The sequence below is a fragment of the Macaca nemestrina genome, unplaced genomic scaffold (assembly GCF_043159975.1).
Source record: "Macaca nemestrina isolate mMacNem1 unplaced genomic scaffold, mMacNem.hap1 Scaffold_113, whole genome shotgun sequence".
NCBI classification, from domain to species: Eukaryota; Metazoa; Chordata; class Mammalia; order Primates; family Cercopithecidae; genus Macaca; species Macaca nemestrina.
Window position 1 is genome coordinate 1 of NW_027257596.1, and position 209165 is coordinate 209165.

The following is a 209165-nucleotide window of genomic DNA, read 5'->3' on the forward strand; positions in this document are numbered from 1 at the left end:
TCCATTGGGAGCCATCCCGCAGGGGGTGAGCCACCCCCCGCGAGGTGGGACCAAGAGCCCACCCCCTCTCCCCCCTTGGCCTTGGGAGCCACCCGCAGGGGGGGTGAGCCACCCCCCGCGAGGTGGGGATCCAAGAGCCACCCCTCTCTCACCCATTGGCCCTTGGGAGCCACCCCGCAGGGGGGTGAGCCACCCCCCCGCGAGGTGGGGACCAAGAGCCACCCCCTCTCCCCCCCTTGGCCTTGGGAGCCACCCCGCAGGGGGGTGAGCCACCCCCCGCGAGGTGGGGACCAAGAGCCACCCCCCTCTCCCCCCCTTGGCCCTTGGGAGCCACCCCGCAGGGGGGTGAGCCACCCCCCGCGAGGTGGGGACCAAGAGCCACCCCCTCTCCCCCCCTTGGCCCTTGGGAGCCACCCCGCAGGGGGGTGAGCCACCCCCCGCGAGGTGGGGACCAAGAGCCACCCCCTCTCCCCCCCTTGGCCCTTGGGAGCCACCCCGCAGGGGGTGAGCCACCCCCCGCGAGGTGGGGACCAAGAGCCACCCCCCTCTCCCCCCCTTGGCCCTTGGGAGCCACCCCGCAGGGGGGTGAGCCACCCCCCGCGAGGTGGGGACCAAGAGCCACCCCCTCTCCCCCCCTTGGCCCTTGGGAGCCACCCCGCAGGGGGGTGAGCCACCCCCCGCGAGGTGGGGACCAAGAGCCACCCCCTCTCCCCCCTTGGCCCTTGGGAGCCACCCCGCAGGGGGGTGAGCCACCCCCCGCGAGGTGGGGACCAAGAGCCACCCCCTCTCCCCCCCTTGGCCCTTGGGAGCCACCCCGCAGGGGGGTGAGCCACCCCCCGCGAGGTGGGGACCAAGAGCCACCCCCTCTCCCCCCCTTGGCCCTTGGGAGCCACCCCGCAGGGGGGTGAGCCACCCCCCGCGAGGTGGGGACCAAGAGCCACCCCCTCTCCCCCCCTTGGCCCTTGGGAGCCACCCCGCAGGGGGGTGAGCCACCCCCCGCGAGGTGGGGACCAAGAGCCACCCCCTCTCCCCCCCTTGGCCCTTGGGAGCCACCCCGCAGGGGGGTGAGCCACCCCCCGCGAGGTGGGGACCAAGAGCCAGCCCCTCTCCCCCCCTTGGCCCTTGGGAGCCACCCCGCAGGGGGGTGAGCCACCCCCCGCGAGGTGGGGACCAAGAGCCAGCCCCTCTCCCCCCCTTGGCCCTTGGGAGCCACCCCGCAGGGGGGTGAGCCACCCCCCGCGAGGTGGGGACCAAGAGCCAGCCCCTCTCCCCCCCTTGGCCCTTGGGAGCCACCCCGCAGGGGGGTGAGCCACCCCCCGCGAGGTGGGGACCAAGAGCCAGCCCCTCTCCCCCCCTTGGCCCTTGGGAGCCACCCCGCAGGGGGGTGAGCCACCCCCCGCGAGGTGGGGACCAAGAGCCACCCCCTCTCCCCCCCTTGGCCCTTGGGAGCCACCCCGCAGGGGGGTGAGCCACCCCCCGCGAGGTGGGGACCAAGAGCCACCCCCTCTCCCCCCCCTTGGCCCTTGGGAGCCACCCCGCAGGGGGGTGAGCCACCCCCCGCGAGGTGGGGACCAAGAGCCACCCCCTCTCCCCCCCTTGGCCCTTGGGAGCCACCCCGCAGGGGGGTGAGCCACCCCCCGCGAGGTGGGGACCAAGAGCCACCCCCTCTCCCCCCCTTGGCCCTTGGGAGCCACCCCGCAGGGGGGTGAGCCACCCCCCGCGAGGTGGGGACCAAGAGCCACCCCCTCTCCCCCCCTTGGCCCTTGGGAGCCACCCCGCAGGGGGGTGAGCCACCCCCCGCGAGGTGGGGACCAAGAGCCACCCCCTCTCCCCCCCTTGGCCCTTGGGAGCCACCCCGCAGGGGGGTGAGCCACCCCCCGCGAGGTGGGGACCAAGAGCCACCCCCTCTCCCCCCCTTGGCCCTTGGGAGCCACCCCGCAGGGGGGTGAGCCACCCCCCGCGAGGTGGGGACCAAGAGCCACCCCCTCTCCCCCCCTTGGCCCTTGGGAGCCACCCCGCAGGGGGGTGAGCCACCCCCCGCGAGGTGGGGACCAAGAGCCACCCCCTCTCCCCCCCTTGGCCCTTGGGAGCCACCCCGCAGGGGGGTGAGCCACCCCCCGCGAGGTGGGGACCAAGAGCCACCCCCTCTCCCCCCCTTGGCCCTTGGGAGCCACCCCGCAGGGGGGTGAGCCACCCCCCGCGAGGTGGGGACCAAGAGCCACCCCCTCTCCCCCCCTTGGCCCTTGGGAGCCACCCCGCAGGGGGGTGAGCCACCCCCCGCGAGGTGGGGACCAAGAGCCACCCCCTCTCCCCCCCTTGGCCCTTGGGAGCCACCCCGCAGGGGGGTGAGCCACCCCCCGCGAGGTGGGGACCAAGAGCCACCCCCTCTCCCCCCCTTGGCCCTTGGGAGCCACCCCGCAGGGGGGTGAGCCACCCCCCGCGAGGTGGGGACCAAGAGCCACCCCCTCTCCCCCCCTTGGCTCTTGGGAGCCACCCCGCAGGGGGGTGAGCCACCCCCCGCGAGGTGGGGACCAATAGCCACCCCCTCTCCCCCCCTTGGCTATTGGGAGTCATTGTGGTCTCAGAGCCTGTTTTGCATAATGTGAGTAGTATTGTCTCCTCCTGTGGAAATAGTAAACTCTTTCGCTGATGGGTTTGCACCTTCATTGTATTGCTCAGGTAACAATGATATAATTAATTATTAAACACCGAGAGTCGATTGTAATAATTATCAATAATACTGTCAATTAATATTTTCCCATAATATTGATAATTAGTTTAAGTAGATTATGATGTATGGCAAAAATTAATTTTTAATAATTATGTCATTTATTAATATTAATTTTTAATATTAATGATTGCTTTTCTGCCAGCATCAGTTAGTATTGTTTTAAGTAACATTAATTATTGATATCATTATTTTATTATTAATAGTGTGAGTATTATTAATACTAATCATTAACTTTTTTAAGCAGTGTTAATGTTTAGTATCTTTATTGTCATTGTTAATGTCTATTATTAATATTAATTATTATTATATATATTAATATTAATATTTAATAGACTCATTCCTGATATCCCGTGTGGAGAAAATGATATTCCTCCCAATATAGCAGAAAGTATACGTTCCTCTGTGATGTGATTCCTAATAACCAGGCGGTAGAGGACGACATAATGGAAACTACCGCAGTGTGTGTACATCCTTTCGGTCATCTTGTTCCTTCCATCCAAAGTGCGAGAGGGTGATATTACTCCTAATATCGCAAGGGGCGTGGACCTCCACTGTGATATTTTCCCTCACATCCAGCCGGGAAGAGGAAGATATTATCCCCAAGATCACAGGGTTGTACATCCCCTTGTGATACTGTTCCTTATATCCTGGGATGGGGAAGATAATACTAGTGGCAACATCGCTGGGGTTTTACACACCCACTGTGCTATTGTTCCAAATAACACGATATGACGCCCAGTATCACAGGGGTGGTACATCCTCCTGTGATATTGTTTCTTATATTCAAGGAGAGAGAATGCTATTACTCCCATTATTTCAGGGGTTGTACACACGTCCTGTGATATTGTTCCTAATATCCCGAAGAGGAGAGCATATTACTCTCAATATCTCAGCGGGTGTACACCTCGTTTCTAATATTTTTCATAATATCCAAGATGGGAGAGGATGATAAGACTCCCAATATGCCAAGATGTGTACAGCCGCCTGTGATATAGTTCCTAACATCCAGGTGGGGATAGGATGATATTACTGCCCATATCGATATTTAGCCTACGATCCTGAGGGGAGTGAATGATATTACTCCCAATATCGAAGAAGGTGTACACCCCCCTGAGACACTACACCCAATATCCACGTTAGTACTCCCAATATCCCAGAAGGTGCACACACACCTGTGATGTAGTTCCTAATATCCAGCGGGAAAGAGGCTGATTTTACTTTCGATATCGCAGTGGGTGTACACCGCCCCCAACCCTGGGGTATCGTTTCTAATATCCAGGCGGGAAGAAGATGACATGGATGACAATATCGAAGGGGGTGGACAACTCTTCTGTGATATGGTTCCTGATATCCAGGGGGTGAATGGATGTTATTACTCCCAATAACGTAGGAACGGTACAGCCACCCTGGGATTTTGTCCTTAATAACCACAGGGGAGAGGTGAGATTACTACCAACATTGCAAGGGGTGTACACCCTCCTGTGATGTTGTTTCTTATATCCAGGAAAGGAGAAGATGGTATTCCTACCAATATTGAAGAGATATACAACCCCCATGGGATATTGTTCTAAAGATACAGGTTGAAAGAAGATGAGACTCCATCCAATATAACAAGGTGTGTACATCCCACCTGTGATGTGAATCGTAAAACCTAGAAGAGAGAATGACATTGCTTCCAAAAACTCACGGGGTGTACACCCACCCTGTGACATCGTTTCTGTCATCTAAAGGTAGAGATGGTGATACTACTCCCACCACCAGAGAAGGTACACACCCCCCTGTGATATTGTTTCTCATAACTTGGGGGATAGCATGATATTACTTCCAGTATGACAGTGGCTTGACACCCAGTCTGTGATATTGGTTCTGCACATCAACTCTGTGCCCCTCGTTTCCCATGCGTCCTCCCCACACTTTTGGAACCTCGGGGAAGGCTTTGTCTTTGGGTACAGATGAAGAGACGAAGGGTCTGAGAGGTGAAGCAAGTTTGTTACTGGAAAGTGGTTCCGATCCAGACCCCAAGAGAGGTTTCTTGGATCTCACAGAAGAAAGAATTCGGGGCGAGTCCATAAAGTGAAAGCAAGTTTATTAGGAAAGAAAAGGAATAAAAGCATGGCTACTCTGGCCGGGCGCAGCGGCTCACTCCTGCAATCCTATAACTTTGGGATGCCGAGGCAGGTGGATCACCTGACGTGGTAAGTTCGAGACCAGCCTGGTCCAACATGGCAAAACCGTGTCACCACTAAAATACAAAAGATTAACTGGGCGTGGTGGCAGGTGTCTGTAATCCCAGCTACTAGGAAGGCTGAGGCAGGAGAATCGCTTGAACCCAGGAGGTGGAGGTTGTAGTGAGCCAAGATCACGCCACTGCATTCCATTTCGGCCAACAGAGCGAGACTCCATCTCAAAAAAAAAAAAAAAAAGAAAAGAAAAGAAAGAATGGCTGCTCCATAGGCAGAAAGGCACCAAAGGTCGCTGGTTGCCCATTTTCATGGTTATTTCTTGATCATACGCTAAACAAGGGTTGGACTATTCATGAGTGTTCTAGGAAAGGGATGGGCAATTCCCAGAAATGAGAGTTTCTGCCCTCCCTTCTTCTGAGACCATGTAGGGAAACCTCCAGATGTTGCCATGGCATCTGTAAACTGTCGCGGTGCTGGTGGGAGTGTCTTGTAGTAGCTAATTCGTTATAATTAGCACATAATGAGCCGTGAGGACAATCAGAGGTCACTCTCGTGGCCATCTTGGGTTTGGTAGGCTTTGGCTGACTTTACTGCAACCCGCTTTATCAGTAAGGTCTTTAGGACCTGTATCTTGTACCGACCTCCTATCTCATCCTGTGACTAAGAATGCCCAGCCTCCTGGGAATGCGGCCCAGCAGGTCTCAGCCTCCCTTTACCCAGCCCCCATTCAAGATGGAGTCGCTCTGGTTCTCGTGCCTCTGACAAGTTGGCCTGGGTTGAGTGTTCCCTAGTGTGTGGTGGTTGGAGCTGTTCCTAGGAGTAAGAGGTATTGTCAGTAGGAAACAGGCCTCTGTTAGCCCGGGGGCTGGCACTCTGCCCCATTATATCGGCCTCATTTTAGTGGTGACAAAACTGGGGCTCAGAGACATCAACTCCCTCATCCCAAACCCCCAGACTGTCAGTGGTGGGCTCGGGTTTGAATGTGGGGCTTGAAGACCCATCATCTCCTCTGGTCCCCCAGACTCTTTTGCCCAAGAGGAACAGGATCCCAGGATCCAGGCCCCTCATGGCACCAGCCAGGGTGGGCGTAGATGGGGAGGCAGAGGTCCAAAGCCCCCCGGACTCTGAAGCAGGTCAGGGACCAAGAGCAACCCGGACCTACGGGCCCCACCCCGAGAAGAATGGCTGCAGGCCCGGCCCAGCGGACAGGAGGTCTGTGTCCTCAGTCAACGTGACGGCGCTTCCGGCTGCTCCAGCCAGGCCGTGCTGTCTTCACGTTTCCAATCATGCGGCCTCCTCTCCAATTCCCAAGCCCAACCCACAGAGACAGCGATCTGGGGTCCACGTGAGGTTTGTCAGCAGCTCTGACCGCTGCTTCCCGCCAGCCCCGCGGCCAGTTCTGGAAAGCTGTCTGCTGCCCCCTGGTGGGGAGGCTTAGGGTAGGGCTCTGGCTGCAAGCATGGGGTCCCAGAACCTCCTGGCTCTGTCACCTCTGCTGGGTGGAAAACCAACCCAGGGCTGAACCAGTGACACCTGTGGCGCTCCCTGAACCTCCTGGCTCTGTCACCTCTGCTGGGTGGAAAACCAACCCAGGATTGAACCAGCAGATGGGTGCCTGATTCCTTATCAGAGCTCCATCCACTGGCAAGTCTCTCTCCGGGCCTCAGCTTCCCCTTCCATTAAGCGAGGGGCTTGGGGGATACCAAGGAGGGGTAACTGCTTAGTGAGGATGGGAGGTTTCTTCTGGGGAGATAAATACATTTTGAAACTAGATGGCGTGGGTGGTTGCACAGGACTGTGAATGTACAAATGCCACCACATTATTTGCGTTGAAATAGTTAATTGCATGCGATGTGAAAATCACCTCATTTAAAGTGTTTAAAAGAGGGGTCTGGGAGAGTGCAGTGTATGTGAGAATCACGTGGGACACCCACAGTCTCTGAACGTCAGTTTCCTTGCGTAAACTGGCAAAGAGACTGTGTGAACTGTATTCCCTGGGGCCAAGAGATTCCAAGAAGGAAAACCTGGGATTCCTGGGACTGGAATGACGGCCGGAGGCCGGAAGAGGAGGGGGTTGGTGGGGACAGCTGGGGGGCAGCCCAGATAAGGCTTTCAATACTGGCTAGCAGCGTCTACACAGGCGGAGATCCCTGCATATCCCTTCCCGCAGGGCTGACCAGTGGCCAGAGGTGGGACTGGCCAGGCTCGGCCCAACCAAGTCTGGGAGCAAAGGACACTGAGTGAGGGATCCCCGGGGCCACCCTCACTGGCCTTCGACTCTCCTGACACCACGAGAGAGCTCCAGGAGCTGACCTTGGGTCCTAATGGGGGACACCTTCCTGGCTGCAGGCTGGCAGGGTGGTGTGGTGGTCAGTGTACTGGGCTCTGCGTGTCCGCCTCTACCTGCTGTGTGACGGTGGGCCAGACTCCTAACCTCTCTGTGCCTCTATTTCTTCAATGGCGAACAGGGACACTAGCAGCCCCCACATCCGGGCACAGTGGCCTGAAGGTTAAAGGCAAGGGCGGCACGAGATCTACAGCAAGAACTCTGAGCAGGGAGAGCAGGGAGCTGCCCAGAGTTCAATCACCATCTCCCCTTTGGCCGCCAAGAAAACCGAGGCTCATGGTGACCTGGCCCAGGTCTGTTGGACTCACGGTCCTTCTCATCCCCAAGATCAGAGGGCTGCCACCAGGGAAGGAGCTGTCCCCTAGACACAGCCCAGGAAGCACACAGGGAAGGATGCCATGGGGACTTCGGTATGTTTTTGCAAAAAAAAAAAAACATTTATTGCTATTTGAACCCTGCTTTTATGCTTCCATTACCCAGAAAACGAGCTACGGGAGACACCAGGAGAGGCAGGAGATCATCCTCCTTGCACAAAACCCACTCCCTCGGATACTGTCCTCAGCGAGGGTGGCTGGAGGCCAACCAGGGGGCCCACCCGCAGAGTGGCAGAGGAGGTAGGTTGACCCTGTGGACGCTGAGCTCTGTGGCGAAGGTCCTGGCCTTCTGGTAGAAGAAGAGCCACTTCTCGCAGTCCAGGAGGAAGTTGTGGGAGATGGTGATCGGCCGCGTGTAGATCTTCAGCTGTACCTTCTTGTTGCCCAGGTCCACGGCGGCTGCCAGTGCCAGCTGGTAGTACCCGGCTACATCAAACGGATCCTGAAGGGGACAGGTCATGGTCAGCAAAAGGGGGACTCGGAGCCCGTCTTCCCAGAGGCCGTTCCTGTGTCCAGGTCATTCCACATGTCCATCCGATGCTGGCTCACCCCATGAGCCCCGAAGCCTGTGACACTGCTGTGGTCTCAGCTGCAGGAGGTGGGGACGACCCTGACACCCCTGGAAACCTTCCTGACTGTCCCTACGCCCCACTCACCCCAAGCCTCCTGCCCCAGTGCCACCCTCTCTGCAGGCAGTGGCTGCTTTCCCCATGGTCTGAGGTCAGGGCAGATCCTGCCTGCTCTGAGAGTTCCATGCAGGACCCGTGGCTCCAAGCCACAGCAGGGCCACTGCGTTGAGTGACCCAGGCTCCCCTCTGGCCCCTGTCCATGCTGACCATTTCCAGGCCCTCCACGGGCCAGGCCAGGTACAAAACCATGTCACAGGTGTCCTCTCTGGCAATGTTCCCTGAAATATTGACGGAGTGTGACTCCCCAGACATCCACTCCCATTTTCAATGCGTCTTTGGCTCAAACTCACCATCCCTGGGTTGGGATGCCGCCTCCCAGACCTCCTCCTTCACCCTCCCATCCCCCACCCGGCTTCTCCCCAGGCACCTCCTCCACATGGCGGTCACCCAAGGGACCTCTCTAAGACCCATGCCTGGCCTGTCCCTCTTTACCATCTCAAGATGGCTCCCAGGGCCAATGACAGAGTCCAAGATGCAGCAGTCCATTCCCTCACTGCCCCGCCCCACACACGGAGCAGGGGCGTGAGAAGGCCCCTAGTCACCGCCACCGCTCATCCAACGCCCCCCGGCCCAGCCGAACACTGGACTCTGTGCTGGGTGCATGGTTGAGCCTAACGTCCTTGCTTCCAGTCTGAGGGACCTGGGAGTGAACACTGACCACACAGGGTGGCCCGGGCTGTGGCAGAGGGAAGCCCAGGAGGCCCCAGACTCAGCCGGGTGTGGAAGGCAAAGGCTTCCTGAAGGGGTGGGGACTTCCCAACTAAACAGGAAGGAGCCAGCCAATGTATATGTCTCTGCGTGTGCCTGTGCATGTGAATGTGCGTGTTTGTGTTCCTGTGCGTGCATGTCCCTGTGTGTGCGCCTGTGTGCATGCCTCTGTGTGCACGTGTGTGTGTGCACGTCTGTGTGTGAGCGCCTGTGTGTGCGTGTGCCTGTGCGCATTTGCGTGTGCATTTCCATGTGCCTGTAGTGAGTGACAGCCTGAGCCAGTAAACACCTAATCCACCCTATTCCAGGGCTCACTCTCATGTGTAGACTAAAGGGGACCCCATTTTAGAGGCAATTGGCAAAGATGCCCATTTACCCCTGCTTCTCTGCCAGCCTTCCAGGTCCCATCCAGCCCGGCTTCTTCTCCCACTCCTCTGGGCCCTGGGTCCAGAGCCTCCTATACATAGAGGAGGGTGTAGCCTTGGAAAGACACCGCCCTTGGGGAATTCCAAGGGGGCCTCCCTGTGGGAAGCTGGCCTGTGCTGACAGCATAGTCACGATGAGGCCCAGAGGGCTGTGCATGGGAAGGAGGACTGTGCATGGGAAGCAGGGCTGTGCATGGGAAGGAGGACTTCGCACGGGAAGGAGGGCTGTGCATGGGAAGGAGGACTGTGCACGGGAAGGAGGGCTGTGCATGGGAAAGAGGACTGTGCATGGGAAGGAGGACTGTGCACGGGAAGGAGGGCTGTGCATGGGAAGGAGGACTGTGCATGGAAAGGAGGACTGTGCATGGGAAGGAGGGCTGTGCATGGGAAGAAGGACTGTGCACGGGAAGGAGGGCTGTGCATGGGAAGGAGGACTGTGCATGGGAAGGAGGACTGTGCATGGGAAGGAGGGCTGTGCATGGGAAGGAGGACTGTGCATGGGAAGCAGGGCTGTGCACGGGAAGGTCTGTGCACGGGAAGGAGGGCTGTGCATGGGAAGGAGGGCTGTGCATGGGAAGGAGGGCTGTGCATGGGAAGGAGGACTGTGCATGGGAAGCAGGGCTGTGCATGGGAAGGAGGGCTGTACATGGGAAGCAGGGCTGTGCATGGGAAGGAGGACTGTGCATGGGAAGGAGGACTGTGCATGGGAAGGAGGGCTGTACATGGGAAGCAGGGCTGTGCATGGGAAGGAGGACTGTGCATGGGAAGGAGGGCTGTGCATGGGAAGGAGGGCTGTGCATGGGAAGGAGGACTGTGCATGGGAAGGAGGGCTGTGCATGGGAAGGAGGGCTGTGCATGGGAAGGAGGGCTGTGCATGGGAAGGAGGACTGTGCATGGGAAGGAGGGCTGTGCATGGGAAGGAGGACTGTGCATGGGAAGCAGGGCTGTGCACGGGAAGGTCTGTGCACGGGAAGGAGGGCTGTGCATGGGAAGGAGGGCTGTGCATGGGAAGGAGGGCTGTGCATGGGAAGGAGGACTGTGCATGGGAAGGAGGACTGTGCTACTTGGCGCTTTCCTTTCTCCTGGACAGGCGGAGTGGGCGGCAGGCTTGACCAAGAGAGATAAAGGCCTCTTCTGGGAGGCCCGTCCCCCTGGGTCCCAGGCGTGCCCCTGAGCGGTGAACAGCGTCCCCCTGGGCCTGACACTTGGCACCTCCCTATCTGGCTGGGACTTGGGAGGCCACAGAAATCACGTCTGACCACCAGGTGTCGCCAGTACTGGGCGGGGGCCTCCCGGGCAGCCCCAGGCCTGCGGTGGGGTATACGGGGCAGGGTCTTAGGGCTGCCCCAGCTCCTCATGTTGTTCTAAGGCCCCCAAGATCTCGGCCCCTGGACTGGAGTGCCCTGGCGCCTCAGCCCGTAAGGAGCACTGACACGAGGCTGGTGTGATGCTAAGGAGGGGCGGTGCCCGCTGGGCAGATGGGTGGAGACACCACAGGTCTCAGTCTGCCAATCCCAGCTCTCCACCCCTGCAGGGCTGGGGGCAGAGGGAGCACAGCACCTCCCCTCGAGACACACCCGACCTAACAAGGCCTCAGCCTGGCTGGCTGGGGCCCCGCCCCACTGCACCTGCCCTGAGCTGGGGTTTCCCTGTCTGTGAACTCAATGGTAAGATACTGGTCCCACCCCACCCTTCCTGGGTGATGTGAAGATTCAAGGTGTCTCGGGACTCCAGGAAGGAATTGCTCAGTGCAGGCTGGCACCCTGGGCAGGCTTCCTAGAGGGGGCGCCAAGATTTGGGTTGGATCTTGCAACGTGGATTCAATGTGAGGATGATGGCGTCCTCTGAAATGTCACTCTCCCGACCCTGTTTTCTTTGTTAAATGCACCTTGACACTTGACTGTCAAGACTCAGCTTTGGTGTCACCTCCTCCAGGAGGGCCCCCTGACTACAATCCCCCTTCTTTACCCAGAGGCCACCATTGCCCACTCATGTGTCAGCCTCCCTGGCTGAGACTGAGTTCTTGAGGGTGGGGCCTGGCCATCTGGGGAGCTGGGTTTTACCTGCTAACCTTGCCGGCTCCTCCAGCTGGGTGTAGAGCTCCAGGGAGGCCACTGGGCCATTCCTAAGAAAGGCTGGAACCCAGGCCTCTGGGGTCCGGATGGAGATCCCACTGCAAGGGGGCCAGGAACACCCCGAGCCCTGACCCTCCCCACCCACCTTCAGGTCGTAGAAGATGATGTCACTGAGCACCAGGTACACCTTCACGTAGTAGAGGGTCTCCTGGTCGAACTCCAGCGGCGAGTTGCAGAGCTAAACGGCCTTGAGGTAGAAGTGCTCCGCCAGCTTGCCATGGCCCAGCCGGTGGTGCAGGGCGGCCAGCCGGTGGTAGGCCACACGCTCGTTCAGCCGGTCCCCTGGGGTGCAGGCCAAAGGGGCAGGTGTGAGGATGTGGCTCTCTGGGGCAGAGAGGGAACATGCCCCTCAGGAGCAGGTATACAGACCCCCAGGCAGCACACGTGGCTTGTCTCCAGGCACCTGTGGTCACCTGGGCAGCTCTGGCCATTCCCTTCCAGGTTCCCAGACTCACTTTTCCATCTGCAAAGCAGAACTAATAAGGCCTGCCCCTGTCTACTGAGAGGCTTTGGCAAAGTCGGACTTGGATGGCCCAGTTCTGTGCCTACACATAGCCACCTGCCTTTGCTCACTGGTTTTAACCAGGGGAGCCCAAAAGCCATGCAGTGCAGGTGCTCCCGGGCTCCCCGGCTCCAGGCAACCCACAGACGTGACATCCGACTCCTCCTGGGTGTGTCATGATCAGAGCCCCCTACCTCGGGGAGTCAGCTGCACACCTACTGTGTACTGGGCCATGGGGCACAAGACGCTGGGGCATGTGGCCTGCCTAGGGTTCCCTGTCTCTGCAGGGGGACAGACGACCCTGGCACAGCACCAGGGGATGCACGGCCTTAAGGGGCAGACTGCTGGAAGGGGAACTGGGATTTTATCAGCCAGAGAGCCGTGTGGTTGATGACGGTGGGAAGGGCACAAGAGAAAGGGAATGTGCCACTCAGCCTGACACATACAGGGACCAACGAGATGCCTGGGATGTCTGGAAGGCAGAGGGCACACTGGGCGGCCCTTGTGGTCAGCAGCGGGAACAGGCAGAGGAAGCAGAGCTCAGTCAGGCAGGGAGCTCTGCACTGCATGAGAGACCTCGGGCTGTGCCCCACAGCCGGACGGGGAAGCCAGTTGGGCAGAGCTGCCTGCCTGGACAGGAGACCAGGAAAATCCAGTAGCTGTTTCAGCTCCTGGCCTGCAGACCTGGAGGCTGGGCTCTGGCAAAATGTGGGTCCTGGCAGGGCGGGGGCTCAGGGGACGCACCCACAGTGATGCTGAGTGCTAGGGCCATGTAGGCAAACTCCAAGTCCTCCTGGGGCTCCTCCAGTGTGGCCAGCAGTGACACCAGCTTGTTGCACAGCTGTAGCTGCAGCTCCACCCTGCGGTTGCCCGTAGTCACTGCCAGGGGCAGGGCCAGGTCCTCAACACAGGCAGGTGGGGTCAGGTTTCCCGCAGCACCCACCTTGCCCAGTGCCCTCCTCAGAGCTCAAACATGTGCTTGGAGCTTCCCACACCCCAGCTACCCCTGCACCTCGACACAGCTCTGTGCTCTGGGATAACACACAGTTCAGACACCCAAGTTGGGGGCTGAAGAGTCACCTGAGGCCCATCCAGCTACACCCGATAGCCTCAGACCAGCCTCTCCCACCTGGGCACCGGAGGTCTGACTGGGGGGAGCCAGCACTCCTCTCTGCTCTAAAAACACCACATTGATCTGTGCCCAGGGCTGATCCACACCGTGAGCTCAGAGGAAAGGAGAAGCCGTCCCACTTCGGGGTGCATGCAGACCTGGGTCTCCCACTGATATGCTGTGTGTCCTTTGGCATGTCCCTGTGCCTCTCTGAGTCTCAGTTTCCTCATCTGGAAGATGGGGACAGGACTTCCCACTCATGGTTGCTTGAGGTCATCAGGTACAAGGGTAGAGCCATTGTCACGTCCAGGCCCCGAGCGTTTGTCCCAGGCAGGGGCATGGTCAATATCATTCCCGGTGAGACCACTTGGAAATTAATCAGTGCATGGGTGGCCCTGCCTCCATTTGGGAGGCCTCTACCCTGCCACACCTGTGCCTCAGCCCTCCAGGTGCCCCACTGAGGCCCACCCACATCAGCCCACAGGCCAGCTCACCCGGTAGAAGGACATGCCTTCCTCCCGCTCCCAGGCCCCATTGAAGATGTCTCCAGCGGCCTCAAACAGCTCCAACCCCAGGTTGGGGTCGCCTGTGTACAGGGCCACATTCTGTGCCACCTGAAAGGAGACAGAAGTTCCCTCAAGGCCCACACCTAGCGAGGTGGCTACGCGCACCTTTGCCAGGCTCCTTCCTCTCACACAGTACAGGTACACTTGAGCATTTTTCAGACCCTGTGCATTAGGGCTGCCCCCACCACTGGCATGAGGACAATGAACTGATGCTCCTGAGTGCCAGGAGGTGACTGAGCAGCTGCAGCCCAGGAGCCCGACACCTGTGAATCCTACCATCAGGGCTAGCCCTAGCCCACTCCCCCTGCACTCAAACCAGTCTCCGTGGCCCCCAGATTGCTGGGAGCCCAGCCCCTGGCTCCTTTCTGCGTTGCCACATCCCTGCCACATCAGCAGTGTTTGTGGGTGGGCCTGGTCCCCTCTTGGCCATGAGCTCTTCATCCCTCTCCTCAGCTCAAGGAGGTATATAGCAGGTGCTCAATAATGAAAGCTTCATCAGGCTCGTGGGCTTCACAATTTGTTCCAGATCACACTGTGTTTGGGAAAGCCTCTGAAAACAGCCACTATGATAGATTCATTGTAAAGGAGATGTGCCACATGTCGCTTGGAGCAAGTTCTTCTGTGTGTTAATTGAGTGGTCACATTATTTGAGCATGTGCTGTATACCAGCAGGTGCTGTGCACTGTGAGGGGCCGCGCCTCTGCCCTCAGGGAGAAGATGCTGGCCACCGGGGGAGGATGTGAGGGAACCAGTTGGAGTGAGGGAAAAGGCACACAACAGGTGCTCAGCAGTGGCTTAGGAATGAGTGGATGGATGGATGAATGGATGAGGAGATGTACACACATGGATGGATGGAAGGGTGTGTGGATAGATGAATGCTTGGATGGATGGATGGATGGATGGATGGATGGATGGATGGATGGATGGATGGGTGTGTGGATAGATGAATACTTGGATGGATGGATGGATGGATGGATGGATGGATGGATGGATGGATGGATGGATGGGTGGGTGGAATGATGTGTGTATGTCTGTATGTATCTATGCGTGGGTAGATAATGTATGGATGGGTGGAGGGTAGATGATGTATGCACATGTGGATGGATAGATGGTGGATAGACGAATGTATGGATAAACAAATGGACAGATAGATGTATGGAGGGATGGATTAATAGGTAGATTGGTGGGTAGATGGATGAATGATGGATGGATGAATGGACGAACAGGTGAATGGATGGATGGGTGAAAGGATGGATGATGGATGGATGGATGGATGAATGGATGGGTGAATGGATGGGTGGATGGATGATGGATGGGTGGATGAATGGATGGGTGGATGAATGGATGGATGGATGGATGGATGGAAGGATGAACAGGTGAATGGATGGATGATGGAAGTATGGATGGATGATGGATGGATGGATAAATGGATGGATGATGGATGATAGATGATGGATGGATGGATGATTGATGGATGGAAGGATGAACAGGTGAATGGACGGATGATGGAAGGATCAATGGACGGAGGGATGGATGAACAGATGAATGGATGGATAGACCGGTGAATGGGTGGATGATAAAAGGATGGATGAATGATGGATGGATGAATGGATAGATGGATGAATGATGGATGGATGGAAGGATGAACAGGAGGTGAGCGGATGGATGATGGAAGGAGGGATGGATGATGGATGAATGGATATATGGATGAATGGACAGATGGATGGATGGAAGGATGAACAGGAGGCAAGTGGATGGATGATGAAGTATGGATGATAGATGCATTCATAATGGATGAATGGATGGATGGATGGATGGATGGATGGAAGGATGGATGGATGATGGAAGGATGCATAGATGATGGAAGGATGAATGGATGGATGGATGTACAGATGAAAAAGTGAATGGATGGATACACGGGTGAATGGATGGATGATAAAAGGATGGATGAACGATGGATGGAAGAATGGACACGAATGGATGATGGATGCATGGATGGATAAATGGATGGATGGATAAATGGATGGATGGATAAATGGAAAGATGGATTGATGGAAGGATGAACAGATGAATGCATGGATGATGGAAGAATAGATGGATGGATGGATGGATGAAAAGTGAATGGATGGATACATGGGTGAATGGATGGATGATAAAAAGATGAATGATGAATGAATAGATGGACAGGTGAATGGATGGATCATGGATGGATGGAAGATGGTTGGATGGATAGAAGGATGAACAGCTGAATGGATGGATAATGGAAAGATGGATGGAAAGATGGATGAAAGGATGGATGGATGGAAGGATGGAAGGATGGATGGATGGATGAATGGATGGATGAACAGGTGAATGGATGGATGAAGAAGTGAATAGATTAATGAATGATGGATGGATGGATGGATGGATGGATGGATGGATGGATGGATAGAAGGATGAACAGTTGGATCGATGATGGAAAGATAGATGGAAGGATGGATGGATGGATGAACAGGTGAAAGGATGGATACAAAAATGGATGGATGATGGATGATGGATGGATGATGGATGGGTGGAAAGACGAACAGATGAATTGATGGATGATGGAAGGATGGATGGATGGATGGATGGATGGATGGATGGATGGATGGACCCACAGGTGTATGGGAAGATGATGGAAGAATGGATGGATGGATGGATGATGGATGGATGGAAGGATGAACACGTGGATGGATGATGGATGGATGGATGGACAGATAGATGGATGATGGAGGGATGGATGGACGAAGGGATGGATGGATAGATGATGGATGGATGGACGGAAGGATGGATGATGGATGGATGGATGATGGATGGGTGAATGGAAGGACCCACAGGTGTATGGGAAGATGATGGAAGAATGGATGGATGGATGGTGGATGGATGGATGGAAGGATGAACAGGTAAATAGATAGATGACGGAAGGATGAATGGATGGGTGGATGGACAGGTGAATGGATGGATAGACGGGTGAATAGATGGATGATAAAAGGATGGATGAATGATGGATGGATGAAAGGACAGATGGATGGATGATGGATGGATGGATGGAAGGATGAACAGGTAAATAGATGATGGAAGGATGAATGGATGGGTGGATGGACAGAGAGTGAACAGCAGAGGGGTCCTCCTGCATCCCTTGCCACTCACCTGGATGTACAGGTCCACCAGCTCACTCTGTCGCAGGATGTAATAGATCTTCCCTGCTTGCAGCCAGGCATGTGCCTCCTTCTCTTTCTTCTGGAGGTCAATGAAAATTCCCAGACTTCGTTTGGTGTAGTCCAGAGAGGATTTGTAGGCCCTGGAATCACTGGAATCAGACACAGGTGTCAGAACAAGGGCTCTCATCCTCCTGGAACCAGTCTGCCTCCTCTCGTGGGTCTGGTGACAGATGAATCTGGAATGTGGGGACTGGGAACGGCCCTCTTGTATGTGCAGTGTTCTGCCCTTCCCAGGCTGCTGGGAGGGCCAGGGTGAACACACACGGCATGGAAAAGATGAAGGACATCCTTCCGAGGGAATCGAGCATCATGCTGCCCTGTGGCAGGAGGAATGTGCTAGTCCATCTCCCCTGCCTCCCAGACAAGGCCTGTGTCTTCTCCAGACGCTCCAAGAGCCATTAGTGTTCAGAGGCTATCTAGGCCGATGGTTCTCAAGGTGTGCAGGCATCACAGTCACCCGGAGGCCTGTCCTTATAGCTTGCTGGCCCTGCCCCCAGAGCTTCTGGCTCCACAGGCCTGGGGCAGGCCCTAGAACTCCCACTTGCCACAGGCTCCTAGGTGACATGGATGCTGCTCTACTGGTCCAGGGACTACACTTTGAGAAGCATGGCTCTAGCACACTGGCCCATTTTCCTTCTGTGAACCTGAGGCCAAGACTGGAGTCAGTCTCCCAGGTCCCTATGGAATCTGGCGGCTCCTCTGCTCTCTCAGTAAGTCCAACACTCAAGGGGCTGTGACTGCAGCAATGTCACTGGGCCCTATGGGTGGGGTGGCCAGGGCCATGGTTACCCACCAGGTCACCCCACCAGGTCACGATGCTTGGAGGAAGCTGACTAGGCCAAATATGGGATGTGAGACCTTGAAACCCTGCCCCAGGGACAAGTAGGTGACACAACTGGCTCTGTCTTCTGTGGGAGAGAAGCCACAGGTGGCTACTGTGGTCACATTTAAGGGGACAGATGGAGGCCAGGAGTGAAGATTCGGGGCAGGCACAGGTAAGATGACAAAAGCCACCATAGTAGGAAGAACAGCCCAGAGTGCACGTACTGCCTCTGCTGGGGTTGAGATGACCTTTGACCCAACAAGGGAGGCTCAAGCTGGGACTCACGGGCCAGCAGCAGCCCTGGGATGACCCCAGGCCGGCCAGCTCAAAGCATCTGATGCCAAAGCACCAAATGATCAAAAGGAGAGGGGCTGCTGGACCCTGGGCCAGCTTCCCTGTGCCCCTCTCCCTGCCCGCCCCCACCTCCACCACTGCAAAGCCAGCCCTTACCGCTCCGTCCCCAGGGACAGGTAGACCTGACTGATGGTCTCCAGGAGCTGCCCCTCCAGCACCTTGTTGGCCACCTTGCAGGCCAGGGAGAGCTGGAGATCGTGGTAGATGACATACTGGGCCTCCCTGGGCATGACGGCGCTGTAGAAGTAGCACAGCCACTGGACGGCCCGCAGTTGGCCTGGGCAGAAGACAAAATGGAAGACGTTAGTCTCCCAGCATCGAAGTGAGGCTGGCTGCGCTCGGAGGCCCCTGCTTGCCTCCTTCACACCTCTGTGAGCCTGGGCTCCATAGGCGGGGCACCTGAACGCAGACAGGCCATGCACCTGTGCCAGGGCAGACGCCGAGCACACTGTGACATGGGCACATCTTGGTGCAGATGCTCATGGTACAGGCCGGCCTTCTTTACAACTCCCAGGGCTGAGGTTGTGGATGGACACAGAGTGAACAGCCAGGGGCTCGGCCCCTGCACCAGGCCATCTATTTCTGCTTCACAAAGCCCCTCTGGCCAGGACCAGGGCTGCCTTCAGCCTGAGCTGATGAGGCCAGGGGCACAAGTGGCCCCTGTCACAGATGGAACCCTGAGAGAGCAAAGCCAAGCATCACGTCTGCCACACACGGCATCATGTTGGGGGAATGGGATTCAAAGCCGGCCTCTGGCGTTCCCACACATGCTTCTCTCATGCAACCAGGCTCCCAAGCCACAGGCTCACTGGCCTCTCCCAAAGCCTGATTTTCTAGTGTCAGAAACATTCCAGAGATTAACATAGGAAACCAGGTACGCCGAATGGACATCTGTCACACACGCCACCCAACAACAGCCGAATACGCAGTCCTCTTGAGCACCCATGGGACATTGCCCATGACAGACCATGTGCCAGGCCACAAAATGAGCCTCAGTGAAGGGAGGACTGAGACCAAAGCAGAGGTGTTCTTCAGCTGTACTGGCACGAAACTGGAAATCGACAGTGAAGGAAACGTGGGAAATTCAAAAATATGCGAAAACTACACACTCCTAAACAACCAGTGAGTCAAAGAGACCATCAGGGAAACCGAAAACTAATTTGAGAAGAATGCAAACAAATGCACAGCCCGGGCCAGCACGGTGGCTCACACCTCTCATCCCAGCACTGTGGGAGGCCGAGGCGGGCCAGCACGGTGGCTCACACCTCTCATCCCAGCACTGTGGGAGGCCGAGGCGGGAGGATCGCTTGAGTCCAGGAGTTTGAGATCAGCCTGGGAAACATGGTGAAACCCTGTCTCTATAAAAAAAAATACAAAAATTAGCCGGGTGTGGCGGTGCACATTTGTAATTCCAGCTACTCAGGAGGCTGAGGCATGAGAATGGCTCGAACCTGAGTAGAAGTTGCAGTGAGCCAAGATTGCACCACTGCACCCCAGCCTGGGCAATAGAGCAAAACTCTGTCTTTAAAAATAAAAAATAGCACAACGTATCAAAAATTCCAAGATGCAGCTAAGGCAGTGCTGAAAGGGAAATTTATAACTGTAAATGTCTACATTCAAAGAAAGAAGAAAAATCTCAAATCAAAAACCTAACCTTCCACCTTGAGAAACTAGAAAAAGAACTAAACCCAAAGTGAATTAAAAAAAGGAAGAAAATAATAAACGTGAGAGTGGAAATGGGAATTAAAAATACAGAGAATGGAAAAACAAAAGAGATAATCAAGAGAACCGAAGTTGGGTTTTTTGAAAATAACACAATTGACAAATCTTTCACTAGACTGACCAAGAAAAGAAAGACGGGACACAAATGACTAAAATCAGAGACTGAGCACCGTGGCTCACGCCTGTCATCCCAGCACTTTGTGAGGCCGAGGGGGAAGGATCGCTGAGGCCAGCATTCAAGACCAGCCTGGGGGAACATGATGAGACCCCATCTCTAATAAAAATGAAGAAATAAAAAATTACAAACCCAAGTTTCTCAAATCAGAAATGAAAGAGGAAACATTATTGCCGACCTGACAGAAATAAAAGGATTCCATGAAAACACTACGAACAATTGTACACCAAGAAGCCAGACCATCTAGACACAACAGCCAAACTCGTAGAAGGACACAAACTACCGAAAGTGACTCAAAAATGACCCCAAAGAAGCATGTGGGGTATCAGCCCCGCCCTCGGTCTCCCCGACCGTTCAGCTCAGGGTGGGGAGACAGGGAAGCATGATCCCCGTTCCCTGGCCTGCATTTCCAAGTCTGAATCCCCCAGCACCCAGGGGAGGGCCTCGTAGGAGGAGGTACCACAGGCTATTGTGCCAGGAGCCACCGGAGGCTGCAGTGGGGGCTGGGGCGCTGGGTTCCTGGAGGGTCTCCTTCCAGTCACAGAATGTCCCTGGGGAAGAAGCCTGGGTCTGAACCCCCCAACCCTCCCTGGGCAGATGTGTGGGACCGGGGCCCCTTCACACGGTCCTTTCCAAAATCTTATCCCTCCTAGGGCCAGGAGTGGGTGCCAGGCCTGTGCTGGAAATGGGCAGTTTGGTCACAGCCCCTGCAGCTCTGGTCCAGGTCACAGGAGGCACCTCTGAGTGGTGTCACTATGCCATGACAAAGCGCTGCAAGACAGAGGGGACCCACAACAGTATCCCTTGTCTCAGCCATTTCCCTGCACTCAACTTCCTCATCTATCCTCTGTGGCCTAGATTTCGGACAGCCCTGCCCACCTACTGTCCGTTCACTGCTCAGTCTGCAGTGACTGTTCCATATACTCCATGGTTCCCCAGTGCTCTTGGGGAAAAGGCCAAGCCACAGCCTGAGGCCCCAGGCTCTGCTTAGCTCTCCAGAAGAGCTTCTCACCATCCAGCACCCAACCCACCCCCTCCCAACTCTGCACCTCCCTGCATAAGCCCTGTTCACTCACCCCTGCTCACACCCCACCCATCCCCGCTCCCACTCCCGTTCACTCACCCCCACTCACACCACACTCATCCCCACTCACACTCCCGCTCACTCACCACCACTCACACCCCACTCATCCTCACTCACACTCCCGCTCACTCACCCCCATCACACCCCACTCATCCCCACTCACACCCCCCCACTCACTCACCTCCACTCATCCCCGCTCACTCCCGCTCACCCCATCACACTTCCACTCACTCACCACCACTCATCCCCGCTCACTCCCGCTCACCCCATCACACTTCCACTCACTCACCACCACTCATCCCCGCTCACTCACCACTACTCACACCCCACTCAACCCCGCTCACTCACCCCCACTCTCTCACCCCCACTCTCTCACCCCTAGGCCTTCACACAGTCTACACCACCAGCCTCTCCTACACCACCAACCCCTCATCCACCAACTATTACTTGACTAAATCCTCTCAACCCTCTGGTTCTAGACTAAAGAGGCTTCCCTAACCCAGGGCCAAGTGCTGCCCCACCATCACGCCACTCACCCTTTTGTGGCTTCTGTGGCCTGAAGCTCACATTCCCACGCTCAGTCCCTGCTACCCGAGGACCCCACAAGCCCCATTTGTGGGTGGGGCCTGGCACACTCTGCACAATGAGCTGCTTTTGCATGCACTGCTCTGCGGCTTTGGGCAATCACCCGCCCCCGTGTCCTCTGTGAAGTGGGATGACAGGTGCGCAGGCTGCCAACATACCAAGCAGATAACACGGGCACAAGAACTGGCGTTCAGGGCTTGGCTCATGGAGGGGCCCGAAGTCCCAGCTCAGCGGAGCCTGCCTTGATCCCAGGGTTATGTCTAGGAATTGCCAGCATGCAGGACTTTCAGTGCTCAAGGCAGGATGGTCCCTGGGCAAACCGGGAAGAGCTGGCTGCCTCAATAGGCCACAGAGGGCCTGGTCCTGCATGGGAACTGCCTGTCTCCAGGGCGCTTGCCAACATCTGCTGCTTGCCATGGCTCAGCACTTTCGATGGTGGAAAACCCACCACTTGTTTCCGAATCACAAACCCCAGGTGTGCCCTGACCCGAGTGGCCCCAGAAGGCGCACAGGAGGAACTGGGGCACTCACTTTCCACGTGGCCCATCTCCACGGCCACCAGAAGGGCCCACTCATAGTAGCCCTTGCCCTGCTGGGCCGGGCCCTGGCGGGTGCAGAGGTGGCCCAGCTACAGGAGCACGTGGGTGAAGTCCCGGCCACACTCCCCGCAGGGCAGCCTTGAGAACAGCCGCACGGCCTCCAGGAGGTAGTGCTGGGCCAGCCTGCTGGCACTCGCGTGCAGGCACAGGGTCCCAAAGTTGGCCAGCACCACTGCCTGGTTCCTCCGCAGGCCCAGGTCCCAAGGCGCCCATAAGGCGCAGCAGTGGCCCTCGGCTGCCTGCCTCATCTGGCCTGTCCTCTTCAGAGCCACGGCCAGCATTTTGGCAATCACACCCTGCTGGTCCTCGCTGGCCACCACTGCATCCTGGACAGACTGCAGGATGTTCGGGGTCACCAGGCTCTGTCCATGAAGCACGTGAAGCCAAGTCAGGGCCACCAGGTGGTCCACGACGGCACGGACTCCGGCCATGAGGAGGCCAGCTTTCTTGGCCGCCCCTCGGGCCTGTGCCCGGCGCCCAGTCAGCTCCTCCTCGTCGCTAAAGCTGCAGAACATGCCACTCAGCCATGGTAGCGCCACGTCGTACAGGCCACGGAAGCTGGCCTTGGACCCGGGAGCGTTCAGGAACAGCAGCAGTGAGCTCAGGGCCTCTGGGTCCTCCCAGTCGTCCTCAGCTTCCAAGAAGAAGGAGGGCTCCTCGGGGTCCTGCAAGCTCACGTTGCTGGATGCTGCACAGAGACCCCAGGACGCTGGCTCCAGGGGGCAGCCTGGGCAGGTCTTGCATTGTTCCAGAACATTCTTCACCTTCGGCAGGGTCTCCTGTGGCTCCAGGCCCAGGCAAGGTGGAGGTATTTCTGCAAGTCACAAAAACACCTAGACAGATGTGAGTCCTTGGTCCACTGGGGGCAGAGTCCCCACACATCCCCGACCCTGGCGCAGCTTGCCACGAGCCCTTGAGAATTATGTGCAATGCAAACTTGGGGCCTGGAGCACGTAGGAACTCCGGCACTATGGGGACAGAGAGAACACGCAGGCCCGTGGCCCGACTCTCCTACAAAATCACCCTCCTGTCCTGCTTTGTCACCCACCTGACAGCAAGGTTTTAGGAGACTATGTCAGCTCAGTGATCCCTCAGAGATGCCTTTCCCTTTAGAAATAATCAAAGCCTTCTAACTGGACCCATGTATATGCAGCACTACAACTACAAATTTAACTTTTGTCAGCATATTGGGCCCCCCGGTGGGGTACAGGAATCCATGAAATCCTCAACAGCCAATCAGAGCTATTGATCAGCTCAAAAGCTGCTATGCAAAATTGGTAAAGCCACCGACGGCACAGGACAGGGGTGTTGTACCCATGTACCCAGCTCCGTGCAGGGAAACGGACCATCCCTGCAGGAAGGATGGGAAAGCTTCCAGGCCCCTGTGGCCACCTTCACCTTGGATGGTCTGAAAACCTGAAGCCCTCAGTTCCTAAAGGGTTAACAAAGGCCAGACTGCTCCAGCAGCCCACTGGTGCCTGCTGGCTTTGGTGGATTCCTAGCCAAAGCCCCCTCCCAGAGGTGAGCAAACAAGCGCATTTCCTGTTGGAAAACCTGGGATGAAAGGAGGCATTACTGGGAAGGGAAAAACCTAGATTGAAACAGACTCTCTGTTTCAAGCTCACATGTAAAAAGTATTTTCTATACAAACTGCCTCCTAATTCACCTGTAAAGGCTTGGAATTAAAAAAATAAATAAATATGATTTAGAGGCTAATGTGACTTGACTACACTAGATGAGCTAAGAAATCTCCCCCACCCGGCAGAGGCCCACAGACCCTCCCAGCCACTACCCTGGCCTCCGGGGCAGCTGGAGAGCCACGTGCCTTTGCTCCAGAGACTTTGGCAGAGGGTGGAACCACCCCCTCCCCGAGGCAAACCTGCAACAGCCTTCCCTTCCCCACTGCCTCCCCTCAGGAAGGAGCAGACCCTTCAGGGACCTCAGTTGAGGCCCCTGCAACCTAAGGCTCTGAATTCTGCTACCCGCTGAGGGCTGTGTGGCCTCCCATCTCTGAGGCAGAGCACAGGGTGAACTGCAGCTTCTCCAGGTCATGAAGAAGGAACTCACAGCTACATGTGGGCCCCAGCAGTGGAAAGGATGCCCCACCTCGGTTGGGGACCAGGCGGGGGCCACCATGTTCATTGGAAGAAGTGTGGGACCACACAGCCTCCAGTGCCAGAGTAGATGGGAGGTTCAGGCCCACCTCAGGCGATGTCCCTCAAGTCCCCGACCCACACCACAGAGGTGTGACAGCCGCATCCAATGCCCACTGTACTCAGCTCTGTCCACTCCCCCGGTGTTACTCCAAGGCCCAGCTCATAACCAGAGGAAGCCTGAGGCACGGGCAAAACCCACCTTGTTCCTGCGGCTGCTCGGTCACAGCTTCCTCTACTGAGTCTGGCAAGGGAGAAAAGAGAAGCAATGAACACCCCCAGCCAGCACCTCTGGTCCCATGTCAGGTTGAGCTGGTGTCGGTGTTGCAGGGTGAGAGCATTGCAGGGTGCAGGGGTTGAAAGTCATATCATCCTCTTCCCTCCTGGATCAAGGGAACAACATCACTGGGGGGTGGACACTTTCTGCGATATTGGGAGTAACATCGTCTTCTGTGCCTTGGAATATTAAGGACAATATCATGGGGGGCCGTGTACATCTTCTGCAATATTGGGAATAATATTATCCTCTCTCCCCCTGCATACTAGGAAAGATATCACAGAGTACGTGTTCACCTCCTGCGATATGGGGATTAATACCATCTTCTCCCCTTCCAGATATCAGGAAGAGTATCACACGGCGGTGTACGGTGTCTGCAATATTGGGAGTAATATCAACCTCTCAGCCTTGGAATATTAAGAAGAATATCACAGGGTGGATGTACACCCCCTGCCATATTGGAAGTAACATCAGCCTCTCCTCTCCATGGATATTATGAACAATATCCCAGGCTGGGTGTACGCCTCCTGCTCTATGGGGAATCATATCATCCTCTCCCTTCCAGAATATTAATAACAATATCACAGGGTGGGTGAACACAGCCTGCGATACTGGAATTATTATCATCCTCTCCCCCTCCAGATACTAGGAACCATATCACAGAAGAGCTGTACCCTCCCTGTGATATTGGGAGTAATATCATATGCTTCTTCTGTGAATATTAGGAGCAATATCACCGGGTGGATGTCCATTCATTGCTATGTTGGGAGTCATGTCATATTCTACCCCCGTGGATATTAGGATCAGTTTAACAGGGTGCGTGTACACCTACTGTGATATTTAAACTAAAATCATGCTCTCTGTCCCTGGATATTAGGAACAACATCACAGGTAGGTATACACCCCCTGCAGTATTAGAAGCAATAATATGATTAATTAGTAAACATCAATCATCGATTTTAATAATTATCAGGCTGGTCTCGAACTCTTGACTTCAGGTGATCTGCCTGCCTCAGTCTCCCAAAGTGCTGGAATTACAGGCGTGAGACACCGCCCCCAGCCAACACTTCTTGACATCCCTTTTTGGACCTCAAATTTAGCATACCGAAAACACACTTTTGATTCCCCCTGTTATAACCCACTCCTCCCGGAGTCTTCCCGATCCCAATAACAGCATCTCTAGTCTTCCAGTTACTCAGGCCAAAATCCTTGACATCATCCTTAAAACTTCTTTTTCTCTCTCTTGTCATCCAACCCATTTAAACTCTCCTTTCAAAATATATGCCAGACCTAACCACTTCTCACCTTTCTCATCATTTCCAACCAGGTCCACCCTCATCACAGTGCTCTGGGTTACTGCAAAAGCCTCCCAACCGCCAGGCACAGTGGCTCATGCCTATAATCCCAGCACTTTGGTAGGCCAAGGCAGGTGGATCATCAGAGATCAGGAGCTCAAGACCAGCCTGACCAACATGGTGAAACCCCTCTACTAAAAATACAAAAAATTAGCCAAGCATGGTGGTGGGCGCCTGTAATCCCAGCTATTCGGGAGGCTGAAGCAGGAGAATCACTTGAATTCAGAAGACAGAGGTTACAGTGAGCCGAGATCGTGCCATTGCACTCCAGCCTGGGTGACAAGAGCGAAACTCCATCTCAGAAGGTCAAAAAAAAAAAAAAAAAAAAAAGCCTCCCAACCCGCCTGTCTCCTTCCACCTTTCACCCTGCTCTGCATTCTACCTTCCTCTCTCAAACATTTCAGAAAAAAAAAAAAAATATATCCACAGAGAAAGTACAAATGAGGTGAAATGTTTGGGAAATCTGAGGGAAGAGTATATGGGAATTCTCTGTACTATTTTTGCAACTTTTCCATAAGTCTGGATTATTTCGAATTCAAGAGTTAAACAAAGAAAAAAATAAAAAACACACTATCTCCCTTTGTGAATCCATCCTGTCTTTCCCCTGGCAACTTAAGGACGCTCTCAACCAACACATCTATTTTTTCATGAACACTAAAAGAACCCTTGTCTAGTTTTCACTTTCTGTGCTTGGCAGTAGAAGAGTGTGTGTGAGTGTGTGTGTGTGTGTGTGTGTGTATTTCATATATATGTGTGTGTGTATATATATGTGTGTGGTGTTTATGTATATATAGAGAGGGAGAAATATATATATGAGTATATATATCAATATATAGTACATTTACAATGGTAATGTGTATATATATAAATATATGTGTGTGTGTGTAGATATATATAATACACACCCCATAGCCTGTCCTTAATCAGTTCTAAACTTAGTCAGAAAAACACATACCTAAGCAGAGAATTTCAAAATAATATGATGAATATTTTGATAGAGGGATGTGTGGCTATGGAACACGCTGCTAAGACACAAAACCTCCTAGATGGGACAATGAATGAATGAAGTTTTGCACCTATAGTCGCCCCCTCTGATATCCCCTCAAACCTTTATAGTTTTATGCATTTGCTTCCCCCAGGACCCCCGTTTCATAAGGGTTAGTCCTAGAGTCTAGCAAGTTCCTACTACAGCTGGCACACATATGCCATTCAAGAAACAGGGGCGGAGTGAATGACGAGTTAAGAACCATTTGTCAGCCAGTGCTCAGTAATACAACATGCACTGGTATGCAAATTATACTTTTGTTGAAAGCAACAGCAGGATCACAAATTATCTTTCCAGAGAAAGCAAACCTCAAAAGCTTCTTTACCCTACTAAAGCACGTTATAAGAAGCTCCCCTTATATAAAAGAAAACCTCCTCATTCGTTATCAATGGCATGTAAACCTAATAGGCCTTCACCTCTGATGACATCTCTTCCATCCCCAGGGCTAGATAAAGGAGGTTCCGGAAACCCTGGTAGTTGTGAAGGTGGCTCCCAGCTCTGACAGTCTTGAACCCTGCGGGCACGGAGGTCACACAGCAGAAAAACAACCGAGGCAAGCATCATCAGGCTTCCAATATGTTTGAATCAGAGACGGCAAATAGGCTGCAGCCAACTGAAAACACCAGAGATTCATGGTGGCCACCTGAGAGGTTATGCTCTTAAAAAACAAAAATTAAAAATAAAAATTAAAAAATTAAGAAAGGAAGGGGTCAAGAATCCATCAGGTCTGACTGAGACGTGTATCAGTGACTAACACCCCGTATGGCAAAAGTACTCCGGTGCGCTTTGGGTACTCACAGCTTCAGCAGTATTCAAAGGCGTGTGCTTCCCTAAGACTAAGCCACGGGAATACCCCCAGCAACACTGCCAGGAGAAACGTCTCACGTGGATTTGGCTAGAAATACAGTTGTCTTTAACAAATTAACACTGAATAAATCCTGACTTATTAGAGCCTGTGAGAATGACATTCTCAATGATAACAGTTATCACTACAATCTCCAAACATCTGCGATCCTGCAGGGAGGAGCTGTGACAGTGCAGGCCAAGTGTCCAGAATGCTTCCCAGACTGCCTGTTAAAGAATAAAAGAAATGAAACCTCCCCTAAGAATGTCTTCACTCACATTTAGCCAGTTGTTCCTTTGTGTGCATCTCTGTGCTAAAATGGCCATTCTTCCCCACAGCCTGAAGTCATATGCTAAAATAAATGACACTCACATGAAGCCAGAAACGTGCAGATGTGAGGAAACCACCACAAAGGAAATGGGCTGGAGAGTGTGGCCAGGAGGATGGTAGTTCCCAGGAAGCAATTACTTCATCTCTGTCCATGAAGCAGGCAGCTGTCACTGTCCCCCAGGCCCACGCCAGCCACTCGAAGTAGGTTCTAACCAAACTACCTCCAACAAGCAATGTAAATACACCACACAATTGGCTTCTGAAAGGACACCTTGCAACCAACAAGAAACTGTTAGCACAACTTTGACAAACTGTGCAACTAAAAACCTTGGAAAGGGACAAACACTGCCACATTTTGACTCAAATAGTGTTACGTGGTAGCACTGCAATAATTCACTGAAACAAAAGAATGAATGAGGAATATGTTTATATAGGAATCAGAGGAAGCATGACTAATCATTTAAAGAAATAGGTCAAGAAACTGCTACGTTCAAATGCTACCGTGAGACACTGTCAGGGCCTTAGGCAAATTCACTTCTCTTGGTCCTGTTTCTGGGTTCATCAAGACCCAGCTTTGGACTAGGGAATCTGTTGCTTCCCAAAGCCTTCCTTCTGTGATTCCAGCCCAGATTTTAGGACTGCTCTCCCACTTGGTATATGAAAGCACTTTCGATGTAGAACAGCAAGAGTACATTTCTGTATTGAATGCGGCTTGGGACCTACTCTATGAGGAAGAATATCATCATGTAACTTTAAGCATGACGACAAGGCGCACTCTAGATAAGGATAACACATAAGATGTGGCCATACACTTGTGCATGCCTGGCAGGGAGATGGGGAAGTCTCATTTAATGAAGCCGGGGTGCCTGTTGCACCTGAACATCCTCAGTCCATATCAAGTTGACAACGTCCTTCTGACATCAAACCACAGGTATCACATACTTTTCCATACTTTCCACCCAAGATTAAAATATGCAGAGCACCGTGATAAAGACACCTCCATTCCCAGCATGTGGGCTCTCATTCCGTAGAATTACATACTTTCGGTGCAAAATGGTGACCAGGTTGCAGCGGCAAGCAAGACTGGGCTCAGTGGGGACAGCAGGCCCTGCAGGAGCCACCACTGTCGCCACAGTCTGATGCAGCTGCAGAGAAGATGTGGCTGAGGCCATTCACTTTGTGAGAGAACCGCACAGGAGGGAAAAGGTAGGGAAGGTCGGGAAGAGGACAATGTCATGCTTCTGAGCCCAAGCCGAGCCATCGCATCCCCTGTGACTTGCACTTATACGCCTAGATGGCCTGAAGTAACTGAAGAATCACAAAAGAAGTGCAAATGCCCTGTCCCACCTTAACTGATGACATTCCACCACAAAACAAGTGAAAATGACCGGTCCTTTCCTTAAGCGATTATATTATCTTGTGAAATTCCTTTTCCTGGCTCATCCTGGCTCAAAAAGTTCCCACACTGAGCACCTTGTGACCCCCACTCCTGCCCACCAGAGAACAACCCCCCTTTGACTGTAATTTTCCTTTACCTACCCAAAGCCTATAAAACGGCCCCACCCTTATCTCCCTTCCCTGACTCTCTTTTTCGGACTCAGCCCGCCTGCACCCAGGTGATTAAAAAGCTTTATTGTTCACACAAAGCCTGTTTGGTGGTCTCTTCACACGGACGCGCATGACAGGCAGGTGCAGAGCCAGGGAAGGACCTGTGATGAGAACAGAAAGGAATGCGTCTGCCTGTACACACACTCGGATTTTATGACAATGTGCGCAGGGGGCTGAACTGGATGCCTGAGAACATTCCTCCAAGTTCTTTTGCTGATTTTCTAAATATTGGTGTAAAATCTGAACTCAGACAAAATTTTTTTAAATCGCTTCAATCAACATCTTTGTCTAGTGCTCAGCATCATATCTACGTGATCATCTAGAAAAGCAACTTCTCTTCTAAGGCTCAAATCCTCCTATTAATTCTCAGGGATTTTACAAGGGAATGCACCTCTCATTCGCATCAAGAACTGTGGGGAAAAGAAAGAGAGATCAGCCTGTTACTGTGTCTATATAGAAAGAAGTAGACATAAGAGACTCCATTTTGTTCTGTATTTGAGACACTGTTAATCTGTGACCCTATCCCCAACCTTGTCCTTGCAAGAGACATGTGCTGCGGTGACTCAAGGTTTAATGGATTTTGGGCTGTGCAGGATGTGTCTTTGTTAAAGAAGTGCCTGAAGGCAGCTTGCTGGTTAAAAGTCATCACCATTCTCTGAATTTCAACTACCCAGGGACACCTACACGGCCAAACGTCGCAGGGACCTCTGCCTAGGAAAGCTAAGTATTGTCCAAGGTTTCTCCCCATGTGATAGACTGAAACAATAATGCTAAAAGGTTTATGGAGATGTTTGCATATGCATCTCAAGGCACTGCATTTTCCTTTAAACTTATTCATGTCACAGAGATTTTTGTTCGTATGTCTTACTGCCGATTTCCTCCCTACAATGATCCTATTGTCCTGCCACCCCTTATCTTTAAGATGGTAAAGATAATTATCAATAAATACTAAGGGAACTCAGAGACCGGTGCCGGCGTGGGTCCTCAGTAAGCTGAGCGCCGGTCCCCTGGGCCCCCGCTTTTCTTTCTCTATACTTTGCCTCTGTGTCTTATTTCTTTTCTCAAGTCTCTCGTTCCACCTAACGAGAAACACCCACAGGTGTGGAGGGGCAGGCCACCCCTTCAAAGAACACACACAACTACCGTTAAAGAAATGCTTAATTTGCTTACAAAATTTTTTAAACACCCAGATTTGAAATACAACAGAGAAGACAACTTTTTGATAGCTCTGCTTTCCAACTGCGAACTGCGGGTGGAGAAAATAACCTGTCATGATTTCTAACCAGTCAACAACCTGTCTTCCCTGGCTGCAGTAGGAGCAATCTTTCTGAGCTCAGGATGAAAAAGAACCCAGCTGGCTAGGGGACAGACAATCATCAATTCTCCGCGGGCTTCCCGGGTCCCAAATCCCCATGTGATACGTGGAAGTAAAAAGCTATCAATGACCAAGCATCAGAACGCTTATCCCACCTCGCCATCTGCTTCTCCTGCCATGCAAATTTAAAATTAATAAGCCTGCTATTAGAGAACAGAGTTGGTGCTGCATCTGTCTTCCTAAAATTACGGATAATTACCAGCCCACAATGGCTTCTAATCAGATTTGAGTAGTCCCTTAGACAGGAAGCTAAAGTGCCTCAGCCCTAAACTGAGAAGAAAACAGAAACTGGACCGCTCTAGGTTCGATTTTTTCCCCCTTGTTCTAAAGTTGCTGTTCCCGAATCTCCTTCTACTGTCTTGTTTATAAAATATATGAGAAACAAGGAAATTCAAAGACATGATAGAAATGGCCACGTTTTCTAAGTACAAACTTTGTGAACATTATTTTCAGCTGCTGGGCTTTTTCTCCACAAATTGTGAGCCTGGAGTACATTTTCTCCCTCGTGGTTACACATTCAGAGTCAGGGAAGGTGACTTTAGCAGTAAAGAGGGGAGTGCAGTGAGAAGTGATTGGGCACTGAGAAGGGCAGACAGGGACTCTACCTCGGTGGCCTACAGCATTCCTGGGCCTCCGACTTTACTTTTCCATCTGTACAAGGGATCTAAAGGCTAGTGATTCTAGGCCACGACAGCTCTTCATACACACATACACAAATATCACACGCCTGTGTGAAAAGCTGTGACACTTGGCTGATTTTCTGAAGAAGTTATCTTGTATCATTTCTACTCAAGTACTCCACCTCCTTCCAGACAAGTCTCTGAGGATGATGGGCTATCCCACAGCCATGTGTGTAACCTCTGCTGCTTACGATCCCTGTTCACATAGCATTTTCCAAAAGCATTTGGTGGGAAGTGACAGAAGAAAGAAGAATAAGGTTCTTTCAGCCCATTCATTCATTCATTCAACAAATATTGACTAACTATCTACGTGCCAAGCACTGGTGATATAACAGGGAACATACATTTTTGTAGGTAGAGACAGACAACCAAAAAGTATGTTAAAGAGTGATCAATACTGTAGAGGAAAATACACCAGGAAACAGGAAAGAAGAATACCCCTAGCCACCCTACACTGGGGTGACGCTAGTGTTACAAAATGGAAACAGCGGCCGGGCGCGGTGGCTCACACCTGTACTCTCAGCTCTTTGGGAGACTGAGGCAGGCAGATCACCTGAGTTCAGGAGTTCAAGATCAGCTTGACCAAAACGGCGAAACCCTGTCTCTACTAAAAACATAAAAATTAGCTGGACGTGGTGGCACACGCCTGTAATCTCAGTTACTCAGGAAGCTGAGGCGCAAGAATCACTTGAACCTGGGAGGCAGAGGTTGGAGTGAGCCGAGATCATGCCACTGCCCTCCAGCCTGGGTGACAGAGCAAGGATCTGTCTCAAAAAATGTAAAAATAAAAAAAAATGTAAACAGAGAATAAGATACCAAAAGAAAGAACATGAAGGATTAATTGTAACAAAAGCCTTTGTAAGCTGTTACTTTCCTTCCTGGATCCTTGTCCCTTACAAACAGAAAAAAAAGGCGGATGGGGGTAGCATCAAAATGATGTTTTAAGATGGCTTCGGGTTTCAGATGTCTGACAGCCATACTCATGTACTTCAAGGAAAAAGCTCTAGCTCTAGAAGCCATCTGGGCAATGGTTTAATGTCTTTTTTTTTTTTTTTCCAGAGAGTTTTAAAATACAGGAAAACGTGTGTGTTTATTTGGCTGCTCTGTGCCCGCACACGTGCAAACTGTGCTAACAGGTTTCTCCAAGTTTTGCTGAATTTGCCAGCTTGCCATAAACAGGCTTCCATGTCTTAATTGTCTATAAATAACACAAACACACAAAAATGCAAATCAAGACAAACTGTCCCTTCAACTGCTGCTGCCATGATGACAGCAAGCGACAATTGGCCAAATCAATACGTGGAGACTGAAGCTGTCCGGCAGAGAGCACAGGGTCGACTGCTTTTCCCATAGCATTTAAAGAAACAAGCGGAAACGGCTCTCCACACAGGACAGACACGTCCTTGGTTCTTTGAATCAATACTGCCAATGCCCAAAATACTTTCTCCATCACACTATCTATATGGAATTCACGTTCCTTCCAATACCATGAGTAACACCAGTGATAGACTATGTTTAACCATAATGACCCATTAGCATTCATTTTCCTCTAAAATGTTGAAATAATAACACTGAGTGTGGGCTCACGAGGTGCCAGGCTCTGAGTTTGATCTCGTTTAGTTCTCATTGAAATCCTGCAAGATCAGTAACATATTCTCTCATTTTTCATAGATGAGGAAACTGAGGCATAGAAAGGCTAAGTAAGTTGTCCATGGTCACAGGTGATTTAGGAAGTTTTCTTCAAACTTTCAAAAGTTAACTACTGCCACTATTACACATGGGTTTTTGTTTGCTTTTGTTTGTTTTGAGACAAGGTCTTGCTCTGACCAGGCTGGAGTGCAGTGGCGTGATGATGGTTCACTGCAGCCTCGACTTCCCAGGCTCAAGTGATTCTCGCACCTCAGCCTCTCCAGTAGCTGGGATTACAGGCATGAGCCACCACACCTGGCTAATTTTTTAATTTTTATTTTTTGTAGGGATGGGCTTTCACCATGTGGCCCAGACTGGTTCCAAACTCTGGGCTCAAGAGATCCTCCCAGGTCGGCCTCCCAAAGTGCTGGGATTACAGGTGTAAGCCACTGTGCACAGCGCTACAAATGTGACTTATACAAAGTCAGAGCAGTGAGCAGGAAGAGAACAGAGACTTCAGTGAGTCTCCTGGCTGTTGTAACACCATATCCCTCCTCCATACCGTAATGTGTCTACACACACCAAGCTCCTAGACGTTGAAGGCAGGCCAGCTCAGAGACGAAACAGCAGTCAAGAAAGGGAAGATGCAGACATGCGTCTTGATTTCGGCTCGAGCGTGCCTCTCTGCCCTGCAGCTGCACAGGCAGAAACCAGGAGCCGTGAGTCTCAGGCAGTGTGTTTGGTTCCTGGCTGGTTATCTTTTGGGAGACCATCCCATACAATTAGTGTTACACTTCTCAAAAAGGAAGTGTGAGTTTTATAGAAAAATCGATTCCATTTGGGAGAAAGGCCTAATAAAACCACAAAAGGATAATATATACATACAACAACAAATTCAATTCATCTGTCACAAACTGAAATCCCAAAGCCCTCTGGGCACACAGCTGCTTTTCTGAGCTGAAATTCAACTCCAGTTGAGAAACAGGTCAACTTTTCTAAAAAGATTTCTTTTTCACATGCCTTAAATAAAAATTCCTTTCCCTCACTTGTCATTTTCCAGATTTAATGGCTCTGTTGGCCTTCCTCTCATTTAGGCCATGAACACTGACTGCATGTCTGCTATGGCCGGGACTCCAAGGGAAGCACCCTAGGGAACACAGATGACCGCCACACAGCGACACCCTCAAGGAGCACACACGGGGAAGGCAAGATGATACAATCGCAGACTTCACACAGAAAAGAACTTGGCATCCGTACCCCGTCCCATTTCTAGAAAACAACGATGCACAGTCAGTAACATTTACCGAACACCCTGCAGTGTGGAGGCAGCACGAGGGGGTTCCATGCGGGGAAAAGCACCTTCAGAAGGAGGCATGCAAGCAATGTGGAGGCAGGAGACGCCCCCACGCACAAGGGCCAGCCTGGGGGCCTGCAGAAATGGCCATGCATCTGGGAAGAGGGAGAGAGGACAAGATACTTAAATGCTCCAAAATGAAGAGAAGCCTCCCAAGAACCTCCCCCGAAATGGGGCAGGGATTTACAAAAGACCAAACCGATCATGCGCAGTTACCTGAACATAGCGCCACCAGAGCGAGCTATCAAGGAAGAAACAGGGTCACTAGAAGCCTGACCTCTACTCCCAGCTCTGCGACTCATTCGCCCGAGGACCTTGGTGAAGGCTCTTAGCTTCTGTGAGCCACAAGAGAATCACGGGAAAACAGAAGATATGAAAACTGCTCTGCCTTTTTCACAGAACTGCTAAGGGAATAAAATCAGATAATGGATTTTTAAATTCTCTGTGAATTACAAAGCAAAATGCAAACATATGAAATCATTCTTACCATTAATAACAGCACCATCAAATTAAGAGCAGAGTTAAGACCACTGCATTTTCCACCCCTCCGACTCCCAAGAGAAATAGTGAGTCCAGCCGATGTATTTGGGCAACCCCAGTATCGAGGCTTTGAGAGCCACAACTGCTCATGAACTCTGACAGTATCACTCCAGCCCAGTGCTCATTAAGTTCTCCAAGACAGCCAACTGACATAAAATACTACAGCTTTTTCAGCTGGGCTGGAAGCCCTCCAAGCTCACAGCACAGCTCAACAATGAAGAAGAGGTTTTCTGCCACAAGACTCAAAAGCTGGCTTTTGTAGTTTCCCATAGAAAGAACATTCAAGGCCAGGCTTGGCGGCGCATGCCTGTAATCCCAGCAATTTGGGAAGCCGAGGTAGGAGGATCACCTGAGGTCAGAAGTTCAAGAACACCCTGGCCAATATGGCAAAGCCTCATCTGTACTAAAACTACAAAAATTAGCCGGGCATGCTGGCAGGCACCTGTAATCCCAGCTACTCGGGAGGCTGAGGCAGGAAAATCGCTTGAACTCAGGAGGCCGAGGTAGCAGTGAGCTGAGGTCACGCCACTGCACTCCAGACTGGATGACAAGAGCGAAAGTCCATCTCAAAGAAAAAAAAAAAGAAAGAGCATTCTTTTTTGCTGATGTTAAATTTCCTGTGCTTAACACAGAGAAATCATACAACACTGAAATCCCGAAAAACATATCATAAAAAGCATTTAGTGACTGAAAACACATTCAATATAACCTGTAACAGTGAGTTCCCCTCCTCTTTCCAGCCAGCTCCACTGACGCTGTGACCCTTAACAATGCTTCCACTACCACAGAGGAAAATTAATAGGACCACTTACCCCTCTCAGCTGACAGCTAAACCACTGTTTCTCCCTGGGCTCACTGAAGATGACCTTTACCCAAAACCAGGCTGCAACGACCCTGTAGATGTTGACTAACAATTTCAAAATTCCCATATTCTTTGTCCACTCCTAAGGAAGATGAACTGAAGCCAGGTGTCTCCAAGTCAGAACTAACAGAGGCCTTAAACATGAGATGGCCCATTCTCTTCTTTGACAACCGGGGGATCTAAAGCTGAGCGTATGGAAGAAAATAACCTGTTTAGTAACAAAGTGAAAACCAAACCCTAGTCACCCAACCTCTGGTCCAGAACTCCTGCGACAATCCAGCACCCATACAGGATGAGTCTTCCTAACCAGAAACTCCAAAATCCACAACTTTTGAGTGCCGACGTGACGCTCAACGAAATGTTCATTGGAACAGCTCAGACTCTGGATTTTTGAATTCAGGAGGCTCAACCAGCAAGTATAATACAAATATTCAAAAATCCAAAAATGTAAAAAAATCTGAGACACTTCTGGTTCCTAGCAGTTTGAATGAGGGATATTCAACCTGCATTTTTTTTTTCTCTAATGAAGGAAATTAAAAACAAGGCCCGAGCAAAGTCATTCAATCCATACTAAAGTCATTCAATAGTTTAATTAGTACCCATTTAAAGTTAAGTGCTACCCGCAGATATTTAAAAGGATGAATACTTACATGCCTATAATCCCAGAACTTTGGAAGGCCGAGGCAGGAGGATCACCTGATGTCAGGAGTCCAAGACCAACCCGGCCAGCATGGTGAAACTCCATCTCTACTATAAATGCAAAAATTAGCGGGGCGTGGTGGCACACACCTGTTATCCCAGCTACTCGGGAGGCTGAGGCACGAGAATCGCTTGAACCTCGGGGGAGCACGCTGCAGTGAGCCGAGATCACACCACTGTACTCCAGCCTGGACCACAGAGCAAGACTCTATCTCAAAAAAAAAAAAAAAAGAAAGAAAATTTAAATTGTGTTTTCACATGGAGCCCATGTTCCCAGAACACAAGCCCTGCTCTATGCTCCAAGGGCACAAAGGGTGCCCCTTTATCTTAATGCTCACCATATTCCATGGCAGCCATTGGCACGTGTCTGTCCATCGCACTAGACTTCCTGCACATGAGGCAGGGATCATATATTATTACCTTTCTGTCCCCAATGTCTGGCCTAGAAGACACTCAGTAAATGATTCCTGAACTAAGTCAGTTACTAAGATATGTTAAACTTGCATTAACAAAATTGATTGAATAAGTTTGCTAATGCAGCGCTCATACCACTCAGCTTAAATCTCAACCTGCGGATTTATCTTGTATTCTGCTAGATTATCACCTATTAACATTCAGGAGGCACCTAGTATATGCTAGGCATTACTAATTGCTGGGGACCTAGCAGTGACAAAACAACATTCCTTGTTCAAAGACAAGTTCTAGTATAAAGAGGAATAGAAGGAACAGGCTAGATTGATGAGAGAGCTAAGAAAAGGACAGGCTGCCATGGGAAGCACCTGGTCTTGTCTGGATGGTACACAGTTAACAAAGTCTGAGTGCTTCATATCGCATAAGATCATCTCCTCCAAAGAAGCGAATGCAGCTTTGATTCCCCAGTACCAGAAGTCACCATAAAGGTGCCTACAGCCACATGCTTAGTGTAGGAGGTGAAACCAAACAAACAAACAAAGCTCCAAGTTCCAGAGGCAACGGTCCAATTATGAAATCCTCTGGCTACGTTCAATTGAAATTCAAGGTATTCAAGAGGCCAATATTTAAGTGATAAATTCACCCAACCGCTTAAAACTAAAGTAGTCTTTGGTTCAAGGGGTAAAGGTATAGTACCTTTTACAAATTTATTAGCTCTTAATATTTACATTTAAATATGATGATGATGGTGTAATAATAACTTTACTGAGTAGTTACTATGTGTTAGGCACCAAACTAGGCACTTTACACACACATTTGCACGATCCTGTGAGATGATAATGACCCCTTGTCATCCCATTTCATAGATGAAAGTCAGGTTTATATATGCTTAAAAACTTGTCCTAAATGACACAGCTAGTGAGCAAAACCCAGGCAGCCTGACTCCATAGGCCTTGTTTAAAGAAGTAATATTTATAAACTGTCCAGCACAGCGGTGGTACAAACAGGAGTTCAATAAATGCCTAAAGAGTACTTCATACCCAAAATCGTTTCCTGCCAATCAAACTGGACTTACAATGGTTCTGCATAACCAACTGTCAAATCATTGTTCCATGAAGAAAAGGTGGAATGGGTAGAGATCAGAATTGAGTGAATAACTGGTAAATGTACTTCATGACAGGTAGTAACAGGATGTGGCATTTAGGCTATTTCCACACTTGTTTGCATAACACTTTTTCACAGTTCTAAAGCACAAGAGCCACTCTAAGCTGGTGAAAGCGTAAGGCATGTCTATGATCCAGGACTCCAATTCACTGTGGATCAGTGGATCTCAACCTTTACTCAACCTTTAGGGTATATCAGAACCACCTGGGGGTTTTTAACAGCACTAGAGCTGCCCAGGCTCCATTCCTGCAGATTCTATTTCAACTGGTCGGGAGTAAGCACGCATGTGTTTTTCACAGCGCCCCAGATGCAGCTAGGTTTGCAAACTACTGTCCAAGATGCTCTCACACTTCCGCTCCGTTCAACACACACTCACTGAGATTCTAAGCACTATGAATCGGACTAAGTTAACAAGTCAGGCTCCACTCCCTAATAATATTGGCAAAGAAACCAACATCAGAGATTTATTCCAGTCCAAACCAAATAAATTGCCGGGTGAAAAAAAAGCCCTGGCATAGTTTGTCATACAAAACAACTTCCTGTATCTTCCCGGTCAGTAGCCTAGAGACTGACTCTGAGCCATGAGAATTCAGAATCAGGGGAAAATGCCAGTTTGAGGCATCTGCCACACTCCTAGCACACCCCCATAAGCGCCCAGCTACATTTCACATCCACTGTCCTAACAGGGGTCGAAATAGGGAAGAGCAGTGCAATACAGAAAACAGAGCCTGCTGGGCATCAAAAGGCTGGGGAATTCCAGTCCTAGCCCTGCTATCAATGGTCTGGTCACTTCTCTCTGGTCCTGGTGTGGCCAACAGTTATGCACGAGGGTGAGGCATAAAAACACAGATGTCAGGCAAGCTCCAGCATCCAAAATACATAGAAATTAAAAAGCATTAAGGTGATATCAAGGAATGTATGCCATCAACCAGAAAAGTAACTGAAGTATTCCTTTTCCCATTCTTAAGAAATCAAAAGTGGAAGCAGAAAATTGAGCAATCAGCCTACCAAGTTGACTGGGGCAACAGAATACACTCACGGATTCTGTTCACAACAGCGGGGGTGACAGACCAAAAGGAGAACGGCAGAGCGTCCCTCTCTCCTCTGTCCACCCATACCACCAGCACGTGAGTGCGTCCACATGCAGCTCCCAGTCTCCTGTCCCACTGACACCAGCGTCCACTGACCACAAGCCTACTAAGTGCCACATGTGCTATGATGCTCCCTCATCTCATCACCATAGACGTCCCTGCTGGAGGTGAGTATGTGACAGACGAAAATCACGGAGGCCTAGAGAGGTTGAGACCCGCATTCCCACTGCGGTGAGGGTGTGCTTGAGAGGGACCCCACGGCTGGGCCCTCCATGCCGCTCTCCTCAGTAATCACTCCCAGACCAGAGCAGTGAGGGGGAATTTTCTTCCTCTTACTATTTTCAGCCCCTTGGCTGGCCCACCGTTCCCCAGAAAGCTATCGAGTTCTGGCAGCTCTGAGACCACAAAGCCATAAAGGCACGGGACACACAGCCCATCTGTCTCTAACGGGGCTTTTACTTGTCATGCTGATCATTTCAAAGAGCAGATGGGTTAAGAAAGACTTGGCAAGTTACCACGAAATGACCCCTCCACTCCTTCCTGGGGGAAGGCTGACTAGTTAGCAGTCAGGCCGGCTTCCTTCCCCCACTCCCTGCATTCCTGTCCCTAAGGAGCCACAGACAATCCCACCAAATAGAGGCAGGAGACAGCCTCCTCCTTCCTACAGCTGGAGGGGGGAAGGGACCTCTCGGGCCTTTCTAACTGCATGAAAACCAAACTGTGAGCTGTACTGACCCGGGCCTCACCCATGTTGCAGTCACGTACAACACAGGTGCCCAGTGCTATCATCAGGCAGAACTACGAATGTGCTTTCCATCGTTTTCATACAATGATTCCAGAACCGTTATCCACACAGTTCCACTTCTCACACATACGACGTACTTCACGGATTACACAGCATGTTCACCATGCCCCTCATCTGCTCCTCCCAGTATCCTTGTGTGATCCCTTGAGTATGTTTTCCCATCTCCATTTCTTAAGAAATGGAGTTTCTGAGGTTATGAAATCAAAACTTTCCCAAGAACATCCAGCTAGTGTTAGAACCAGGATATGAGGGCTTCTGATTATAGAACCGGTATTTGTGCCACTATTCCACATGGGCCCCTCCAGGGATTTCTGCCTGATCTGAAAATGCAGACAGCAAATCCGTCTCTCTACAGTCCTGGGGTTCCCTATAGACAAGAAGTCAAACTTCTTACAGAAAGCTTATACTTATTTGGAAGGCTACCTGGGATATTTCTTTTAAGTTAGTTTGTTCATGTTTTGGAAAGATTGTTCCAATGACAATGCGGGGCATGAAGTGTAGAAAGGATTCCATGATGAGGCAGAGAAACAATTCGGTGGCTCTTACAATGGTTCAAATGAGGCATGAGGTGCAACCAGAAAGGACAGAGGGAAAATGCATTGGAAAGAAATGCAAAATGAAGTCCACTCAGACCCAGGACGGAAAAAAGGGGAGTAAACATGATGGTGGTTTCTAGTTTGAAAGACTGATGAACAAGGATGTCATTAACTACTGCAGAGTGGTATCTGGGGCCTGGGTGCACCAGTTTGTTTAACCATTCACCTGCTGAGCAGTCTCCAGGTTGTTTTCAGTTTCTAGCCTTTATAAATAATGCTGCTATGAACAGATACATATAGGCTTTTGTGTGAACATAAGTCTTCATTTCTCTGGGATAACTGCCCATGAATGTGAGTGCTGCATCCTATGGCAATTGCACATTGAGTTTTTTACGAAACTGTCAAGTTGTTTTCCAGAATGTCTGTACCGTCTTCCATTCCCACCAGCCAAGTGTGAGTGATCCCGTTTCCCTGCGTCCTCACCAGCATTGGTCTTGTTACTACTTTTTATTTTAGGCATTCTGATAGGTGTATAGTGACGTGGCTTTAGTGTGCATTTTTCTGATTGCTCATGATGTTGAACAGCTTTTCATGTGCTTATATGTTATCTGAAATGTCTCTTCAGGTCTTTTATTCATTTTCAAAATAGATGATTCGGTTTCACTGCTGAATTTTGATAGTTCTTTATATATTATAGATATGAGTCCTTTATCAGACATGTGGTTTGCGAATAGTTTCTCCCAGTCTCTAGCTCCTCTTTTCATCTTTATTTTGCATTTTACATTTTAGTCCATGATCCATTTTGAGTTAATTTTTGTACTAGGTATGAGGTTTAGAGCAGAGTTCAGGTTTTTTTCCTATGAATAATCAGGTAGCCAGTAACTTTTTTTAAGAGACAAGATCTCACTCTGTCACCCAGGCTGGAATGCAATGACAAGATCAGAGCTCACTGCAGCCTTGACTCCTGGGCTCAAGTTATCCTCCCGCCTCAGCCTCCTGGAGTAGCTGGCACCACAGGCAGGTGCCACCATGACCAGTTAATTTTTTTAGTTTTTGTAGAGACAGGGTCTTGTGCCATGTTACCCAGGCTGGTGTGGAACTCCTAGGCTCAAGTCATCATCCCACTTATATGGGGCCAGGCACTGGCACATGCCTGTAATCACAGCACTTTGGGAGGATGAAGCAGGAGAATCACTTGAATCCAGGAATCCCAGACCAGCCTGAGAAACAGAGGGAGGCCCTGTCTCTGCAAAAAATTTTAAACATTAGCTGGGCATGGTGTTGTACACCTGTGGTCCCAGCTACTTGGGAGGCTGAGGTGGGAGGATCTCTCGAGCCTATGAGGCTGAGGCTGCAGTGAGCCATGATCGCACCACTACACTCCAGCCTGGAAGAAAGTGAGACCCTGTCTCAAAAGAAAAAAAAAAGAAAAAGAAAAGCTAGAGCATCACCCATATTAAAGACAGGTATTGCCTTTTTGATAATTTAATTACAGTTATATAATGGACATGTAAAATATCCAGTTTGAAAGTTTGCAAAATACATAACTTTAAGTATTCTTAACTTAAAATTCTGATTCCTACCTAAGATATCGCATACAGTTTACATAAGTATCACAATGCCAGGACAACAACTAAAAATGTGTACGAGGGAGAAAACTGAGCATGTATGCCTATTAATTAAGGTATATTTCCCCCTTATTACATAAAAAGGTCATCACGGCAAATCCCTGTGACTGTATCTAAAGCAAGCCTACAGTTTTACTTCTCTGTATTATAAAATGCAAGGCTAAAATTCAAATACTAAACATTTCCTGAAGCCAAGCGTAGTTTACTTAAAATAAATGCCTAGGGTCTATATAAAAAATATGAAAAAGCTAGCTACTTCATAGCCATTCCAATCTAAGTTCAGTTTTTTCTTTTTTAATTGACACATAATTGTGTACTGTACATATGTATGTAGTACACATGGTGATGTTATAATACATGTATTGTAGGTGATCAGCATAATTAGCATATCCACCATCTCAAACATTTATCATTTCTCTGTGTTGGTAACGTTCAATACCCTTCCTCCAGTTATCTGGAACTATATATATAAATATATATATTTTTTTGAGACAAAGTCTTCCTCTGTTGCCCAGGCTACAGGGCAGTGGTGTGATCTCAGCTCACTGCAACATCTGCTTCCCAGGTTCAAGCTATTCTCCTGCCTCGGCCTCCCTGGTAGCTGGGATTACACAGGCACTCACCACTATGCCCGGCTAATTTTTGTATTTTTAGTAGAGACGGGGTTTCACCACGTTGGCCAGGCTAGTCTCAAAATCCTGACCTCAGGTGATCCACCCACCTCAGCCTCCCAAAGTGCTAGGATTACAGGAATGAGACACCACTCCCAGTCTGAAACTATATATTCTTGTTAACTATAGTCATCCTATGTTATAGAACACTAGCACTTATTCCTATCCAGCTATAATTTTGTATCCTTTAACAAATTTCTCCCTATCTCCCTCTACCCACACCCTTCTCACCCTCTAGGATCCTCTGTCTACTTTCAACTTCCATGAGATCCACTCTTTTTTGCCTTCCACATAAGAGAACATGTGCTGTGTAACTATCTGTCTCTGGCTTATTTCATAATATCTTCCAGTTCCATCCACATTGCTGAGAATAACAGGACTTCATCCTGTGTTATGGCTGAATAGTACTCCACTGTGTATAAAGACCACATTTTCTGTATCCATCATCTGCTGTTGGACACCGAGGCTGATTCCATATCTTGGCTATGGTGAACAGTGCTGGAGGAAACGGAGGTGTGGATGCCCCTCCGACACTGATTTCCTTTTCTTTGGGTATCTACACTGTAGTGGGACTGCTGGATCACACTGTAATTTCATTTGCAGTTTTCTGAGGAACCTCCATACTGTTTGCCATAGTGGGTGCCTTAGCTTACTCTTACTCTTTCTCTTTTTTCTCTTCGAGACAGAGTCTCACTGTTGCCCAGGCTGGAGTATAGTGGTGTAATCTCGGTTTGCTCACTGTAGCATCTGCCTCCCGGGTTCCAGTGGTTCTCATGCCTCAGCCTCCTGAGTAGCTTGGATTACGGGCACCCGCCCCTGCACCTGGAAAATTTTTGTATTTTTTAGTAGAGATGGGGTTTCACCACGTTGGCCAGGCTGGTCTTGAACTCCTGGCCTCAAGTGACCCACCCACCTCATCCGCCCAACAGTGCTGGGATTACAGGTGTGATCCACCGCTCCCAGCTAATTTTTATGTTTTTAGTAGATACGGGGTTTCACCATGTTGGCCAGGCTGGTTTCAAACTCCTGACCTCAGGTGATCTGCCCACCTCGGCCTCCCAAAGTGCTGGGATGTCAGCGTGTGCCCCACGCCCAGCCAGCTCCTCTAGTTTACACCCCCCTACAGTGTGTAAGAGCTTCCTTGTCTCCATATCCTCGCCAGCACTTGTTATTTTTTGTCTTTTTGGTAATACTCATCCTGACAGGTGAGATGATACCTCACTGTGGTTTTGATTTGCATTTCTCTGATTAAAAGTGATACTAAGCATTTTTCTCACATATTTTTTGGCCATTTGTATGTCTTCTTTAAAGAAATGTCTGTTCTGTTGGGTGTGGTGACACAAACCTGTAAGCCCAGCACTCAGAACGCTAAGGCAGGAGGACAGCTTGAGCCTAGACCAGCCTAGGCAGCATAGCGAAATCCTAGCTCAAAAAAAAAAAAAAAAAAAAAAAAAAAAGAAGAAGAAGAAGAAAAAAGAAATAGCTTTGTCTGTTCAGCTTTTTGACCTCCAAAACTTAAGAGCGCATTTTGGAATCTGACGACCTGCGTGATTCAGAGACAATCTGTGTTTGGTTCTACTCTGCTACTTCCTATGTGACTTTGGGAAGTTCCCTTAGCCACTTTGAGCTCAACTTCCTCAACATTAACCAGGAATAAGTGCCACCTGCCTCTGCTGGTTAACGCTGAGGACTGAAAGGAGAACCTCCACAACGCCATTTGACAATGCCGCCTGGCGGAAGCCCCTCAATGCGGGGCTGGTAGGATCATCTGAACCTAAGTACAACTTTCTTTTCCACTTTCCCAGGCTCATTCTGCATACGATTAGCAAGGAATAGCGAATAAAGGAAACCAAAATACTTGCTTAATTTTTTATAAGAAATTTTTAAAAAGTGGGGGTGGTAGAAAAATAGGAGGGAGACGAGGGGAAGAAAAAGCAGCCGGTCACAAGTTCTAGTCCAGGGCTCATCCCCGGCCTCCTCACTCAGGCAATCATCAGTCCCCACCTCCTGGGGAGGGGTACTTTCTCGGCGGGCTTCACCCACGTGGAAGGCACTGCCACAGGTGTTCAGAAACCAGGAGCACCTTGAAATGGGCAATGTGCTTTGGGTAGGAGACCTACAATTTCCCCAAAGAAACCACGACACAAAAGTGACCCACATAGGAGGTAACCAACGGCTGTAAATACTTGGTGGCAAAAACTGATGCGATACTTTCTGTACAGGAGACACACACCCAAATAAAACTTGCAAAAATAGCAGAGAAAAAAATACAGCAGACATCCAGTGCCATTCTGTTACAGAAATATTTATATCCCAAAGCCAAGGACCTCTCTGGAACACTGCCTTTATTTCCATGTTTCATGGAAGATGTTTGAGTGCACTCACGCGTGTCTCAACAAACTTCCACTCCCTGCTCTAAACTCTGTGGCTCCTTAGCAAAACCCAAAAACAAGTATCCGTTTTCCTTCCAAATGGGAAATTTCCTGACCTAGCAAAACCAGCATCAAATCCACTTATTATGAGATAGCTGATTACAGGCGAAGCCCCCCTAGTCCCAGGATGACTCCTCTACTGCAGGAGCGGGAAGGATGGCCATAGCACTGGCCTTCCAGACCACATCTCCAGGCAGTTCGAAACCATTGCTGCTCAGCTGAGCCATGATAAAAATCGAAACCAAGTATCTCTGAAAAGTGTACATGTCAAGAACCAGACCTCGGACCGGACTCAGCAGAAATGGATGTTGCAAGGTTTGTTCAGAGACCTCCTTTCCATGCCCCCTTTCCCTGGGACTCCCAAAGTGCTGGGATTACAGGTGTGAGCCACCACACCCGGCCTGGTTTCTCTTCTTCTAAGGGCACTAATCCTGTCAGACCAGGGCCCAAGCTCATGACCTCATCTAACCCTAATCACCTCCCAAAGGTCCTACCCCCTAATACCATCACACAGGCAGTTAGAGCTCCAGTACAAGAATCTGGGGGAGACATAAACATTCAGTTTATAACAATGTCTTTTCAATCCTGTTGAAAAAAACAACCAAATGAGTAGGCGACAAAGTACCTTATATGTAAACAAGTCAAGACTTTTCATATTTCTGCTAACACATTTAGGTCAATTTAAAATGTCTGATAACAAGAGTCAGAAGCAGAGATAAATGAAAGTTAGTTACTCTGCATTTTAGGCCCACATTGAGCTGTCTTCCAATGACATTGTGGCACAAAGAACACTGCTTTCTATTCCTGGTTTTGCCACCAAAAAAGCTGGAACATATCCCTGTATTTCCGTTTATCTCTAAAATCACTTGGTTGACTTAGCAGACCTCCAAGGTCCCTTCCATTCACAAATTCCACAAATAACTTCCTACCAACAGAGGCTACACAAATAAACTACACTGACGAAGGGGAAAGGTAACACTAGCAAACAATGAGATACACACAAGGTAAGACGTATAGAGAACTGGATCAACCACAAACTGGTGGACGATGAGCTGGCGGTGCATAAAAACACATTCCCTAACGATGGACAGAGAGGCAATGGCGCCGAGGGAGTATTGTTGAAGATTTCCTCTTTTAAATCTTCAAGATAAATGGTCCCATTGTTTATATTCATTCTGATTCAATGTGAATGTGAAAACTTCCTCCAGGGGACACAGACATCTAAAATCTTCCCAATGTATCCAATTTGTCACTCGATATTTTTACTGACAAGAAAAATGAGGGACTGAATATACAAACAGACCATGCCTGATCATATGTAGAAAGACAGAACTCAGATCACAACCTGTAGCTGCCCACCCAGGAAACCAATCCCCTATCTACAGTCAACAGCCAGGAGGCCAGCCAGGCTAGCACATCAGACAGAAAGCCAGACTGCTCTCTCTCCACAACCCAGAAACTAAACCACAACTCTGTCCCAGGTGACCAGGACTTGACTCAAAACTGACAGCCACCTCAATTTTGGCCCAGTGTTTCCAGTTAGGATCATTCAGAGAAAGCCAAATATGCCCCTACCCAATCACATAGGACACCCCACCTCTGCACAGCCGCCTCCGGCCCCCACAACAGCCTCCACTGGGAGCTATTCTTTCCATCCTGAAGCTTCCCCACTCCTCATCCGCCACTCACTTGCATGTCAGTCTCTGCCACACGCAAGTGACGGTGCCGACTCTCTTGCCACAGCAGCTCTGAGAAAGTCGCCTCTGCCTGTCTCATGTGGGCAGCTTTCCTTCATTTTCCCCAAAGAATAAGTCTTAAATGAGGGGCTTCTCTATATGGTCAAGCTATACAATTCAGAAGCCCAGCATGGCAGATTCCAAGCCTGGAAAGACCATACACCCCTCAGGTCCTCTTTCCACAAAACACAGCTTCCTGGAGTTCTTCAGTCACTCCCACCAACCAGGGAAGGAACCACGAGTTATGGAAAGATCAAGGGCCTTGAAGTCAAACTTCTGAGTTCATCCAGTACTTCATCTTTCAACTTAAGAAATTCCATGGCCTTGGCCAGGCGTGGTGGCTCGCATCTGTAATCCCAGCACTTGAGGAGGCTGAGTTGGGTGGATCACCCAAAGTTGCGAGTTCAAGGCCAGCGTAACCAACATGGAAAAACCTCATCCTTACTAAAAATACAAAATCAGCCTGGTATGGTGGTGCATGCCTGTCATCCCAGCTACTCGGGAGACTGAGGCAGGAGAATCACCTGAACCTGGGAAGCAGAGGTTGTGGTGAGCCGAGATCGCACCATTGCACTCCAGCCTGGGCAAGAAGAGCAAAACTATCTCAAAAACAAAACGAAACAAAACAAATGATGTGACCTTGAACAATTTTCTTAACTTCTCTAAGCCTCTATCTTCATCTTCAATAAAATAACTTTACCTCCAAGATTGCATTAAATGGAATCCCACATGTAAACCAGCTGACAAATATCAGGGGCCCAACAGCTGTGCGCTGCTACTGCCGCCCCACTTTACCCCAAGGGAGAAGCGCAAGATGTCCAGAAAAAGCCTGTTGATCCCTACACCTCAGCATCCTGTGTCCACACAAGGCGCAGTGACATCCAGACTTACCGGGGTCACCCAAATACAAGACATGGTTTGATTTTTCAACTTAGGTACACATGGCTTCTAACGTTCACCATATATGATCCATAATTTAGAAGAGATTTTCCTACACTACCCCGTGGTTCTATTTTAGTAGACTTAGATGTGCCATAATAGCTCACTCTCTTAAGCCCTCTTCAGTGTCAAAAACAAAACTTTAATCTGTAACACAGTTACCAGCAGTGAAAGTGGAAAAGGTACCTACGAGTCAAAATGACCCTCTGCCCCGCCCGGCCGCACCCTACAAAAAGCTGTTCAGGAGGATTTGGGCTGCTTATGAGAATGCTGTCTGTATTCCCAGGGACAGACAAACGCCTACCCTGGTTAGAAGCTGCGCTGCTCAGCCTCCGGGCTAGAAAGCTCCCCACGCCCTCTACCCAAGAAGAGAAGCAAATGGGGTGGCCAGGCTCCAGGATGTGGACTGTTTAGTGTGGTTTCTGCAGTCCAGGTCACCGCCATGGGTGAAGCTCTTCCTTCTTTCTTTTCCACCCAAGTGGCCAAGGTCCTACGGCTGCTGTAGGGCCTCTTCCCTATGAGTCAGCCTAGGCATTCCCCTTCCCCTTCCTTCTGTTTTTTTGAGACGAAGTCTCGCTCTGTCACCCAAGCTGGAGTGCAGTGGCATATTCTTAGCTCACTGCCACCTCTGCATCCCGGGTTCAGGCAGTTCTCTTGCCTCAGCCTCCCAAGTACCTGGGATTACAGGCACCCGCCAAAACGCCCAGCTAATTTTCATATTTTCAGTAGAGACATAGTTTCAACTTGTTGGTCAGGCTGCTCTCGAACTCACGACCTCAGGTGATCCACCTGTCTCGGCCTCCCAAAGTGCTGGGATTACAGGCATGAGCCACTGCATCTGGCCGAGTCAGCCCAGCCATCCTGACTTTTTGTTCTGGTAAAATTACTCTCTTCTACATCTACCTTCCAAGTAGCTAAATCAGAGATCTAGCCCTTGGGGCAGGCTTGAAGAATCCCTGTTTTTGGTCCTCAAGAGGTCCTACCAGGGTCTGGGACAATTCCAAGACTTGTGTTCTTAAAGAGGAAAGAAACCTCACATACACGGCTCTCGCAGAGCTCAGGCAGAGCTCAGGCAAGGCTTGGGAGGCGGCCCTACGGTTTGGGTGTGCCATCTATGATAACAGATAAGAGATCTGAAGCCAGCTGTCTGGGTTCAAACCTCAATTCCAACAGCACCGGCTGTGTGATGTTAGACAACGTCCCCAGCCTCTCTGTGGTTCAGTTTCCTCACTGTAAAACGGCCAAAATAATAGAGCTGCTCTAAAAATTAAGTCAATTGGTGCATATAAGGTATTCAGAATAATGTTTGGTACATGGGGGACTTCAATAGACACGTACTGAACAGAGTAACTTAGCAATTACTAAATATACTCATGCAGGCCAGGCACGGTGGCTCATGCCTGTTATTCCAAAACTTTGGGAGGCTGACGCGAGAGGGTCACTTGAGCCCAGGAGTTTGAGACTAGCATGGGCAACAGAGAAATATTCCATCTCTAAAACTGTGTGTAACATACATGTCTATATACACTCAAATGTTCACAGTGTATTTATAGTATACAAAATAGCTGGAAAACAGACTTAACTATTCACAATGGTTACTTCTAGAGAAGGGGGAATGCAAATTTCAGCTTTTTACCCCACACGTATATTCTTGTATCATCTGAAATATTTAAGCAAATGGTATGTATAAATTTGCTCCGAAACACATAGCAGAACAATGTAGTTTTCACTCAAAAATCTTCAAATCATGATGGAATTGTCCTGTGAAAGTAAAGTTAGAGAGGTGAAAATTCTCCCTCCAGCCTAAATGCTCTTTCATATGACCTATATTACACAAACCAATGCAGACACCCCAATCCTTTCCCCACTGTCATAAGAATTTTTCAGTGAACTGCATTCCCCTTTACAAACTAGATGATAGTTAGAGTTACCAGGCAAGAACGTGGATCCAGTTCTGCTTTTTCAAAGGCCAGTGTTCCTCACATAATAGCAATGCATTCTTCAACCGGTCAACTGCCCCCATCACCTGAGCTCTCTGTTGTACACAACTTAACGAAGTCTGGGAGAAAACAGGTGCAAATTTCACTTAGTAACAACACATCCCGCCTGATTCCTCTGCTGGGCTAGTTCTCAAGTCATCTTTTTCTAAGCTTTCATTCGGCTCTACCACACGTACCTAGGCTGGGTAAAACACTTGACCAGGTTTTTTTTTTTTCCGAGACGGAGTTTCACTCGGTCGCCCACGCTGGAGTGCAGTGACGTCATCTCGGCTCAGAAGCCAGCACCCGGGTCCATGCAGCCCCCTCCGCGGCAGACGCGGGGATCCGGGGAGCAGTGGGGACCGGCCCCTACCGGCAGGGCGACCGGGACCCCCGCGCGGGCCCACGTGGTATAGTAGCAGGGGCGAAGCCCCCGATGCCACCCGAGGCCGAGACAAAGCCCAGGCGCAAGGACCCCGGATCCCGACCTCGGACCCTGCGGAGCCCAGCTCGGAGCCGCCACGCCCGGGGCAGAGACCGCCGCCCGGTCCAGAGACCTCGTTACCCGTTTTCACCTCAGACCGCCGCCTCCGAGTGCTCGCTCCTCGCCGCGGCGCCTGCGCCGACTGGAGCGCAGCTGAGCAGCCGACAGAGCCGCGGCAGCCTCAACAATGGAGTGCCGGGGCGGGGCCGCTGCCGCGGGTTCAGCCCGTGTTCCACGCTCAGGATCCGGCTCGGATCAAGGAGCTGCAGCTGGCGCGAGGCTGCGGCCGGAACACACACTACGCTGGGGCACAGGGCCCCGCCTGCCGCCCGCCGCACCTCATCCAGCGGAGCCTGGCGCCCAGGGCCCGCCCCCCGGCCAATGTGGAGCGAGCCGCGCGGAGAGGGCGGGGCCTAGGGGAACAAATCGAGGCTGGGCGGGGCGGCGCTGGGATTGGGCGTACAGGGTTCCGCGGGAGGACCGGACCCAAGAGCTGGCCGGATCCTGGCCTTCTAGAAGACCCAGCTCAACGTCCACCTGCAGTCTGCTCTACAGGACGCGCTCATCTCAAGCCCAGAACTCAGGCTTTTAGGGCAGAGAGCGAGAGACAGGCTTGCTTTACAAAAAGTGAAACTGAGGTCCAAGGAATAGGATTGCCTGCTGCCCAAAGTCACGTAGTCCCATTCACTCGTTCACTTTGTGATTCAGCAAACATTTGGAAGCACGTATGGTGGGCTTTAGGAGTGAAGTAGGGCCGGGCGGGGTGGCTCGCGCCTGTAATCCCAGTACTTTGTGGGGCCGAGGCAGGTGGATCACTTGAGGCCAGGAGTTCGAAACCAGCCTGGCCAACAAGATGAAACCCCTTCTCTGCTAAAAATACAAAAACTTAGTCGATCGTGGTGGCGCATACTTGTGGTCCCAGCTACTGGGACCTGTGTAAAACAGGACCTGCACCCTGAAGGCACTCACTCAGGGAGGCTGCTGGGATGGGTGGATGCACAGTTAGGGTCTTCATGGTGGCTGGGGCTGACCCCATCCCCATCGCTTTTCCCACACACACCTGAACACTCATCACTCCCACGCTCGCACCCACCACTGAAAGCCTGGCCCCTAATCTGATTTGCCTAACAAGCTCCCCAGATGAACAACACATGCTTCCCTACCTCTCCCCTGCTAGGGCCCCACCGTGTTCTGGGATGTACTCAGGGATCAGGAGAACAAAACCTCAGGGAGTGAAAGGACATTCCAGGGTGCAGGCCTCTGCATCCGCCTCCAGGCCCTCACTCCTGCCTGACACACCCTCACCCCTGTACCTGGCCAGCTCCTACCAACCCTTAAATTCTCACCAAGTTCTGTGGTGGCAGCCACACCCTAAAGTGGCTGACCCCCCAATAACCTATGCCCTTGTATAGTCTTCCTGACCTTGGGTAAGAGCAAAACCGGTGACTGGCTTCTAACCCATAGAGCCTGGCAAAAGCAATCGGATGTCACTGTCACAGTGCGTCATCTTCTCACACTTGAGAGAAATGTTCCGCCTGCAGGCGCTGCCGGAGGGAGATAATGTGCTGAGAAAAGACCTTTAGAGGGGCCCGGTAGGCAAGGAAGCAAAAAGCTGGGCCCTTGCCAACTGGGTCCCAGGAAATGGATTCTGCCCTGGTGGAGCCTCAGATGAGGATGCAGCCCAGCTGCTTAGCGTGAGATCCCAAGCACAGGACCCACTAAAATGTTCTCAACTCCTAGTTTGCCAAAATTGGCTTAAAAGTGTGTGTTGTTTTAAGCTTCTCAGTTTTTAGTTATTGCCTGTGAAAGTGTTAAAATATGAGACAATAACTTAGGTCCCTTCCCCATCACACACATTCTTCTTTCTGGCATTCATCACAATTATAGTTATTGATTGAAAATCTCCCTCTTGACTGGGTGCAGTGGCTCAGGAGTTCCAGACCAGCCTGGCCAACATGGTGAAACCCCATCTCTACTAAAAATACAAAAATTAGCTAGACGTGGTGGTGCAATCCTGTAATCCCAGCTACTCTGAAGGCTGAAGCAGGAGAATTGCTTGAATCCAGGAGGCAGAGGTTGCAGCGAGCCGAGATGACACCATTGCACTCCAGCCTGAGTGACAAGAACAAAACTCTCTCTCAAAAAAAAAAAAAATTGTCTCTTGCCACTAGCATAAAGGTCCCATGAGAAGAAAAATGGAAACTCTTGCTCATAACAGTGCCCCAAATGCCCAGCACGGTGTAGTTCTAGGGCAGTGGGTCGATGGTGGACGCTGCTGGTTGGAGGACTCAGCTGGCCCTCCCAGCTGCCTTCTCCCTGGTCAGGTTCCATTATAGAGAACAGAATAGTTTCTTGCCTTTCGGGAGTCCCTCTTAGTGGGGATTGGCCAAGTGACATTGTCCTGCCCCAGGACACATAAGTGGAAGTTGGCTGAAAGGTTTCTAGCCATGGTGTGCTGGGGCGATTTGAACCAGGACATGAGAGCTGACCATCCATTGTTGGAGAATTCTGCAAGTTGGTTGTTCAACACATTCAATACTTCAAAATATCAAATAATATAAACTCACAAATTAAAAAATGCATTAGACCAGATGCAGTGGCCCACATCTAACACATTGGAAGCCTGAGGCAGGAAGATCACTTGAGCTCAGGAGTTCAAGACCAGCTTAGGCAAAAAAGGAAGACCCTGTCTCCACAAAAAATTTTAAAATTAGCTACGCATGGTGGTGTGTGCATGCAATCCTAGCCACTCTGGAGGCTGAGGTGGGAGGATCGCTTGAGCCATCTGTTCAAGGCTCCAATGAGCTATGATAGTGCCACTGCACTCCAGCCTGGGTGACAGAGCCAGACACTATCTCAGAAATAAACATATTTCATATATCAATAAATTTATAATAAATGTATATTTATATATACATTTATGTATTACAATTATATATTTAGACGTAAATATATATTTCTTGTTTTACTTATTCATTTATTTTGAGACGGAGTTTAACCCTTGTCACCCAGGCTGGAGTGCAATGATGCAATCTGGGCTCACCACAACCTCCACCTTCCGGGTTCAAGTGATTTTCCTGCCTCAGTCTCCTGAGTAGCTGGGATTACAGGCACACACCACCATGCCTGGGTAATTTTTGTATCTTTAGTAGAGATGGGGTTTCTCCATGTTGGTCAGGCTAGTCTCGAACTCCTGACCTCAAGTGATCTGCCCACCTCGGCCTCCCAAATTGCTGGGATTACAGGTGTAAGCCACTGTGCCCAGCCTATATGATATATTTATATATTATAATTATGTATATTAATTTTATATAATTATATATAAATATAAATATAAAAACTTTCCTTGCCTTCTCTTGTTTCTACAGTCAGTCCCATAACTTCAAATACTATCTACATGTAATACTTTTAAATGTATATTTATATATATATATATATATTTTTTTTTTTTTTTGAGACGGAGTCTCGCCCTGTAGCCAGGCTGGAGTGCAATGACGCAGTCTCAGATCACTGCAACCTCTAACTCCCGGGTTCAAGCGATTCTCCTGCCTCAGCTTCCCAAGTAGCTGGGCTTATAGGCTTCCACCACCACATCCAACTAATTTTTGTATTTTTAGTAGAGACAGGGTTTTGCCATGTTGGCTAGGTGGGTTTCGAACTCCTGACTTTAATTTATCTCCCACCTCGGTCTCACAAAGTGCTGGGAATACAGGCACGAACCACCTTGGCCAAAATATTTTTCTGTTTCCAAGCACTTTACAGGAGAGGAAAGCGGAGAATAAATCATCTGACACTCTACTGTAAAAAAAAAATCTTTGTGCCTCTCTTCTTTTCATCTTTCCTAAGTGTACATATTACCAAAATGCCTTTAGGTTGAGGTCCCCCTGTGAAAACTTTAGGGGGTGCTGTGTTCTCAGCCACCCTCCTGTCTTTTCCTAGTCCTGGAATTTTAGAACTGTCTGGAGATGACCCAGGATACCCACAGTGGCCATGTCTATTGGAGGGTCTAGTGACTATCAGCCCCGGGGTCATCTCATCGCCAAGGACAGCCTGAGGTAGGGGGTAGAGTCTCTCAGGGGAGTAGCTGGATGCTCTTGGCCTTAGAGGAATCTCCTGGTATAATTTCATCTAAAATGGTGACCCCTTAGGGTTATTAAAATTTTAGGACATTAAAATTAATGGACAATACAACGTAATGTCATTAAAGCTAGGTCATTAAAACTGTTCCTCCAGCCAGAGTTTTTATTCCTCGGAGACGCATTGATGGTCTGCCAGTGGGATGCTGATATTGGGAGGAAAAGGCAGAAATGATTTCTGCTCTCTAGATTGTCTCAGACTTGTGAAGAGAGAAAAACTGTCCCAAAGGACAAGGAAAACCCACAACAGAGAGGATGTGCAACAACCTGAACATGAAAATGCACTGAAGGCACACAGGAGGACAAAGAGCAGTGCCAGTGCCTCCTAGGTGGTCACTGAGTACTTTACTGAACAGGATGGGTGTCCCGAGGGATAGAATGGCCTGCCGTGACACTTACAAAGGTCTGTGTTGGAGTCAGCACTGCCTCTCCCTGAATTTGTTACCTTGAAAAGGCTTGTCCGCTGATTTGAGTTTCAGTTTTTCATTGACTGTAAGATACATTTTACCTGTACAGCTTGAAAGATAAACATACTATTTCCAAAGAGGCAAAGTAAAATGATGTATTTTATTTGCTAAAAATTCGTATTTATTTCTTCCCCGGAGTGAGTGTAGTAAGTTTTAAAGGTCTGTTCTTTTCAAGGGTGATTTCAAATGGAATTGTAGGACTTAGCTTTGTCAATGCTACCGGTGAAATAAAAGTGTGATAGATAAATTGATGATTTACAAAGATTCACCAATGTGTCAGTTTCCCTCTTGTAGCATGGTGAAGAATTAATGACAGTGGACACATCTGTATCCTCTTCTCTGGATATCTGAGGGTTTTGTTTTGTTTTGTTTTGTTTTGTTTTGGAGACACTGTCTTGCTCTGTAGCCCAACTGGAGTGCAACGGCGCCATCTCTGCTTACTGAAACCTCCGCCTCGCAGGTTCAAGTGATTCTCCTGTGTCAGCCTCCCGATTAACTGGGATTATAGGCACCCACCACCACACCCAGCTAATTTTTGTATTTTTAGTAAACACGGGGTATTAGGCCTGGCACAGTGGCTCAGGTCTGTAATCCCAGCACTTTGGGAGGCCAAGGTGGGCCGATCATGAGGTCAGGAGTTCCACAGCAGCCTGACCAACATGATGAAACCCTGTCTCTATTAAAAATACAAAAAAATTAGCTGAACCTGGTGGCAGGCACCTGTAATCCCAGCTACTCGGGAGGCTGAGGCAAGAGAATTGCTTGAACCCGGGAGGTGGAGGTTGCAGTGAGCCAAGATGTTGCCACTGCACCCCAGCCCAAGCGACAATGTGACACTCCGTCTCAAAAAACAAACAAACGAACAAACAACAAAATGACAGGGTTTTGATATGTTGGTCAGGCTGGTCTCAAACTCCTGACCGCAGGTGATCGCCCTCCTCAGCCTCCCAAGCTGCTGGGATTACAGGTGTGAACCACCATGCCCTGCCCACTCCATTTTCTTTTTATTCCCTAAATTTTAATATGTTTGAGTTTGTCTGTTCCTTTATTACTGTTTTCTTACAGAAAAGAAATTCTGCCTAATCCTTCGTAAAAAAAAAAAAAAAAAAAAAATCTTCCTGTGACTTCTGAAAGTGTTCTGGTTTTATCTTTCATATTTGAATATATAATAAGTTGATTATGGTTCATGGAATAGAGAAGAATGCAATGCATTTTCCCAAGTAGATGCCAGCCTGGTTTGTCTCATATTTTAAAATGCATGTGATTTCTTTTTCTCTTCTATAGTGCCTACTCTATCATTCATCAACTTTCCATATGAATGCTGGGTCATTAACACTTTTTTTTCCCTTTGATCTGCTTGCTCATCTCTCTGCTAATACTGTGCTGTCCTGAATATTTTCGTTTGAAAATCTTACAAGTATGTTAGACAAGCCATCACTCTTTTTTTAGATGACTAAAAATCATTAGACATTTGTCATTTTTACTACGTAAGAAAAAGTAGTTTTTCTTGCCTAAAAACAACCTGAGTTGGGAATTTATGTGATTTCATAGGAATAACATCTGGAAGTGGCGATATAAATGTCATTTTAAAAAACATTTGTCACATTTCCTCTTATTCTTTTCTACCTTGATATTGTGCAATGGAAATTTTTAAAATTGTGGCATTAGCATTACCAAATATCAATTATTGGTTTAATTTACTACTCAGTTAAATTTAGTGAGCCTACTCTGTCTTGGTGTAATCACATGGAATGGGCTCAATTCCTCAGTTAACAAGTGACAGCACGTGTAAAATATTGTCTACCAGGGAAACTCATTGAACACTTAGTGTTCAGACTGTGTTTTGGTGTCTGGTTCCCTAAGCACCACTGCAGTGACACAATATAATGGACCTTCAGCAGAAAAAGTTTTGGCAAATATATGGCATAAGCCATTTAGATGCAGTGAGTCATTCTTATTACTTGGGTTGGTGGAATCCCTTTCAAAATGTAAGTTACTAATACAATCAAAGATGAAACTTTGTGAGCAGGCGTTTTTAAGAATAAGTAGTCTCAGGACTGATAATATTAACTCCGTTATGCACATCAGGTAGGACTTTATTATGACAGATACTAGAAATGTACAAAGTGAAGTTAAAAGGTAACTCCCAGCAGCACATCTTACTCCCTGGATTCTCTAATAAGATGGGTGTTTCTACTTTGCTGTTGCCTTTTTGAATAGTTCAATTCTAGCATTAGTACTGCTGTGTGGGAGGGAGTATGTGTGAACAGAGTAAGAGTTGTGACAATCAAGTCACAGAATAAATGCTTGGAAATTTTAGAATCATGTAAACAGCTTATGGATTGACTATAGATTCCCAGTGCTGTCAGTCCCACCCATCCTTCTATCCACATGTGTGGGATGTTCTAGGACTCCGTGGCTTTTGAGGATGTGGCTGTGAACTGTACCCAGGAGGAATGGGCTTTGCTAGATTCTTCTCAGAAGATTCTCTGCAGAGAAGTGATGCAGGAAACTTGCAGGAACCTGGTTTCTGTAGGTGAGAATGACAACACATTTCACTTAATTACAGAATTATTTCCCTATCATCAGTGCTATTTGTGATTTGGAATGTGGCAAGGGAATGATTTGGTGAAGAAATCAGGCATGGGCACTGTGTACAATGAACATTAAATCTAGTAATGTTTCTATAGTTTGTAATAATTTGTGATAATTTTGTGGGTCTGTATTTTAGGAAGCAAATGGAAAGGCCAGAATATTGAAGATCACTTTGAAAAATCTGGGAAAGAGATAAGATAACTTGCACTGAGAAGAGGAAATAAAGTCCTCTGAAGGAATCTTAGCTTGTCATGAACTTAAAAACAAGCGATCAAAGCAAATAAGAGTCACTTGAAATTTATTTCTTTTTAGAAAAATTTCACCCAAAATGTAATGTACTTCAGCGTAGCAGTCAGTGTTTGGAAAACAGTTTACTTGAAAATAGTACTACAAAATTGTGTACATGAATGTTACTAATTTGGTCATAGCCATGCAGGTGGTAGCTGTGTTTTCAGTAGTAACCCATTTACTTTCAAATAATTCAGTCATGGCAACAACAAAAAAAAGCATTTTCCTTGGTATTGGTAGCAGTGTAAGTCAAAGACCTATTAATAAGTAGAAAGTTATTAAACCAAGCAATAATAATGTGCTTGTCATTTTTTTTTACAGAAATCATATGATACAGAGACTGTGTGAAAGCAAAGAAGGTAGTCAGTATGGACAGTTGTCAGCCAAATTCCAAAGCTTGATCTGAATGAGAGCATTTCTCCTGGATTAAAACAATGTGAATGAAGTATTTGTGGAAAAGTCTTTGTGCGCCATTCCCTCCTTAATAGGCACATCCCAGCTCACTCAGGATACAAACCATATGGAGAGAAGCAATATAAATGTGAACAGTGTGGGAAACTCTTCGTTTCTGTTCCAGGTGTTAGAAGACACATGATAATGCACAGTGGAAATCCAGTTATACATTTGCTATATGTGCGAAAGCTTTTTATGTTCTCAATTCAATTGAAAGACATCAGAGAACTCACACAGGAGAAAAACCCTATAAATGTAAACAATGTGGTAAAGCGTTCACTGTTTCCGGTTGTTGTCTAATACATGAACGAACTCACACTAGAGAGAAACCCCACGAATGTAAGGAATGTAGAAAAACATTCGGATTTTCTTGTTCCTTTAAGACGCATGAAAGGACTCACACTGGAGAAAGACCCTATACATGTACCAAATGTGATAAAGCCTTCAGCTGTTCCACTTCCCTTCGTGACCATGGAAGCATTCATACTGGAGAGATACCCTATGAATGTAAACAACGTGGCAAAGCCTTTAGTCCTTTGAGTTCCCTTTGTAACCATGGAAGTACTCATACTGGAGAGAAAGCCTATGAATGTAAACCATGTGTAAACCAGTCGCCTCAGTTCCCTTCACCTCCATGAAATAATTCATACTGAAGAAAAACTCTATGAATGTCAGAGATGCGGTAAAGCCTACATTCGTTCCAGTCACCTTACTCGCCATGAAAGAAGTCATGATATAGAGGTTGGGTGTAGTGACTCAGCCTATAATCCCAGCACTTTGGGAGGCCAAGGAGTGTGTATTGCTTGAGCCCAGGAGTTTATAACCAGCTTGGATTAAAACAATGTGAAACAACCTGAGCATCATGGTGAAACCCTGTCTCTACAAAAAATAAAATAATGCCAGGCGCGGTGGCTCACGCCAGCTACTCGAGAGGCTGAGGCAGGAGAATGGCGTAAACCCAGGAGGCGGAGCTTGCAGTGAGCCGAGATCGCACCAGTGCACTCCAGCCTGGGCGACACAGCGAGACTCTGTCTCAAAACAAACAAATAAATAAATAAATAAAAATAATTAGCTGGGTATGGTGGCACATTTCAGTGGTCTTAGTTCTTTTTCAAGGACCTAAAAAGCAACGTTGGGTTGGGGAAAGCCCTGTGCATGCGGATCACCAGGTCAGGAGATCGAGACCATCCTGGCCAACATGGTGAAACCTCGTCTCTACTAAAAATACAAAAAGTAGCTGGGTGTGGTAGCATATGGTTGTAATCCCAGCTACTCAGGAGGCTGAGGCAGGAGAATCACTTGAACCCAGGAGGCGGAGGTTTCAGTGAGCCGAGACTGTGCCACTGCACTCCAGCCTGGTGACAGAGTGAGACTCCATCTCTAAATAAATAAATCAATAAACAAACAAATAAATAAATAAAGCCCCTTGAATGTAAGAAATGTGGTAAAACATTTACTCTTTCCCATTCTCTCATAAACATGAAAAGGCTCACACTGCAGAGAAACCTTAAGAATGTAGGAAATGTGGTCAAGCCTTCAGATTTTCCTGTTTTTGAAGATTTGGGAGGACTCAGAGTGGAGAAAAGCCTTTTGAATTTAAATTTGTGGTAAGGCCTTCAGTTGTGTTAGTTCCATTTGAAGACATCAGCTCATTCCTGAGAAAAACCTTATGAATATCCAGAATGTGGGAATGTTTCATTTCTCTCATCCCCACTCAAGGACATATGAAAATGCACACTGTAGCTGGGTGGACCTTGTAAATACAAGAACGTACACAGGATTAAAACTCTAATAGTTTAGAAACTGCAAGAATATTTTCAGTTCTCACATTTACTTGAAAAGTCATGTGAAAACTCCCATGGGAAGGAAGCTCTATAAGTGAAGCTTTTCTAATTTGGAAAGCCTGATGCAAATTAATTATCGTGCAGTGTTTGAAAAAAGTGTATGAAATGTTACACAAGGTACAAGTATATTGTTTTTATCAGTGACTCATTCTTAAAGATTCTTGAGTATGCATTTCACGTTGTTTTGCAGGGAAACCTTGAGGTGAGAGTTCTGTAGATGCTCTTTAAGCAGTAGTACTTGAGTTTCATAGATAATGATATTAAGTTTGTTGGTAGAATTTTTGTCTATTCATTTGATAATTTGCTGGATTCATGGTTGAAGTTTGATGTTTTTCTAATATGTAGGTAAGTTCAATTTTTTTATTTCATTATTATCTTTTTTTGAGATGGAGTCTCACTCTGTTGCCCAGGCTGGAGTGCAGTGGTGCAATCTCGGCTCACTGCAACCTCTACCTCCTAGGTTTAAGCGATTCTCCTGCCTCAGCCTCCTGAGTACTTGAGACTACAAGCGCCCGTCACTACATCCAGCTAATTCTCTGTCTTTTTAGTAGAGACAGGGTGTCGCCATGTTAGCTAGGCTGGTCTTGAACTCCTGACCTCATGATTTGCCTGCCTCGGCCTCCTAATGTGCTGGGATTACAGACATGAGCCACCGTGCCCGGCCAGGTAAGTTTCATTTGTATGTATTGCCCTGTGATTAATGCACCAGTGAATAATGATTATGAATTGTTGAAATAGTCTTACTAGCCTCATTTGGTAAACTTTGATTATACCTTGTTCATTATACACATTCCACCTTTCTTTATTAAAGGAAAAATTACTCTTGATGTAAAGATGTTTATTTTTTGCTAATACTGAGTTGGTATTAATTCCTAAGTACATAAAGTTTATCATGGAGTATCATCTCGTGAGTTCTTTGCATCTGTTGCCCTTTATTCTTTATTATTTCTGTCTGTTATTTGGATCGTTCACTTTGAATGAAGGAGAGAGGACTGTCATAGGACGATACGTTGTAACCAATCTGAGGGAGGAAGCATTCAGTCTCTCAGTCACATATGATAGCGTTGGGCTTTTCATCGATGTCTTTGGTATTGTAGTAGATCGTATTACACCATTATGGTATGATGGTTTATATATTGTATTTTAGAGTATTACAGTCTTACCAGTCAGTGTCACATGACTCAGTTCCCTACCAACCAACAGACAAACCAATCACGTACTCCTGTAGGAACAAAGGAACATCCTCGGCCGGACACAGTGACTCACGCCTGTAATCCCAGCACTTAGGGAGGTCGTGGCGGGCGCATCACGAGGTCAGGAGATTGAGACCATCCTGGCTAACACGGTGAAACCCCGTCTCTACTAAAACTACAAAAAATCAGCCACGCATGGTGGTGGGCACCTGTAGTCCCAGCTTCTAGGGAGGCTGAGGCAGGAGAATGGCATGAACATGGGAGACGGAGTTTGCAGTGAGCCAAGATCACACCACTGCACCCCAGCAAGGGTAATAGAGCGAGATTCTGTCTCAAAAAAAAGGAAAAAAAAAAAAAGGAACATCCTCACTTTTTTAATGTGATACCACTCCCTGCTCCCAAGTTAATCCCTGTTTGGGCCTGTGGGAGCTTATGCCATCTTTCTGTATGTAATTAATAACTGATGTCTGGCTTGTCTGTTTAGTAATAGATATTATGTGTTTAATGGTGCCAGTAAACTTAGGGTGTCATTCCTTCCTCACCAGTGGGGTGCATGAGACGCTATTGAAACAATTGGCAATGCAACACGAGTGGAATGGACCAGCCCTCATGCAGGACACCTGCTCAACTTGACCTACCTGCTGTCGGCTGATGGTTCCGTAACACATCAGCAGTCACCTGAGTCAGAACCATGAGCTGACGATGGGCCTTCCCTTTGTTCTGCACAGTGTTTTGTGGTCTTTAGGTGTTGTCATCTTCTCCCACACTAAAATGCTCTCATCTCCTAGACATGAATGTTTAATTGCACCCCAGCATGACATTTGGCCTGTGCTTAACAGGCAGTTTTGAGGCCCTGGATTATTAATGCACAGAAGCACAACACATAAACCGACACTTAAGTCCTAATTAGCAAGAATCAGGCTGTATCTCTGTAGTCCCTGCATCTACTCTGGTCACCATCTCTGTATGCTTAGGGCAGCCATGTGAACATTATTAACTACTGTACACTCCAAGACAATAGTAATTATGTAGGCAGAAGTAGTGGCCTTGTTTGTTTCTTGTGCTGCTGCTCCCCTTGCCGCTGTCCCCTACACCCTCCTGATGAGGTGTACATCCATGGTTCAAGAGAGCTAGTAGATGGCTCACAAGAACACTCTGTCGCTACTGTCTGTGCCTCTGTCACAACAAATATCCTGATCCTTCAGTTTGAAGGGTGCAGGGCCATTTTCCTCCCTTTCTTACTGGTAGTTCTCAAGATAACTGTATGATATGCTGGGAATGCTATATCCTGATAATCTGGTGACATTGGTCAGAACAGCCCAGGCTCTGTTAGAGTCCCTGCTCAAAACAGAGTGGCCTTTAACGTTTGTGTCCAGCAAACCACATCGTGGGAGAAAACCCAAGGTGGGCTGCTTTCTGGGGTCCCTCAGTTGTAGTGCAAGTGAAGCATTTACAGTCAAAACTCCATCCATCTGCTCTGGATAGCCTTCCTGATCTTGTGGTAGCGCTTCATATTGAATCCTAGGCTTCTGTTGTCTTTTGTTTGCTATTTGTAAGTAATAAATTCACTTCATGGAATTTATGTATGAATGTGTTTGTTCTCATTGTACTCAGAAAAGTTGGTAGCCATTACACAGTGAACTCGCTTCATAATTGGTGAAAACACCTATGGCCCCCTTGTGCCACAGCAAGGAGGTTAATTCAGCCAAACATAAACTTCATGTTCGTAAAACCCTGTAGCACAATTATTACCATGTGGGAGGCCTTTAACAATGGTGATGCTGATTTGAAGAACTCTGAAGGAAGAAATTTACACAAATGGGTTGGGTACACGGGAGTCCCTCCTAACTTAAAGCAAACCTTACTCCCCTCTGCCTAAAAAGAGTGGAGAGGGCAGGCACGGTGGCTCAGGCCTGTAATCCGAGCACTTTGGGAGGCCGAGGTGGGCAGATCACAAGATCAGGGGTTCAAGACCAGCCTGACCAACATGGGGAAGCCACATCTCTACTAAAAATACAAAAATTAGCCGGGCGTGGTGGTGGGCACCTGTAATCCCAGCTACTTGGGAGGCTGAGGCAGGAGAATTGCTTGAACCTGGGAGGTGGAGGTTGAAGTGAGTCAAGACCATGACACTGCACTCCAGTCTGGGTGAGAGGGCAAGACTCCGTCTCAGGGAAAAAAAAAAAAAGTGGATAAGAACTGAAACAGGTTTAAAATTTCACCTAATTGGAAATGCAAAGTTTACAAAAATAATATTTCAAATAAAATGCTAAATGAGTGCTCATTGAATTTTATGCCTCCACAAAGTAGGTTGTGAATTAACTTCCACATCTGTTGAAAGCCACAAAAGTTGGGAAGCCTGCATGTCTGAAATTCACATGTGGCTCAAATAAGAATTATACCTGGGGATACCCCAAAGTTTAAATATGATATCCCCTGTGATATTATGAGGAATTATTGTACATAAAACAAGTTGCCTTCCTTTAACTCTGAAAATCATATTATCTTGCCTAAATTCTCCAAAACGCATCGCTCTGCAGTATCCTATAGTGGACATAGGTTTCCTGACCAATGAGCACTAAAAGTAAGTGTGTGCGACTCACCTATGTTCTTATCAAAATGGAAATCCCCGAATCCCACCAGTTAGAACAACTTGACAGAATGTCAGGATTTTGGAATATATAGGTTTTCTGTAAGGTTATTAGGTATTGATTCCATTTTTAAAGTAGATATCAATATTTTTAGATTACCTATTTCTCCTATGTTTTAGTATTAATAGATTGTGCCTTTTAATTCATCCAGTTGGTCTAATTTACCAAGTTTGTGGCTTATGGAGATTGTAATATTCTTTATTATTTTATCATCCATGGGCTCTCTAATATAAAGGCCTCTTTTAATTCTTCTATTATTAGGTTGGTGCCAAAGTAATTGTGGTTTTGGACCGTGAATTTTAAATTTTTATAACTACGCTGCAACACATGTTTATTAATCAAAATAGAACCCATTACAATGGACTGGGCACAGTGGCTTACATCTGTAATCCCAGCACTTTGGGAGACTGCGTCGGGTGAATCAGGAGGTCAGGAGTTTGAGACCAGCCTGACCAACGTGGTGAAATCCCATCTCTACTAAAAATACAAAAAGTAGCCAGTGTGGTGGCAAGTGCCTGTAATCCCAGCTACTCAAGAGGCTGAGGCAGGAGAATCTCTTGAACCCAGGAGGCAGAGGTTGCAGTGAGCCAAGATTGCACCTTTGCACTCTGGCCTGGGCGACAGAGTGAGACTAGGTCTTAAAAAAAAAAAAGAAACCATTACATTGAACACATTTTTGCCAATGAGAAATAAACTTGTTTATTCCGTGCTTTCAGGGTTCGATGAACTCTTGGAAAGCATTTTCTGCACCCTGTTGGTTGTGTAAGCGTTTTCCCTGCAAAAAGTTGTCAAGATGCTTAAAGAAGTGGTAGTTGGTTGGCGAGGGTTCAGGTGAATATGGCAGATGAGACAAAACTTCATAGCCCAGTTTATTCAACTTTTGAAGTCCTGGTTGTATGACAGGTGGTCACGCATTGTGGAGAACTGGGCCCTTCATGTTGACCAGTGCCAGCTCCAGGTGCTGCAGTTTTCCATGCATCTCATCGATTAACTTGGCATACTTCTCAGATGTAATGATTTCACCAGGATTCAAAAAGTGTAGTGGATCAGAAGACCGGCAGCTGACCACCAAACCGTGACCATGACCTTTTTTTGGTACAAGTTTGACTTTGGGAAGTGGTTTGGAGCTTCTTCTCAGTCCAACCAGTGAGCTGGCTGTTGGATGAAATCCACTTTTCGTGGCATGTCACAATCTGATCAAGAAATGGTTCATTGTTGTTTCATAGAATAAGAGAAGATGACAGTTCAAAAGGATGATTTTTAAAATATTTGGTCAGCTCATGAGGCACCCACTTATCAAGATTTTTCAGCTTTCCAATTGGTTTCAAATGCTGGAAGACCATAGAATGGTCGACATTCAGTTTTTCGCCAACTTCTCGTGTATCTGTAAGAGAACTGAATTCAGTGGTTGCTCTCAATTGGTCGTTATCAACTTCTGGCCCAGAGCCTGGAGCTGAGGCTGCCATGACCACCCTGTTCTCTTCCTTCTGGGGTCCCCAGGAAGCTCCCAGGCCTGAATGATCCCCACAAATACAGTGGCCAGGATGGGAGGGCTGGAAGTCAACTACCCCTCACCCCTGCCACCACAACCAAGAGGCCCCCATGGAGGTTGGCCCCGAGATGTGGGTCCCTGTGGGATGCAGGCTCCCACGGATACTTCAGGGGATGAGCACGGGTCCTCCTGGCTGACAGGACCTGGTGGGCACTGGGTGTGCGGGGCCTGTACAGGTGGGTTGGACAGAATTGGGCCTAACCAGGGAGCCGGAGACTGGTGTGTCTTCCAGATTTCCTATGAGATCCCCTATCTGGTCATAGATGATGGTGATTGCTCTGAATCCCTGTAAGGTGTTAGGTGCTCCATTCTTACCAAGTTTATTTTGTTACCTGGTAGAACTTGGCTCATAAAGAAGAAAATGGTGAAGAGGAGGACAGGAATCCTCATGGCTGAAGAAAGAAGAAAGTTTGGCTTCATTTCCAGGAGGCAGAGAAAACTTCCGTCCATGGCTCTCTAGCACCAGTGGAATGTCTCTGTTTGGACAAGAAGAGCCTTTCTGTACCTCATTGGGGATATTCATAGATAGAGGTGTTCTATGCATGCAAAATTGCTTTGATGGGAGGACTGATGTGGATGCACAATTTTGGCCAGAAAACCTTGTTAAATGGGAACATAAGCTACAAACATTTTGGCAAAAGATGAAAGTTTATGAACAAACAACCATTTATATTGTTACAATAAATTAGACTGTGTTGAGAAACCAGTTGCTTTCGTTAATGACCAGACATTTTGTTAGTGAACACTTCCCAGACTTTTCTAGCCCTGCTAAGAATTAATCACCCCACTTGCTCCTGATCTGAAACCCCAAAGTGCTTTGTTGATGTTACAGTGCTTACTGCCTTGTATGTTAGATTAGTGAATGTATATTTGCCTCTTCCACTACTGTATGAGCTTCTTGCTTGCTAGGACAAGGCTATATTCCTCAGAGCAGAGGAGGGAGTTGAATCATGTGGCCATTTATTCTCAAATCCTCTTCACCAAGTGGAACAAAACAGAACAGCGAAAGACCACTGCACATGGAAGCAGGAGGTCTGGATTTGGGTTCTAGATCTCTAGATCTATTACCAACTGGAGGTATGGATATAGTCAGGAAAATTGTCTTCCTTAGGTGCTTCCTTGATAGCACCTATAAAGGTTGAGATATGTTGGATCTAGATCATGGGATTCTCAATCATTATTATGCATAAAATCAACTGGGACAGTTGCTTTGTAATACAGATGCTTAGTTCCATCTCATGATATTTTTACTGTTTTTTAAAATTGATCTAGTATTTTTCATTAAATAATGTAAACTTTCTTAGTCTACATCAAATAAAACTCCCACCGGCATACAAATACATTGAATGATATTAGCAGCAGAATATTTAATTAAGTAACCATATACAACTATTAAGCCACTTTTTTTCATTACTTATTATTTCATGCTGTTTGTCATCATTGTCATCATAATCAGCATCATCCTATATTGCGGAATACCCATTACGAACCATATGGCATAAACATTTTTCCTACTCATAAGGCGCATATATTCTCTATATGCATATGAAATTAATGTCTGAACAAAGTGGCTTAAACAAGGCAGAAGTTTATTTCTTTCTCACTTAAATCTATAGTTACACCTATCACGGCTGGTACAGATGCTTGCCAAATTCATTAGGGACGCAGGCCCCTTCCAGCTGTCTGCTCTGCTGTACTTTAGAAGAGGCTCCAGTTTGGCTGCTAAATGCCCACCTATCATTTTTTAATTCCAGGCACCAGGAAAGAAAATAGCCAAGAGAGAAAAACAAGGGAACATCTACCCCTCCTTTTAAATTTTTTAACCAACCCCCTCTTTTTATTTTTTTAACCCAATTTGTTGAGCTATGATTACATTTAAAAAGCTGTACATGTTTAAGATATGCATCTCAGTGAGTCTGGGGTAAGTATACATCATGAACACAACTACCCTTAAGATTATAGACATATCCTTCACCTCCTAAAGTCCCCCCCCCATTATTATTATTATTACTGGTAAGAAATTTTGGTAAGAACACAAAATCCATCCTTTTAGCAAATTTTAAGTGTGCAATACAGTATTCTTAGCTCTAAGCACTATGCTGTAAATGAGACCTCCAGAACTTACTTCTATGGTATATCTGAAACTTTGTGCTCTAACCACATCTACCCATTTCCCCTGCACCAGGGCCCCTGGCAACCACCATTCTCCTCTCTGCTTTTGTGAGTTTGTCTATTTTAGATTTCTTTTTTTTTTTTTTTTTTTTGAGACGGAGTCTTGCTCTGTCAAGTGAAATCATATAGTAATTGTCATTCTGTGGCTGACCTATTTCATATAACATAATGCCCTTGAAGTCCACCCATGTTGTCACAAATGACATGATTTCATTATTATGTAACACTGAATAATATTCCAATGCATATATGTATTACCCATTTATCCTGATACTCTCCCTCCACCTGCCTCCCAACAGGCCCCAATGTGTGTTGTTCCCCTCTCAGTATTCATATGTTCTCATTGTTCTGCTTCCACTTGTAAGTGAGAACATGCAGTGTTTGATTTTCTGTTCCCGGGTTAGTTTGCTGAGGATAATGGCTTCCAGCTCCCTCTATGTCCCTGCAAAGGACATGATCTCATTCCCTTTTATGGCTGCATAGTATTTCATGGTGTATATGTACCACATTTTCTTTATCCAGTCTATCATTGATGGACCTTTGGGTTGATTTCATGTCTTTGCTATTGTGACTAGTGCTGCAGTGAATATGTGTGTACACGTATCTTTATAACAGAATGATTTATATTCCTTTGGGTTGATACACAGTAATGAGATTGCTGGGTCAAGTGATATTTCTGGTTCTAGGTCTTTCAGGAATCACCATACTGTCTTCCACAATGGTTGAACTAATTTACATTCCACCAACAGTGTAAAAGTGTTCCTATATCTCAACAGCCTCATCAGCAGGAAGTTTTATTTAAAAATTTTTTGAGAAACCTTCATACTATTATCCAAAATGGCCATAGTAGTTTGTATTTCCACCACAAGTATACAAGGGTTATCTTTTGTCCACATCCTCACTAATACTTGCTATTCATCTTTTCGATAACAGCTATTCTAAGAGGTGTCAGGTGACATTTCATGGTGGTTTTTGTATGCATCCCCCTGACAATTAGAGATGGTAAGAATTTTGTCATATATTTGTTGGCCATTTGTATCTCTTCTTCTGGGAAACGTCTATTCAGATCTTCACCTATTTAAAAAAAATTTCAACTTTTATTTTAGATTCAGTGAATGCATGTGCAGGGTTTTACATTGGCACATTGTGTGATGCTGAGGCTTGGAGTATGAATGATCTTGTAACCCAGGTAGAAAACATAGTATTTCATGGTGTATATGTTTTTCAGGTCTTGGTCCCCACCTTCCCTTCCCCTTCTTGTAGTCCCCAGTATCCGTTGTTGCCATCTTTACATCCATGTGTAATCAGCGCTTTGTTCTTACTTATAACTAAGAACGTATGGTATTTGGTTTTTTCTTCCTGCATTATTTTAGAATAATGGTCTCTAGCTGCATCCATGTTGGTGCAAAGGACATAATTTTTTAATGGTTGCATAGTATTCCATGGTGTACATATACTACATTTTCTCTATCCAATGATAGAGAAAATATTCATGTCTTTGCTATTGCAAATAATGCTATAATAAATATATGAGTGCACATGTCTTTATGGTAGAACAATTATTTTCTTTTGGATACAAGGGTCAGTCCCCATGGCTGCTGTCAAGGGCTAGCGTTGAGTGCCTGCAGCTTTTCCAGGCTCAGGGTGCAAGCTGTCAGTGGATCTATCATTCTGGGGTCTGGAGGATGGTGGCCGTCTTCTCAGAGCTCCACTAGGCAGTGCCCCAGTGGGGACTCTGTGGGGGCTCCTACCCCATATTCTCCCTCTGCACTGCTATAGTAGATATTTGCCATGAGGTCTCCACCCCAGCAGGCTTCTACTGGACATACAGGCTTTTCCATACATCTTTTGAAATCCAGGTGAAGGCTTCTGATACGGTTTGGCTCTGTGTCCCCCCACAAATCTCACCTCAAATTGTACTCCCACAATTCCCACATGTTGTGAGGGTTCCCAGTGGGAAATAATTGAATCATGGGGGCAGTTTCTCCCATATCGTTCTCGTGGTAGTGAATAAGTCTTACGAGTTCTGATGGTTTGATGAGGTGAAACCAGTTTTGCTTGGCTCTCATTCTCTCACTCGCCTGCTGTGATATAAGAAATTCCTTTCGCCTTCTGCCTCCCCCCAGCCATGTGGAACTGTAAGTCCAATGAAACTTCTTTCTTTTGTAAATTGCCCAGTCTCGGATGTGTCTCTATCAGCAGCGCACTCCTGTACTTCGTGCAACTGCAGGTCTAATATCCCATGGAAATTGCCAAGGCTTATGGCTTGCACCCTCAAAGCAGTGATCCAAACTGTGTCTGGGGCCTTTTTAGCCTTGGCTGGAGCTGGAGTGGTTGGGAGGTAGAATGCTGTGAGCACTGTCCTGCGCTTGCCCTGGGTGGTGCAGCCCTAGGCCCAGCCCACAAAACCAGTCTTCCCTTATAGGCCTCCAGACCTTTGAAGGGAGGGGCTGCCACCAGCCAAGGTCTCTGAAATGTCTTTCAGGCTCTTTCTTCATTGTCTTCTATTAGCATCTGCTTTCCTTTTAGTTATGAAAATGTATTCAGCCTGCTTGAATTTCAGAGGATACCAATGGCCTTAAAAGTACCATATGCCCCCTAACACTTCCTGACTTCATTTCTGCAATATATTTTATTTTTTTAAATCATCATGAATATTGAAACTTTTTAGATCTATTCACTTTCCATTTGTTTTCAGGTCCAGTTTACTTCCAAATAATTTTAGAATATAGAGTCTCCATAAGACTCGAGTTTGTCTGGTTTCTTGCTGTACCCCATGACTGCGAATGCTTTCTAGTACATATAATACACTCAAAAGTACTTATAAGGCCGGAAGCGGTGGCCCACGCCTGTAATCTCAGCACTTTGGGAGGCCGAGGTGGGCGGATCACGAGGTCAGGAGATCGAGACCACCCCGGCTAACACGGGTGAAACTCCGTCTCTACTAAAAAAAATACAAAAATAGCCGGACGTGGTGTCGGGCGCCTGTAGTCCCAGCTACTCGGGAGGCTGAGGCAGGAGAATGGCATGAACCCCGGAGGCGGAGCTTGCAGAGAGCCGAGATCGCACCACTGCTCTCTAGCCTGGGCGACAGAGCAAGACTGCATCTCAAAAAAAATAAAATAAAATAAAAAAGTACTTATGAATGAAAAAAGGAATGAATCTTCCTATTTTTCCTTCAAAATAGCCTTAACTCTTTGGTTTCCAAGTTGATGTGGGGTTTTTAGTAGTTGTCTCAAAAATCCAATCAAATTGAACCGGATGTGTCTCCAGAATGAAGTTTTGATGAGGTTCAGTATCTGTGCAATCAGGGCATGTCTCTTGGAATGTAGTGCTGATTAGGTTTATTAATTGTTTTTTCCTATATAAGGGGAAGCCAATCAGAGGATGCGTTTTCCCAGAGAAGGAGCATCAGAAGAGTTTAAGACCTTGGGGGAAGAGAGTCTTGCTTCTTGCTTGTGGGACTTGCCTTGGAAGGTAGATAAGTTCACAGCATCCTCCAATTTTTTATTTTTGGTGAGTTCTCCGAGCACTGAGATGTGAACTGGTCTCATTCCCTTACAATGATACTGTTACCAGTAGAAGAGATTCGAGTTACTGGCAGCATATCTGCATGGGTCCGTAAGCAACTTCAGTCCTTGCCTCCTCAGAAGAAAGTATTTGACTGAGGGGCATACAGCGGAAAAAGAGGCTAAGTTTCAGAGCAGGAGTGGAAGTTTATTTAAAAAGGCTTTAGAACAGAAAGGAAAGGAAAATTCTCTTGGAAGAGACCCAAGTGGATGCCTGAAGGTCCAAGAGAGAAAAGAGAAGGGCCTTTAACCTTGATCCTGGGATGGGCTTGCCTCTTTCCCATGATTCTTCCTTTAGGGAGAGTTTCCGGCATGCACAGTGCTTTCCTTACCCTTTGGAATTGAGCATGCACGGTGCGTTTAGGGAGTTATGTGCATGTCCATCTGAAGTTTTCTTTCCTTTTCCAGTGGAGTGTGTCCCCAGAAGATTATGCTTTGCCATTTTTGTCTCTTAACATAAATGCCCAAGAAGTTGCTTCTTCCTGGGGTCTGCATTTAGTTAACATTTTTGATGTTAACAGGTGTAGACCACCATGAAATGGCCTCTCTCTGGTGCTGCCTAATTGTCATTTTTAGAGAGGCAAAGTGATCATTAATAGGCCATCACCTGACATTTCTAGTGGGTAGGGGAAGAGCCCTCTCCTGCCCTGCTCCTGCTCTTCTACCTGTAACAAGACAAGCCTTGAATATCATTAGACACGTGTCCCATCAAGGCAGCATCTCATTATTAAATTTTACTGTGTGAATTGTTACTTCACATTCTCATATTCTGTGTTCACTATTTGTGCACCTTTTCCATTTTTGTTTTGACCATATCTCATTATTTTAACTGCCTTCTCCAAGATTCTAGATCTGCATTGACCAATAGAGTAACTACAAGTCACATGTGGCTATAAACTGTAAATTAATTATAATTAAATAACTAAATGGCATATCCTTAGTAGTAATAGCCAAATTTGTGGCCAAAGTAGAAATTTTGTGACTACATATGTGTGGTAGTTACTGCATTGGACAATGTAGATACAGAGAATTTCTTTCATCACCGAAAATCATGTTGGGCATGTTGGCTGCCACTTATTTTTATTTTATTTTTATTTTTTATTTCTTTGAGACAGAGTTTTGCTCTTGTTGCCCAGGCTGGAGTGCAATGGCATGATCTCAGCTCAATGCAACCTCTGCCTCCCAGGTTCAAGCGATTCTCCTGCCTAAGCTTCCCTAGTAGCTGGGATTACAGGCATGTGCCACCACGTCCGCCAGTTTTTTTTTTTTTTTCTATTTTTAGTAGAGACGGGGTTTCTCCATGTTGGTCAGGCTGGTCTCAAACTCCTGACCTCAGGTGATCCGCCTGCCTCCACCTTCCAAAGTGCTGGGATTACAGGTATGAGCCACTGCACGCGGCCTTATTTTTAAATTCTATTTGTGTGCTTTATAGTTAAATTATATTCTGCTTCTCTATATTCATTTCCTTTCACAGATTTTTCTCAGGCAATTTTTAAATTTCATTCATTTACCTTCTTCAGGAAAGGACTTAGATCATTTTTTAAAAGTAATCTACAGCAAATAATTTTTCCACGGATATTGTTTTAGCTTTATTGTGTTGGTACTTTTACATACTATATTCAGGTATTATTATTTTTCATAACTTACTTTAAAAATTGTGCCAAGTTTATTTAAAAGAGATTTCTCCCTTGATTTTCAGAGGTCAGATTGTGTCTTTCATTGTTGTTATTTTAGTTTAATTTTATTTTATTATATGTAAATATGTTGCATATTCCTTTTTAAAAAATGTGAGATTTTTTTCTCTCTCTTGTAACACAAACTTTGTATGCAGTGTTCATTATGCACTTTAAAAATAAATGTTTTGTTTCAAGGCATGGTGCTTTCACACATGCAACCTTAGAATAATTTTAAATTCCATTCCACTTTCACCATTCCTGAACTGCTTTGAATATATTGGATGTTGGAAGTCATGAGAGGTTTTGACTTGCAATCCAGTCAAGATAATAGGATTTTCCATTTATAGTGTAATCTGGTATATATTCGTTTTGGTTTCATAGTTTTAAAAAATCTATTCTTTTTACTCTGTGGTGATCTTTGCTTTTCTATTTGTGCATTGCTAGAATGTCGGCTGCTGTTTCCCTAGCACCTGAGATGTTACTCAACACTGTATAGTGCTGGTGTTGAGAATTGAGAGAACCTACTAAATAATAGCACTTTTCAAGACCGCAGTTCTGAATTAAAAGGAAGGGAAAGGACAGGCAAAAGAATATAGACATCAGCTATTTTTACTGAAGATCTGTTGGAGAACATGGTTTTGGTGTCCAGGAACTTGAGACCTAATACTGCATTCCTAATACTTCACTAAGGTGTGCCTAAATAGCCCTGAAAGGGCTAGGTAGTCACAAGTCTGCCTCTTAGTTGTTATGAGTGTCCTTAAAATATTAAGGGAATATTGAGGATGCAGAATGGCTCCTTCCTCATGACTTTTTAAGAGATCTGGGCTGGGCGCTGTGGCTCACGCCTGTAATCCCAGCACTTTGAGAGGCTGAGGCGGGTGGATTACCTGAGGTCAGGAATTCCAGACCAGCCTGACCAAAATGGAGAAACCCCATCTCGACTGAAAATACAAAATTATCCAAGCGAGGTGACGCATGCCTGTCATCCCAGCTACTTGGAAGGTTGAGGCAGGAAAATAGCTTGAACCTGGGAGGTGGAGGTTGCAGTGAGCTGAGATTTCACCATTGCACTCCAGCCTGGGCAACAAAAGCGAAACTCTGTCAAAAAACAAAAAAGGAGAGAGAGAGAGAGAGAGATCTGGAGGGAGATACTAAGCTGTGCAGGCTCTTATCTTGAAGTCACCAAATACGTAAGTTGTTATTCCTGCTCTGGTGAGAAGTTTGTCAATACATTTTTTCCATGAATTAATGAAAATTTTAGACTCATAACATAAGTTTTAAAAAATTTCTCCTAAAGATTGCTTGTGTATGTATGTGTTTTGAAATATATTTAATCTCTATATCTTGAAATAGTTTTTATAGATTCCACACAAGAGTCCTTTAGGAAATAAGTGTGCTTTAATTTTCTTATAATATTTGTCCTTTTTTGTCCCTGGCACAGTCTGTATATGACCATTTAAATTACTTTTAGTTCATGTTTGGGTTATAACCACACACAGATATTCTCTAAAGTCCAAATCTTATTTTGATATTCGAGGAAGAGTTTACATGGTAATAGTATTAAGGGTTACAGCTGGTTTCACTGAAGCTTTGTAGGCATTCTCTAATACCTTACTGTTTTGAAGGAATATCTGTTCTGCTTGAATTATAGACTACATAATACATGTACTGTCAGGTACATTCATGGAAGGGACAGGCAGATGGAGTCATATGTTACTGGAGTCTTGATGAACAGATGTAGGAAATAGTCCAAGAAATAAGAAAAAAGTTGATATTGAAAAGTGCTTGTTGAAGTCTGTAAATGTGCATTAAAATGTGGCAGTAAAAATAAACACAGTGAAGTTTGGGAACTGGGGTCTAAATCCTGGAGTCCCCAGAATCATAGAGAACCTTGGTTAGGGGAGTAATTTTGTAAAAAAGCAAGAAGAGGCAGTGACAAGGCAGAATATAATTAAAAGTATTGCTGTGTCATTTTCTAGTTTTGTAATTTTGTCATATTTGTCAAACTCTGTTGATCATTTATTAAACTGGTAAATAAACTATAATCAGCAGGGTTATTATAAGGGTTAAATAAGGAAATTTGTGTATATCTGTAAGCACAATGTCACAATTAATACAAAGCTACCCTTTTTATTTTTCCTGGATTTCATGTACAAATAGGTCAGTTAATTTTTTGTTTATGACACATAATTATCATTTGTACATAAAATATATTTAATTATTTTTATATTTTTAGCAGGGAAATAATACATGCATGTTTTCCCCCATCTCAAACACATGCGTTCATATAAACATATCCATCTATATACCTACATATCTATGTATGAATATACACATGAACATCAGTATTTCTCAGCAAATACATATCATGATAATCAGAGATATTGCAACTAACAAAGACTAATATAAACCATGATTGCAAGAATTTTAGATACCACCTTAGTAAAATATCAGATTGAGCCGCTAAATTTCTCTCAGCCCTAAGTCATTTTGTATTTTCTGAGCATCCTAGAGGATTGTGACTGTATACACAGGACAAAAACACCATGACGCAGGGTACTGCTGCGAATTTCTGATGCGGGGGATTTTAAGGGCTAGATCAGCAGGATGGGAGTGTTGACCCTCCAAGTGAAATAAATTCCTGAGTTGATTATCCCCATCCTAAAACAGATTGTGTGTGTGTGTATGTGTGTGTGTGTGTGTGTGTATGTGTGTGTGTGTGTGTGATACAGAGTCTTGCTCTGTTGCCCTGGCTGGAGTGCAGTGTTAGGATCTCGGCTCACTGTAATTGCCTCCTGGGTTCAAGCAATTCTCCTGCTTCAGCCTCCTGAGTAGCTGGGATTACAGGCAAACACCACCATGCCCAGCTAATTTGTGTATTTTTAGTAGAAATGGAGTTTCACCATTTTGGCCAGGCTGGTCTCGAACTCCTGACCTCAGGTGATCCACCTGCCTTGGCCTCCCAAAGTGCTGGGATTACAGGCGAGAGCAACCGCACTTGTCCCTAAAACAGATTCTTACTTGATTGATTTCTGAGTTCCAAAGGGAAATACAAAAGTCAAAATTGAGAGAAAGTAAAAGTGGAGTAAGGTTTCAGAAGGCTGTGATTGGTGTTGGAGAAACATTGCTAGGGCATAAAGCTGGGATAATAAAATCTGAGAAATCCCGCAGTGTTTATCTACAGGTGGAAATCATATTCCACATGTAGGCGGAGTCAGGGATCCCTGTGTTTTAAAATCAGTGAGGGAATTGAATATCTGGACTTGTGTCAATTCACATACAAAACCCAGTGCTTTTGATGCTCTCATTCATAAGATATCTGTGTTCCTTCTTTGTCAGAAACCACAGTCATAGGCTTCCTAATTTTGACCATGGGAAAAGAGGAGAGGCCTCTGTGTGTTTGTGTCTGTTGGTCAGGCTGTGGTGCAGGTGGTGTCACCCTTCAGTGAAGGTCTGGCTTTTCATCACAGGTTGGTCTGAAAATTATGTACAAGGCTGGTGTCTCCCGTGTTCTTTCTCCAACCTCAGCTTTTCTTAGTGCCTGAAGCGTCTGCAAGTGGAAATCCAGAAGAAGACAGAGAGAAACTGAGTTCTTGACAATGCATTCACTAGTGAGTGGGGGATGGCTCTTTCTACTGAAATTATACCCATATTGCTGGCAAATGGGCAGTTTTCTCCAGTTTGCATGGGTGTTTCATTTTTATTCTTTTTTTTTGTTTGTTTTTATGATGCAAAATCCACCCAGCCTGGGTGTTCCAAATGCAATCAGGAGACTTTCAGGTATCTGGCCTCCAATTAAGTTTTCTCAGGACTCTAGGTTGGGTATCATGTGTCAATGATTCCTAAATTATCAATATAGTTTCTAATATTACACTACTTTATTCCAGCCCCTATGCAGGCTATTTACAAGAAAAGACATGGAGGTCTCATTTATGTATTTCTTTTTCTTCTATCCATCCTATAACCTCATAGGGAAATAATTGACCCATTAACTGTCCCGTTGGCTGAAATAGACTTAGGATTGTGATGAATGCAGGCAATAGAGATGCGTGAAGAGCAGAAGATCACAGCCCAATAATGAGACTGATGTTCTAGCAGCTGAGTTCAATAAATCCCGTGTGATAGGCCTTGGGCAAGAGCTGCACAGTGTTGAGGAAAAAGGAGAGTTTGATAAAATATATTTATGCTTTTAAAAACTTTGCAAAAGGACAACTAAAGAAGTCATTATTATTCTTATCCCCATTCGTTATGCCTTTTGATAATTAACTTTTTGCCTTCTGGTAACTGAAAGTAACATATAAGAAATACAATTACTTAATTATGGTTGCACACTCAGGAGAAGGAATATAGTAGATATAGTACAATTTAGAGTTCTGTGGAAATGCTCTATAAGGGCTGGTTAGAAAAAAACAAAACAGTAAAGAGGCCTTTTTATCCTTGAACAAGCCAAGTGACAAGGTAAAGTTAAAAGAGAGGCAGTGATAACTGATGTTTGGGTTGACCAGAGAAAGTTGAGAACAGGAGGCTTCATATCACAGGAATCATCAGACTAAGACTTCCTCAGTATAGCAGCCTCAGCGGTCTTGTCTTGTGTGGCTGGACTGTCTTTAAGCCTTGTCATGAACACCTGAATTGCATAACATTAGAGTGACTATATGTATGAATTGAATCCTATATTCTGTGTAAAACTTGTTCAGTTCTGAAGAATGCTGGAGTCTGGTTCATCACTTTCTAACTTTTTAATGAATAAGGGACCAATGACCTGTATTTAATAAATATTTGCTAGATAGGAAACATGTTTTCTATTACTTCTTTAGATTATTCAAAACACACAATAGGTCTTTTAACCATTTGATTGGTGAGAAACCTGTGTTTTATCTAGAGAAATAATTCATTTAATCACGGTCGTGTTTAAAAAGTAGTAAATCATGGTTATTTGCCTTGTGACAAATCTGTAATTTACTTGAAATTCATGGTAAATTTGTTTTATTTATGAAGGTTCAAGTGAAAATTTTATAATCAGTTATGTACAGGTGATTAACACATTACTAAAAAATATCTGGGCTATATTATGCCACATCTCATGCTATATTTCTTCATAGGAAAGTTTAATGGAGTAAGAGTGGGTATGTCTCTGTGAGTGAATTTGAAAGGCAGATACCAGCTTAGTATTGAGAATGAACTGGCTGGAACCTAAAACGCTGAGTGTTCTGCATACCCAGCTCCTACCTATGTCATTTCAGCCTTCCTCCTCTGGACATTAAAAGGGATTCTCTGTCTAAACTAAAATGTCTGTGATGTTTTAGAACAAAGTGACTTTTGAAGATGTAGCTATTGACTTCACCCAGGAAGAGTGGGCCATGATGGACACATCCAAGAGAAAGCTGTACAGAGATGTAATGCTGGAAAACGTGTGTCACCTGGTGTACCTCGGTGAGTCCCTCAACATTCACATACGTATGTGGACACACATTGACTCATTCATTCGATAAGTGTTGGAACAGCTTCCCCATATCTCACTCTAATCTCTTCTCTGATTCTCTCACAGATCTTATCTGAAAAAAGTTTGAGCTCTCTAAATCTGTCTAAAGAAATATCTTTATTTTATTTTATTTTATTTTATTTTGTTTTATTTAGTGTGTCACGCAATTAGAATGTAATCTTGACAGGGATTTCATGGTTTCCTTGGTACTCAGTCTCTAATACTCAGAACAGACCTAGGAACTTAATGAATATTTTCAATGTATTAAATTAAATATTTTCTAAATAACTCTTCTGCTTCAGTCGCTATGCTTAGGCTGAGACCAATTAGTGAAAGCAATAGCAATATCTTTTCTGTATAGAACACCAATTATTTTTGTAAATCGAATGTTTTTTTTTTGTTCTGCATGAGAATAATAATAAACATACTGTGCAGAGGTTTAATTAATCTCTTTCTGAAAAGACTGTGTATTATGCATTGTGTCTTGGAACTTAGGCATGGACTCAGCATTCATAGGTCCTGACTGTTTTGAATTTCCTTTTCCTGATGGACCTTTTGTTTGGATTTATTTTCTAGTCTCACGTTGGGTCAGAAAAATCCTGGGGAGTTTTCTGTGTTCTAGGTCTTGTGGCCTGAGCTGACCTTCACTGTTTTTATTCTTCCTCGGTAGCCTGCTTTACAGTTGGTGATAATGCACATTTATTGACAGTGAACTCAAAACACATGTACTGTTTCCACTAACAGGGTACAGATAAGCAAATCCTATATAACTTTGCAGCTGGAGCAAGGAAAAGAGCTCTGGCGGGAAGGAAGAGAATTTCTCCAAGGCCAGAATCTGGGTAAGGAACAAGGTCCTGTGCTCTAACAGGAGGAAGTGCTTTGTCAATGAATAATATCAGTCAAATATTAATTAGCAGTTTTATTAAATGAGTGGTAATTTCTAAAATGTAGGTTAAGCTACTGGAGCAGAATTCCTTAGATGTTATTATCATTTTGTTCATATGTCAGATGCTACTCTTGTGTCCTCTTGCCTTTTCTTTTACTTTCGGGAAAAGGATAATTCATGTACCTGTTGGGGTTAAACTGTCACATGCTGACTCTTTTCCCGATACCCCTGTGAAGACTATCCCTCTATTTACCTGCCTGATATCTCATCTCCATTTTATCTCTTTTCACATTTTAATTTTAAAGCACTTTTCTAATTGCTGACGCTGTACAATCTGTTTCTTCTATTGAAGTATTTTCTTCATTTGACACATTTGCCACATCTAAGTGTCAATTTTTGAAAAAAAGTAAAAGGGCCTTGGGGTTTTTCAAACAATTTTATTACCATAATACCAAGGTAACAATTTATTTTTCAATTATTTCAGACAAGGAAAGTGCCCTTAAGAAAAAACACACGATATTCATGCATCCTATCAGAAAAGACGCATCCACCGGTATGACAATGGTGAGTTTTATAGCTGTGTACACCAGTCATCTAAGTTAAAGACCTGGTAATGGGTTAAGTTAGTAATGACGCACAGTCACCTGAGCGTAATTAGGCTGGCATTAAGGGCTTTCTAAGCAAAAAAAAATTGATAGTTTGAATTCAGTGAATAAAGTGACCTGTGTTCTAAACCATAACATGAGATCTTTAAAATAGAACAAGTGCATATACATTGCTCATGTTCAGACTTTGAAAGATATTGATATCATCACAATCAATGGAATAACTTTGCAGTTGGGATCTTACAAAAGAGAAAATATCTGTGTCTGTAGGAGACAATGTGTACGCAAGTGTCAATCGAGAAAAGTGACGAGACAAGTCCCAATCATTTTAGGAGATTTATTTGCCAGAGTTAAGGACATGTACCTGGGGGCCAGGTGTATACCTTTCTCCAAAGATGATTTTCTCTAAATTTAAAGGGGGAAAGGGTGGGATATTGAGAAGTACACAATTTTCATGTAAAAGGTGCGTAGAAAAAAATATTCATGCATTTTTCTGGCTCAGTGAATCTGGATTTTTTTTACATAAGATGACATAAACAAATGAGGCAGAGGAATAATGCAGGAGAGCTGCATTTTATATAAGACAACATAGGCAAAATGGGGCAGGGAAACAATCGGATATGCATTTGTGTCTGGTGAACTGGGGATGACTGCGCCTATAAAGACAAGCTGTCAGTTTGCATTGCCATGGTGTAACTTTAATAGCTCATGAGGAATTTCCTTGTGGGCAAAATATGGGGGAGGCATGTAGCTTTTCATCTTGTAGCCATACTATTTAGGAACCAGAAGGAGGAGGCAGGTTTGTGTGACCCTGTTCCCAGCTCGATTTTTCCCTTTGGTTCAATGAGTTTGGGGTGCCAAAATTTAATTTCCTTTCACACAAGTGACATTGGAAAGATTTCAACTGGGCTCTACCACTGAATAGTTGGTCTAGAATTCAAAGGTGGTGAAATGAATGTATAGATGTATGTTGGTAAATCATTAAGAGCTTTTAATCTTTGTCCCTAAAGGAGAACTCTCTCATTCTGGAGGATCCCTTTGAATGTAATGATTTGGAAGAAGATTGCACTCACAGTTCCACAATGACTCAGCGTTTGTTAACTCAGAGTGCAAAGAAACCCTACATCAGCAAACAGTGTGGAAAATCCCTTAGTAATCAGTTGTTCCTTAAACCACATAAACAAATTCATACTAAAGGTAAATCATATCAATGTAATATATGTGAAAAGGCCTAAACTAATTACTTACACCTTAGATGGCACATGACTCACACTGGAGAGAGGCCATATGCATGTCATCTATGTGGAAAATCCTTCACTCAGTGTTCTCACCTTAGAAGACATGAGAAAACTCACAGGGGAGAGAGACCGTATAAGTGTCATCAGTGTGGGAAAGGCTTTATTCAAACCTTTAATCTTCGAAGACATGAGAGAACTCACCTTGGATAAAAGCGTTATGAATGTGATAAAAGTGGGAAGGTCTTTAGTCAAACCTCTGGCTTTAGAGGACACACAAGAATTCACACTGAAGAGAAACCACATGCTTGTCTTCTATGTGGGAAAGCCTTCAGTCTATCTTCTGATCTTAGATGATATGAGAGAACACGCACTGGAGAAAAGCCATATGAATGCCATTTATGTGGGAAAGCCTTCAGTCAGTGTACTAATCTTAAATAACATCAGAAAATTCACCCTGGAGAGAAAATGATACATGTCTTCAGAACATATTCTGACTTTAGATGACATGGTGTTAGGAATGACGAATGTAAGGAATATGGAAGAGACTTCAGCTGCAGTTGTAACATCTAAACATGCCAAAGGACTCACATTTTGAAGAATTACTATAATCAACATGGACGTTACTTCAGTTACCTTTATTCTTCAGTCCACATCAATAAATTCATCTGGAAGAGAAATTGTACGACATATATGTACCAAAGGCTTGTTAGTGATCTGATCATAAATGACACGAGAGAGCTGAAACTGTCAACATAATAAACTAAAAGTCTTCAGCAACAGTTTTAATAACTTAAAACGTGTGGGACTTTCAGGTAGAGAATCTCTAGCTCTGCGTTCAGTGTGAAAATGTTTTTATGTGCAATTTGTTGCCAAATAACGTAAGAAAACTTTACTTGGATGAACCCTTTATTTGTATTTTCTGAGAATAAACATTCAGCCAAGCACTAGGTTTGATGTTCACAAGAAAACACAGTGATAAAATGCTGCTAAAATGGAAAATAAGAGAGGAAATCCTTTATAAGCTAAATAAGAAGGGAAAGTCTTTCCAAGGGCAATGAATTCTCTTGGAATACCAAACACTTCTTACTGGAGAAGTTATGCCTTGAAAAATCAAGAGAAATCCTTTCTTCATAGAGTAACGCTTGTGGCACATGTGAGATTTCACACTGGACAAAACACGGTTAGCATCTTGAAAGGAGAAGATTCTTTAGTGGTAATTCATTTCTTAGTTAACATTAAGTTTCTCACATTGAGGAGCTATTAAAATTGAAAATCACCATGGAGAAACCTGATAAGTTTCTCATCAGAAAAGTGAGTCAAGAAGGTGGACCTCTAGAAAAAACTCTTAACACATAGTTTGGCAAAATAATTCAGAAATTTGAGAAAATGTCTATTCATAAAAATGCAGCACATAAACGTATAATAGCAAAGTGACCTGGGCATAAATTGAATGCAGAATTATATATGAAATCTCATTAAACATTTCCAAAATATCAATACTTACAAATATTCAAAGAATACAATCGGTTGTTGGAAAAACTTAGTGTGTTGGTAAAGTCCTTCTTTCATTTATGCAGCCCTAACAAATTGATTTGCATCTGCACTCCTCGGATTATGGGTCGAGATTCTACCCAAACTTCTGAGTCTCCCCAATCTTCAACGGCTCTTTCCTCACAGCTCACCTCCCTTTACTTCCATGTCCACTAAAACCACTTGTTTCCATCCAACCCTGGAACTGACACATCAGGGATCTTCAGCCCCACTCGCCAGATTTCTCAGTGTGTCATTGCATAGATTTAGCAAGGAAACGGAGGCTGGATCAAAGACACCTAGTATATGCATTTGGGTGTCCCCAGCCTTTGCCTCTGTCTCTGAGTAGTTACCTGGGATCAGAGAATAAGGCAGCCCTGCTCTTCTATCCCTCAGAAATCTCTTGAAATTTTGTCCCTGAAGCCTCTCTAAGTGGAGGTAGCAGTTCATCTCATGACACCCCAGAGTTTACTCAGGTAAGTCCTGAGTTATTACACAGAGACAGACACAGCTGTGTTCCTTTTACTTCTGTCCAGAAGGTAAAACACCAGCATGCTAAAACAGCCGAACCTGTCAGCCACCATGCAAGCCTTTCCTATATTTGATTCAATGTACTTTTCCAGAAGCAAAATGAAAGTTCTCACAGACGGGGCCTCCTCTGCCTTGTCCTCAGAATTGGAAAATGTATTGTCCATCAAGGAGCCTCAGTACTGAACCTAAAACTCAAGAGAAAACGTTTCCTGAATAATAAGTGGGATGATGACTTGAAATCTTGCAAAACAGGCACAATCTTAATACGATAGGCCTTACTAAGGCTAAATGGCCTTATCCATGGTTGAAATGGACACATCATTATATTTAAAAATCTCCACAAGTGATTGATTTTACTCAGCAGCCAGGGTTTATGTCAAGTGTGAGGATAACGAGCAAGAAATTCGAGCCCTTGGCAAACTGGTTTGAGAGGCAAGGATTGTGTCCAGGTAGAGCTCATAACATTATTTATTGTTTAATCTATTTAATTAAATATGTAATTTACCCTCAAACTGTGGCTGACATTCTATGTAGTCCTGAGCCACATTAGGATGTACTATTTGTGCTGTGAAATTCTACGGGATTTGACAAATGCATGGTGGCAGATCTCCAGCATTAAAGCATAACACAGAATGCTTCTCTTATTCAAGCTCTTCTTCCCTTCACGTAGAGGGAATCAATCGACTTTTGTATACTAACTTTCGAATTTGTTTCTTTATTCCCATCTTCTTTAATTAAAGCACAAGATATCGTACTCAATTTCCATTTGATCTTCCAAAAGAAAGGTACTGATCCATAACTGAATTTCATTGATTCAGACTCAGGTCCACCGCTAAGCAGTAAAGGCCAAACGTCCTGTGCTGCCACCTCACGGCCGGCAAAGGGCAATGAAACCCATCGGTCCGGCCATGCAGGGCGCATGCGCGGTCTGCTGGCCGCGGGGAGCCGGGTCTCCAGGGAGGACCTGAGTTTTCTTTACCCAGCGTGAGGAAGGCGTCGCCGCCCTGGCTTTGGGGCTGGGGCCTCTGGGGAGGTTCCGGGTGGGGGCGTTGAAGAGGCAGCTCTTTTTGCAAGGCCCAAGATGGCGGGCCCTGCACAGGCCGCGCTGTTCCGCGCCCTCAGGGCGTCAGTATCCCGTTGGGGCAGGATGCCCCCGCTGGGCCCGAAGCATCCTTGGCGCTGCCCTCGCAGAGCCGCGCTGAGGTTGAGGTGGCGCGGGGGACCCGGGCTCCGCGAGGAGCGGCGGCAGCGAGGGCTGGAGGACCCGGGCTCCGGGGCTCCGGGGCGTCTGGCCTGGGTAGGACTGAGCCCATCCAGGGACTGGGACTCCCGAGTTCTGGTGCGGGTGGATCCTGGGCAGGCTCAGGACCAAGTCCCTCTCCTTCCACCAAGGAGCGCCCAGAGGCCGGCGGGAGCTCCAGGTTCACCTCCTCCTCCTTCAGGTGTTTACTTTTCCTTTATTTCTGGAAGGCCAGAAATTGGCGCCATCCTTCACATCGGTGAATCGGGACCCTAACACCCATTACCTCAGGTTTATTGTTATTGCCATTAACAGTGTTGGTGGCATTATCACTAAGATCATCATTGTTGTTGTCATTCATGATTATTAGCAGGTGTGTTCATCATTTTGTCTCACTATGCATTTTTTTTTTTTTTTTTTTTTTTGTGATTGGTTTTGTATGACGTTGAATTGAACTTCTCTAATCTTGACTAGTGTTGTCAGATTCCTGAAGAGCATTCCGGAGGACAACTTCTGCCTTTAGTGCAGCCACAGAATTTCGTGGGCACAGGAGAGCACCTAGAATATTCCCCTTTCATTGCACAGCAGCTTTGGGAAATGGTGGCAGCCTGGCTCTGAGATGAGGTGGAAAAGACCGGATACTGGGGCAAGTGATATCATCTCCACTGGTGTTTTTATGAAGCCAAGTGCACTGTCTCCCACGTAGACTTAGAATAAAATCTGATGGCTCTAAAAGGCCATGTTTGCCCTTCCTGGACTTCCTGGGAGCCTTTAAATCTTGTGTGGTTCCTAGAGTGGCTAGGTTGCCATATCTGTGCCTCGTATGGCAGCACCAGTCTTTTCTGGGCCAACAAGGGCACTTAGAATGTTTCCAGAAGCTCAGGCATGCTGTCTCTGTTCCACCCTTCTGTTCAATGGCAATTCACTGGGTCCCTGGCTGACACAGAACATCCTGCAGAGGGATGGGCTTGGGTGACTTCCTGGCCAGCCTTTCCAGGCAGTTATCTTTGAAAAACTTGAAGAGACTCACAGAAGCCATTCACTGGTATTTCATGACTGCAAGTGGGGTTTCTGGTTCCTTGAGTTTACTTAGAATATTTGAATGGCTCTGAATGGCCAAGAAACCCTCTCTGGTCTTGGAAGCTGCCAAAAGCTATTACTGGGCCTTGGAAGAGTCTTTAAAATTTTTCCAGGTACAGCTGAGAATAGGAAACTTTTCCAGGTCTAGCCCAACCAGCTCAGGTCGAGTCCTGAAAAACTGGTGGGTATTGGGGGAGCTCATCTTATGAAAGAGCAATTGGTGGCAAAGCTGGGTCTCCAGCACAGCTGTGTGTGTATATGTCTGCAGAGCATGCCTTGTAGTCATCTTTAGTAACTGAACACCATTTGTGAATGGATAAACTATATTCCTTGCTCTACAATAATGAAAAATCCATACTAACAATGGTACTAATAAAAATATTGATGAATATTAACAGGAATGATGATCATCATGATACTAGTACTAGTGGTTATAATACTGATAATAATACTAACCCTATGGACTTGGGACATACAAGTTTTCCCTAAGTGGATAATAGGCATAAATATTTGGTGGTGTAGGGTTATTTCAAGTCCCAGAAAGCAAGGATGAACATCTAGAACGAGAAGAAAAACAATCTGGAGGTTGGCATGTGCACACCTGGGGACTCCTGTGTTAACTTCTGCTGTTTCAGCCTAAGAGGGAATGTTAATATAACCCTGGTCCTGCAACACCATGCTGACCAACACCTACCAGCTTTCAGGAGATAAGATAGCTGGCTGATGGGGCAGGGATCCAGAGAAGATACGTGTCCAGACCCGTACATTTGCCCAGCGGCAGAGTTCATGACAAGCAAAAAACCCCAGGACAATGTCATTCCCAGCCACCTGACTGTCATCTGCTCTTTCATGGTCCCTCTCTACTGGTACCTCTAGGCACTGGCATGTCCTCCAGAGGCGTAGGAGGGCATCATACTCTGTATTCTCCCACCTGCAGGAGGCAAGAAAGATGGAAAGAGCTAAATACCACGGCTTCTGGGTTCTTTTTGGTGGGCATGGCATATTTTGCATTTGCTTTACTAATGGTGGAACCCAGTCAGTGGTTTGCAATACAGCTCTGGATGACTCTGGACTCCTGTAGAAATTTTGACAATTTCCAGAAGGTCACAAGTTCTTGGAGGACTTTTTCACGAGTTCTTTGACTGAAAAAGTGGCTCAAAGAACTACTGTACTGACTTAGAAAATGTTGCAGAGGCTGGGCGCGGTGGCTCATGCCTGTAATACCAGCACTTTGGGAGGCCGAGGCGGGCAGATTTCGAGGTCAGGAGTTTGAGACCAGCCTGAAACCCCGTCTCTACTAAAAATTCAAAAATTAGGCAGGCGTGGTGGCATGCACCTGTAACCCAGCTACTCAGGAGGCTGAGGCGGGAGAATCGCTTGAACCTGGGAGTCGGAGGTTGCAGTGAGCCAAGATTGTGCCACTGGACTCCAGCCTGGGTGTCAGTGTGAGACTCTATCACAAAAAAAAAAAAAAAAAAAAGAAGAAGAAGAAGAAGAAGAAAAAGAAAATGTTGCAGAGACTCTGGTGAACAGGTAGTCCCTCTCCTGCCACTCCAGGTAAAAGTTTCTTGGCCACAAACCTGATTTAGCAGTATCCCTTCATCTTAGGTGAGTAACAGAAAGCCATTCATGACCTATCCAAGCATGGAGGGGGAATTTGACTTAGAAAACTTTTAGGTGGACTAGTCGGTGAAAGAAAGTGCATTCTAGGGCTCACAGGCCTACACATAGAATTCCTAGCACATAAAGCATATGTATGAATTCTTTCTGAGCCCATGGCAAGACCAGGGTGCACTTCATCCATCTCCTATGAATAGGTACTTGCCCGAAAAAGAAAAGAATAAGTCAGGAAGCCCATTCTTCTACAGGACACCAGCTGGTACAGTAGGAGTCTTGGGGTTGCTGTGGTATGTATGTTTTCAGGTTGTCTTTTAATCATCTTCAGCAAATTCAACAGTCTTCAGAACATAAACAAAATTATTCAACATTGCCTAATAACTACCACAAATGTATCCATGATAAAGAACTGTACCCACATAATAATAACATTAATAGCAATGACAATGGTGTGATATAAATGTCATTTTAATGAAGAGAATAATAAAAAAGCAGATATTTAAGAGCATATTCCTGTAAGCCTGTGACATTGTTCCCATATGAGCCCTCATGTTATTGATTACAGGGAGAGGCTTGGGGCTGCATCTTGAAATATCTTCTGTGATGGCAAAGAAGAGTGGCAGTAGGGAGAATAATTCTGAGCCACACGAGGGCTTGGGCAAAAGTGGAGATGCCTGTGCCACGTGGAAATACATTACAAATGGACTATGGAAAAGGGTCTGGCCAGAGTCCTGCCTGACACAGGTCATACAAAAGCTTTCAGTAGTTCGCCCCAAGAAATGGCTGGTCCAGGCTGTAGATGAGAAGCACTGGGCAGACAGATCCACACCCGCTTCCTGAGTCTCAGAAGTCTGGTGTGCATCGAACATTAAGCCCCCAAGCCTACTGAGACTTCACCTCCTGGCTGGTCTTCTACCATCTGATTCTTGAGCCCCATCACGTAAGTGCCATCTCCATACTGGAATTGCTGACAATGTCTGATGGAGGGTTTCACCCTGGGTACTCAGTACCAGCAATGGATGAAATACCAGAAGGGAGGCTCCAGGGTTTCCATAGAAGACACATTCTAAAGTTGCTCGGGTGATCAAATGATCATCTCATAGATTTTCAGCAGAACTGCAGCATTTTGTGAATACCTGAGTGAATGCAGAAAGTATCCAGACGCATGGGCATTCTAGGAAGCTCCCTGTGTAAATCAAATACAAGGAATATCTACTTCTGGGCTCAAAAGCTAACTTAGATAATAAAAAAATTGAGATGCTGGCAGAAGGCAAATAACTCCACTTCAGTTCCTGAGAGAAAAATGGTTCTGTAACCTCTGAGTTTATTTAGAAAAAGTTTGGAGCCTCAGGAAGACCAAGTACATCATTCCTGATGTTTCCAGGGCAGATTGGACTGCTTAGGCCTCTGGGACTATTCTAAGTCCTCTCAGGTTTCCATGGGAAACCGTAACTCTACTCCTAGAGCTCACACCACCCCCGAGCAAGCTCATTGTTTTCTAAATATTCCGAGGAAGTCCATCCAGGGTATGCCTGTATTGATGAGTTTCACCTTGGACTGGCAGGAGAACTCTGAGAATGATACATCCTGACTTCACTTGATAAAGGTAGGGGAGCCAAGAAGTCCAGATCTGGAGAGCACCTGAAACACCAGATGGCAGAAGGACAGTAAGGAGGTGAAGTCAGCTATGGAGTTGGAGCTTCATGTTTACTGCATGTAGGATTCTGAGTTCCAGGACTGATGGGCTGGTGAGGATCAGATACATGTCTTCTTTGCAGGGAGCCAGGCCAAACCAGCCATCTGGTTGTACTACCGAAAGCTTTTGTGTGCCCAGTGGTAGGCAAGACACAAGCCAAACTCTCTTCACCTCTGGCTGGTAGTCCTTGACTAGAGAGGTTTGCACACAAGTGGTCCTATTAGCCCATGCTCTCCTGTGGCTTGCTTTCCTTTCACCTGTTTCTCATGTTTGCCGTCATGGAACACATTTCATAGTGAAATTCTTTGACTCTGACTCCGAATTACACAAGGAGGACCCAATTTGTGAACTTTTCATATATTTAGGAGAATCTCCACATTGATTTTTGTATCCTTATGTTCATATTGTCACCAGTATTAAAATTCTTACTATTTAGGTCATTGCGTTCACTATCATAATTATTAAATATTTTTCATTTATCATTTATTTTTATTGGTTAATTTTTGTGGCAGCTGTTATATAACAATCACTAGAGTTTCTCTATTCATGAAAGATGTCCACGTTAATGGAGGTAACTAGGAGTGTTACTTTACAGGTATGTAAACACAGATAATCTTGGCTGAACTGTGGCTATATTGTCTGGTGTCCCTTTGAAGGTGAAGCCTCTTGTGTTATTCTAAGTGACCTCTGGAGACAGAAACTGTCTCATAATTGCAGGGACGACTTGAGAAGGCATCCTGAGCCTATGCAGAAATGCAGAAGCACTTCCATGATCTAAGCAACCTATGTGAAGGCCTGAAAGCCAAAGCAAAGCTGTCCAACAAAAAGTTTTCCTAGTAACACTGGAGGTCCATCAGTCACTCCTCCTGGTCTGGAAATGCCAGAAATGTCCTCCATGGTTCTTGTGAGGGTCCAGATCTTTTCAAAATCACCTCAGGAGCCACAAAACCACTCCATCCTACCTGAAATTGCAGAATGACTCTTCTTTTGACCAGAGTCTCAAAAATATATTCATTGATGGTTTTGATTCCTGGGAGCCGCCATTGCTTGCAAAAGATGTGCCAGAGACTAGACATTTTCTGTCTCCTCACTTGTCCGGGGAAGACTGAAGTTTTTCTGAAACACAGAAATGGGAATCTGACCCTCTGAGCAGCCCCAGGATTTTCTAAGTCTTCCAAGCAGAGTGGAAGTTCTGGTGAGGACCCATTGTACCCCCGATGGTCTGGAATCACAAAGGATGATGCGTTTAAACAACTCTAAGTGGAGATATATTTTCTGAGATATTCCAAGGAGGAGGGACACAGCTGGACCAGATGTTAAAAGGGCAGCTGAGCATTAAGTGCCTATGCAGTGTTTGCAGCTTAATGTCCCATGCAGAAGGGGACTCTGGGCTCTTGTGTTAGAATTCAGTGTAATTCTGGGGTCCTGCTTTTCTTCCAGGAAATCCCACTTCCATCTGGATGTCTGGATGAACTACTGAAAGCCACTGAATGTCCTGCAGCAGGTGAACTGTGGCCAGAGCCCAAGGATGAAGGGGGCTCCTTCCGTCTGTGACTGTGAAGAGGAAGCCTGAGGTATAGCAGACCCAGGCCCCAGAAGGATGGAAAAAATGAGGTAGGGAGTGAGGGGACCTCAGAGGAAGACTGAGGTCTGCAGAATCCCAGGGTCAAGGAGACAGTGCGGTGTCGTGGTGGTGTCCTTGATACTCGAAGAGGGGCGATAATCCATCTCCTGAGTAAAAGCTTCATAGGGGGTGAGGAGGGGAGAAGTAAACAGAGAGGAAGCAGGGAAGGCCAAGACAGCGACCAGCCTTAGAGCAATTTTAACCAGAAATGGACACAGACCCTGGACCCCATCGCGGGGTTGCAGGCCAAGGACCATCTCTAGGTGATGCATAGCTCCCTTGTGGGGTTAGTGGGAGTAGGCATTGTGACATCTGCAGGGGTGTGGAAGGCTGGGCGACGGGAGCAGCTTACTGGGCTGGACCAGAAATACTGAACTTCTTTTCCATCAGTGAAATCCACTTCTGGGTCAGAAAAAACTGCAAGTTCTGGAGGGGCAGGGCCTAGGAGGAGGTCAGGGCCTGAGCCTTCCTGGTTTGACCCCCCTACCCCCCGTGTTTCTGGGTCTGTCCTCACTTCCACCCAGCGGATCTTGAGTATCCTCCTTTGAGTCCCCACGAGTGTGTTGTGTGCAGTGGGGCCAGGCTGCTTCATCCACTGCACGTTAAATGTTTCCAATACTTTCTGGCCAAAGTTTAGAGTTGCCAGACCACTGACTTTGAATGTTGACCTGGTTCCTTTTGAACAGAGTAAAATCTATTGAAGTTTAAGGTCACCTCTTTTCATGGATGGTGAAGAGGCAGGCTGGTCAGGCGCAACTGCCTTCAGGTCTGGAGGGCGGCGGAGGTCACTGTGGGTGGTGGGTGAATCCGGAACCTCTGTGGCTCTAGACTTTCAAATATTTCATTTTTTCTTTTGTAGTTTTTGTTTGTTGCTTGCTTTTTTTACAATGGGAACTGGAATGTAAGATGCAAAACTAGCCTGTGGGGGACATGGATTTTCACAACAGTAACCACAGAGTATAGTTTCCATTTCTATTCCCTGTTCATGTGGGAGGCAGAGAAGGAAATCAGGTGCTCAGTTCTAGGGACATCACAGGACTAGGACACGTACAGTGAGGGTGGAAGGCAGAGGCATTGCTTTAGGAGAATAAAATTACTGCATGCACACAGATATGTATGTATATGGATGTATGTACAAAAATATGCATATTTATAGATTCTGTTCTCCCTCTCTCTATATAATTTTCTTTATTTCACACTTGATATGATTTTTTTTATTATACTTTGTGTTCTAGGGCACATGTGCACAATGTGTAGGTTTGTTACATATGTATACATGTGCCATGTTGGTGTGATGCACCCATTAACTTGGCATTTACATTAGGTATACCTCCTAATGCTATACCTTCCCCCTCCCCCCACCCTACATCAGGCCCCAGTGTGTGATGTTCCCCTTACTGTGTCCAAGTGATCTCATTGTTCAGTTACCATCTATGAGTGAGAACATGCGGTGTTTGGTTTTTTGTTCTTGTGATAGTTTGCTGAGAATGATGGTTTCCAGCTACATCCATGTCCCTACAAAGGACTCAAATTCATCCTTTTTTATGGCTGCATAGTATTGCATGGTGTATATGTGCCACATTTTCTTAATCCAGTCTGTCATTATGGACATTTGGGTTGGTTCCAAGTCTTTGCTATTGTGAAAAGTGCTGCAGTAAACATACATGAACATGTGTCTTTATAGCAGCATGATTTATAATCCTTTGGGGATATACCCAGTAATAGGATGGCTGGGTCAAATGGTATTTCAAGTTCTACATCCTTGAGGAATCGCCACACTGTCTTCCACAGTGGTTGAACTAGTTTACAGTCCCACCAACAGTGTAAAAGTGTTCCTATTTCTCCACATCCTCTCCAGCACCTGTTGTTTCCTGACTTTTTAATGACTGCCATTCTAACTGGTGTGAGGTGGTATCTTATTGTGGTTTTGATTTGCATTTCTCTGATGGCTAGTGATGATGAGCATTTTTTCATGTGTCTGTTGGCTGCATAAATGTCTTCTTTTGAGAAGTGTCCATTCTTATCCTTTGCCCACTTTTGGATGGGGTTGTTTGTTTTTTTCTTGTAAATTTGTTTGAGTTCTTTGTAGGTTCTGGATATTATCTGTAGGTTGCCTGTTCACTCTGATGGTAGTTTCTTTTGCTGTGCAGAAGCTCTTTAGTTTAATTAGATCCCATTTGTCTATTTTGGCTTTTGTTGCCATTGCTTTTGGTGTTGTAGACATGAAGTCCTTGCCCATGCCTATGTCCTGAATGGTATTGCGTAGGTTTTCTTCTAGGGTTTTTATGGTTTTAGGTCTAACATTTAAGTCTCTAATCCCTCTTGAATTAATTTTTGTGTAAGGAGTAAGGAAAGGATCCAGTTTCAGCTTTTTATTTATGGCTAGCCAGTTTTCCCAGCAGCATTTATTAAATAGGGAATACTTTCCCCATTTCTTATTTTTGTCAGGTTTGTCAAAATCAGATTGTTGTAGAAGTGTGGTATTATTTCTGAAGTCTCTGTTCTGTTCCATTGGTCTATAGCTCTGTTTTCATAACAGTACCATGCTGTTTTGGTTACTGTAGCCTTGCTGTATAGTTTTAAGTCAGGTAGTGTGATGCCTCCAGCTTTGTTCTTTTGACTTAGGATTGTCTTGACAATGCGGGCTCTTTTTTGGTTCCGTATGAACTTTAAAGTGGTTTTTTTCCAATTCTGTAAAGGAAGTCATTGGTAGCTTAATGGGGATGGCATTGAATCTATAAATTACCTTGGGCAGTATGGCCATTTTCACAATATTGATTCTTTCTGTTCATGAGCATGGAATGTTCTTCCATTTGTTTGTGTCCTCCTTTATTTCTTTGAGCAGTGGTTTGTAGTTCTCCTTGAAGAGGTCCTTCACATGTGTTGTAAGTTGGATTCCTGGGTATTTTATTCTCTTTGAAGCAATTGTTAATGGGAGTTCATTCATGATTTGGCTCTCTGTTTGTCTGTTATTGGTGTATAAGAATGCTTGTGATTTTTGCACATTAATTTTGTATCCTGAGACTTTGCTAAAGTTGCTTATCAGTTTGAGGAGATTTTGGGCTGAGACGATGGGGTTTTCTAAATAGACAAGCATGTTATCTGCAAAAAGGGACAGTTTGACTTCTTCTTTTCCTAATCAAATACTCTTTATTTCTTTCTCTTGCCTGATTGCCATGGCCAGAACTTCCAACACTATGTTGAATAGGAGTGGTGAGAAAGGGCATCCCTGTCTTGGGCCAGTTTTTAAGGGGAATGCTTCCAGTTTCTGCCCATTCAGTATGATACTGGCTGTGGGTTTGTCATGAATAGCTCTTATTATTTTGAGATACGTTCCATCAATACTGAATTTATTGAGAGTTTTTAGCATGAAGGGTTGTTTAATTTTGTCAAAAGCCTTTTCAGCATCTGTTGAGATAATCATGTGGTTTTTGTCTTTGGTTCTGTTTATATGTTGGATTACGTTTATTGATTCGAGTATGTTGTACCAGCCTTGCATCCCAGGGATGAAGCCCACTTGATCATGGTGGATAAGCTTTTGGATGTGCTGCTGGATTCGGTTAGCCAGTATTTTATTGAGGATTTTTGTGTCAATGTTCATCAGGCATATTGGTCTAAAATTCTCTTGCTTTGGTGTGTCTCTGCCAGGCTTTGGTATCAGGATGATACTGGCCTCATAAAATGAGTTAGAGAGGATTCCCTCTTTTTCTATTGATTGGAATAGTTTCAGAAGGAATGGTACCAGCTCCTCTTTGTACCTCTGGTAGAATTCAGCTATGAATCTTTCTGGTCCTGGACTTTTTTTGGGTAGTAGGCTATTAATTATAACCTCAATTTCAGAGCCTGCTATTGGTCTCTTCAGGGATTCAAATTCTTCCTGGTTTAGTCTTGGCAGAGTGTATGTGTCCAGGAATGTATCCATTTCTTCTAAGTTTTCTAGTTTATTTGCGTAGAGGTTTTTATAGTATTCTCTGATGGTAGTTTGTATTTCTGTGGGGTCGGTGGTGATATCCCCTTTATCATTTTTTATTGCATCTATTTGATTCTTCTCTCTTTTCTTCTTTATTAGTCTTGCTAGCGGTCTATCAATTTTGTTGATCTTTTCAAAAAACTAGCTTCTGGATTCATTGATTTTTTGAAGGGTTTTTTGTGTCTCTGTCTCCTTCAGTTCTGCTCTGATCCTAGTTATTTCTTGCCTTCTGCTAGCTTTTGAATGTGTTTGCTCTTGCTTCTCTAGTTCTTTTAATTGTGATGTTAGGGTGTCAATTTTAGATCTTTCCTGCTTTCTCTTGTGAGAATTTAGTGCTATAAATTTCCCTCTACACACTGCTTTAAATGTGTCCAGAGATTCTGGTATGATGTATCTTTGTTCTCATTGGTTTCAAAGAACATCTTTATTTCTGCCTTCATTTCGTTATGTACCCAGTAGTCATTCAAGAACAAGTTGTTCATTTTCCATGTAGTTGAGTGGTTTTGATTGAGTTTCTTAATCCTGAATTCTTGTTTGATTGCACTGTGGTCTGAGAGACAGTTTGTTATAATTTCTGTTCTTTTACACTTGCTGAAGGGTGCTTTACTTTGAACTATGTGGTCAATTTTGGAATAAGTACAATGTGGTGCTGAGAAGAATGTGTGTTCTGTTGATTTGGGGTGGAGAGTTCTGTAGACGTCTATTAGGTCCGCTTGGTGCAGAGTTGAGTTCAATTCCTGGATATCCTTATTAACTTTCTGTCTCGTTGATCTGTCCAATGTTGACAGTGGGGTGTTGAATTCTCCCACTATTATTGTGTGGGAGTCTAACTCTCTTTGTAAGTATCTAAGGCCTTGTTTTATGAATCTGGATGCTCGTGTGTTGGGTGCATATATATTTAGGATAGTTAACTCTTCTTGTTGAATTGATCCTTTTATCATTATGTAATGACATTCTTTGTCTCTTTTGATCTTTTTGGTTTAATGTCTGTATTATCAGAGACTAGGATTGTAACCCCTGCCATTTTTTTGTTTTCCATTTGCTTGGTAGATCTTCTTCCATCCCTTTATTTTGAGCCTATGTGTGTCTCTGCACGTGAGATGGGTCTCCTGAATACAGCAAATCGATGGGTCTTGACTCTTTATACAACTTGCCAGTCTGTGTCTTTTAATTGGAGCACTTAACCCATTTACATTTAAAGTTAATATTGTTATGTGTGAACTTGATCCTGTCATTATGATGTTAGTTGGTTATTTTGCTCATTAGTTGATGCAGTTTCTTCCTAGCATCGATGGTCTTTACATGTTGGCATCTTTTTGCAATGGCTAGTACTGTTTGTTCCTTTCCATGTTTAGTACTTCCTTCAGGAACCCTTGTAGGGCAGGCCTGGTGGTGTCAGAATCTCTCAGCATTTGCTTGTCTGTAAAGGATTTTATTTCTCCTTCACTTATGAAACTTAGTTGACTGGATATGAAATTCTGGTTTGAAAATTCTTAAAGAATGTTGACAATCAGCCCCCACTCTCTTCTGGCTTGTAGAGTTTCTGCCAAGATATCTGCTGTTAGTTTGATGGGCTTCCCTTTGTGGGTAATGTAACCTTTCTCTCTGGCTGCCCTTAACATTTTTTCCTTCTTTTCAACTTTGGTGAATCTGACAATTATGTGTTTTGGAGTTGCTCTTCTTGAGGAGTATCTTTGTGGCATCCTCTGTATTTCCCGAATTTGAATGTTGGCCTGCCTTGCTGGGTTAGGGAAGTTCTCCTGGATGATATCCTGCAGAGCATTTTCCAACTTTGTTCCATTCTCCCCATCACTTTCAGGTACACCAATCAGATGTAGATTTGGTCTTTTCACATAATCCCATATTTCTTGGAGGCTTTGTTCATTTCTTTTTACTCTTTCTTCTTTAAATTTCTCTTCTTGCTTCATTTGATCTTCAATCTCTGATACTCTTTCTTCCAGTTGATCAAGTCGGTTGCTGAAGCTTGTGCATTTGTCATGTAGTTCCTGTGTCATGGTTTTCATCTCTATCACGTCATTTATGGACTTCTCTGCATTGGTTATTCTAGTTACCCATTCGTCAAATCTTTTTTCAAGGTTGTTAGTTTCTTTGTGCTGGGTTCATAGTTCTTCCTTTAGTTCTGAGAAGTTTGATCAACTGAAGCCTTCCTCTCTCAACTTGTCAAAGTCATTCTCCATCCAGCTTTGTTCTGTTGCTGGTGAGGAGCTGCATTCCTTTGGATGGGGAGAGGTGCTCTGATTTTTTGAATTTTGAGCTTTTCTGCACTGCTTTTTCCCCCTCTTTGTGGTTTTATCTACCTTTGGTCTTTGATGATGTTGATGTATGGATGAGGTTTTGGTGTGGATGTCCTTTCTGTTTGTTAGTTTTCCTTCTAACAGTCAGGACCCTCAGCTTCAGGTCTGTTGGAGTTTGCTTGAGGTCCACTCCGGTAGGCTACTCCCAGTTAGGCTCTCCAGTTAGGCTACTCGGGGGTCAGGAACCTACTTGAGCAGGTAGTCTGTCAGTTCTCAGATCCCAACCTCCATGTTGGGAGAATCACTACTCTCTTCGAAGCTGTCAGACAGGGACATTTACATCTGCAGAGGTTTCTGCTGCTTTTTGTTTAGCTATGCCCTGTCCCCAGAGGTGGAGTCTACAGAGACAGGCAGGCCTCCTTGAGCTGCAGTGGGCTCCACCCAGTTCGAGCTTCCTGACTGCTTTGTTTACCTACTTAAGCCTCAGCAATGGTGGGCACCCCTCCCCCAGCCTCACTGCCGCCTTGCAGTTAGATCTCAGACTGCTGTGCTAGCAATGACAGAGGCTCTGTGGGCTTGGGACCCTCCGAGCCAGGCATGGGATATAATCTCCTGGTGTGTTGTTTGCTAAGACCCTTGTTAAAGCACAGTATTGGGTGGGAGTGACCCAATTTTCCAGTGTTCTGTGTCACAGTTTCCCTTCACTAGGAAAAGGAATTCCCTTCCCCCTTGCACTTCTTAGGTGACGTGATGCCTTGCCCTGCTTCGGCTCTCACTCGTTGGGCTGTGCCCACTGTCCTGCACCAACTGTCCAACATGCCCCAGTGAGATGAACCCGGTACCTCAATTGGAAATGCAGAAATCACCCATCTTCTGTGTTGTTCACGCTGGCAGCTGGTGGCTGGAGCTGTTCCTATTCGGCCATTGTGGCACCAACCTCACTTGATATGATTTCTAAATTTAAATACCTTTGAGACAAACGCGAATTGTGAAGGGATTTAAAAATGTCAGTGAAAATGGAATTAAAAATAAAAATATAAATATCAACTTTATTTCTCAATATAATCTCTACTGAGGTCAAGACACTGCATTAAGGGATGATCCCAACCATTCAGTCCATTGCTAAAGAACTGAGGGTCATGGGAATTTAACCATGTCAATGCAGTCTTCTACTATTAACTAAAGAAAAATGGGTGCCCTTTACAGTTATTTCAAGATTAGGAAAAATAAGGTCAGAAGAAACCAAATCAGGACTGTAATGTTGATGCCTAATAATTTCCCATGAAAACTCTTTCAAAATTACTGGTGTTTGTCGAGAGGAAGGAACAGAAGTGTTGTTGTGGTGCAGAGGGACTCTCTAGTGAAGCTTTACAGGGCACTTTTCTGCAAAAGTATTTGCTAATTTTCTCTAAGAACTCTCCTACTAAGCAAATATTATGGTGCTTTGATCCTACAGAACGTCAACAAGCAAAATGCCTTGAGCATCCCCAAAACCTCTATGGCTTTTGCTTTTGAGAAGTTTGCTTTTGCTTTGACTGGAGCGCTTCTACCTCTTGGTAGCCATTGTTTTAATTGTGCTTTGCCTTCAGGATCCTATTGATAAAGTCAATTTCACTCCCTGTTATAATTCTTCAAAATAATGCTTCAGGATCTTGATTCTGCTTGTTCAAAATAGTCACTAATAGCTCTGCTTTTGTCCATAGCTGATCTAGGCACAAGGGTATTCGGGACTCATCAAATGTAAAGTTTCTCAACTTTCACGTTATAGTCAGTGTTGTGTAAGCTGAACCAATTGAGATGTCTGTGGTGTTGGCTATAATATCTCTCGTTAATTGTCAGTTCTCCTCAATTAGGGCATAGAAACAATTTTTTTTTTCTCTCAAAAATTGGAATGGGTGCCCCTCCTCTGTGGGCTTCATCTTCAACATTGTCTTACCTCTTCTTAGAATCAGGTATCCGTTTGTATACGACTGATCCTTCAGGTCATTTTTCCCATAGACTTTTCATAAAGAATAATTTATTTCACCGTTTTTTGTAGCTTCCCCATAAATTTGATGTTTGTTCTTATTTCAGGTTTGGCAGAATTCAAGTTCGGCAGAATTCATGTGGCTCTTTTCAGACTGATGTTTTAAATCCTGTTCACATATGTTAAAACAGGTCCGGGCATGGTGGCTCATGCCTGTAATCCCTGCACTTTGGGAGGTTGGCCAACATGGCAAAACCCTGCCTCGACAGAAAATACAAAAATTAGCCTCTACAAAAAATACAAAAATTAACCAGACAAGGTCCCAACTATTTGGAAGGCTGAGGCAGGAGAATCGCTTCAACTTGGGAAGCAGAGGTTACTTTGAGCCAAGATTGCTCCACTGCACTGCAAGCTCGGTGAGAGGAGTGAAACCCTGTCTCAAAAATAAAAGAAAAGTTAAAATAAACTAGCATATGTGTGTTTTGATGCAAAAGCTAAAAGTTCATGCATAGTTTTTTCATAATTGTTATTTTGCATGAACTTATTAAAGCCCCCTATTATTTGCCATAATTTTCTCATCTTATTCATTTCTATATACATACAGAATTTCCAATTTGTGTAAACCTTTCTTCCCAGTTACTGAACAATTATTTTAAATTTGAAAAATATGAGCTATTTTAATCTATATATTTTTTTCTACTTCTGAATATTTTAGAGAAAATAAGGATAATGAAACTTGTAAAAAGGAGATGTTTGGAAGTTTCTGTTACCAATGACAAATTAATTTTTAAATAATTTCAGGAAAATTTAGGTGAATGTCTGTACTTTCATATGAACGTTCATAGTAAAACAGATTTTTGAATTTATACCCTTGATAAACTTTAATGTAAAATATGTGAGTAAATGTGTACTTTTCCGTTCCTCATGAACATTCTCAAGTTTATACTATCTGGATTTTCTCAGGACGAATTACAAGCTGTATATGCTGCTGAAGGGTCTCAAAGATTAAGTCCCAAAGAGAGTGCCCTACTGTTTTTCCAATATTAATTTCTAAGTTTTACCAAGTTACAAGTTTTTTTTTTTCATAAAATATAAAATGTTTTGCCTCCAGCAGAAATACATTTTGGAACATAACTTTCCTGTACGTAAGGAGTATAAAGGAAGCTTGGATTTGTTCTGAGAAAGGGAGAGGGTACTTCTGCCTATTGCCATGCACATCTGATTTTAGAGCTGAATGCCTTTCTGAGCTTGGCTCACTCCTCTCAAACTTGCTGGTAAATGGACACAAATTAAAGAGAAATAATTGTACACCATTTGGGATCAAGGAATCCAGATATCTGAACCATTGTTTATTATTTGCCCCTCCCACCCTCTCACCCTTCCAGATCTCTAGTGTCTATCATTCCACTTCTATGTCCGGGTGTACAATTATTTAAATCACACTTACAAATGAGAACTTCATGTGTTCATTTGTACAGATTCTCTTCCACCTAGCTACCTCTGAGACTGCAAGAACAATCACTCCTCCCCGTCCTCCTTCTCAGCCTACTCAAACAGAAGACCAGGAGCATTATCTATCTATCTATCTATCTATCTATCTATCTATCTATCTATCTATCTGCACACACACACACGTACACATATATATACACACACAAATATATATACACACATATGTGTACATATACACACACTCATAAAGAATTTGCATTTTAAAGAATGGCAGACCCATAGTTGTTCAAAAATCAACTATATAATTCTATATATGATAAATGTCTACTAGAAAGTTCACATTGAAAATTGCAAACACGACTTAGAAAAAATAAAGTTTTTAAAAATTTTATTTTATTTCATTTTAAGTTCCAGGATACATGTGCAGGACGTGCAGGTTTTTTACATAGGTAAGTGTGTGCCATGGTGGTTCGCTGTACCTATCAACCCGTAACCTAGGTATTCAGCTCCACATGGATTAGCTATTTATTCTGACGCACTCCCTCCGCACCCCCAGACAGGCTCCAGTGTATGTTGTTACCCTCCCTGTGTCTATGTTTTCTCATTGTTCATCTGCCACTTGTAAGTGAGAACATGTGTATTTGGTTTTCTGTTCCTGCACTAGTTTGCTGAGAATAATGGCTCCCAGCTTCATCCATGTCCTTGCAAAGGACATGATCTCATTCCGTTTTATGGCTGCATAGTATTCCATGGTGTATATGTATCACATTTTCTGTATCCAGTCTGTCACTGATGGGCATTTGGGTTGATTCCATGTCTTTGCTATTGTGAATAGTGTGGCAATGTACATACGCATGCAAGTATCTTTATAATACAAGAATTTATATTCCTTTGGGTATATACCCAGTAATGGCATTGCTGGGTCAAATGGTATTTCTGATTCTAGGTCTTTGAAAAATCACCACACTGTCTTCCACAGCGTTTGAATTTATATTCGCTCCAACAGTGTAAAAGTGTTCCTGTTTCCCCACAGTCTCACAGCATCTGTTGTTTCTTGACTTTTTAATAATCGCCATTCTGACTGGCATGAGATGGCATCTCACTGTGGTTTTGATTTGTATTTCTCTAATGATCAGTAACGTTGGGCTTTTTTTTCCATATGTTTGTTGGCTGCATAAGTGTCTGTTCATATCCTTTGCCCACTTTTAAAAATATTTTTATTTTCGCTTTTTAAGACAGAGTCTTGCTGTGTCACCCAGGGTGGAGTTCAGTGGCACAATCTCGGGTCACTGCAACCTCTACCTCCCAGATTCAGGTGGTTCTTCTGTCTCAGCTTCCTGAGTAGTTGGGATTACAGGCACCTGCCACCACATCTGGCTAATTTATTGTATTTTGAGTAGAGACTGAGTTTCACCAGGTTGACCAGGCTGATCTTGAACTCCTGGCCTCAAGTTATCTGCCCACCTCACCTTCCCAAACTTCTGGGATTACAGGCATGAGCTACTGCACCCAGTTTTTGCCCACTTTTATATGGGGTTGGATTTTTATAGTTTTGGGTTTTACATTTAAATCTTTAATCCATTTTCAGTTCATTTTTGTATAAGGTATAAGGAAGGGTCCAGTTTTAGTTTTCTGCATATGTCTAGATAGTTTTTCCAGCACCATTTATTATTAAATAGGGAATCCTTTCCCCATTGTTTGTTTTCATCCAAAATAAAATGGTTGTAGATGTGCAGTCTTATTTCTGATATCTCTATTCCATTCCATTGGTCTATGTGTCTGTTTTGTACCACTACCATGCTGTTTGGGTTACTGTAGCCTTGTAATATGGTTTGAAGTCAGGTAGCAGGATGCCTCCAGCTTTGTTAGTTTTACTTAGGATTGTCCTGGGTATATGGGCTCTTTTTTCGTTTCATATGAATTCTGAAGTAGTTTTTTCTAATTTTGTAAAGAATGTCCATGGTAGTTTATGGGAATAGCACTGAATCTACGAATTACTTTGGGAAGTATGGCCATTTTCATGATATTGATTCTTCTTACCCATGAGCATGGAATGTTTTTCCATCTGTTTGTGTCCTCTCTTATTTCCTTGAGTAGTGGTTTGTAGTTCTCCTTGAAGAGGTCCTTCACTTGCCTTGTTAGCTGTATTCCTAGGTAGGTATTTTATACTCTTTGTAGCAATTGTAAATGTGAATTCATTTGTGATTTGGCTCTCTTCTTGTCTATTGTTGGTGTATAAGAATGCTTGAGATTTTTGCGTACTGATTTTGTATCTTGAGACTTTGCTGAAGTTACTTGTAGCTTAAGAATCTTTTGGGCTGAGGTGATGAGATTTTATAGATATAGGATCATGCCATCTGCAAGAAAAGAAAGTCCAACTTCCTCTCTTCCTGTTTGAATATGCTTTATTCTTTCTCTTGCCTGATTGCCTTGGCCAGAACTTCCAACACTATATTGAATAGGAGTGGTGAGAGGGCATCCTTGCCTTGTGCCAAATTTCAAATGGAATACTTCCAGCTTTTGCCTGTTCAATATGATAATGACTGTGGGTTTGTCATAAATGGCGCTTATTATTTTGAGGCATGCTCCATCAATACCTAGTTTCATGAGAGTTTTTAGCATAAAGGAATGTTGAATTTTATCAAAGACCTTTTCTGAGTCAACTGAAATAATCATGGGGTTTTTGCCTTTAGTTCTGTTTATGTGGTGAATTACATTTATTGATTTGCATATGTTGAACCAGCCTTGCACCCAAGGGATGAGGCCGATTTGATCTTGGTGGATAAGCTTTTTGATGTATTGCTGGATTTGGTTTGCCACTATTATATTGAGAATTTTGCAACAAAGTTTATCAGAAATATTAAGCTAATGTGTAGTAAATACATTGAAAATAAGAACAGACTGATTAAAAGACTAAATAACATGAATCCTAAGTGTTTTCACAACCGATTTATAGAGTAAAAGCATTGCCAAACTAAATGAGCTTGATCAAAAACTGTACAGGGTCTGAGATGTTGTCTCAACTTCCATTACTCATTGTGAGGTGGACCTGCAGTAACTATATTTGATGCAAAATTTCATGTTGATGGAAGCTGAGATGTCCTGCAGTCTCAGAGGGACAGAATTCTGGTGTGTCTCCCTTTGCCCTGTCAGGAATAAAGATCTAGACTCTACAGGTTTTGTCAAAATTTACAAGATGTAGGAAATGGGGCAGGATTTAGGCTGTGAGGCAAAGCCTAGAGATATAAAGAAACAGCTTCTGACCCAGGGCTCATGAAGTCAGGATAGTTTCAGAGGGGATGGTGGAGTGAGCATAGTACAGTCTTTGGAACCATTCCTTCCCCTTATTTGTTCATAGGCCAGATGTGCTCAACCAGGGGGCATCTCAGGTCTGATGAACAGAGTCCTGGAGAGACAAAGGGGCAATCCTGAGGAAGAGGCTCAACAGGGAGGAAGGAGTCACCATTTTCTCTCCTGAGAAAAATCTTTCTCCCTAGGAAACGATAGGATTTTCCTTGGTCCCAGTGAGACTTTTCCTGAGTGAAGAGAGCAGAGAGAGCAAGGGACTGATGTGTTATCTGTTTCCACCTCCTGCCGTGATTCTGAAACCATGGGGGACAGAATTATCTTCAGAATCATGAGCAATCCAGATGCCATGGTTTCACACAAGACATTGGAAGTTCTTATCTCTACGGGGTAGACACTGGTCATTGATACTCTGTAAAGCTCATTCGCTGATTACTAAGTGAGCCAAATTAATAATCTACTGGAAGTTTTACTAAACTCAGTTTACTTGACACACAATTCACACAGACACATTGTTAATATACACATTTTGATGCTTGGACAGTGTTGGACCCAAGATTCTGTACTTCTATGGAGCCCTGTGTTCTGCCCAGGTGTCATTTACTCTCAGGTAAGTAAACTGATCACCATAACTAACAAGAGATTGATCTGTGATGATTAGAAATGAGAAGATCTGTTGGTTATGTTTTATTGGGATGGATTCTATTAACATTTAAATACAGTTTAAAAACGCAGATTTACAATGAAAAGTAACAAGCAAATATAAAAAGTGAAGGGGCTATTCCCCAAAGTAGTTTCCACTGAAATACCACCAGAGAAAAACAACTCTCAGGACAGGGATACTGCTCCAAAGACACAGATTTCACAGCTGGATGGTTGATCTCGAATTTCTGAAAATTCCATCCCTTACTCATGAAATGCAGTTTATTTAAGAACTTTCTAATTTGACTGTAGTTTCATACTCACACATTTCAGTGTGTTGTGTATTATTCCATTGATGATAAGTATAACTTATTTGAAAATGAATTACATACTGGTGAGAAAATTTTCCCTTTAAATTAAACTTAAACTCACACCATAAAATTAGCAGCATCTGTTTGTCTGTTCCAAGAATTACCTAGGTTCTACCCAGGGCACCTGAGATCAGTTGAAAACAAATGCAAAAAAGTTGGAATAAAAAGTAAGAACACCCTTCCAATGTTACGAATGCATCCTAGTCTCAATTATTCACATTCACGAGAATGATTCACCTATATCCCACTTTAGCAAAATTTCACCTACTCTCGCCTACCAATTGACTAATCAAAACAAACCAAGACAGAACAATAAATTCAAATTCATCCAGTAACCTGAGGGGAAAACCTACACCTCAAAATGTAGTCTACAGATATTCACACAGGATGTCATCTACTGTGAAAACACATGCACAGAGACAGTCCCTTCACATGATCAGAATACTCACAACTCCACAACAACATATTAGATATGGGATCATCTTGAAATGCGGTCATCACTAACCAGTTGTCCCTTTTACATAGACAAAAACCTGAGGACCACATTATGTTATGTAGAAATGACTGTACACCTGTGTGCGTGTGTGTGTGTAGGGATCCGGGGAATCCAATAGACATTCCAGCCTCTTGATTTTTTCCATGTTCAGGCTCTTGATTCTATATCCGAGTGAAATGACTTGCCAGTGGGGAACAAGATAAGTCTTTGCAGGAAGGGCTCTGGTGGGAGCTAGATACTCAAATAATAAAGCATCGAGTGTTGGAAACATGCACTGAAGTTAGACGAAATACTCAATGCACAGTTTAGACGGTGAAAGACTTTCAGGTAATCATGCAATCACCGACCGGCTGATTGATGACATTCCCCGAATTTATGATTGCAAGAAGAGACAAATACTCATGACATTCTATTTCCGGTGGTTGGGGACATACGATGGCAACATACTGTCTGCCAGTCATGCTCATCACACTGTACTTTGCACACACGTCACACAGAGACACTGTTAATACGCACATTTGTGTGCTTGAGCAGGGTTGCACCCAAGATTCTGTGGTTGTACGGAGCCCTGAGTTATGCCCTCGACATCTTTACTCTCGGGTTGGTCAACTTGGATCACTGTACCGAACGAGAAACGGAGCCTGAAATCCAATCAGCGAATACACAAAAGGAAGGGGCCATTTCCCACAATCATTTCCACTGCAACACCACCTCGGATGAACAAGTCTCATTGCAGCTTAGGGACTGTGCTTCAGAGATGCACCTTTTGCAGCTGGACGATTGACCCGGAATCTCCCAAATGCCATTTTGATACACACCAAATGAGATTTATTTCAGTACTTGCTGATTTTATTTTAGTTGAATACACACACGCTCCTGTGTTTGATTTCCTTTATTATCAATACGACTTACTTCCAAATGACTCACATACCAGTGGGATGATTTTCTGCTTCAATTCATTGGAAATGGACAGCATTCAATAGGCAAGTGTGTCTGCCTGTCTGTCTCCAGCATTCTGTGGGTTCCACCAAGGGCACAAGTCCTAGGGTGCCTGAGGTCCATTCAACAAGCAATGTAAAAACGGCGAGGCAGGTTCAAAAGAAGAACACCCTTCCTCTCTTCAAATGCGTCCCAGTTTCCACTACTCAAGGTAGGGAGAAGGATCCACAGAAGTCCCACGTTCGCAACATTTCAACTTCTGGTGCTCACCAACAACTGACGAATGAAACACACCCCAAGAGAAAATAGTCAACCCCGTCCCCTGCAATAACCTCATGCGCAATCCTACACCGCAATATGTCATATTCAGAAATTCACACTGAATGTCATCTACCATGAACACAAACACACAGACACTGCCTCCACAGGTTCAGAAGACTCACGACTGCAAAACTCGATGTTTGCCATGTCTGGGCTCATCCTGAAACGCAGCCATCACTATCCAGTTGTCCCTCTTGTGTAGACAGAAACCTGGGCTCCTCATTACTTTATGTCGGATTGACTGTGTATGTGATGTGATGGTGTGTGTGTGTGCGTGCGTGAACCCCCTCGTGGGTGTGTGTGTGTGTACGTGTATGTGTGTGTGTGTCAGTGTGTGTGCGCATGCACTCCTGCGTTTGGGTGGAGACTTTTCCTGAGATCACTGGCACACAAACAGAGCCCTCTTGCTGTGTTTGTTCCTCCCTTTGGATCTCCTGGTCCTCCCTTGCAGAGAAGTGAGTGTGTCAGTGTTCATGGACTCCTGAGGTGTCAGGTTCCTTGAAGAGAGGTTCAGCAGGGAGCTTTGCTGTTCAGGATGACGGTTGTTCATCCCACCCTTGTATTTTGATGGATGAATCACAAGCACGTTGGGAGGCAGGGTACATTCGACTTTTATGACGTTGAAGTCAGGCTTGGTTTTGTTTTGCTCTTGGAGGAACTTCCAATGGTCTAAGGTGCTTTCCTGAGTGTCTCTTTCCACCAAGTGCTCCTCCAAGTCAGGTACCTGGAGGCAGGGTTCTCTCTGGAGCTCTCCTTGCGTTGCTCGCCTGTCTTTGTGTTCAGCGCCAAGGGCTCCTGGTTCCCTGCCTATTGACACACTCTCACTGCATCTTTCCAGTTCACTCTTCTGGATGTAAAAGAGGACATAGGCCTGTTGACTCAGGACAGAAGCGATGCTACAGGCAGTGACCTCGGCGTCATCCATTTTATACCACTGGCCTCCTGGAGCTTTGACATAAGAGAGGTAATGTCCGTTGTGACAACTCCACCCAGCGTGGACCAGCACAGCATAGAGGACATAGACTAGAGGTCCCGTGTTCTGCTGAGACATGTATGGCTGCATGTCAAGGCACTCAGGGTATTGCACATTCTTGGCAAGTTTGTTGCCTGTGACATCGGAGAATCTCTTCAATACAAGGATGAGGACCTTGGCAGAAGTGTGTAGAGTGAAGGTCTTGGAGGCAGGCGCCTTCTGGAGACAGGCATTCTCTCCATTGAGTTCTTCGGGCTTCACCACCTGTTCCAAAGCTTGCTTCACACTCTGAGCTGCCTGGATATCCAGGGCGATGTCCAGGTAAGGGTCAAAGGTGTCCGAAATGCCCTGGCAGTGGAGACACTTGATTTGAGATCTCCAGCAGCCTCCAAATATCTGGTGGATGAGGGTGGTGTCCTCAGAGTCATGATCTACCTGCTTGTGCCCGGGAAGGCATGCCTTTTTCATGGCATCCACAATGAACATCAGAAACTCATGGGCATCTTCCTGCTTGCCTCGATGGAAGCCAGCAGTCAATGCCTGTGAGGGCTGGGTGACGTGGCCAGGACAGTGGAGGGCCCATGTAATGTGAGCTTCCATCGTACACAGCATGCAGCACTTGTGACGCTGACAAAGTTGAAAGTGCTCCTGGGACAGCATGTAGTTGGCAAGGGGCGGTGTGTATGTCAGGCACTGCAGGGAAGCATTCAAGTAGCAAGTATTTCCCATATTCTGGAGCCCAGCCCCCACCGCAGCAGGTCTCCTGCTACTGAGAGGAAGCTTCTTTCTGGGGGCAGGCTGTCTTGCCACGGGAGCCAAATCATCACAGAGGTTGACTTGGGTCTCAGATGACAGTGGTGACTTCTCAGGTAGAGAAGTCCGCTGAATTTCAGCAAAAGCTGCATCTGGCCGAGAAGATATGAGTTTTGAAAAGTGGTTGAACTGCCACTCACCTCCCAAGTGGAGTGAATCGGCCTCCATGTCGCCAGGAGCAAGGATCACAAGCTTTTTCTGCTGAGACCACGCGTTGCAGAAAGACGCTATCTCTTCCGAGAGAGTCTTCAAATGACGCGCCATCTGGCTGCATCAGCCCTTATATAACTCACCCCCGCCTACCGCGAACACCCCACCCACCCATCAGGTACGCGGTGCACCAATCCAATATCAGCGCTCAGTTAAAGAATGAGTCATAGGGTATGTCCCCTTGTATTCCCCAGGGAGTTCACTTAAAACTCCTGGGGAATGCGTTAGTTTACTTAAAACAGTGGTAGGGAACAATTCTGTCCTTACAAAACAATGTGTGTGTTTGTGTGTATGTGTTTGCTTGCGTGAACTTGTGGGCATGCGGAATCATGCCCATGTGAGTGTTTCTTTGTTTTTGTTTATATGTCTGGGTGTGTGTGTGTTTGAGCTGCGATGTGCTTCTAACTATGTGCTTTTGGCAGTTACGATCATCCTTTCAGGCACTGAAGGACAGGAAGTCAGACCTGTACTTTCTGACTTGAGAATCATCAATGAAGTACAGTTAATAACATAGTGTATTTGTTTCCTTAATATCAAAGAAGAAATCCGTGCAGTCTAATAAGTATTCTAGCGATAACCTTTCCATGTTCAGCCTATTGATTCTGTGTTCGAGTGAAATGACTTACCAGTGGGGACCAAGACATGTCTTTGCAGGAAATGCTCTTGTGGAAGCTATATACCGAAATCATAAAGCATCAAGTGTTGGAAACATGCACTGAACTTAGACGAAATACTCAGTGCCCAAATTAGACTGTGAAAGACTTTCAGGAAATCATGCAATCACCGACATACCAATTGATGACATTCCCCGTATTTATGATTGCAAGTAAAGAGAAATACTCATGACATTCTATTTCCAGTGATTGAGGTCCTATGACCGCAATTTAAGAAATCATGATATCAGAAAACTTGACTAATCACAATTTAATCCAACTAAAACCTTTGGTTCATTTAAGAAAGGATGAATATAAAAACAACATATCACACAGCATGGGAGATAATATTTTAATACGTATGTGATAATGGATCAACATTTGAGAGAGATGAAATAAATAGTTGTAAATTTGAGAATAGCATATAACCAGAATTAAACACTGTAAATGCCTGGGTGATGGGAGTGAGTCCATGTCTCAGGAGGAAACATAGAGATTTAAAAGCAGGGCGTCTAAAAGAGATTTGCATACCATTGTTAAAACTGGCGGTTGTTTTAGTAAGAAAGAGAAAAATAAACCATTTGTCTTAGGGATTGTTGCATGTATTTTTCATCGTCTGAGATGTTGCTTCCAATTCCAGTTAAGCATTGTGTGGTGGACTTGCAGTTACCACATTTGGTGGAAAATGTCATGCTGATGAAGGTAGACTTTTTTCCCAAACTAAGAGGGACAGAATTTGGGTGTTTCTTTGGGACTTTTGGCTTACTAGGAATAAAGATCCTGGCTCTAGGGATTTTCTTAAAATTTTTCAGATAATGAGAAAGAGAATAGAATTTAGGCCAGGTGGCAAGGCCTCGAGGTGTACAGAAGCATCCCCGGTCTCAGGGCCCATGAAATCAGGATGATTTTAGGGAGGATGGTGGAATGAGGAGAGTGTGACCTTTGGCCTCCTTTCTTTCCCTTTTCTTTTCATGGGTCAGGTGTGCTCTATCAGAAGGCTTCCCCTTTCTGTTGGACAGAGTCCTGGAAGAAGAAATGAGCGCTGCTGAGAAAGATGCTCCACAAGGAGGAAGGAGCCACTATTTTCAGGAGCATGATCCCCAGAAGCATGAGAAATCCAGATGCCGTGGCTTTACACAGGATGCTGGAGTTTCTTTCCTCTGGATCCGGGAACTTGGCATCAGTGTTCTGTAATGCCCATAACTGATTTTGAGGTGAGTCCACTTGATAACCTGTCTGCGTGTCATGCTCATTACACTGCAATTCACACACATGTCACACCGAAACACTCTGAATGAGCATATTTATGTGCTTGAACAGTGTTGCATCCAAGATTCTGTGATTCTACAGAGTCCTGAGTTCTGTCCTGGACATCTCTACTCTTGCGTAGGTCAACTTTGATCACTATACCTAATGATAAATGTACCATTAAATCTAATCAGCAAATACACTAAAGGAAGGGGCCATTCTCCATAATTGTTTCACTCTGGTAGGTCAACTTTAATAACTGTACCTAAGAAGAAAGGGATCTGTGATGATTCCACATCAAAGAACCTGTTGATTTTTTTGTCATTTGAATGAATTATGTTAATATTTAAATAGAGTTTAAAACCCCAGATTTCCCATGAAATCTAATCAGCCATGAAATCTAATCAGCAGATACACAAAAGGAAGGGGCCATTCTCTAAAATCGTTTCCACTGAAACACCACCACCAATAAACAAGTCTCATTGCAGGAAAGGGATCCTGCTTCCAAGATCCAGTTTACACAGTTGGACGATTGACCCAGAATCTCCCCTAATGCAATTTTTTAACACCCCAAGTGAGATTTATTTCCGGGTTTTCTAATATCATTTCAGCTGAATACACACACTCCTGTGTTTCAATTTCTTTCAAACACCTTTTAATAATGAAGTATCTTGCTGCTTCACCCCTTATATAACTAATGCCCACCCACCGGTTCCACTACATTTACCCATCAATTACCCAATTTAACAATGAAATATCAGCAGTCAATTAAGTTTTGTGTCTTAGGTTGTATCCTTTTGCATTCCTCAGGGAATTTAATGGACACAGCTTAAATTGTGATTATAGAACAGTTGAATCAGATTTACTAATCAGTGTTATGGGCAAATATGATAGGAGTGGAACTGAGTTAGGACAGTGGCTACACATTTGCCTTATTTCATGTAAAACAATGCCAGTTAACAATTGTGTACGTATTAAACAGTTTGTGTCTGTGTGTGTATTTGTATCTTTGTGTCTGGATGTGAGAGTGTGTGTGTGTGTTGAGAAGTACTTCCAAGCATGTGCATCTGGGAGATAAGATCATTCTTTCCGCAATTGAACGACAAGAAGTTGGAACTACACTTTCTGATTTGAGAATGTGCAGTGATGTTATGTAATTAACACAGCATATTGTGTCTTAATTAAAATGGAGAGATCAATGGAGTCAAATAGACATTCCAGAGATAACCTTCCCATTTTTGACCAATTGATTCTATATCATGTTGCAATGATCTGGCTGTGGGGACAAGACAAGTCTTTGCATGAAATGGTCTTGTGGAAGCAATATATGCAAATAATAAAGCATCAAAAGGGACTATGCGTTCAATTTGTAGAAATATTCACTTAAGTTTGATGAAATTCTCAATGCCCAAAATAGACTGCAGAACACTTTCAAGAAAACATGCTATAACCCAGAGATTAATTGATGACATCCACCGAAGTGATGACTGCAAGAAAAGAGAAATATTCATGGAATTTTATATCCAAGGGTTTCTTGTATATGACAGCATATTTTGAAAAGTCAAAATCAGAAAACTTGACAAACAGGAAGATATCTAAGCTAAAACCTTTAGTTCATTAAAGGAGCGATGAGAGGCAGTTCCAAGATGGCCGAATAGGAACAGATCCAGCCTCCAGCTCCCAGCGTGAGCAACACAGGAGACGGGTGATTTCTGCATTTCCAACTGAGGTACCGGGTTCATCTCACTGGGACTTGTTGGACAGTGGGGGCAGGACAGTGAATGCAGCACACAGAGCAACAACCGAAGCAGGGCGAGGCATCACCTCACCCAGGAAGTGCAAGGGGGAAGGGAATTCCCTTTCCTAGCCAAGGGAAACCGTGATACGCAGCACCTGGAAAATTGGGTTACTCCCACGCTAACACTGTCCTTTATCAAGGGTCTCAGCAAATGTCACACCAGGAGATTATATCCCGCATCTGGCTTGGAGAGTCCCACGCCCACAGAGCCTCCCTCATTGCTAGCATAGTAGTCCAAGATCTAACTGCAAGGAGGCTGCAAGGCTGGAGGAGGGGCGCTTGCCATTGCTGAGGCTTGAGTAGGTAAACAAAGTGGTGGGGAAGCTCAAACTGGGTGGAGCCCACCACAGCTCAAAGAGGCCTGCCTGTCTCTGTAGACTCCACCTCTGGGGAGAGGGCATAGCCAAACAAAAGGCAGCAGAAACCTCTGCAGATTTAAATGTCCCTGTCTGACAGCTTTGAAGAGAGTAGTGGTTCTCCCAGCATGGTGTTTGAGATCTGAGAACAGACAGACTGTCTGCTCAAGTGGGTCCCTGACCCTGGAGTAGCCTAACTGGGAGACACCCCCACTAGGGTAAGATTGACACCTCACATCTCACACAACCGGGTACCCCTCTGAGACGAAGCTTCCAGAGGAATAATCAGGCAGAAACATTTGCTGTTCAGCAATATTCACTCTTCTGCAGCCTCCACTGCTGCCACCTGGGCAAACAGGGTCTGGAGTGGACCTTGAGCAAACTCCAACAGACCTGTAGCTGAGGGTCATGACTATTAGAAAGAAAGCTAACAAACAAACAGAAATGACATCCACACCAAAACCCCATCTGTACATCAACATCATCAAAGACCAAAGGTAGATAAAACCACAAAGATGGGGAAAAAGAAGTGCAGAAAAACTGAAAATTCTAAAAATCTGAGCAACACTCCCCCTCCAAAGGAATGCAGCTCCTCTCCAGCAATGGAACAAAGCTGAACAGAGAATGACTTTGACGAGTTGACAGAAGAAGGCTTCAGACGATCAAACTTCTCCGAGCTAAAGGAGGAAGTTCGAACCCATAGCAAAGAAGCTAAAAACCTTGGAAAAAGATTTCCTGAATGGCTAACTAGAATAAGCAATGTAAAGAAGTCCTTAAATGACCTGAGAGAGCTGAAAACCATGACACAAGAACTACATGACAAATGCGCAAGCTTCAGTAACCGACTCGGTCAACTGGAAGAAAGGGCGTCAGTGATTGAAGATCAAATGAATAAAATGAAGGGAGAAGAGAAGTTTAGAGAAAAAAGAGTAAAAAGAAATGAACAAAGCCTCCAAGAAATATGGGAATATGGGAAAAGGAAAAATCTACGTCTGATTTGTGTACCTGAAAGTGAGGGGGAGAATGGAACCAAGTTGGAAAACATTCTGCAGGATATCATCCAGGAGAACTCCCCCAACCTAGCAAGGCAGGCTGACATTCAAATTCAGGAAATACAGAGAACGCCACAAAGATACTCCTCTAGAAGAGCAACTCCAAGACACATAATTGTCAGATTCACCAAAGTTGAAATGAAGGAAAAAATGTTAAGGGCAGCCAGAAAGAAAGGTCGGGTTACCCACAAAGGGAAGCCCATGGCCGGGCGCGGTGGCTCAAGCCTGTAATCCCAGCACTTTGGGAGGCCGAGACGGGTGGATCACGAGGTCAGGAGATCGAGACCATCCTGGATAACACGGTGAAACCCCGTCTCTACTAAGAAATACAAAAAACTAGCCGGGCGAGGTGGCGGGTGCCTGTAGTCCCAGCTACTCGGGAGGCTGAGGCCGGAGAATGGCGTGAACCCGGGAGGCGGAGCTTGCAGTGAGCTGAGATCTGGCCACTGCACTCCAGCCTGGGCTACAGAGCGAGACTCCGTCTCAAAAAAAAAAAAAAAAAAAAAAAAAAAAAAAAAGGAAGCCCATTAGACTAACAGTGGATTTCTCGGCAGAAACTCTACAAGCCAGAAGGGAGGGGTGGGGCAATATTCAACATTCTTAAAGAAAAGAATTTTCAACCCAGAATTTCATATCCAGCCAAATTTAGTTTCATAAGTGAGGGAGAAATAAAATCCTTACAGACAAGCAAACGCTGAGAGATTTTGTCACCACCAGGCCTGCCCTACAAGAGCTCCTGAAGGAAGCACTAAACATGGAAATGAACAACCCATACCAGCCACTGCAAAAACATGCCAAAATGTAAAGACCATCGATGCTAGGAAGAAACTGCATCAACTAATGAGCAAAATAACCAGCCAACATCATAATGACAGGATCAAGTTCACATGTAACAATATTAACCTAAATGTAAATGGGCTAAATGTTCCAATTAAAAGACACAGACTGGCAAGTTGGATAAAGAGTCAGGAGCTCTTATAGGGTAGGCCTGGTGGTGACAAGACCCACCAATTTGCTGTATTCAGGAGACCCATCTCACGTGCAGAGACACACATAGGCTCAAAATAAAGGGATGGAGAAAGATCTATCAAGCAAATGGAAAACAAAAAATGGCAGGGTTTGCAATCCTAGTCGCTGATAAAACAGAGTTTAAACCAAGAAAGATCAAAAGAGACAAAGAAGGCCATTACACAATCGTAAAGGGATCAATTCAACAGGAAGAGCTAACTATCCAAAATATATATACACCCAATTCAGGAGCACCCAGATTCATAAAGCAAGTCCTTAGAGACTTACAAAGAGACTTAGACTCCCACACAATGATAATGGGAGACTTTAATACCCCACTGTCAACATTAGACAGATCAACGAGACAGAAAGTTAAGGATATACAGGAATTGAACCCAGCTCTGCACCAAGCAGACCTAATGGACATCTACAGAACTCTCCACCCCAAACCAACAGAATATACATTCTTCTCAACACCATATCGCACTTATTCCAAAATTGACCACATAGTTGGAAGTAAAGCACTCCTCAGGAAATATAAAAGAACAGAAACTATAGCAAACTGTCTCTCAGACCACAGTGCAATCAAACAAGAACTCAGGATTAAGAAACTCAATCAAAACTGCTCAACTAAATGGAAACTAAACAACCTGCTCCTGAATGACTACTGGTTACATAACGAAATGAAGGCAGAAATAAAGATGTTCTTTGAAACCAATGAGAACAAAGATACATCATACCAGAATCTCTGAACACATTTAAAGCAGTGTGTAGAGGGAAATTTATAGCACTAAATTCTCACAAGAGAAAGCAGGAAAGATCTAAAATTGACATCCTAATATCACAACTAAAAGAACTAGAGAAGCAAGAGCAAACACATTCAAAAGCTAGCAGAAGGTAAGAAATAACTAAGATCAGAACAGAACTGAAGGAGACGGAGACACAAAAAACCCTTCAAAAAGTCAATGAAACCAGAAGCTGATTTTTTGAAAAGATTAACAAAATTGATAGGCAGCTAGCAAGACTAATAAAGAAGAAAAGAGAGAAGAATCAAATAGATGCAATAAAAAATGATAAAGGGGATATCACCACTGACCCCACAGAAATACAAAGTACCATCAGAGAATATTAAAAACACCTCTACATAAATAAGCTAGAAAACCTAGAGTAAATGGATAAATTCCTGGACACATACATTCTCCCAAGACTAAACCAGGAAGAAGTTGAATCCCTGAATAGACCAATAACAGGCTCTGAAATTGAGGCAATAATTAATAGCCTACCAACAAAAAAGTCCAGGACCAGAAAGATTCATAGCCGAATTCTACCAGAGGTACAAGGAGGAGCTGGTACCATTCCTTCTGAAACTATTCTAATCAATAGAAAAAGAGGGAATCCTCCCTAACTCATTATATAAGGCCAACACCATCCTGATACAAAAGCCTGGCAGAGACACAACAACAAAAAAGAGAATTTTAGACCAATATCCCTGATGAACATCCATGCAAAAATCCTCAATAAAATACTGGTAAACCAAATCCACAGCACTTCAAAAAGCTTATCCACCATGATCAAGTGGGCTTCATCCCTGGGATGCAAGACTGTGTCAACATACACAAATCAATAAACGTAATCCAGCATATAAACAGAACCAAAGACAAAAACCACATTATTATCTCAATGGATGCAGAAAAGGCCTTTGACAAAATTCAACAGCTCTTCATGCTAAAAACTTAATAAATTCAGAATTGATGGAACATATCTCAAAATAATAAGAGCTATTTATGACAAACCCACAGCCTATATCATATTGAATAGGCAAAAACTGGAAGCATTCCCCTTGAAAGCTAGCACAAGACAGGGATGCCCTCTTTCACCACTCCTATTCAACATAGTGTTGAACTTCTGGCCGGGGCAACCAGGCAAGAGAAAGAAATAAAGGGTATTCAATTAGGAAAAGAGGAAGTCAAATTGTCCCTGTTTGCAGATGACATGATTGTATATTTAGAAAACCTCATCCTCTCAGCCCCAAATCTCCTTAAGCTGATAAGCAACTTCAGCAAAGTCTCAGGATACAAAATCAATTTGCAAAAATCACAAGCATTCTTATACACCAATGACAGACAAACAGAGAACCAAATCATAAGTGAACTACCATTCACAATTGCTTCAAAGAGAATAAAATATCTAGGAATCTAACTTACAAGGGATGTGAAGGACCTCTTCAAGGAGAACTACAAACCACTGCTCAATGAAATAAAAGAGGACAGAAACAAATGGGAGAACATTCCATACATTCCATGCTCATGGATAGGAAGAATCAAGAATCAATATAGTGAAAATGGCCATACTGTGCAAGGTAATTTATAGATTCAATGCCATCCCCATTAAGCTACCAGTGACTTTCTTCACAGAATTGGAAAAAACTACTTTAAAGTTCATATGGAACCAAAAAAGAGCCCGCATTGCCAAGACAATCCTAAGTCAAAAGAACAAAGCTGGAGTCATCACACTACCTGACTTCAAACTATACTACAAGGCTACAGTAACTAAAACAGCATGGTACTGGTACCAAAACAGAGCTATAGACCAATGGAACAGAACAGAGCCCTCAGAAATAACACCACACTTCTACAACTATCTGATCTTTGACAAACCTGACAAAAACAACAAATGGAGAAAGGATTCCCTATTTAATAAATACTGCTGGGAAAAGTGGCTAGCCATAAGTAGAAAGCTGAAACTGTATCTTTTCCTTACACCTTATACAAAAATTAATTCAAGATGCATTAGAGACTTAAATGTTAGACCTAAAACCATAAAAACCCTAGAAGAAAACCTAGGCAATACCATTCAGGACACAAGCATGGGCAAGGACTTCATGTCTAAAACAACAAAAGCAATGGCAACAAAAGCCAAAATTGACAAATGGGATCTAATTAAACTAAAGAGCTTCTGCACAGCAGAAGAAACTACCATCAGAATAAACAGGCAACCTACAGAATGGGAGAAAATTTTTGCAATCTACTCATCTGACAAAGGGCTAATATCCAGAACCTACAAAGAACTCAAAGAAATTTACAAGAAAAAAAAACAAAAACAAAAACAATCCCATCAAAAAGTGGGCAAAGGATATGAACAGACACTTCTCAAAAGAAGACATTTATGCAGTCAACAGACAGATGAAAAAATGCTCATCATCACTAGCCATCAAAGAAATGCAAATCAAGACCACAATGAGATACCGTCTCACACCAGTTAGAATGGTGATCATTAAAAAGTCAGGAAACAACAGGTGCTGGAGAGGATGTGGGGAAATAGGAACACTTTTACACTGTTGGTAGAACTGTCAACTATCAACTAGTTCAACCATTGTGGAAAACAGCATGGCGATTCCTTAAGGATCTAGAACTAGAAATACCATTTGACCCAGACATCCCATTACTGGCTGTATCCCCAAAGGATTATAAATCATGCTGCTATAAAGACATGCACACATATGTTTATTGCATCACTATTCACAACAGTAAAGACTTGGAACCAACCCAAATGTTCATCAATGATAGACTGGATTAAGAAAATGTGGCGCATATACACCAGGGAGTACTATGCAGCCATAAAAGAGGATGAGTTCATGTCCTTTGTAGGGACATGGATGCAGCTGGAAACCATCATTCTCAGCAAACTACTGCAAGAACAGAAAACCAAACACCACATGTTCTCACTCATGGATGGGAATTGAACAATGAGAACACCTGGACACAGGAAGGGGAATATCACACACCAGGGCCTGTTGTGGGGTGCGGGGAGGAGGGAAGGATAGCATTAGGAGATACGCCTAATGTATATGACGAGTTAATGGGTGCAGCACACCAACATGGCACGTGTATACATATGTAACAAACCTGCACTTTGTGCATATATTCCCTAGAATATAAACTATAATAAAATAAAAGAATAAAATAAAAAAGGGACGATGAAAATAAATGAAATGTAACACACAGCATGTGAGATAATGTTTTAATACACATCTAAAAATGCCTTAAAATTCAATAGAAATTAAATAAAATCTTCTAAAACTTGACAAAAGGAAAGAACAAAAATTACAGACTGGAAAAGCCTCGCTGACTGGAGTGATGTCCTGTCTCAGGAAAGAACAAACAAACACACAAACAAGCAAAGGATTCTGAAAGCAGAGAATCAAACAGATATTTGTACACCGTTCTTCCTTCTTCCTACTAGCATTCTTCATAGTAGGAAAAGGCAAAAACAACCCAAATGTGTCACGAATTGCTTCATCCGTTTTTTTGGATCTGAAATACTGCCTCAATTTTCAGTTACTCATTGTGGGGTGGACCTGCAGTTACCACATTTGGTCCAAAATTTTTTGCTGATGAAGGTAGACCTGTCCTGCATTTTCAGAGGGACAGAATTCTGGTGTTTCTCCAGGTTCCTTGGCTTACCAGGAATGAAGATCCGGGAAGAATGTGTGTGTGTATGTATGTATGTATGTATGTATGTATGTACATAAGTATTTCCTGTTTTTAAATTTAAAAAGTACGGGATACATGTGCAGAACGTACAGGTTTGTTATATAGGTATCCTTTGCCATGATGGTTTGTTGCACCTATTGACTCATCCTCTAAGTTCTCTTCCCTCACCCCCAGTCCCCAGCGGGCCATATTGTGTGTTGTTCCCCTCACTGTGTCCTTGTTTTCTTAATGTTCAACTTTGACTTATTAGTGAGAACATGCCGTGTTTGATTTTTTTGTTACTGTGTTAGTTTGCTCAGTATGATGGCTTCATCCATGTGCCTGCAAAAGACATGATCTCATTCCTTTTTATGACTGCATAGTATTTTATGGTGTATAGGTACCACATTTTCTTTATCCAGTCTAGCACTGAAGCGCATTTGGGTTGGTTTCATGTCTTTGCTATTGTATATAGTGCTGCAATAAACTTACATGTGCATGTGTCTTTATAGTGGAATGATTTCTATTCCTTTGGGTATATAGCCACTAATGGGATTACTGGGTCAAATGGTGTTTCTGGTTCTAGATCCTTGAGGAATCACCATACTGTCTTCCACAATGGTTGAACTAATTTACAGTTTCCCCAACAGTGTAAAAGCGTTCCTCTTTCTTCTCTGCCTCACCAGCATCTATCGTTTCTTAACTTTTTAATAATCACCATTCTGATGGGTGTGAGATGGTATCTCATTGTAGTTTTGATTTTCACTTCTCTGATGATCAGTATTGTTGAGCTGTTAAAAAATATATTTGTTGGTTAGATAAATGTCTTCTTTTGATAAGTTTCTGTTCATATCCTTTGCTCACTTTTGATGGGGTTGTTTGTTTTTTTTGCTTGTAAATATGTTTAAGTTCCTTGTCAATTTTTGTTATTAGACCTTTGTCCGATGGGTAGGTTGCAATAATTTTCTCCCATCCTGTAGGTTGATTGCTCATGCTGATGATAGTTTCTTTGCTGTGCAGAAGGTCTTTAGTTTAATTAGATCCGATTTGCCAATTTTGGCTTTTGTTGCAATTGCTTTTGACATTTTTGTCATGAAATCTTTGTCCTTGCCTGTGGCCTGAATGATATTGCCTAGGTTTTCTTCTAGGGTTTTTATGGTTTTGGATTTTACATTTAAATCTTTAATCCAGCTTGAGTTAATTATTGTATAAGGTGTAAGGAAGGGGTCAAGTTTTGGTTTTCTGTATATGGCAAGCCAGTTTTCCCAGCATCATTTACTGAATAGGAGATCCTTTCTCCCTTGCTTGTTTTTGTCAGGTTTGTCAAAGATCAGGTGGTCATAGATGTGTGGTGTTATTTCTGAGGTCTTTGCTCTGCTCCATTGGTCTATATGTCTGTTTTGGCAACAGTAGCCTGCTGTTTTGGTACCGTAGCCTTCTAGTACAGTTTGAAGTTAGCGTAATGCCTCCAGCTTTGTTATTTTTGTTTATGATTGTCTTGGCTATATGGGGTATTCTTTGATTCCATATGACATTTCAAATAGTTCTTTCTAATTCTGTGAAAAATGTCAACGGTATTTTGATGGGTATAGCATTGAATCTATAATGTTTGGGCAGTATGGCCATTTTCACAATATTGATTCTTCCTATTCATGAGGATGGAATGTTTTTCCATTCGTCTGTGTCCTCTCTTATTACCTTGAGCAGTGGTTTGCAGTTGTCCTTGAAGAGGTCCTTCACATCCGTTGTACTCCTAGTTGTATTCCTAGGTATTTTACTCTCTTTGTAGCAATTGTGAATGGGAGTTCATTGTTGATTTGGCTCTCTGCTTGACTATTGTTGGTGTAATGGAATGCTTGTGATTTTTGCACAATGATTTTGTATCTTGAGACCTTGGTGAAGTTGCTTATCAGTTCAAGAAGTTTTTCAGTTGAGATGATGGGGTTTTCTAAATAGGAAGTCATGTCATCTGCAAACAGAGACAAGTTGACTTTCTCTCTTCCTATTGGAATACCCTTTATTTCTTTCTATTGCCTGATTGCCCTGGCAAGAACTTCCAATACTATGTTGAATAGAAGTGGTTACAGAGGGCTTCCTTGTCTTGTACCGGTTTTCAAATGGAATGCTTCCAGCTTTTGCCTATTCTTTATGATATTGGCTGTATGAAATAGCTCTTATTATTTTAAGGTATGTTCCATCAATACGTAGTTTATTGAGAGTTTTTAACAGGAAGGGATGTTGAATTTTATCAGAGGCATTTTTGCGTGTATCAAAATAATTGTCTGGTGTTTGCCTTTGGTTCTGTTTATGTGATCAATTACATTTATTGATTTGTGTATGTTGAATCAGCCTTTCACCCCAAAGATGCAGCCCACTTGATCGTGGTGGATAAGCTTTTTGATGTGCTGCTGGATTCGGTTTGCCAGTATTTTATTGAGAATTTTTGCATCGATGTTCATCAGGGATAATGGCCTGAATTGAGCAGGTGTGTGTGTGTGTGTGTGTTTACCTCGGTTTGCCAGTAGGTTGATGTGTGTGTGTGACGTGTGTGTGTGTGTGTGTGTGTGTGTGTGTGTGTGTGTGTGTGTGTGAGAGAGAGAGAATGTGTGATAGAGAGCCAAATTAGGGCAGAGGAGGCTCCCCGGCCTGTCATGACATTGTATGTTCTGAATTCAAGATGCTCTAATGGACTGTGTCAGTTGGCCTTCAGCCAGGAGGTGGTGCTTGCAAAAGACTGCCAGCTGTGGTGGTAGTGGTGAGATTTGGACTTGCCTTATGTTACCCATGGGAGGTACTCTGGTGTCTCAGGGAACGAGTAGAGCCAAAGGGCTTCTAAAAGTTTCTTCTGTTATTTGTGTTAATCTACCAGGGTAGGTGGTTGAGCAAAACCAAGTGGGAACTAGGTCAGGTAAAGTGATGCTCTGGCTCTCTACGTGTGGGACAAGCAGTGGCTCCAGTGGGAATTGGAAGGCAGTTCTTAGGCCACTGGGGTAATTTTCCAGAGAGAAGTGAAGCTGCCTCTGCCTCTGTACAAGGAGAGTCCATATGAAGAATGGGGAGTAGCAGCTTGGCAGTAAGCCCCATCCAGCTCCCACATCCTTGGCGAGGCAGGTCTCACACCCACAGTGTTCCACTGGGAGTAGTTAGCTAAGTTTCAAGAAGTCTAAACTCAGAGCTCAAAACTGACCCATACCATAAGCCTCTCCTATTGAGACAGTAACTGCAGCCTTCAGGCCAAACCCCTCCTGATCCACCTGCAGAGCAGGGGCATCCAGCTCCTGTGCTTGCTGCTGAATCACACGTCCCACTCACCTCTCAGTTCTGGCCTGGGGAGTTTGTCCCCACAGAAAATTATATCAAACATTTCAGTTGGGAGGTTCTCTCAACCTGTGACCACCATTTGAGTTAGCTGGCAGACTTCTGGGAGGTCCTCTCTGAGGTAGAATCAGAAATGGCTTCCCTCCATCCTGCCAGAAACTGGGAACGTGCTGGAGACTCAAAGCACATCCCAATGCCACTCCTCATATACTCGTCACTCTTCACTGAATCAACTCCAGCCCTGAGTACGATTAAGGCCTTCCCCCATGGCCTAGATTGATAGGTTTCCCAATGGAAGTGTATATCTTACAGTCAGTTTATCCCCCTCTCACACCCTGGAAACTCAAAATTTTCTGCCTAGCTTATGGTGTAAGCTGCATCCTGCTGCTTCTTTCAAATGGTCTGTGGCTTATTTCAATTTTCCTGTTAAGTTCCTGTGTTGCTTCTTGAAAGAAAGTTCAGTGTGAATCTCTACACACCATTTTGTCTTTCCAAGTGCAAGAGGCAGGCTAACAATGCCTTCAATCCACCATCTTGGAAAACAAAAGTAACAGTTTTCTCATTTTTAAAGGTTTTGTTAAGATCTGTTAATGACTCACAAAGAAATAGTATTGGGTATATTTGAAATTAGTATTTATTCATTTATGTTGATAAGTGAAAACACAAGATGGTTATCAAGATGGGAGTACTTAATATGTATACTTCAATATTCTTAGATGCAAATATAACTTCACTTTTGATGTATTTTTATTTTACATCAGTTTCATTTCAACTTAGGTTTAAGGGGTTCTTGATAATCTGACATGATAAGTGGTGTTGGAATTGGCATTAAAATCCACCATGCTCTACAGCACTTCATCCTTCTTCGGCAGGCACCAATTTGATCTTCTACTACTTTGCAGACATCTCTTCTGCAAACACCAGACAAATTGAGACAATGACCTTCAGCAGCACCCAAACCACCTCTTACTGCAGGAAAGAAGATCCAGTGAGATAGTCCACAAATGGAATGTAAATCCATAAACACTCTTAAGTAACAGAATAAATTTAGTATGAGCGTTTCTATGTGGGAGCTTTTGAAATGGTTGCTGCTCATATGTCAGAGACACATGCAGATTAAGAAAGATAGTAGTTCCGATCCTGGTTTGGCACAACAGTCACGGTATTTTTGGTGGGGGAAAAGGGATGTGGGAGGGGATGGTACATCTTCATCTTTTCCTCTGGATTTTCTCTCAGAAATGGCTGTTGCTTACTGCAGGGCAAAAATGCCAGTGTCTTCTGCCAGAGAGGGTTACTGAGGGCCATAGTGGTTCCACCTTGTGGCTGATACTGATAGTCCCTTTCTGCTTTTTTCGTTCCTAGCCAAAAAAGATGTTTCTGCTGTCTCAGGTATGCTGATTTCAGGAGTTGTTTTTTCTATATGGCTATTCATTTTTGGGTTTTTTTTGTTTGTTTGTTTGTTTTTTCTTTCACTCTCTCTCTCTCTCTTTTTTTTTTTTTTTTTTTTTTTTTTTTTTTTTGGCTTCACTGTGTTGCTATAGTTTCTTAAGTGGTCCCTTGAACCTTCCCAGCGCTATTTTGGTTTGTACATAGCTATCTATAAATTTTTTCTTGGGGGAAGTGTAGAGTTAAAGGCTGGTATATCCTGCTTTTGCTCCCCTGAGTGATTTTATTCCCCCAAGCTAATATTTCAGGCTTTCAATTTATTCGTGCTTTCATCTGTTCAAACAAGTGGAAATTACTTTTTCTCTCCACATTTAGATTTGCTCTATCTACTTTAATTGCTAATAGCGTCTTAGTCATAGGATAGATTAGTTAGAAAAAAGTATATTTTTGACATTATAAATGATCCTTTCAATTTGTGTCTAAAAGTGGAAAATATTAGAAAGCTTGACATTTATTATTGTGTCCAGACCAGTATTTCCTCCAGATAACCTTTATTACAACAAAGATAATTTAATGAAGATCTCTCTAATGGTAAAGCTGGTGGCTTTGTGCTATTATAATATCCTTAAAGTGACAGTCTAGTGGAAAGACCAACTAAAGCAAGGGTTAGGAGAAAAACAGTTATTACTTTCATTTTGGTCTCACTCTGCATTAAGAGTTTTCATTGTGTCAAAGACTTATTATTCATTAAGTAGCCTAATGTTCATTTAATAATAAATGGATCCTATTAAATATGATTTTTAAAATTATAATCACATTACTTTTATTCACATTTGTCTACTGATGCCATTCACAGATGAGAATGGTATAATGTTATTTTATTTTTTTCATTTTGCCACATCTTTATTTACTTAGGTTTATGCTGTATCGAACAATGTATGTGTGGGAATAATGGGTGATTCAGGAATGCATGAGGGGGAGGTTTAAGCTCTTTAACTTTGGACAATTAAAATTAGCAATATAATATTGAAATACATGCATAACACTCAAGTGATACTTTCAAAATAGTGTATATTTTCTATGTTTATTTGTAGCTTTTAAACCCAGCTAGAAGTATTCTATTTCTTTTAGGCACCATAAGTCTGAAAGTCTGTAGTGAAAGCTACGAGTAGTAAATGATGCTAATTCATGTGCTCCCACCTGTGGAAGAATTGAATGTCTTAGATGAAAAAAAGATGGTGCAATTGGTGTACCAAGTATCTTAGAATATAATATGGTGGTGGTTTTTCTGTTTCTGTAGCACAGTAACATATATACTATACCCAAGTCATCAAGTTATTTAAATATGCCTTTAAACAGGGAGAACTGAAAATAATACTGTGAATCCTGGTAAGCATTTAAAAATAATGAGGAGAATATTGGCTTTATAAAGTCAAAATTTATCTGAATACAACCCATATAGCAATTTCATAGCAAAACACTTCCTTCAATCCTATTAAAGTCAGAAGGAAAAGAAGAATGCCCACTGTCAATGCTGTATTAATATAGTTCTAAAAGTTTTGAACAATGAAACATATTGTAAGAAGAGAAGTCAGAGGACATTTGAGCCCATTGTTTTTCCTCTCCTTCTATACCTCCCAACATACCATTGGAATGTTGTAACATTTTGAAGAATCTATAGTAGTGTTGCAAATCATAGAATACTATGAATGCATCTGAATCTGAGATATCCCCAAAAGATACAAAATAGGTGTGACTAGAATGAAAGAAAGATTTAGGCTTTTGGCCATGACTGCAAGTGAGCTGCTCTCAAGTGACTGCTGCTATAGAACATATATATAGTAGAGGATCTCTTTGAAACATTTCTATCCCTGAAAATGGTTAGGCAAGTTCTTAAAATATCTCCTCTTTCAAACACAAAAATAGTCTGTGAACTGGAGCTTGAGCAGTGGGCACTTTGTATTGGATAGCTGATGGAGGGGGTGAGGGTTTCCCAGATCTTCTGGGAAGATCTGCTATGATCAGTAATGCTAATGATGGTACTACTGACTCTTGGGCCATCAGAAGCTCCAGTTTGTTAATGCTGAAACTTCTATATTGAGTTAAAGCATTGAGTCAGCTTCACAGAGGAAGTCTGGATAATAGCATTCTCATTTCAGACCATAAAATGATGTCAGGTTAAGGATGAACAATGAGTTCAGTATTAAAAATGATCAGGTAAGCAAGACACCATGAATAAAAGTTAATGAAATGAATAGCATATCTAAACCCTTTAAAACTAGATGTATTGAAATTGTCAATGTGGAGAAATAATTAAGCAGGTATGTATCAATTGTTTAAAGAAACAATCTACTATTACAAAGATGTAAAAACAATAGTAAAACAATATAGATGATAGAAAAAACGGGCAGGTCTGGCTGGGCGTGGTGGCTCATGCCTGTAATCCCAGCATTTTGGGAGGCCAAGATGGGTAGATCACGAGGTCAGGAGTTCAAGAACAGCATGCCCAAGATGGTGAAATCTTGTCTCTACTAAAAAATATATATATAAAAATTAGCCGAGCATGGTGGCAGGTGCCTGTAGTCCCAGCTACTCAGGAGGCTGAGATAGAAGAATCGCTTGAACCCGGGAGGTGGAGGTTGCAGTGAGCCAAGATCGCACCACTGCACTCCAGCCTGGACAACAGAGCGAGACTCCATCTCCAAAAAAAAAATTTTAAAATAAATGCAAGTTATTAATGATATATTAGACACAGGTAAGAGGATAACTAGTGAAGAAAAAAATGTTTAAATGATATACCCAGAATGTAACATGGAAACACAAGGTCTAACATTTATTTAATTCAAATATTGGGGGAGAGAAGTGTAAAAGGATTCACCATTTCAAGAGATTCTCAAAAAGAAATTAAGAAAAGGTATAAATCCATTGATTCAAAGAACATATTTCTAACAGATGATATAAAAATAAACTCACTTTAGTTAAATTATAAAACATTAAAACCAAACACCAGACCATACAAACATTGAAAAAAAGGATAATTTATAATGAAATAATATTTATCTGATTATTATAGTAAAGCAAAAACTAAAAATGAGTAAACTAGTATCAACAAATGTTGAGAGCAAATAACTGTTAATACAGAATTGGGTACTCAGTAATGCTGTCTTTCCAGATCAAAAATCACAATATGAAATTGACAGATAAAAATGAAAATTGTTCACTACCAAGAGATCTGCAGCAAATAAAATTTCAAAGGCTACATATCAGAAAGAAAGAATTTAACCCAAAAGCTGATATTAGAGTCAACTTGGTATTCCATAAATATCGCTAAACTGATGATAATAGTAACACTTTCTGACACGTGGGGATTCTGAAAAGAAGTGAACTTTTACTTTTGTTTAGAATTTAGAAAGTTATAGAAAAATGCTCTTGCCCTGACAAAGAGAATAAGCTGGATAATCTATAGACCATAGATTTCATTTTAAAACACAGAACTGAGGTCTCAAAAAAAGCTAATTAACTTAAATTCAGAGTGATGAAGCCCTGCTGAAAAAAGAACGGATCCACAGATGCTTTGTGCCTAGCTGAGTTGCAGCAGCAGAAGCAGGAGGAAGCTGCCCTTGGTGGAGATAACAAGGAAACAAGTGAATCTCCAGCAAATGTTGAAAGGCTGAGTGTGGGCTTGTGATAGTTTAGCATCATCAGTAGGGGCCCAAACACACTCACTCTCACTCACTCTCCCTCACTAATGCTTGCTTGCTTGCTTGCTTGCTTGCTTTTCTTTCTTTCTCTTTCTTTCTTTCTCTCTCCTTCCTTCCTTCCTTCCTTCCTTCCTTCCTTCCTTCCTTCCTTCCTTCCTTCCTTCCTCTCTCCCTCCCTCCCTCCCTTCCTTCCTTTCTCTCTCTCTCTCTCTCTCTCTCTCTCTCTCTCTCTCTCTCTCTCTCTCTCTTTGGAGTCTCACTCTGTCGCCTAGGCTGGAGTGCAATGGCGCCATCTTGTCTCACTGCAACCTCTGCAAATATAATAATAAATGCTGCTGAAATTCAATCCTGTCAGATCTAACTGCCTGCATATAAATTTCCAGGTCCCACAAAGACATCTCATTGAGGTCACATTCTGTTGTATTCTTACTTTGTATCTTGAGATGCCTTGGCGGGACATGGAAATTTATATGTAGGCAGTTTGATCTGACAGGATTGAATTTCAGCAGCATCCATTATTATATCCACTCACTAGATCAAAAAACATGGATGGAATCTTATCAACAGGAACTACTGCTAAATGAGTCTCTTTTCTATTTTTCCCTATTATTGTCCTAGTGAAGCTGTAAATATTAGGTTCTTGAACCCACAGGACTGATTCTAGGATCTTGTCTGGCCAGGGATATAGCCTTCTAATCTGCAGAACCTTGTAGTAATCAGCTACCAACTTACCTGGGGATAAAAGAATTGAAAAAAGAAGGAGAATAAGAAGAAGCAAATGGAGTCTCATGGCTGAAGGGCCAGCATCAATGTGGGTTGAGCCTGGAGTCTCTGGACATCGTGGGTCTGGGCCTTTTTATGATGCTGTCTGAGTCTGTGATTTGTTCTTGGTTAGTAGAGCCTAACGAAAAGAGAATAACTAAATCTCCCACAAGAAACTTCCAGGGACACACAAGTACATAAATGTGGTGATATCTCAATGGATGAGAAAGCAGGTGAATGCTATTTATTTCCAAAAGACTCAGGATGTCTTACTGTCACCTGCTTTCTTTATTATTTTCAACATGCACATGCAATAATCATTGCTCTTACTTTAAGTATAAAGTATTGTTTGCCAGGTAATATAGTAGGAACTGAAGTAAAATTGTTATACAAACACTGTACGTAATTAATGCATACAGTTTGGCAAATTTGCACATAGATATTACTCTTGTTACCACAACCAATATCAAGGTAATAATATATCCATCACCTCCAAATGTTTCCTATGTCCCTTTATTGTTGTTGTTGTTGTTGTTGTCAGAACCCCTAAGATAGACCTTCTTAACAAATTGTTAAATACAAAATACCTCAGTAATAACTATAGGTACTATGTTTTAGAGCCTATCTCTGTAATTGACTCATTTTGCATAGCGTTAACCCTTGAACAATAACTCCTCATATTTCTCTTTCCCACTCAATAAAATACCAAACTCTTTTAAAGCACATTCTATATAATCCACTTTATGAAGCTTTTTCTAACATTCTTTTGTCTGCTCCCCCTCAGTAAAGGGAACTACTAACATAACAATTACCTATTGTGGATTTTTGTGTCTCTTACATATATTCCTGCATGAACCCATGTAACACTTTATCTCCCATTATCTTAATATGAAGTAAAATAAAACTTGAAATGATTTTAAAAATGAAATCACAGAAGGACTTTGTAAAAGTATGATGTACCATTGCTTATTTGTAAGAATTCAAGTGACATTAGGGGTTTTAAAACATCTTTTGTTTTGATTTGCTCTTTGCTTGTAAACCTTGTGTCTTGCATATTGTGGGCACAGTGTCTTTCCCAGCTATTTGCTTGGGGAAGATCAGTTAGAGTTACAACGAACATCAAAGACTATCTTGTCTAGTGACTTACCTTCCAGATGAGGAAATGAGCTGAGGGAAAGGAAGAAACTTGCCCAAGATCACCCAGTGATCAAGTGAGGAAGGTGATAGGGACAGCACTAACGCTTGGTATTCTGAGCCTCATTCTATTTTCCACTCTTGCCCCTTCTCTGTTTCCTCCTCTCTTCCCTAGCCTTCTAAAGAAAACTTTGCAGTTCTGCTGCAATGTCTACCTAAGGACACCCTGAGGAGACCCCACTTTTCATTAGACTGCTTTTTTAAGCACTGTCCTGCATTTTCTTCTTCAGTCTTGTTGCATCCCATTTTTGGCGATAAGTAATGCTTCTGCTGTGCTGTTCTATCCAATTAGTTTTTTTCTATTTTCATTGAGTGAAAATTAAAACAACAAAAAACATGAGTTTATCTAAATTTGGAAGTTTTAAAACTTGATTAAAATTTCCTGGGGATATGGATGTAAGACATAGATTTTAAAATATTTTTCATTTTCAAAATTAAAAATCAAACCCATATATTTAGCCAGGGTGACTACTCGATAACTACTAATCAGATGGGTCTTCAGTAATGCCACAAGGTTAATACTCTTATAAATCAATTCCCTGGTGTTTTGTGCTACTGAGTTAATACAATTTGATACGGTATCACCTTTAACCAGGCTTTGAGGAGTCACACAAAGGAACAGCACAACAGAACCATAGGGTGGGATGTGTGGGGAAACCGAGATGTAAAACACAGCCTTGACTCTGACATTTACTCCACTGTTGGGAAAAGTACTTCAATTCCCAGGGCCTTAATATTTTCCTGTATAAAACAGGAAAAATAGAGCCATCTTTAACGTTTTGTCAAATCTTGTTGCTGAGTGATTTTATAGTGTCTGCAGCTATCCTCTCTGCTAATCACAACAAGGTTAACTAACTGTTCTTTCATTTAGTTAAAGAAATTTTTGCATTTGTTTACAAATACTTATTCTTCCCTTCACGAAAAAGGAAACATTTTAAAGATAATTTATAAGATGTTCAGAGTCTCTTACATATCAACTCTTCACAATGTGGTAGAGTAGCTTAACCCCGTTCCTAAGAGTATAGATTCAGATCAGCCTGTATGTAATTAACCCCCAAACCAATGTGGAGTGTGGGATAGATAATATATTTCAAACACATGAAAAGGCACACGTACACACACACACACACGCACGCACACACACACACACACACACAGTATTACCAAAGCAGAGGTGCAGATGAAAATATTGGATAGACAGCTCAAAACTCTTAGTACTAAAATAATCCTAATAATAACTTTCCTTCCAAAGTCACCACCAACACTCAGATCTCTTAAAGGTTGGTGCCTTAGGTTTTTGAACTTTGTGTAACTTTTGACTTTCTTATTTGGTTGTATGCTATTTATCTCATAGAAAGAAACTTCTTCTTCATCCTATGCCAGTGCTGTATTGTAGGGGCTTGTGGACGTTTTTCTGCTCTATAGCAATCCAAGTTACTGGTCTCTAGCTTCTTAGGAGCAAGGCCATCACATGCTTTTGTTCTTTGCTTGCTTCCTTGTAAGGGCCCGACATACAGTGGGTGCTTAACAAATATTTGATCAACTGAACTCATTTTCCACCTCCGTTCTCTCCCACTTCAATCTCTCCCTTTTACTTCTTCCAGATTAGTTTTCCTACAGCAAAATGGGAATTGTCCAAAAACTGCCCTTCATCTTTACAACTTGAAGGATTCATTACCCTAAGCAGTCCTTCAAAATTGACTATCACAGACTAGACAAAAACTCTGGGTTCACCAAGAATAGGAATGTGTGCCATTACATTTTCTGTTGAAAGCTTTGGAAAGTGTCTTTTAGCAAACAACATAAAGCATAGAATTTGACCGTTCCTGACTATGTAAAAGGATCATCCACATTCTCACATGTCCATGGCTACTTTCCCACTCCTCCCCCAACCTTGAAATCCTGAATTCAAAAGAAAATATAAGAAGATAGTATGCCTCATGTAAGGCAACAGGTTGCTTAATCTTTCTTGCCTCTACACATTCAAGAGCTCCAGAAAAATTTCTGAGCTACTTAGGATGTCTGATACTCTTCTTGGGTAAAAGCAGTAAGTCCTACATGTAGTCACCAAAACCACGTCTGTTCAAGGGGTCTTATACCTGTGATTCATGATTGCATGCTAAACGTAGAAGGATACGCTCTGTTGCAGGGCCATGTCTGGTCATTGTTTAAGTTCTACTTTGAAGGACTAGTTGCTGAGAAGGAAGAGGGAATGGTAATGTTAGAAATTGGAATAAAACTTAAGGGGAAAAATCAAGTACAAGGGACCAACAGTACTGAGGGGCAATAGGTTGAAGATTTCTTCGATTACTATAATATTTTCAAGGAGACCCCCAGGAATCCTTCCTGGCTGACCCCAACATAGCTTTGGCATAGGCCTTATGCCAAATGTCTTAGGCTAACTAACTTTTCCTAAAGAAAATAGAGGAGTTATGGAGACCAATATTTAGTAGAATAATGCCTGATTATCTTGCTTTTGAGGTCTAGTAACTGCTAGTAAACTTGCCTAATTAATTCACATTTAGAGGTAGAGTAACGAGGGTTTCAAGCACTTGAAACACCACTGACTTCATTTCACGTGAGAGTTCTTCTGGAGAGCTAAGGAACTATGAGGCTGCAGGTCTCTTGGCCAATAAGTCTTCTAGATTTCCTGTGACTCCCTTTTCTGGTCATAGGTGATTTTGCTTTTGCTTTGAGTATTATAGCACCATAAGGTCATAAGGTGTCAGACACTCTGCTCTTACCAAGGCTTACACAAAGTTTATCTTGTTATTTGGTAGAGTTTGGCCCATTCAAAAAAAATAAGAGAGAGAGAGAGAATGATAAAGAGGAGGACAGCAATCCTCACTGCTGAAGGAAGAAGAAAGCTTGGCTTTATTTCCAGTAGGCAGAAAAAACTTCCGTCTGTAGCTCTCTAGCACCAGTGGAATGTCTTTGTTTGGATAATAAGTGTCCTTCCATACCTCATTAGGCATATTCGCAGACAGAGATGTACTATGCACATAAAATCACCTTCATGGGATGACTGAAAGTCCATGTTTTATTGGACACTAAGTTCATTAGGAGGATGTGGGTGCATAGTTTTGACCAGAAAACCTTGTTAAATGGGAACATAAGCTACAAATATTTTGGCAAAAGATTAAGGTTTATGAGCAACCAACAATTTATATTAAGTTACAATTAATTAGGCCATGTTGAGAAATAATTTGGTTTAGTTAATGATTTAGACATTTTGTTAGTGAACACTTCCCAGACTTTACTAGCCCTGCTAATCCCTGCTTTGCTCCTGGTCTGAACCCCTACAGTGCCTTGTTTATGGTACAGTGCCTACTGCTTGTATGCTAGATTAGTGAATGTCTATTTGCCTCCTCTACAACTGTGTGAGCTTCTTGTTTGCCAGGACAGGGCTATATTCCTCAGAGCTGAGGAGAGAGTTGAATCACGTGGTCATTTATTCTCAAATCCTCTTCAACAAGTGAAGCGAAACAGGACAGTGAAAGGCCACTGCACATGGAAGCAGGAGGTCTGGATTTGAGTTCTGAATCTCTAGATCTGTTAATAACTGGAGGTAGGGATAGAGTCAGGAAAATTTTCTTCCTTAAGTCTTGATAGCACCTATGTAGGTCCAGATCTATTGGGATTCTCAATAATTACTGTGCATAAAATCAACTGAAAGTTATTTTGCAATGCAGATTGTTAGCCCCATTCTATGAAATGTTTACTGTTTTATAAACTGATAAATAATTTTTATTAGACAATGTAAATTTCCTTACTTGCACCAGCGTGCAAAAATATTGAATAATATTAGCAGCAGAATCTTTCAACAAAATAACTATGTATAGCTATTAAACCACTTTTTTTCAAGGCTTTTTATTTTCTTTTATTTATCACCATTGTTTTATTTATAAACATTGTTTCTACTCATAAGGAGTATGTATTCTCTACATGTTTATAAAATTAATGCCTGAATGAAGTTACTTAAACAAGACAGAAGTTGATTTCTTTTTCACTCAAAATTATCCTGTAGTTACACCATTCAGGGCTAGTACAGATTATTTCTAATGTCATTAGGGATGCTGGTCCCTTCCAGGTATCTGCTCTGCTATACTTTAGAAAATACCCTAGTTTGGCTGCTAAATTTCCACCTATTATTTCTGAATTCTAGACATCAGGGAGAAAAAAGGCGTGGGAGAAGGGCAAAGGAACATCTACTTTTCCTTTTTACATTTTTTAACCAACCTCCCTTAAAAACACTTTGTTGAGATATGATTACATTAAAAAGCTGTACCTATTTAATGTGTATATCTCAGTGAGTTTGAGGATAAGGATACGTTGTGAAAGCATCACTACCATCAAGATTATAAACATAATCATCACCTCCTGAAGTTCTCCCTCCCATTCTAATTATTATTTCTATTAGTAAGAACAATTAACAAAAAATTCACCCTCCTATTATATTTTAAGTATGCAATACAGCATTCATAGCTAAAAGCACTATGCTGTAAATTAGACCTCCTGAACTTATTTATGTTTGTATATCTTAAACTTTGTACTATAATCACACCTACTCATTTACCTGCACCACAGCTCCTGGCAACCTCCAGTCTACTCTCTGCTTCTGAGTTCATTTGAGATTTCAAATACAAGTGAAATCATACAATATTTGTCATTCTGTGTTTGGTTTATTTCACATGACTTCATGCCCTTCAGATCCATCAATGCTGTCACAAATGACAGGGTTTCATTATTGTATAATACTGAATAATATTCCATTGTGCATACATATATATATATATATGTGTATATATATATATATATATATATATAACGTTAATTCTTCCGTCCATGAATGAATGATAACATATGTGTTTTCATATATCTTGACTGTTGTGAACAGTGCTGAAAAGAATATACGAGTGCAGATATCTCTTTCACATACTGATTTCAATGACTTCATATATATATATATACCACTTCATATAAAAATACCATTTTATATATATAAAAAATAAGTGGGATTGTTGGAACAAAGTGGTATTTTTATTGTGAATTTTTTGAGAAACCGCCATACTATTTTCCAAGATGGCCATACTAATTTACATTCCCACCACCAGTATACAAAGGCTCCCTTTTCTCCACATCCTTACCAACACTTGTTATCATCCATCTTTTTGATAATAGCTATTCTAACAGGTGTGAAGTGATATTTCATGGTAATTTTCATTTGCATTCCCGTGATGACTAGAGAGGGTAAGAATTGTTTATATATATGTCGTCCATTTGTATCTCCTCTTTTGAGAAATTCCTACTCGTATCTGTTTGTTCATTTTAGTTTTTTAATTTTAATTTTATGCACAGAGGATACATGTGCAGGTTTGTTACATGGATGTATTGTGTGACGCTGAGGTTTAGAGTATGAATGATCTCATCACACACCTAGTGAACATAATACTCAATAGACAGTTTTTAAGTCCTTGTACTCAACCCTCCCTCCTCCCTCTAAGAATCTCCAGTGTCTATTGTTTCCACATAAGTGAGAGCTAAACAACATATAACCCAATGTTTGGCTCTCACTTACAATGGAGAATATGTAGTATTTGGTTTTCTATTCCTGCGCACAATACCACACTGGGCTAATTTTTGTATTTTTGGTAAAGACGGAGTAGCTTCAGTATGTTGGCCAGGCTGGTCTCAAAATCCTGAGCTCATGTGATCCACCCACCTCACAAAGTGCTGGCATAGCAGGCATGAGCCACTGCACCTGGCTTTTCTAAATTTTTTTTAGCTTATATTGGGTTTGTCTGTTCTAGAATTTTGTGTACATTTATTTATATTACAGGACACTTTTTAGCTTAGCTTTCCCCACTCAGGGTGAGAAAGATTATATTGATCCAAGTTATTGATTAATAGAGTGGATTATCCCCCGTTATTGCCCAATATTGCTCTATAATATGCATATAATTTGTTTCTTGATTTCCTCTCGATAGACATTTGAGTTGTTCCCAGGTTTTGGCTATTGTTAATAGAACTCAAGGACATATATATATATATATTTTTTTTTTTTTTGAGACGGAGTCTCGCACTGTCACCCAGGCTGGAGTGCAGTGGCCGGATCTCAGCTCACTGCAAGCTCCGCCTCCCGGGTTCACGCCATTCTCCTGCCTCAGCCTCCCGAGTAGCTGGGACTACAGGCGCCCGCCACCTCGCCCGGCTAGTTTTTTGTATTTTTTAGTAGAGACGGGGTTTCACCGTGTTAACCAGGATGGTCTCGATCTCCCGACCTCGTGATCCGCCCGTCTCGGCCTCCCAAAGTGCTGGGATTACAGGCTTGAGCCACCGCGCCCGGCCTGGACATATTTTTAAAATAAAAAATTTCAATCCAAAATGTCCTTTCCTTTTGACTCTCCAATATTGTGTCAGGGTTACATTTTTGTTGTCATGAAAATCCAATTACATTGAACAAGATGTGTTTCCAGAATCAAGATTCAGTATATGTGTGGTCTAGCTGTGTCCCTAGAATGTAGCCCTTATTAGTTTTATTAAGCAATTTCCTATATAAATTGAAATCAAGTAGGAGATATATTTTTCCACAGTAGGAGAAATAGAACAGCTTAGGACTTTGGAGAGATAACAACTTGCTGCTTGCCTGTGCAACCCACCTCAAAAGATACAACTCCTCCAACTTTTGGTTTCTGGCGACTTGTCCAAACAATTAGATGTGAACTGACCTTATTCCCTTACAATACTACAAGTCGATCTTCTGCACCTGGCCAAATACAGTATAAAATTGATGGACATACATTTCTTTTGGTTTCATGCTTTCTATTTAAAGCTATTCTCTTTGACTGGGAACTATGGCTCATGCTTATAATCCCAGCACTTTGGAAGGTCGAGGTGCATGGATCACTTGAGGTCAGGGGTTTGAGACCAGCCTGGCCAACATAATGAAAGCTGTCTTTCTGAAAAATACAAAAATTTTCTGGGCATGGTGGCACGTGCCTGTAATCCCAGCTACTCAGGAGGCTGATGCAGGAGAATCGCTTGAACGCAGGAGGCAGAGGTTGCAGTGAGCTGAGATCCTGCCTCTGCATTCCATCCTGGGTGACAGAATTAACCTTCATCTCAAAAAAATAAAAAGCTAATCTATACTTTTCTTTTGATGCATTATTAGAATGTAGGAGGTAATAAGGCAAAACTATTGTGGGTATGTGAATGTGTATGTGTAGCACCTAGAATAGTGCCTAGCCCATCACTTGTGTTGAAAATTGAGAGAACCTTCTTAATATAACTTTTCCACACTCTAGTTCTGAATTTAAAGAAAGAAAAAGATAGGTTAGCAAATATAGGTATCAGTTATTTCTATTGACAGATCACTTGGAGAACACGTTTTTGGATGTGGGAGAATAAAGGTCCCTAACTCTCCACCCCAGAAATAATTTTGCTGATACAAAAATCAGTCAGACATGGTGGCACATGCTTACAATCCCAGCTACTTAGGAGGATGAGGTGGGAAAATCACTTGAACCTAGGAGGCAGAGATTGTAGTGAGCCAAGAGTGCCCCACTGCACTCCAGCTTAGGCAACAGAGAAAGACTCTGTCCGAAAGAAAAAAAAAAAAGTTGTTACTATATAGCAGATAATTTTATTGTCATCTCATTTAAAATTGAATAGTACATTTGGGTCGAATTCTTATGCCTGCAGAGACATTTGCCTCTGGCTTAAAATCACTGGCTCCAGGAGGAAACTCCACCAGAGGGTATCATAAGGATTTCATAGTGTCTAAGTCATCTTGGTAGTTCTTCAAATAATTCCTGGCAATTCTGTTAGGTTTTGAACTTCACTTACTTCTTACGTGTTTAATAAAAAGAAGTTCAAAACATTGCTATGGCTGTTGAGCTCCCACAGGCTTGTCTTCCCTTTAAAATTCATTACATGGTTTGTACTCTTTTGCAAATATAATAATTGGAGGTGGATGCTTTCAGCCATTAAGTTCAAAAGTACTGCTACATGGGCTGGGCATAGTGGCTCATACCTCTAATCCCAACTCTTTGGGAGGCCAAGGGGGGCAGATCACAAGATCAGGAGATCGAGACCATCCTAGCCAACATGGTGAAACCCCATCTCTACTAAAAATACAAAAATTAGCTGAGTGTGGTGGTGCGCACCTGTAGTCCTGGCTACTTGGGAGGCTGAGGCAGGAGGATTTCTTGAACCAAGGAGGCGGAGGTTGCAGTGAGCTGAGATCACACTATTGCACCCCAGCCTGGTTACAGATCAAGATTCCGTCTCAAAAAAAAAAAAAAAAGTACTGCTACATGGACATCCATCATTCTGGCATCTCTGCCATAACAGCTGAATATCGAGAATGTCTGTTCATTTCTTTAACTCCAAATTTGTGTTGTGTCCCTTGGTCTCCTGTCATATCATGAAGTGTATTATTTACAAAAAGGACAATTTATCTATAGTTATTTCCTCTCAGTATGCTACATCCTTTTAGAATTTAAACATAGTGTCTCCCAACCTGAAATTTGATTTTTGAAAAACCAGAAAAATATTTTTGGACACCTTTTATTTCCAGCTGTTTTCATCTTCATCTCCTCTCCTGAACTCAAGTTGAGGGTAAAATTCATTCGTCAAAATTTCTCCTCAACTCACAACAACCTCATCCCACTCCAATATGATTTTTGTCCCCATGAATTTATACACATAATTCTTGCTGGCAGTGGTAATGTCCTAATAAAAAAAATCATGAGATGGCATCAGACTTTACCTTATTTTCTAGCTCAGCAGAATTTGATCCCTGTCTGATAAGGAAACCATATTTTCCCTAGAAACTTCACTTTTGTCACAGGTTTGGTTCCCAGAGAGCTGGATATAGATGAAGTTTAGTGTGCAGGATGTTTATTAGGAAGTAATGTCAGGATCCACATCTGTGGAAAGGATTGGAGGGAAGCCTTATGTGCAAAGGGACAAGTCTAATGGCAATGCAGCCTGACTTTGTCAACTGGCCGCACAGACAGAGCTGTTCAGCTAAGAAGACCTCCCCTATTTGTCCCAATTGAATCAAATGGCAAAACCTATGCATCCCTTGCCTCCATTAATAATTGTGTGCTTGCCACTTGTGGAGGGTGAGACTTTGAAGCAGGTGGCTTTCTGTGGCTGAAGAAAACCTTAAATGTGGTGGCAAAGTTTTCCAAAGAGACAGAGAATGGCATCTGCCGTGTATGTTGCCCTTTTTCAAAGAGGAAGCAACAGGGATAACGTCCTCCAATGGCTCTGTATGCAGATAGGTGGACAGTAATGTCTGTCCCTCCTGTGACCTAAGAAGAACAGATGGCAGACATGCAGCCAGGCAGTTAGAGGTGACACAGTGTTAGGAGAGAAACATCTGTCATAAGCAGTGCTTCTTTGAATCAGGTGTGACACAAGTCTTGCATCCCTTGCATGGACTCCTTCCCCGTTATCCTGCTGTCCTACCTCATGAAGGTGAGTGGGGGCTGGGTGGTGGGCAGTCCCAGGACAAGGTACACTTTGCCTGCAGTGTTCCCACATGGGTTCCAAAGTAGCCCAGGTGGTCATCCATGAACTTTATATTTTCCTTATGCTTCTTGTCTTTGCCTTTGAGGAACATGTTTCATTGGACTCTGAGTCCAAACAACTCATGTATCCCTATATCTTCACATTGTCCTTCACTTAAGGGAATCTCTAATCTCTAATGCCTTTGTTTTATTATTACTATCAATATTATAATAATTAACATTGTCATTATTAACTTCATTGTTGCTTTTCAGTTATTTTTATTAATGGAGTTAGTATGAATTATTCTTTTGTGGCTACTTACACCAAGATGAAGATAATTTATTAGTTCAGGAAGAATCTGCATTCTGAAGGTGAATAGAAGTTCACACTACAGATGGGCAGACACATGCCCTCCCAATTCCTGATGGACCTCCTAGTGCCTCCTAGACCTAAGGGGTCTCCTGCAATGCTCCAAGATGCCACCAAGGCAGGAATCTGCTTGTGCATGCCTGAGAGCATCCAGGATGAAGTGAGGCTCTGAAAAAATGCACGAATTTCCACATAATCCCCAAAAACCTTACAGGTGAACTGGATGCCACAGAAACAGGAGTGGTCATTGACACAACAAAGTCACCAAAATGTTTTGACGTCAATTAGAAAATTCAGGAATCACTCTTGCTGCCATTAAGTGGAAGAACAGGAGCCTGTGAATGGCATCCATGGCCTGCCTGAGACTCCACAGATATTTCTATGTGGCTTCAGGTACCAGGAATCTCCATGATTTTCAGAAAGGTAGGGACAGCTTATGCCAGCCTGTCCCTCTGCAGAATGTGCCCCAGCGGATCAGAGGCATGGAACCATCATGGACTGCACAAAGGCTCAAGGGCAGCTTCCCAGACCTGCCTGTGACTCTAGGTAAGTTCTGAGTCCATGTGGGTGCTGAGGAAAGGTTAATGATGATTTGGAAAGATGGGACAAGCAGACACCACCCCTAAACAATCTGCACGATTCCAACTACAACAGGAAGCCAAAGACCAGCTCATGCCACACTAGTGCACCTTGAAAACCCCTGGATGTAAATGCCGCTCTGCAGAGAGTTCAACAAAGAAGTGGCTGGGAATTTTGCATTCTAGGCCGCATTTTCCAGTGCTTCTGGACACGTGATCAGAAATTTAACATTGGTATATCTAACTCTGACATTTTTCACAAAATGGTTTTTTAAAATGAGGTAATAGAGACAAAATATAATACAACCATGTGTATTATATGCCAAAATATGCTTCACTGGCATCAAGTAGACTCACCTTGAAATACAATCTAGGAAAACCTCCATTTTCAGAATATTTTCTTTTCCAGAGTGAAACTCTCCCACCAAAAACCAAGAACATCACAGGTTTTTGCCTCCAACAAACCGACAGAAAGCCAATACATTTATTCTACCACTGTGAAATGGACTGTGGTGCAACACATACGTGTGAAACCCGACACGTGGCATCGCCGTGAGCCAAATGGGGACTCGTGGTGCAAGCAACCCTCCCCACGTGTTAGCGTGCGTGAGATTCACTTGGCAGAATTTGACTAGGTGCGTGTTGGTAGAGTGGGGCTGAGGTTCTCTTGCCCCTGTGGATGTTTAAGAAGTCACAGGTCCTGCGAAGACCTGTGGTCCCTTCAATCAACTCTGTTTCGGAGACATAATGACTTGGATTGCTGACAAGTCAAGAAATTTTCAAGCCCTTGGAAAATCAGTTACACACAAACACGGAATGAAAGTCAAAAGAGAGTACGTCATCTTTTTTGAGAATTTTATTCACTTCAAAACAAATTAAACACACCTATTTCTAATGGCATTCCAGAGCCCAATTTTCGAGACTGAGGAAACACCCCAAGAACGCATTGCGCAGAACGCTTCACAGCGTCCAAAACACTGCTGTCAGGGCGGGGCACAGCTGAAGGCCTGCATCTCTCAGGGTTGCCTAACTGTTCCCTGATTCAGTCATCTAGAGAGCAAACACACAGTCATTCCCCGGTTTCCTACTGACATCACAGCGGAAGTCTGAATCCCGCGCGTCACCGTCACCCAGTTTCTGAGGCAACGAATCACTGGCACAGAAGCTTCTGGTGGCGGGTTTCCGGAGATCCCGGCGAACTACAATGTCCCTCACCAGAATTTGATGAGGCAGAGTCTCTGCATCTGGTCCCTGCCTGGGCTGGGCTCCAACATCCACAGAAGCACCCCAGCCGGGGAGCTTGGGAGTCACCACACACAGTCTGCTCTCTGCTCTGTGCTCCTCAGTCCCACAGACCCCTCCAAATCACGGGAGCTGGATGCAATGGAGCCCCGGCCACCTGTAGTCTCACTCCAGGTCAGAATCGCTGTTCTCTGAGGAGGAGGAAACCTGAAGGTCCTCATAGAGGACACTCAGGGGGACAGCAACACAGGGAGCCTCAGACTTCTCTGAGACATGAGGGCTGTGAGCGAGGAAGGCTCCCGGCTTCTCAGGAGAGGGAAACGAGGGAGCTGTCAGGAGGCTGGAGCTCCACCATCCGTTTTCCAGTCTCCAGAAGAGCATTCTGAGAGGCTGGGCCCCATCGTGGCTGGCCGCTGGGTGATGGGACATGGTGCAGGCCTGGGCAGTAGGCAGGCAAGGTCTGCTGTGCAGAGGCTGCCGGTTGGTGCTGGGCACCTGGGCGGGTGTCCCCCTGCTCATCTGGGGAGACGGACTTGGTCTGAGTTCGGTTGCAGCTGGCGGAGGTTGGAGAGTCTCCGGGACCCCCAGCTCACCTCCCTGGAGGGCATTTTCGGGCATCTGGAAGGAACCCATTCTCGGTTTCTTGGGGAAGTTCAGGCAAGCCTGAGTCGGAGTCTGGGCAGCTCTCTTGGCTCCTGGCCTGAAACTGAGATTGGAGCCGAGGCCCAAGCTGTGTGTGTCGGCTGGTGGGCAGGGCTGTGAGGTCACCGCAGCACGTTTGTCTTGTGCCTGGGGGCTGATGACCCGGATCAGGCCGTGGGGCTTGGAGGCAGCCTGGGGAACTTCTCGACTGCCACCCTGAGGCCTGCTGTGTGTCGGCTTCACCACGACGAGAGGCTCCGGGCCCTGCTGCCTGACTCCAGGCTGAGGGATGTCGGCCACAGCCCCTGTCTGTCGTTCCTTTGGTCGGAGACTTGACGAGGAGCTCGGACTGGCTTTTCTGAGGGGAGACAGTGAAGCCAAGACGGATACCGTGTCAGACATTTTCGTAGCTGAGCCATCAGTGAGGGCAGGGTCCACGCGTGGCCTCTTATTGGTTGTGTGGACCGGCATTGGCCTGCTTACAACCTGAAAGAAAGGAGACCACACACGTTAGAAGTTCGTCAGCATCGAGCCAATATGGAAATCAACCACATCCAAAGACAAGGTGCACACAGCAGGAAATTCTTAATACGGTATGGACAGGCGGTCCTTGGAAGTAGGAACAGATCCTTAACGTGAGTGCTGATCGGGACAAGACCCATGAAAAATGCACTCTTGAGCTATGATCTAAGAATACCATTTTTCTAAAGACTGTGTCTTGGGCATTCACTGGATCAAAGCGCCTCCACTCAGCCTTCCATGAAGTGGGACGGACTAATGCCCTTCTGAAGGCAGGTTGGTGGCTCAAGGGTTCCCAGGACGCCTTTTCTGAAAACATGCATGTTCCTAGGGTGAGCCTCCTCCATGTTTGGGGCCCCTGAGGGACTAATTTCCTCACGCTGCTAGGAAGATGTTGTTGACAGGCTTGCCATCATTGCACAGAAAGAAAGCAACAGGAAATATGGCATCTTCAGATGCCTTCACCTGGAATCAAATGGACCTGGAAGGATCGTGGAGTCCCTGACCCCAAGAAGGCAGGGAAGAAGGGTTCCCCGATCCCCTCACACACACGAGAACCTGAAAGAAAATCAACCAGAGTGACCTAGTGGAGCAAAGAACAGGGACCCATGGTGACACTCACCCTCAGATAAATCCAAGATTCCATGGATTCTTTTCGATTTGGCAGCTGCTTCTCTAAAGGTTTCCCAGAAAAGGTCTGGAAGGGAGCCTTCCTCTGCGGGTCTTGTTGCCTGCAGAAGAGAAAAAGTTCAGGCCATGTATCCGGTTTTCCCCAGGAGACAGGAAGAATTCAGTCTCTGGCCCAGTCCTGTTCTGTGTTTTGTGATAAATAAATGGAACTCTTATGCCCTTTCCACCTCTGCACCTTCCCTCATGTGCCAACCTTCCCATTCTCCCAGTGGCCTTCTTGGCTTCCCAAGTAAGGACCAGTATTTGGATTCCATTGCTTTCCCCCCTGTCATGGGGAACCTGCACGAAGCTTCCCCACCTGACATCGTCCTCCCGCAGCTCGATATCAGGAACAAGTCTGTTAATTATTATTATTATTAAATATAATAGAAATTAATAGGAATCATCGATAATAATAATCATAATAAAGATAGTAAAAATTAATACTGGTTTAAAATGTTAACGATTAGTATTAATAATTAATAGCAATATCACTGTTAGTAATTAATGATATCAGCAATTAATGTTACTTAAGTCAATACTAAGTGATGTTGGTTATAAAATAATGATTAATTTTATGAACTACTAGCATTGCTAAGTGACTTTAATATTAATAATTAATTTTAAGCATGCATAATCATATATTTAAAATAATTATCCATAATTAGTAATGGTATCCTATTAATTATTAGTATCATCAATAATTGTTAAAATCAGTCATTGATGTTTAATAATTAATCATATTATTACTCTTAATACTGCAGTGTGTATACGGCTACCTGTGATGTCTTTCCTAATATCAGAGAGGGAGAGCATGGTTTTAGTTTTAATATCACAATAAGTGTACACTCACCCTGTGATGCTACACTAATATTCAGTGTAGTAGAGTATGACATAACTCCCAACATAGCAATGAATAGATAGCCACCCGGTGATATAGCTCCTAATATTCACGGAATATGCGTATGATATTACTCCCAGTATCGCAGGGAGGGTACAGTTCTTCTGTGTTATGATTCTTAATATCTGGAGGGGGAGAGGATGATAATAATTCCAGTGTTGCAGGCTGTGTTCACCGGCCCTGTGACATTGTTATTAATATCTTGGAAGGGAGAGGATATTACTCCCAATGTGGCAGGGGGTGTACATCCACCCTGTGATATTCTTCTTTATATTCCAAGGCCGAGAGATTGATATTACTCCTAGTATCACAGACACTGTATACCCCCATGTTTTTAATCCCTGTGATATTGGGAGTAGTATCATCCTCTCCCTGGTGGAAATTAGGAACAGTATCACCAGGGGCGTGTACACTCCATGCGATATTGAAAGTAATATCATCCTCTCCCATCCTGGATCATAGGAACAACATCACTGGGTGGTGTACACTTTCTGTGATATTGGGAGTAACATCATCATCTGTGCCTTGGATTATTAAGGACAATATCACGGGTGGACATGTGTACATCTTCTGCAATATTGGGAATAATATTATCCTCTCTCCCCCTGCATACTAGGAAAGATATCACAGAGTGGGTGTTCACCTCCTGCGATATGGGCATTAAAACCATCTTCTCCTGTTCTGGATATCAGGAAGAGTATCACACGGAGGTGTACAGTGTCTGCGATACTGGGAGTAATATCAACCTCTCGGCCTTGGAATATTAAGAAGAATATCACAGGGTGGATGTACATCCTCTGCCATATTGGAAGTAATATCAGCCTCTCCTCTCCATGGATATTAGGAACAATATCCCAGGCTGGGTGTACGCCTCCTGCTCTACGGGGAGTCATATCATCCTCTCCCTTCCAGGATATAAATAACAATATCACAGGGTGGGTGAACACAGCCTGCGATACTGGAATTATTATCATCCTCTCCCCTTCTGGATACTAGGAACCATATCACAGAAGAGCTGTACCCTCCCTGCAATATTGGGAGTAATATCATAGGCTTCTTCCTTGAATATTAAGAGCAATATCACTGGGTGGCTTTCCATTCATTGCTATGTTGGGAGTCATGTCATACTCTACCCCCTAGATATTAGCATCAGTGGCACAGGGTGAGTGCACACCTACTATGATATTAAAACTAAAATCATTCTCTCCGTCCCTGGATATTAGGAACAACATCACAGGTAGGTGTACACCCCCTGCAGTATTAGGAATAATAATATGATTAATTATTAAACATCTATGTCGATTTTAATAATTATCAATGACACTATTAATAGGATACCATTATTAATTATGGATAATTATTTTAAATATATGATTATGGACGCTTGAAAATAATTAGTAATATTAATGTCATTTAACAATATTATTAGTTCTTAATATTAATTATTATTTTATTACCTACATCACTTAGTATTGATTTAAGTAACATTAATTGCTGACATCATTTTATTGTTAATAGTGATATTATGATGGTTATACTAATCATTAATATTTTTTACCAGTATTAATTTATACTATATTGTGATTATTAATATCGATGATTGCTATTAATTTTTACTATATTTATTAATATTAATAATTAATAGACTTGTTCCTGATAACCAGCTGGGAGAGGATGATATTATTCCCAATATTGAAGAAAGTGTACACCCCTCTATGATGTTATTCCTAATAGCCAGGGGATAGAGGATGACATTATTGAAACTATCACAGTGGGTGTCCATCCCTTCAGTATCTTGTTCCTTCTATCCTGAGTGAGAGAGGATGATATGACTCCCAATATCACAAGAAGTGTACAACCACCTGTAATATAGTTCCTAACATCTAGGTGGGGAGAGAATGATATTACTGACCATATCACAGGAGTGGTGAAACCCCTTCAATATTTTGCCTATGATCCTGAGGGGAGAGGATGATATTACTCCCAATATCAAAGAAGGCGTACACCCCCCTGTGACACTACGCCCAATATCCCAGGGGATGTACACCAACCTTGGGATATTGTTCCTTATATCGAGAGGGGGAGAAGATGCTATTGCTCCCAATAACGCAGGGGCTGGGGCTGTACACCCCTCCTGTGTTATTGTTCTTAATATCCGGAAGAGAGGATGATACTACACCCAATATCGCAGGGGGTGTACACCCACCCAGTGATGTTGTTCTTAATGTACTCCACATCCCACCACCAGGGATATCATTCCTAATATCCAGGGGAAGAGAGGATAACATTATGCCCAATATCGCAGGGGAGTATACACACCCTCTGTGATGTTGTTTCTAGTATCCAAAGGTAGATACGATGATGTTACTGGCCATATCGCAGGGGGTGTACACCCTTTTGTGATATTGTTTTTGACATTCAGTGGGGGAGAGGATAACATTAATCCCAATATCGCAGAAGGCATACAGACCCCTGTTATGTAGTCCTAACGTACAGGGGAAAGGGAAGAATATTACTCTCAACATTGCAGGACGTGTAACCACCCTGCCCCCCGTATATTGTTCCTAATATGCAGCGAGGTGGAGGCTGAGAGTACTACCAATATCCCAGAAGGTGCACACACACCTGTGATATAGTTCCTAATATCTAGCGGGAAAGAGGCTGATTTTACTTTCAATATCGCAGAGGGTGTACACCGCCCCCAGCGCCGGGGTATCATTCCTAATATGCAGACGGGAAGAAGATGATATGGCTGACAATATCGAAGGGGGTGGACACCTCTTGTCTGATATGGTTCCTGATATCCAGGGGGTAAGTGGTTGATATTACTCCCAATAAAGTAGGAACCGTACAGCCACCCTGGGATTTTGTCCTCAATAACAACAGGGGAGAGGTGATATTACTACCAACATTGCAAGGGGTGTACACCCTCCTGTGATATTGTTTCTCATATCCAGGAAAGGAGAAGATGGCATTAGTACCAATATTGAAGGGATGGACACACCCTATGGAATATTGTTCTAAAGTTACAGGTTGAAAGAGGATGAGATTCCATCCAATATAACAAGGAGTGTACACCCCACCTGTGATATGAGTAGTAAAACCTAGAAGAAGAGAGAATGACATTGCTTCCAAAAACACACAGATTGTACACCCACCCTGTGATATTGTTCCTGTCATCTAAAGGAAGAGATGATGATACTACTCCCACTACCGGAGAAGGTACACACCCGCTGTGATATTGTTCCTCATGACTTGTGGGGGAGAGCATGATATTACTTCCAGTATGACAGTGGCTTGACACCCAGTCTGTGATACTGCTCCTAATTTCCAGTAGGTAAAGTATGATGTTCCAGCCAAGAAGTAGTGGCTATACTGCCACCCTGTGATATTTCTCCAAATATTCAGGGAAACACAGGACGACATTATCCCAAATCTCCCAAAAAGTGTACACTCATTGTGTGATATGGTTCCTAATATCCGGAGGTGCAGAGGATGGTATTCGTTCTCCTATCGCAGGCTGTTTACACACAACCTTTGAAATTGTTCGTAATATCCTGAAAAAAAGAGACTGCTAAGAATGGACACACATTGCAGGAGGGATATGGGGAGTAATAGCATCCCCCTCTCCCCACTGGCTATTACGATCCACATCGCAGGGCAGTGCAGGACACCAGCCCTGCCCCAAACTTGACCCAGACATTGAGTGTCATGGGACCACCTCAGGGTGGGTGGAAGCTCAGCTCTAAGGTATCCTTGCTGCCAAAGACCAACAGTTCCTACTAGTTTCAGTCTGGCCACAGGGTCTCTGTTGGTGAGACAGGTGACTATGAGGCAGACACCCTGAAATCTAGCACGACAGAGCTCAACGTCCCATGAGAGGCACCATAACACACAGACTTTGCAGACATACTAGCGAAGGCCACAGCAGGCCCTGAGTGAGGAACAAACTGACCAAGATCCTGGGGTTCTGCCACACAACCCTTAAACCAGGGACTGGAAACTGTTTCCCTAAAGAGCTAGGAGTCGGTATTTTCAGCTTTGCCAACTGACCTTTGCCTCAAGGATGCAACTCTGCCATGGCTGCACAACAGCAGCCTTCTGCAGGTGGCCTGTGAAGAGATGGGCATGACTGCACCCCCATCAAACTTTACTTATGGACATGGAAACTTCTCAGTGTCATGAAGTGTTATTTTTTTTATTTGTTCAACCAGTTGGAAATGTAAAATCCATTCTTGATTCACAGGCGACAAGAGCAGGCAGGGACAGGCCGCCCCTTGCCGACCTCTGGAATGAGCTTACAGAAGGAAATGACAGGCTGGGCCAGCGCGGCCTCCTCACAGCAGATTCGCTGCAGGAGGGTCCTTCGTAGCAACCACTTCTCATCCTTCGTCTTGGCTTCAAGTGCAGTTCAGGTGGAGAAAGAGAGAACAGAACCGGCCTCAGCAAGAAGAAGGGAGATGCAGGGTCAAGCAGCCGTGTGGATCCATCACACTCAACATTCACACCAAGCGGAGCACAGGCAGGGCCAGCCCGGTGGGGGGAGAAGTGAAGGCTCTCTGGGGTGGGGGACCTCTGGGTGGGCAAGATTCTCTACCTAAAACTCAAATAGAAGATCTACACAGCAGTAGTTACAGAAAACACACACTAACAAAAAGGCCAAAATAAAAATAGGACACGAAGTTTGGACAACCGGGTCTCACAAGCCAGTAGGTAAGAAAGCCCAGAAGGGCCCACCAGAGGCGCTGGGGGTGGGTTCCTGCCTGCAGGGGGCCTGGGACACCCCATTCCCACAGAGGAGGACCCAAGCTTTGGGGAGGAAGCTGTCAGAGTCACCCAAAGAGCTGCTCAGAGCTGGAGCCACAGAGCAGGGAAGGAGCCCTGGCCACGTCCCCATGTGCACTGAGGAGCTGGGGTGGGGGCATACCCCCAGGGGCCGATGCAAACAGTGGACCGCGGGCCCTCCTCCTGCCCAGAGGATGCTCGGCTCCCAAGGGACCACCAAGGCCTGGAACCCAGGGACACACCACCTGACCATCATGCCCAGGCCTCCTGGACAAGGCAATGTCCAGTACAGGCAGGCAGTCTGGACTTGGGGCCAGTACAGGGGTGGATGGTCCTGCTAGGCAGGCAGGACTCCTTCTCCCTACCAGCTGGGCTGATTGCACTGTAGTTTCGGTTCTGGCAACATATTGTTGCCCAACTTGGCCACACCAGTCCCTGGCTCCCTGGCTAGGCCCAGTGCTGTCCAACCTACCTACACAGGCCCCACACACCCAGTGCCCACCAGGCTCTGTCAGCCAGGAGGACCCATGCTCATCCCCTGAGGTATCCGTGGGAGCCTGCATCCCACAGGGACACACAGCTCAGGGCCAACCTCTATGGGGGCCTCTTGGTTGTGGTGGTAGGTGTTGGGCGTAATTGACCTCCAGCCCTCCCATCCTGTACACTGTGTTTTATGGGGATCATTCAGTCCTGGGAGCTTCCTGGGGACCCCAGAAGGAAGAGAACAGGGTGGTCATGGCAGCCTCAGCCCCAAGCTCTGGGCCAGAAGTTGATAACGACCAATTGAGAGCAACCACTGAATTCGATCCTCTTACACATACCCGCGAAGTTGGCGAAGAACTGAATGTCGACCATTGTATGGTTATCCAGCTTTTGAAGCCAATTGGAAAGCTGAAAAATCTTGATAAGCGGGTGCCTCATGAGCTGAGCAAATATTTTAAAAATCATCCTTTTGAAGTGTCATCTTCTCTTCTATGAAACAACATTGAACCATTTCTTGATCAGATTGTGACATGCCACGAAAAGTGGATTTCATCCAACAGCCAGCTCACTGGTTGGACTGAGAAGAAGCTCCAAACCACTTCCCAAAGTCAAACTTGTACCAAAAAAAGGTCATGGTCACGGTTTGGTGGTCAGCTGCCGGTCTTCTGATCCACTACACTTTTTGAATCCTGGTGAAATCATTACATCTGAGAAGTATGCCAAGTTAATCGATGAGATGCATGGAAAACTGCAGCACCTGGAGCTGGCACTGGTCAATATGAAGGGACCGGTTCTCCACAACGCGTGACCACATGTCATACAACCAGGACTTCAAAAGTTGAATAAACTGGGCTGTGAAGTTTTGTCTCATCTGCGATATTCATCTGACCTCTCGCCAACCAACTACCACTTCTTTAAGCATCTTGACAACTTTTTGCAGGGAAAACACTTACACAACCAGCAGAGTGCAGAAAATGCTTTCCAAGAGTTCATCGAACCCTGAAAGCATGGAATAAACAAGTTTATTTCTCTTTGGCAAAAATGTGTTCAATGTAATGGTTTCTTTTTGTTTTTTGTTTTTTTTTTTTTTTTTTAAAGACCTAGTCTCACTCTGTCGCCCAGGCCAGAGTGCAAAGGTGCAATCTCAGCTCACTGTAACCTCTGCCTCCTGGGTTCAAGAGATTCTCCTGCCTCAGCCTCTTGAGTAGCTGGGATTACAGGCACATGCCACCGCGCCCGGTTACTTTTTGTATTTTTAGTAGAGAGGGGATTTCACCATGTTGGTCAGGCTGGTCTCAAACTCCTGACCTCCTGATCCGCCCGCCTCAGCCTCCCAAAGTGCTGGGATTACAGGTGTAAGCCACTGTGCCCAGTCCATTGTAATGGGTTCTATTTTGATTAATAAAGATATGTTGCAGTCTAATTATAAAAATTTAAAATTCACGGTCCAAAACCACAATTACTTTGGCACCAACCTAATAATAGAAGAATTAAAAGAGGCCTTTATATTAGAAAGCCCATGGATGATAAAATAATAAAGAATATTACAATTTCCATAACGGCAAAGTTATAACTTAGACCAACTGAATGAATTAAAAGACACAACCTATTGATACTAAAACACAGGAGAAATAGGTTATCTAAATATATTGATATCTATTTTAAAAATGGAATCAGTACCTAATAACCTTACAGAAAACCTATATATTCCAAAAATCTGACATTCTGTCATGTTGTTCTAACTGGTGGGATTCGGGGATTTCCATTTTGATAAGAACATAGGTGAGTCGCACACACTTACTTTTACTGCTCATTGGTCAGGAAACCTATGTCCATTATAGGATACTGCAGAGCGATGCGTTTTGGAGAATTTAGGCAAGATAATATTATTTACAGAGTTAAAGGAAGGCAACCTGTTTTATGTACAGTAATTCCTCATAATATCACAGTGGATACCATATTTAAACTTTGGGGTATCCCCAGGTATAATTCTTATTTGAGCCACATGTGAATTTCAGACACGGAGGCTGCCCAACTTTGGTGGCTTTCAACAGATGTGGAAGTTAATTCACAACCTACTTTGTGGAGGCATAAAATTCAACGAGCACTCATTTAGCATTTTATTTGAAATATTATTTTTGTAAACTTTGTATTTCCAATTAGGTGAAATTTTAACCTGTTTCAGTTCTTATCCACTTTTTTTTTCCCCCTGAGACGGAGTCTTGCCCTCTCACCCAGACTGGAGTGCAGTGCATGGTCTTGATTCACTTCAACCTCCGCCTCCCAAGTTCCAGCAATTCTCCTGCATCAGCCTCCCAAGTGACTGGGATTACAGGTGCCCACCACCATGCATGGCTACTTTTTGTATTTTTAATAGAGATGTGGCTTCCCCATGTTGGTCAGGCTGGTCTTGAACCCCTGACCTTGTGATCTGCCCCCCTCAGCCTCCCAGAGTACTCGGATTACAGGCCTGAGCCACCGTGCTTGGCCTCTCCACTCTTTTTAGGCAGAGGGGAGCAAGGTTTGCTTTAAGTTAGGAGGGACTCCTGTGTACCCAATCCATTTGTGTAAATTTCTTCTTTCAGAGTTATTCAAATCAGCATCACCATTGTTAAAGGCCTCCCACATGGTAATAATTGTGCTACAGGGTTTTTCGAACATGAAGTTTATGTTTGGCTGAATTAACCTCCTTGCTGTGGCACAAGGGGGCCATAGGTGTTTTCACCAATTATGAAGCGGGTTCACTGTGCAATGGCTATCAACTTTTCTGAGTACAATGAGACCAAACACATTCATACATAAATTCCATGAAGTGAATTTATTACTTACAAATAGCAAACAAAAGACAACAGAAGTCCAGGATTCAATATGAACCGCTACCACAAGATCAGGAAGGCTATCCAGAGCAGATGGATGGAGTTTTGACTGTAAATGCTTCACTTGCACTACAACTGAGGGACCCCAGAAAGCAGCTCATCTTGGGTTTTCTCCTACGATGTGGTTTGCTGGACACAAGCGTTAAAGGCCGTTCTGTTTCGAGCAGGGACTCTAACAGAGCCTGGGCTGTTCTGACCAATGTCACCAGATTATCAGGATATTGCATTCCCAGCATATCATACAGTTATCTTGAGAACTACCAGTAGGAAAGGGAGGAAAATGGCCCTGCACCCTTCAAACTGAAGGATCAGGATATTTGTTGTGACAGAGGCACAGACAGTAGCGACAGAGTGTTCTTGTGAGCCATCTACTAGTTCTCTTGACCAGAGCGTGGCACCTGACTGCTTTTCTTTTTCCTTTCAATGGAAACTGTTTCAGAATATTTTGAATATTTTTAATTTCTACATCTAGAGTTGAGGCACACGATCGCTGGCAGTGTAGACTCTCTGTATAGTTACAGGAAAGAGTTCAGGAGCCCATCAAGCCACATTGGAGGAGACCACCTAATCCTCCAGAGACTGTCACTCCATCTTCCTGGGGTTAGCTCCACATGCAGTAAGGCCATTATGTCTAAGGCCAGCAAGACTTGCAATCCGAAGATTCAACTTTTGACATGCTGATAAACAGCAGTGATAAGAAAAGCCCACACACTGGCTAGGAATTTTTCAATGCAAGCAGCTGAGATGCTTCTTCATATGCTTCGATAGTGGCTAATATCAAACTCTTTCTTCCCATTTTCATTACTCATCAGTGACTGAACCATGAGGCACCATGGATGTACACCTGATCAGGAGGGTGTAGCGGACAGTGGCAAGGGGAGCAGCAGCACAAGAAACAAACAAGGCCACTACTTCTGCCTACATAATAACTATTGATTGGAGTGTACAATAATTAATAATGTTCACATGGCTGCCCTCAACATACAGAGATGGTGACCAGAGTAGATGCAGGGACTACAGAGATACAGCCGGATTCTTGCTAATTAGGACATAAGTGTCGGCTTATGTGCTGTGCTTCCATGCATTAATAATCCAGGGCCTCAAAACCGCTTGCTAAGCACAGGTCAAATGTCATGCTGGGGTGCAATTAAACATTCATGTCTAGGAGATGAGAGCGTTTTAGTGTGGGAGAAGATGACAACACCTGAAGAAAACAAAACACTGTGCAGACCAAACGGAAGGCCCATCATCAGCTCATGGTTCTGACTCAGGTGACTGCTGATGTGTTACGGAACCATCAGCCGACAGCAGGTAGGTCAAGTTGAGCAGGTGTCCTTCATGAGGGCTGGTCCATTCCATTTGTGTTGTCAATTGTTTCAATACCGTCTCATGCACCCCACTGGTGAGGAAGGAATTCGCACCCTACTTTTACTGGCACCGTTAAACACATAACATCTCCTACTAAACAGAAAAACCAGTCATCAGTTATTAATTACATATAGGAGAATGGTGTAAGTTCCCACAGGCCCAAACACGGATTAACTTGGGAGCAGAGAGTGGTATCACATTAAAAAAAGTGAGGAATTTCCTTTTTTTTTTTTTTTTTTTGAGACAGAATCTCGCTCTATCACCCTTGCTGGAGTGCAGTGGTGTGATCTCGGCTCGCTGCAAGCTCTGTCTCCCGGGTTCATGCCCTTCTCCTGCCTCAGCCTCCCTAGAAGCTGGGACTACAGGCACCCACCACCACGCGCGGCTAATTTTTTGCATTTTTAGTAGCGACGGGGTTTCACCGTGTTAGCCAGGATGGTCTCGATCTCCTGACCTTGTGATTCACCCCCCTCGGTCTCCCTAAGTGCTGGGATTACTGGCGTGAGCCACCGCGCCAGGCCGAGGATGTTCCTTTGTTCCTACAGGAGTACGTGATTGCTTTGTCTGTTGGCTGGTAGGGAACTGAATCATGATACACTGACTGGTAAGACTGTAATACTCTAAAATACAATATATAAACCATCATACCATAATGGTGTAATACGATCTACTACAATACCAAAGGCATCGATGAAAAGCCCAACGCTATCATATGTGACTGAGAGACTGAATGCTTCCTCCCTCAGATTGGTTACAACATATCCTCCTATCACAGTCCTCTCTCCTTCATTCAAAGTGAACGATCCAAATAACAGACAGAAATAATAAAGAATAAAGGGCAACAGATGCAAAGAACTCACAAGATGATACTCTATGGTAAACTTTATGTACTTAGGAATTAATACCAACTCAGTATTAGCAAAAAATAAACATCTTTACATCAAGAGTAGTTTTTCCTTTAACAAGGAAAGGTGGAATGTGTATAATGAACAAGGGATAATCAAAATTTTCCAAATGAGGCTAGTAAGACTATCCCAACAATTGACAATCATTATTCACTGGTCCATTAATCACAGGGCAATACATACAAATGAAACTTACCTGTCCAGGTGTGGTGGCTCATGCTTGTAATCCCAGCATGTTGGGCGGCCGAGGAGGGCAAATCATGAGGTCAGGAGTTCAAGACCAGCCTAGCCAACATGGCGAAACCCTGTCTCCACTAAAAATACAAAGAATTAGCTGGACGTAGTGGTGGGCGCTTGTAGTCCCAGGTACTCAGGAGGCTGAGACAGGAGAATCGCTTAAACCCAGGAGGTGGAGGTTGCAGTGAGCTGAGATCGCACCACTGCACTCCAACCTGGGCAACAGAGTGAGACTCCATCTCAAAAAAAAGATAATAATGAAACAAAAAAATTAAACTTACCTCCATGTTAGAAAAACATCAAAATTCAACCATGAATACAGCATATTATCAAATGAATAGACAAAAATTCTACCAACAAACTTAATATCATTATCTATGAAACTCAAGTACTACTGCTTAAAGAGCATTTACAAAACTCTCACCTCAAGGTTTCCCTGCAAAACAAGGTGAAATGCATTCTCAAGACTCTTTAAGAATGAGTCACGGAAAAAACAATATACTTGTAACTTGTGTAACATTTCATACATTTTTTCAAGCACTACACGATAACTAATTTGCATTAGGCTTTCCAAATTAGAAAAGCTTCACTTATAGAACTTCTTTCCTGTGGGAGTTTTCACATGACGTTTCAAGTAAATGTGAAAACTGAAAATATTCTTGCAGTTTCTAAACTATTAGAGTTTTAATCCTGTGTACGTTCTTGTATTTACAAGGTCCAGCCAGCTATAGTGTGCATTTTCATTTGTCCTTGAGTGAGGATGAGAGAAATGAAACATTCCCAGATTCTGGACATTCATAGGGTTTTTCTCAGGAATGAGCTGATGTCTTCAAATGGAACTAACACAACTGAAGGCCTTACCACAAATTTAGATTCAAAAGGCTTTTCTCCACTCTGAGTCCTCCCAAATCTTCAAAAACAGGAAAATCTGAAGGCTTGGCCACATTTCCTACATTCTTAAGGTTTCTCTGCAGTGTTAGCCTTTTCATGTTTATGAGGGAATGGGAAAGAGTAAATGTTTTACCACATTTCTTACATTCAAGGGGCTTTATTTATTTGTTTGTTTATTTTGAGATGGATTCTCACTCTGTCGCCAAGCTGGAGTGCAGTGGCACAGTCTCGGCTCACTGAAACCTCCACCTCCTGAGTTCAAGTGATTCTCCTGCCTCAGCCTCCTGAGAAGCTGGGATTACAACCATATGCTACCACACCCAGCTACTTTTTGTATTTTTAGTAGAGACGAGGTTTCACCATGTTGGCCAGGATGGTTTCGATCTCCTGATCTCGTGATCCGCATGCACAGGGCTTTCCCCAACCCAACGTTGCTTTTTATGTCCTTGAAAAAGAACTAAAACAACTGAAATGTGCCACCATGCCCAGCTAATTATTTTCATTTATTTGTTTTGAGACGGAGTCTCGCTCTGTCGCCCAAGCTGGTGTGCACTGGTGCGATCTCGGCTCACTGCAAGCTCTGCCTCCTGGGTTCGCGCCATTCTCCTGCCTCAGTCTCCCGAGTAACTGGTGTTAGCCACCGTGCCTGGCATTATTTTATTTTTTCTAGAGACAGGGTTTCACCTTGATGCCCAGGTTGTTTCACGCTGTTTTAATCCGGGCTGGTTATGAACTCCTGGGCTCAAGCAATACACATTCCTTGGCCTCCCAAAGTGCTGGGATTATAGGCTGAGTCACTACACCCAGCCTCTATATCATGACTTCTTTCATGGCGAGTAAGATGACTGGAACGAATGTAGGCTTTACCGCATCTCTTACATTCATAGGATTTTTCTCCAGTATGAATTCTTTCGTGGAGGTGAAGGGAACTGAGACGACTGAAGGCTTGGTCACATGGTTTACATTCATAGGCTTTCTCTCCAGTATGAGTACTTCTATGGTTACAAAGGGAACTCAAATGACTAAAGACTTTGCCACATTGTTTACATTCATAGGGTCTCTCTCCACTATGAATGCTTCCATGGTCACGAAGGGAAGTGGAACAGCTGAAGGCTTTATCACATTTGGTACATGTATAGGGTCTTTCTCCAGTGTGAGTCCTTTCACGCGTCTTAAAAGAACAAGAAAATCTGAATGTTTTCCACATTCCTTACATTCGTAGGGTTTCTCTCTAGTGTGAGTTTGTTCATGTATTAGACAACAACCGGAAACAGTGAACGCTTTACCACATTGTTTACATTTATAGGGTTTTTCTCCTGTGTGAGTTCTCTGATGTCTTTCAAATGAATTGAGAAAATAAAAAGCTTTCCCACATATCGTACATTTATAACTGGATTTCCACTGTGCATTATCATGTGTCTTCTAACACCTGGAACAGAAATGAAGAGTTTCCCACACTGTTCACATTTATAGTGCTTCTCTCCATATGGTTTGTATCCTGAGTGAGCTAAGATGTGCCTATTAAGGAGAGAATGACGTACAAAGACTTTTCCACAAATACTTCATTCACATTGTTTTAATCCAGCAGAAATGTTCTCATTCAGATCAAGCATTGGAATTTGGCTGACAACAGTCCATACTGACTACCGTCTTTGCTTTCACACAGTCTCTGTATCATATGATTTCTGTAAAAACAAATGTAAAGCACATAATTATTGCTTGGTTTAATAACTTTCTACTTACTAATAGGTCTTGGACTTACACTGCTACCAATACCAAGGAAAATGCTTTTTTTTTTTTTGCCATGACTGAATTATTTGAAAGTAAATGGGTTACTACTGAAAACACAGCTACCACTTGCATGGCTATGACCAAATTAGTAACATTCATGTACACAATTTTGTAGTACTATTTTCAAGTAAACTGTTTTCCAAACACTGACTGCTACACTGAAGTACATTGCATTTCGGGTGAAATTTTTCTAAAAAGAAATAAATTTCAAGTGACTCTCATTTGTTTTGATTGCTTGTTTTTAAGTTCATGACAAGCTAAGATTCCTTCAGAGGACTTTATTTCCTCTTCTCAGTGCAAGTTATCTTATATCTTTCCCAGGTTTTTTGAAGTGATCTTCAATATTCTGGTCTTTCCATTTGTTTCCTAAAATACAGACCCACAAAATTATCATGAATTATTACAAACTATAGAAACATTACTAGATTTAATGTTCATTGTACACAGTGCCCATGCCTGATTTCTTCACCAAATCATTCCCTTGCCACATTCCAAATCACAAATAGCACTGATGATAGGGAAATAATTCTGTAATTAAGTGAAATGTTTTGTCATTCTCAGCTACAGAAACCGGGTTCCTGCAAGTTTCCTGCATCACTTCTCTGCAGAGAATCTTCTGAGAAGAATCTAGCAAAGCCCATTCCTCCTGGGTACAGTTCACAGCCACATCCTCAAAAGCCATGGAGTCCTAGAACATTCCACACATGGGGATAGAAGGATGGGTGAGACTGACAGCACTGGGAATCTGTACTCAATCCATAAGCTGTTTGCATGATTCTAAAATTTCCAAGCATTTATTTTGTGCCTTGATTGTCAGAACTCTTACTCTGTTCACACATACTCCCTCCCATACAGCAGTACTAATGCTAGAATCTAACTATTCAAAAAGGCAACAGCAAAGTAGAAACACCCATCTTATTAGAGAATCCAGGGAGTAAGATGTGCTGCTAGGAGTTACCTTTTAACTTCACTTTGTACATTTCTAGTATCTGTCATAATAAAGTCCTACCTGATGTGCATAAGGGAGTTAATATTATCAGTCCTGAGACTACTTATTCTTAAAAACGTCTGCTCGCAAAGTTCCATCTTTGTATTAGTAACTTACATTTTGAAAGGGATTCCACCAACCCTAATAAGAATGACTCACTGCATGTAAATGGCTTATGCAATGTATTTGCCAAAACTTTTTCTGCTGAAGGTCTATTATTTTGTGTCACTGCAGTGGTGCTTAGGGAACCAGACACCAAAACACTGTCTGAACACTAAGTGTTCAATGAGTTTCCCTGGTAGACAATATTTTACACGTGCTGTCACTTGTTAACTGGGGAGTTGAGCCCATTCCATGTGATTACACCAAGACAGAGTAGGCTCGTTAAATTTAATTGAGTAGTAAATAAAACCAATAATTGATATTTGACAATACTAATAGAACAATTTTAAAAATTTCTATTGCACAATGTCAAGGCAGAAAAGAATAAGAGGAAATACGACACACGTTTTTTAAAATGACATTAATGTCAACACTTCCAGATGCTATTCCTATGAAATCACATAAATTCCCAAATCAGGTTGTTTTTAGGCAAGAAAAACTACTTTTTCACACGTAGTAAAAATGACAAATGTCTAATGATTTTTAGCCATCTAAAAAAAGAGTGATGGCTTGTCTAACATACTTCTAAGATTTTCAAACGAAAATATTCAGGACAGCACAGTATTAGCAGAGAGATGAGCAAGCAGACCAAGGGAAAAGAAAGTCTTAATGACCCAGCATTTATATGGAAAATTAAGGAATGATAGAGTAGGCACCGTAGAATAGAAAAAGAAATCACATGCACTTTAAAATATGAGGCAAACCAGGCTGGCATCTACTTGGGAAAATGCATTGCATTCTTCTCTATTCCGTGAGCCATAATCAACTTATTATACATTCAAATATGGAAGATAAAACCAGAACACTTTCAGAAGTTACAGGAAGATTTTTTTTTATGAAGGATTAGGCAGAATTTCTTTTATGTAAGAAAACAGTGATAAAGGAACAGACAAACTCAAACATATTAAAATTTAGGGAATAAAAAGAAAATACAATGGGCAGGGCATGGTGGCTCATGCCTGTAATCCCAGCAGCTTGGGAGGCTGAGGAGGGCGATCACCTGAGGTCAGGAGGTTGAGATCAGCCTGGCCAACATATCAAAACCCCGTCTTTCTGTTGTTTGTTTGTTTGTTTTTTGAGACGGAGTCTCACATTGTCGCTTGGGCTGGGGTGCAGTGGCAACATCTTGGCTCACTGCAACCTCCACCTCCCGGGTTCAAGCAATTCTCTTGCCTCAGCCTCCCGAGTAGCTGGGATTACAGATGCCTGCCACCAGGCTCAGCTAATTTTTTTGTATATTTTGTAGAGACAGGGTTTCACCATATTGGTCAAGCTGCTCTGGTACTCCTGACCTCATGATCGGCCCACCTTGGCCTCCCAAAGGGCTGGGATTACAGACCTGAGCCACTGTGTCAGGCCTAAAACCCCCTGTTTACTAAAAATACAAAAATTTGCTGGGTGTGGTAGTGGGTGCCTATAATCTCAGTTACTCGGGAGGCTGACATAGGAGAATCACTTGAACCCGGGAGGTGGCGGTTGCAGTAAGCAGAGATGGCGCCACTGCACTTCAGCCGGGCTACAGAGCAAGACAGTGTCTCCAAAAACAAAACAAAACAAAACAAAACCCTCGAATATCCAGATAAGAGGATACAGATGTGTCCACTGTCATTAATTCTTCACCATGCTACAAGAGGGAAACTGACATTTTGGTGAATCTTTGTAAATCATCAATTTATCTATCACACTTTTATTTCACCAGTAACATTGATAAAGCTAAGTCCTACAATTCCATTTGAAATTACCCTTAAAAAGAACAGACCTTTAAAACTTACTACACTCACTCTGGGGAAGAAATAAATACGAATTTTTAGCAAATAAAATACACCATTTTACCTTGCCTCTTTGGAAATAGTATGTTTATCTTTCAAACTGTACTGATAAAATGTATCTTACAGTCAATGAAAAACTGAAACTCAAATCAGCGGACAAGCCTTTTCAAGGTAACAAACTCAGGGAGAGGCAGTGCTGACTCCAACACAGAGCTTTCTAAGTGTCATGGCAGGCCATTCTATCCCTCGGGACACCCATCCTGTTCAGTAAAGTGCTCAGTGACCACCTAGGAGGCACTGGCACTGCTCTTTGTCCTCCTGTGCGCCTTCAGTGCATTTTCATGTTCAGGTTGTTGCACATCCTCTCTGGGGTGGGTTTTCCTTGTCCTTTGGGACAGTTTTTCTCTCTTCACAAGTCTGAGACAATCTAGAGAGCAGAAATCATTTCTACCTTTTCCTCTCAATATCAGTATCCCACTGGCAGACCATCAATGTGTCTCCGAGGAATAAAAGCTCCGGCTGGAGGAACAGTTTTAATGACCTAACTTTAATGACATTACGTTGAATTGTCCATTCATTTTAATGTCCTAAAATTTTAATAATCCCAAGGGGTCACCATTTTAGATAAAACTATACCAAGAGATTCCTCCAAGGCCAAGAGCATCCAGCTACTCCCCTGAGCGACTCTACCCCCTACCTCAGGCTGTCCTTGGCGATGAGATGACCCCGGGGCTGATACTCACTAGACCCTCCAATAGACATGGCCACTGTGGGATCCTGGGTCATCCCCAGACAGTTTTAAAATTCCAGGACTAGAGAAAGACAGGAGGGTGGCTGAGGACACAACACCCTGTAAAGTTTTCACGGAGGGACCTCAACCTAAAGACATTTTGGTAATATGTACACTTAGGAAAGATGAAAAGAAGAGAGGCACAAAGATTTCTTTTACAGTAAAGTGTCAGATGACTTATTCTCCACTTTCCTCTCATGTAAAATGCTTGGAAACAGAAAAATATTTTGGCCAAGGTGGCCCACGCCTGTATTCCCAGCACTTTAGGAGGCCGAGGCGGGAGATCAATTAAGGTCAGGAGTTCAAAACCAACCTAGCCAATATGGCAAAACCCTGTCTCTACTAAAAATACAAAAATTAGTTGGACGTGGTAGTGGGTGCCTATAAGCCCAGCTACTTGGGAGGCTGAGGCAGGAGAATCGCTTGAACTCGGGAGTCAGAGGCTGCAGTGATCTGAGACTGCACCATTGTACTCCAGCCTGGCGACAGGGCAAGATTCCGTCTCAAAAAATATATATATATATGTATATATATAATATACATTTATAATTATTACATGTAGATAGTATTTGAAGTCATGGGACTGACTGTAGGTAGAAACAAGAGAAGGCAAGGAAGTTTGTATATTTATATGTAATTATATAAAATTAATATACATAATTATAATATATAAATATATCATATAGACTGGGCACAGTGGCTTACACCTGTAGTTCCAGCAATTTGGGAGGCCGAGATGGGCAGATCACCTGAGGTCAGGAGTTTGAGACTAGCCTGAGAACATGGAGAAACCCCATCTCTACTAAAGATACAAAAATTAGCCAGGTGTGGTGGTGCGTGCCTGTAATCCCAGCTACTCAGGAGACTGAGGCAGGAAAATCACTTGAACCCCGGAGGTGGAGGTTACGGTGAGCCAGATTGCGTCATTGCACTCCAGCCTGGGCGACAAGGGTTAAACTCTGTCTCAAAATAAATAAATAAATAAATAAAGCAAGAAATATGTATTTATGTCTAAATATATAATTACAATACATGTGTATATAAACATACATTTACTATAAATTTATTAATATATGAAATATGTTTATTTCTGAGATAGGGTCTGGCTCTGTCACCCAGGCTGGAGTGCAGTGGCACTATCATAGCTCATTGGAGCCTTGAACAGATGGCTCAAGGGGTCCTCCCACGTCAGCCTCCTGAGTGGCTAGGATTGGATGCACAAACCACCATGCGTAGCTAATTTTATTATTTTTTGTGGAGGCAGGGTCTTCCTTTTTTGCCTAAGCTGGTCTTGAACTCCTGGGCTCAAGTGATCTTCCTGCCTCAGGCTTCCAATATGTTAGACGTGGGCCACTGCATCTGGTCTAATGCATTTTTTAATTTGCGAGTTCATATTATTTGATATTTTTAAGTACTGAATGTGTTGAACAATCAACTTGCAGAATTCCTGAACAATGGATGGTCAGCTTTCATGTCCTGGTTCAAATCACCCCAGCACACCACGGCTAGAAACCTTTCAGCCAACTTCCAATTATGTCTCCCGGGGCAAGACAATGTCACTTGGCCGATCCCCACTAAGAGGGACTCTGGAAAGACAGGAAACTATTCTGTTCTCTATAATGGAACAGACTAGGGAGAAGGCAGCTGGGAGGGCCAGCTGGGTCCTCCAACCAGCAGTGTCCACCATCGACCCACTGCCCTAGAACTACACCGTGCTGGGCATTTGGGACACTGTTATGAGCAAGAGTTTCCATTTTTCTTCTCATGGGACCTTCATGCTAGTGGCAAGAGACAATTTTTTTTTTTTTTGACACAGAGTTTTGTTCTTGTCACTCAGGCTGGAGTGCAATGGTGTCATCTGGGCTCACTGCAACCTCTGCCTCCTGGATTCAAGCAATTCTCCTGCCTCAGCCTTCAGAATAGCTGGGATTACAGGATTGCACCACCACGTCTAGCTAATTTTTGTATTTTTAGTAGAGATGGGGTTTCACCATGTTGGCCAGGCTGGTCTGGAACTCCTGAGCCACTGCACCCAGTCAAGAGGGAGATTTTAAATCAATAAGTAGAATTGTGATGAATGCCAAAAAGAAGAATATGTGTGATGGGGAGGGGACCTAAGTTATTGTCTCACATTTTAACACTTTTGTAGGCAATAACTAAAAACTGAGAAACTTAAAACAACACACACCTTTAAGCCAATTTTGGCAAGCTAGTAGTTGAGCACATTTTAGCGGATCCTGTGTTTGGGATCTCACGCCAAGCAGCTGGGAGGCATCCTCATCTGAGGCTCCACCAGGGCAGAATCCATTTCCAGGTCCACTGAGGTTACTGACAGAATTCATTTCCTCAGACCCGCTTGGCAAGGGCCCAGCTTTTTGCTTCCTTGCCTACGGGGGCCCCTCCAAAGGTCCTTTCTCAGCACAGCATCTCCTTCCTAGAGCGCCTGCAGGCGGAACCTTTCTCTCTAGTGTGCGAAGGTGATGCACCGTGACAGTGACATCGCATTGCTTTTGCCAGGCTCTATGGGTTAGAAGCCAGTCACCGGTTTTGCTCGTACCCAAGGTCAGGAAGACTATGCAAGGGCATAGGTTATTGGGTAGTCAGTCACTTTAGGGTGTGGCTGCCACCACTGAACTTGGTGAGAATTTAAGGGTTGGTAGGAGCTGGCCAGGTACAGGGGTGAGGGTGTGTCAGGCAGGGGTGAGGGCATGGAGGGGGATGCAGAGGCCTGCACCCTGGAATGTCCTTTCACTCCCTGAGGTTTTGTTCTCCTGATCCCTGAGTACATCCCAGAACACGGTGGGGCCCTAGCAGGGGAGAGGTAGGGAAGCATGTGTTGTTCATCTGGGGAGCTTGTTAGGCAAATCAGATTAGGGGCCAGGCTTTCAGTGGTGGGTGCGAGTGTGGGAGTGATGAGTGTACAGGTGTCTGTGGGAAAAGCGATGGGGATGGGGTCAGCCCCAGCATCCACCCATCCCAGCAGCCTCCCTGAGTGAGTGCCTTCAGGGTGCAGGTCCTGTTTTGCACATGGAAGTGAATCAGAGTAGGACACTGCCTTGCCTTAGAGAGGTCACACTTCTCCTTCTTCTTCGTTTTTTGTTTTTTTGTTTTTTTGTTTTTGTTTTTTTTGGGTTTTTTTTTTTTTTTTTTTAACTTGCAACAGAGTCTCACTTGTTGCCCAGCCTGGAATGCAGTGGTGTGATGTTGGCTCACTGCAACCACTGCCTCCCAGGTTCAAGCAATTTTCCTGCCTCAGCCTCCTGGGTAGGGTAGCTGGGACGATGGGCACGCATTACCATGCCTGGCTAATTGTTGTATTTTAGTTTCACTGTATTGACCAGGCTGGTCCCAGTCTCCTGGCCTCAACCGATCTGCCCGCCACAACCTCCCAAAGTGCTGTGACTACAGGCGTAAGCCACCACACCGGGCGAGAGGTCACACTTCATGCCAAGTGGGTGGCAGCGACTCAGACAGCACCCCAGCTGGTGCTGGGAGTGAGGGGTGCTCAGTGTCCTAGGAAGGCAGAGGGCTGCATGAGAGGGTCGGGGAGGAAGGACTGGAGGAGGATTTGAGATTTTCACCTGAGCAGCTGGGTGGATGGAGGGGCTGTTTACAGAGAATCACAAGAATGTGGATGAGCAGGTTAGGGCACTAATAAAGCACTCTGTTTTGGCCCGCGGAAAATTGGAGATGCTTCCCTGTGTCCAACTGGGGCTTTGGGAAAGGTGAGGGCTCGGCATCTGACTGGGATGGATGTCTCTGGCTGGCAGCAGAGCATGAGGATGGTTTGTGAAGCCCGGAAGGGCATGAGATTTCCTGTGGCAGTGCCCACTGCAAATGGAAGGGCATTTGGCCTGAGCCCAGACATATACAAGTTGGGCAGAGCAGCTACGGAAGTACAGAAAAACCAAGGGTGTGGGGGCACATGAAGCAGGAATCTCAAATAAGATGAGGAAAGAGGTTTTAAAGACGATCAGGGCTGGGGACAGTGGTGCATGCCTGTAATCCCAACACTTTGGGAGGCTGAGACGAGAGGATAGCTTGAGGCCAGGAGTTGGAGACCACCCTGGGCAACATAGGGAGACCCCATTTCTATAAATAAATAAATACCATTGGTACTTGGCATTTCGGGTGGGGAACAGCAAACACATGAAAGCTCTGAGGCAGGAAAGGGAAGTGATTAGTGCTTGCTCCTGGTTCCTTTATCAGACCTTAAAGAGATGCAGAGACATTTCAGGTACTCCTTGGCCGAGCTCCTTCAGGGAAGGCCTAAGTTCGCTTCTACTTCCCATCTATTAATTTTTTTTTTTTGGAGACAGAGTCTCACTCTGTCGCCCAGGCTGGAGCACATGCAGTGGCACGATCTAAGCTCACTGCAACCTCCACCTCCCGGGTTCAAACGATTCTCCTGCCTCAGCTTTCCCAGTAGCGGGACCACAGGTACACGCCACGACGATAGGCTAAGTTTTTGTATTTTTAGCAGAGATCGGGTTTCATCTTGTTGGCCAGGCTGGTTTCGAACTCCTGGCCTCAAGTGATCCACCTGCCTCGGCCCCACAAAGTACTGGGATTACAGGCGCGAGCCACCGCGCCCGGACCTTCTTCAGTCCTACCGCCCACCATACGTGCTTCCAAATGTTTGCTGAATGACAAGGTGAACGAGTGAATGGGACTACGTGACTTCCGGCAGCAGGCAATCCTATTCCTTGGACCTCAGTTTCCCTTTTTGTAAAGCAAGCCTGTCTCTCGCTCTCTGCCCTAAAAGCCTGAGTTCTGGGCTTGAGATGAGCGCGTCCTGTAGACCAGACTGCGGGTGGACGTTGAGCTGGGTCTTCTAGAAGGCCAGGATCCGGTCAGCTCTTGGGTCCAGTCCTCCCGCGGAACCCTGTACGCCCAGTCCCAGCGCCTTCCCGCCCAACCTCCATTTGTTCCCCCAGGCCCCGCCCTCTCCGTGCGGCTCGCTCTCCGTTGGCCGGGGGGCGGGCCTTGGGCGCCCGCCTCCGCTGGGGGCGGGGTGGCGGGCGGCGGGCGGGGCCGTGTGCACCTGCAGGGTGTGTGTCCCGGCCGCAGCCCCGCGCCAGCTGCAGCTCCTTGCTCCGAGCCGGATCCTGAGCGGGGAACACGCGCTGAAGCGGCGGCGGCGGCCCCGCCCCGGGACTCCATTGTTGAGGCTGCCTCCGCTCTGTAGGCTGCTCAGCTGCGCTCCAGTCGGCCCAGGCGCCGCGGCGAGGAGCGGGCGCTGTGAGCGGGCGGCCTGAGGTGAGACCGGGTGACGGGGTCTGCGGACCGGACGGGGTTCTCTACGCCGGGCGTGGCGGCTTGGAGTTGGATTCCGCAGGATCCGAAGTCGAGATCCGAGGTCCTTGCGCCTGGGCTTTGTCTCGGCCTCGGGTGGCACCGGGGGCTTCGCGCCTGCTGCGATACCGCGTGGGCCTGCGCGGGGGTCCCGGTCGCCCTGCGGGTGGGGGCCGGTCCCCACTGCTCCCCGGATCCCCGCGTCTGCCGCGGAGGGGACTGCATGGACCCGGGCGCTGGCTTCTGAGCCGAGATGACGTCACTGCACTCCAGCGTGGGCGACCGAGTGAAACTCCGTCTCGAAAAAAAAAACTTGGTAAAGTGTTTTACCCAGCCTAGGTACGTGTGGTAGAGCCGAATGAAAGCTTAGAAAAAGATGACTTGAGAACTAGCCCAGCAGAGGAATCAGGTGGGATGTGTTGTTACTGAGTAAGTGAAATTTGCACCTGCTTTCTCCCAGGCCTCCTTGAGTTGTGTACAACAGAGAGCTCAGGTGTTGGGGGCAGTTGACCGGTTGAAGAATGCATTGCTATTATGGGAGGAACATTGGGCTTTGAAAAAGCAGAACTGGATCCACGTTCTTGCCTGGTAACTCTAACTATCATCTAGTTTGTAAAGGCGAATGCAGTTCACTGAAAAATTCTTATGACAGTGGGGAAAGGATTGGGGCGTCTGCATTGGTTTGTGTAATATAGGTCATATGAACGAGCATTTAGGCTGGAGGGAGGCTTTTCATCTCTATAACTTTACTTTCACAGGACAATTCCATCATGATTTGAAGATTTTTGAGTCAAAACTACATTATTCTGCTACGTGTTTCGGGGCAAATTTATACATACAATTTGCTTAAATATTTCAGATGATACAAGAATATATATGTGGGGTAAAAAGCTGAAATTTGCATTCCGCCTTCTCTAGAAGTAACCATTGTGAATAGTTAACTCTGTATTCCAGCTATTTTGTATACTATAAATACACTGAACATTTGAGTGTATATAGACATGTATGTTACACACAGTTTTAGAGATGGAATATTGCTGTGTTGCCCATGCTAGTCTCAAACTCCTGGGCTCAAGTGAGCGTCTCGCCTCAACCTCGCAAAGTTTTGGAATTACAGGCATAAGCCACCGCGCCTGGCCTGCATGAGTATATTTACTAATTGCTAAGTTACTCTGTTCAATACGTGTCTATTGAACTCCCCCATGTGCCAAGCATTGTTCTGAATACCTTATATGCACCAATTCACTTAATTTTTAGAGCAGCTCTATTATTGTGGCCCTTTTACAGTGAGGAAACTGAACCACAGAGAGGCTGGGGACGTCGTCTAACATCACACAGCCGGTGCTGTTGGAATTGAGGTTTGAACCGAGACAGCTGGCTTCAGATCTCTTATCTGTTATCATAGATGGCACACCCAAACCTTAGGGCCGTCTCCCAAGCCTTGCCTCCGATACGGGCTCGCCTGAGCTCTGCGAGAGCCATGTCTGTGAGGTGTCTTTCCTCTTTAAGAACACAAGTCTTGGAATTGTCGCAGACCCTGGTAGGACCTCTTGAGGACCAAAAACAGGGATTCTTCAAGCCTGCTCCAAGGGCCAGATCTCTGATTTAGCTACTTGGAAGGTAGACGTGGAAGACAGTAATTTTACCAGACAAAAAGTCAGGATGGCTGGGCTGACTCAGCCAGATGCAGTGGCTCATGCCTGTAATCCCAGTACTTTGAGAGGCCGAGGCAGGTGGATCACCTGAGGTCGTGAGTTCGACAGCAGCCTGACCAACAAGTTGAAACTCCGTCTCTACTAAAAATATAAAAAGTAGCTGGGCGTGGTGGCAGGTGCCTGTAATCCCAGGTACTTGGGAGGCTGAGGCAGGAGAATTGCTTGAACACGGTTGGTAGAGGTGGCAGTGAGCTAAGATTACGCCACTGCACTCCAGCTTGGGTGACAGAGTGAGACTCCGTCTCAAAAAAAAAAAAAAGAAGAAGAACAATGGTTGGCTGACTCATAGGGAAGAGGCCCCACAGCAGCCGTAGGACCTTGGCCACTTGGGTGGAAAAGAAGGAAGGAAGAGTTTCACCCATGGCGGTGACCTGGACTGCAGAAACCACACTAAACAGTCCACCTCCTGGAGCCTGGCCACCCCATTTGCTTCTCTTCTCCTTGGGTAGAGGGCGTGGGGAGCTTTCTAGCCCGGAGGCTGAGCAGCGCAGCTTCTAACCAGGGTAGGTGTTTGTCTGTCCCTGGGAATACAGACAGCATTCTCATAAGCAGCCCAAATCCTCCTGAACAGCTTTTTGTAGGGTGGGGCGGGGCAGAGGGTCATTTTGACTCGTAGGTACCTTTTCCACTTTCACTGCTGATAACTGTGTTACAGATTAAAGTTTTGTTTTTGATACTGAAGAGGGCTTAAGAGAGTGAGCTATTATGGCACATCTAAGTCTGCTAAAATAGAACCACGGGGTAGTGTAGGAAAATCTCTTCTAAATTATGGATCATATATGGTGAACGTTAGAAGTCATGTGTACCTAAGTTGAAAAATCAAAACATGTCTTGTATTTGGGTGACCCCGGTAAGTCTGGGTGCCACTGCGCCTTGTGTGAACACAGGATGCTGAGGTGTAGGGATCAACAGGCTTTTTCTGGACATCTTCCGCTTCTCTCTTGGAGTAAAGTGGGGCGACAGTAGGAGTGCACAGCTGTTGGTCCCCTAAATTTGTCAGCTGTTTTTCCTGTGGGATTCCATTTAATGCAATCTTGGAGGTAAAATTATTTTATTGAAGATGAAGATAGAGGCTTAAAGAAGTTAAGAAAATTGTTCAAGGTCACGTCAATTTTTTATTTTTATTTTTATTTTTATTTTTTTGAGACTCAGTTTTGCTCTTGCCCAGGCTGGAGTGCAATGGCGCGATCTCGGTTCACCACAACCTCTACTTCCCAGGTTCAAGTGGTTCTCCTGCCTCAGTCTCCCGAGTAGCTGGGATGACAGGCATGCACCACCATGCCAGGCTGATTTTGTATTTTTAGTAGGGATGGAGTTTTTCCATGTTGGTTAGGCTGGTCTTGAACTCCCAACCTCGGTTGAACCACCCGACTCAGCCTCCCCAAGTGCTGGGATTACAGGTGTGAGCCACCACGCCTGGCCGAGGCCATGTAATTTCTTAAGTGGAAAGATGAAGTACTTGATGAACCCAGAAGTTTGACGTCAAGGCCCTTGAGCTTTCCATAACACGTGGTTCCTTCCCTGGTTGGTGGGAGTGACTGAAGAACTTAAGGAAGCTGTGTTTTGTGGAAAGAGGACCTGAGGGGTGTATGGTCTTTCCAGGCTTGGAATCTGCCATGCTGGGCTTCTGAATTGTATAGCGTGGCCATATAGAGAGAAGCCCCTCATTTAAGACTTGTTTTTTGGGGGAAATAAAGGAAGGCTGCCCACATGAGACAGGCAGAGGCGACTTTCTCAGAAGTGCTGTGGCAAGGGAGTTGGCACCATCACTTGCGTGTGGCACAGACTGATATGCAAGTGAATGGCGGATGAGGAGTGGGAAAGCTTCAGGATGGAAAAGAACGGCTCCCAGTGGAGGCTGTTGTGAGGGCTGGAGGCGGCTGTGCAGAAGCGGAGTGTCCTTGGTTGATTAGGGGTATATTTGGCTTTCTCTGAATGATCCTAACTGGAAACAGGGGCCAAAATTAGGGTGGCTGTTAGTTTTGAGTCAAGTCCTGGCCACCTAGGACAGAGTCGTTTCTTAGTTTCTGGGTTGTGGAGAGAGAGCAGTCTGGCTTCCTGTCTGAAGTGCTAGCCTGGCTGGCCTCCTGGCTGTTTACTGTAGATAGGGGATTGGTTTCCTGGGTGGGCAGCTACAGGTTGTGGTCTGAGTTCTGTCTTTCTACATATGATCAGGCATGATCTGTTTGTATATTCAGTCCCTCATTTTTCTTGTCAGTAAAAATATCAAATGACAAATTGGATACATTGGGAACTTTTTAGATGTCTGTGTCCCCTGGAGGAAGTTTTCACGTTCACATTTAATCAGAATGAATATAAACAATTGGGCCATTTATCTTGAAGGTTTAAAATAGGAAATCTTCAACAATACTACCTCGGCGCCCTTGCTTGTCTGTCCATCGATAGGGAATGTGTTTTTATCCACCGCCGGCTCATCGTCCACCAGTTTGTGGTTGATCCACTTCTCTATACGTCTTGTCTTGTGTGCATCTCATTGTTTGCTAGTGTTAGCTTTCCCCTTCGTCAGTGTGGTTTATTTGTGTAGTATCTGTTGGTAGGAAGTTATTTGTGGAATTTGTGAATGGAAGGGACCTTGGAGGTCTGCTAGGTCAGCCCAGTGATTTTCAAGATAAATGGAAATACAGCGAAATGTTCCAGCTCTTTTTGGTGACAAAACCAGGAATAGAAAGCAGTGTTCCTTGTACCACAATGTCATTGAAAGACAGCTCAATGTGCGCCTAAAATGCAGAGTAACTAACTTTCATTTATCTCTGCTTCTGACTCTTGTTATCAGACATTTTAAATTGACCTTAATGTGTTAGCAGAAATATGAAAAGTCCCGACTTGTTTACATATAAGGTACGTTGTCGCCTACTCATTTGGTTGTTTTTTTCAACAGGATTGAAAAGACATTGTTATAAACTGAATGTTTATGTCTCCCCCAGATTCTTGTACTGGAGCCCTAACTGCCAGTGTGATGGTATTAGGGGGTAGGACCTTTGGGAGGTGATTAGGGTTAGATGAGGTCATGAGCATGGGCCCTGGTCTGACAGGATTAGTGCCCTTAGAAGAAGAGAAACCAGACCAGGTGTGGTGGCTCACACCTGTAATCCCAGCACTTTGGGAAGCCGAAGTGGGCAGATCACGAGGTCAGGAGATTGAGACCATCCTGAAACCGTGTTTCTACTAAAAATACAAAAATTAGTTGGGTGTGGTGGCACGTGCCTGTAATCCCAGCTACTCGGGAGGCTGAGGCAGAGAGTTGCTTGAACCAGAGGGTCGGAGGTTGCAGTGAGCTGAGATTGTGCCACAGCACTCTAGCCTGGTGACAGAGCAAGACTCTGTCTCAAAAAAAAAAAAAAAAAAAAATATAGAGGAGAAAGCAGAGAGCTCCCACTCCCCTGGTGTGAGGAAACAAGAAGAAAGGTGGCTGTCTGCAAGCCAGGAAGAGGTCCCTGTCCGGGAACTGAGTTGGCCGACACTTTGATCTTGGACTTCCAGCCTCCAGAGCTGTGAGAAATAAACTACTGTTTAAACCACATAGCCTATGGTGTTTTTGATGGTATTTGCCTACGGTATTATGGCCATCTGATTTGACTGATACAGAGATGGTTCCAGAATACTGTAGCCTGTATCTAAGTTGGTGATGCCATGAAAATAAACGTGGTAGTTCATTCCTTTCTATAAAGATAGCGCCGTGAGCCCAGGGCCCTTGCTTGTGTCTTAGTTGTGTCGTTTTCTTATAATAGCTTCCTAATTTCTCTTCTCCCTCTCTAATTTATATTATATATCTGGATTAAATCATATAGGGTATGATTTTATACTTTTTGTCTATACAAACTTGTAGTGATTTTATTTCATTTTATTTGATTTTTGAGACATGCCCTTGCTCTGTTGCTCAAGCTGGAATGCAGGCGTGCCCTGACAGCTCACTGTAACCCTAAATTCCTGGGCTCAAGTGATCCTCCCGCCTCAGCCTCCTGAGTAGCTGGGACTATAGGTGTGCTATCCTGCCTAGCTAATTTTTAATTTTTTTGTAAGGATAGAGTCTTGCCGTGTTGTCCAGAGTGGTTTCAAACTCCTGGCCTGAAGCAGTCCTCTCGCCTCAGCCTCTCAAAGCACCGGATTACAGGCTTGAGCCGCCACACCCGGCCAAGTGATTTTTCATTGTTAAGATCAAGGACAGGTTCCCTGGCTTGGCATTCAAGGCTCATGATCAGGTCGTGATATGCAAGTTTGGGTTTCAGTGTTTCCATTCCCGCCATGAGCCTTGTGCTCCAGCTTGTTTCCTAAGCCCTGTTCTGAAGCCCAGCCTGAGAGCTGCACTTAGAATTTATACCTTCTCATCTCTTCATCGTCTTCGCCTATGTTCTTATCTCCATCTGGGCCATCGTCTTCACCTATGTTCTTATCTCCATCTGGGACATCGTCTCCACACTTCTGCCTCTTTAAATCTTCTCCATCCTTCAAGACTTGAAATACTCGCTTCCTTTACATGATCCCCGCTGTGACATCCAAGCTAGAATTAATCCTTCTTCCTTTGAACTCTGATAGTGCTTAATGTTTTTCATCCTTTAATTATACAGCAGTCCTGTGTGTTAGATATTATTATTCTCCCAGTTTTTCATAGTTACTTTGAAAATATTTGCTATAGTCATATATTTTGAATACGTAATATGAGCGACATTCAAAAGGTCCTGGAGAGTGAAAGGCAGTCCTACTCCCATCACTGCTCTGTGACCACTCTTGCCAGTTTTTGTTTGTTTGTTTTTCCAAGGCAGAGGCTTGCTCTGTCACCAGGCTGGCGTGATCTCAGCTCTCTACAACCTCCACCTCCCAGCTTCAAGCGATTCTCCTGCGTCAACCTCCTGAGTAGCTGGGACTACAGGTGTGCTCCACCACGCCCAGATAATGTTTGTATTTTGAGTAGAGACGGTGTTTCACCATGTTGACCAGGATGGTCTGGATATCTTGGCCTAGTGATCCACCTGCCTCAGCCTCTCAAAGTGCTGGGATTACACGAGTGAGCCACTGTGCCCAGCCTGTGTGTCTTGTTTTTAAAAACACAGATGTTGGCATAAGATAAACACGGTTGTCCACCGGTAAGTATTTAGGTTGTTTCCAACCGTTTGGATTAATGAATGCTGAGTTGTACATAATTCTTGCATATTTGCGTGAATATGTTCATAGGATGCATTGCTAGAAATGGAATTGTGGGATCCAGTGTTCTGCGAATTTTAAATGTTGATGGGTGTTGCTGGATTCCCTTCTGTTAGGGCCATACCGTTATCTCACTGTCAATGTGTAAGGGCGCCTATTTCTATTTCCTTGCCAACAGTTTCTTCTCAGCTGTTTTCTTTGACATCACACACACACAAATAGCCCCCTTGTTCCATAAAACGTGGACATTTTACATTTCTACTTAAAGTGTGCTCACACTGACTGAAGCCCTGTGTTGCAGTGATGTGTGCTGCTAGGATTGTGGCTCTGTTTCGAATTTGCTAGCCAGGCTATGGCTTTCCAGGCAGGTATTTTTTGTTCATGTTGTTGCTGCCATTGGGCTGTGTGAATTTCCCTCCACTGCCCAGCCAGATTTCCTTTCCAGTGGACGGGCTTAGTGTCTCATCCAGCAGCCCTGTTTCCTGGTGACCTGGGCCGAGTGTCTCTTACAGCAGCCCTGTTTCCTGGTGACCTGGGCCGAGTGTCTTATCGGGTAGCCCTGTTTCCTAATGACCTGGACCGAGTGCCTCATCCGGCAGCCCTGTTTCCTGGTGATCTGGACCCAGTGTCTCATCCGGCAGCCCTGTTTCCTGGTGGTCTGGGCCGAGTGTCTCATCCGGCAGCTCTGTTTCCTGGTGATCTGGGCTGAATGCCTCCATGAGAAGTTGCACCCATCTTCTCCAGTAGTGCATCTTTTCACAGCACGCAAAACTTTTTTACCGTGTTTCTAGTGGGACAGGCACTAGCTCTTTTCTGGGCATCAGGAGACCTGGCTTTGTTCTGGTTCAAGCCACAGCTGGTGAGTTACCAAAGACAAGTCGCATCTGGTCCCTGGTCCTTTGCTTTATAAGTGGAATCACAGTCCGAGTGGACATCACTGCCCTGGTCTCTATGCGGTGCTGAGTGTTGTGGGGATGATGGCTAAGTGTCAGGGTGCATTTCCACCACTAGGGGATTACAGTCCAGCAAAGACACAGGAGAAAAACTAACAGCCCCGGGCAGGTACACAGAACCAGAGGAGTTTGAAAGGGTGGTTCCAAGCTCCTTGGTGTGATTGATGTGATCACAATAAACATTTTATCTCTAAGTCTTGGACCATTGGACCAAGAGAAGAGAGAGCTGGTGTTGAGTTGTAGTGAGAGGTGCGTGGTTTGTGTGCCTGCTGAGCCTGGCTTGGACTCAATTCCATTAAGTCCAATTCCATTTTACCTTCTGTTTCCACCTTTTTCATGCTCCTGCTTGTTTCTCCAGAAAAAATTGCAATAAATTCCTTTCAAAAACTTTACAAAAGCCATAGATGCTTATTGAAAATAGTTCAAATGATATGGAAGGCAGAAAGATAGTGAGTGTTTTTCTGTTGTGTGTTTGGATGAATGTGTCTTTGGGGTAGTCACTATTAACACTGGGTGTATTTCCTTCCAGATCTTTTCCAGTGTACCTACAAATATATATGTACACTTTGTAAAAAACAAAATAGTACCTGATAAACACTGAGTCCCCCTACTCCCACTGCACAGTCTACATGGACATCTTTCCATGGTGATACGATGAGACCTGATCGACTCCTTTCGTTTGCTGGAGTGGCGGGTAATAATAGCTACAGATAACTCACCTTCAGTGGGCATTTACCATGTGACAGTGTCTGTGCTCCGGGCAGGCTACATGAAGTGGGTCTTAAGGCTTTTTACAACAATGCTATGGGTGAACACAGTAATTGTTAACATTTTGCAAATGATAGAATTGCAGTAAGGAGAAGCAAAGCTGCTTGCTCAAACTCATGACAGAATTCCCGAGAGAGAGAGAGAGAACACTTTTAAGACAATTGTTGTTATAGTCAGATGATTTATGATCATTTGAAGAAATAGTGCATTCAGTGAATACATTTCAGGGTCTGGTACAGTCTGGGAGCTGTTCCTGAAAATGCACTGGGCTAGAGATAAGGGAGAGGTCCATTGGCCCTGGGCCCCTAGTGCAAGGAGGGAGGTCCCGGGGAAAGGGGGCATGGAAAGGAGGTCTCTGAACAAACCTTGCAACATCCATTTCTGCTGAGTCCGGTCCGAGGTCTGGTTCTTGACATGTACACTTTTCAGAGATACTTGGTTTCGATTTTTATCATGGCTCACCTGAGCAGCCATGGTTTCGAACTGCCTGGAGATGTGGTCTGGCAGGCCAGTGCTATGGCCATCCTTCCCGCTCCTGCAGGAGGGGAGTCATCCTGGGACTAGAGGGCTTCGCCTGTAATCAGCTATCTCATAATAAGTGGATTTGATGCTGGTTTCGCTAAGTCAGGAAACTTCTCATTTGGAAGGAAAACTGATATGTGTTTTTGGGTTTTGCTGAGGAGCCACAGGGTTTAGAGCAGGGACTGGAAGTTTGTTGACACACACATGAGCGCACTCAAACATCTTCCATGAAACGCGGAAATAAACACAGTGTTTCAGAGAGGTCCCTGGCTTTGGGATATAAATATTTCTGTAACAGAATGGCACTGGATGTCTGCTGTATTTTTTTCTCTGCTATTTTGGCAAGTTTTATTTGGGTGTGTGTCTCCTGTACAGCAGGTATGACATCAGTTTTTGCCACCAAGTATTTACAGCCTTGGTACCTCCTATGTGGGTCACTTTGATGCCCTGGTTTCTTTGGGGAAATTGTAGGTCTCCTACCCAAAGCACATTGCCCATTTCAAGGTGCTCCTGGTTTCTGAACACCTGTGGCAGTGCCTTCCATGTGGGTGAAGCCAGCCGAGAAAGTACCCCTCCCCAGGGAGTGGGGACTGGTGATTGCCTGAGTGAGGAGGCCAGGTATGAGCCCTGGACTAAAACTTGTGACCGACTGCTTTTCCTTCCCCTCCTCTCCCTCCTATTTTCCCACCACCTCAACTTTTTAAAAATTTCTTATTAAAAAGTAAGCAATTATTTCTGTTTCCTTTATTCTCTATTCCTTGCTAATCGTATGCAGAGTGAGCCTGGGACAGTGGAAAGGAAAGTTGTACTTAGCTTCAGATGATCCTACCAGCCCCGCATTGAGGGGCTTCCGCCAGGCGGCATTGTCATGTGGCGTTGTGGAGGTTCTCCTTTCAGTCCTCAGCGTTAACCAGCAGAGGCAGGTGCTACTTATTCCTGGCTAATGTTGAGAAAATTGAATTCAAAGTGGCTAAGGGAACTTCCCAAAGTCACATAAGAAGTAGCAGAGTAGAACCAAACACAGATTGTCTCTGAATCAGGCAGGTTGTTAGATTCCAAAATGGGCTCTTAGTTTTTGGAGGTCAAATAGCTGAACAGACACAGATATTTCTTTTTTCTTCTTCCTTTTTTTTTTTTTTTTTTTTTCTGAGCTAGGGTTTTGCTATGCTGCCCAGGCTGGTCAAGGCTCAAGCTGTCCTCCTGCCTTAGCGTTCTAAGTGCTGGGCTTACAGGTTTGTGTCACCACACCCAATCGAACAGACATTTCTTTAAAGAAGACATACAAATGGCCAAAAAATAGGTGAAAAAAAATGCTCAGCATCACTTATAATCAGAGAAATGCAAATCAAAACTGCAGTGAGGTATCATCTCACCTGTTAGGATGAGTATTATCAAAAAGACAAAAAGTAACAAGTGCTGGCGAGGATATGGAGACAAAGGAGCTCTTACACACTGTAGGGGGGTGTACACTAGAGCAGCTGGCTGGGCGTGGGGCACACGCTGACATCCCAGCACTTTGGGAGGCCGAGGCGGGCAGATCACCTGATATCAGGAGTTGGAAACCAGCCTGGCCAACATGGTGAAACCCCGTCTCTACTAAAAACACAAAAATTAGCTGGGAGCGGTGGATCATACCTGTAATCCCAGCACTGTTGGGCGGCTGAGGTGGGTGGGTCACTTGAGCCCAGGAGTTCAAGACCAGCCTGGCCAACGTGGTGAAACCCCATCTCTACTAAAAAATACAAAACTTCGCCAGGTGTAGTGGCGGGTGCCCGTAATCCCAGCTACTCAGGAGGCTGAGGCATGAGAACCACTGGAACCCGGGAGGCGGATGCTACAGTAAGCAAGCCGAGATTGCACCACTGTATTCCAGCCTGGGCCACAGTGAGACTGTCTCGAAGAGAAAAAAGAAAAAGAGTAAGAGTAAGTTAGGGCACCCACTATGGCAAACAGTATGGAGGTTCCTCAGAAAACTGCAAATGAAATTACAGTGTGATCCAGCAGTCCCACTACAGTGTAGATACCCAAAGAAAAGGAAATCAGTGTCGGAGGGGCATCTGCACCTCTATGTTTCCTCCAGCACTGTTCACCATAGCCAAGATATGGAATCAGCCTCGGTGTCCAACAGCAGATGATGGAGAGAGAAAATGTGGTGTTTATACACAATGGAGTACTATTCAGCCATAACACGGGATGAAGTCCTGTTATTCTCAGCAACGTGGATGGAACTGGAAGATATTATGAAATAAGCCAGGGACAGGAAGTTACACAGCACATGTTCTCTTATGTGGAAGGCAAAAAAGAGTGGATCTCATTGAAGTTGAAAGTAGACAGAGGATCCTAGAGGGTGAGAAGGGTGGGGGAAGAGGAAGATAGGGAGAAATTTGTTAAAGGATACAAAATTATAGCTGGATAGGAATAAGTTCTAGTGTTCTGTAACATAGGATGACTATAGTCAACAAGAACATGTAGTTTCAGGCTGGGCGCGGTGGCTCATGCCTGTAATCCTAGCACTTTGGGAGGCTGAGGTGGGTGGATCACCTGAGGTCAGGAGTTTGAGACCAGTCTGGGCAACGTGGTGAAACCCCGTCTCTACTAAAAATACAAAAATTAGCTGGGCATAGTGGTGGGTGCCTGTAATCCCAGCTACCAGGGAGGCCGAGGCAGGAGAATAGCTTGAACCTGGGAAGGAGATGTTGCAGTGAGCTGAGATCACACCACTGCCCTCTAGCCTGGGCAACAGAGCAAGACTTTGTCTCAAAAAAAAAAAAAAAAAAAAAAAAGAATATATAGTTCCAGATAATTGGAGGAAGGGTATTGAAAGTTACCAACACAAAGAAATGATAAATGTTTAAGATGGTGGATATGCTAATTATGCTGATCACATGCATTACATGTATTATAACATCACTCTGTGTACTCCATACATATGTACAGTACACAATTATGTGTCAATTAAAAAAAGCTGAACTTAGATTGGAATGGCTATGAAGTAGCTAGCTTTTTCATATTTTTGATATAGACCCTAGGCATTTATTTTAAGTAAACTACCCTTGGCTTCAGGAAATGTTTAGTATTCGAGTTTTAACCTTGCATTTTATAATATAGAGAAGTAAAACCGTAGGTTTACTTTCGATACGGTCATAGGGATTTGCAGTGATGACTTTTTTATGTAATAAGGGGGAAAATACCTTAATTACTAGGCATACATGCTCATTATTCTTACTCTTACACATTTTTAGTTGTTGTCCAGGCATTGTGATACTTATGTAAACAGTATGCAGTATCTTAGGTAGGAATCAGAATTTTAAGGTAAGAATACTTAGAGTTATATATTTTCAAACTTTCAAACTGGACATTTTACATGTCCATTATATAACAGTAATTAAATTTGAAAAAGACAATACCTGTCTTTAATATGGGTGATGCTCTAGGAATTTTTTTTTTTTTTGGAGAGAGCGTCTGACTTTCTCCCAGGCTGGAGTGTAGTGGTCCGATCATGGCTCACTGCAGCCTCAGCCTCATAGGCTCGAGAGATCCTCCCACCTCAGCCTCCCAAGTAGCTGGGACCACAGGTGTACAACACCATGCCCAGCTAATGTTTAAAATGTTTGCAGAGACAGGGCCTTCCTCTGTTGCTCAGGCTGGTCTGGAATCCTGGGTTCAAGTGATTCTCCTGCTTCATCCTCCCAAAGTGCTGTGATTACAGGCATGTGCCACTGCCTGGCCCCATATAAGTGGGATGATGACTTGAGCCTAGGAGTTCCAGACCAGCCTGGGTAACATGGCTCAAGACCCTGTCTCTACAAAAACTAAAAAAATGAACTGGTCACCGTGGCACCTGCCTGTGGTGCCAGCTACTCCAGGAGACTGAGGCAGGAGGATAACTTGAGCCCAGGAGTCGAGGCTGCAGTGAGCTCTGATCTTGTCATTGCATTCCAGCCTGGGTGACAGAGTGAGACCTTGTCTCTTAAAAAAAGTTACTGACTACCTGATTATTCATACGAAAAAAAACCTGAACTCTGATCTAAACCTCATACCTCGTACAAAAATTAACTCAAAATAGATCATGGATTAAAACGTGAAATACAAAATAAAGATGAAAGGAGGAGATAGAGACTGGGAGAAACTATTTGCAAACCACATGTCTGATAAAGGACTCATATCTATAATATATAAAGAACTATCCAAATTCAGCAGTGAAACCAAATCATCTAGTTTGAAAATGAATAGCAGACCTGAAGAGACATTTCAGATAACATATAAGCACATGAAAAGATGTGCAACATCATGAGCCATCAGAAAAATGCACACTAAAGCCACGTCACTATACACCTATCAGAATGCCTAAAATAAAAAGTAGTAACAAGACCAATGCTGGTGAGGATGCGGGGAAACCGGATCACTCACACTTGGCTGGTGGGAATGGAAGATGGTAGGGCCATTCTGGAAAACAGCTTGACAGTTTCTTAAAAAGCTAAATGTGCAATTGCCGTAGGAGGCAGCATTCACATTCATGGGCTGCTATCCCAGAGAAATGAGGACTTATGTTCACACAAAAGCCTATATGTATCTGTTCATAGCAGCAGCATTTATAAAGGCTAGAAACTGGAAACAGCCCGGAGACTGCTCAGCAGGTGAATGGTTAAACAAACTGGTGCACCCAGGCCCCAGATACCACTCTGCAGTAGTTAATGACATCCTTGTTCATCAGTCTTTCAAAGTAGAAACCACCATCATGCTTAATCCCCTTTTTTCCATCCTGGGTCTGAGTGGACTTCATTTTGCATTTCTTTCCAATACATTTTCCCTCTGTCCTTTCTGGTCGTGCCTCATGCCTGATTTGAACTGTTGTAAGAGCCACCGAATTGTTTCTCTGTCTCATCATGGAATCCTTTCTACACTTCATGCCCCACATTGCCATTGGAACAATCTTTCCAAAACATGAACAAACTAACTTAAAAGAAATAGGTAGCCTTCCAAATAAGTATAAGCTTTCTGTTAGAAGTTTGACTTCTTGTCTATAGGGAACCCCAGGACTGTAGAGAGACGGATTTGCTGTCTGCATTTTCAGATCAGGCAGAAATCCCTGGAGGGGCCCATGTGGAATAGTGGTACAAATACCGGTTCTAGAATCAGAAGCCCTCATATCCTGGTTCTGACACTAGCTGGATGTTCTTGGGAAAATTTTGGTTTCAAACCTCAATATGAGGAAGCATACCCAAGGGATCACACAAGGCTGCTGGGAGAAGCGGATGAGGGGCATGGTGAACATGCTGTGTAATCCGTGAAGCACGTCGTATGTGTGAGAAGTGGAGCTGTGTGGATAACGGTTCTGGAATCATTGTATGAAAACGATGGAAAACACATTCGTAGTTCTGCCTGATGATAGCACTGGGCACCTGTGTTGTACATGCCTGCAACATGGGTGAGGCCCGGGTCAGTACCGCTCACAGTTTGGTTTTCATGCAGTTAGAAAGGCCTGAGAGGACCCTTCCCCCTCCAGCTGTAGGAAGGAGGCGGCTGTCTCCTGCCTCTATTTGGTGGGATTGTCTGTGGCTCCTTGGGGACAGGAATGCAGGGAGTGGGAGAAGAAAGCCGGCCTGACTGCTCACTAGTCAGCCTTCCCCCAGGGAGGAGTGGAGGGGCCATTTCATGGTAACTTGCCAAGTCTTTTTTAACCCATCTGCTCTTAGAAATGATCAGCATGACCAAGTAAAAGACCTGTTAGAGACAGATGGGCTGTGTGTCCCGTGCCTTTGTGGCTTTGTGGCCTCAGAGCTGCCAGAACTCGATAGCTTTCTGGGGAATGCTGGGTCAGCCAAGGGGCTGAAAAGAGTGAGAGGAAGAAAATTCCCCCTCGCTGCTCTGGTCTGGGAGTGATTACTGAGGAGAGCGGCATGGAGGGCCCAGCCGTGGGGTCCCTCTCAAGCACGCCCTCACAGCAGTGGGAATGCGGATCTCAACTTCCCTAGGCCTCCGTGATTTTCGTCTGTCACATACTCACGTCCAGCAGGGATGTCTATGGTGATGAGATGAGGGAGCATCCTAGCACATGTGGCACTTAGTAGGCTTGTGGTGAGTGGACGCTGGTGTCAGTGGAACAGGAGACTGGGAGCTGTTCTGTATGGCAAACTATGCCAGGGCATTTTTTTCACCCGGCAATTTGTTTGGTTTGGACTGGAATAGATCTCTGATGTTGGTTTCTTTGCCAATATTATTAGGGAGTGGAGCCTGACTTGTTAACTTAGCCCGATTCATAGTGCTTAGAATCTCAGTGAGTGTGTGTTGAACTGAGTGGAAGTGTGAGAGCATCTTGGACAGTGGTTTGCAAACCTAGCTGCATCTGGATCGTTGTGAAAAAAGCATGCTTGCTTACTCCTGACCAGTTGAAATAGCATCTGCAGGAATGGAGCCTGGGCAGCTCTAGTGCTGTTAAAAACCCCCAGGTGGTTCTGATGTACCGTAAAGGTTGAGATCCACTGATCCACAGTGAATTGGAGGCCTGGATCATAGACATGCCTTACGCTTTCACCAGCTTAGAATGGCTCTTGTGCTTTAGAACTGTGAAAACAAAGTGTTACCCAAACAAATGTGGAAACAGTCTAAATGCCACCTCCTGTTACTACCTGCCATCAAGTATATTTAGCAGTTATTCACTCTTTCCTGATATCTACCCATTCCACCTTTTCTTCATGGAACAATAATTTGACAGTTGGTTATGCAGAACCAGAGTAAGTCTAGTTTGATTGGCGGGAAATGATTTTGGGTATGAAGTACTCTTTAGGCATTTACTGAACTCTTGTTTGTACCACCGCTGTGCTGGACAGTTTATAAATATTACTTCTTTAAACAAGGCCTATTGAGTCAGGCTGCCTGGGTTTTGCTAAGTAGTTGTGTCATTTGGGGCAAGTTTTTAAGCTTATATAAACCTAATTTTCATCTATGAAATGGGATGACAAGGGGTCATTATCATCTCACAGGATCGTGCAAATGTGTGTGTAAAGTGCTTAGTTTCGTGCCTAACACATAATAACTAGTTAATAAAGTTATTACACCATCGTCGTCATATTTAAATGTAAATATTAAGAGCTAATAAATTTGTAAAAGGTACTATACATTTACCCCTTGACTACTTTAGTTTTAAGTGGTTGGGTTAATTTATCCCTTAAATATTGGCCTCTTGAATACCTTGAATTTCAATTGAACGTAGCCAGAGGATTTCATAATTGGACCATTGCCTCTGGAAGTTGGAGCTTTGTTTGTTCGTTTGGTTTCACTTCCTACACTAAGCATGTGGCTGTGCACACCTTTATGGTGACTTCTGGTACTGGGGAATCAAAGCTTCATTCGCTTCTTTGGAGGAGATGATCTTATGCTATACGAAGCACTCAGACTTTGTTAACTGTGTACCATCCAGACAAGACCAGGTGCTTCCCATGGCAGCCTGTCCTTTTCTTAGCTCTCTCATCAATCTAGCCTGTTCCTTCTATTCCTCTTTATACTAGAACTTGTCTTTGAACAAGGAATGTTGTTTTGTCACTGCTAGGTCTCCAGCAATTAGTAATGCCTAGCACACACTAGGTGCCTCCTGAATGTTAATAGGTGATAATCTAGCAGAACACAAGATAAATCCACAGGTTGAGATTTAAGCTGTGTGGTATGAACGCTGCATTGGCAAACTTATTAAATCAATTTTGTTAATACAAGTTTAACATATTTTAGTAAGTGACTTAATTCAGGAATCATTTACTGAGTGTCTTCTAGGCCAGACACTGGGGACAGAAAGGTAATAATATATGATCCCTGTCTCATGCACAGGAAGTCTAGTGTGATGGACGGGCACGTGCCAATGGCTGTCATGGAATATGGTGAACATTAAGATAAAGGGGCACCCTGTGTGCCCTTGGAGCACAGAGCAGGGTTTGTGTTCTGGGAACATGGGCTCCATGTGAAAACACAATTCAAATTTTCTTTTTTCTTTTTCCTTTTTTTTTTTTTTTTTTTTTTTGAGACAGAGTCTTGCTCTGTGGTCCAGGCTGGAGTACAGTGATGTGATCTCGGCTCACTGCAACGTGCTTCCCCCAGGTTCAAGCGATTCTCGTGCCTCAGCCTCCCGAGTAGCTGGGATAACAGGTGTGCGCCACCACGCCTGGCTAATTTTTGCATTTATAGTAGAAATGGAGTTTCACCATGCTGACCGGGCTGGTCTTGGACTCCTGACATCAGGTGATCCTCCCACCTCGGCCTTCCAAAGTTCTGGAATTATAGGCATGTATGTATTCATCCTTTTAAATATCTGCGGGTAGAACTTAACTTTAAATGGGTACTAATTAAACTATTGAATGACTTTAGTATGGATTGAATGACTTTGCTTGGGCCTCGTTTTTAATTTCCTTCATTAGAGAAAAAAAAAAAAATGCACGTTGAATATCCCTCGTCCAAACTGCTTGGAACAAGAAGTGTCTCAGATTTCTTTACATTTTTGGATTTTTGAATATTTGTATTATACTTGCTGGTTGAGCCTCCTGAATTCAAAAATCCAGAGTCTGAGCTGTTCCAATGAACATTTCGTTGAGCGTCACGTCGGCACTCAAAAGTTGTAGATTTCAGAGTTTCTGGTTAGGGAGACTCATCCTGTATGGGTGCTGGAATGTCACAGGAGATCTGGACCAGAGGTTGGGTGACTAGGCTTTGGTTTTCGCTTTGTTACTAAACAGGCTGTTTTCTTCCATAAGCTCAGCTTTAGATCCCCCGGTTGTCAAAGAACGGAATGGGCCATCTGATGTTTAAGGCCTCTGTTAGTTCTGACTTGGAGACACCTGGCTTCAGTTCATCTTCCTTAGGAGTGGACAAAGAATATGGGAATTTTGAAATTGTTAGTCAACATCTACAGGGTCGTTGCAGCCTGGTTTTGGGTAAAGGTCATCTTTAGTGAGCCCAGGGAGAAACAGTGGTTTAGCTGTCAGCTGAGAGGGGTAAGCGGTCCTATTAATTTTCCTCTGTGTTAGTGAAAGCATTGTGTTAAGGGTCACAGTGTTAGTGGAGCAGGCTGGAAAGAGGAGGGGAACTCACTGTTACAGGTTATATTGAATGTCTTTAGTCACTAAATGCTTTTTATGATATGTTTTTCGGGATTTCAGTGTTGTATGATTTCTCTGTGTTAAGCACAGGAAATTTAACATCAGCAAAAAAGAATGCTCTTTCTTTTTTTTTTTTTCTTCTTTGAGATGGACTTTTGCTCTTGTCACCCAGGCTGGAGTGCAGTGGCGTGATCTCAGCTCACTGCAACCTCGACCTCCTGAGTTCAAGGGATTTTCCTGCCTCAGCCTCCTGAGTAGCTGGAATTACAGGTGCCTGCCAGCATGCCCGGCTAATTTTTGTATTTTTAGTACAGATGGGGCTTTGTCATATTGGCCAGGCTGTTCTTGAACTTCTGACCTCAGGTGATCTTCCTCCCTCGGCTTCCCAAATTGATGGGATTACGGGCATGCGCCGCCATGCCTGGCCTTGAATGTTCTTTCTATGGGAATCTACGAAAGCCAGCTTTTGAGTCTAGTGGCAGAAAACCTCTTCTTCATTGTTGAGCTGTGCTGTGAGCTTGGAGGGCTTCAAGTCCAGCTGAAAAAGCTGTAGTTTTTTAGGTCAGTTGGCTGTCTTGGAGAACTTAATGAGCACTGGGCTGGAGTGATACTGTCAGAGTTCATGAGCTGTTTGAGACTCTCAAAGCCTAGATACTGGGGTTGCCCAAATACGTCAGCTGGACTCACTATTTGTCTCGGGAGTCGGGGGATGGAAAATGCTGTGGTCTTAACTCTTCTCTTAATTTTACAGTGCTGTTATTAATGCTAAGAATGATTTCATACATTTGCATTTTGCTTTGTAATTCACAGAGAATTTTAAAATCCGTTATCTGATTTTATTCCCTCAGCAGTTCTGTGAAAAAGGTAGAACACTTTCATATCTTCTGTTTTCCCGTGATTCTCTTGTGGCTCACAGAGCTAAGAGCCTTCACCAAGGTCATAGGGTGAATGAGTTGCAGAGCTGGGAGTAGAGGCTCAGGCTTCTAGTGACCCTGTTTCTTCCTTGATAGCTCGCTCTGGTGGCGCTATGTTCAGGTAACTGCGCATGCTCGGTTTGGTCTTTTGTAAATCCCTGCCCCATTTCGGGGGAGGTTCTTGGGAGGCTTCTATTCATTTTGGAGCATTTAAGTATCTTGTCCTCTCTCCCTCTTCCCAGATGCATGGGCATTTCTGCAGGCGCCCAGGCTGCCCCTTGTGCGTGGGGACGTCTCCTGCCTCCACGTTGCTTGAACGCCGCCTTCTGAAGGGGCTCTTCCCCGCATGGAACCCCCTCGTGCTGCCTCCACACTGCAGGCTGTTCGGTAAATGTTCCTAAGTCAGCATCGTTGTTTTCTAGAAATGGGACGGGGTATGGATGCCAAGTTCTTTTGTGTGTGAAGTCTTCGATTGTATCATCTTGCCTTCCCCGTGTGTGCTCCTTGAGGTTGTCGCTGTGCTGCGGTCATCTGTGTTCCCTAGGGTGCCTCCCTTGGAGTCCTGGCCGTATTAGACATGCAGTCAGTGTTCACGGCCTAAATGAGAGAAAGGCCAACAGAGCCATTAAATCTGGAAAATGACAAGTGAGGGAAAGGAATTTTTATTGAAGGCATGTGAAAAAGAAATCTCTTTAGAAAAGTTGACCTGTTTCTCAACTGGAGTTGAATTTCAGCTCAGAAAAGCAGCTGTGTGCCGAGGGCTTTGGGATTTCAGTTTGTGACAGATGAATTGAATTTGTTGTTATATGAATGTGTTATCCTTTTGTGGTTTTATTAGGCCTTTCTCCCAAATGGAATCGATTTTTCTATAAAACTCACACTTCCTTTTTGAGAAGTGTAACACTAATTGTATGGGATGGTCTCCCAAAAGATAACCAGCCAGGAACCAAACACACTGCCTGAGACTCACGGCCCCTGGTTTCTGCCTGTGCAGCTGCAGGGCAGAGAGGCACGCTCGAGCTGAAATCAAGACGCATGTCTGGATCTTCTCTTTCTTGACTGCTGTTTCGTCTCTGAGCTGGCCTGCCTTCAACGTCTAGGAGCTTGGTGGGTGTAGACACATTACGGTATGGAGGAGGGATATGGCATTGCCGCAGCCAGGAGACTCGCTGAAGTCTCTGTTCTCTTCCTGCTCACTGCTCTGACTTTGTACAAGTCACATTTGTAGGGCTGTGCACAGTGGCTTACACCTGTAATCCCAGCACTTTGGGAGGCCGACCTGGGAGGATCTCTTGAGCCCAGAGTTTGGAACCAGTCTGGGCAACATGGTGAAAGCCCATCCCTACAAAAAATAAAAATTAAAAAATTAGCCAGGTGTGGTGGCTCACGCCTGTAATCCCAGCTACTGGAGAGGCTGAGGTGCGAGAATCACTTGAGCCTGGGAAGTCGAGGCTGCAGTGAACCATCATCACGCCACTGCACTCCAGCCTGGTCAGAGCAAGACCTTGTCTCAAAACAGACAAAAACAAACAAACAAAAACCCATGTGTAATAGTGGCAGTAGTTAACTTTTGAAAGTTTGAAGAAAAGTTTCTAAATCGCCTGTGACCATGGACAATTTACTTAGCCTTTCTATGCCTCAGTTTCCTCATGTATGAAAAATGAGAGAATATGGTACTGATCTTACAGGATCATTAAACCATTGCCCAGATTGCTTATAGAGCTAGAGCTTTTTCCTTGAAGTACCTGAGTATGGCTGTCAGACATCTGAAACCCGAAGCCATCTTACAACATCATTTGGATGTTACCCCCTCTCCGCCCTTTTTTTCCATTTGTAAGGGACAAGGATCCAGGAAGGAAAGTATCAGCTTACAAAGGCTTTTGTTACAATTAATCCTTCATGTTCTTTCTTTTGGTATCTTATTCTCTGTTTACATTTTTTTTTTTTTTTTTTTTTTTACATTTTTTGAGACAGAGTCTTACTCTGTCACCCAGGCTGGAGTGCAGTGGCACGATCTCGGCTCACTCCAACCTCTGCCTCCCAGGTTCAAGTGATTCTTGTGCCTCAGCTTCCTGAGTAACTGAGATTACAGGCATGTGCCACCACGTCCAGCTAATTTTCATGTTTTTAGTGGAGACAAGGTTTTGTCGTGTTGGTCAGGCTGATCTTGAACTCCTGAACTCAGGTGATCTGCCTGCCTCAGTCTCCCAAAGAGCTGAGATTACAGGTGTGAGCCACTGCGCCCGGCCGCTGTTTCCATTTTGTAACACTAGCGTCACCCCATTGTAGGGTGGCTAGGGGTATTCTTCTTTCCTGTTTCCTGGTGTATTTTCCTCTACAGTCTTGATCACTCCTTAACATACTTTTTGGTTGTCTGTCGCTACTTACAAAAATATATGTTCGCTGTTATATCACCAGTGCCTGGCACATAGATAGTCAATATTTGTTGAATGAATGAATGAATGAATGAATGGGCTGAAAGAACCTAATTCTTCTTTCTTCTGTCACTTTACACCAAATGCTTTTGGAAAATGCTATGTGAACAGGGATCGTAAGCAGCAGAGGTTACACACATGGCTGTGGGATAGCCCATCATCCTCAGATACTTGTCTAGAAGGAGGTGGAGTACTTGAGTAGAAATGATACAAGATAACTTCTTCAGGAAATCAGCCAAGTGTCACAGCTTTTCACACAGGCGTGTGATGTTAGTGTATGTGTGTATGAAGAGCTGTCGTGGCCTAGAATCACGGGCCTTTAGATCCCTTGTACAGATAGAAAAGTAAAGGCAGAGGCCCAGGAATGCTGTAGGCCACCGAGGTAGAGTCCCTGTCTGTCCTTCTCAGTGTCCGGTCACTTCTCACTGCACTCCCCTCTTTACTCCTAAAGCCACTTTCCCTGACTCTGAATGTGTAACCACGAGGGAGAAAATGTACTCCAGGCTCACAATTTGTGGAGAAAAAGCCCAGCACCTAAAAATAATGTTCACAAAGTTTGTACCTAGAAAACGTGGCCATTTCTATCATGTCTTTGAATTTCCCTGTTTCTCATAAATTTTATAAACAAGACAGTAGAAGGAGATTCGTGAACAGCAACTTTAGAACAAGGGGGAAAAGATCAAACCTAGAGCATTCCAGTTTCTGTTTTCTTCTCTGTTTAGGGCTGAGGCACTTTAGCTTCCTGTCTAAGGGACTACTCAAATCTGATTAGAAGCCATAGTGGGCTGGTAATTATCCATAATTTTAGGAAGACAGATGTAGCACCAACTCTGTTCTCTAATAGCAGGCTTATTAATTTTAAATTTGCATGGCAGGAGAATCAGATGGTGAGGTGAGATAAGCATTCAGATGCTTGGTCAATGATAGCTGTTTACTTCCATGTATCACATGGGGATTTGGGACCGGGGAAGCCCGCTGAGAACTGATGATTATCTGTCCGCTAACCCGCTGGGTTCTTTTTCCTCCTGAGCTCAGAAAGATTGCTCCTACTGCAGCCAGGGAAGACAGGTTGTTGACTGGTTAGAAATCATGGTAGGTTATTTTCTCCACTCGCAGTTTGCAGTTGGAAAGCAGAGCTATCAAGAAGTTGTCTCTGTTGTGTTTCAAATCTGGGTGTTTAAAAAATTATGTAAGTAATTTAATCATTTCTTTAACAGTAGTTGTGTGTGTTCTTGATGCGAATGAGAGGTGCATTCCCTTGTAAAATCCCTGGGACTTTATAGGAGGATGTGAGCCTTAGAAGAGAAGTTGGTTTTCTAGATGATCATGTAGCACTAGACAAAGACGTTGATTGAAGCGATTTAAAAAAATTTTGTCTGAGTTCAGATTTTACACCAATATTTAGAAAATCTGCAAAATAACTTGGAGGAATGTTCTCAGGCATCCAGTTCAGCCCCCTGCGCACGTTGTCATAAAATCCGAGTGTGTGTACAGGGAGACGCATTCCTTTCTGTTCTCATCACAGGTCCTTCCCTGGCTCTGCACCTGCCTGTCATGCGCGTCCGTGTGAAGAGACCACCAAACAGGCTTTGTGTGAACAATAAAGCTTTTTAATCACCTGGGTGCAGGCGGGCTGAGTCTGAAAAAGAGAGTCAGCGAAGGGAGATAAGGGTGGGGGCGTTTTATAGGATTTGGGAAGGTAAAGGAAAATTACAGTCAAAGAGGGGTTGTTCTCTGGTGGGCAGGAGTGGGAGTCACAAGGTGCTCAGTGTGGGAGCTTTTTGAGCCAGGATGAGCCAGGAGAAGGAATTTCACAAGATAATATAATCGCTTAAGGCAAGGACCGGTCATTTTCACTTCTTTTGTGGTAGAATGTCATCAGTTAAGGTGGGACAGGGCATTTGCACTTCTTTTGTGATTCTTCAGTTACTTCAGGTCATCTGGGTGTATACATGCAAGTCACAGGGGATGCGATGGCTTGGCTTGGGCTCAGAAGCATGACATTGTCCTCTTCCCGACCTTCCCTACCTTTTCCCTCCTGTGCGATTCTCTCACAAAGTGAATGGCCTCAGCCACAGCTTCTCTGCAGCTGCATCAGACTGTGGCGACAGGAGTGGTGGCTCCTGCAGGGCCTGCTGTCCCCACTGAGCCCAGTCTTGCTTGCCGCTGGAACCTGGTCATCATTTTGCACTGAAAGTATGTAATTCTACGGAATGAGAGCCAACATGCTGGGAATGGAGGCGTCTTTATCACGGTGCTCTGCATATTTTAATCTTGTGTGGAAAGTATGGAAAAGTATGTGATACCTGTGGTTTGATGTCAGAAGGACGTTGTGAACTTGACGTGGACTGAGGATGTTCAGGTGCAACAGGCACCCTGGCTTCATTAAATGAGACTTCCCCATCTCCCTGCCAGGCATGCACAGGTGTATGGCCACATCTTATGTGTTATCCTTATCTAGAGTGCGCCTTGTCGTCACGTTTAAAGTTACATGATGATATTCTGCCTCATAGAGTAGGTCCCAAACCGCATTCAACACAGAAATGCACTCTTGCTATTCTACATGGAAAGTGCTTTCATATACCAAGTGGGAGAGCAGTCCTAAAATCTGGGCTGGAATCACAGAAGGAAGGCTTTGGGAAGCAACAGATTCCCTAGTCCAAAGCTGGTTTTTGATGAACCTAGAAACAGGACCAAGAAAAGTGAATTTGCCTAAGGCCCTGACAATGTCACACGGTAGCATTTGAACCTAGCAGTTTCTTGACCTATTTCTTTAAATGATTAGTCATGCTTCCTCTGATTCCTATATAAACGTATTCCTCATTCATTCTTTTGTTTCAATGAATTATTGCGGTGCTACCAGGTAGCAGTATTTGAGTCAAAATGTGGCAGTGTTTATCCTTTTCCAAGGTTTTTAGTTGTACAGTTTGTCAAAGTTGTGCTAACAGTTTCTTGTTGGGTTGCAAGGTGTCCTTTCAGAAGCCAATTGTGTGGTGTATTTATATTGATTGTTGGAGGTAGTTTGGTTAGAACCTACTTTGAGTGGCTGGCGTGGGCCTGGGGGACAATAACAGCTGCCTGCTTCATGGGCAGAGATGAAGTAATTGCTTCCTGGGAAGTACCATCCTCCTGGCCACACTCTCCAGCCCATTTCCTTTGTGGTGGTTTCCTCGCATCTGCATGGTTCTGACTTCATGTGAGTCTCATTTATTTTAGCATATGACTTCAGGCTGTGGGGAAGAATGGCCATTTTAGCACAGAGATGCACACAAAGGAACAACTGGCTAAATGTGAGTGAAGACATTCTTGGGGGGGGGATTCATTTCTTTTATTCTGTAACAGGCAGTCTGGGAAGCATTCTGGACATGTGGCCTGTGGCCTGCACTGTCACAGCTCCTCCCTGCAGGATCGCAGATGTTTGCAGATTGTAGTGATAACTGTTATCATTGAGAATGTCATTCTCATAGGCTCTAATAAGTCAGGATTTATTCAGTGTTAATTTGTTAAAGACAACTGTGTTTCTACCAAATCCACGTGAGACGTTTCTCCCGGCAGTGTTGCTGGGGGTATTCCCGTGGCTTAGTCTTAGGGAAGCACACGCCTTTGAATACTGCTGAAGCTGTGAGTACCCAAAGCGCACCGGAGTATTTTTGCCATACGGGGTGTTAGTCACTGATACACGTCTCAGTCAGACCTGATGGATTCTTGACCCCTTCCTTTTTAAATTTTTAATTTTTATTTTTTATTTTTGTTTTTTAAGAGCACAAACCCTCAGGTGGCCACCATGAATCTCTGGTGTTTTCGGTTGGCTGCAGCCTATTTGCCATCTCTGGTTCAAACATATTCGAAGTCTGATGATGCTTCCCTCTGTTTTTCTTCTGCTGTGTGACCTCCACGCACGCAGGGTTCAAGACTGTCAGAGCTGGGAGCCACCTTCACAACTACCAGGGTTTCCAGAACCTCCTTTATCTAGCCCTGGGGATGGAAGAGATGTCATCAGAGACGGAGGCTTATTAGGTTTACATGCCATTGATAACGAATGAGGAGGTTTTCTTTTATATAAGGGGAGCTTCTTATAATGTGCTTTCGTAGGGTAAAGAAGCTTTTGAGGTTTGCTTTCTCTGGAAAGATAATTTGTGATCCTGCTGTTGCTTTCAACAAAAATATAATTTGCATACCAGTGCATGTTGTATTGCTGAGAACGGGCTGACAAATGGTTCTTAACTCGTCATTCACTCCGCCACTGTTTCTTGAATGGCATATGTTTGCCAGCTGTAGTAGGAACTTGCTAGGCTCTAGGACTAACCGTTATGAAACGAGGGTCCTGGGGGAAGCAAATGCATATAACTATAAAGGTTTGAGGGGATATCAGAGGGGGTGCCTATAGGTGGAAAACTTCGTTCATTCATTGCCCCATCTAGGAGGTTTTGTGTCTTAGCAACGTGTTCCATAGCAACACATTCCTCTATCAAAATATTCATTATATTAAATTGAAATTCTCTGCTTAGGTATGTATTTTTCCAACTAAGTTTAGAACTGGTTAAGGACAGGCTATGGGGTATGTATTATATATATCTACACACACACATGTATTTTTATATATACACATTACCATTGTAAATATACAATATATATATATACACATATATATTTCTCCCTCTCTATATACACATACAACCCACACATATATATACACACACACATACATGAAACACACACACACACACACTTCTACTGCCAAGCACAGAAAATCAAAACTAGGTAACAGTTCTTTTAGTGTTTATGAAAAAATAGATGTGTTAGTTGAGAGCGTCATTAAGTTGCCAGGGGAAACACAGGATGGATTCACAAAGGGAGATAGTGTTTTTGGTTTTTGTTTTTTCTTTGTTTAACTCTTCAATTCGAAATAATCCAGACTTATGGAAAAGTTGCAAAAATAGTACGGAGAATTCCCATATACTCTTCCCTCAGATTCCCCAAACATTTCACCCCATTTGTACTTTCTCTCTCTGTGGATATAATTTTTTTTTTCTGAAATGTTTGAGAGAGGAAGGTAGAATGCAGGGCAGGGTGAAAGGCGGAAGGAGAGAGGTGGGTTGGGAGGCTTTTTTTTTTTTTTTTTTTTTAACCTCCTGAGATGGAGTTTCGCTCTTGTCACCCAGGCTGGAGTGCAGTGGCACAATCTCGGCTCACTGTAACCTCTGTCTTCTGAGTTCAAGTGATTCTCCTGCTTCAGCCTCCCGAATAGCTGGGAGTACAGGCACCCATCACCATGCTCGGCTAATTTTTTGTATTTTTAGTCGAGGGGTTTCACCATGTTGGTCAGGCTGATCTTGAGCTCCTGACCTCTGATGATCCACCTGCCTTGGCCTACCAAAGTGCTTGGGATTACAGGCATGAGCCACTGTGCCTGATGATTGGGAGGCTTTTGCAGTAACTCAAAGTGCTATGATGAGGGCTGGACCTGGTTGGAAATGATGAGGAAGGTGAGAAGTGGTTAGGTCTGGCATATATTTTGAAAGGAGAGTTTAAATGGGTTGGATGACAAGAGAGAGAAAAAGAAGTTTTAAGGATGATGTCAAGGATTTTGGCCTGAGTAACTGGAAGACTAGAGATGCTGTTATTGGGATCGGGAAGACTATGGGAGGAGTGGGTTATAGCAGGGGGAATCAGAAATGTGTTTTCGGCATGCTAAATTTGAGGTCCAAAAAGAGATGTCAAGAAGTGTTGGCCGGACGCGGTGGCTCACGCCTGTAATTCCAGCACTTTAGGTGGCTGAGGTAGGCAGATCACCTGAGGTCAAGAGTTCGAGATAAGCCTGGTAATTATTAAAATCGATCATTGATGTTTACTAATTAATCATATTATTGCTCTTAATACTGCAGGGGGTGTACACCTACCTGTGATGTTGTTCCTAATATCCAGGGACAGAGAACATGATGTTAGTTTTAATATCGCAGTAGGTGTTCACTCACGCTGTGACACTGATCCTAATATCCAGGTGGTAGAGTATGACATGACTCCCAACATAGCAATGAATGGACAGCCACCCGGTGATATTCCTCCTAATATTCATGGAAGAAGCACATGATATTACTCCCAATATCGCAGGGAGGGTACAGCTCTTCTGTGATATGGTTCCTAGTATCCGGATGGGGAGAGGATGATAATAGTTCCAGTATCGCAGGCTGTGTTCACCCGCCCTGTGATATTGTTATGAGTACCCTGGAAGGGATATGACTCCCCATAGAGCAGGAGGCATACATCCAGCCTGGGATATTGTTCCTATTATCCATGGAGAGGAGAGGCTGATATTACTCCCAATATGGTAGGGGGTGTACATCCACCCTGTGATATTCTTCTTAATATTCCAAGGCTGAGAGGTTGATATTACTCCCAGTATCGCAGACACCTTACACCCCCGTGTGATATTCTTCCTGATATCCAGAAGGGGAGAAGGGGAGAAGGGGAGAAGATGGTATCCCCATATCGCAGGAGGTGAACACCCACTCTGATATCTTTCCTAGTATGCATGGGGAGAGGGGATAATATTATTCCCAATATTGCAGAAGATGTACACTGCGCCCCCGTGATATTATCCTTAATATTCCAAGGCACAGAAGACGATGTTACTCCCAATATCGCAGAAAGTGTCCACCCCCCAGTGATGTTGTTCCCATGATCCAGGCGGGAAGAGGATGATGTGACTTTCAACCCTTGCACCCTGCAATGCTCTCACCCTGCAACACCGACACCAGCTCAACCTGACATGGGAGCAGAGGTGCTGGCTGGGGGTGTTCATTGCTTCTCTTTTCTCCCTTGGCAGACTCAGTAGAGGAAGCTGTGACCGAGCAGCCGCAGGAACAAGGTGGGTTTTGCCAGTGGCTCAGGCTTCCTCTGGTTATGCGTTGGGCCTTGGGGTAATGCCGGAGGAGGGGACAGAGCTGAGTACAGTGGGCATTGGATACGACAGTCACCCCTCTGTGGTGCGGGCTGGGGGCTTCGGGGACATCGCCTGAGGTGGGCCTGAACCTCCCGTCTACTCTGGCACTGGAGGCTGTGGGGTCCCACACTTCTTCCAATGAACATGCTGACCCCCGCCTGGTCCCCGACCGAGGTGGGGCATCCTTTCCACTGCTGGGGCCCACATGTAGCTGTGGGTTCCTTTTTCATGACCTGGAGATGCTGCAGCTTGCCCTGTGCTCTGCCTCAGAGATGGGAGGCCACACAGCCCTCAGCGGGTAGCAGAATTCAGAGCCTTAGGTTGCAGGGGCCTCAACTGAGGTCCCTGAAGGGTCTGCTCCTTCCTGAGGGGCTGATTCAGGGAGGCTCTCCCGTCTCCCCTCTGAGGCTCTGTCGCTTCCCCTCACACAGGGTCCGCATGTGGACAGCCTGGTGATGTGAATGCACCAAGGGCCCTTGGAAGTTCCCTGGGAATGGGATCCATCCCAGTACATTCGGGATGCAGGCACAAGGTCCCACAGGAGGCCCGGGAAGCCAGTGGGGAATGGAAGGCTGTTGTATGTTTGCCTCGGGGAGGGGGTGGTTCCACCCTCTGCCAAAGTCTCTGGAGCAAAGGCACGTGGCTCTCCAGCTGCCCCGGAGGCCAGGGTAGTGGCTGGGAGGGGCTGTGGGCCTCTGCCGGGTGGGGGAGATTTCTTAGCTCATCTAGTGTAGTCAAGTCACATTTGCCTCTAAATCATATTTATTTATTTTTTTAATGCCAAGGCTTTACAGATGAATAAGGAGGCAGTTTGTATTGAAAATATTTTTTGCAAGTGAGCTTGAAACAGAGGGTCTGTTTAAATCTAGGTTTTTTTCCTTCCCAGTAATGCCTCCCTTCATCCCAGGTTTTCCAACAGGAAATGCGCTTGTTTGCTCACCTCTGGGAGGGGGCTTTGGCTAGGAATCCACCAAAGCCAGCAGGCACCAGTGGGTTGCTTGAGCAGGCTGGCCTTTGTTAGGAACCGCGGGCTTCAGGTTTTCAGACCATCCAAGGTGAAGGTGGCCACAGGGGCCTGGAAGCTTTCCCATCCTTCCTGCAGGGATGGTCCGTTTCCCTGCACGGAGCTGGGTACATGGGTACAACACCCCTGTCCTGTGCCATCGGTGGCTTTCCCAATTTTGCATAGCAGCTTTTGAGCTGATCAATAGCTCTGATTGGCTGTTGAGGATTTCATGGATTCCTGTACCCCACCGGGGGGCCCAATATGCTGACAAAAGTTACATTTGTAGTTGTAGTGCTGCATATACATGGGTCCAGTTAGAAGGCTTTGATTCTATCTAAAGGGAAAGGCATCTCTGAGGGATCACTGAGCTAACATAGTCTCCTAAAACCATGCCGTGAGGTGGCGACAAAGCAGGACAGGAGGGTGATTTTGTAGGAGAGTCGGGCCACGGGCCTGCGTGTTCTCTGTGTCCCCGGAGATCGTACGTGCTCCAGACCCTGGGTTTGCATTACGCATAATTCTCAAGGGCTCATGGCAAGCTGCGCCAGGGACACAGAGGATGGGGATGCAGGGATCCTGCCCCAAGTGGACCAAGGACTCACTGTTGGACTCTAATCTGTCTAGGTGTTTTTGTGACTTGCAGAAATACCTCCACCTTGCCTGGGCCTGGAGCCACAGGAGACCCTGCCGAAGGTGAAGAATGTTCTGGAACAATGCAAGACCTGCCCAGGCTGCCCCCAGGAGCCAGCGTCCTGGGGTCTCTGTGTAGCATCCAGCAACGTGAGCTTGCAGGACCCCGAGGAGCCCTCCTTCTGCTTGGAAGCTGAGGACAACTGGGAGGATCCAGAGACCCTGAGCTCACTGCTGCTGTTCCGGAACACCTCTGGATTCAAGGCCAGCTTCTGTGGCCTGTACAACCTGGCGCTGCCATGGCTGAGCAGCATGTTCAGCAGCTTTAGCGACGAGTAGGAGCTGACTGGGCGCCTGGCACAGGCCTGAGGGGCGGCCAAGAAAAGTGGCCTCCTCATGGCCCTGGCCAGGCTCTGCTTCCTCCTGGGGCGGCTGTGCAGCAGGAGGCTCAAGCTGTCCCAGGCCCGGGTGTACTTGGAGGAAACACTGGGGGCCCTGGAGGGCAGCTTCGGGGACCTGTTCCTGGTGGTGGCTGTGTACGCCAACCTGGCCGGCATTTACTGGAAGCAGAACCGGGAGAAGTGTACACAGGTGGTTCCCAGAGCCATGGCCCTGCCCCTGGGGACGCCTGGCCACATCTGCAGCACCGAGGCGGACGGGGAGCTCCTGCAGCTGGTGCTGCAGTGGGCGGTGGGTGGCCAGAGCCAGCAGGCCTAGGCCCGGGCCTGCTTCCTGCTGGCCAGGCACCACGTGCACCTCAAGCAGCCTGAGGAGGCCCTGCCCTTCCTAGAGCAGCTGTTGTTTTTGCACAGGGACTCGGGAGCCCCAGACGCTGCGTGGCTCTCAGACTGCTGCCTACTCCTGGCTGACATCTACAGCCGCGAGTGCCTGCCCCACCTGGTGCTGAGCTGTGTCAAGGTGGCCTCATTGAGGACACAGGACTCGCTGGCTGGTTCGCTGAGGAACGTGAACCTGGTGCTCCAGAACGCCCTCCAGCCCCAGAGCCTCCCCACCCAGACTTCCCACTACCTCAGGCGAGCGCTGGCCTCCCTAACCCCGGGCACAGGCCAGGCGCTGCGCGGCCTTCTCCACGCCAGCCTGGCCCAGCCGTACAGCTACCATGGCTACCATGGCCCAGCCATCACCTTCATGACGCAGGCGGTGGAAGCCTGTGCTGTTGCCGGAGTCCGTGCCATCGTGGACCCCCTGGTGGCCCTGGCCTGGTTGCATGTGCTTCATAGGCAGAGCCTGGTGGCCCTGAACATCCTGCAGTCTGTCCAGGATGCAGTGGTGGTCAGCAAGGACCAGGAGGGTGTGATTGCCAACATTGGTGGCCGTGGCTCTGAAGAGGACGGGACAGACGAGGCAGGCAGCCAAGGGCTACTACCACGCACTACCGGTGGCTTGGGACCTGGGCCAGCGGAGGAACCAGGCAGTGTTGCTGGCCAACTTTGGGACCAGCTGGCCCAGCACTACCTCCTGGAGGCTGTACGTCTGTTCTCGAGGCTTCCCTGTGGGCAGTGTGGCCGGGACTTCACCCACATACTCCTGGGCTACCTCTTCACCCGCCAGGGCCCGGCCCAGCAGTGCAAGGGCTACTACGAGTGGGCCCTTCTGGTCGCCGTGGAGATGGACCACGTGGAGAGTGAGTGCCCCAGTTCCTCCTGTGAGCCTTCTGGGGCCACTTGGGTCAGGGCACACCTGGGGTTTGTGATTCGGAAACAAGTGGTGGTTTTCCCACCATCGAAAGCGCTGAGTCATGGCCAGCAGCAGATGTTGGCAAACGCCGTGGAGACAGGCCGTTCCCATGCAGGGCCAGGCCCTCTGTACCCTACTGAGGCAGGCAGCTCTTCTTGGTTTGCCCAGGGACCATCCTGCCTTGAGCACGGAAAGTCCTGTGTGCTGGGAATCCCTAGACATAACCCTGGGATCAAGGCATGTTGTGCTGAGCTAGGACTTGGGGCCCCTCCATGAGCCAGGCCCTGAACGCCAGTTCTTGTGCCTGTGTTTGCTTGGTATCTCGGCAGCCCTGTGCACCGGTCATCCCACTTCACAGAGGACACAGGGGCGGGTGATTGCCCAAAGCCACAGAGCAGTTCACGCAAAAGCAGCTCGTGCTGAGTGTGCCAGGCCCCACCCACAAAAGGGGCTTGTGGGGTCCTCGGGAGGGAGGTGCTGAGCGTGGGAATGTGAGCTTCAGGCCAGAGAAGCCACAAAAGGGTGAGTGGCGTGATGGCGGGGCAGCACTTGGCCCCGGGTTAGGGAAGCCTCTTTAGTCTGGGCCCAGAGGGTTAAGAGGATTTAGTCAAGTAATAGGTGTGGATGAGGGGCTGATGGTGTAGCCTGTGTGAAGGCCCAGGGGTGAGCGAGTGGGGGTGAGTCAGCGAGGATGGGTGGGGTGTGAGTGGTGGTGAGTGAGCGGGAGTGTGAGTGGGGATGAGTGTGGTGTGAGTGGGGGTGAGTGAACGGAAGTGGGAGCGGAGATGAGTGGGGTGTGAGTGGGGTGAGTGAGCAGGGCTTATGCAGGGAGGTGCAGAGTTGGGAGTGGGTGGGTTGGGTGCTGGATGGTGAGAAGCTCTTCTGGAGAGCTAAGCAGGGCCTGGGGCCTCAGGCTGTGGCTTGGCCTTTTCCCCAAGAGCACTGGGGAGCCACGGAGTGCTATCGAACAGTCACTGCAGACCGAGCAGTGAACGGACAGTAGCTGGGCAGGGCTGTCCGCAATCTAGGCCGCAGAGAGTAGCTGAGGAAGTTGAGTGCAGGGAAATGGCTGAGACAAGGGATACTGCTGAGTCCCCTCTGCCTTGCAGCGCTTTGTCATGGCATAGTGAGACCACTCAGAGGTGCCTCTTGTGGCCTGGACCAGAGCTCCAGGGGCTGTGCCCAAATCTGAATCTGCTCATTTCCCAGCACAGGCCTGGCACCCACTCTTGGCCCTAGGAGTGATGAGATTTTGGAAAGGACCGTGTGAAGGGGCCGCGGTCCCACACATCTGCCCAAGGAAGGTTGGGGGGTTCAGACCCAGGCTTCTTCCCCAGGGACATTCTCTGACTGGAAGGAGACCCTCCAGGAACCCAGCGCCCCAGTCCCCACTGCAGCCTCCGGTGGCTCCTGGCACAATAGCCTGTGGTACCTCCTCCTACGAGGCCCTCCTCTGGGTGCTGGGGGATTCAGACTTGGAAATGCAGGCCAGGGAACGGGGATCATGCTTCCCTGTCTCCCCACCCTGAGCTGAACGGTCGGGGAGACCGAGGGCGGGGCTGATACCCCACATGATTCCTTGGGGTCATTTTTGAGTCACTTTCGGTAGTTTGTGTCCTTCTAAGAGTCTGGCTGTTGTGTCTAGATGGTCTGGCTTCTTGGTGTACAATTGTTCGTAGTGTTTTCATGGAATCCTTTTATTTCTGTCGGGTCGGCAATCATGTTTCCTCTTTCATTTCTGATTTTAGAAACTTGGGTTTGTAATTGTTTGTTTATTTTTATTAGAGATGGGGTCTCATCATGTTCTCCCAGGGGGGTCTTGAATGCTGGCCTCAGTGATCCTTCCCCCTCGGCCTCACAAAGTGCTGGGATGACAGGCGTGAGCCATGGTGCTCAGTCTCTGATTTTAGTCGTTTGTGCCCCATCTTTGTTTTCTTGGTCAGTCTGGTGAAAGATTTGTCAATTTTGTTATTATTTTCAAAAAACCCACTTTTGGTTCTGTTGATTATTTCTTTTGTTTTTCCATTCTCTGTATTTTTACTTCCCATTTCCACTCTCACGTTTATTATGTTCTTCCTTTTATTCACTTTGGGTTTAGTTCATTTTCTAGTTTCTTAAGGTGGAAAGTTAGGCTTTTGATTTGAGATTTTTCTTCTTTCTTTGAATGTAGACATTTACAGTTATAAATTTCCCTTTCAGCACTGCCTTAGCTACATCTTGGTGTTTTTGATACACTGTGCTATTTTTTTTTTTTTTTAAGTTTTGCTCTATTGCCCAGGCTGGGGTGCAGTGGTGCAATATTGGCTCACTGCAACTTCTACCCAGGTTCAAGTCATTCTCATGCCTCAGCCTCCTGAGCAGCTGGAATTACAGATGTGCACCGCCACACCCGGCTAATTTTTGTATTTTTTTTTTTATAGAGACAGGGTTTCACCATGTTTCCAGGCTGATCTCAAACTCCTGGACTCAAGCGATCCTCCCGCCTCGGCCTCCCACAGTGCTGGGATGAGAGGTGTGAGCCACCGTGCTGGCCCGGGCTGTGCATTTGTTTGTATTCTTTTCAAATTAATTTTCAGTTTCCCTGATGGTCTCTTCTTTGACTCACTGGTTGTTAAGGAGTGTGTAGTTTTCACATATTTTTGAATTTCCCACGTTTCCTTCACTGTCGATTTCCAGTTTCGTGCCAGTACAGCTGAAGAACACCTGTGCTTTGGTCTCAGTCCTTCTCCCTTCACTGAGGCTCATTTTGTGTCCTGGCACATGGTCTGTCATGGGGAATGTCCCATGGGCGCTCAAGAGGACTGTGTATTCAGCTGTTGTTGGGGGGCGTGTGTGAAAGATGTCCATTCGGCGTACCTGGTTTCCTTTGTTAATCTTCGGAATGTTTCTGACACTAGAAAATCAGAAGCTTTCCACCGTTCCCAGCGCCCTGGCTTTGGGAGAGGCCAGTGAGCCTGTGGGTTTGGAGCCTTGTTGCATGAGAGAAGCATGTGTGGAAATGCCAGGGGCCGGCTTTGAACCCCATTCCCCCAACATGATGCCGTGTGTGGCAGACGTGATGCTTGGCTTTGCTCTCTCAGGGTTCCATCTGTGACAGGGGCTACTTGTGTCCCTGGTCTCATCATCTCAGGCTGAAGGTGGCCCTGGTCCTGGCCAGAGGGGCTTTGTGAAGCAGAAATAGATGGCCTGGTGCAAGGGCCGAGCCTGGCCAGAACCTCGGCCCTGGGAGTTGTAAAGAAGGCCGGCCTGTACCATGAGCATGTGCACCAAGCTGTGCCCATGTCACGGTGTGCTCGGCGCCTGCCCTTGCACAGGTGCATGGACTGTCTGAGCCCAGGCTCCCTGCCTATGGGACCCAGGTTCACAGAGGTGTGAAAGAGACAAGCACAGAGCAGGGGCCTCTGAACCCAGCCAGCCTCGCTTCGATGCTGGGAGGCTGATGTCTTCCATTTTGTCTTCTGCCCAGGCCAGCAGCGGGCCGTCCAGCGGCTGTGCTACTTCTACAGCGTCGTCATGCCCAGCGAGACCCAGTGTGTCATCTACCATGAGTTCCAGCTCTCCCTTGCCCGCGAGGTGGCCGACCAGGTGCTGGAGGGGGCAGCTCCTGGAGACCACCAGTCAGCTCTACCTGTCCCTGGGCACCTAGTGGTGAGGACTGGCTTTGCAGTGGTGGGGGTGTGGAGGGGTGCAAGGGGGTTGGGGTGGCAGGGAGGGGGGCACAGGGAAGCTGGCCCAGGGCCTCCTCAGCCCCTTTCCTTTGGATCATTTGGTTCCTTGCCATCAGATGCTTTGAGCTGGTGGGTCTGGGGTCGTCCCAGGGCTGCTGCTGGCTTGTGAGTCCCAGCTTGAGTCTCCCTTGTTGGGTCAAAGGTCATCTCAACCCCAGCAGAGGCAGTACGTGCACGTGCACTCTGGGCTGTTCTTCCTACTATGGTGGCCTTTGTCATCTGACCTCTGCCTGCCCCGAGTCTTGACTCCTGGCCTTCATCTGTCCCCTTAAATGTGACCAAAGCAGCCACCTGTGGCTTCTCTCCCACAGAAGACAGAGCCAATTGTGTCACTTGCTTCCCCGGGGCAGGGTTTCAAGGTCTCACGTCCCATATGTGGCCCACTCGGCTTCCCCCGAGCATGCTGACCTGGTGGGGTAACCATGGTCCTGGCCACCCCACCCACAGGGCCTGGTGACATTGCTGCAGTCACAGCCCCTCAAGTGTTGGACTTACTGAGAGAGCAGGGAAGGGGCCAGATTCCATGGGGACCCGGGAGACTGGCTCCAGTCTTGGCCTCAGGTTCACAGAAGGAAAATGGGTCAGTGTGCTAGAGCCATGCTTCTCAAAGTGTAGTCCCTGGACCAGCAGAGCAGCATCCATGTCACCTAGGAGCCTGTGGCAAGTGGGAGTTCTAGGGCCTGCCCCAGGCCTGTGGAGCCAGAAGCTCTGGGGGCAGGGCCAGCAAGCTATAAGGACAGGCCTCCGGGTGACTGTGATGCCCGCACACCTTGAGAACCATCGGCCTAGATAGCCTCTGAACACTAACGGCTCTTGGTGCGTCTGGAGAAGACACAGGCCATGTCTGGGAGGCAGGGGAGATGGACTAGCACATTCCTCCTGCCACAGGGCAGCATGATGCTCGATTCCCTCAGAAGGATGTCCTTCATCTTTTCCATGCCGTATGTGTTCACCCTGGCCCTCCCAGCAGCCTGGGAAGGGCAGAACACTGCACATACAAGAGGGCCGTTCCCAGTCCCCACATTCCAGATTCATCTGTCACCAGACCCACGAGAGGAGGCAGACTGGTTCCAGGAGGATGAGAGCCCTTGTTCTGACACCTGTGTCTGATTCCAGTGATTCCAGGGCCTACAAATCCTCTCTGGACTACACCAAACGAAGTCTGGGAATTTTCATTGACCTCCAGAAGAAAGAGAAGGAGGCACATGCCTGGCTGCAAGCAGGGAAGATCTATTACATCCTGCGACAGAGTGAGCTGGTGGACCTGTACATCAGGGGGGTGGCAAGGGATGCAGGAGGACCCCTGTGCTGTTCACTCTCTGTCCATCCACCCATCCATTCATCCTTCCATCATCTATTTACCTGTTCATCCTTCCATCCATCCATCCATCATCCATCCATCTGTCCTTTCATCCATCCATCATTCATCCATCCTTTTATCATCCATCTATTCACCCGTTTATCCATCCATTCACCTGTCCATCCACCCATCCATTCATCCTTCCGTCATCTATCTATTTACCTGTTCATCCTTCCATCCATCCATCCACCATCCATCCATCCATTCTTCCATCATCTTCCCATACACCTGTGGGTCCTTCCATTCACCCATCCATCATCCATCCATCCATCATCCATCCTTCCGTCCATCCATCCATCATCTATCCATCCATCCCTTCGTCCTTCCATCCCTCCATCATCCATCTATCTGTCCATCCATCCATCCATCATCCATCCACCTGTTCATCCTTCCATCCATCCATCATCCATCCATCCATCCATCCATCCATCCATTCTTCCATCATCTTCCCATACACCTGTGGGTCCATCCATCCATCCATCCATCCATCCATCCATCCATCCTTCCATCATCCATCCATTCATCTGTTCGTCTTTCCACCCATCCATCATCCATCCATCCATCATCCATCATCCATCCATCTTTTTATCCATCCATTCACCTGTTCATCCATCCATCCATCCTTCCATCTATCTTTCCATCATCAATCCAACTGTTCATCCTTCTATCCATCCATCCATCCATCATTCATTAATCTATTCATTTCTTCATCCATCCATTCACCTGTTCGTCCATCCATTCATCCATCCATCCTTCCATCCTTCCATCCTTCCATCCATCCATCCTTTCATCCATCTTTCCATCCATCTTTCCATTATCCATCCATTCAGCTGTTCATCCTTCTATCCATCCAACCATCTTCCATCCATCCATGATCCATCCATTCACCTGTCCATCTATTCATTCATCATTCATCTTTTTATCATCCATCCATTCACCCATGTATCCATCCATTCACTTTTCATCCATCCATCCATCCATCTATTCTTCCATCATCCATGCATTCATCTGTTCATCCTTCCATCAATCCATCTTTCCATTTATCCATCCATCCATTTACCCATCCATCCATTTATCCATCCATGCATCCATCATCCATTCGTGTCCATTCTTCCATCCATCGTTCATCCATCCATTTATCATCCATCCATTCACCCGTGTATCCATCCATTCACTTTTTCATCTGTACATCCATCCATCCATTCATCCTTCCATCATCTATCCATCCTTCCATCATCCATCCATCCTTCCATCCATCCATCCATCCATCCATTCATCCATTATGAATGCATCTATCATCCATACTTCATCATCCATCCGCTTGCCTCCTGTTCATCCTTCCATCCATCCATCTGTCCATTCATCCATGTATCCATTCATCCATCATCCATCCCTCCTTCCATCATCCATCCGCTCACCTCCTGTTCATCCTTCCATCCATCCATCATTCATCCATCTATCCATTCATCCATCCATCATTCATCCATCCTTTTATCATCCACCCATTCACCGGTCTATCCATCCATTCATCTGTTCATCCATCCATCCGTCCATTGATCCTTCCATCATCCGTCCATTCACCTGTTCATCCTTCCATCCATCAATCATCCATCCATCCATCCATCCATCATCTATCATCCATCATCCATCCATTTATCCATCCATCCATCATCCATCCATACTTCCATCATCCATCCATTCACCTGTTCATCCTTCCATCCATCCATCCATCATCCATCCATTCATCCACCCATCCATTCATCCACCCACCCATCCATTCACCCATCCATCCATCCATCATCCATCCATCCATCATCCATCCTTTCACCCATCCATCCATTCACCTGTTCGTCCATTCATCCATCCATCATTCATCCATCTACCCACCAATCTACCTATTAATCCATCCCTCCATACATCTATCTGTCCATTTGTTTATCCATACATTCGTCTATCCACCATCTATCCATCCACATGTACATACATCATCTACCCTCCACCCATCCATACATTATCTACCCACGCATACATACATACACACATCATTCCACCCACCCATCCATCCATCCATCCATCCATCCATCCATCCATCCATCCATCCATCCATCCATCCATCCAAGTATTCATCTATCCACACACCCATCCATCCATCCATCCATCCATCCAAGCATTCATCTATCCACACACCCTTCCATCCATCCATGTGTCTACATCTCCTCATCCATTCATCCATCCATCCACTCATTCCTAAGCCACTGCTGAGCACCTGTTGTGTGCCTTTTCCCTCCCTCCAACTGGTTCCCTCACATCCTCCCCCGGTGGCCAGCATCTTCTCCCTGAGGGCAGAGGCGCGGCCCCCCACAGTGCACAGCACCTGCTGGTATACAGCACATGCTCAAATAATGTGACCACTCAATTAACACACAGAAGAACTTGCTCCAAGCGACATGTGGCACATCTCCTTATAAAATGAATCTATCATAGTGGCTGTTTTCAGAGGCTTTCCCAAACACAGTGTGATCTGGAACAAATTGTGAAGCCCACGAGCCTGATGAAGCTTTCATTATTGAGCACCTGCTATATACCTCCTTGAGCTGAGGAGAGGGAAGAAGAGCTCATGGCCAAGAGGGGACCAGGCCCACCCACAAACACTGCTGATGTGGCAGGGATGTGGCAACGCAGAAAGGAGCCAGGGGCTAGGCTCCCAGCAATCTGGGGGCCACGGAGACTGGTTTGAGTGCAGGGGGAGTGGGCTAGGGCTAGCCCTGTTGGTAGGATTCACAGGTGTCGGGCTCCTGGGCTGCAGCTGCTCAGTCACCTCCTGGCACTCAGGAGCATCAGTTCATTGTCCTCATGCCAGTGGTGGGGGCAGCCCTAATGCACAGGGTCTGAAAAATGCTCAAGTGTACCTGTACTGTGTGAGAGGAAGGAGCCTAGCAAAGGTGCGCGTAGCCACCTCGCTAGGTGTGGGTCTTGAGGGAACTTCTGTCTCCTTTCAGGTGGCACAGAATGTGGCCCTGTACACAGGCAACCTCAACCTGGGGCTGGAGCTGTTTGAGGCAGCTGGAGACATCTTCTTCAATGGGGCCTGGGAGCGGGAGGAAGGCATGTCCTTCTACCGGGTGAGCTTGCCTGTGGGCTGATGTGGGTGGGCCTCAGTGGGGCACCTGGAGGGCTGAGGCACAGGTGTGGCAGGGTAGAGGCCTCCCAAATGGAGGCAGGGCCACCCATGCACATGATGAGTTTCCAAGTGGTCTCACCGGGAATGATATTGACCATGCCCCTGCCTGGGACAAACGCTCGGGGCCTGGACGTGACAATGGCTCTCCCCTTGTACCTGATGACCTCAAGCAACCCTGAGTGGGAAGTCCTGTCCCCATCTTCCAGATGAGGAAACTGAGGCTCAGAGAGGCACAGGGACATGCCAAAGGACACACAGCATATCAGTGGGAGACCCAGGTCTGCATACACCCCGAAGTGGGACGGCTTCTCCCTTCCTCTGAGCTCACGGTGTGGCTCAGCCCTGGGCACAGATCAATGTGGTGTTTTTAGAGCAGAGAGGAGTGCTGGCTCCCCCCAGTCAGACCTCCGGTGCCCAGGTGGGAGAGGCTGGTCTGAGGCTGTCGAGTGTAGCTGGATGGGCCTCAGGTGACTCTTCAGCCCCCAACTTGGATGTCTGAACTGTGTGTTATCCCAGAGCACAGAGCTGTGTCGAGGTGCAGGGGTAGCTGGGGTGTGGGAAGCTCCAAGCACGTGTTTGAGCTCTGAGGAGGGCGCTGGGCAAGGTGGGTGCTGCGGGAAACCTGACCCCACCTGCCTGTGTGGTAGGACCGGGCCCTGCCCCTGGCAGTGACTACGGGCAACCGCAAGGTGGAGCGGCAGCTACAGCTTGCAACAAGCTGGTGTCACTGCTGGCCACACTGGAGGAGCCCCAGGAGGACTTGGAGTTTGCCTACATGGCCCTAGCACTCAGCATCACTCTGGGTACATCCCCTGAGCCCCCGCCCTGCCAGGACCCACACTTTGCCAGAGCCCAGCCTCCAGGTCTGCAGGCCAGGAGCTGAAACAGCTGCTGGATTTTCCTGGTCTCCTGTCCAGGCAGGCAGATCTGCCCAACTGGCTTCCCCGTCCGGCTGTGGGGCACAGCCCGAGGTGTCTCATGCAGTGCAGAGCTCCCTGCCTGACTGAGCTCTGCTTCCTCTGCCTGTTCCCGCTGCTGACCACAAGGGCCGCCCAATGTGCCCTCTGCCTTCCAGACATCCCAGGCATCTCGTTGGTCCCTGTATGTGTCAGGCTGAGTGGCACATTCCCTATCTCTTGTGCCCTTCCCACCCTCATCAACCACATGGCTCTCTGGCTGATAAAATCCCAGTTCCCCTTCCAGCAGTCTGCCCCTTAAGGCCGTGCATCCCCTGGTGCTGTGCCAGGGTCGTCTGTCCCCCTCCAGAGACAGGGAACCCTAGGCAGGCCACATGCCCCAGCGCCTTGTGCCCCGTGGCCCAGTACACAGTAGGTGTGCAGCTGACTCCCCAAGGTAGGGGGCTCTGATCAGGACACACCCAGGAGGAGTCGGATGTCACGTCTGTGGGTTGCCTGGAGCCGGGGAGCCCGGGAGCACCTGCACTGCATGGCTTTTGGGCTCCCCTGGTGAGCAAAGGCAGGTGGCTATGTGTAGGCACAGAACTGGGCCATCCAAGTCCGACTTTGCCAAAGCCTCTCAGTAGACAGGGGCAGGCCTTATTAGTTCTGCTTTGCAGATGGAAAAGTGAGTCTGGGAACCTGGAAGGGAATGGCCAGAGCTGCCCAGGTGACCACAGGTGCCTGGAGACAAGCCACGTATGCTGCCTGGGGTCTGTATACCTGCTCCTGAGGGGCATGTTCCCTCCCTGCCCCAGAGAGCCACATCCTCACACCTGCCCCTTTGGCCTGCACCCCAGGGGACCTGCCGAACAAGCGTGTGGCCTACCACTGGCTGGCCGCCCCTGCACCACCGGCTGGGCCATGGCAAGCTGGCGGAGCACTTCTACCTCAAGGCCGTTTAGCTCTGCAACTCGCCGCTGGAGTTCGACGAGGAGACCCTCTACTACGTGAAGGTGTACCTGGTACTCGGTGACATCATCTTCTACGACCTGAAGGTGGGTGGGGAGGGTCAGGGCTCGGGGTGTTCCTGGCCCCCTTGCAGTGGGATCTCCATCCGGACCCCAGAGTCCTGGGTTCCAGCCTTCCTTAGGAATGGCCCAGTGGCCTCCCTGGAGCTCTATACCCAGCTGGAGGAGCCGGCAAGGTTAGCAGGTAAAACCTAGCTCCCCAGATGTCCAGGCCCCACCCTCAAGAACTCAGTCTCAGCCAGGGAGGCTGACACATGAGTGGGCAATGGTGGCCTCTGGGTAAAGAAGGGGGATTGTAGTCAGGGGGCCCTCCTGGAGGAGGTGACACCAAAGCTGAGTCTTGACAGTCAAGTGTCAAGGTGCATTTAACAAAGAAAACAGGGTCGGGAGAGTGACATTTCAGAGGACGGCATCATCCTCACATTGAATCCACATTGCAAGATCTAACCCAAATCTTGGCGCCTCCTCTAGGAAGCCTGCCCAGGGTGCCAGCCTGCACTGAGCAACTCCTTCCTGGAGTCCCGAGACACCTTGAATCTTCCCATCACCCAAGAAGAGTGGGGTGGGACCAGTGTCTTACCATTGGGTTCACAGACA

General features: G+C 45.3%; 4 protein-coding genes, 1 long non-coding RNA gene and 1 pseudogene across 14 annotated transcripts; 2 read left to right on the plus strand and 4 right to left on the minus strand.

Moving 5' to 3' along the window:
- Nucleotides 1-7954: 7954 nt before the first annotated feature.
- LOC139361235 (SH3 domain and tetratricopeptide repeat-containing protein 1-like) lies at nt 7955-17256 on the minus strand. The gene is made up of 4 exons (XM_071089813.1): nt 16940-17256; nt 13700-13819; nt 11678-11874; nt 7955-8077 (listed from the first exon to the last, which is right to left on the minus strand). The coding sequence occupies exons 1-3, from the start codon at nt 17135-17137 to the stop codon at nt 11863-11865; spliced, it is 330 nt and encodes a 109-aa protein (XP_070945914.1). The 5' UTR covers nt 17138-17256; the 3' UTR covers nt 7955-8077; nt 11678-11862.
- A 5558-nt stretch (nt 17257-22814) lies between these two features.
- On the minus strand, nt 22815-51256 carry LOC139361233 (uncharacterized). 4 transcript variants are annotated; one of them, XR_011618796.1, is made up of 3 exons: nt 51071-51256; nt 24708-24749; nt 22815-23166 (listed from the first exon to the last, which is right to left on the minus strand). It is a non-coding gene; the product is annotated as an uncharacterized lncRNA (long non-coding RNA). The 4 variants fall into 4 exon arrangements; XR_011618797.1 differs by lacking the exon at nt 51071-51256 and adding an exon at nt 50448-51064; XR_011618795.1 differs by lacking the exon at nt 51071-51256 and adding an exon at nt 50448-51064 and having other exon boundaries at nt 22815-23185.
- A 25918-nt stretch (nt 51257-77174) lies between these two features.
- On the plus strand, nt 77175-82140 carry LOC139361237 (zinc finger protein 705A-like; annotated as a pseudogene).
- An 8613-nt stretch (nt 82141-90753) lies between these two features.
- On the plus strand, nt 90754-203350 carry LOC139361231 (SH3 domain and tetratricopeptide repeat-containing protein 1-like). Of its 7 annotated transcripts, XM_071089811.1 has the most exons (7): nt 104599-104663; nt 110452-110685; nt 112343-112448; nt 194922-194963; nt 196688-198340; nt 201839-202020; nt 203217-203350. In XM_071089811.1, exons 5-7 carry the CDS (start codon nt 197824-197826, stop codon nt 203217-203219), a joined length of 702 nt encoding a protein of 233 aa, XP_070945912.1. In that variant the 5' UTR covers nt 104599-104663; nt 110452-110685; nt 112343-112448; nt 194922-194963; nt 196688-197823; the 3' UTR covers nt 203220-203350. The 7 variants fall into 7 exon arrangements, with proteins under 7 accessions (XP_070945908.1, XP_070945912.1, XP_070945907.1 ...); XM_071089807.1 differs by lacking the exons at nt 104599-104663; nt 201839-202020; nt 203217-203350 and adding an exon at nt 90754-91094 and having other exon boundaries at nt 196688-199376; XM_071089806.1 differs by lacking the exons at nt 201839-202020; nt 203217-203350 and having other exon boundaries at nt 196669-199376.
- Nucleotides 107202-108776, minus strand: LOC139361234 (ubiquitin carboxyl-terminal hydrolase 17-like). The gene has a single exon (XM_071089812.1). It carries the CDS (start codon nt 108774-108776, stop codon nt 107202-107204), a length of 1575 nt encoding a protein of 524 aa, XP_070945913.1.
- On the minus strand, nt 141574-161246 carry LOC139361236 (protein FAM90A5-like). The gene is made up of 3 exons (XM_071089814.1): nt 161158-161246; nt 143258-143366; nt 141574-142602 (listed from the first exon to the last, which is right to left on the minus strand). Exons 1-3 carry the CDS (start codon nt 161244-161246, stop codon nt 141640-141642), a joined length of 1161 nt encoding a protein of 386 aa, XP_070945915.1. The 3' UTR covers nt 141574-141639.
- Nucleotides 203351-209165: the final 5815 nt, after the last annotated feature.

Bases quoted from the DNA above. Each gene is read 5' to 3' on its own strand.
- LOC139361235 (XM_071089813.1), bottom strand. From the start codon at position 17,137: ATGAGAGCCCTTGTTCTGACACCTGTGTCTGATTCCAGTGATTCCAGG. The intron at 13,820-16,939 runs GTGAGTGGCAAG...GTCTCCTTTCAG, and splicing joins TGGTGGACCTGTACATCCAG to GTGGCACAGAATGTGGCCCT.
- LOC139361234 (XM_071089812.1), bottom strand. From the start codon at position 108,776: ATGGAGGCCGATTCACTCCACTTGGGAGGTGAGTGGCAGTTCAACCAC.
- LOC139361236 (XM_071089814.1), bottom strand. From the start codon at position 161,246: ATGACCCAGGATCCCACAGTGGCCATGTCTATTGGAGGGTCTAGTGAG. The intron at 143,367-161,157 runs GTAGGGGGTAGA...TCTCTTCTGCAG, and splicing joins ATCGCCAAGGACAGCCTGAG to GCAACAAGACCCGCAGAGGA. The intron at 142,603-143,257 runs GTGAGTGTCACC...CCTTTCTTTCAG, and splicing joins AATCTTGGATTTATCTGAGG to GTTGTAAGCAGGCCAATGCC.
- LOC139361231 (XM_071089807.1), top strand. From the start codon at position 197,824: ATGACGCAGGCGGTGGAAGCCTGTGCTGTTGCCGGAGTCCGTGCCATC.